At 48.3% G+C, this 261,007-nt stretch overlaps 4 protein-coding genes, 1 long non-coding RNA gene and 1 pseudogene across 12 annotated transcripts; 3 read left to right on the top strand and 3 right to left on the bottom strand.

The window, feature by feature from the left end:
- Positions 1-60,510: 60,510 nt before the first annotated feature.
- On the top strand, positions 60,511-80,608 carry LOC114608053 (E3 SUMO-protein ligase ZBED1-like). Of its 3 annotated transcripts, none has more exons than XM_028751941.2 (6): positions 60,511-60,684; positions 61,687-61,756; positions 63,690-63,952; positions 73,792-73,856; positions 74,203-74,360; positions 76,822-80,608. In XM_028751941.2, exons 2-6 carry the CDS (start codon positions 61,708-61,710, stop codon positions 78,846-78,848), a joined length of 2,562 nt encoding a protein of 853 aa, XP_028607774.2. In that variant the 5' UTR covers positions 60,511-60,684; positions 61,687-61,707; the 3' UTR covers positions 78,849-80,608. The 3 variants fall into 3 exon arrangements, with proteins under 3 accessions (XP_028607774.2, XP_077773556.1, XP_028607775.2); XM_077917430.1 differs by having other exon boundaries at positions 60,511-60,735; XM_028751942.2 differs by lacking the exon at positions 60,511-60,684 and having other exon boundaries at positions 60,990-61,756.
- A 1,703-nt stretch (positions 80,609-82,311) lies between these two features.
- Positions 82,312-103,084, bottom strand: CLEC11A (C-type lectin domain containing 11A). The gene is made up of 4 exons (XM_028751943.2): positions 102,786-103,084; positions 95,939-96,155; positions 84,421-84,612; positions 82,312-83,401 (listed from the first exon to the last, which is right to left on the bottom strand). The coding sequence occupies exons 1-4, from the start codon at positions 102,897-102,899 to the stop codon at positions 83,001-83,003; spliced, it is 924 nt and encodes a 307-aa protein (XP_028607776.2). The 5' UTR covers positions 102,900-103,084; the 3' UTR covers positions 82,312-83,000.
- Positions 103,085-110,221: 7,137 nt separating this feature from the next.
- Positions 110,222-222,331, top strand: SHANK1 (SH3 and multiple ankyrin repeat domains 1). Of its 6 annotated transcripts, none has more exons than XR_013390451.1 (24): positions 110,222-110,648; positions 139,987-140,229; positions 147,410-147,613; positions 152,078-152,149; positions 152,945-153,053; positions 153,160-153,311; positions 156,006-156,173; positions 156,409-156,525; positions 158,771-158,848; positions 160,864-160,930; positions 163,021-163,306; positions 166,121-166,287; positions 170,307-170,420; positions 174,686-174,761; positions 194,739-194,821; positions 196,167-196,291; positions 197,678-197,813; positions 198,920-199,003; positions 202,105-202,128; positions 202,364-202,420; positions 204,308-204,432; positions 205,521-205,623; positions 206,465-208,982; positions 221,110-221,232. XR_013390451.1 is itself a non-coding variant. In XM_077917427.1 (24 exons), the coding sequence occupies exons 2-24, from the start codon at positions 140,020-140,022 to the stop codon at positions 221,675-221,677; spliced, it is 5,565 nt and encodes a 1,854-aa protein (XP_077773553.1). In that variant the 5' UTR covers positions 110,224-110,648; positions 139,987-140,019; the 3' UTR covers positions 221,678-222,331. The 6 variants fall into 6 exon arrangements, 4 of the variants coding, with proteins under 4 accessions (XP_077773554.1, XP_077773553.1, XP_077773555.1 ...); XR_013390450.1 differs by having other exon boundaries at positions 110,223-110,648; positions 206,465-208,987; positions 221,110-221,245; XM_077917427.1 differs by having other exon boundaries at positions 110,224-110,648; positions 206,465-208,904; positions 221,110-222,331.
- On the bottom strand, positions 222,027-233,747 carry LOC114608055 (uncharacterized). Its single transcript, XR_003709293.2, has 3 exons — positions 233,400-233,747; positions 224,017-229,374; positions 222,027-222,142 (listed from the first exon to the last, which is right to left on the bottom strand). It is a non-coding gene; the product is annotated as an uncharacterized LOC114608055 (long non-coding RNA).
- Positions 233,748-236,865: 3,118 nt separating this feature from the next.
- Positions 236,866-245,579, bottom strand: C13H19orf81 (chromosome 13 C19orf81 homolog). The gene is made up of 6 exons (XM_028703653.2): positions 245,013-245,579; positions 243,561-243,625; positions 240,910-241,000; positions 240,362-240,482; positions 238,476-238,615; positions 236,866-237,319 (listed from the first exon to the last, which is right to left on the bottom strand). Exons 1-6 carry the CDS (start codon positions 245,117-245,119, stop codon positions 237,112-237,114), a joined length of 732 nt encoding a protein of 243 aa, XP_028559486.1. The 5' UTR covers positions 245,120-245,579; the 3' UTR covers positions 236,866-237,111.
- A 4,637-nt stretch (positions 245,580-250,216) lies between these two features.
- On the top strand, positions 250,217-250,328 carry LOC114583757 (5S ribosomal RNA; annotated as a pseudogene).
- The last annotated feature ends 10,679 nt before the right edge of the window (positions 250,329-261,007 follow it).

Here is a 261,007-nt window from a genome sequence, read left to right as displayed (position 1 = left end):
CAACACACATTTAAAGCACCCTACTTCCCCAGAAGAATTCTGGGATCTGTAGTTCACCCCTCACAGCTCATTTGGTGCTGATTCTGGGCAAGATCTCACCAAAATAACATGAGATTTCTTTTTTCTTTTTTGGTATTCATATTTTATTGAAAATGTTTCAATTATAAAGAAATAAAGCGATGCAAGGAAAAAGAGAAAAAGAAAAGGCACAAAAATGTGTAGAAGGAAGAAGAAAAGATTTCATATCATCTGCGATTTCAGCGAGATCTCACATGAAATTGGCACCAATACCAACACCACTTCTGTGCTGCCAGTGGAGATGGCAGAGCAGACAGAGTGCTCGTGGCCTGCCTTGGAGGTTTCTACTGCCTGAGGCACCGGCCTCACCCTGCCAAATGTCTGGGTCGGCCCTGCCCTGCACTTCCCAGTGCATTTCCCTATCATGTTCCACCTCGTGAAGAGTTCAATCCTTTGGGGGAAATGGATTTGTTGGGAAGGACTTCCCAATCAACTATAATGGTGCAGCCTGCATTTGCTGGTATGTGACTGAATTGCATCTGAAAATAGCCACAGTCTGGGAGCACCCACGTGATCTCTCAACCTAACCTACCTCACAGGGTTCTTTGTAAGGATGAAATGAAGTGGGCTGGAATGCCACCTTGCGCTCCTTGCTGGAAAAGCAGGAGGATATGTGCAATGTCCTGAAAACCCAAACAAACAATGACTTTCCCAGCAGCTTAAAGGTAAAGGTAAAGGGACCCCTGACCATTAGGTCCAGTCGTGACCGACTCTGGGGTTGCGGCGCTCATCTCACTTTATTGGCCGAGGGAGCCGGCATACAGCTTCCAGGTCATGTGCCCAGCATGACTAAGCCGCTTCTGGCGAACCAGAGCAGTGCACGGAAACGCCGTTTACCTTCCTGTCGGAGCCGTACCTATTTATCTACTTGCACTTTGATGTGCTTTCGAACTGCTAGGTTGGCAGGAGCAGGGACCGAGCAACGGGAGCTCACCCCGTTGCGGGGATTCGAACTGCCGACCTTCTGATCGGCAAGTCCTAGGCTCTGTGGTTTAACCCACAGTGCCACCCGCGTCCCAGCAGCTTAGCATGTGGAAATATAGGAGGGAGGGGTAGGTGGGTTATATTTCTGGAAGCAGTTGGAGAAGCTTGCTTGCTTTATTTCTGCGCGCCAGGCTGCTGCGAAAGGCACATGACGAAGGCCGAGCAAACGCAATTTGTTGAGGATCAGCTGGGCAACTCCAGATAAGCCAGGAGAGAGAACAGCCAGGCAAATTAAGGCCCCTGCTGCGGAGCAAATTATCTGGGAGTGTCTCAGTGTAGGGAACTGGCCTCCCCTATTCCACGCACAGAGCTCCTTTTGAAATCCCCAAGCAATTGGGTATGTGCCGGCTGACGATGATGGCTTGCTCCTCTGCTGCTACGGGGATGTTCACCGCGCCACGGACTTTGTGGCCAGCAGGAAGGACCTTCTCAGGGACGGCGCCAGGAAGCCCAGGTTGTGGGGCAGATTGGTGGGCGCTGGTCCCAGAGAACTGGGTCCGAGAAGGAACGGGGGGGTGTTGAGTTGGCAGGAATCAGCCGTCAGGCGAACAAGCCCCTCCTGCACAGACTGGCCTGGCGTTGCTCCGCGGAAACTGACCTGGTTGTTGCCAATTGTCTCTTCCTTTCACAGAGGCTGCTAAGATGAGGCCGGCCAATGGGACTTGGCAGGTTTGGGGAATGTTGAAAATCCTCCTGCGCCTTGCAGGATCCAAGTTCCACAGGAGGACACTCATCCTCTGGCCTGGTTCTCCACCACCACCACACAAGAGATTTGACTCTCCAGAGGTGGAACAGGGAGGGAGAGAGAGGCGCCTGGCAGCCCTCTTTGACAACCAGCAGAAATGTGATCTCGCTGACAGACCATCAGAAACCGAGCCAAGGGAGAATGCATTCTGTTATTCTAGCTGTTTTCTGAAGCTGGGAATGTTTATCTAGGCTGCGGCATGAGACAGGGATTGGGGACTCTGCCATTTTGGGATGCAGGCAGACGAAGCCGTCCTGGGAGCGGGAGAGGCACAGGATGAATTCGCATGGGGTGGGGGCTGCCACTACTGTGGCCCTCACAGGGCCGGCCCTCCTATTAGCTTCAGGCAGCAAATGTTGTGTGCCAGTAGCAACAGCAGCCCCTTCAGCTGTTCCTCCCAAGCCCCTGAGTCAGCGTGTGCTGGTTTGCTAGGGCACAGCCCCAATGACCCCAGCTTGCCCCCAGGCAGTTTCACCCTTCTTACAACCAGTCAGTGGTGTAGCATGGGGGGGCAGGGGGCGGTTGCCCTTGGCACAAAAAATTTAGGAGCACAAAATGTAAACACCCGGTGCTGCCTCAGTAAAGCTATGCATTTCCATTGTTTGGCTCCATTGAAAACGTATACACTGGCCGTTTCCCTCTTTTCCACCCAACCCTCCGCAAGGCCCTGGGCACTGGCAACCCATGCTACACCACTGCAGCCAGTTCAGTGGTTGGCTAAGGCTGTCAGCTTTCTCCTCCTTAGTCCAAGGCATTGCGCTTGCAGAGCTCAGTCGGGAGGAGGAATGGAACACAGCTAGAATTAGTTGCCTCTGCCTGTCATTGGCTCTGGCATCACCTACTATTGGCCTCCCTGCCTTCCAGCCAATGGGCACCAGCCGGCACTGCCTCTAACTGTTAGAAATAAACTTGTGCATGCCATGTACACCTTCTTGCACTACAGGGGCAGTGTCGGTGGTGCTATCCTGTCATCAGTGTCAAAGCAAGTTTCAGCTGTCAGTCCAGGTGTTTTCTGAGCATGGACTCGGACCGGGGTGTGTATGCACCATCTTGTAATTGCCTCAGGAAGCGCAATTGATCTTGAACCACATCTGTCTCCCAGGATCCACCGCCTGAGCCTGCCTCCTCCTGCTGCTTAATGGTAGAGCCGGCCCTGCAAGTCATTTTGCACAGACTTGTGTAAAACGGGGAGCATTCAGGGATGCGGGTGGCACTGTGGTCTAAACCACTGAGCCTCTTGGGCTTGCCAATCAGAAGGTTGGCGGTTCGAATCCCCATGATGGGGTGAGCTTCCATTGCTCTGTCCCAGCTTCTGCCAACCTAGCAGTTCGAAAGCAGGCCAGTGCAAGTAGATAAATAGGTACCACTGTGGCGGGAAGGTAAACGGCATTTCTGTGCGCTCTGGTTTCTGTCACGGTGTTCCATTGCGCCAGAAGCGGTTTAGTCCTGCTGGCCACATGACCCGGAAAGCTGTCTATGGACAAACACCAGCTCCCTCGGCCTGAAAGCAAGATGAACGCTGCAACCCTATAGTTGCCTTTGACTGGACTTAACCATCCAGGGGTCCTTTACCATAAAAAATAAAAAATAAATAAATAATAGGGAGCACTCAGGGAGAGGAGTTCATTGCAGATATGGATGCTCGCCTGTAGTGCTGGAAAAGGGTGGGAGTTTGGAAAACACCCACACACCAGCAGAGCGTTTTAAAAAAGGGAAATGCCTCATTTTTGCGTCCGCTCTTGCCAGAAAGCTCTATATTTTTGCTGTGAGGCAAGATCAGCGCTTCCTCCGCCCCTGTGATGGTGCGATATTATAGTACTTTTCAGCAGCATATTAATAAAGTACCAGATCTAGGAGTACCAAGAGTAATGCTGCAATCCTGCACACCCTTGGGAACAATCCTAATAAGACGTCATGTAGAGACTGCTAGACAGCCTTGGAGTGCCTGTGAGAGCCTGCAAATATTCTCTCTGAAGGAGGATGTGTGAATCAGGGGAGTTTCTGCGACACCAGAGCAGGGGCTGTCAACATGGTGCACTCCAGATGTTGTCGAACTACAACTTCCATTATCCCTGATGGCTGGCCCTGCTGAGTGGGGCTAGTGGGAGATGGAGTCCAAAAGCTACAATTTCCCCTGGATTATTCCAAATGTTTCCTAATTGCTGGGTGTAGCCAAAGCAGGGCGGATGATAGCTGGTTCATGAAAGTTTGGTGTGCTCAGGAATCAGCCTTCATTTGCTAGAAGGGTACAGAACAGAGGTGCTGAATCTTCTCAGAAATTGTCATCACTTGAGGAGGGTCACCAACGATATCCTCATTCTCAGCAAACGATCATTCTTTGGAAGAAGGCAGGACAGTTAAGCTGGTATAAAAGTGGTGCAGGTTTTTAGCACAGATATGTCCGCAGAAGCACAAAACACATGTCATTTATTGTACCATCTGTCGTTGGAGAAGTTTGTTTGCTTGTTATTTATCTGTAAATGTATTTATATACCGCCCTTCTGCAAAAACTTTAAAAGCACTATGGAACAATAATTAAAATGACTGGCTATCCAGAACAGGTGGCAGAGATACTTTTGCCTTCCAGGTGCTGCTGAACTACAACTCCCATCATGCTTGGTGACTGGTCATGCTTGCTGCAGCTGATGGGAGTTGTAGTCTGGCAACATCTGAAGGGCTGACCAAGGAGAATCCCTGCTACAGGCCTGTGTTAAGAGCCCTTCTGGGCAGTGCTTTTTCTCTAGAAAAAGAGGTGCCAGAATTCACAATGAACTCCTACCTTGTTCTCTTATAATGGCAATGGCACACACCTGAGAAGTGCTGGAACTGAGTTCCAATGAGTTCTGGCTTTTAAAAAGCCCTGCTTCCAGGGGAGCTGAATATATAGCTCTATTTAATAACTAACACCTGTATGGAACCTGAATGCAGTAGAAACAGCCAACACAACTCAAGACAACTGGGGCACTAACCTGCCAGATTTATGCACATTCAGATCCTACGACCAGAAAGCACACACTGACGTTTCTCCCAATGTAAGGTGCTAAACAGGATATGGCTCCTTCTACACTGATAATAAGTGCCTGGAAGGGGGAATCATTTCTCGTGCTAACTGCTGAAATGTAAGTAAAGGTCAGTGCTTCTTTTCTGGGGGGGACGCAGGGGTACTCATACCCCTAAACATTTTGTGAATCTTTGTACTTTTGTCCATTTATTGTATTTATTTTTCCCGATTTGAACTATAAAATGGTGATTTTGTACCCTCCTCCTCCTCCTTCTTTGGCGATCACTTGTAGCCAAGTAAGATTGTCTTCCAGAAAGACGGTTTTAACAATGAGTCCATAAGTGACTGTGGAGGCCAATTCTGGATCCACAGTGGGGACATTGGTTTCCTGGCGGGAGTTGTTCACAGTGTAGATTTGCCAAGCGTGCCTTCCTCTTAGCACGTTTCTCCCTTGCGTCCTGAGTGTCTTCAAAGCCCACAAAACCTTTGGTAAAGGCTGTTCTCCAATTTGGCTATGGGGTGCAGCAACCATCTTCGTTTTCAGGCCGAGGGTGTTTCCAGGTCATGTAGCCAGCATGACTAAACACCTTCTGCTGCAACAGGACAGAGGAGGGCAACCAAAATGGTCAAAGGCCTGGAAACGATGCCTTATGAGGAACGGCTAAGGGAGCTGGGCATGTTTAGCCTGGAGAAGAGGAGGTTAAGGGGTGATATGATAGCCATGTTCAAATGTCATAAAAGGATGTCATATAGAGGAGGGAGAAAGGTTGTTTTCTGCTGCTCCAGAGAAGCGGACACGGAGCAATGGATCCAAACTACAAGAAAGAAGATTCCACCTAAACATTAGGAAGAACTTCCTGACAGTAAGAGCTGTTCGACAGTGGAATTTGCTGCCAAGGAGTGTGGTGGAGTCTCCTTCTTTGGAGGTCTTTAAGCAGAGGCTTGACAACTATATGTCAGGAGTGCTCTGATGGTGTTTCCTGCTTGGCAGGGGGTTGGACTCGATGGCCCTTGTGGTCTATTCCAACTCTATGATTCTATGATTCTATGACACCATGACGGAAGCCAGAGCACACAGAAACACTGTCTACCTTCCTGCTGCAGGAGTACCTATTTATCTACTTGCACTGGCGTGCTTTCAAACTACTAGGTTGGCAGTAGCTGGGACAGAGCAAGGGGAGCTCACTTCATCACGGGGATTTGAACCACCAACCTTCCCATCGGCAAGCCCAAGAGGCTCAGTGGTTTAGCCCACAGCGCCATCCGCATCCTTCCAAATGCTGAAATGTACTCTTCTACATCAGCTATAAAAGGTGCAGAAGACCTCTCGCACCTCTCGCAAGGGGACTCGGAAGTGTTTAACTTTGGCTGCGTCTATGCCCTTGAATAGAATCAAGTGGGAAATGCAAATGTATGTTTGGTCAGCCGTACAGGCCTGAATGTATTTACTGCTTTGAGATTTGCATGTTATTCATTTTGGATGAATGCGACAGTGGCTAGGAATCATAAGCGAGGAAGGTATTGTAGTGCTCAGATCCTTCTTCTTCCAGGGGCATCAGTGAGAACAGGATGGATCTGCAGGGCTCTTCTTAGGTTTTCAGGTTCCTAAAAGGGCTGCGGAAGGATAGCAGAAATCTGGGAAGTTGCATGAATGAAGACAAACCCTGCTAACAAAGGGTGCAGTTTAAACATCAAACATAGGACCTGAATGTAGAAAATAGGCATTCTCTCTATCTATGAATGAATAAAACTGAATCAATGGCTCTCTAAAGTATAATTTTAAAAAATTATGCTTTTCAGATATATACATTTCACTGATTTTACCATCATTTATTTTTAACATTTTAAAACCTGACTTCCTTCCCCCTCTTTCTGCGGTCCCTTAAATTTATTTTTAATATCCTCTGCATATGTAAATTCAATTAACTTGCTCATTTATTCATCTTCTTTAAATATATACTCTTATGTAACTGCAGGTTGTTACAATAATCCTGCCAGTGTTTTTATCTGTTTACAATTTATAAATATTCAACAAACGATTTCCACTCTTTTATAAAAAGTTTGTTATCTTGATTTATTATTCTTCCAGAAAGTTTCGCCATTTCTGCGTATTCCATAACTTTTTGTATCCATTCTTCCTTTGCTGGAACTACTTCTTCTTTCCGTTTTTGGGCAAGACTGTAGTCGCCTACATAAATAAGTTTCTATACAATTTAGGTACTTCTGTCCCTATAATTACCAAGAGAAAGGCTTCTGGGGTTTTTTACAAACATTATTTTGAACATTTTTTTTCATTTCATGGTATATCATTTCCCACAAAGCCTTAACCTTACTGCAAGACCACCACATATGATAAAAGGAACCTTCTTTCTCTTTACATTTCCAACACTTATTTGATTTAGATTTATACATTTTTGCCAGTTTACTCAGTGAACATGGAACCTTCTTAGACAAAAGGAAATACCGGTACTACTTTGCTCAGGCCATAACAGTTAAAGTATGGAAGGAGGACAACACTATCTGTGGCTGCTGACCACAATGGCTGTGCTTTTCTTTCACTGTCAATGGCAGTGCACCAATGCCAGATTTAGGTTTGATGAAGCCCTAAGCTACTGAAGGTAATGGGGCCCTTTAATGTCCAGGTATCCTTTGTCAACAACAAATTGTCACTGTTTTTTGTTTTAAATATATGCCATATGGTAATTTATGGACCTTATAGGTATCTAAAGCCATTTGTACATGTTGCCATGCAACCAGTCCATGCAGAATGTAGGAACCCTATATATAGAAAAACCTAGACAGCATCTTAAAAAGCAGAGACATCACCTTGCTGACAAAGGTCCGTATAGTTAAAACTATGGTTTTCCCAGTAGTGATGTATGGAAGTGAGAGCTGTACCATAAAGAAGGCTGATCGCTGAAGAATTGATGCTTTTGATTTATGGTGCTGGAGGAGACTCTTGAGAGTCCCATGGACTGCAAGAAGATCAAACCTATCCATTCTGAAGGAAATCAGCCCTGAGTGCTCAGTGGAAGGACAGATCCTGAAGCTGAGGCTCCAATACTTTGGCCACCTCATGAGAAGAGAAGACGCCCTGGAAAAGACCCTGATGTTCGGAAAGATGGAGGGCACAAGGAGAAGGGGAAGACAGAGGACAAGATGGTTGGACAGTGTTCTCGAAGCTACCAGCATGAGTTTGACCAAACTGCGGGAGGCAGTGGAAGACAGGAGTGCCTGGAGTGCTCTGGTCCATGGGGTCACAAAGAGTCGGACACGACTAAACGACTAAACAACAACAACAACAACATATATAGAAAGGAGCAAACCAGTGATATTTTAGGGAGCAAGCTAGTAGGCGGGGCCCATGACTTACATCATAGGAGCCAACACAATACAATACAAAACACTGTTGCGGTATGTAGGTTTTATTTTATCTGTTTTTTATCTTATATTTTGGAAATGTACATCCAGGGTTTTTTTCCTTTAAATCTTTTGGGGCCCTCAAGAGAGTGGGGCCCTAAGCTGTAGCTTGTTTAGCTTATACGTAAATCTGGCACTGCACCACACCTCTGAATGCAGGTTCCTGGGAATCACAAGTGGGAAGAGGGCTGTTGTGCTTGCCTCCTTATGGGCATCTTGCTTCCCATGGGCATCTGGTTGGCCGCTGTGTGAACAGGATGCTGGGCTGGATAAGACCTTTCGCATGAGTTCTTCTCGCGTTCTTATGATGGGGCAATGCAAAAATTCCTCTTTAGTAAGGTAAAGGTAAAGGTACCCCTGACCGTTAGGTCCAGTCATGACCGACTCTGGGGTTGCGTGCTCATCTCGCTTTATTGGCCGAGGGAGCCGGCGTACAGCTTCCGGGTCATGTGGCCAGCAGGACTAAGCCGCTTCTGGCGAACCAGAGCAGCGCATGGAAATGCCGTTTACCTTCCTGCTGGAGTGGTACCTATTTATCTACTTGCACTTTGACGTGCTTTCGAACTGCTAGGATGGCAGGAGCAGGGACCGAGCAACAGGAGCTCACCCCATCGCGGGGATTTGAACCGCCGACCATCTAATCGGCAAGTCCTAGGCTCTGTGGTTTAAGGATGGCATCCTGTGGTTTAAGGATGGCAGGAGCAGGGACCGAGCAACAGGAGCTCACCCCATCGCAGGGATTCGAACCGCCGACCATCTAATCGGCAAGTCCTAGGCTCTGTGGTTTAACCCACAGCGCCACCCGCACCCCCTCTTTAGTAAAAAAACAAACAAACAAAAAACACCACCCTCTTCAATCTCCCTCCCCTACCCCCCTCTGCTTTTCACTTTACAACACATGAATGAAGAAAATGTTCAGGCTATTTTCTTTGTTCTCTGAAGTGTAACAAGGCAACAAATTGACCCAGGAGGTTCGGGGAGGGTGGAGGGAGGATCACAATTTGTTTCTTCTGCCTTTTTTTCTCCAGCTTCTCTTCTCGCTTCACACACGCAGAAAGCCTGCCTTCTCATTCCTCCAGCTTCTGCACAAAATAAGATTGGCAGCTGCCACTCAGGAGAGGCAAATGCATCATGCCTTTCACCCTGAGACTGATGTCCCAAGAGGCAGCTGCTCTGACTAGGCGTCTGTGAAAGAACGGAGAAAGGGCCATAGCTCATTGGCAGAGCATAACACAGGGTCCCCGGACGTTTTACCGTCTATTGATCCCTATGTCACCACTTTATTTCTCGCTGCCGCCACCCAGGCCCTACCTGGTACAATACCAAGTCCAGTCAGGGTTAAATTGGAAAATAAACTTCTGTTTATTTATTGCAGTTTAACAAGCGTGTGGTTTCATAAACGGTATCAGTCCATTGCAATCATGGGCTGCCTATCCAGACCTATAACTGCCGCTACCTGTTCTCACTCACTAAACCACCTCTCAGATATTTACTTGTCTTCCTAGCTCCTAACTGTTCCTGACTCAGCTTATTTCGCTACACTAACTCAACCTACCCACAGACTCTATCCCAATTCACTCCCACTCCACCCAACCACTCAACTCCCAACGAACTCCTCCCTTCGCCCCTTCCAGAGCTGGTTTTATAGTCCCCCTGACTCCACCCCCATGGGTTCTGATTGGGCAACCTGTTTAACTATTTCACCTCCAGCACTCTCGTATGTTAACGTCACAGGCATCTCTAGGTAGGGGCGGGACTATCCCCTGCATAAAAACCTTAGAGAGCTGCTGCCAGACAGTGTCAGTACTACTAGGGGGACCATTGCTCTGACTCAGTGTGAGGCAGCTCCCTGCACTGCTCTATGCTCATAACTTAAAAAGCAATGATTAGCCTCCGTGCTGTGTTTTGGTACAATGGAATAACTGTGCGCTTAATAATAATAATAATAATAATAATAATATTATAATAATAATAATAATAATAATAATAATAATAATAATAATAATAATTAATAAAATTTATTATTTATACTCCACCCATCTGACTGAGCTTTCCCAGCCACTCTGGGCGGCTTCCAACGGAATATTAAAAACAATATAGCATTAAATATTAAAAACTTCCCTGACCAGGGCTGCCATCAGATGTCTTCAGATAGGATAGTTGTTTATTTCCTTGACATCTGATGGGAGGGCGTTCCACAGGGCGGGTGCCACTACCGATAAGGCCCTCTGTCTGTCCCTGTATCCTCACTTCTCTCAATGTGGGAGCCACCAGAAGGCCCTCGGAGCTGGACCTCAGTGTCCGGGCTGAACGATGGGGGTGGAGACGCTCCTTCAGGTATACAGGACCGAGGCCGTTTAGGGCTTTAAAGGTCTGCACCAACACTTTGAATTGTGCTCGGAAACGTACTGGGAGCCAATGCAGATCTCTCAGGACCAGTGTTATATGGTCCCGGCGGCCACTCCCAGCCACCAGTCTAGCTGTCGCATTCTGGATTAATTGCAGTTTCCAGGTCACCTTCAAAGGTAGCCCCACGTACAGCGCATTGCAGTAGTCCAAGCGGAAGATAACTAGAGCATGCACCACTCCGGTGAGACAGTCACACACAGCCTCCAGAATCCCACTACCTCTGGCTTAGGGCAAGAATGGGGAACTTCACAGGCCAATTAATTGAATTGATTTGTATCCCAAGAGCTCAAGGTGGTATACATGGTTTCCCCCTCCCCATCTTACCCTCAAACAACCCTGTGAGGTAGGCGAAGAGACAGTGGCAGGCCCAAGGTCACCCAGCGAGAATCATGGCTTGAGTGGGGATTTGAACTCTGGGCTCCCAGGTCCTAGTCCAACACCTTAACCACACTCCACCACAGTGACCTGCCAGACCTCCCTTACTTGGCTTGTGAGACCATTTAGGTCAAACCAGACACCCTCTGATGTTGTATATGTCACCCAGTGTGTGGCAGATAAAGACACTTTCAGATGAAAAGGTATCAGTTGATCATCAGGACTTACAAGTGCCTAGTTCATAGTTGCCTGAACTATGCAGAATTGGCAAAAATGACAGAAAGACTAAGAGAAAAAGACAACAGAGACTTTGAAAAAGATTGGGAACCATTCATACTATATTTGCAGAAACAAAGAAAGGCAATGGACTTGATGGCAGGATTTAAATAAACATCCACATTATTAGCATCAGAAAATGTTTGGAAGATAGTGAAATAAGATGATGTATTTAATTTTATTTTTATGTTTTTAAGGTTTGATGTTATGTTATTAGTAACTTTTTCTGTTGAGAGATAGCAAAGTTGGGGGAAGTGTTGGAGGGGAGGGAGGGAGGAATATATAGTAAATGTTAAGAATTTGAGATGCATGTAATGAACGAAAATGGAAAATGAATAAAAAACTTTTTTTAAAAAGGGACTTACAAGTGCCTTTTCCAGTAAAGTTTGATTTCAAACCATGTCAGTGTGAAATGGGCTGCCTGATGTTACTGCGATGGCAGGTGGAACTGCTCTGGCCTGTGAGAAACCTTGCTGCAGGTCTGTGTGAAGAGCCCTGCAAGGGAGATGTATACAACCCTGTTTGATAAACCCATTATACAGATATTGCCAGCACCTGCCTGGAAGCTCAATGAGTAATCACGATTCAACACAGACATAAGCTGCCCTGGATTGGGACCAGTGCCGGTTTTACGTATAGGCTAAACAAGCTATAGCTTAGGACCCCACTCTCTTGGGGGGGGAGGGCAAAAATTAAATGGGAAAAAACCTGGATATATATTTCCAAAATATAAGATAAAAAACAACTTCTTCATAATTGTATTTCAGTTCAAGAATTACTTTAATAAAATATATATTTTGTTATGTACAAATGGTTTTAGCTACCTATTAGGTCCATAAATTACCATATGGCATATATTCAACACAAAAAACAGCAACAATTTGTTGTTGACAAAGGACAGCTGGACATATAAGGGCCCCATTACCTTCAGGAGCTTAGGGCCTCCTCAAGCCTAAATCCAGCCCTGCTTGGGACCCAGCAACGAAATATGGATCACCGGTGAGAAACAGCAGCCACTCAGGGCTTTGAGAAACCTCCATCTGGGCTGCGTTTTTCTCTGATAATTTGATTTGGGAACCTCAGGGTGGAGGAAGCCGTGTGTCTGTCCAAATATTCCCACTTCAGATCGTTGCGGAAGAGATTATCCTCTGTTCCTGTGTTCTTGGGTACCACTTTGGTTGTTTTGCCATGGCAGGGGAGAACGTATCTTCTCAAATGGGGAGCCTGAAATTGAAACAGGGTTCTTCTACTCAAGCCATGGAAAATGTGCAGGAAGTTCTTCCGCAGTGGAGAATCGCTGATTTCTACAGGTACTTGCAGATTCGTCAGTGCTGCAGCTGGGATCCCGTGAGGACTAGGCAAACTGGGACCCAGGTGCGTCATTTTGGAACTTGCCCCTTTCCCTGATCTGGGGCTGGGAAATCCATCTGCCAAGGGTTCCAGACAGTGCCACAAAGGACCCCTGCAGGGTTTAGCGCACCTGCTCCTCGGCTTCCCTGTTGCTCAGTTGGGGAGCAGCACCACCTTCTGGAAGACTTGTTCCCTGCAGGGGAGATAACAGGACATTTTAAGTTCAGTAAATCAAAGTTCTGATAGGTGCCTCTCACTGCTGCTGCAAGTATGAAATCTATGATGTCAGATGGATTTCTTTTAGAGTGCAGGTCAGGAAACATGAGCAGACAAAGTGTTAATGTTAACAGCTTCTCTGTTTATTCTATAGGATGTATGTATTGATGCAAAAGAAATGGGAAAGTTGATTTATTATTATTATTATTATTATTATTATTATTATTATTATTATTAGTTTCGTGGCTCTTGTCTGGGTCTTCCAAGGACTTAGGAGATTATTGGATTGTTCTTGTTTTTATTATGCATTTCATTCTGTATTTTATGCTTTTATCTTGTGATTTTATCTTCTGAACCGTTCTGTATAGGGTGGTATATTATTATTATTATTATTATTATTATTATTATTATTATTATTTAGATTTGAGAAAGAGAGAGCACCACCTATTCTAGAAGAGCAACAGAAAATCAAGGGAGAATGAGCAGAATAAATTGACACGCCCAGAGTATTTTAACCATTTCCCCAAAAGCATAGCCCTCTTAGTCTGTTGCAGCAGAAACAAATATTCTTGTGGCACCTTAAAGACTAACGAATTATGGAATAAGTTTTCCTGGATTCAATTCACCAGATGCATGGAGTGTTATGCTAAATCAGCTAGTTTCTTTTGTACTGGTTTTTCCTCCGTTGGTGTATAAGGGTGTGTGTGGAATGCTAGCAGTGAGCTCAGATGGAAAGGAGATCCACAAAATACAGACTGTCGTGACTGCATTAAAACTTTAGGCTTCTATCCAGTGCTAGTCACAGAGCAGACCTGTTGAAGTTAATGGTTGTTGTTGTTTAGTCATGTCCAACTCTTCGTGACCCCATGGACCAGAGCACGCCAGACACTCCTGTCTTCCACTGCCTCCCGCAGTTTGGTCAAACTCATGCTGGTAGCTTCGAGAACACTGCCCAACCATCGCGTCCTCTGTTGTCCCCTTCTCCTTGTGCCCTCCATCTTTTCCAACATCAGGGGCTTTTCCAGGGAGTCTTCTCTTAGATCTTTCTTCTCCACTAGGTTTTAAGAGAAGACCCAAAGTCCAGCTTGGGTTCAACACAGGGCAAGACATGTCTCTGGTTCTGCTGATTCCAGCATCTGTCTCCTGCAGCAACTCTGCAACTCCATCTGCTATTCATATTGCACATTAGAAACTTGTTAATGTTTGTAAAATAAACTTGTTTTTTTGGTTCACTTTTAACAACTGTGTTTTACCAGAGAGTAACTGGTTGGTGGCAGCGGGGAAGCGAGCAGCGGGGTGGTGGCAGCGGGGAAGCGAGCAGCGGGGTTGGTGGCAGCGGGGAAGCGAGCACAGTGATCAAGCGAGCACAGGGATCAATAGACCGTTAAACATCCAAGGACCCTGTGTGATCGCCACACCCAGGCTGTGTCCAGATATGGCCCCTCTGTCTAGCCTGTGAGACTCCTCTCAGGCCACATCCTTCTCTTCTGGCCACGTCTCTCACCAACTCTACTTCATATCCTCCGTGTGTGTGTGTGTGTGTGCGCGCGCTTGCCTGGGTGTCCCTCAACTCTAACCATGCCTCTTCCTTGCCTGAATGGAGGACAGAGAGAGAGATACATGAGTTTCTGTGTGGAAAGTAACGTACTGTGAACAAAGATAAAATTCACCTCCATTGCTCCACCCACTTTTGTCTCTGGCCCCGCCCACCACTGGCATGTGGCCCCCTGGCAGTTTGCCCCAGTGGAAATTCGGCCCTCGGCTGGAAAAGGTTCCCCACCCCTGTTTTACGCGCTTTGGTTTCACCCATGAGAAACATTCCTTCCTAGGATAACTCAGCTGGCAGAGCAGGTGACTCTAAACCTCAGGGTTGTGGGTTCGGGCCCCACGTCGGGCAAAAGATTCCAGCATTGCCTGGGGTTGGACTAGATGACCCTTGAGGTCCCTTCCAACTCTATGATTCTAGGATTCTGTTATTCTTTCCGCCTTCGCCCCCAGCTTTCCCGGGTTCAGGGGCTGCTCTTGACTAAAACAGCAACGTGGTTTGCGATTGTGAAACCAGAACTGTGTGGTGTTGGTTATTCCAAAGCGATTCATCCAGATTTGAATACTCGCCATGTGCCTTGTCACAGTGAGAATAAGTGCGGCAAGGATCCCTGGTGGCTAGTGGTGATATGCGTGAGAGGTCTGCCCACATTCTTGCTGCAATGTTAGTTCATTAAACTTCGAGGGGGGAGTTTTATTGCGGCTGCAATTAATCCCAAAGAGAAGCAGCAAATATTGGCCCCAGTTGCTGGGAATCGCGAGCCGAGATAATGTTCTTGTTCTCATGTCCTGCTTGTGGGCTTTGCATACATAGGCGTAGCCAGGGGGACAAGGGGGGGGAGAGACAACCCCCTCCCCCAAATCAAGTAAATAAATAAAAAATACTTAAGTAAAAGTAGAAATAATCAGAATATTTGAAATGCTCAGTGGGCTATCCATGGGCTCTGCTTACTGACTGCGCACAGAAAAACTGCATTGGAAGAAAAGGAGGAATTTGAGGTTTTCAGCAAATCCAAGAAAACTTGTTTTGGTTCAGATTTTTTAAAAACAAGAAGAAGAAAAGGCGTGTTCTTTGTAATTTTGCAAAATATATTCAATTACTACATAAAACCCTGGAGTTCAGGGTTGCCAAAATAAAATAAAATATTGGGGGGCAGGAAAGCCCCAAGGAGCATAATCGATCAGCTGACACGGTGTGCACGCGCCATTTGAATGACAATGCCTATCAATGGAGGGGGGGCCTCAAATATATTTTTTGGGGGGAAGACTCTTCGGACCCTGTGAATCAGCTTGTATGCTGGTGTCAATTTAACTTCCTAGTTTTCAAATGACTGAAGAGCACTGCGGTTCAAAAGAAAGTAATTCAAAAAAAGCTACTGTTGAGACATTAAGTTCCAAATCTGCTAGACAGAGCTAGACAGAGGATGATGACAGGTGGGTGTCCTGCACCTCTCCCCAACCCCCATAAATCCTGCTTACACCAATGTTCCCATAGCCAGCTGGTTGGCCACTGTGAGAACAGGGTGCTGGACTAGATGGGCCATTGGCCTGATGCAGAAGGACTCTCAGGTTTTTATAACCTAGGGTGGATCTACACACCGGGGGTGGGGGGTCACACTATAAATAAGTCAGAAATGAAATCATTATAACAAAAGGGGGAAAACACTACGGAAAATCGCATAGAATTTTTTTTTACTCTCCAGCGTCATCTGGTGTTGCATGTTTATAACCCATTCAGAACACTGTTTTTTGACTAATGTAACTGAGTCCCTAGGGACGCGGGTGGCACTGTGGGTTAAACCACAGAGCCTAGGGCTTGCCGATCGGAAGGTCGGCGGTTCAAATCCCCGCAATGGGGTGAGCTGCCGTTGCTCGGTCCCTGCTCCTGCCAACTTAGCAGTTCGAAAGCATGTCAAAGTGCAAGTAGATAAATAGGTACCACTCCGGTGGGAAGGTAAACGGTGTTTCCGTGCGCTGCTCTGGTTCACCAGAAGCGGCTTAGTCATGCTGGCCACATGACCCGGAAGCTGTATGCCGGCTCCCTCAGCCAATAAAGCGAGATGAGTGCCCCAACCCCAGAGTCGGCCACAACTGGACCTAATGGTCAGGGGTCCCTATACCTTTACTTAACTGAGTCCCTAGAGACGCTGCTGGAACAATTGTGAGAACCAAGTTACAATCGGCCACATGGACTAGGACCTGGAAGAGCAGGGTTCAAATCCCCACTCAGCCATGAAGCTCCCTGGGTGACCTTGGGTAAAGGTAAAGGACCCCTGGATGTTTAAGTCCAGTCAAAGGCGACTATGGGGTTGTGGCGCTCATCTCGCTTTCAGGCCAAGGGAACCGGCATTTGTCCACAGACAGCTTTCCGGGTCATGTGGCCAGCAGGACTAAACCACTTCTGACGCAACGGGACACCGTGACAGAAACCAGAGCACACCGGAACGCCATTTACCTTCCCACCGCAGTTGTACCTATTTATCTACTTGCACTGGTGTGCTTTCGAACTGCTAGGTTGGCAGGAGCTGGGACTGAGCAACGGGAGCTCACCCCATCATCGGGATTCAAACCACTGACCTTCTGATCGGCAAGCCCAAGAGGCTCAGTGGTTAGACCACAGCACCACCCACATCCCAAGGGTGACCTTGGACCAGTCACCATCTCTTAGCCTAACCTGCCCCTGTAAATTCTCTCTTATTTTTTTAAATTAATGTTATTATTCCTGTTTTACAGAAGTATGTGTAATGTCTCTCATATTTTTTCTATGTAACATTTTTACAAATCAGTTTCATTTGTTGAGACATTAGGGGGGGGAAGGGGGTGGAGGGGGAAGATGGGTGGGGGTGGGGTGGGGTCGGGTGGCGATGTTTCTATTTTGTTTAATGTATGTAGGGTTTGGTGTCTCTCTTATTTAGGAACTTTCACCTATGAGGGTGAAATGGGGAAGAGAGGAACCATATGCACCACCTTGAGATCCTTGCAAGATAATGGTGGAATAATAATAAGAATTATTATTATTATTATTATTATTATTATTATTATTATTATTATTAACAATTACTAATAGGTTTCCCATTGTTTCTTCGCAGCTCTGCAGTGACCTAACCCTGCCTGGCTGGCTTGCATAAGCTAACCCATGAATTCCATGTCTGGCACAGTTCTGCAGCTTGTGTTTTCCCTTCATATCCCAAATATTATCTAAATACTACCGTCTATTAGTTTCTAATATTCACTAACAGACTCCGGTACCCCAGCTATTAATGCCACTATTGCTGTCACTCCAAGATTCAACATGCAGTTCCTCCTTTCGGCCACCAGAGGCTGCTCTGAGGCTATGTTATTAGAAGCCATGGGGGCTATAAAGTAGAGTTGTAAGGGACAATGCTGAGAATTTCAGATAATGGTTAATTGGCAAACTCGGCGTTTGTTTATATTTATCTCTTCCTCCGTGAGTACCTCCAAACGCTGTGCACACACTTCAGATCCATCGAAACAACCTATTTTGTGCAGGTTGATAGCACAAATTTGCAAATGGTTAATACAAATATGCGGGGAGAGGACAGGTGTGTGTCTGACGTTACAGAAAACAGTCTGCACCTTGTTTGTCACGGTTGCAAAGGAGAGGCCTTTGAACAGCAGCACCGGGCTGAAAAATTATACCTCCAGGTTTGTATTTAACAGAAAACTATGGTTAGATGGGGACGTGGGTGGTGCTGTGGGCTAAACCACAGAGCCTAGGACTTGCCGATCAGAACGTCGGCGGTTCGAATCCCCGCAACGGGGTGAGCTCCCGTTGCTCGGTCCCAGCTCCTGCCCACCTAGCAGTTCAAAAGCACCTCAAAGTGCAAGTAGATAAATAGGTACCGCTGCGGCAGGAAGGTAAACGGCATTTCTGTGCGCTGCTCTGGTTCACCTGAAGCAGCTTAGTCATGCTGGCCACATGACCCAGAAGCTGTACGCCGGCTCCCTTGGCCAGTAAAGCGAGATGAGCGCCGCAACCCCAGAGTCGGTCACGACTGGACCTAATGGTCAGGGGTCCCTTTACCTTTATGGTTAGGTGCCGAATCTTGGACTGCTCACCTAATCATACCAAGGGCTGAGCAAAGTCGCTGCAAAGGAATTCTAAAAGCAGCTTGTGGATATCCTGGCTTGGCACTGCATGCACCCAGGGCCAAATGGTCAAAAGATCTCAGAAAACAATTTTAGATACCCATAGCAATCGAGGAAACATGGGTGCTGTAGCTGAGGGTCTTGCATTGCAGAGGGTTTTACTAGATCAGTGGTTCCCATGACATATAATTCTCAGAGAATTACAACCTCTCCAAAACAATGACAGTTCTCTTTCCCAAGCTCTCCTCACCCACAATAATACAGCAAGCAGACTTAACATGGAAGCTGGTACCAGAGCCTGCAATAAACCCAGAAGCCTCAGAGCTGGACCTCAGTGTCTGGGTTGAACGATGGGGGTGGAGACGCTCCTTCAGGTATACTGGGCCGAGGCCATTTAGGGCTTTAAAGGTCAGCACCAACACTTTGAATTGTGCTCGGAAAACGTACTGGGAGCCAATGTAGGTCTTTCAAGACCGGTGTTATATGATCTCGGCGGCCGCTCCCAGTCACCAGTGTAGCTGCCGCATTTTGGATTAGTTGTAGTTTCCGGGTCACCTTCAAAGGTAGCCCCACATAGAGCGCGTTGCAGTAGTCCAAGCAGGAGATAACTAGAGCATGCGCCACTCTGGCAAGACAGTCTGCGGGCAGGTAATATAATAATTATAATAATAATTTATTATTTATACCCCGCCCATCTGGTTGGGTTTCCCCAGCCACTCTGGGCAGCTTCCAACAGAACAGGGTTGAACAGGTAGGGTTTCAACAAGTACATCTGCCCCCAAAACAAAACGCTCACGATGATTTCGATTATGCTTCCAGCTGTCACGGCTTCCCTGAAAGAATTCTGGAAACTGCAGTTTCATGAGGGTGCTGAATATTCAGTTAGGAAGCCCTCTTCTCCCATCACTCTCTCAGAACTATAGTTCCCAGTGTTCTTTGAGCAGATGGAATCGGCAACAAGGGAAGGGTGAAATCTGTGACTCTCCACATACTGTTTGGACTACAACCAGGGGCACGTTTTTCAGCCAGAACTCACCAAAACTCAGTTCCGGCATCTCTCAGGTGGGCGCCGTTGCCATTCTAAGAGAATGAGGAAGGCGTTCATGGTGAGTTCCGGCACCTTTTTTTCCGGAAAAATAGCACTGACTACAACACCCTACACCTGTGATCACTGGCCATACTGACTGGGGCAAACGGGAATTGGGGGAGCTCTCAGCAACACCTGGAGGGCAACAGGATACCCTGAGACGAATGGAATAACTTGATTTTATCTGTCATTTCATTTTTCTTTTCTGTTTCTCTTTCTCTTTTTCTTCTCCCTTTTCTTTGCTCCTGTTTCCTTTTAGATTAGATTTTGTAAACGTTTCTTTTATTCTGGTATATTTGATACTTTGCACTGGGTATAAACTTTTGCATATCTTTTGATGAGTGTCAACAGTCCTTTTTTTAAAAAAAAAAAAGGTGCCGGTAGTCACCAAGAAGTCGTTACACTAAGTGCCACACTTTTAACATTGGAGGGAGGATGGTCCTCGCAGTATCTGCAGAAAAAAAGCCCTGAGTATCATATATATGGGACGCGGGTGGCGCTGTGGGTTAAACCACAGAGCCTAGGACTTGCCGATCAGAAGGTCGGAGGTTTGAATCCCCGCAATGGGGTGAGCTCCCGTTGCTCGGTCCCTGCTCCTGCCAACCTAGCAGTTTGAAAGCACGTCAAAGTGCAAGTAGATAAATAGGCACTGCTCCGGTGGGAAGGTAAACGGCGTTCCCGTGTGCTGCTCTGGTTTGCCAGAAGCGGCTTAGTCATGCTGGTCACATGACCCGGAAGCTGTACGCTGGCTCCCTCGGCCAATAAAGCGAGATGAGCGCCGCAATCCCAGAGTTGGCCACGACTGGACCTAATGGTCAGGGGTCCCTTTACCTTTACCTATCTCACACACACACACAGAGTGTGTGGGGAGGAATTGTATCCTGGACTTCCTCCCAAAGGAGCCTAGGGTGGCAAACACGAAGTGAAAAAACAATTTTAAACAATTCCACCACATGCAAGCTTTCCACTAAATTCAACTTAGATGCAAGTTTAAAAAATAGGATGAGACAAATTCATGGCAATATGCCCCTGAATCCTAGGAGCCAACTCCTAGGGGCCGTTCCCCCAGTTGATGAGCACTGCCATTCAAATGGGGGGGGGGGGGGAGAGAAATGCCGCATTCTGTGATCGATTACAGCCGTACCTTAATTTTCGAACAGCTTAGTTCTCAAACGTTTTGGCTCCAGAACAATTGAAACCCGGAAGTGAGTGTTCTGGTTTGAGAACTGTTTTTGGAAGCTGAACATCTGACAGGGCTTCCACAGCTTCGATCGGCTGCAGGAGCTTCCTGCAGCCAATCAGAAGCCACGCTTTGGTTTTCAAACGCATTGGAAGGCAAACGGACTTCCAGACAGGGGCATAGCTAGCTGCTCTGGCACCCGGAGTGGCGGGGGCAGGGTGAGCCACCCACGGGGGCACCGTGGCAATCCGCCCAGGGGGGCAGTGGCATGAGCTGCCCACGGAGTCCGCCTGGCGGACGCGAGCCCCACGCTGCCGTTTTGGGCTGCGCGGGGCCCCAAGCCACTGTGTCACTCCCAGGAGAGACGCGTGGCTCAGGAACACTGCAAGCCAGGCCCCATGGTAAGTGCCGCCCCCCGCGGTGTGTCAGTTTGTCACCCCCTCAGGGATGTCATCTGGGGGCGGCCCGCACCCACTGCACCCCCTGCTTCCAGAACGGATTCTGTTCTACTTCCAAAGTACAGTGGTACCTTGGGTTGAGTACTTAATTCGTTCCGGAGGTCCGTTCTTAACCTGAAACTGTTCTTAACCTGAAGCACCACTTTAGCTAATGGGGCCTCCTGCTGCCGCCGCGCCACCGAAGCACGATTTCTGTTCTCATCCTGAAGCAAAGTTCTTAACCCGAGGTACCATTTCTGGGTTAGCGGAGTCTGTAACCTGAAGCGTATGTAACCTGAAGCGTATGTAACCACTGTATGACTGTATTTGGGGTGGGACTTCCCTGTCTCCCTCCCTGCCCCCCAAATATTAAATCCAAGTTGGCACCCCTGCTCTGGGCATCCAAAGCAGTGGCGTACCGTGGGTTGTCAGCACCCGGGGCAAGGCAAGTAATTTGCGCCCCCTAACCCGTGCATTTGCGCCCCCTAACCCGTGGATTTGCGCCCCCTAACCTGTGGATTTGCCCTAACCCCAGATGTTGCGCCCGGTGCGGCCGGCCCCCCCTGCGCCCCCCACGCTACGCCACTGATCCAAAGTAGGGAGAGTGCTGCCAGGTGCATGTCCTTATCCCAGGGTTTGGAGAAGCATCTGGGTTGACCACGGCGAGACCAGAATGCTGGACTGCAAGGGCCACCGGCCCGATCCTTCTGTTCTTAGAAATGAATGGTGGCGATTTCGTTGGAGGACATTTCAGCTGGCTGCCGTTTGTCTTCTACACTGACTGGGAGGAGAAAAAGGTGCATGGCCTCAGATCCCCTCTTTTGCAGGAAGATGCAGAGAGATGAGGCCTGCACGGATCACCCCACATGGGAGGGAGCAGCAGCTCTCATGGCATGTGAAATATTTTTAGATTCTTGCAGGCCCCCTCCTCCCCAGTCACCGGGAGCGGGGGCTGGGATGTTTTATTTTTAGCTCCCACGTGTGGCTCCACTCTCTGCCTCGGGCTCCCGCTGTATGCACTGATACAGGCTGGTCACGTTTCTGGCTGCTGATGCTGATGCTGATGCTGCCTTCTCCTTCCTTTCCCTTCCTCCCTCTCACACATCCACACACTGATGCTGCTTATCAGTCCCCTTCCATTCACACACACACACACACACACACAGCCTTAAAAGGGAGTGTTGTGTAATTCTAGGGGGTACCAGGGCCTAATGCCACGGGCAACTCCATCGTCTCTCTCTGTCTCTGTCTCTCTCTCTCACACACACACAGACGCACACCAGCGCCCCTCCTTATTGCTATGCTGGCTTTAATTCCTACACATGGCACATTCCGCACAGCTTATCCAGGCTGTTCCTGTGGGTGGGGTGAGCAGAGCCCAAAAGGGAATGAATGAAAAACGTGATGCAGAGGGAGAGGGAGAGAGAGGATGGAGGAGTGAATGAGGAGAGAAAGAGGGAAAGCATGAATGAGACACATGAGGAGCAAGGAGGCAGAATGAAAGCCAGGATTATCTGAATGGATGGAGAGATGTGGGGTGTTTTGTTTTGTTTTTTAAAAAAGGAAGTGTGTGTGTGTGTGTGTGTGTGTGTGTGTGTGTGTGTGTGAAATCAGAGGGGAATTCTTGTTCCTTTTTTTAATTTTGTTTGCCAAAGTAGGAACAAAATCCATAAGGGCATTTCCCTCACCAACTCAAAGGGTTCAGAAATACTTGAACAGATTATAAGAATAACAAAAGTAAAAGACAGGCAGAGAGAGAGAGAGAGAGAGGACGGAAGGAAGGAAGGAAGGAAGGAAGGAAGGAAGGAAGGAAGGAAGGAAGGAGAGCAAAGATGAGGAGAAATGCATTTATTTATTTTAAGGGAACATCTTGTTAATTACAAAATGGAATAAAATCTCCATCTGTAAATTCTCTCTTATTTAGGAACTTGCAGTTGCCCGGCTCATTTGTTTGTTTGTTTGTTTATAAGGATAAAGGTAAAGGTACCCCTGCCCGTACGGGCCAGTCTTGACAGACTCTGGGGTTGTGCGCCCATCTCACTCAAGAGACTGGGGGCCAGCGCTGTCCGGAGACACTTCCGGGTCACGTGGCCAGCGTGACAAGCTGCATCTGGTGAGCCAGCGCAGCACACGGAACGCCGTTTACCTTCCCGCTAGTAAGCGGTCCCTATTTATCTACTTGCACCCGGGGGGGGGTTCGAACTGCTAGGTTGGCAGGCGCTGGGACCGAGCAACGGGAGCGCAACCCGCTGCGGGGATTCGAACCGCCGACCTTTCGATCAGCAAGCCCTAGGCGCTGAGGCTTTTACCCACAGCGCCACCCGCGTCCCCTGTTTATAAGGATAAACATCTCCAAATGTTTTCTAAAAAAGAGAAGTATTGTTTCATCTCCTCTCCTCTCAAATCAGCAAGTTGATTCTGACCTTATCAAAGCAGGCTGTGTTTTCCCACCTGTTCCATTAAACATTGCTACTTTGGGGTTTCCCAGAATTTGACCCAACCAGGTGGCATCTTCTATGTGTTGTCACACACACAGAGAGAATAATTCCACCTCCAGGAGTAAAGTGTAGTTTCAGCTGGTTCTGGTTCTTTCTGACATTTTTGCTACATTTAGGGTAGCTGTGAGGCCTTATTTATCTTGCCGTGCTTCTTCCCCCATCCATTTCCAAGGAAATCATTTTAAGTCCCAGTGGCACTGCTGAGCATCCTCCCTGCCAGAGCACCCCCTCTCCCGACTGACATTTCCAGTGCCACTGTGCGATGCCATGTGCTTTCCCTCCCCCAATGCAAAAAGTGTCAATATCTTCGGCCATTTTGTCTTAGATGAAGCTACTCGCTGCATCTAGCAGAGACAGCTAAACATAGTCAGCTCAGTTGGTTAGAGCATGGGGGGGTTAGGGGAGGAGTGTTAAAGGAGGGGTAGTACCTCTTGTGGGGGACATATTGTGCTCCTTCTGGGGTAGTTTGTCCACCTTTGGCCCCCACCTTGCACCCAGCTCTTTCCTGTGGCTTCCAGGAGCTGTCAGCATGCGACAGCAGCCACACCCCGGGAAACGGCTTCAACAGGCTTGCTAAACCAGGTAAGGGTAGACAGTGGGCCTCAAACCCTCAGCGAGTTAAGAACAGGCTCCAGCAGATCGAACAGACAAGACCAAGAGTGATTCCAACAGTCAACGGTCAAGGTTGTGGTTTCTGCACCTGATGTGGAGGGAAGTGAGGGGCAAACAGGGCTCGTCCACCTGGGAAGATGGCCCATCTAGGATAAGGTTACCAGATGTCCCCGGTTCCCGGGGACAGTCCCCAGATTTGCAAACCTGTCCCCGGACAAATTCCGTCACCGGAATGTCCCCAGATTTGCAAATCTGTCCCCGGGAAACGTGGCAGCGGCAGCCTCAGCAGCCCGGAGCCAGCCTGTTAGCGCAGTTGGCTCTGGCTGGCTTCAGGAGCTGCTCTGACTCTGGGGTTGCGACGCTCGTCTCGCTTTACTGGCCGAGGGAGCCGGTGTACAGCTTCCGGGTCATGTGGCCAGCATGACTAAGCCGCTTCTGGTGAACCAGAGCAGCGCACGGAAACACCATTTACCTTCCCGCCGGAGAGGTACCTATTTATCTACTTGCGCTTTGACGTGCTTTCGAACTGCTAGGTTGGCAGGAGCAGAGACCGAGCAACGGGAGCTCACCCCATTGTGGGGATTCGAACCGCTGACATTCTGATTGGCAAGTCCTAGGCTCTGTGGTTTAACCCACAGTGCCACCCACGTACTCAACTTAAAAAAACATTTTTTTAAGTGTCCTGGGATTCATTGAAAAAAATCTGGTAACCATAATCTAGGAAAAGGAAAACTCTGATGCTAAACCTCCACTGCCTTGCGGGACATCTTAGGGAGAAGAAAGGGCTGATGAGTAAACCCCACACAAATCCAGAGTGGAGTCCCAAGGTGGTTGGATAGGGACTTGTATGCCTCCTCCCAGCAACTCCTGAAGCCAAGCCGTATTCACTTAGGGTGAGGCAGCTGCCTCATTCTAACTAGTGGTAAAATCATGGGTGGTGCTGTGGTCTAAGCCTCTTGGGCTTGCCAATCAGAAGGTCAGCGGTTCAAATCCCCCAACAGGGTGAGCTTCCATTGCTCTGTCCCAGCTCCTGCCAACCTAGCAGTTCGAAAGCATGACAGTGCAAGTAGATAAATAGGTACCACTGCGGCGGGAAGGTAAACGGCATTTCTGTGCACTCTGGTTTCCATCACGGTGTCCCGTTGCGCCAGAAGCTGTTTAGTCCTGCTGGCCACATGACCCGGAAAGCTGTCTGTGGACAAATGCCAGCTCCCTCGGCCTGAAAGCGAGATGAGTACCGCAACCCAGTAGTTGCCTTTGAATGGACTTAACCATCCAGTCCTGATTTGTGTATAATTACTTCTTGGTACTCATTGTTGATGAGCACCCTGCTTAGTCCAAATAAATTCCTCAGTATAAGTCTCTATATGGCACAAGACCATGTAACTTAAGAGACTGCCATGTCCCTTATCCATGCAGTGGATCACTGTGATTTGCAGGAAAGTTCCCCTTACAAGTTCCAAAGATCTCAGAAGGGTACTCTTCAGTAACTCAGAAGACGACTTTTAGCATGGCTGCCCCTGTTCTGTGTCAAGATACAACAAGCACCTACTCTCTGCACATATCTGAAACATTTGAAGACATTCTTGTTCCAACAGGCTTTCCTTTTAGAAATTCATTATTTATTATTTATACTCCATCCATCTGGCTGAGTATTCCCAGCCACTCTGGGCAGCTCCCAACGGAATATTAAAAACACGATAAAACATCAAACATTAAAAACTTCCCTAAACAGGGCTGCCTTCAGATGTCTTCTAAAAGTCAGGTAGCTCTTTATCCCCTTGACAACTGATGGGAGGGCATTCCACAGGGAGGGCGCCAGTACCAAGAAGGCCCTCTGCCTGGTTCCCTGCAACATCTCTTTTCATAGTGAGGGAACTGCCAGAAGGCCCTCGGAGCTGGACCTCAGTGTCTGGGCTGAACATTAGGGGTGGAGATGTTCCTTCAGGTATACTGGACCAAGGCTGTTTAGGGCTTTAAAGGTTAGGATAAACACTTTGAATTGCACTCAGGAATGTACTGGGAGCCAATGTAGGTCTTTCAGGACCAGTGTTATATAGTCTCAGTGGCCACTCCCAGTCACCAGTCTCGCTGCCGCATTCTGGATTAGTTGTAATTTCTGGGTCACCTTCAAAGGTAGCCCCACATAGAGTGCATTGCAGTAGTCCAAGCAGGAGATAACCTGAGCATGCACCACTTTGGCAAGACAGTCCACAGGCAGGTAGGGTCTCAGCCTGCGTACCAGATGGAGCTGGTAGACAGCTGCCCTGGACACAGAATTAACCTGAGCCTCCATGGACAGCTGTGAGTCCAAAATGACTCCCAGGCTGCGCACCTGGTCCTTCAGGGGCACAGTTACCCCATTCAGGACCAGGGAGTCCTCCACATCAGCCCGACCCCTGTCCCCCAAGAACAGTACTTCTGTTTTGTCAGCCTGTCCCCCAAGAACAGTACTTCTGTTTTGTCAGGACACAACCTCAATCTGTTAGCCGCCATCCATCCTCCAACTGCTTCCAGACACTCACACAGGACCTTCACCGCCTTCGCTTCATTTGCTATTTTTGTATTTTTAATTAATTTTGGTGTACATCACCTTGAGATGGTTGTTTAGATGGTACTCAATAAATCAATGAGCTATGATAATTATAAGAATGTGATAAATGGGGTTAAACGTAAGAGAGATTACATTGCGTGCTGAAGGTGTTGTGCTTTGTGTGACACGTTTCTGTGGTGAGCGCAGGGTGAATAACTTTCGGTGAAACTCACAGCCCACTCATGTGCAATGCTTATTAAAAAGTAGGCCATAGTGTCTTCAGTGGGGTTGACCTCCATGCGAGAGAGCAAAGGATTGTAGCCTAAAATAAGAGTGTTTTCTCCATTGCAAGAAATCCCCTTGCTTCATGGATACCAATGGCTACAAGCCAGGAGGACTGCGTTCAATGTTCTTTGTCTTGTATTTCTATGTTGTGAACCACCCTGAGATCTATGGGTGAAGGGCAGTATACACATTTAAATAATAATATAATATTGCCCTGAATTACAATTGTTGGGAGTCACAAGCTGCCATGTGGATACATAGATCTAGAGAAATATTTTGGGGGGTTAACATCCTTCTGCCTGATTTGTATTGTAGTCTCACTCTGCACCTGCCACACCCCGTTAATGAATGTGGAGGCCAGGCCTGCCCTCCTGGTCCCAGTAAACTTCCCTGATTTCCACTTGGAATGTGATTGTATTTAAACCTTCTGCTGGCAGCCAGTAGCTGTTGTGTCCCAGAGTGTTGCCTGAAAGTGCACACTATATCAGCTGTGCTGAAGCTAAGCAGATCTGGGGGTGGGCAGTACTGGAGGGGGACACCACCTTAGAACCATACAGATGCCTCATTGAGTTATTTGGTGTCAGGGACCATGCTGAGGAGGGCTGCACTGAGGAGGAATGGTGGGAGCCTCCCCCTCTCCCTCCCCCTGCTCCTGCCCTGGATCCTGACTCTTCCCAGAAGCAGGAGGACAGTATAGATTTGGAACAGTGGTTTGCAGAAGCTGGGAAATACTGGATAGGGAGCAGCTAGGAGAAGAAACACTGGAAGAAAGAGACTCAACAGATTCAGTCTCTGGAAAGCATTCACCCCCCTTCTCCAAAAGCACAGAGAACTCAGAAAGTGGCAGAACAGAAAGCACAGAGGGCACAAGCTCAGATCACAAGACGTAGAAGTGATGTAGATTAATAGGGACAGAAGGGGGTGGAATCATTAATTGGGAGCACCGCCATTCTAGGAGATGTGTTCTTTGTTCTCTTGCTGTGATTATTAAAGTTTCTAACTGGTAAGAAGACTCCTTTTCCTTTGTTCAGCTTATCTACTGCCATGTGGGGAGGAAGCCAATTCCCCGAAGCCTGACGTTTGGAGGTATGAGTGTAATAAATAATTATGCCCAAAGTTGATGGGCATTGCCATTCAAATGGTGTGTGTGCGCGTGCGCGCGCCGTGTCATATGATTGATTGTGTGGGGCGGGGCTAACCTCCCCCCATAATTTATTCAAGTTGCCCCCCCCCCCAGTTGTAGGGCTAGAGTGACCTGCCTGCTTACGTTCATGGTCCTTCCACTCAAAGAGGAGTGTACTGGAATTTCAAGGCTGAGTTGGTAGTAGTAGCAACCACGTGATCCCTTGGATAGAGCATCCTTTGCTCTGTGGACATGGGATGCGGGTGTTTTGAGTTTTGCACTGTGCGGAGAAAGTACCACGCTGGGTCCATGAGGGATGGAGGTATTGGAATAGGCAGAACTAAATGGACACAGAAAATTACCCAGACATGGAAACACCGGAGAGAGCAGACGGAGGTTAAAAGCCAAGCTACACAACCAGCAGAACCGTGGTGTTGTTGTTGTGTGTGTGTCTACTGCTGGACTGTACCATTCGGGTGAAAACAAATGCTTGAATACTTCCCCACTTTAAAATGAAAACAATGCCCTGCACCTCGCCCTAACATATTTGATTTCAATGTGCATGGATTTGGGGCAGGTGGTATGTGCCCCATATCAAGCCTCTATCGGGAGAAGCTGGCAACTCTCCCAGGCACCCGGCTTGGTCTTCGGCGACCTCCCTGGCTGCATTTCCCGCAAGCTCAGGTTAGGTCTTGATAGGCAACTCTCCCCAGCGTGGGAAGAGCACACCTCCTCCCTCCTGCTCCCCAGCAGGGAAAGGAGATAGCCAGAAACGTGTATTTACATCCTTTATTTCTGACTTTTCAGCATTACAGAAAACGTGTCCGCTCACTTCAAACTCCAGCAATCAAGAGAGAGATACTTCCTGTACATACGCAAGAGGAAGGTCTCATATTACACTCTTCACAAAGACTTTTCCAGCCTGTGAACTTCCGGGAAGATTCTTTCCCACAACTAGCCATATCACATGATGTCAACAAGCTGGCTGTCTGCAGCTGCGATGAGCTCATATGCTGACACATTCAAACATACAGTCTCCTGCCTGCAGTCTGAACTGGTGGAACACAGCAATCGATGCAAGGTGTCTGATGCCGCTGACCATGTGTCTCAGAGCACAGTCCTGTGCAAAATGGGAATAAGCCCCATTGAACGTGTTCGCACTATACTTCAAAACACATGTGAAGCCCATTTTCCCCTCAAAGAATTCTGGGCATTGGAGTTTGTTAAGTGTTGCTGGGAGATATAACTCATGGGGGGATAAACTACAGTGTCCAGAAATCTTGGGGGGGGGGGGGATGTGCTTTGAAAATGTAGTGTGCACACACCCGTAGTGAGACTGAGGCCCAAACAAGCCAATCCCCTAAATATGCAAAGAAGTACCTTGAATAAAAGGAACGTGGGTGGTGCTGTGGGTTAAACCACAGAGCCTAGGACTTGCCGATCAGAAGGTTGGCGGTTCGAATCCCCGCGACGGGGTGAGCTCCCGTTGCTCGGTCCCTGCTCCTGCCAACCTAGCAGTTCGAAAGCACGTCAAAGTGCAAGTAGATAAATAGGTACCACTCCAGCGGGAAGGTAAACGGCATTTCTGTGCACTGCTCTGGTTCGCCAGAAGCGGCTTAGTCATGCTGGCCACATGACCCGGAAGCTGTACGCCGGCTCCCTCGGCCAATAAAGCGAGATGAGCACGCAACCCCAGAGTTGGCCACGACTGGACCTAATGGTCAGGGGTCCCTTTACCTTTACCTTGAATAAAATATTGGAGGTCCCAGGTAAGCCCCACTCCACACAATCAATCACATGACACAGCGCTCACGCACCATTTGAATGGCAACGTCCATCAACTGGGGGTTGGGGTTGGCCCCTAGGAGTTGGCTCCTATGATATGCAGGAGGTATCTTCGTATCTTATTTGCCCATAACTAATTGCAGGCTCAGGGGACCATGATTCTCACTGTGCAGACGGTATGCAAGCAACAGGGACCACCAAGACTGAAGTGGCGATCAGTTTATGCTGCGTCTTAGTTATGAATCAGGAAGAGGTCCCTGATTCAAATGGCACCTTCACCCTGAATGTGTGTGTGACTTGGCTAAAAAAACCCTTTCAATCTCAGGCCACCGCCTGATATACAGGAAAATCCTATCTACCTCACAGGGTTGCTGTTTGAAAAATAATGCGTGCGAATCACTTTGAACAGAGAAGTGCAAAAACAGATGCTAAGGATTTTCAAATGATTCCATCCATATGTTGTTCTGAATCCTCATGATAGGCCTTGCTTCATTGATCCTGTATTTTTTGTTCTGTCGGTGCAGGGCACATACCTGATCTCTTATCTCTAAGCACCGACAGGAGAAAATTCACTGGAGGGAAATGAGAACAGATCATCTATCTGCGGGTGAGCACAGCCTATTTCTGCCTCAAGCTTAACATGGCTTGCATGCATGCATAAACACACACACACACCCAGGCATTACCAGCCTCTCAAAGTTCATGTCTTTTCCAGAGGACTCAAATTATGAATTAAAAAAAATCTTGCCAGCCTCGGGATTTGAACAGAGTGTAACCAAGATCAGAATGATCATAGCAAGATTGTTAGAATCATCTGCCCCGCACCTCCTTGCGCTCCAAAACTTGGCTTCTAACTTCAAAACATGTATTGCGCATTGATTGGGGAAGGCCACTTTGCACATGCTCAAATGAACATCGTTTTCAGCAATGCTACAGTAATGTCAGGTAATATGTAGGGGCTGGAGGGAGGGGAAACAATATGTAATCTGGTGCTCAAAAGAATGCCTGATTCAAAACCTCCAATAGAAAACGCTTGGGTTGGATTCATTTGTTGCTGTTTTTAATGTTCAAAAGGGACCTTCCTTTAGTGGCGTTCAATAGGTCTTCCTACTTGGTACACTTCCATGCAAATCTCCCTCACATTCAGTTAGATGCACCTTCAGAACCCACCACAAAGAAAATCGTAGAATTGTAGCATTGGAAGAGACCCCCAAGGATTATCTGTTCAACCCACTGCAACGCAGGAATCGCAGCTAATTTGGTACATTGAGACAAATAGCAATGGCTAAATAGCATTCTTGCCCAACAAATCCAGGTGTTTAATCATCATCACCATCATCTTTTTGTGATATGAAAAGTGACAAAAAAGACAGCTTGGGAAGTGTGCAAATGTGCAAAAGTTGTGAAAACATATCAGGACAATTGTTCCACCAGTTCTCTGCCTCAAAGCGACCCAAGAGTCGAATCTTATTGGCACAAAATTGGAAACAAGAAGAAATACCGACAAAAGAAGAATGGCGGATGAAATTGATGGACTATGCAGAATTAGATAAACTAACAGGAAGAATTCGAAACCGGCGGGACCAGAGATTCACAGAAGACTGGTGTAAATTTATGGACTATATGAAAAGTAATTGTGACGATCAGATTACGTTTGTAGGTTTGCAAGAAGTTTTGTGAGGTGAATTATTTGAATTATTGTAGAATTGGATAAAGAGGAGAATTGTTAGTTAAGATAATTAAAGGCAATATGATTTTTAGAAATGCAGGAGAAACGATAAGAACGGTGGATCATCAGGGGTGCTGAAGGAAGTCCAAAAAGATTGAATAAGATGTGAAGTTTTGTTGTATGTATGATAATTAATATGTTAAAATTAATAAAAATTATTTGGGGAAAAAAGAAAAAAGGAAGTGACCCAAGAGTCAAAACATCTCCTAGTGTCATTTCAGCTCAGCTGTTCCATTAAGGCTGCACTGGTAGCCAGGACACACCTAGATTTTGCCTCTAGGGAGACAGCAACAATGCCAGTAGATATTCGTCAACCTGAAAACTTCACGCCCAAGTTTTTATGGCCCTTGCGTCCAAATGGTCTAACAGCTCCACACTCTCTTGTGGTTTCTCTGCTTCTCCCTTCAAGACTTTCTCCTCTTGCCTGTGCTTCTCTCCGGCGTCCATTCATAAAGTGCCCACCAGAGATGCCCAAGAACTGAACTAGCCACCCAAGCTTTCGCTCAAGTGTGTCAAAAGAGCCATAGTCCAAAATGTCCGCCCCAGGACCCCTTGCTCGGGTGCAGTTATAGTGGGGTGCAAAACACAGACAACACAACACCCAAGATTTGTGTCCATCATTCTCTTTTTTATTTATTTCCAGTATTTCTTTGCCACCTTTCACGGCAAGCTCTAACAAGGTGGCTCACATGCATCATTACAATCATTTTAAAAATGAAATGCAACCAAAAAACCGTATATTTTATGCTAGAGTCGCCATTCGGACATGATGAATACTGTAGGGACACTGGTGGCGCTGTGGTCTAAACATGGGTGGTGCTGTGGTCTAAACCACTGAGCCTCTTGGGCTTGTAGATCAGAAGCCTGGCAGTTCGAATCCCCGCAACGGAGTGAGCTCCCGTTGCTCTGTCCCAGCTCCTGCCAACCTAGCAGTTCGAAAGCACACCAGTGCAAGTAGATAAATAAGTACCACCGTTGCAGGAAGGTAAATGCAGTTTCCGTGCACTCTGGCACCAGCGGTCACATGACCTGGAAAAGCTGTCTGCAGACAAACACTGGCCTGAAAAGCAAGAGGAGTGCTGCACTCCCAGTCGCCTTTGACTGGACTTAACTGCCCAGGGTTCCTTTACCTTTCTACCTTAACACTGTACAATAACATCTGAAGGGAGATGGTTATTTTCTGTAATAAATGAGGTCTCAGTTGCCCCCCACTCTGATGATTTCAAATTTCCAAATGAATTTTGTACTAGTTAGAAGCCAGAACAGACTATACAGTGGTACCTCGGGTTAAGTACTTAATTCGTTCCGGAGGTCTGTACTTAACCTGAAACTGTTATTAACCTGAAGCACCACTTTAGCTAATGGGGTCTCCTGCTGCCGCGCTGCCGGAGCACGATTTCTGTTCTCATCCTGAAGCAAAGTTCTTAATCTGAAGCAATATTTCTGGGTTAGCGGAGTCTGTAACCTGAAGTGTATGTAACCTGAAGCATATGTAACCCCGGGTACCACTGTACTGCCTTGAGTTTAGTGAGACCATAGGCCAGAGGTAGGGAACCTTTTGTCTTCCAGATGTTGCTGGACCACAAGTCCCATCATCCCTGCCCAGTGGCCCTGCTGGCTGGGGCTGAGGCGAGTTGGTCCAGCAATATCTTGAGAGCCAGCAGTTCTCCAGCCCTGTCCTATCATGCACTACAGGCATCCTGGGATGCTCCTCTGAAACTGCATGTCCGCAAGTGCTTGGGGTAGCAACAACACTGCAAAGCTGTCCTAGAAGTACTGATCAATAGGAGCCTCTAGGAGACACTCTTATTTCATCCTAGAGAAAGTGAAGGAACACCCACAAACATTTAGAGAAACACGTAAAGCCTTCCTGTTTCAACAGGCATTTAACTGGTGTTTTTTTCAAGGGCCATCTCCATCTGGATATTTCAGAGAACAGGTGGATCACCTTCAGTCTGCGAGGGGAATCATCTTATGCACCTCTCCTAGAGAACCTTTCTCCCTGTAGGTGTGTGAGTGTGAGTAGCCTATTGCACAAGGGTAAAGTGTTCATTTATTGCTCCACCTACATGTGCCTCTGGACCCACCAACCTCTGACATGTGGCCCCTGGAAAGTTACCCTCAAGGGAATATGGGCCCTGGGCTGGAAAACATTCCCAGCCCCTGCCCAATAGGAACATGGGAAGCTTCCTCTTAGTGAGTCAAACCATCAGAAGGTTGGCGGTTCGAATCCCCGTGACGGGGTGAGCTCCCGTTGCTCTGTCCCAGCTCCTGCCAACCTAGCAGTTCGAAAGCACACCAAAAGTACAAGTAGATAAATAGGTACTGCTCCGGTGGGAAGGTAAACGGCATTTCCCTGCACTGCTCTGGTTGCACCAGAAGCAGCTTAGTCATGCTGGCCACATGACCCGGAAAAACTGCGGACAAACGCTGGCTCCTTCAGCCTGTAAAGCGAGATGAGCACCGCAACCCCAGAGTTGTCCGCGACTGGACTTAACTGTCAGGGGTCCTTTACTCTTTTCTCAACCTTGGTTCCCCAGATGTTGCTGAACTACAACTCCCATCATCCCTGAACACTGGTCCTGTTAGCTAAGGATGATGGGAGTTGTAGTCCAGCAACATCTGGGGAACCAAGGTTGAGAAAGTCTGTTTTAAACTGCCCAGGCTATCAGACCAGGGAGTCTTTCCCGGCTCAACCTGGAGCTGCCGCAGATTGAACCCGAGACCTTCTGCGTGCAATGCATGTGGACTGAGTGACACAGCAGCCCTTTTTCTTCTTTGGATGGCTTTAACCTGGCTGCTGGGAGGACAGGGGCAAAGGAGACCCCGAAGCAACATCACCGCCAGCATTGCAAATTAGCAATTTCTCTAAACCAATGTTTCTCAGACTTTGGTCCCCAGCTGCTTTTGGCTTACAGCTCCCATAATCCCTAGCTAGCAGGACCAGTGGTCAGGAATGATGAGAACTGTAGTCCAAAAACAGCTGGAGACCCACGTTTGGGAAACACTGCTCTAAACTCTGTTTAATGCAGCAGTAAAGGTAAAGGTAAAGGGACCCCTGACCATTAGGTCCAGTCGTGACCGACTCTGGGGTTGCGGCGCTCATCTCGCTTTATTGGCCAAGGGAGCCAGCGTACAGCTTCCGGGTCATGTGGCCAGCATGACTAAGCCGCTTCTGGCGAACCAGAGCAGTGCACAGAAACGCCGTTTACCTTCCCGCCGGAGTGGTACCTATTTATCTACTTGCATTTTGACGTGCTTTCGAACTGATAGGTTGGCAGGAGCAGGGACCGAGCAACGTTAGCTCACCCCGTCGAGGGGAATCGAACCGTCGACCTTCTGATCGGCAAGTCCTAGGCTCTGTGGTTTAGCCCACAGCACCACCCGCGTCCCTTTTAATGCAGCAAGGACTTTGCAATAATTGCCTCATTCATCCAGACAGAAATGCGGCGAAGCAGGTCACTAACTGCAGGTGGTGCAACAGAGAGGAGAGAATGGTTTGCCCAAGATTGTCCAGAGAATTCCTGCCTGTCTGAGCAATCTTGTCAGTCCACAATATCCAATACAAGCCATGGCCCTATGGTTGTGGATGTACTGAAAAGCCTGGAAGGAAGTGTCAATGTGTCCATTTGCCCACTCCCCAAACCAGCCATCTACTGCACTCAATGGCCTGCTAGGCCCAGGTCCTTTCCCCTCTACTGCCTGCCAGTTGCCATCCGTGCATCCATGTCATTCCCAATGCCTTCTTTGGACTGGGGTTGCGGGGATTGGATGTGCACATGAAAACCCGAAGTAAGGGAAGGTTTGCTTCCATCATGGGCTGAGCGAGCCCCATTCCTTCAGAAGGCTTGGCATCACCAGTGGAGAACAAGGATGAAGTCAGGAATGATCCCAGTGCCATTCGGATCACCGTTCTATTGCTGTTCCAGGTATTGCCCCAGGACAATAATTTAATAATAATAATTTTATTATTTGTATCCTGACCCATCTGACTGGGTTGCCCCAGCCACTCTGGGCAGCTCCCAACATATACAAAAACATAATAAAAGATTACACATTAAACCCTATGCAAGGCTGCCTTCAGATGTCTTCTAAAAGTTACTAATCTCCTTGACGTCTGATGGGAGGGCATTCCACAGGGTGGGTGCCGCTACTGAAAAGGCCCTCTGCCTGGTTCCCTGTACTGCGCAAAACTTTTGCTTTGAGAGCCTTGTGGGACTGTATAGAAGTATTTTAAATAAATTAAAATCATGCGCTGAACTTCCTTGGTTCCACATGTATCTATTGGTTCTACAGTGGTACCTCAGGTTAAGTACTTAATTCGTTCCGGAGGTCCGTTCTTAACCTGAAACTGTTCTTAACCTGAAGCACCACTTTAGCTAATGGGGCCTCCTGCTGCTGCCGCGCCACCGGAGCACGATTTCTGTTCTCATCCTGAAGCAAAGTTCTTAACCCGAGGTACTATTTCTGGGTTAGTGGAGTCTGTAACCTGAAGCGTATGTAACCCAAGGTACCACTGTATTTCTGTCACACTCTTTTCCCTAGGAACTTGGACCAGCACACCTGGATCCTGAGGATACAGGGAGAGAACCCTGCCTGATACCTTGAACAGCCACTGCCCGGCGACATAGACAATACTGAGTGAGATGAATAGTTGATCTTTCTCGGTAGAAAGCAGATTCCTGAGTGCATGCTTTGTAGGCAAAAAGTCTCAGGTTCAATCAATCCCTGTCACCACCAGGAAGGGCTGGGGAAAGTCTGGAAGTCTGGGGAAGGAAGATCCTGTTTTATATAACAGCGCAATCAAATGGAAATAAGTTGTCAAATTCTTTTTAAAGCGACCGAATCCTGCAGAGCCGCTGCCAGTCAGTGTATGATGTGGATCACACGGAGGTAAACAGACTATTGCGATCTGGTTCAGCAAAAGGCAGGATGCTGTGTCCTTTCAGCCGTCTGCCACCAACACCCCATTTTTAACCTCACAACAACCCTGTGTGGCAGGCCAGGCTGCAAGATGGTGACTTGCAGCACTCTGCAGGGCTAAGTAGAGATCAGAGCCTGGGATCTCCTCAGTCCTAAGCCAGCACTCTAGCCGCAACAAGAAGCCATCTCCCGCAGGAGAGCGGATGCATGGCTGGGTGTTGCCAGTGCCTCCCCATACAGAGAGGACTGCTCCCGGCTGCATTTCTGCCTCATACTCACCCACAGACACAGAAAACATCACTGCGGATGGCACCTGGTGGATAGAGAGGGAGGTGATGGTGGAAAGAAGTGAACATGACAAAGGAGTGTAGAAGTCATAGAATCATAGGCTTGTAGAGTTGGAAGGGACCCGAGGGTCATCTAGTCCAACCCCCTGCAATGCAGGAATCTTATGCCCAACACAAGGCTCGAACCCACAACCCTGAGAGCCTCATGCTCTACCGACTGAGCTATCCCTGAGATTCTGCCCAGCAAGTGGTGGATATCTGAAATCTCCTGAAGCGTCTGGGACTATGTGACCTTCCTGCTCCCTTTGGATGAAGCAAGCTGGATGAGCAAGCAATGACTTTCTGCAGCTGGGAGGGTGTTCTGCCGCCATGAACACCGCTGCGGGTGGCACCTGCTGTAGATAGAGAGGGAGGAGACAGAGCAGAGGAAGGGTGGCGATGGAAAGAAGGGAAGGTGACAGAGGGGTGCAGAAGTCAAAAGAAGGAAATGCAGAGAGGCAAGCAAACTATCACATGCATGGGACAGGTGGGTTCTAGATTCACTGAAGATGATCAGTGGAGCAACTTGGCACTGGGAGAGTCAAAACCAGGAGCAGCCAAACTTCCTTCCAGAGTGGAGCATGGGGTGCAGAGAGGGGCTGTGCCTCCCGCTGACGTCAATCAGCCTCTCCCTAGACGAGGCAAGCGAAGCGGGGTTTCACTACTGCGTTGCGCGGCCGGCTCCTCCTGTGGACGCGAGCAGGAGAGAGAGAGACAGAGAGGGAGAGAGGCGGGGAGCCCGCCAGGATGGGCGACAGACAGCAAGCCTTTCTGGGCGTCCGGTGAAGGAGCCTCCTCCGAGCCCATTGCAGTGGGAATGACCTCTCAAGGGTGCCCCCTGGTGGCGGTCCAGCGATGCCATCGTACAACCCCGGATGCTTTTTGGGGTAAGGGCTTTCTGATACGGGGGTTGGACAGACCCAGAAAGCCCAGACCGCAAAAAGACCCAGGGAAGACCTTTCCTTTCCTTTTCCTCCACGGTAGGGAAGAGCAGCTTCTGCCTGATGGTCTCTCCAGCCTCGGATCTCCTGCATCCACCTGTTGCTCTTGGAATGCCATCTCCGCCTATATGGGGCTGCCTGCTGCCTCCCTCTTTTCTGCTGACCTCGCTGGTGGCTCGGACACTCCCTTAGCGCTGCCTGCGCCCCGACTGCAGCGCTCCCTCTCTCTCGCTTCTCCTGCCTCAGCCTTGGCTCCGCAGGCTAGGAAGGTTCTCGCTTCCTCCCTGCAGTTCTTCCGAAGCCTCTCTCGCGGGGCTGGCAGCCGGGGCTTGCACACACCGTCCCTGGGTCCCACCCAGACTCCCCGCCCCTTTCTCTAGGAGATGCCCCCACCCCCCGCCGCCTTCCTCCCATCCTTCCTTCCTGGGGAGCTCCCTGCTTCTGCCACCCACGCAGCCAGCCACCGTCTATCTGCTGTAGGTGGGGGAATCTCTCGCCATCGAGTCTCTCTCACCCCACCCGCCCAAAACAAAACGGGGGGGGGGGGCTTTCAAGCTCAGCTCCTTACCCTGCCCCGCCCCCAGCCTCTGCAGAAGCCCAGAGCCAAGCCCTTTTCAAAAGCTTCCGATTAACCTCTTCCCAGTCTCCTCTCTTAAGATTTTAGGATGCCTTCCTCTTCCTCAACGCACCCAAAACCTCATCGGATGGATGGATCACCCCTCCCATAGTTCCCGTTCAACGCCGACTTTTCTACCTTCTCCAAGTGGGGGTGTGCCAGGTAAGGAGATGGGTTCCTTGAGTGAGTGCCCTTCCATCCCACCACTGGATGGGGCTGAGACTTTCCAGGAAAGGCTAGATTCTACCTGGTAAAACTCCTAACTGACTAGCAGCGGCTGCGCATAGATGTAAAATAAGAACGATTTAGAAAACACTGAAATGAGCCACACATCTAGAAATGGGCCCCAGTGTCCAGCGTTTGTGGGCATGTTTGTGCAAGCACACACATGCGCCCAGAGCCCCAAACATACCATCTTCTTTACAGAACCCTACATTGTCACACACCCAGACTATGTACGTGTGTGTGTGTGTGTGTGTGTGTGTGTGTGTGTGTATCTTCCCCTGCTCTCCCTCCCTCCCTCTCTCTCTCTTTCTCTCATGTATACACCATACCTTTCATTCACATACACACAGGACAAGGCACACATCCAGACATGCACGCATATTTTCATACCATAGGCACACACGTGCAACACTTCATCTGTGTGAATATAGAAACATATTCCATGCTGACAAGCCTTTCTTCAAGAAGCTTGTGACTTTCACTCACACACACACACTTTTATACTTAAGGCTGCTTCGGATTAGACAGTTTTTCCACATAGAAAGCACATGCGCAGGAAAGAGTGTGCAAATTGTGTGTTGATTATTGCGTGTGATGATTGCACACATGCCTGTTGTAGGGCACAAACAGTGGGAAGCCACAGCCAACTGTGGCTTCTGATCCTACAGATAAAACAAAAAACTGGTGAACGAGCAATCCCCACATGCAGGGTGATCTATACATGGTTTGCATGTTCTTTCTGACATGTGTTTTCCATACAGGAAATCTGTCAAGTCAGAAGCTGACCCTCAAAGGGTGACACACACCTAGGCATACATCCTGCGCATTTTGCTGAAGTGCACACGTTCACACAACCAAACATCCTGGGATGTTTGCATGCGTTAACACTCATGCACAATTCCACACATCTCTGCCCCAACATGCAAGTACAGAGGAGCATATATTATTGGCTAGACAGGGAATCAAGCTCTCCACCCCAGCAGCATACAGTCGTGTAAATAATGTCAAAACATGCACACACCCAAATCAGAGCTCTTAGAATGTTGAAACAAAAACGAAAAAAGGAGAGGGCTCGCACACTGGGCACAGGGGAGCAAAAATGTACAGAAACAACTGTGGCCAACGATGCATATCATGCCTGCCTCCCCCCTTCCGGAACCAGCCATTGCCTCTCTCTCTCCTTCTCCTGCAAAACCAAAACACTAACACACTCTTTGGTGGTTTTTTTCCTGACACAGTCCTCCCTCCTTCTGCCTCCTTTCATCTCTGTGTTATATGTATGCACACATAAACACAACTGTCATGTTTCAGCCCCAGTCCAGCGTGTCCAAAAAAACCCTTCACACCCCTGTGCCACCCGGTACTCTCTGATCTCCTCTGGTACATTTCCAGTTTCCCACTACCATTCCCCAATTCCTCTTCTTCCTCCTCCACCACCACTGCCCCACCATCCCCAGCCCCCTAACCTTGTCTAGAGATCCCTAGAAGGGCAGGTCTACGGTGATACTCCAACGATCGCTTTCCACCCCGACCTCCGTCTCCGTCTTTCCCTGTCTATTCCCCGTTGGGCAGAAGCTCACCTTCTCCATCGGGGCGCCCCAGAGGGTAGGAAGGCAGAAGCTGTCAATTTGGGAGAGAAGGGTAGGGGAACTGTCCAGATCGCGGAGCTGCAGAGACTGCCGAGTCCCGCCCGAGACTCCGGCAGGCGAGTCACGAATCGGGGAAGGGAACTCCGGGCCCGAGCGTGACGCATCTGCCAGGCAGTCACGAAGCGCCGCTGATTGGGGAGGGAAGAGGAGCCCGGGGGGGAGCGCAGGGCGCACTGGCGCTAGAGAAGGGAGGGCCGGCAGGTGGTGCTGGGAGGGACAGCGCCTTAGGTACCATCAGCACCATGGACAGTTCCTCGTGAATGCAAAAGCTGCTTCAGCACCTGGGACAGCTGCCCTGGCGGATGAGAAAGGACAGGCAAACTCCAGGGTCATGCCAATCGGAGTTCCTTTGTCGGAGAAGGGGCGGTGGAGGCATCGAGGGGTGCATATGAAAAATGTCATGATCTGGTGGACTGCAGCTAATCTGCATGATATTAGCATAATGTGCATATCATTTTTATGATCCTGGACGATACCAATCAACTACTGGTGGACACGCTGCACATATTCCTACCGTATCCTTTATCTGAAATTCTTTCCTGCTATTTTAAAAGATTCAGTCCTTGGAAAATGCTGACAAGATGGGAGGGGGGTTGTTTTACAATGCAATGAATCTTCTTTACTAATGTTATTTTCCCCCAATAAGATACTGTAGCTGCTTATTTTTTAAATCCTATTTTCAGATACATCTCAGTAGCCACAGAACTGGAAACCTACTTTTGTTGGTTTTGGTTTTAAAGCATTTAGGGCTGCAATCCTATGTGCACTTACCAGGGAGTAAACACCATTGAACCCAATGTGACTTACCTAGGCGCATAGGACATACAATCCTTCTTAGAAGTAAACCCCATTGAGTTCAACACGACTTGCTCCCAAGTAAATGTGTGTATAGGATTGCTGCCTAAGTGATTAAACAAATGATTTGCAGAGAACTGTGAGGCACATGACACATATTTTGGCATTCCAGCTTGGCATTGGTTCATGGGACAGTGCAGTGTTTTATCCTCAACCCCAGGACAATAAGGGCTCAGTTTATCAATGAGAGGTGCTGGAAACCATTCCTGTTTGGAAACAAGTATACTTAGTGACATACAGATGTCACCAAAGTCCTTAATCCTATATATCTCCTATTGAGGTATGCAGCACTGTTTCCTCTTGCTTCTGTGAATATAATTATAGAATAATAGTAGAATTGGAAGGGACCACGAGGGTCATCTAGTTCACCCCCTGATATGGAAGAATGTTTTGCCCAACATGGGGCTTGAACCCAGGACCCTGAGATTAAGAGTCTCATGCTCTACTGCTGAACTATCGCAGGATTTCTAGGCATTACAAAAAGCAACAGAACAACTCAACACTATACAAGATGCTCTATGTTCTGATTCTTAATATACTCATACCTTCAGTCAGTGAGATGTGCAGACTTTGTTGCCTCGTCTTTAATGAGTTATGGAACAAGAAAAATGATTTAGTCATTGGAACTGTGGTGGTGGTGGTGGGGAGAAATGGATCCTCTTTGCTTCAAAACCAAAATTTCCACAAAGCATCATTGTTAAAGATAACGTGTTCAGAAATGCCACCTTCACAAGATAACTTACATCTTGCTAAGGTTGAGCCAAAGTTACTAATTGAGCTACAAGATTGACTTAGGACTTGAATCCATATCTCTCTCCAAAGTTCTGTTTCAACACATCATCCACTAAGTCACACCATCATGCCAAATATAACATCAGCGTGGATTTCTCAGGCAATGTCTCTGAAGAGCACCCCAGATTCCTGCTGGCTGGATCTATATGATTTTCCTTTAGATTTGTATTTCATCCCAAAAAACCTCAAGGTGATCTATGAAAGTTATGCCATACTATCCTCACAACAGCTGGGCACCCTTAGGAACTGAGACACTGACTTGCCCAGAATAATCCAATGAATGCCATTGCTATGTCAGGATCTGAACCCAGGTCTCCCCAGTCCAACATAACCACTACACCATTCTAACCCTCCTTTACAGATTTGTCCCTTGCAAAATCCACTCGGATCTTTCATTGCACATGTGCACCTTCATTTCCAGAGCAACACTAGAATTAAGATAGTATTTCTGTGGGAATTGGTTGTTGTGGTAGGTCCAGGTCAGCTAAAACCACTCTGTCACAGGATCCAAGAAATGTTCTTTAAAAGACTTCCCAAGATAACCAAGAAGTCTAGGTCATCATTCTTGACTTCCCCAACCCTCCAAAGTCACTATGACACTGAAAGAGACATGTTTCTTGAGCTACCATTGCCAACCCTAAAACTACTGCTCTGTATTTTGCTTGCTTCTGATCTAATACTGCTGGGATACTTACAACCAGCCTTGTTTCACATTTCTACCTACAGTATTTTGCTTGATTTAGGGGAGTAAGCTCTGCTGGGAGTATGTCCATCAGAGTAAAAATGTATAGGATTGCATTGTTAATCTACTTATTTTAAGGAGTTACATATTGTCTGTTTTAGGCAGGGTCAGCCCAATTGTGAGTCATACTGAGGCACTTGTCTCAAGCAGAAGATTGGGAGAGGCAGCAGAATAAACCCCACTTGCTTGCCACCAGCCCAAGCCCTCACAGCCATTAAAATTAGTGCGCACCCTTACCAGTTACTGTCATACTGCTCAAGTTCCTGTCCGGCAAAACACTTTGGTGAAGCCTCACTAGACTTGTAGCAGCTTCCCTGTGATATCTACAGTAAGGTGTGGCTGCTGGTACTGCAGGTTGTGGAAGGGATTGGTCCCTCCCACGTCATCTCAGTCGACAAAAGGGTTTGGGGTCAGCCCTGGCCTTGGGGCAGAGTCCTGCTTATTTTTGCCTGAGTAACTACAATTCGTTTGTTGATTTGTGAAACTTGTATCCTGCCCTTTATTGCCCAGCAATCTCAGGGCAGGAGAATACATAACAGGACACACACATGCGAACAATAATATTACAGCAATTCAAACTTACCAGAGCTTTTGTCTCCTAGACTAAGTACAAGCCAGTACCACTAGATGACCACCTCCCCCAAAAAGAAAGGTAGAGAGGCAGAAGTGGAAAGTTTTCAGTTGGCACTGAAACTTAAGGTAGCGCCAGTGTGGTGTAATGCTTAGAGTGCTGGACCTGGGAGACCAGATGTTCGAATCCCAATTCAGTCACTGGGTGCCCTTGGGCCAGTCACCATCTCTTAGCCTAAGCTACCACAAGATCGCCATGAGGATGAAATAGGGAGGAGGAGAACCATGTACACCACCTTCTTGGAAGATAGAGATGCTATGCAAATGTAATAAATAAACAACAATAGCACTGTCTTCATATGTCATATATCACTGCTTCCTGCCCTTTATGGCTGTCACTCCCTTCTGCAAGTTTTTGTGTCCCTTCTCAAAACTCAGGACAGCTTTTTGGGGGAGCTTTCAAGCTTAACCCAGGGGTGGGGTTGGATTACAAATCCCATCATCCCTTTAGGTCTTCATTCAAAAGGAAAGTGATGCCCAACCTGGTGATAACAGAATAAATGATGTAAGGAGGGAGCTGTAGCCCAAGTTAAGAAAAGAGGTGGTACATTAAATGAATTCAAATCTCCAGGCTCTGATGAGCTACATCCAAGGGTACTAAAGGAGCTTGCTGGTGTAATCTCGGAGCCTTTGTCTATGATCTTTGAGAATTCTTGGAGAACAAGTGAGGTCCCTGCAGACTGGAGGCAGGCAAATGTTATCCCCAGCTTCAAAAAGAGGAAAAAAGGAAGACCCAGGTAACTACCGACTGGTGAGCTTGACATTGACACCAGGAAAGGTTCTAGAACAGATAATTCAACAGTCAGTCTGTGAGCACTTAGAAAAGGATGCTATGAGTACCAAGACCCAGCAAGGGTTCCTCAAAAAGAAGTCATGTCAGATTAATCTCATATTATTATTGATGGAGATACAAGCATTGTGGATCAGAGGAATGCTGTGGATGTAGTGTATCTTGATTTCAGTAAGGTTTCACAACATGAACTTATGTAAAAGGTAAAGGTAAAGGTACCCCTGCCCATACGGGCCAGTCTTGACAGACTCTAGGGTTGTGCACCCATCTCACTTAAGAGGCCGGGGGCCAGCGCTGTCCGGAGACACTTCCGGGTCACGTGGCCAGCGTGACAAAGCTGCATCTGGCGAGCCAGCGCAGCACACGGAAACGCCGTTTACCTTCACGCCAGTAAGCGGTCCCTATTTATCTACTTGCACCCGGGGGTGCTTTCGAACTGCTAGGTTGGCAGGCGCTGGGACCGAGCAACGGGAGCGCACCCCGCCGCGGGGATTCAAACTGCCGACCTTTCGATCGGCAAGCCCTAGGCGCTGAGGCTTTTACCCACAGCGCCACCCGTGTCCCATGAACTTATGTACATCAGGCCAAAACATGAGACTCTTTCTTAGCTAGAAAAGACTAGAAAAACATTTGCTAAATAAATACATTTATGTGTCTATGTGATCGAATTATGTCTCTATTTTTGGTGCCTTTTTTCTTGGTATTGTCTGGGGCCTTCAAAATCTGGAAATGGCCCAGGCCTCTCTTGACCTCTGAGAGGGCTTGTTTGGGGCTGATTTCCTGGAAGCAGGCAAATTAGGGGGTGGATCTTCCCTCATTATTGGAAATCTAAACCATAGAGTACTGGGACTCTGACATTTGTAGGAAGCAGGAGGCCAATTTGGGACCTTGAAAACACTTCTCATAAGTTGCACTCCACCATCTACGATGCTGAAACAACCATCAGCCACTGGAAGCACCACCTGACAATTCGAAAGAACCAATTTTCGGAATTGAGGATCCTTTGCTGTGAGGATCATTCAGCCCAGCTCTTGTTTCAGATATCATGCTCAAGCCATAGAGTTATTTGAGGGGAAAAGGAGCATCTGAAAATAATGTCCCCACCCTACAGCTATTATTCAGAATCTTTAACTGCAGCCATAGCAATTGTACCCTTAAGACACAGATATAGATGCATTTAATTTCATGTTGGGCAAATGTGCCCATACTGGAAAATTTAATACATTTCCTTGTGAATGAATGGTTGGGATGGGTAAGCAGGTATAAAATGCAGGATCTAACTGAGACTACAGGCTTGGATTTGGGTGGGATACTGCAAGAACATCCCCTCCCCCTCTTCTGCTTATTCTCCCTCCCTCCCTCTCTCTTCTCTGCGGTGGGTTATTAGGATGTGAGTCGGGTGCTGCTGCTGAGAGCTGGTTACTATAAATAGCCCGGCTGCTCCACACGATCCCTTTTGCACCAGGCTGCAGTGAGCTATAAATAGCACTTGGCCACGTGTAGCAGCCTCCCCTCCCCTCCCCCCACCCGGCTCCCCTCCCCCGACATGGCCAGAGACGGCTGCTCCTCTTTCGACACAAGGGAGGCACATGTGCTCCCCTCAGCTGGAGACAGTGCCTCCCATGAATAAAGACACACAGTTTCATTCATGTTCTTTCATAACATCAGCTGGGGCACCCTTGGAGAGGGAGGGGCCGCTTCACCTGGGCAGCACACAACGACATATGAATGGGAGAATCCGTTTGCTCCCAGCCCTTGGGAACACAGGAAGCTGACTTATACAGAGGGCTCCCATTGAGTGTTTCAAAAGGCACAGACTGGTATTGGGACAGTTATACACCATTCACACCTGAAAACACGTTGGGGCAGACAGACTTCTTCATATCCTATCCGTGATGCCCTGTGGCTTCCTGCTGAAATCCTGCTATTTTATTTCTACCACAAAGCAACTGCAGGAGAAAGGAAAGAAAGAAAAATAAAAGGGAGCATTTGTGGTATGATAGGTTACAGGATTTGAGTAGGACGCAATGGGTCGTGGAAACCATGCAACTTTTGCAGACGCAAATAATATTGAAAATGGATTCACATGTCGCTGCCCGGATGCACAGCAGTAATCATGAATGCACAATAAAAAGGATGTCTGGAAGAGCTAAGATCTTCTGGACGGTGGGGGTTGACCTGTTTTGGTAGCACTATAGATCAAGATGTCTTAAAAAGTAGAGACATCACCTTGCCAACAAAGGTCCGTATAGTAAAAGCTACGGTTTTCCCAGTAGTGATGTATGGAAGTGAGAGCTGGACCATAAAGAAGGCTGATCGCCGAAGAATTGATCCTTTTGAATTATGGTGCTGGAGGAGACTCTTGAGAGTCCCATGGACTGCAAGAAGATCAAACCTCTCCATTCTTAAGGAAATCAGCCCTGAGTGCTCACTGGAAGGACAGATCCTGAAGCTGAGGCTCCAATACTTTGGCCACCTCATGAAAAGAGAAGTCTCCCTGGAAAAGACCCTGATGTTGGGAAAGACTGAGGGTACAAGGAGAAGGGGATGACAGAGGACGAGATAGTTGGACAGTGTTCTCAAAGCTACCAGCATGAGTTTGACCAAACTGCGAGAGGCAGTGGAAGACAGGAGTGCCTGGCGTGCTCTGGTCCATGGGGTCACGAAGAGTTGGACATGACTAAACGACTAAAGAACAACAACAACAACATAGATCAAGAGTGCCCCTCCAGGATGGCAATGATGAGGTAACATTGGGGAAGCATCGCTGAACAAGCAGGATGACAGTCCAGTATCCTGTAAATCCATCCCTAATGAACTATTGTTGTATCAATGACAAGTTGCAGAGCCTACCTGCAAACAACAACAATACCCATCTAGGGACACACTGCATCAGACCATTGAGTCTAGCTCAGTACAGCCTACACTGACTGGTAGCAACTTTGTAGAGTTTCAGACAAGAGACTTTCCCACCCTCCTGGCACCCTTTGCATGCAAAGACCGTGCTCTGCCACTGACTGATAGCTGTTCCTTAAATAAAGGGATCAGCCCTCTGCTACCCACTTGCATGGGCTTGCCTGGGATACAAACTCAAGCCAAGTTTGCAGCATGCTTCTTTGATACCTGGCAACAGCAGAGAGTGGAGGAAGGGTCAGAGGACAAGGAGAGGTCAGGAAGGAACGGGAGGAAGTTAAATGTGTTTGGGTCATGGCTATGGGAATGTCTCAATGCCATAAGGTGAGCCAGGAAGTCAAGAGCCAAGAGATACAGCCAGGAACTACAGGTAGGTCTGTGACTAATTTACACTAGATCCGTAAGGATTCTGACTCCAAATTGTCTAGCAGTAGAAAGAACAAAAAGAGCTTCTCCACCACACTTCTAAATTAGGCTGCTACGATTCAGAAAGCTTGCTGGGAAAATAAGGCATGGAAGTTTGTGTGATAGGACAATGAGACCAGTTCTGATCATGAAAACAATTTCCTGGGTTCAGCAGGTGCCTCCAATACACGCTGCTCCTTAATTCTAACTGGATATCTTTTGCACCTGCCTCTGGTTGGTAGATCTTGGTGGTTTAGCATGAAGAGGAAGAGGAAGAGGAAGAGGAAGAGGAAGAGGAAGAAGAAGAAGAAGAAGAAGAAGAAGAAGAAGAAGAAGAAGAAGAAACAAACAAACAAACCTGCCCATTCCTGGGCCTTGCTGTTCAGGCAAGATCAGGGCCAGCCCTAATCTTAGACAAAGTGAGGTGGCCACCTCAGGCAGGAGATGCTGGAGGGCAGAAGGGACAACCCCGGCTGTTCCTCATGAGTCCCTTGGCTGTACCCTTTTGTCAGAGGACAGAGCTGTGTATGCCATGTGGTTTGTTCTGCACCCCCAGATTCAGTCTACTTCGTTCAAGAGCAGAAGAGGACACTATCTTATATTGCCAGTACAAGAACACGCTTTGACGTGACAGTCTAGTTGGCTTGTGTGCATGGAACAATGAGGGCATCATCTTACCATTTGCCTCGGGCTAGCCCTGGGTGAGATCTGGGTTCAAGCAGGAAGTCTTTGTGGCCCTTCTTATCCAAGAGGGTCCAATGGTCAAGGCCAATCCAGATACTCTGGATGCTTCACTGCTTGGAAAATGCTTTAAACTCCCTTTCTGATCATTCTTCACCACAAGGGGCAGCTGCTCATGGTCACTGAAACAACCTGTTGTTGTTGTTAGTTTTTTAAACACAAAATTTGACATTGTTCAATTTGCATTCAATATAATAATTTCTTACATTTTGACTTCCCATCCTTATGTCCACGATGCCCCTATTGTTATCCTTTACCTGCTGCTATAACTACCATTTATTTTCTATTATATTGTGACTTATATTGCAATCATTTATTTATTCTTCTTCCCTTGCCTATAGTTCAAATCCTGCTCATAATGTCATTTGACTGTAACCTTTTCACAGTCTGGAAAGAATCTCCACTCTTTTTGATTTCCAACTTTTTGATCTCTTATTTCTGCAATCAGCTTCACTATACAGTGGTACCTCGGGTTACATACACTTCAGGTTACATACGCTTCAGGTTACAGACTCTGCTAACCCAGAAATAGTGCTTCAGGTTACGAACTTTGCTTCAGGATGAGAACAGAAATCGTGCTCCAGTGGCGCGGCAGCAGCAGGAGGCCCCATTAGCTAAAGTTGTGCTTCAGGTTAAGAACAGTTTCAATTTAAATATGGACCTCCGGAACGAATTAAGTACTTAACCTGAGGCACCACTGTACATGCATATTTTTGTTTGTTTGTTTGTTTGTTTGTTTGTTTGTTTGTTTGTTTGTTTGTTTATATATTGCCCATCTGACTAGGTTGCCCAAGACACTCTGGGCAGCTTTCAACAATTAATCTTCCAGGTTCTAGCCCTGGTAGGTACTGACAACGGTCAATAGAACAATGTGGACTACTGGCTTGTTGTGAGAAACACCCCCACACAGTGCAACACACACAAGATACAGCAAAGAAAAGTGGGTGATGGAAAAGAAGCAGAGGAGACCCAGTAACACTCAAAGAAAGTCCCAGGCCAAGAGTTCCAAACAGGGTACTGACAGCATCAAGGACTCAGCTCTCTATGCCTCTGTTGTCAAACCCAAGATTCAGCCTCAAAATATGATCACAAGCCAGATGTGTCACAGCCTACACATCAGAATAAGATGGCTGAGTGGTCCATACCAGTTGATTCAGAATCAAAATAATCACTGGTTTCCAAGCTTCTATGACCTCTTGATGGTTTTTTTTTGGGGGGGGGTGTCTCAATACCCATCAGTTTAACCCAGGCTAGTGTTTCCAAGGCTTACTACGCCATTCTCTTTTCTAGGTCTCAAGCCTCACCTTCAACAGAATACACATTCTTGCTGAAAGCTCCTTCCCAGCCATTCACCCTCCATGCCCACACATGGATTATGGCCTCATTCAGGCAGCCCCCTATACTCCTTCTCCCCTCCCTTCTTCCTGTCATATGCAGAGCTTAATTCATTATATTCCTTCTGAAAACCACAGTTTACCATGACATCCAAACCAGGAAACTGCTGTTTGAGCAACCTCCCCTAAACCAGGGTTACAATTTACAAACCTGGATCAAACTGAAGTTTGCAACCCTGCTTTCAAGGGACTACTTAAAACCACAGCTTGCTGGTTTGGATGTTAAAATTCGTAAGACTGACTGAATGCAGCCTACAAAAGAAAGCCCCCTCCCAACAATAAAACGGACACAGCATCTGTTATGGAGGTGCATGCACAGAATAAAGGCAGATTAGTTCTGAATGGGAGATTACGACTGTAAAGCAGAGATGGATGTAGGAAGCCTGGGGCTGTGGGGGAGGGGGGAAAGGAATCCAAAGACTGATACAAACCAGGTCAGCCTGGCTGCTTTGTCAGCTGTGGCAACAAATATCTTGCTGCAACAAAATGGGACAAGAGAAACGCCCATCTTTCATCCTTACCCTCCCTTGATATATAGGAGCTTCTGCTGGCAGAGATTTGAGATAAGATGTAGATGGTGACTCCTTCTCTAGCACACATTCATTCACTCATATCAGGCACACCCAACTAATCACCAGCTTGTATCAGGCTCTGGGCAAGACCATGAGTATTCAGCATTAAATACACCAACAATCTGAACCAAGATAGCCCAAATATCTCAAAGGTCATCTATCCCCATCCCTGTGCAGCAGATCTCCCGCTAATGGGTTGTTGATCTTACATCCACTCTGCCTTAGTTCTTCTGTAGCAATTATTCTGCAAGGAGTAACATTCACTCTCCGGTTATTCATTCTGCAGTATATTTTGTCTGCAATTAGAATCATAGAGTTGGAATAGACCACAAGGGCCATCGAGTCCAACCCCCTGCCAAGCAGGAAACACCATCAGAGCACTCCTGACATATGGTTGTCAAGCCTCTGCTTAAAGACCTCCAAAGAAGGAGACTCCACCACACTCCTTGGCCGCAAATTCCACCGTCGAACAGCTCTTCCTGTCAGGAAGTTCTTCCTAATGTTTAATTTTTGCACTAACTTTAGATGCATGATTCTCCGAGTCAGAGTGTGACTCTGGATTGTGGGCTGTAGTTTTGTTTAAAAAAATAAATAAAAAATATATAGTCAATAAGCAAATTTGGGTGTGAGAATGAATTCAGGATATATTTGGTGCTTTGATCATCAGTGGGAATGCTGCCTTGTCCTAATCACTCACAGGCCAATGGTCCATCTAGTCCAGCATCCTGTTCTCGCAATGACCAACTAGAGACCTGTGGGGTACCTGCTGAGCACAATGACCACTCCCCATATCAATTGGGGGCACCTTTTGCTTGGTCTATCCCAGTGCGACTCCTGGTAGTTCGGGCTGGCTTCCTCCTCCTCAGGCTGGATACCTGGAGGTCTCCGCCTACCGCAGCCAATCGCCCAATCCTGCCTGGGGAGGTGTTGCCAGGGGATCGGCCAGGTAAGGGGAGGGACCTTCCTGCCGGATGGCGGTTTCAGGCCTTGGGTGGAATCCTTTAGTCTATCTTCCTAAATGGGGTGGGGCGTGAAGCGGTGACCCATGCCCCCTTGCAGCAGTGATACCAGGGTTCCCCGTTAAAGGGGTCTTTCGGGGAGGCATTGCCCATACACCGAGAGGTTGTCATTGCTCTCCCCTCCAATGGCGGCGAAACGGGGGGGGGGGGCTCTCTGCTTGAACATATGTTCTCCAGAGCTAGCGCAACCCCCACACATTCTGGATAACCCTGAAGTCTCCCAGATCCCCGGCTGAGGACTGGGAAGGATAAACGCCCAATGTCTGAGCCAAGGTGTCCCTACATCTGAAACTTAATAAAGTTGTGGCCAATTTTAATCCCATAGCACATTGTCTTGAGTCATTATTCCGCTCGGGGGTCACCTGGGGTTGGGGAGACTCCGCCTGTCCACACAATAGCATTCTCCTCTGCGATGGTTTCTAGCAACTGGTATTCAGAAGTATTACTGCCTTGGACCAGGGAGGCAGAGCATAGCCTCCATCGTGGCTTGAAGCCATTGATAAACTTATCCTCCATGGATTTGTTGAATCGTCTTTTAAAGCCATCCAAGTTGGTGACTATTCATTGCCCACCCCTTACATTTTGACTCCAGGAAAGCAAAGAATTGGGACACTTGTGGCCGCTGCTGAATGTTCCATCTTTTTCAATGAAAACACCACTTTGCCTCTGGGTCTCCTTATGTCATCGTGCCTCCTTTCCCTCCCTCCCTCCCTCCCTCCCTCCCTCCCTCCCTCCCTCTCTCCGTCACATGCTCAAAAGGGCAAACAAACCAAGAGGAGAAATGAAAATCCTAGGAAGATCCTAGAAGAAAGCAGAGTCTTAAACATACAAACCTGAAAAGTATTTATTCCAACTTATCCCAAACTCTTCCTTTGTGTTCAGGGCTCAGTCCTCGGGGCAAGTGGAGCTAGGCTAGAGCAGCAGGATGGAGGCTACTTGGAAAATGCCTTGTGTGGCACCATTGTAACTGCCCCACAGCTTGGTGAACTGAACAAGGGTTGTTGTGTCGCCCTGAGACTAATCCCACTGATTAGCAGGGGAAGGGAAGGGAAGTGGAACACAAGCTGTGATCCTCCCATAGCTCAGGACATTCAGTTTTCCACATTGGTTTCCACTGCCCCAGCCACCTCCTGTGACTTTTAACACCCACTGGAAACATAGTGAGTGAGGTTTTTCACACTCCTTCTCTCCAGGCTAGGAAATATTGCATCTGTTTACTTTCTGGGTGTGAGGCTAACTTTAAAGGTACAGGAGAAGGAGCCATTTAAGAAAGCAGCTGATCACTGCTGAGCTAGGACTGGAATCCACATCTGTCCTGTAGCTTCTTGAGAAATACTGAGTTTTGGTGTGTTTCCCCCCAAGTCGGCTTCAATCCGATTTGAAAATATAAGCCATCCACACATATCCTCTGTGCCCAATGCTGTGGGCAGGCGCCAGGTAATTTGGAAATGCATCTAACTGCACTGATTCATGCAATGATGTACAATTGCAGTTTGAAATACAGTGTGGAGGTAACGATCTCGCTGCATTTTAAGCTGGTAATGTGTGCGCAGCCAATGTTTTTTAGAGATGGGCCTCATTAGTGCATCTGTTGCTATTGCGAAGGTTCTACAGAACATGGTTGCGCGACTGTCAAGGGCATCTACTGGACATTGTTGGTGATGTGATTCTAGACAAGCTACAGAACTGCCATTCCATTTGCTGAAGTCTGTGTCAATGGGGCATAGAGATGGCAGTTACAATGTCCATGCAGTGCCTTACAGGTTTCCAAATATTGAGATGGCTCAAACAAACTTTTGGTTAAGGAAATGTTTGGATGGTATGCAATTGGACCCGTCTTCTGTTCCCCCCGCCCATTGTTAAGAAGACCCCACTTGAATCATGCCAAAGGTCCATATAGTCTAGCATCACGCTGGCCGAATGGGTGCCTCCAGGGAGCTCACAAGCATCAAGGTATGAGGTCACTTATGCTGTTCGACTTTTGCTCCTTGGCAACCAGTATTCAGAGGGGCACCCTCACTCTTGGCTGCTAACCCTGGTGGGTATATCCACTTTCACAGGCAGGATGCTTCTGAATGCCAGTTGATGGAAGCCATTGAAAGGTGCAGGGGCTGTTGCACTCAAATGCTGCTTGATCTGCTTGATCTGGGGTTTCCATATTTGTTGAGCTCTTTTGGAGCTGTTTCCGCTGCTTTTTCCATCGCGTTGCATACATCTGGGTTTCCCCTGACATTTTGCCCCCTGGCGCCATTTTTACACCAGAAAACGTCAGGAATTTTCCTGACATACGGCGAGCCGAAGCTGATCATTGTGAGAACAGGATGCTGCCCTACATGGGCTACTGGCTTGAACAGCTACTGGCTGTTCTTATGTTACTCTTGGAAGAGGGAAATGACTCTGCTGAATCATATACAAGCAGCACCGAAAAACAAAGAATTTCCCCCCAACCTTAAGCTATTGTTTTCATTGTATGCAGATTTAACAGGTCAATTCACAGAAAACTACTTTGGTTATGTGGCTAGGATTTCTTGAATGGGATAACAGCTGTAAAAAGATTTGCTTTTTCATTCATATTTGAAGCACTGTTCCGTGAACCTGGAAATAGCTTCTTTTTGTTCTCTATTCTTTGTTTGTTTGTTTTGGTCCTCTGCTGCAGCAGACAGTCACTCTTCAGGAAATGATGGAGAGAGAGTTCTGGTCACCTCTCTCAAGAGAAAAGGAGAGCGAGGAGAAACAGAACAGCTTTGCCATCTGGTGGAAGAAATGACAAACTACAAATATACTGTACATATGTACCCCCCACACCTGCTAATTGCTTTTGTAGCCAAAACAGCAGCACACAGGGTCCACTGAATGACAGCTGGAAAAAAAAGATATGGAAACAAGATGCAGTGATAAAGGGGCTGAAATGAATGTTCATTGAGCCCCTGGGAATCTTGAAGTCTTCAACCCAGCATGAGAGGAATGCAATAACCTGTAATTATAGTAAAGGTAAAGGGACCCCTGACTGTTAGATCCAGTTGAGGATGACTCTGGGGTTACGGCGCTCATCTCGCTTTATTGGCCGAGGGAGCCGGTGTACAGCGTCCAGGTCATGTGGCCAGCATGACTAAGCTGCTTTCTGGCGAACCAGAGCAGCGCACAGAAACACCGTTTACCTTCCCGCCGGAACGGTACCTATTTATCTACTTGCACTTTTATGTGCTTTCGAACTGCTAGGTTGGCAGTACCTTCCATTTATTATTCACATATTCGTGTGTGTGTGTGTGTGTGTGTGTATACATACATTGACACATACATATAGTTTGTTAGGGCATATTTTCATTTATTTAAAATATTCTCTCTGCCTTTCAACTCTGGGAGACCTCAGGGTGCACACAAAATCAAACAAAGCACAATTTCCATTAAAGAATAAATGATAAAATAATCAGAATTAAAGCAGCAAGGGCAGAATCACATTTTTTCCAACCACTAAAAAACAATCAGGAACCAAATTCACCCCTTTTGTCCACTAGATGTCAGATTTGTCCCATCATTTTAGCTTTAATGCTGCCACTTCAGATGTTTCCGAGCTGAAGGCAAGAGTTGCAAAGCAGGGAATCGTAAGGGGTGTGGCTCAGGAGGGGGTGTGGCCTGTGGAGAGTGCCAAGGACCAGACAGAGAGTCCCAGAGGGCCACATTTGCTCTCCACGAAGGCGCAAGTTCTCCATCCCTGTTTTAGTACATGCTCCAGTCCTCTTTCGTGTTTTCCAATCTGTATGCATGAGTATAATCTATTTCAAACATCAGGTTTCTGAGCAGGGCTGCCAACGCAAGTACCAGACCTTGAGTCAGCAGGGGCCCCAGACTCTAACTTACTTTCTTTTAAAAAAAAAAATAATAAAGCTAAATCAGACATTTTTGAAGAAAGTTAGAGAACAAACACAGAAGCAACGCTGAGGCTGCAGCACTTGGCAGGCAGTTAAGGAGCTTAATCAGTTAATCACTATTGCTAAAAGATTAGCTTCTGGCAGCGGTTCTCAACCTGTGGGTCCCCAGATGTTGTTGGACTACAACTCCCATCATCCCTGAACTCTGGCCTTGCTAGCTAGGGGTGATGGGAGTTGTAGTTCAACAACATCTGGGGACCCACAGATTGAGAAAGGCTGGTTAGAGGAAGAAATGCTGACCATCCTCATCTGGGACTTGGGAGGGGGCCCTCTGAGAGCAGCAGAACTAGCAGGAGTGGTTCATTACTGCTAGCCTGACGTTGGACAGAGGTGGATACTAGGCTATGTTTGTTTAAGCACTTTCCTCCTTGTCCAAATTATTTCATTTACTCCCCAATTGTGCTGCCTTTACAGAATAGTGGCTGGCTTTGGCATGTTTTACTCAAGAGTAATTCCCTCAAAATAAATGAGGCTTCCTTCCTACTTAGGAAAAAAAAACCCTTGCTTTTCCATATCCCCCACCCAGTCACCAGCAGTCTGCTTGTATCATTGGGCTGGTTATTTTTTAATATGTCATAACCGCACCTGTATGTTAAATTTATGTCTGAATCTGTAATTCTGTTGAATAGTTGTAGTCGTGAGACAGCAGAAACACAAGGCTACTTTGCTATAATGCAAGCACAGAAAGGCAAGCTATACAAATCCATCCATCGCCTCCCCCTTCTTGTAAACAATGAAGCTCCATCTCCCAGCTTTTGAGTCTTTAGCTGGATCAGGAACCTTAGCCCTCCAGGCGCTGCTGGACTTCATTTCCCATCAGCCCCCACCAGCATGGCCAATGATCTCAAACAGGAGCTGTACTCCGACAATTGGAGGGCCACAGGTTACCCACTCTTGCCTTAGCTAATCCCTGCCCATACTTCTCCAAGAATATATATCTATAATCACGATGCCTAGATGCCAATCTACTGAAGAATGAGCACATTCCACCAGCTGTGAAAAAACCTAGACCACCTTAGAACAAAACATTCACACCCTTTATTTTTCGCAACCAATTTAAATGGGTGGTTATGCCCTCTCTACTGTTACCAGTGTAATAAATGATTCCCCCATCTTTTTTTTCTGCAGTCACAACATATTCCTCATCACATTTGTGCTATAATTCGTTTAATCTCTCATTATAATGGGGAGGCCGGGAGAAAGACCGTTCAAGTAAATGGGTGAACATTTACTGGAGAGATTGTGTTAAAGACAATTACATTGATTATGGGGGAGAGAGGGAAAGGGAGGAGGAAACTAATGGAATAAACACCTCTTCCCTGTCATAGTCCATAGTCAGCACATTCGAAACCACCACTATAATCAGTGTAATAAAATATCACCTTCATTAGAAGTCAGTGTTTAAAAACTGTGCAACTAAGATTGTGCTATGCAATCTTCCACCATCTTTTCCTTTCCCAGTTGACGCATATACACACTCCTATTCCACAGGAATTACTGTAAACAGGAAGGGACAGAGCAGAAAGACAAGTCACAAGTGTCAGAAAGACTGGCAAGCCATTTTCTGCTCCAATAAATGTCCCAAATGCACCAATGGGTAGGGAAAAGTCCTTTATCTCAGCACATAGCTTCCTGTCAAAATCAGATGAGGAGAAAGAGAGACAGATTGAGGGAATGGATCTGGATTTGACAAATAGGAACCAGTGTGGTTACAGTACTGTGTGCCCTTTCTCTCAATATATCTGCAATAGATTGGCAAAGTTGCTGGCTAAAGTGTTTTGCATTGATTGGTTGTTGTTTTTTCAGAAGTGTTTTTTATTATTTTGAGTAATTGTAAAAAAGGGGAGGAGTGGGCTGTTGGAAATCACTCTATGGATCTTTATATACATTCATCACAGCTAGTTCAAGACTTTTCACTGCCTGAGTTGTAGGACAAAGTTTTTATTTAAAGCAGTGTTTCTCAAAACTTGGGTCTCAGCTGCTTTTGAACTACAGTTCCCTTCATCCCTGACCACTGGTCCTGCTAGCTAGGGATGGTGGGAGATGTAGTCCAAAACAGCCAGAGACCCAAGTTTTAGAAACCCTGATTTAAAGCATTTTTCTCCTGCTCTTCAGCTATAAAGACTCCCATCGCACCTTAAAGGTAAAAGGTATAGGTACCCCTGCCCGTACGGGCCAGTCTTGACAGACTCTAGGGTTGTGCGCCCATCTCACTCAAGAGGCCGAGGGCCAGCGCTGTCCGGAGACACTTCCGGGTCACGTGGCCAGTGTGACAAAGCTGCATCTGGCAAGCCAGCGCAGCACACGGAAACGGCGTTTACCTTCCCGCCAGTAAGCGGTCCCTATTTATCTACTTGCACCCGGGGGTGCTTTCGAACTGCTAGGTTGGCAGGCGCTGGGACCGAGCAACGGGAGCGCACCCCGCAGCGGGGATTCGAACCGCCGACCTTTCGATCGGCAAGCCCTAGGCGCTGAGGCTTTTACCCACAGCGCCACCCACGTCCCCATCGCACCTTACATAGAATCAATTATAATAAGACAGTCCAACTCCAAGACAGGTTTATAGTCTGAAAAGACTCAACTCAAAAGTGATGAGGAGGAAAGTGGAGAAGAAGCTTAGTCACACACCTGTTCTTAGAGTTGAATAGCTGATCTTTCATCAGAGGAGATGTAATGGCCCCTGCTTCCCCATCTCTCCCACTGCTGCAGCCTCATGGGACGGGATGTGTCTGCGTGATCTTTTAGAACTACTGTGGCTCCTTTGGCATGAGCAGAATAAATACACTTAGGATCGTATCTTCCAAAAGTTGCCACTGTTGTATTTTGTGAGCATCTGCAGGAACTTCCAGGTTTTCCCCCTCTCCCCCTACATCAAATACAAAAACTTGCAGTCACACTGAGAAAGATCTCTTCCCCTCCCATGTTAATACTATCAGCTTCATTTATATCAGCTATGGAATGACAAATAAACACCTTAACCAGTGCACCCTGAATAGAGATGGCATCTCCCCATCCACACTCCAAGGGCAGAAATGTTTGTTTTCAAATGCAGCTCAGTATGTATGAAAGCAAGTTTTTTTAAAATGTTAAAGCTGCTACAGCTTTTTAATTAATGGCTTCAAGTTTCTAATCAATACTTTTAACCACTATTTATTGTTTTAGTTGGTTGCCTCAGTTTTTATGCTTTTTTACTGAAATTTTATTGCATCCTATTCCTTTTTTAGCCACTCTGGAAACAGATATTTATGCTGAAGGGAAGGGGGTTATAAATACTGTAAAAGAAATAAACATTGCAGCCTTCAGAAAAACCAAACATTGTGTAACATAATCAGTTCTTGGATTCCTTTGTATTCAAGGCTCTGCACCTACCCTCAAATAAGAATTATTTAACACATGTTTTAAATGCATTTCAGGTTTGCATCCCATGTTAGTAATAATCAGAGCAGACCCACTGAAATTAATGGGCATGACTATAACTCAGGTCCCTTAATTTAAATGGGTTTACTCTGAGTAGAACTTAATTGGCTCCAACGCAAGGTCTCAGCTCCCTCCCATCAAAATAGCTCTTTTTTTCCCGCTGAAAGAGCCATTTTTATTCCAGCAGGATTTTGCCTTCTATAGCTGACCTGCAAAAGGCAGTTATCAATAATCTCAGCCAATGTTGCACTCTCTCTCTGTGTGTGTGTGTGTGTTGCTCAGAGTGCCTTTTTCTGCCCTGGCTGGTTCACCAGCTACAACCCCTTTTTAACACAGATGACTTGGCCACTCTGTTCCAGGTTCTGGTAACTTCCAAACTGGTTCACTGCAACGCACTCTCCCTGGGGCTGCCCTTGGAAGACGACTCAGAAACTTCAGTTGGTCCAAAACGGAGCAGCCAGACTGCTGGCTGGGGTTCCATTTAGAGCTCGTGTAACCCGTTTTGAAACAGCTGCATTGGTTGCCAGTTCGGTTCCGGGCCCAATTCAAAGTGTTCACGTTGGTGTTTAAAGCCCTACGACTCGGGGACCCAAACATCTGAAAGACCCGCTTCCTTCCCTACAGACCTTCCTGGGTGCTGAGATAAGCAGAGGGGGCCCTCTAGGTAGTTCCTCCACCCTCAGAGGCTGATGGCCTTCTCTGTGGTGGCCCCTAAGCTGCGGAACACCTGCAAGAACAAGATCATGCGTCAGGCACCCTCATTGTACAGCTCTTGGAGAATGCCAAAGAGGAACTTCTTTAGCCTAGCTTTTAATACTTGAGGTGTATGTTTTCAGGGCCCACCCTGCTTTTATGGTTGAAAGTTGTTTTTAAATGTTGCTTCTAATGCTGCAGCCTGCCCTGAGACATTAGGGTGAAGAGCAAGAAATAAATTTATTATTATTAAATTATGTATTAATTATTATTATTATTAAATGCATTTTATTATTCAATGCATTTTTCCTGTGCATATTTTACATATTTTTATTATGTATAAATACATATTTTTATTATGAGGTTGTTGCCTGTATTAATATAATTTTACTTCAGTGTGATTATTTTAATTGCTGTAAGCCACCTTGAATAATGCATGGGCACTAGAATGGAGAAGGAGTTTTATATAAGAAATAAAATATTCATTCATTTCATAATATATTTACAGATATATATACACACCACTTGCTTGTAGGGAGAGTGAAACCTCAAAGCAGTTTACAATAAAATAAAATAATCACTTAAAATGTTAAATTTAAAACGCTGATACTCGTCGTCCCAACCTTTCTCCCTCACCCCTCACAACCCATTTCAAAGCTAACTGAACTGCCAACCGACCAAACTCCACTCGAGGAACCTCATTGGGCGCTTTATTCACTATGACCAACCCTATTGGCCGGGAGAGCTCTGAACCCGCCTCTCCCAGTTTAACGGAATCCCATCCTCTGAAGCGCGGCTCTGTTTATGGTTCCTCTCCCCCCTTCTCCTTTCCTATTGGTTCTCAAAGGCTTCCCTAAGCGCCCGCCCCTAGAAAGGGAGGAGCGTCTCTCATTCCCCACTCCTCCCGCTCCTCGTGCCGCTCTCCTCATTGGCCGCCAACTCGGCGAGGGGGGGAAAAGCCCGCCTCTTCTTGCCTTCCGCGCCGATGGAAGGCGCTTCATAGGCTGGGGCGGCGGCGGAACTCTGGGCCGCGCTCTCATTGGCCGCGGGCCGCCCAGCCGGTGGGAAGGGATTGGCGAGGCCGAGCGTTCCATAAGAAAAAAACGAGGGGAGAGAGGGGCGGGGGAGCGCAGATGCGGCTGCGAGCGGCGGCGGCCGGTGTAGCGCGGTGAGCAAGTTTGCAGAACCGGAAGCGGGAGGGAGGAGAGAGGGCGGGAAGGAAGGAGGGCGAAGGGCCGCCTCCCCGCTCCGCCCGCGCGCTCCTCGACCCTCCCTCCCACGAGGGCGCCCGCCTGGAGGAGCTGCCGCAGCGGCATCGATCCAGCTCCGCCCAGGCAGGGCGAGACTTGGCCGGCTTCTCGGGGTTCCTTCCTTTGAGGAGGGAGGTGGGGCAGGCTAAGAATAAGTGGGGGGGGGCTCCTTTTATTTTTGTAATAAGGGTTGGGGGCGTGCAAGTGAGAGGAAAGCTGCTGCTGCTGTTGCAGTGACTTGCGAGGGGACGAGCATTGATTTGCAAGAGCGGGGCTTGGTGTTGCAGGTGGACGGGTGTCCGGGGGGGCTGTGCGTGCAGACGGACTGGGGGGGGGGAGAGATAAGGCGAAGAAGCACTATAGGGGAGCCTGGGTGGGGTCGACGTCAGGTTTGGGGGCTGATCCCGTCCAAAGTGATTGCCTCGTTTGTTTGTTTGATTGGAGCTGTTCTCCAGCGTGGTTCTGAACGGGGTAGGGGAGGCAGCCAGTATTGGGATCACAGAAGCCCCATCTAATTGTACAACTGCATGGGGCCACTAGGGTCATCCAGTCCAACCCCCTGCGCGGCCGGAATCTGGAGCCCAATGTGGGGCTCGAACCCACAGCCTTGAGACTAAGAATCTCATGCTTTACTGACAGAGCTATTTGTGGGGGACTAAGGGGAAGGTGACTGTAATCCACGGGGAAGGTGATGGGCTCTTTCTGTAGAAAGGAGGTGTTGGAGTTTGATATCAGCATGGCCAGTGTTCTAGGTTAGAGGAAGAGGATAGATCCAGGGTTGGGGAGGGGGTATCTGCTGGAAGAAGTTCTTGTTTGTGGGAAGAAGGTAGCAATTGGTGCGGTTTGGGCAGAAGTTGATGTGGGGGGTCAGTGTTGTTCTGGGATGGGGATGGGGAACCTGTGGCAGCGCTAGATGTTGTGGGACCATCGGTCCTGCTGGCTGAGGCTCATGGGAGTTGGATTCCAGCATCATTTGGAAGGCTACCGATTACCTTTCCCTGCTCTTTTGGAAAGTATTTAAGATGACATGGATTTTGGGTGTGAGAAGTACCAACTCTAAACACTTCCTCCCTGTTAACGTTGTAGGCTTCACGATTGTACCACACCATGCAAGTGGCTGAGGATGCCTGCACCAATTTTGAGGATGAGCTGCTCTGTAAGTAAAAGTAAAACCTTCATTTCTGCCCCATCCCAAACATATATGATCCCTTTCCCTTTTGTAAAGGCCACTTAGTCACAAATAAGAAATTATTATTGTAAGTGCCTGTGTTAAGCCATTTGTTGTCTTACCCCAGGAGGGAGAGGAAGAACCACCAAATTCTTTGAAGCTTCCCTGACTGGCCACCTTCAGATATTTCTTACTCGCCACAGGTGATCAGTTGAGTGGTACTTTCGCAGCCTGCCTTTGCTTCGTGTCTAATCTGTGATATAAGATATACCGTATTTTTCGCCCTATAGGACGCACTTTTTCCCCTCCAAAAATGAAGGGGAAATCTGGGTGCGTCCTATGGGGCGAATGCAGGCTTTCGCTGAAGCCTGGAGAGCGAGAGGGGTTGGTGCGCACCGACCCCTCTCGCTCTCCAGGCTTCGCGGACCTCTCCGCAAGCAGCAGGAGCGCTCCTGCTGCTTGCGGAGAGTTGCCGGCATGCCGAAGCCTGCGCGCGCTGAGATCAGCGCGTCTAGGCTTCACGGACCTCTCCGCAAGCAGCGGGAACGCTCCTGCTGCTTGCGGAGAGTTGCCGGCATGCCGAAGCCTGCGCGCGCTGAGATCAGTGCGTCCAGGCTTTGCGGACCTCTCCGCAAGCAGCGGGAGCCAGAGCTGGGCTCCCACGGCTTGCAGAGAGCTGCCTGTTTGGGGGCTGGGGTCGGGGGAAGCTCGAGCTTCCCCCGCCCCAGCCCCGCGCCTGGGGGAGAAATAATTTTTTCCCCTTTATTTCCCCCCCAAAAAACTAGGTGCGCCTTATGGGACAGTGCGTCCTATAGGGCGAAAAATACGGCAATGCTCAAAGAGATTGCACTCGCATACACTCATTTAAACTAACCTAGCTGTCTACTGAAGGATGATGCTTTAGTGACAGGAAGTGACACAAGCAGTGTCCCCATTGACCTGCCTGTGTCAGTGGTTGACAAATTTTGACGGTCCTTTAGAACCAAACCAAATTTCTCACCTCTCCTGCTCTAAACCTCCACAGAAAGCCTAGCACAACTCTAGACAGGCAGTTTTCCCCAACTGCTGTTTAAAAACAATTGAGAGTTTTTCAGTCATCTTTGCCATCTCGGCATAATCCATCAACTTGATTTGCCATTCTTCTCTGGTAAGGACTTCCAACTCTGGGCCAATAACATTCACACAGCTGTTGTTCTATACATAAAAAGTTTTTTCTGCTCCTTCGGAATGTAATTCCTAATAAAAATGCTTCTGTTTTTTTTTAAACAAAAGTTATTTTAAACATTTTTTTCATTTCATTATATATCATCTCCCAAAAAGCTTTTCTTACCTTACAAGTCTACCACACATGATAAAAGGTACCTTCTTTTTCTTTACATTTACAGCAGATATTTGAACTTGTCTTGTACTGTACATTTTTGCTATCTTTGTAAGAGTCAGATACCACCGGTACATCATTTTCATATAATTTTCTTTCAATGTAGAACACGCCATAAATTTCAAATCTGATTTCTAGAACCTTTCCTGGAAAACTCAGAAACCAAGAGGATGAAAACTTTATAAAATAATGGGGGAAATTTATAGGTTATCTAGGAGACTACTGTAAGCAGATGGAAACAAGAGCAGGATTCTGACTCACTTATAGCGTAAAAAACATTATATGCTCTGATATAAAAATTGGAGTATGCAGTTGTAGACGTTTAAGATAAAACTCCATGGATGGTATGGGGGGAAGTTGTGCGATTCGGAGAATCTCTACATACAGTATGATTTTATTGATGTGTGTTTATTTGTAAAATTAATAAAATGTGTTTGGAAAAATAAAAGAATTGTGAGTAGCAGAACCTGTTGACATACCAAAAGTCAGCCTGCGATCTGTTGGTGAAACCAGATCTGCTTCCATTTCTCTTTCCTCCCACAGTCTGTGAAGACTGCCGCCTTTACTTCCGGGACTCCTGCCCGCAGCACGGACCCCCTACCTTTGTGGCTGACAGACCCGTTCCAGAAAGGGCTCAGTCACGAGCCCTGCTCTCCTTGCCGGAGGGACTTCTAGTCAAGGAGCGTTCCCAGGGGGGCCTCAGAGTCTGGAGCGCCCTCCCAGCCCTGCCTCGTGGCTGCATCTTTGGCCCCTACGAAGGGGAAGTGGTACGGGAACATGGCGACTGCACCCGGTATTCCTGGGCGGTAAGACACACAATTCTCCCATCGTTTCCCCCCACAACTTAAAACGTGTAGCCTGGCCTCCCAACTCCGCCAGGCACAATAACACACCGGGTGGATCTCTCCTAGGGCAAAGCACACTTGTCTCCTCCATGCTGCCTTGTTTGCTAACAGAATTTCATTTATGTACCATAGAATTATTCTTTGAGGTTAAACACAGTAAGGAAATATGAAAGCTTTCTATGCATTAACAACGCAGCACTTCAGATTGGATCCAAACTAAGTTAGCTATGCTTTAGTTCAGGGATAGAGGACCTTTCTTCAAGCAGAGGGCCACTCCCCCTCCCCTTTCCCTCTCTTGTCTTCCTAATTGTTTAAACCAATTCATGAACCAGTAACTTATAAATTGACCACCAATAATGAACCATATGTTGTTGATATTACTCCACATTTATTATGCTATTTTTGTGATACACAAATGACACAAGAAAACTTGGTACAGTGGTGCTTCAGGTTACATACGCTTCATGTTACAGCCTCCGCTAACCCAGAAATAGTACCTCGGGTTAAGAACTTTGCTTCAAAATTAGAATAGAAATCGTTCTCCGGCGGCTCAGCAGCAGCAGGAGACCCCATTAGTTAAAGTGGTGCTTCAGGTTAAGAACAGTTTCAGGTTAAGAACAGACCTCCAGAGCGAATTAAGTTTTTAACCTGAGGTACCACTGTATACTTATTTGTATAACATTATTCTTGTTTATAAAACCCAATAATAAAAAAAGATTAGCAGAGGAATTCTCCCCAAAATATAAACACTGGATATGTAAATAGGCATCAATATTTGTATAAAGTTGTTGTGATAGGTATATTTAAAATTTAAAAAAAACAATTTAAAAGTAAAGCAGAGGGCCACATTTCCTTCCTGAGCAGCCTCCCAAGGGCCGCATTCTAGTGGTGGGTGGGGCCAGAGGCAGAAAGCAGACAGAGAAAGAGATGTGACCATTTGTACAATGAGCTACGTGCACAGTTCAGAGAATTCCACGTTCACATAACTCCATCTGGGCAAAAGGCATCTTCAGAGACTCATTCCATGCCGGCAAAAGCCCTTGGGGAGCAGGGTGGAACAGTGCCAGTAAGTGAGAGATGTGGCCTGGCAGGCAGGCTGAGGCTAGAGGGCCACATTGGGACCCTCAGACCTGAGGTTCCCCATCCCTGCTTGGGTCTCAAATAAGTCACTAACTCGTCCTGCCGATTTCCATGGGACCAGAGCATGCCTAGCTTAATCCGGATCCAAGCCAACTAGGGGAAACTGGCGAAGAGGGTTGCCTGCTTCAGCTGAGTAATAGGAAAATCTCCCTACCAGAAACTTCTTCCCAGTTCTTCTTCAAAGTCAATCCTATGCAAATCGGCATCACTGATGTGTACAGTGCTACCTCAGGTTACATATGCTTCAGGTTACAGACTCCGCTAACCCAGAAATAGTACCTCGGGTTAAGAACTTTGCTTCAGGATGAGAACAGAAATCGCACGGCGGTGGCGGGAGGCCCCATTAGCTAAAGTGGTGTTTCAGGTTAAGAACAGTTTCAGGTTAAGAACAGACCTCCGGAACGAATTAAGTACGTAACCAGAGGTACCACTGTATTTGCAGTGTGAGAGCGTCTTTTTTCTTCCATTTTGCAAATCTGGGATATTTTTGGCAAGGTTTGTTTTGCGACAAAGGGTAACAGTGCACTAACTGGAACAGGATAAGATCCAGAAAGGGGGGGGGGGAATCAAGCTGTGGTGCCAGAAAATAAAAACTTTATCTTCAGCCAAGTAAGAAATGCAGGATGGCTTGTGTAGTCATACAGGCACTGCCAGGTTTTATTTCTTTGAAAAGTTTCTATCCCTTGTGGCATCACAAGCAAGCTTGCAAATATAACAGTGATGTGTCGCAGCTCCATTTGTTATTAAATAACCCTTAACGTTGCGGTGTGTGGTGGATTACATAAACATAAAGCCTGAAAACTGAAAATATAGGGTATGGGCATTTTGTTATGTTTTGTTTCAAAATGCCCGGCTGCTGTGGGAAGATATATACAGTGGTACCTCAGGTTAAGTGCTTAATTCGTTCCGGAGGTCCGTACTTAACCTGAAACTGTTCTTAACCTGAACACCACTTTAGCTAATGGGGCCTCCTGCTGCCGCCGCGCCGCCAGAGCACGATTTCTGTTCTCATCCTGAAGCAAAGTTCTTAACATGAAGCACTATTTCTGGGTTAGCGGAGTCTGTAACCTGAAGTGTATGTAACCTGAAGCGTATATACATACATACCACTGTATGTGTGTTTCATTGTGTCAAAGGCCCAATTCAGAACAGAAAAGGGGAGAGTGCACCAATCCAAAAATAAAGGAAACTTTAAGGTGTGCAAAAATATTGTTTCCTTTTCACAATGCCTTTGAGGAAAATTTTACTCTGGTCCACCATAAAACATAGCACTGTTCTCTCTTTATTTCCCCCCTGAGACAGCTCCCCCCCACCCCCTGAAATGCAGTGGGCCAAATAAGAGTATTTGTGTCCCTGGAAGTTATTTGGCTGTTTGTTCTAAAGCCCACTTCATGCGTTTCAAGAGTGGAATACATCTTTGCAAAGATGTTCACACAAAACACTAGCCTCATATGGGCATGTGTTTGCCTTCTTCACATGGGTTTAGCATCCGCATTCTTTTGCAAACAATAAGCGGTTAAGAGGACCCGTGTTTTTCAGCTTTTAGAGGGAGCGCTGACAAAGAAATTCCTTACAATTCCAGTGTAAATAATTGTGTTGCAGTGTGCGTTAGCCAGCTTCCGCGTCCGAGCAAATTAAATGCAGAAATGTTTATTTCAGGCCCTGTCTGCACTGTGCGTTTAAAGCAGTATCATACTGCTTTTAACAGTTGTGACTTCCCACAGAGAACCCTGCCGTTTGTTAAGAGTGCTGAGGAAAGTTGTTAGGAAATCCCTATTCCCCTTACCGAGCTACAATTCCCAGAGTGGTTTAACAACCAGTCCCCCTTTTCAGGGAACTTTGGGAGCTGTAGTTTTGTGAGGGGAAGAGGGCACCCTTAACAAACTACCATTCCCAGGATTCTTTGGGAGAAGCCATGGTTGTTTGAAGTGGTATAACACTGCTTTGAATTTAAAGTGCAGAGATGGGGCCATACATTCTTTAACGTGTCTAATAATGTGTGCACCTCTTTATTCCATTTTTGAGATTTGGGGGTATTGGAGAAATTGGGGTTTCTATAAATATGTGAGGAGGCTAAGAAAGAAAGGAGGGGTGTTTGTGTTAAAGCCCTAAACGGCCTCGATCCTGTATACCTTAAGGAGCGTCTCTCTCCCCCCCACCCCCATCATCCAGCCCGGAGACTGAGGTCCAGTACTGAGGGCCTTCTGGCGGTTCCCTCGCTGCAAGATGTGAGGTTACAGGGAACCAGGCAGAGGGCCTTCTTGGTAGTGGTGCCCACCCTGTGGAACGCCCTCCCAGCAGATGTCAAGGCAATAAACAACTATTTTACTTTTAAAAGACAACTGAAGGCAGCCCTGTTTAGGGAAGTTTTTAATATCTGACACTGTATTTTTTAAATATTTGGTTGGAAGCTGCCCATAGTGGCTGGGGAAACCCAGCCAGATAGGCGGGGTATAAATAATAAATTATTATTATTATTATTATTATTATTATTATTATTATTATTATTATTACCAAGCATCCTTTGGCATTTGCTGATGGGTGCTCAGGCCTGTTCCAGTTAGGCCCGATCACCTTTCCCCCCGGCTTGATTATTCCTTGCAGTGTGTGGCTTCCAGCCACCCACCATTTTACCTTTCCAACACTACTGTGTAGCGGCATTTAGGAAACTGAAAATGGCAGATGGCTTTGTGGCTGCTGGCTGCCACTACCACCAGTAAGCAGGCAGTACGGAGTGGGGTGGGGGCATTAGGATTGGCGGGAGGGTCCTTCGTGTCAAGGCGCACTAAATGGCACTTTGCCAAGGATCGCTCAACCCGACTACTGGCCCTGGCAGGAGGCCATGAAAATACTGTGATGGGTAAAGGAAGCTATCATGCTCCTGGCTTACCTGGGCCTAGCCAGGATTTATATTAAGAGAGCAGGCTTTAGGTTGGCAGGGGCAGAGACAGAACAGAGATATCTGCAACCCACTTGGTTGGTTAGTTAAGCATTTTTATTTACTTACTTGATTTGGGGGGCTTATTTCTGGGTTTTTTCTCCACATATCTGATAATGACAGTCACCTTTTTTAATTTTATCCCACAACTATGAGGACTACAGACTTGCTTAAAAAGTAAAGCTGAGCTTCTCAGAAAGTTTTGCTTTTCACACCATGCCATATCTTAGCCATGCAATACCATAGGTGACTACAGTCATACCTCAGAAGTCAAACAGAATCCGTTCGGCTTCTAAAATGTTTGGAAACCAAGGCGCGGTTTCCGATTCGCTGCAGGAGCATCAGACTTTTGGGTTCCAAAGAACGTTCACAAACCGGAACATTCACTTCCAGGTCTGCGGCGTTTGGGAGCCAAAATGTTCGGCTCACAAGGTGTTCGGAATCCAAGGTACAATTGTAAAGGTAAAGGGACCCCTGACCATTAGGTCCAGTCGTGACCGACTCTGGGGTTGCGGCGCTCATCTTGCTTTATTGGCTGAGAGAGCCAGCGTATAGCTTCCGTGTCATGTGGCCAGCATGACTAAGCCGCTTCTGGCGAACCAGAGCAGCGCATGGAAACACCGTTTACCTTCCTGCCGGAGCGGTACCTATTTATCTACTTGCACTTTGACGTGCTTTCGAACTGCTAGGTTCGCAGGAGCAGGGACCGAGCAACGCGAGCTCACCCCGTCGCAGGGATTCGAACCGCCGACCTTCTGATCGGCAAGTCCTAGGCTCTGTACTTGATCACTGTAATGGCCTTTGTGGTCCACTGCAAATCTAGTAGAGACTCTAGTTGTGCAGCAGTTAGAGCCTGTACCCCCATTTGGAGGCCACAACTCTCCATCATCCCTCAATAATGGCCATGCTGACTGGAACTGGAGTCTCAAGAACATCTGTAGGGCCACCAGTTCCCCATTCCTGGTTGTCAGACTCAGGGAGACTCCGGCTTAAATTTCCCACTTGGCCACCAAGCTGACTTGGGCCAGTTGCCGTCTCTCAGCCCAACCTACTGTGTTGTGACGATAAAGGGAGTGGCAGCAGGGGTAATATCACCCTGAGCTCTTCGAGGAGAGTGGGATAAACATGTGACAAATAAAATCCCAAACCAGTTTCCTTTGGCCGCCAAGACCCAAGGGTTGAGTTGGTTGTGCCCCAAAAGGTCCCTGAAGAAAGATTTATGTTTTGACACCATGTGGAGCTCCAAAAATGTACCTTGAGGCTTCCTCCCTTTTTCCACAGATGCCTTCGGTTTGCCACGAATTATAGCATTATGAAACAAAACAACAACAACAGAAATGCCCTTGACTAAATGGTGGCTGTATTTGTGGGCACAATGATGTCATCCTTCAAAGGCATCTGTGGTTATTTGAGCACCTGATTCTGGCTAGGATCGAGCTGTAAATATGCAAAGATCAGCCTTAGATTGAGGTGCCACCTTTCAGTTTGGAGTCCCCTGTGCTTTTATGCTAACTTTGACTTGTAGTAGCTGTTCAAAGCTCTGACCAAGCTCCATGCAGCAATGTATGTATCTTTGAATTGAAGATGCCAGTTTATTTCAAATTTTGCATAAGCTGGAGGGGGGGAGAGAGAGATTTGGAGGAGGGAAATTAACACTTTCCTGTGGCAGTCCTGAGAAAAAAATTCTTTACTCTAAAGGAGGCAAATCTCTCATGGAAATTCAATGGGGAATTTCCCTCCAATGTAAATACTGGCTTCAGGGAAGGGATTTTCTCAGAATGGCAGCAGGGAAAGAGATGGTTAAACTCCCTCTCTGTGCTTGCTTTGATGCTATAGATTTATCACCACCCCAACTAATACCTATGCATATCTTTATTTATTACAAGTTAAATGCAAAGGCATTCAAGTCTAGTTTTGGCTCCAGGGGAAATCTTTCCTAGCTGTGCTGAAGATCTTTTGCTCAGTCAAAACTGTGGCAATACAAAAAAAAAAAAAAAATCCACAATTGGATCTCCTGCTGCGATTTCCATTTAATTTGCTTATGTTCATCATTTAGGCCATATTTCTGACCAAAGCGCTCTCTCTTCAGGAGTTGGACAACAATATAAACTGCAGAAAGTGAATTTTCCTAAAACTTCATAAATTACAAAAATTCGAAGGGAAGCAAGAACATTTGGAAAACGCAAAACTGCCAGCGTTAAATTAATCACAGGCGGCAACAACAAAGCAGAAAATCAGCAGCATATCCAATAAAACCTCATTAGTCAAAGGATACTTGAAATAGATAGGTCTGCAAATCCAGATTAAGCTACTGTTAATGATTATGATAGATAATGGCCACTGGAGGAAGGCAGCTGAATAAGAGCTCCCTGGGGAAAGGGATTGATTGCTGAACTACTCTGCGACTTGTAGTTCTGTGATAGGGGTCTCCTAGCAACGCTTGGCCCCCTTCACAAACTACAGCTCCCATAATTCATTGGTGGAAGCCATGACTGCTTAAAGTGGTATGAGGCTGGTGGTAGGGTTGCCATATTCCAAGAGGTAAAAAACTGAACACAAAATGTTGAGATTTTTTAGGGCAATCGCCCAATACCCCATCGCTGCTGCCATTCTAGAGCCTGAACCAGAGCCACCCATGCACACACACACACACACAAAAATAAACCCTAAATCCAGGACATTTGCTTTAAAATGTAAAATTTCCCCCGGATGGGCATGTAGGACCCCCAAAAGAGGACATGTCAGGGAATTCTAGGACATATGGCAACCCCACTCATGGGAATTGGAGTCTTAACAAATATCCAGAAGGCCGCAGCTTCCCCAGACCTGCTCTAAGCCTTATAAAGGCTGATTGTGAGCTATGGATCTTTCCACACGTGCAATAAAAGGTTTAGTTCAGCTGATCCTCAAACCCAAGCACCTTCACCCCAAGACTAGCACAAGTCCTTATTCAGTGGCAGTCAATTCTCTTCTGTCCACACTGATGAGGTGGTCGAGAGAGTTGTTTCTGTTTTTAAATGTGGTTTTTCTGCTACATTTTTAACATTATTTTTAAACCACAGAATTGTAAAGTTGGAAGAGACCTCAAGGATCATATAGCCCAACACCCTGCAATGCAGGAATATGCAGGTGTCCCCATACGGGGATTGAACCTGCAGCCTTGGTGTTATCAGCACCGTGCTCTTAACCAACTGAGCTATCCAGGCTGATGGAACCTGACCAAGGCCACAGAACTCAGGCCTCTTGCACCAGACTCTCTGTCCATCTCACTCAGTATTGTCTACTCTTGATAGGCAGAGAGGTCTTTTCCAGCCTGGCCAGGTAATATCAGTCATTGGACCTGGGATCTTCCGAAAGCAAAGTGCATGCATGCTCTAGCAATGAGCTATTTCATCTTCCCTCTGTGTTGCCCTTGCCCTCAGTTTTGACATCTCAGCAACCCCAGGAGATCGAGAGCCAGGTAAGGCTGGGAAAAATTGCAGCATGCCCTAGCCACCCAATAAGCTTCCTGGCCGAGTGAGGATTTGAACTCTGGACTCTCCAATCTGAGCACAACACTCACTGCATTGCAACAGCCGCTTGCATGCAATTAATCCTTCCTTTGCTTCTCAAGAGAGAGGAAGAAGATAAAGCTCTCGTTTTTAAAAATGAAATAAAATGCAGATGTGGGGGAAAGGTTATTTGTCACAAACTGCCTTCAGTATCAGAGACCTCTGAGTATCAGTCGCTAGGCAGCAACAGCAAGAAGAGGGCTATTGTTGCCCTATCAAGAGGCAGCTGGTTGGCCACTCTAGGAACACAGTGATGAACTAAACAGGCCTCTGGTGTGATCCAGCATGCTCTTTTCATGTTCACCTGAGCCAAGATTTGCAAAATGGCAGCTTTGCTGCTCTTTGGTACATGGAAAGGCTCAAGTGGAATATTTTTCCAGGTGTGTTTTGGGTGATCAGGATACACAGTCTCCCTGCAACCCTAAAGGAGGGCAGGAAACCGGAATCCAAAGCTGCTCAGCAAACTGGTCCATGTGGAAGGATGGGCAGAAGGTTGGTTTGGGAATACAGTGGTACCTTGGTTCCCAAACGCCTTGGCTCCCGAACAAATCAGCTTCCAAATGCTGCAAACCTGGAAGTAAGTATTCCGGTTTGTGAATGTTTTTCGGAAGCCAAATGTCCTCCGCAGCTTCCAGTTGAGTGTGGGAAGCTCCTGCAGCCAATCGAAAGCCACACCTTGGTTTTCGAACGGTTTGGGGAGTCGAACATACTCTCGGAACGGATTTAGTTCGAGAACCAAGGTTCCACTGTAACTGATAAGTCCTTGGATGACTTGCAGTTGATCTGCATGGGTTTCTGGCTTCCAGTTGCTCAACAAAGGCAGTTTCAAAAAGGCTGTTGGCCCTACACACACACAAAATTGACTGGAGTAGATATTGATTTGTATTAGCTACCTGTAAATTATCTCTGTGTTTGACTTTATGGGCTGAAGGGAGCAATTGGCTCCTTTTCCTGAGCTTTTCTGGATTGAGATCTCTGGGTCACTATTTTGTACCCGGCTTCAGTTAGTAGGCCCTGGGGGTAGTCTAGATAATAATATTTTTGTTAAAATCTGAAAACTTGCTCACACCTACTTTAAGGCATTTGACGCTTTTCAGATCCACTGTAGATGGCGCTCTATTCCCTTTCGAAATGCTTTCTGGCTTGTCTCTGGCTTGCAGACCTGAAATCCACCTTAGGCTGCCAAAAGTGATGGGTTAGTGTACAGTGAGAGTGACACACACACCTGGGCCCAGATCGTGGCACACTTTTAAGCCATCCACTTGGAAGCCCAGCCCTTGTCCCTTGGGGCTGGGGTGCCTGCGATATCAGGCAAATTCTTAAGGGTGCATCGAGAACTATTTTGCAGGAGGGTTTCACATTCCTGCTGGGAAATTCAGATTTGCACATTTAGAGTGCAGTAAAAGCACCCAATAGGGATGTGGGTGGCGCTGTGGGTAAAACCTCAGCGCCTAGGGCTTGCTGATCGCATGGTCGGCGGTTCGAATCCCCGCGGCGGGGTGAGCTCCCGTCTTTCGGTCCCAGCTCCTGCCCACTTAGCAGTTCGAAAGCACTCTTAAGTGCAAGTAGATAAATAGGTACCGCTTTATAGCGGGAAGGTAAACGGCGTTTCCGTGTGCTGCTCTGGTGCCGACTCGCCAGAGCAGCTTTGTCACGCTGGCCACATGACCTGGAAGTGTCTCCGGACAGCGCTGGCCCCCGGCCTCTTAAGTGAGATGGGCGCACAACCCTAGAGTCGGACACGACTGGCCTTCGGGCAGGGGTACCTTTACCTTTACCTTTAAAAGCACCCGATATCACCCTAGTGCAACAAATCCACTTTAGGGGAAAAGAAATAAGACTTTTTTTGTGGTTGGGAAAGTGTCAGGAAAATGCACCGGGAAGTGTGGAATGAATGAATGGTCAAAGTGGGGAGGGGAGAGAGATATAAAGAGCCTGCTGGGAATTCAGGATGACCGCTTACTGTCATGTAACCTCCCCACAAGCATTTCAGAATGGGTGATCAATTAAGACTGGATATAATCTAACCTTTGCACAAGTTTTGCGCAAGCATTTCTAGGATGGTTGCTCTGTAAATACATACAGAGGAGCCCTAAGGTAGGGGTTGGGTAAGAGTGGAGCTTTCGTTTCGTTCTTCTTCTCCTTCCCTGATCTTTCCATCCCTCCTTCAGGTGCAGGACAACGGCTCCTACTTCTTTGTCGACGCGTCGGATGATTCTAGATCCAACTGGATGAGGTGAGCCCCTTGGGAGAGAGGCCCAGCGGAAGGAAGGAAGGGGATATACACCCGTCCCAGCTTAGTTGCGTACATTATACCCACGGAGCTACACACAAACACACCCCGTGATGAATTAGGTTTGGCAGCTTTTCAGCCCCCATAGGATGCTGGAGTGATCCCCGTGGTGAATGCTTGTTTAGTCATAGGGGAGTGCTTCCAGCCTCCTTGCAGACTGTGGGCTGCCTTTACCCTGGAGTCGTACTGCTGCGGCTACCGCTCGGTGCATCCACCAGCGAGTAAAGCATGACGCATGCCCCCCCCCCCCAAAACCACAGTGTGACTCATCCCCGCTTCCTCCCTGCAGATATGTGGCGTGCGCCTCCACCGAGGAGGAACAGAACCTGACTGTTTTCCAGTACCGGGGCTATATCTACTACCGGGTCTGCCAGACCATACCTGCTGACACAGAGCTGCTGGTGTGGATAGGGGAGGAGTATGCACGCACGCTGGGATTACGCTTAGGTAGGCAAAAAGAAGAAGAGGAGGGGAGTGGGACATGTTGCAAGGCCTCCTGTCTTCCCTTCTCCCTCAGTCTTGTAATCACCTAAGGAAGCTGCCGAGTACCAGGTCTGACAATTGGATACTCTTGACCGGTGATGATTTTTCCTGGATCTCCTGCAAACGTCCGTCCCGCTCCCTGCTGCCTGGTCATTTTTAAACTAGAGGTGTCAGGAATCAAACCTGGGATCTTCACAGCAATGTGCAGTGAGGCCCTCCATGGCCCAGTTTGGGGGAAAGCGCACCCGAGAGCCAAATGATCAGGGTTATCCTCTTTTTAAGCATACCCCATGACCCTCCCCAGTGCTAACAGCAGCCACAAAACATTACCCCATTAAGGAAATAGTTTCTGAGTTTCATTCCTCGCATATGACCTAGAAACAGGAGATAATTTCGGCTCTGGATTTAATAGTTCTATTGTGTGGGGTTGGGGTTGGGGGTCCTCTTTGCATTGCAGTGTGCATTCCTTCACTGAATTCAGAATGGGGCACTGCTTTGAGGGCTCTTCTCATTCTCCTGAGTGGGGTCACTGGGCGTCTTGCCCCAGTGGTGCCACTGTAAGGAATACTGTGGCATCTTGGCTTGTGGTCATATTCCTAGGCTCCCAGATTACCCATTAAAGGGTCTCTCTGTAAGAATATATTTACCCCACAACTAGTCTTCATTTCCCATTATTGCCAAGTTTTTGTTGTTGTGAACGCAACAGTTATTTATTTTTAAGTTTTTTCCTGCAACAGAATCAAACCAAAGCAATTCACAGTACATTCGGACCTTGGATCCCGAACGCCTTGGTACTCAGACGTTTTTGCTCCCGAACACCGGAAACCTGGAAGTGAATGTTCCGATTTGTGAACGTTCTTTGGAACCCGAACATCCAGTGGGGCTTCCGCAGCTTCCGATTGGCTGAAGGAGCTTCCTGCAGCCATTCAGAAGCTGCGCTTTGGTTTCCAAACGTTTTGGAAGTCAAACGGACTTCCGGAACGGATTCAGTTCAACTTCAACATTCTGTGTTGTTTAAATGTAACCCAGCCTTGCACACTGTTTGAAGAGCTGGTGTACACACCTTTGGGATGGAGTGGGAAGGGATCATTGACTTGCTGTCTTCACCTTTGCAGTCTCCTTTTCCCCCTGCACTTTGCTAGGTAAAAAAGAAAACACCCTCCCTGTTCTCCCAAGCTTGAAGCCAAGGAAGGAGAGGAAGGCATTCTCCCTAAGCCTTGTGCTATGCTCAGAGCAGTTCCACAGCTCAGCATGGCACCAGGTACAAAAGCAGGAGAAGTATAGGGTCATGGCAACTGCACATGTGAAGTGGCTGCCACAGTTCAAAGTTTGTGGGTCCCTACTGACCAGCCGCTGGGAATAAGGAGGTACTTTGGAATTCGGATCCGTAAGAACATAGAAAAAGCCTGCTGGATCAGGCCAAAGGCCCGTCTGGTGCAGCATCCTTTTCTCACAGTGGCCAACCGGATGCCTGTGGGAAACCCATACGCAGGATCTGAGCACAAGAGCACTCTTCTTCTGCGGTTTCCAACAACTGGTACCAAGAAGCATTGCCGCCTCTTGACACTACTGCTTGGTGGGTCTGATGCCAGTTGTGGTTCATCCACATCCGGGAGGTGCAAAAGTTCCCCACACATAGAATCACAGAATTGTAGAGTTGGAAGGGACCCCGAGGATCATCCTTGCAAAGCAGGAATATGCAGCTGTCCCATGTGGGGATTGAACCTGCGACCTTGGTGCTATCAGCACTATGCTGTAACCAACTGAGCCATCCAGTTTGGTCTATCTTTCCAGCAGCAGAGATGGAGGCCTCTTCAGCCACGGCCAGATTGTTGAACAGACTTAACAGGGCCCTAACCTGGGGTGTAGGGACGCAGGTGGCACTGTGGGTAAAAGCCTCAGCGCCTAGGGCTTGCCGATCGAAAGGTCGGCGGTTCAAATCCCCGCGGCGGGGTGCGCTCCCGTTGCTCGGTCCCAGCGCCTGCCAACCTAGCAGTTCGAAAGCACTCCCGGGTGCAAGTAGATAAATAGGAACCGCTTACTAGCGGGAAGGTAAACGGCGTTTCCGTGTGCGGCTCTGGCTCGCCAGAGCAGCGATGTCACGCTGGCCACGTGACCCGGAAGTGTCTCCAGACAGCGCTGGCCCCCGGCCTCTTGAGTGAGATGGGCGCACAACCCTAGAGTCTGTCAAGACTGGCCCGTACGGGCAGGGGTGCCTTTACCTTTACCTTTAACCTGGGGTGTTGGTTGGGGGGAGGTGAGGGACTGTGCTGCTAAATAGCATGGGGGGGAGTGGTGGTGGGGAACTCCCATGCCACAATTTGCTCACCCCACAACAGCAGAGGGACAGTTCCAGGGTTGGCTGCCTTGCACCTCGGCAGATGTAGCGGACCCTCACCTTTGCGCTGTTATCTCTCCCTTCCAGGCGAGCATTTTAAGTACGAATTTGGCGAGAAGGAGCTGCTGATGAAACTCTTCCAGGAGCTGCACCTCAAGACCCCGCCGCCGCCTCCCGCTCCCCACGCCCCTTCTTCCCGCACCCAGTACCTGTGTGGAGACGCCGCCGCCTCTCCCCTGCTGCCCCTCCACAAGCCGGGCCTCCCCCCGGGGGGTAGCCCTTTCCCGCTGCTAGAAGGGACGCAGAACCTGGTGGGGCTGGGGAGGGCGCAGAGCCGCTACTGGACTTTCTTTGGGTTCCAGGGGGACGCCTACGGCCGCATCCTGGACAAGAGCAAAATCATCTGCAAGCTGTGCGGAGTCCGCCTCAGCTACAGTGGCAACACCACCAACCTACGCCAGCACCTCATCTACAAGCACCGCTGCGAGTACAACCAGCTGGTTGGGACCCAGACGGCCGCTCTGGACAAAGGGGTCCTGGGGACGGCGAGCGAGTTCGGAGCCCCCCGGCCTCCCGCCCCCGGCAGGACCACGCGGGCGGTGGCCGACTTCATCGTGCTCGACCTGATGCCCGTGGAGGTGGTGGAAGGAGAAGGGTTTGGGCAGATGTTGGGGGTCCTGGACCCCAACTACAAGCCCCCAGATGCCGCCTCCCTGGCCCACACGGTGCTGAGGGACATGCACACCCACATGAAGGGGAAAATCTGGGAGCTGGTGCGGACCCTGCCCCAGTGCTCACTCAGCTTAGACATCTGGCGCCACAGCAACACCCTCACCTACCTCACTCTCACCGTGCACTACGTGGACGACTGCTTCGAAGCCCGGGCGAGGGTGCTCTCGAGCCGCCCCATCCCCGAAGAGCCCAGTGCCGACGGCCTGGCAGAGGCCCTCAGCGAGGCGGCCAAGGAGTGGGGGGTCCGTGAGAGCACCTCATACACCGTCGGAGGCCTTGGGCTCACTACCCAGCAGGCCGTGGCGGCGCTCGGTTGGACCGCCCTGCCTTGCATCGGGCAGGCCTTGCGAGCCGCCATGGAGGCTGTGCTGAGCCAGCCGGCAGCGCAGGGTGCCTTTGAGCGGCTGCGGCGCCTGGCATCCTGGGCGCTGGCCGGGGCAGGCCGGGGCGAGAAACTGTGGGCCCAGGAGCCCCTCCTGCAAGCGCACCTCGGCCGCTTCCTGCGGGACGGTGGCAAGTGGCACAGCGCCTATGCCGTCCTGCAAGGCCTGCTTGAGCACAGCGACCCTCTGGCGGGGCTCGGCCCTGACGGGGAGGCGACGCTGCGCCCCCAGGACTGGGCTGCCCTTCGGGACGCGGCCAAGGTCCTCAAGCCCATGGCCATTGCTACCTCGACGTTCACCAAAGACCCCTTTTCCAGCCTGTCCCTTGTCAAGCCTGTGCTCACCAGCCTTCTCTATAAACACCTGGTGGGCAGCGAGTGGGACTCCGCCTTGGCGCTGGAAGCCAAGGCCGCGGCCCAGAAGGAACTGAACCAGCACTTCTCCAGCCCGGACGTCAACCAGGCCCTCAACCTGGCGTGCGCCCTAGACCCACGCTTCCGCGGCCTCGACTTCCTGAGCCACTCGGACCGTGTGGAAACCCTCCACTTGCTCAAGGCAGAAGCGTCGCGGCTGGCGGAGTCACCAGCAGCGCAGGCATCCGGCCCGCAGGGCATGGCCTTGCCCCCATCGCCGCCAGCCAAGGTGCCAAAGCAAGACGCAGGCATCGAGTTCCTGCTGGGGGACCTGTGCAGCATGCGCGCCGCCTCGGGCGCCAGCTCGGCACATCAGCAGGTGGAGCAGGAGGCCAGCAGCTTCCAGTCCAGCAAGGCCTCCGCCCTCGGCCAGGACCCTCTGCAGTGGTGGAAGACGCACCACACGCAGTACCCGCTGCTGGCCCGGGCGGCCCGCAAGCTGCTTGCCGTGCCTGCCACCTCGGTGCCCGCGGGCTGGCTGTTCAGCAGCGCCGGCGACGCCATGCACACCAAGCGGCAGGCCCTGACGCCAGAGCATGTTGATATGCTGGTGTTCCTCCACGGCAACCGAGCCATGCTCTATTAGGACACGGGGAAAGGGAATGGGTGGCTTGGGTGGGCAGGGCTCCCTTCTTTGCCTGCCCCCCCCCCAATGGCACGAGGGTGGCAAAAATGCTTCCGGAGAACCCTCTTCCCTTCCTTCCTTCCTTCCTTCCTTCCTTCCTTCTTTCCTCCCTTCTGTCTTTCCCTGTGGGACAGGCTTAATGCTCTGTGTGGTTTTGAAACAGAAGAGGGTCAAGAGGAGCAGAACAAACCATTTGGGCGCTTTTTTGGAGGGGGTGGTAGTGCCTGTCCATCAGCCAGAAACAGCCTGGAGCGAAAAGATAATAGATATGGCCATAGTAGTCATTTTGGAGAACAGGAATGGTCCATTCTAAGGTTGGGGGGGTGGAGAGGAGGCTGAGGACAGAAGTGGTCCATCAAAGGGGTGGGAGGCCTGATGTGAAGGAATATTCCACATGCCACAAGGGAAAAGGGGTGTGTGAACATGAGGGAGGAGGTGCGTATGGCTTGCACAGCGCTTCTCTCGCTTGCATTGCAGCCCCATTTTTCTCTCCTGCCTGGTAGAAGATGCGCAGCAGCAAAGGACAGGGATGTTCCATGAAAGGAAAGGAGAGGGAGCATCTGAGGACAGGAATGGCCCACAAAGAAAGTTGGGGGGGGGAGAGTAGAGGTGGGGCTGGAATATTCCATGTGTGTAGGGGGGGAGGTGGAGCTCTGATTGAGGGCGGGCAGGATTTTGGGGAGTTGGATTTGGCAGGGATAGAGGAAACCACAGGAATTGAAAAGCAGGGGGAATGCAGAAGGAGCTCACATAGCAAGGTGGAGGAAGTGGGACAAAATAGCAGAGTGGAATATTCCAAGTGGGCTGGATTGTAATTAGCCATATATTGCAAGGGGGGTGGGGTGGAGGATTGCAATTGGGGGAGGGGAGAGAGGCAGTTTTTCCACAGTAGATATTGTGGATTTCCAATTCCCTCCCCTTAAAAAAAAATTATATATAGAATATTTATGTATATTGGTGTCCAGGTGTCCTTTGAGCTTAAAGGCAGGGGATGTTGATGGTTTAATATCCCAAGCAGCAGTTTGAGGAGGGATCTAATCAGAAAACAAACTCATCTGCCCCCTTTCATTTCCTTTTTCTAGGATATTGGGCAGGGTGGGGGCATGGGGAAAATTGTGTCTGGGAAATCCCTTCAGGCCCCGAGCTATCTCCCTTTGCACCTGAAATCATGTGATTGCCTTCTTTTCTCCTCTATGGCGTGGGGTGGGGGTCCCAGGCACAGATTAGAAAGACTCAAAAACAAAGTAAAGAAAAAAGAGGGTGTTTAGAGGACACTGGCCCTCCCCTCTTTGGGATCAGAGATGCCCCCCCCCTCTGGTGTACCACCCACCCTTCTGGGGCAAGCAGTCAGTTAGCATAATAAACCAAAGAAAGTATTATCCCATTCCTTTCTACTCTTCCCTCCCCCCCCCCAAGTTCGTTACATACACCCCTAGTACGGTTTGCATGTGGCTGAAACGTGTCTCTCCAGAACATGGAGGAACAAAGCTGAAAACATGAATGCATGTATTTTCTCTTTCCTGCCCCCTCCCCTTAATGTCACCCCCACATTTGGGGGGGGTGGAGGCAGCTTCGAGGAACAACGCTTGGGTTTCATTTTTTTAATCTCCCCCCCCCCCTGCTCCCCGTTCAGTATTGGAACATGTTTTCTTTTGTGTGTGTTTTTCAAAAATTGAAATGGGTGCTTCAACAAGAAAATAAAAGTATGCTTTATTTTAAAAGGGTGCTTCTGGTTTTCTTAAGAAGGGTGAACAGGGAGGGGGGAGAAGTAGCTGAAGAGATTTACCCCAATGCAGCAGGTTCATGACCTGCGACAGCGGCAGCCTTCACCAGCTGGGGCCCTCCAGATATTTTGGATTAGCACTGCTCCCTGGAGCTGATGGGAGTTGTAGTGATTGAATCGTGGATTGTAGAGCTGGAAAGGACCCTGAGGATCATCTAGTCCAACCCTGTCTGGGTAGCTCAGTTGTTAGAGCGCGGTGCTGATAACACCAAGGCTGCAGCTTTGATCTCTGTATAGGACAGCTGCCTATTCCTGCATTGTAGGGGGTTGGAAAAAAATTATCCTCAGGGTCCCTTCCAACTCTGCGATTCTATAATCCCCTGCAATGCAGGAATATGCAGCTGTCCCATGGGGGGATCGAACCTGCAACCTTGACGTTCTGTCAGCACCACGCTCTAACCAACTGAGCTAACCGGTGATCATCTCAAAGCACCTTTTGGTGGAGGCTGCCCTAGAAAGTGGGACAGTATAAGGGAGCTGAAGGGAGCTACATACAAGAGAAAAACTCCACTGGCAACAGTGAAATTAAATTGCCATCTGACTCCACAGTTCAGCCCTATGACTTCTCTCATGTGGCGTCTCTACTTTCCCCTCATCTGCCCACACTTTGCAGGTGCCAGAGCCCTCAGGTTTTTAGCATTCCCCCCCTTTGAGCTCCTAAAGTGCATTCAGCGACAGCTTATAGGCCCTGGTGAGGGAAAGAGGCACACGGTGAGGAATTTCACCTTCGAGTCTTGCTAAACGTCCTTCAGTGGGGGGAGAAAGGAAGGCCCAGCTCCCTCATATAGAGCTGGCCAGCAACATACGGCGATAAGACACTTGAGCCTAAACTCACTTAGGCCTAAAACTAGGCACTATGTCCCGTTGAACTTGGTGGGGCTTACTTCTGAGTAAATGTCCATAGGATGGTGCTGCACAAAAGGTCTGGGGTGCAGAGGGAAGCAGAGAATTTGAAAGCAAGTTTGTCACCCGTCAGTATTTTTGCCTATATAGGGTAGGTCTGCTGTCCCTGATGCTTTAAATATATGAATATAATCGCTTCAGCGTAAAGGTTTGCCCTGCTGAGGAATTTATGAGGGGGCTCGAAAAGGGGCTGGTGCAGAGGAGCCGTCAAGACAAACTGTGTATGAATTTGTGCAAGTCTCTTTAATTCTGAAGCAGCCATTTTGTACCCAAAGTTCCCACTCCTCATTGTAGCTTGAAGGGATGCGGTTCAGACCTGGGAAGGTATTGAGCACACTCTCCTCTTAGGACTGCTCTTCTGGTCAAATGGGAACTTTTCTTTCACTCAAGAGTAGGCCCAAGAGGGCCCGATCCATACAAGGGAGCAGAGAGTTGACTACCGCCAACAGTTCACTGCCACTGACTTATTTGTCACGGAAAAATTGGCCGTGCCACCAAGGCCACACTGCGTGACAAACGCCATGTTTAGTTTGACCCTCAGAGTGGAGAGAGAGAGACAGCTGCGTTTTCCCCAGTCACGATGGCTTCTCGACCTGGAACTGAATGGTCTTACGTGTTGCAAGACGCTTATGGGCATAGCCGGGGGGTAAGTAAGTAAATAAAAATACGTAACAAAAAGTAGAAATTGTAGAAAGATTTCAGAGCACTTGGGGTCAAAAGAAAGTCACGAAAAACAACTGTTGTTGAGACATTTCATTCTGAATCTGCTAGACAAAACCAGACAGAGGATGATGACGGGAGGGTCCCCTTACCCCTCGTAACATAAATCCTGACTAGGCCCATGAACAGGTTTCAGGGACAGCGCCACAATTTCAGTAATAAAAAAAATCCCCACCCACACTTTGAGGTGTACTGCACGCCAGGCCCCTTAAAAACATTTTAGTACCCAAGAGATCCTGTTAGAATTACAATTGCCGAATCACCGTGCAGTAGAAAAAGCAAAACTCTGGGATATGCAGGGCTTTTTTGTCAGCTGGAATCTGCACCTCTCCATTGCCATTCTTAAAGAACGAGGGAAGTGTTCGTGGTGAGTTCTGGCACCTCTTTTTCTGGGGGGGTGGGACACTAGGGACGTGGAAATTCCTGTTTGCAAGACACAGCATTTCCTCCTCCGAGGTGGCAAGGTGCTTTTTATTATGGTGTGGGGGCTACAAAATAAGTGGGATGTTTTGACCACCAGTAAGAGTAAGAGTGTGTGGTGCGTGTCTTGGGGTAAGGTTGGGGGTGCGAAAAATGGGACAGAGCGCACTGCCTTCCAGAGGCTGTAGCTCCACATAGCCCAGACCTGCTAACCATTGCACTGTAAGCGGAAGGATACCTATGGCGACCATGCGCACCTGGGACTGGACCTGAGACAGCTGCCCCCCCTAGAGGCGGTACTCGCAGACGTAATACATCCGCCGCTCGCAGTCATTGTCCCACCATTTTCCATCGTCTGAGCTGAGGGACACACAGTTCTCCCGGGCGCCACCGTTGGGTTGAGTCACCAGGAAGTCGCGGTACCAGTCGAAGACGGACACGCGCTGCCCGTTCTCGAAGAGCCACAGCCCTTCTGAGCGCCTGTCGTTGATGCCCACCCAGACAGGCCAGTTGTTAGGCTGGAAGGCGTCGTAGAGGTAGCGGCGCAGGATGGCCAGCTCAGTGGCGTCTGCTGGCATGGCCAGGTTCCCTCCCCTAAGCTCGCAGAGTTTTTGCGCCGCGTCGTAGACCTCGAAGTTCTTGAAGATCAGGAAGCATTTGCCGTGGGTCCGGCGGCCTCGCAAGCAACCTTGGGATAGGGCAGAGAGTGTCATGGTTACAACGGCAACTGCTGCTGCTTCTACCTACGGCTTGCGATTCCATCAAGTGGAATGCAAGGAGATGGGTCTCTGCCCCAAGGAGCCTGCAGTCTGAACTTTGACACATGGGGGCAACAGAGGATGAATGGCCTTGAGAAACGCCTCCATCCTGAAGAATGGAGGCCTTTCGTGGCCTATTTTTTTTAAAAAATATTACAGTCAAATGAAATCATGGGCAGGAGGGAAAAGGACAAAATAATTAGAACAGAGGAATTTTGTCATAGATAAAGATCTAATGCAGTAGACAAGGTTTGAGTAAAAATGCTGCAGAGATGAAGGTGGGAAATAGTGCGTTTGATTTGAAGGTCAATGTGAAAACGTTTGAAAAATAAGAATAATAAATTATATAGAGATAGAGAGAAACCCCTCCACCCTCACATCTCAACCCAAGTTTAGTGTGCTGGATTCGAACAATCCCCCTCTGTCCCTGAATAACCTTTGCTTTGATCCTTATGCTCCATCAGCTCTGAGCAGCATATGAAATCCTGGCTCTCTGACACACACATACATACACACCCCACACAATCTTGACACCCAAAGAACGACAGCTTTTTGAGCTAAAGGAGGGATTTGGCAACTGGCGGCCTCAGGCGCTCGGTCGAGCTCTCAACATGGCTTTGCATTTCCAAGGGCTCTGCCTGTTATTGCCCTTTAGCCACTTCCTGCCCTTGCAAGCTGAGGGCCAGAAGCAGACATGATGCTGGAGATCTGTGGCTGGCCTTCCTGATCCCTTTTGTCTTTAAAACAAAAGCAAAAAACACTTTACTGGAGGGATAGCTTAGTCTGTAGAACATGAGACTCTTACGGTAATTTCAGGGTTGTGGGTTTGAGGACCAGGTTAGGCGAAAGATTCCTGCATTAAAGGGAATGGAATCAATGACAGTATAGGGCTGCTCCCTGTTTTCCTAACCACTCCCAATGTGCATTGCCTCCCTGCCCCTGTCCTCACCATCAATTTTTCCGAGCTCTTTCTGGTTGCGGGTGGCAACTTCTTTCAAGGAGTCGAGCGACTCGTGAGCCTCCGTCACGCTCCCCTTCAGTTCAGCCAGGCCTTGAGAGAACTGGGAGATCTTCACGTCCATGAGGTGGAACTGCACATTGAGGCGGTGGACGGCTGCATCCAGGCTGTTCAGGCGGGAGACTGCTTGGACAACAAGGAGGGAGGAAGAAGAGGAGAAACAAAGGCAAATTTTAAGGGTCTGGAAGCAGTGGAACAGGTACAGTGTAATATTTCTAGAAAAAGAGGTGCCGGAACCCATCATGAACGCCTCCGTTGTTCTCTTGTAATGGCAATGGTGCCCACCTGACTGTTCCGGCAAGTTTCAACTGAAAAAAAAGCCCTGAAAAGGAGGAATACTCTTGTAAGGATATAATCTCACAGGTGGGGAAACTGTCTCTCTAGATGCTGTTGGACTCCAACTCCCATCAGCCCTGGGCAGAATGGCCAATGGCCTCAGATGATGGGAGCTGTAGCCTAGTGACCTCTGGAAGGCCACAGGTTCCCCACCCCAGCCGATAAGTTCCAATGTTCTGCTTATTTTATTTTATTTATACCCCACCTTTCCTCCCAAGAAGCTCAAGTGGTATACGTGATTCTGGTCACCACAATTTAACCTCGGAATAACCCTATGACGTAAATTAGACACTGGCTGGCCCAACACCACCCAAATGAAATATTTAAAGAAGATTAGGAATGTTTTGTAGATTATTTGCAAAATTATAAGCATATTAAAAAGTTAACAGTAACGGAGTACTGTTAAACGGAGTAAATTCAGCAGTAATAAGTATGCAGATATAGAAAATGAAACGATAGAGATCAATTAGAATATGTAGTGGAAAAGAAATTAATGAAGTGAACCATGGAAAGGGTGGGGGGTCGAAATTAAATGTGTATTTGGTATTTGGATTACTATTTGTTGTTCTTATTGTAAAATGAAAATGATAAATAATTAAAAACAACAACACGTCACCCAATGAGCTTCAAGGCCATGTGGAGATTTGAACCCTAGTCTTCTGGGGTCTAGTCCAACACTCTAACCACTTTGGCAATCACTCGTAGCCGAGTAAGATTGTCATCCATGAACATGATCTTAACAGGGAGTCCGCAAGTGACCATGGAGGCCAATTCTGGATCCACACATCCTTCCACAGTGGAGATATAGGTTCCTGGGCGGGATTTGATCATGGTGAGGGTTTGCCAAGTGTGCCTTTCTCTTAGCAAGTTTCTTCCTTTCTTCCTGAGTTCGAGCATCTTCAGAGCCCATGACACCTTTAGTAAAGGCTGTTCTCCAATTGGGGCGCTTGCAGGCCAGTGTTTCCCAGTTGTCAGTGTTTATACTACATTTTTTTAGATTTGCCTTGAGAGAGTCTTTAAACCTCTTTTGTTGACCACCAGCATTACACTTGCCATTTTTAAGTTCTGAATTGAGTAGTTGTTTTGGAAGATGATAATCAGGCATCTGAACAACGTGACCAGTCCAACGAATCAGATGTTGAAGAATCATAGCTTCGACACTGGTGATCTTTGCTTCCTCCAGTACACTGGCATTAGTTTGCCTGTCTTCTGAAGTGATGTGTAAATTTTTTTGGAGGCGCCGTTGACGGAATCTTTTGAGGAGTTGGAGATGGCATTTATAAGTTGTCCATGTTTCACACTGGGCACCTGCTCTCACAGTTGCCAGTCAGATGCCCATGAGAAGCCCATAAACAGCACACTAGAGCAACAGGCCTCTCTCCCATGGTAAATCCCCAGCGGACAGCATTTAGAGGAACATGACCTCTGCTTCTGGAAGTAGCATATGATGCTGTCATGACTAAAGGCCATTGATTCTCCGTGAATTTGTTTTATGCCCCTTTAATGTAATCTAAGAAGTCATTACAACTTATGAGACTGAATTCCATAGTTTAACTGTGTATCGTGTAAAGAAGTTCCTCCTTGTTTTTGTCCTGAATCTCCTCAACTTCATTAGATGTCATTGGGATCTAATATTATGAAATGAAAACTATTCCCTATCCACTTTCTCCACACAGAATTATAGAATTGCAAGTTCAAAGGGCCCCAAAGTGTCACCTAGTCCAACGCCCTGCAATTCAAGAATCTAAACCTTGCATAATGATATACACCTGGGGTGTGTCATTTTAGGGAGCGAAGCTCAACTTTTGCAAATTTCTTCATTGAGGGGTGTTAAAAACATGTTTTTGGGTCTAAGGAATTCAAATCTATTATTTTTTGCGACTGCACAACATTTAGCTTTGTAAGTCTACGTTTGATGAAGAAGCACATAAACTCTCTTCTGGAAAATTTTAATGTTACCTCCTGTAAATGTCAGGCAATGCTAAATAATGATTCTATAATAATATTCATATACCATATAAATACTTAGCAATCATTTCTAATTATTTCTGTGCAGTTTTACAAACATTTTACGTACTAAGCAAAATGCAATTATATTAATTTAAGCAAGATAACTTGTGGATTCCCAAGTCATGTTATAATTTTTTAGCACCCCTCATTGTTGAAATCTGAAAGGTGAAAAATTCAGCACGCCTTCCACAGTTCTGCTCACCTCTTCTCTACACAACCGCAAAAATGCTCAAAATACTGTCACCTTTCCTTATATAGGCAAGATGCTCCAGCCTCCAGGTCATCTCGATCGCAGTGGCGTCGCAACCGGGGGCGATGCGCCCCGGGTTCCACATCTGGGAGGGTGACAAGGCAGCACCCCGCGGGGTGCTTGCCCTGCCGCCCCAGCCTGGGCACAGCGGCCCGAGCAGAGTTGAACGCATGCACTGTACGCAGCAACACCACACATGCGCTGAACATAGCGGTTTGCCGCTGGTGCCACTTGAGCGCCATACGGACGGGGGTGGGATCCCTCTGTCGTCACCACAGCAGCAAGAAGAGGATCCCGGCATCGTCCATACAGCGCTGAAGTGGCGGCGGCAAGTGCGGCGTTGCTACGTACAGCGCATGCGTTGTATGTAGCGGCGCCACACATGCGCCCTACATAGCGATGCCCCACCCCAGGTGTCACAGCACCTTCGTTCGCCCCTGCTCGATTGTCCTCTTCTGCACCTTCTATAACTCTACAATATCCTTTTTGAGGTGCAGCAACCAAGACTGGGTCGGGACGCAGGTGGCGCTGTGGGTTAAACCACAGAGCCTAGGACGTGCCGATCAGAAGGTCAGCGGTTTGAATCCCCGTGACGGGGTGAGCTCCCATTGCTTGGTCCTTGCTCCTGCCAACCTAGCAGTTTGAAAGCACGTCAAAGTGCAAGTAGATAAATAGGTACCGCTCTGGCGGGAAGCTAAACGGCGTTTCCGTGCGCTGCTCTGGTTCGCCAGAAGCGGCTTAGTCATGCTGGCCACATGACCCGGAAGCTGTACACCGGCTCCCTCGGCCAATAAAGCGAGATGAGCGCTGCAACCCCAGAGTCGGTCATGACTGGAGCTAATTGTCAGGGGTCCCTTTACCTTTACCTTAACCTAGTCTAGACACATTATTCCAAGCGTGGTTGCATGATCAATTTGTGTAAAGGCAATATGATACTGGCAGCTTTATTTTTTTGTCTTTCCCTAATGATCTCCAGCACTGAGTTTGCTCCTTCCTTCCTTCCTTCCTTCCTTCCTTCCTTTTTCATGGCAGCTACACGCATGGGTTTCCCAGCAGCTAGAGAAGAGACTGTAACCAGAGTACGGTCTGTCCATAGGCAGCGCAAACTGCCTGGCAATTGCGAGGCTGTTCACACTGCACTGCTAAGGAAAGACACTTTCACTGCAACCCAGCAACCAGTTCCCTGAAATCCAAATTGACTCTTAGCAAAGTGAAAATCCAATGCAATCTCTCTGCTATTCTCCTTGCGCACACTCTTAAGGAGGTGGTAATGCAGTTTGAGGCTCTTTATCACTTGGAGGTATGTTCAAGCCAAGGTGCTTTCCAAGACAATGAGCAGCCAAATTTCCCATTAGTGTCCTTTGTCTGGCTGACCCACAGCAATGACCAAACCTTACCATGATGCCCCTGTAGCAGCAAAAACAGATGCCTTTGTCTGCCCCACCTGCAATAAAACACGTCTCTCCAATATCTGTCTCCACAGCCACAGCAGGCACTGTAACTCTCCAACAGTTTGACTTTGCCCCTTTCACCCCACACAAGGCCCACTCTTCTATTGTCTCCCCAGACAAGAGGGATGTCAATAACCATTCTCTTAAGTAAGACCCTCTCTATAGAGGCCAAATCCTCCTAATGTCCCTATTCTCCAGGAAAGTGCCGGATTTACAGAAGCCATCCCAGTTTCTGATTTGATCTCAGAATGTCCCACTTTTCCTCAGGACATCCCACTTTTCATCAGAGAAATGTATGGAGTTATACGACCCCTGAAAAGGGACGTGGGTGGCGCTGTGAGTTAAACCACTGAGCCTAGGTTTGCTGATCAGAAGGTCAGCTGTTCGAATCCCTGCAATGGGGTGAGCTCCCATTGCTCGGTCCCTGCTCCTGCCAACCTAGCAGTTCGAAAGCACGTCAAAGTGCAAGTAGATAAATAGGTACCGCTCCGGTGGGAAGGTAAATGGCATTTCCGTGCACTGCTCTGGTTCACCAGAAGCGGCTTAGTCATGCTGGCCACATGACCCGGAAACTGTATGCCGGCTCCCATGGCCAATAAAGCGAGATGAGCGCCGCAACCCCAGAGTCGGTCACGACTGGACCTAATGTTCAGGGGTCCCTTTACCTTTACCTTAACCTTTATACAACTCCTGAGCCAAGGAGATAAGTAACTAGACAACCTTTAGGAGACATCAGAAGGCAGCCCTACAGCTTCCCTCTTCCCTGATTGTTGGCCACAGAGTCTAGGGCTGATGGGGGTTAGTCCAATGACATCTTCAGGGCCAGAGTTTCCCCACCCTTGAAGTAGAGCAAATTATCTGACAGCAGCTTCCCATTGAGTCCACGGAGATAGTTGGTACAGCATGACTCTCGTACTCTCAGGGTTGTGGGTTCGATCCCACATTGGGCAAAAGATTCCTGCATTGCATGGGGTTGGAATAGATGGCCCTCGTGGTCCCTTCCACCTCCATGATTAGAAACTGTTCTGAGTTGGAGACTGCCTTTACTGCCTATGTTGAGTTTCCTTAAAAGAAAATTACCTACTGCTAAGAACACAGCTCTGCTCCCTACACAAACAGTAAATTATCACATCATGGGGCCATGTTTCTTGCTGTGGTCAAATTATAAATGCAGGCAGTTCAGCTCAGCTAAGGAATGGAATGAGCAGACAGGATAGCTTCTAAGGATTAGGTTATGGGGGGTGCGCAAGCACATCTGTATAAGCCTCTCTGTGCAAGAGACAGATAAGAGAGGGTGGTCTGTGGGTGATGAAGGAGAGATCTAGGTGGTTGTGGTCAACTGGAGGGGGCGTGTCTGGCCTTGAATAGGCTCTGTGTGCATGTGGGGCAATTGGAAGGAAGAACTCATCAGGACAGCCAACAAGATGTGTGTGAGGCAGCACACTAGACACAGCCATTAAAAGATGCCTTTGCATTTCATGTGCAAATTTTCAGAAAATGCAAATTGCATCAAGGGGAAAGGCCAATCAGGGCAGGCAGGCAGAGAGGGGTTTAACCCTTTCCTCCTCTGGCAGAAAATCCTTCCTGTGAAATGGGGTGCTTGCAATGGAAAGACCAGGAGTCAGCAAACTTTTTCAGCAGGGGGCCAGTCCACTGTCCCTCAGACCTTGTGGGGGGCTGGACTATATTTTGAAAAAAATTATAATGAACAAATTCCTATGCCACACAAATAACTCAGAGATGCATTTTAAATAAAAGGACACATTCTACTCAAGTAAAAGCACGCTGATTCCTGGACTGTCTGTAGGCCAGATTTAGAAGGCGATTGGGCCAGATCCAGCCCCCCCCCCCCCGGCCTTAGTTTGCCTACCCATGGGAATGACATTTCCCCATTGGTGTCAACAAGGGATTCCCCCCACCCACCCACCTCTGCCAAAACACACACACACACACACACACAGAGCAAATCCCTGCTACAGAAGATGGATTTTCATTAGGACCACAGCAGGGGAGGAAAGTGTTAAATCCCCTCTCCAAGCAGTTCTGGTTCTGTTAATTATCAGGGCACCCCAACCCAAACTGTTGCAATTTGCATTTTTAAAATCCTGTCCATCCCATGCAAAACTATTAAGGGTAGTTTGGCCACAATGTGGGTGGGCAGGTTGGGGAAAGCTACAGCAGAAGTTCCAGACAGAAAGCTACTATTTTAATAGGCTAACATGGCTTTGGGTTCAAACTGTTGGGGGGGGGGTCAGGGTAGCCAAAAGAGAGAAGGGGGAGGGAGGCAGAGTACTCCCATCAATAAAAAAAGAGACAAAAGGGGAGTACAGTTTTGCAGTACATTTCTACACGCTACACCATATGCTGGCACCTGTCTGTCATGAGAGACAATGGAGTGCACAGGGTGGGGGGATCAAATGCATTAGCAGCATCAAAGTGGGGTGCATGCATGGGCCGTGTGTATGGAGGTCACTGGCCCAAAGGAAAGCAGAGGAATTGTTTGGATTTATTCACCAGCTTGGCTACAGGAGTTGCTGGAAGGAGGCGTACAAGGCGCCATCCAACCTATTTAAGGACTCCATTCTGGATTTGTGTTGGGATTACTCCATAGCCTTTCCTTCTGCCAAATACATCCCTCAAGACCACGGAGGTTTGGGATCAGAGTTTTGCCTTCTCCTAGATGGGCTCCCTTTCCAGGTGGACACGCCCCATCTGCCCTTCACTTCCCTCTGCAGAACGTGCAGAAACCACCTTCTTGACCATTGGACCCATGATTGGTGTCACTCGCTCAATCTGCTGGAGTCTGTCCTGGCATGCAGGGAAAGACTCGTCTGGTAACCCCACCTGTCTTAGCTGGCCATATGCAAATTTAGGAATATTTGCTACACTTTAAAGGGAAAGATCTATGGGGAAGACAGCAACCAGCTGACCTGTGGGCCTGTTCTGCCTGTTGCCCAGGTGTTAACTGTTGATAGACAAACTCCATGTCCCTCTCAGTCTCTCTCTCTTTTTTTTTTAGGGTTCTTTCACTTTACATCAGGTTTGGACTGGACAGGCCTTCCTATGGAGATGTGTACTCTGACAGACTTATAAAGAGAGGACTCTGTAAAGTAGGACACACATGGCCACGTTGGTCAAGCAGTGGGGGATTTCATCCTATCCTCCCTTAGCGGCTAGTGCCCATTGGGACTGATAGGGCAGAACTCGGGGAGCCCAACAGTGTTGTTGTTGTTTAGTCGTTTAGCTGTGTCTGACACTTCATGACCCCATGGACCAGAGCACGCCAGGCACTTCTGTCTTCCACTGCCTCCCGCAGTTTAGTCAAACTCATGTTGGTAGCTATCCAACCATCTCGTCCTCTGTTGTCCCCTTCTCCTTCTGCCCTCCATCTTTCCCAACATCAGGGTCTTTTCCAGGGAGTCTTCTCTTCTCATGAGGTGGCCAAAGTATTGGAGCCTCAGCTTCAGGATCTGTCCTTCCAGTGAGCACTCAGGGCTGATGGAGAAGTAGGTTGACAAGCAGTGCCCCTCCCTGGAATGGTTCTATGCAAGAAGGCAGCCAGGTGGTTGGTGGGACAGTGCCCCATTTGCCCTACAGACTATGTCCCCCCACCCCACCCCATCACAGCTTGAACTGAAGAATCAAAACGTGTACAAAAAAAAACCCTAAATATATAAAGGATTCCTTCCCTGCTACCCAGTTCTTTTTGTCTCCCATTTTTAATATAGGGGCTAATCATGCTAGGCTACCTTGCAGGGTTGTTAAGATAATATCTGGGGAGTGCTCCAGTGTGCTAAATATAGTCCTTATTCATCTTCAGCTGTCGCTTTTATTTATTTGTTAAAAGCATTCCTGGATTACTTGATGGTTGAAGGAAACTGCTTAACTCAAGTTAGCTCGACTTGAGCCAAGTGCGATTGAAGTGGGAACAAAGAGCCAAGATGCGCCTTCTGTATTTTTATTTTTAAACCGTCTGTGATCATTCGCAGTCTCCTTTCTTTGAACGTCTTACTTCTATGGTAACTTTCATTTCAGCCACTAAGTCTCGATGGCTTTCACAGCTACAGCTCGCCAGCAATGGAACCGACTGTGGCAGGGTTCCCCACCCCGCCCTGGTTTCTCCCCTAATGCAGAGGGGGGAAATGTTGTGTTTCCAAGGATGGAAAAATCCACATCAGATTTCTGTGAACCTCAGTGCTAGGTAGTTGGGCGCTCCCCCACTCAGCCCAAGTATTGTACTTTCCCAGAATCCTTTTCCAGAACAAAGGCCAAACACAACATGGCACACCAAACAAGGTGTGCAATTTTATCCTGCTGGTGGTGGTGGTGGGGTGTGTGTGTGTGTGTGTGTGTGTGTGTGTGTGTGTGTAAGTGTTATAAATGAAAAGAGCTGGCAGGAAGATTGGACTCTTCAGCAGGAAATGGGGGGTGCTTAACCCTTTCCCCTCCAGACATTTTTTTAAAAAAATCAAAGACAGGAGAGGAGCGACTGGGGAGGGAATTTTTGAGGTCTCTGCTCCCCTCCACACACACACACATGTCTTTTGCTCAAGATTCCAGCTTCCCCTGTGTGCTTTTCCTTTTAAAAAATGCCAGGGCAAAGTTACACTCAGCTTTCCATCCTGGGTACTTTGGCCCTAAAGGAGTACCAATGATGCTGCGCTTCAAGCGAAAGTTACAACAGCCAATTATTTGTGATGTGAAGGATAGCTGTCGCTCTGAATTTTAAGGAAGGAGAACTGTCGCTCTGAATTACGTGTGCAACATAAACCTTGATGCTGTTTTGTTTCTTCTAGGGTAAAGCTTCAGAGATGAGTAAGGAGGGGGGGGGAGATGATTTAGGGTGGGAAAGTGGAGAGTGATTAACCCTTTCACCACAACACGTATTTGCAAGGGCTTGGGAGCCCCTCATGTGTAAGAATGGTTTGGGGTAAGGGCACCGCAGAGCAAAAAGTGATGGGTGGGGACTGCTCCAATCCAACCTCCCTCCCTCCTGAAGCTGTTTTTCCCTGTACAAAACCGTCTTCAGAGTTTTGTTCATATGTAAACTGTAGGTCTGTCTTTAGAAGTGCCCAGTGCCAAAATTGTAGGCACTTGCCATCTGCACTTGACATCAGGGATATGCACAACATTTCGTAACCAGTTAAAAAGATCTCAGGTGATGAGCAGGATTTATTTATTTTTACTTTCTTAGACCTTGCATTGCTGCTGCCTGTAATGAATACAGTACTGGGCTAGATAGACAAATACACTAGGCCATATACTTTAATTCCCAAAGGAATGCTATCTGACACTATGCTATTCTGGTTAACTTGCCAGAGGCAACTGGCTAGTGGTTTTTGCAGGACACCAAATGCTGGTCTGAATCCAGCAATGCCCGTGCCATCAGCTCTACTGAGATCCCAGCTCCATGGGTCTCCTCTCAATCATTTCGTAGCAGCCATTCCATCTGGCTGCAGGAGGAGGAGGAGAGACAGGAAACAGGACCACCCCACTGTCTCAGCTGACAGCTCCCTTTGGCTCCTCCTGTCCCTGAATTCTTTCCATTGCAACTGGTCATTATGACAACCACTAGGCAGCCTGGTCAATGGGTGCCTTAAAAACGGAGCGCGCTTGTTTTCCTCTCCCCTCACCATCCCTTTTTCCTTTTGTGTCAAGTCTCTTGTAAACTCAGCTGGCAGAAGACTGCCTTGTCTTAACAGATCTTACGTTAGTTGCTCCGGGACTCTTTTTTGGCTTGGAGAGCAGGATAAAAATACTTCAAATAAATAAATAATCTTAGCACTTACTTCCCTGTGGGATGCTTGCTGGCAGGAGAGATTGCTCTCACTGCTGTGCCTAAACTTTTGATTGCCATTGTGAATATTAGAATTCTAGAGAGGTTGGGGGTATTCCTGGCAGTGCAGCAAAGGGTGATTTCCCCCCCCCCCCTCCTCCTCCTTCTCCAGCCAAAAGCGGAGGTTTTTATAAAGTGAAAGGAAGTCGTTGATGGGTAGGGTTTACTGTTGCTTCCAGCCAAGACCCAAGAAATCAGGATTTATGTTAGGAATTGATTGGAGTTAGATGTAATTGGCTTCTGTGCCTGAGGACAAGCAGAAAGCAGTGGCTTCAGAAAAGAGTGGAAGATACATCATTTGGCAGCATGGGACGACAGGCGAGGGAAGGCTCAAGAAACAGGGTATGTTGAGCTTGCTCAGAACGACTGCTAAGGGAGGGCACAATAGCAGTTTTCAAATCGGCTCATGGCTGAGCTGGGATTCGAACTTGGGCCTCCCTAGAGTAAGCCCAACGACTCCAGAGAGATTACAAACAAACAAACAAACAATCCTATTAAAAATAGAGAGCCTATGAGCTGTAAAGGAGCTGTGAAGGCTACGAGGATAGACAATGCGGAGCCCATCAGCCCCAGCCAGCATGGAACCAGTAAAAGATTATGGGAGTTATAGTCTAACAACAACATCCACAGATCAGCCTGTTTGTTTGTTTGTTTGTTTGTTTGTTAAATTTGTATACTACTCATAGATCTCAGGGCAGTTCACAACATAAAATTGCAATATAATAAACACAAAATACGTCGTAAAAAGAAGAACAAACACAATCCAAAAATCCCCCTTCCACAACACATCAGATCAATCAGCCAAAGGCCTGGTTGAAGAGGAACGTTTTTGCCTGGTGTGCCTAAAGATGTATAATGAAGGCGCCAGGAGAACCTCCCAGGAGACAGCATTCCACAAGCCACTGCAGAGAAGGCCCTGTTCTCCTGTTGCCACGCTCTGGACCACTCGTGGAGGAGGCACACTTAGAAGGCCCTCAAGGGTGATATCAGGATCTGGCTAAGTTGATATGGAGACAGGCGGTCCTTGAGGTATTATGACCCTGAGCTGTTTCAGCAGGATCAGCGGTCAAGGGTGATGGCAATTGTGGTCCACAAACAGCTGCAGACCCAAGTTTGGGAACCCTGGTCTCGACCAAGAGCAGGGACCAAGAAAGGTGCAATTGTGGAACTCCCCTTGGGACTGCCTTCGGAGGAAGCCATGGCTGTTTAAAGTGGCATGATACTGCAACAACAACAGTACTCCACCCACCTGGCTGGGTTTCCCCAGCCACCCTGGGCAGCTTCCAGCACATATACAAACATAATAAAACTAAAAACATAATAAAACTTTAAATCTGTAGTGCAGATGGGGCCCAAAGAGAACTACCATACATTGCTCCCAAGCCTGCAGGGCTCCATCACGGCTAGCAGAAATCGATAGATCTATCTTCCATTCTTTCAACAAATCTCCCTTCAAAGCCAGCTAGAAGAGGATTCTCATTATGTTAACTGGGGTTCTGAAACTGCGAGGTGGGAAAGATCACCTTTTTAAAAGGAAGGGGGACCTGAGTGTTTTGCGTTACTCACACACATAGGTGAAGTCATCCTCTTCCTCCTGCTGAGCCGGGGGTGCTGTGGTTGGGGACAGCTGTGTGGTACGGGGAGGCTCTTCTACGTGTTCCTCCTCCTCTGCATTTTCGTCTAAGATCTCCTTGCCAGCTGGGTCCCCCACCTCAGTTAGGGTGACCTCCTGCGCAGCCTCCTCTCCGGTTGCTTCTGAGAGCTCCAGAACCTCTTGCAGGTGCTGGGGAAAGGGGAGGACAGACGAGGAGGGTTAGAATAGGAACAGGCATCCTCAGGCTCACGGGTGAGAGAACAAATGCTGCCCTCCAGGTCTCTCTGCCTAGCTCCTCTGGACGCTTCTGAAGCCATACACCCTCCCAAGCCACACCCCTCACCAGTTCTGATTGATTTGCACATGGAACAACTGATTAGTTCAAAATTGGGAAATAATAATCCCACCCTCCCCAGCCGAAGCCGGGCTCAGGGAGGCTAACAACAATAAAACAGTACAACAGTACAACACAACACAACACTCTAAAATCATTCATTATAAAATTAATTAAAATCAAACCAATGGCAACCATTGGGCCAGAGCTCCGCGAAGATTGCCGAAGGAGGGAGTCAGGCTGTGCCCTGGCCAAAGGCCTGGTGGAACAGCTCTGTCTTGCAGGCCCTGCGGAAAGATGTCAAGTCCGTACTCAAGATGAGTACGACAAGGCTGTATATTGTCTCCCCGCTTATTTAACTTATATGCAGAATTCATCATGTGAAAGGCTGGACTGGATGAATCCCAAGCTGGAATTAAGATTGCCGGAAGAAACATCAACAACCTCAGATATGCAGATGACACGACCTTGATGGCAGAAAGTGAGGAGGAATTAAAGAACCTTTTAATGAGGGTGAAAGAGGAGAGTGCAAAATATGGTCTGAAGCTCAACATCAAAAAAACTAGGATCATGGCCACTGGTCCCATCACCTCCTGGCAAATAGAGGGGGGGAAATGGAGGCAGTGAGAGATTTTACTTTCTTGGGTTCCATGATCACCGCTGATGGTGACAGCTGTCACGAAATTAAAAGATGCCTGCTTCTTGGGAGAAAAGCAATGACAAACCTAGGCAGCATCTTAAAAAGCAGAGACATCACCTTGCCGACAAAGGTCCGTATAGTTAAAGCTATGGTTTTCCCAGTAGTGATGTATGGAAGTGAGAGCTGGACCATAAAGAAGGCTGATCACCGAAGAATTGATGCTTTTGCATTATGGTGCTGGAGGAAACTCTTGAAAGTCCCATGGACTGCAAGAAGATCAAACCTATCCATTCTGAAGGAAATCAGCCCTGAGTGCTCACTGGAAGGACAGATCCTGAAGCTGAGACTCCAATACTTTGGCCACCTCATGAGAAGAGAAGACTCCCTGAAAAAGACCCTTGTGATGGGAAAGAGTGAGGGCACAAGGGGAAGGAGACATCAGAGGACGAGATGGTTGGACAGTGTTCTCGAAGCTACCAGCATGAGTTTGACCAAACTGTGGGAGGCAGTGAAAGACAGGAGTGCCTGGTGTGCTCTGGTCCATGGGGTCACGAAGAGTCGGACACGACTAGACGACTAAACAACAAGTGTTTTTGCCTGAGTTCTGCTTTGCCTACCAGAATGGAAGACAGAAAGGGGTGTTTGCACACCCTCAAACATTTTTCCAATGAAAAGAGGGATATGCTGTTTAATAATAATAATTATAATAATAATAATAATAATAATAATAATAATAATACTCCACCCATCTGTCTGGGTTGCCCTAGCCTCTCTGGGCAACCTCCAACATATATAAAAACGTAATGAAACACAAAACATTATTAAAAAAAACCTTCCCTATACAGGTGTCTTGCCTTCAGGTGTCTTCTAAAGGCTGTATAGTTACTTATCTCCTTGGCTCGGGGTTTGCATAACTCCTTTACCCTCCAACATTATTCCTGCATTGCAGGGGTTTGTACTCAATGTCCCTTGGAGTCCCTTCCAACTCTACAATTCTATGATTTCTCCAATGAAAATATGGACGTCCTAAGGAAAACCAGGGACGCAGGTGGCGCTGTGGGTAAAAGCCTCAGCGCCTAGGGCTTGCCGATCGAAAGGTCGGCGGTTCGAATCCCTGCGGCGGGGTGAGCTCCCGTTGCTCGGTCCCAGCGCCTGCCAACCTAGCAGTTCGAAAGCACCCCCAGGTGCAAGTAGATAAATAGGGACCGCTTACTAGCGGGAAGGTAAACAGCGTTTCCGTGTGCGGCTCTGGCTCGCTAGATGCAGCTTTGTCACGCTGGCCACGTGACCCGGAAGTGTCTCCGGACAGCGCTGGCCCCCGGCCTCTTGAGTGAGATGGGTGCACAACCCTAGAGTCTGTCAAGACTGGCCCGTACGGGCAGGGGTACCTTTACCTTTTTTAAGGAAAACCAGGACATTCTGGGATCAAATCAGAACTTCCAACAACTGCTGGGGCCCCACGTTTGAGAAACATGGATCTAGTAGTACAAGCCTGCATGATAACCCCATAGAATGCAAGCCACTGGCCACCTCTTGCAGATTTTTGCAGCCCCAGGCTGACATCAAAGCTGCAGGCAGATAGGCTACATTCAGGTTGGGAGGTAACAAGTAGGAAAGGGCTACTGCTCAGAGAAAAGACATGCGAAATGTCCCTGGTTCAATTCCCCAAGAACTCCAGGTGTGAGTGGGAATGTTCCCTTTCTAAAATCCTGAAGAGCCACTGCTAGTGTCAACAGTACTGAGCTATGTGGACCCTTGTTCTGACTAGATATAAGGCAGCTTCTTGTGTTCCCTAAAACAGGAGGAAGTGTAACTAAAGAAGCATGGAAGGAGCATAAGGTGGAACCTCAGAAACCATCCAGGCAAAACTTTTGATCGGTGGTTTTCAAAGTGGGTGGTACTGCCCCCCTAGGGGGTCGTGGGATTCCCTGAGGGGGTCTCTAAGAGGCAAGGGAGTGACAGGAGAATGCTGGAGGTGTAAATGGCTATATCAGTCCTTGAAAAGCTGGTATCGCTGGACCAAGTTAATCTGTTTTGTTAAATTAATTAAATTAAATAGTTTTGATTGGAGTTTGAATAAATGTGCAATTAATTCTTGCGGTTTTCAGTTTCAGAAAGCTCAGTCAGTGGAGCATGGGACTGTTAATCTCAGGGTCATGGGTTCGAACCCCACATGGGGCAAAATATTTCTGCATTGTAGGAGGTTGGACTAGATGATCCTTGTGGTCCCTTCCACCTCTACAATTCTACGATTCTCTGATTATCTTCCTTAATGAGTCATGCATACTGCTTTTCTGAATAATGCTTTTTTATAGGGTAGGTGGTGCTGGGATAGTTTTATGGACCCTTGGCCCGAAAAAGTTTGGGAACTCCTGCTTTAGAGATGCTTAAACAGTTATGTTTGTCAAGATATTAAGTAACAGAAACAGACGGAAACAGGCACAGCAAACAGTGAGATCGCAAATGCACACTAGATAATCACTAAGCTTTGACTTGGCCATCCACGGAAGATGCTAAGCCAAGTCCCAAAACTTGGTTACTGCTTCTAAAAGAGTTCCATGTTTTAGCGTCCAAGAGGATTCAGAAATCCAGGCTTTGTTCCAGACCTCAGTCACAAGAACACAGCAGCTTGATGGCATCTGGTCAGCTGGCAGTCAAGCAAAACACAAAGCCTTGCTCAAATCGAAACATCCCTTTAAGAAGGAAAAAGCATGCAAACACCGAGTGTGGGGGTTTTGGGGTTTTTTGTTTTGACATCACAGCACAGGTGAGGTCATCCTGTTCCTATCATCCTGCCCTGGATTTCCCAGGGCCTGATAAGCGCATGAATTTCAGATGTGTGTAAGACAGAGGCCTCAACTCCTCTGCAAAAAGGAAAGAAGAGTCCGTGTGGTGAGAGCAGGCTGAGTTCAATGGCTGTAGGGCTGGATGGGAGAGGACAGAATCCAAGCTGTAAGATTATTCAGATCAGGGACCCAAGAGAGGCGTTCAGGGCAAACGAAGAGTTTTGTATAAATTACTTGAGTAGGAACATGCATGTACAGTCAGATCTACTGGATTTTTTCCTGGCTGCCTGAGTAGGTCTAGCTTGGAAAGAGAGAGAGAGAGAGAGAGAGAGAGAGAGAGAGAGAGAGAGAGAGAGAGAGAGAGTCTCTTAAGTAATATGTTTGGGTTGGAGGCTGGAACTGCCCCAGATCCTAGTATGTCTAAGAAAAAAACACAGAGCAGGCGTCTAAACATTACGCAACTGCAGTGGCCACGTGTCCAATTTTACAGAGGGCAGACCTCTATTTGAAAGCTGTCAGAGGACTGTCTCTTTTAAAACTGTCCTCTGTTTGAAGGACTGTCAGGTCTGGTATAAGGATAAAGAACTGTGCAGCAGTGGCCTTGAGGTTTGCCCCTCCTCCAACATTTCTCTGATGAAAATAGGGACATCCTATTCCATAATAATAATAATCTTATTATCTAGGTAAAGATGATTTTATTATCTATACCCCGTCCATCTGACTGGGTTGCCCCAGCCACTCTGGGCAGCTTCCAACACATATAAAAACATAATAAAACATTAAACTTTTTAGAAAAAAACTTCTCTATACAGGGATGCCTTCAGATGTCTTCTAATGGTTGTACAGTTACTTATCTCATTGGCTTGGGGGGGGGGGTGTCGCATAACTCCATACCCTCCAACATAGGGGGAAATAGGGGTGTCCTAAGGAAAAGTGGGACATTCCAGAATCAAATCAGAAACCAGGGCAGCTTCTGTAAGTCCAGGACTGTCCCTGGAAAATAGGGACACTGGTTGGGTCTGTTATCATTGACAGCAGACCTAGCAGGCACAGTGGTCACTTGGCCACAGTTTTCCCCACGACGACAAGGTGGACTGTGTTTTTATTTCAATTACAGTAATTATTTGCATCTAGACATAGAAATTAGCAGATGCAAGTTTTGTGAAAGCCTGTCCTCTTCAGTCCCCCTAAGAATTCTGGGAGCTGTAGTTTGTTAAGGGTGCTGAGAGTTATTAGGAGGCCCCTATTCCCCCTCACAGGGACGCGGGTGGCGCTGTGGGTAAAAGCCTCAGCGCCTAGGGCTCGCCGATCGAAAGGTCGGCGGTTCGAATCCCCGCGGTGGGGTGCGCTCTCGCTGCTCGGTCCCAGCGCGTGCCAACCTAGCAGTTCGAAAGCACCCCCGGGTGCAAGTAGATAAATAGGGACCGCTTACTGGCGGGAAGGTAAATGGCGTTTCCGTGTGCTGCGCTGGCTCGCCAGATGCAGCTTTGTCATGCTGGCCACGTGACCCGGAAGTGTCTCCGGACAGCGCTGGCCCCTGGCCTCTTGAGTGAGATGGGCGCACAACCCCAGAGTCTGTCAAGACTGGCCCGTACGGGCAGGGGGTACCTTTACCTTTATTCCCCCTCACAGAGCTGCAGTTTCCAGAATGGTGTAACAACGGATTCTTGGAGACAACCAGGAAAATGAATGCAATAATCGTCAAATCTGAATGTGGCATTCCCACATAGCAGCTGAGAGCGAGGTTGATGGTGGGTCCCACTCCATATGTGTTCACTGAGGCTGCATACACACCATATATGTATTTTTCATCTTTGTTGGAAGCCGCCCAGAGTGGCTGGAGAAACCCAGCCAGATGGGCAGGGTACAAATAATAAATTGCAGTGGTACCTTGGGTTAAGTCCTTAATTCATTCCAGAGGTCCGTTCTTCACCTGAAACTGTTCTTAACCTGAAGCACCACTTTCGCTAATGGGGCCTCCCGCTGCCACCGCGCCGCCGGAACACAATTTCTGTTCTCATCCTGAAGCAAAGTTCTTAACCCAAGGTACTATTTCTGGGTTAGTGGAGTCTGTAACCTGAAGCGTCTGTAACCTGAAGCGTATGTAACCCGAGGTACCACTGTATTATTATTACTATATTATATCAAATTCATCCACGCAAAGAATCCTGGGAACTGTAGTTTTACCACCACCACCACCACACAAAGAGCTACAATTTCCAGCGCCCTTAACAAACTACAGGTGTCAGGATTATTGGGGGGGGGTTAAACATTTGGTGTGCATGAAGCCTTAATGTCTACACAGGGCTTCACTTTCCTTTGTTCATTTCCCAGTCCAACACATTTTGCTGCCTGAAGCAAAGCCATAAATTGATTGCTTGACAGATTGCGGTGGGGAGCAGGGCATGAGAACCCCCAGTATCTTTTTGGTGTTGCCTAATGGATTCTGGGAAACGTTTGCATCTTGGATAAGGGCAGGCCGGTCATTCTGGAAGCAACATAATAAGATCTGTATGTATCAAGGGTTGCCATATTTCAAGAAGTAAAAAAATCAGGACACAATCAATTGCTGAGCTTTTTTGGGGGAAATCGCCCCAAAGGGTGTTAGCTTAGGTGTTTGGGGGGAAACACACAAAAAGTTTTTGAGCTTTTTCTCCCCTGTTTGCGAAAACCCAGACATTTCCCCGATTTTTATAAAATCCCCCCCAGGATGGTAATTTCGACCTTGGAATGCCAGGCATGTCCGAGAAAAACCAGGCATATGGCAACCCTATACATATCATACATCCCTTCCCCGCTAGGAATCCTGGGGACTGTAATTTGTTAAAGGTGCTGGGAACTGTAGCTCTGTAAACTACAGTTCCCAGGATTCGTTGAGAGGTTGTGCGTTTTAAATGTATGGTTTGCACTCACACGCTGTTTCCAGCATGGCAGTGTCCGTCCCCCCCCCCGCCGAGTCCCCTGGCAAATTGTATTGGCCCAGACCATTCTCCATGCTGCCCCTGTATTTGTCCCTGTGTTAGGAGATGGGGTGGTGCCAGGGAAATGGAATTTCTTACCTTCAGCATCAGGGCTCTTCTTTCCTCCTCAGAGCTCAGCTCATCCCTCTGTCCCTGAGCCGCCCCCAGCAGCAACCCCAATAGCAGCAGCTGCATCAGAGGCCAAATCTCCATGGCGCTGTCTCTCTCCAACCAGGACTTGCTGGGGGAGGGCGAGAGGTCAGTTATCCCGAATCTCCCACCCAATGAACTCAAGAACGTACTGGATCTGTCTCCCTCTCTCTCCTTCTTTTCCCTCTTTCTTGGATTTCACGCGATGTCTGCCCACTCAGGCGATGGCTGGGGCAGAAATGGGGGGAGGGAGGGACAGAACTCCAGCCAGCCAGAAGCCGGAATGTCTAATTCAATCCAGATGCGAAAAGCAGGCCAGGCCAAAGCCTCACCCAAGTTGGATTGCGAGAGAGAACTGTGTTATGTTGGGGTTGTCACCTGGCCAGCATAAATCTGGATTAATTTATTCCTTTTTGGTTAGCTTTTTTCTTAAAAGTACAAAAGTTAAAAATATATTCATTATCTGTGGGGTTTTCCGCCACCCCTCATTTACTTAACCTATATAATTTATATCACACACTTTCATTGGGTGGCTACAGAGGAAGGGCCTCTGTTTGAAGCTCTGTCTGGAAAATGCCCTCTTTTTGAAAGCATCCTCACTTTCAAGCGCTGTCCAATCCAAACCTGGTTTAAAGAAAAGGAACCCTAATAAAGTTCTTGAAACTGTCCATCAACCGTCAGCCCCTGGACCAAAAACGCACACGGATCACGTGGCAACAGTCTTCTTTCTCCACTAGAGTGAGGTGTCTTGTATTTCTATTCAAATGGTAGCAACTCTTTCCCAATGTCTGTGTATTCGTATAAATTAGCAGTTGCAAATTTCATGTCAATCTGCACTCCTCTTTTGGGAGAGTGGAATAACTGCCCACCCAACACCTTCACCATAAGCTTACGGTCCTTGGGCAGCTTAACAAGAGAATAAGGACAGAAACATCACTTATTATTATCATTATAAACAAAAACAAACAAATTAATGAAGCAAATTAATTCAGAAAACTGGAGGGGGAAAACAGTCATCCATTCAAATAAACAATAAAGTTGAGCGTGTGTTGATTTGCACACATTTAGAATACGTTTCAACAGGAAGTGACCTTGTCGTGGGCACTTTTGTCAGCTCCTTTCACAGTGCAGATGTTGTGCGTTTGTGTTTACGTCTCCCTTGGTCAATGAGCAGTGATTGTCCCTGCTTTGTGTCTGTGGGTCACTCCCAACACATTACTCTTTCTGCATGCAGTGTGCATGATAACCTTTCGCTTAGTGGGTGGTGGAAACGGAGATGCCGAACTAGTCTGATCTGGCAAGGCTGTGAGCCATTAACCCCCCAGCCACAGCTTAGAACCTCCCTTAGCTACTAACTCACATCGCTGAGGCCACCAGGGGATGAGGAATCAGCTGTCAGGCATCGCTCTGTCACACCTGGATGCAGACCCAGCTGAGGACTGCTGCTCCTCCAGCAGCATTCTGTATGTACAGTGTTTTAATTGCTAGGAGCTCTGCTGGAAGCCAGTTTGGGGCTAAAAGGCAAGGCTGATCGATATAGCATAATGTAACATTGCAGTGTGGAGTGCTCATGTTCAGGGTGCCTGCCAGCCAGCCATGCTCTTTTGCAGGATACTCCATTCCATTTCCCTTCCCAGTGGTGGAGCGGAGCGAGAATGCAAGGGAGCACAACTGTAGGACAGAGCAAGAGCAATGCCGTAATCTGCCAGAAGGCGGGGTGAATGAAGAGATAAAAGAGACTCACTCTCAGGTCCTTTTCTTTCATGTGGGCTCCTATTTCCACACTAGCGGTTTGAATGGTAAACCTTCCTTGCAAGAGTGTTTGTACTTCTAATTTAAAAAGCTGAAGATCTTTGGAGTCTTTTGCACGTTTGACCTTTGCAGCCAGAAATAAGCACCGCTGAGTTCAATGGAGCTTCCCTCCAGGTAATTATCAAAGAATCATGGAGTTGGGAGGGTCATCTAGTCCAACCCACTGCATCTCAGCTAAAGCATCCATTTGTATAGGAGCTGAGGCTGGGTTACAAGAAAAGTTAAGCCGTTTTTGGAAGGCTAGTGATGTGGTGGTAAAATTCCTGTTCTGGATACTCCTTGGGGGAGTGGTTGTGGCTGCTGCCCTCTTACACGCCAAACTTCATCACTGCCACTGCACCTCCTACCCAGTTTTCTGTTTCCAACAGTCAGTCAGCACACCATGCCCAATGAGCACGCTCAGTCCCCCTCTAATGCCTGCTTTTGGGGTCCCCTCCCCATTGAGGGTTTTCCTCCCGCAACATGCGCTCTGTTTCAGCAAATCTTGATGTGCTCCCAAGCCTGCTGCTAATCTGCTTGTACGCTGCTGGTGTTGTTTTGGCTGCATAAAGCTCTGCTCTCCAAGAATGAGCTGCTATTAGAAGATACAGTGGTACCTTGGTTCTCAAATGCCTTGGTTCTCAAACGCCTTGGTTCTCAAACAACTTGGCATCCAAACACTGCAAACCCGGAAGTAAGTGTTCCGGTTTGCGAACTTTTTTCAGAATTTGAACGTGCCCATTTTGAGTGCCACACTTCTGTTTTGAGCATTACTGTCTGTCTGTTTTCGCTATTTATTTTGCATTTTTGTGGCTCTTTTTGTTTTTGTGGCTGTGTGGAACCCAGTTCAGTTACTGATTGATTGATTGATTGATTGATTGTGTGACTGCAGTACATTGTTTATTGCTTTCATTTTTTGGATCAATGGTCTCGTTAGATAGTAAAATTCATGTTAAATTGCTGTTTTAGGGGTTGTTTTTAAAAGTCTGGAACAGATTAATTCATTTAGCATTACTTTCTATGGGAAAGCATGCCTTGGTTTTGGAACGCTTTGGTTTTGGAACAGAGTTCCGGAACGGATTAAGTTTGAGAACCAAGGTACCACTGTATAAGATACGTATCGTAGTCTTCTTCTTTGGCGATCACTCATAGCCGAGTAAGATTGTCTTCCATAAACATGGTTTTAACAATGAGTCCGTTAGTGACTGCGGAGGCCAATTTTGGATCCACATGTCCTTCCACAGTATCATAGTATAGTATAGCTGGCTAGGGCTGATGGGAATTGTAGTCCAAAACAGCTGGAGGTGGGGAGCAGATGACAAATAAATTACAATCCCAGTGGGGTAGGTCGGTATTTGCCAGTGGATAGGAGTGTATTTACATGTAATTCACCAGTCTTTCTGAACACCAACTTTGTGTGCATTTCCATGGTCCAGGCACGTCAGATAGCAAGTTTCACATGCGATGTGGGGGAATTACAGATGGCAGTAGCATTCATTGGAACATATACAGAGTCTGAATATTGGCCCATCTGGCTGGGATCTCTCCCAGCCCTTCTTGGCAATCCTGGGAATTAAACACAGGGCCTTCTCCATACAAAGCTTAGAATCATAGAATTGTAGAGCTGGAAGGGACCCTGAGGATCATCTCTTCCAACCCCCTGCAATGCAGGATCCTATATAAAGCGGTATTTTGTTGTTTAGTCGTTTAGTCGTGTCCGACTCTTCGTGACCCAATGGACCAGAGCACGCCAGGCACTCCTGTCTTCCACTGCCTCCTGCAGTTTGGTCAAACTCATGCTGGTAGCTTCGAGAACACTGTCCAACCATCTCGTCCTCTGTCGTCCCCTTCTCCCTGTGCCCTCCATCTTTCCCAACACCAGGGTCTTTTCCAGGGAGTCTTCTCTTCTCATGAGGTGGCCAAAATATTGGAGCCTCAGCTTCAGGATCTGTCCTTCCAGTGAGCACTCAGGGCTGATTTCCTTAAGAATGGAGAGGTTTGATCTTCTTGCAATCCATGGGACTCTCAAGAGTCTCCTCCAACACCATAATTCAAAAGCATCAATTCTTCGGTGATCAGCCTTCTTTATAGTCCAGCTCTCATTTCCATACATCACTACTGGGAAAACCATAGCTTTAACTATACGGACCTTTGTTGGCAAGGTGATGTCTCTGCTTTTTAAGATGCTGATAATGATCCTTCATGGATCACTGCCTTGCCGTGGCGAAGGGGCTTGAATAACTCAGAGATGCTATGAGCTATGCCATGTAGGGCCACCCAAGATGGACAGGTCATAGTGGAGAGTTTTGACCAAACGTGATCCACCTGGAGCAGGAACCAGCAAGCCACTCCAGTATCCCTGCCAAGAAAACTCCACAGACAAAGACAACAGGCATAAAGCAGTATAGAACTTTAAAAAATAAATAAAATAAATAAATAAATGGCAGGGGTAGGCAACCTAAGGCCCATGGGCCGGATGCTGCCCAATTGCCTTCTCAATCCGGCCTGTGGGCGGTTCGGGAATCAGCGTGTTTTTACATGAGTAGAATGTGCCCTTTTATTTAAAATGCATCTCTGGGTTATTTGTGGGGCCTGCCTGGTGTTTTTACATGAATAGAATGTGTGCTTTTATTTAAAATGCATCTCTGGGTTATCTGTGGGGCATAGGAATTCGTTCTTTTCTTCTTCTTGCAAAATATAGTCTGGCCCACCACATGGTCTGAGAGACTGTGGACCGGCCCCCTGCTGAAAAAGGTTGCTATATGGAGATCAGACTTGCAACCTTGGCATTAGGAGCAGCACACTCCAGCCAACTGAGCTATCCTGAGTGCCTGCGCTCTGCCCTTTCCCCCCCAATTAGTCTACGTCCCAAGGATGTCAGTGTGTCCTCTCTTCTTTACACCTTGTATATGCCAGCCATGCCAGAGACTATGGCCCATGCCTATCACTGGCTATACTGCAGAGTCACTCTTAAACCAGGATCAATTGCTCGGTCATGTGTGCTTTAAATGTGTCCATTGCTGGCTATGGTACAGCATCACACACATTTTCAACTTTATTGTCCTTTATTGTCCTTTATAACTGGCAAAAGAGACCTTTTTAATTTTCCTGAGCTTTTCCAGCTGCAACTAGGTTTCACGTTGCTTTTATAACTTTACAGCTTTCAGCTTATTTTATTTTTGAATGCACATTTTAATTGTTTTATTTTATTGGGGGGGGGGAGCCACCCTGGGAACATGATGGAACATTGGTATAAAAATACTTATACAGTATCATGAAAACTGCTCAAGACCTCAGATTGGACAGATGATGTATCTCTTTATGGAACATGGCGATTATGGGGCAGTGGAGGGGGGGAATCACACATAATCTGAAATTTAGGCAAGGACTCCTTTTATATGGTATGGCATGCTTTTATTTACTATATGGCAAAGAGCACCTTCTCTTGGCAATCATCCCCAGAAGTTTCGGGTGCTTGGAATGATAACTTGACTGCTTCTTTATTTTCCCTTCATATAATGTGCATACCTGGAATAGGGCACGCTTTCCTGTAAATTCCTCCAGTTTGTCTTTCCTGCTCCTTTCTGTTTCTACTTTTTGTTGTGCTATAACCATTAAAAACACAATAAATGCTACTTACAATAAAATGCATGCTTATAACAAATAAATTATGAATGAATGCCAGGATTCATGTACTTTGCACAGCAGGATTAGCGAAGCTTTGCTCCCTCTGGATGTTGTTGGACTCCAATTCCCATCAGCCCCAGCCATCATGGCCAATGGTTAGGAATGATAGGAGTTGTAGTCCAGCAATATTTGGAGTCCTGTTGTACAGCCTTGTGTGCACATATTATCTGCCTTTGTGAGTCTCATTTCTCAGTGTAGTTCTTGAGTTTCATAGCCAGGCATTGCCTCATTGATCCGACAGGCATCCCTACCTTTCAATACATTCCACAAGGTTGGTCCATTAGGGGAAACGGGGCACGACCTCACCAACCTCAGCTGGGATCCCACCAGCCTTCATACTTACAACCAGGCCCAGAGAGTGGTACTGATTGTGGCAGCTTCCTCCTCCTCCTTAGTCTCAGTCTTGTCCTGGTACACCTCAGTAGAGAGGAGGATGGGGCAAAATTAGTCGCCTCTGCCTGTCATTGCCTATGGCGCCACCTACTGTTGGCTCCCCCACCTTCCACCCTATCAGCTCCAATAAGTGACAGACACCACTGCCATCAATGCTGCCTTTTCCAAGCCATCTCCTTGGAAGTCTGGAGGGACGGCAGGTACCTCCAGCTAAGACGGAAGCCTAGGGATGAGGATGGGGGTTCCAGGGATGTTTGCTCATCTTGGGATAAGCAAGTTGGACTGGTACCCAGTGATGGGACAGATATGGGGAAGGCCACAAGCCACTCTGGTGGTTCCCAGTACCTGTAAAGGTAAAGGTAAAGGGACCCCTGACCGTTAGGTCCAGTCGTGACCGACTCTGAGGTTGTGGTGTTCATCTCGCTTTATTGGCCGAGGGAGCCAGTGTACAGCTTCCGGGTCATGTGGCCAGCATGATTAAGCTGCTTCTGGCGAACCAGAGCAGCGCACGGAAACACCGTTTACCTTCCTGCCAGAGCGGTACCTATTTATCTACTTGCACTTTAACGTGCTTCGAACTGCTAGGTTGGCAGAAGCAGGGACCGAGCAACGGGAGCTCACCCCGTCACGGGGATTCAAACCACCGACCTTCTGATCGGCAAGTCCTAGGCTCTGTGGTTTAACCCACAGCGCCACCCGCATCCCTACCCAGTACCTGTAGGTGAGGCCAAATACTCAGCAAGGAGACGGATAACTGGAAATATGGGCATGGAAGTGGGATTCAGGGTGTAAGGATGGGGCTGTGATGCAGGGTGGGACCAATATCCATACCTGCCAGCCAGCCAGGACGAAAGGTACAAAGGGGAAGAGAAAAGAACTGCACCTTTTGGTCAAGGTCAGTTTGCTCTCACTTTCTGCCTCTGAAAGCCCAAACTGATGTAAACCTCACCTGTCGAGGCAACTGCAGGTGGGGAGGAAGAGATTGGCTTGGTTCTAGAGATGCTGGCAGGTCGGAGAAGGCTCCTGGAAGGGAGAGCAGCCGCGCGATTATAAACGGAGGGATGGAAATGAGGCTGATCCCCGAGGAAGCAGCAGCAGCAGAAGAAGAAGAAGAAGAGATCTGAGATGATGGATAAATGGGACGTAAAAAAGGAGGAGAGGAGGCACCCGCGGGCGCCTCAGGGGAGTGGGAAATGGGGGGGGGAGGAGGTTGCAGGGAGGGGGTGCGGGGTGAGGACCTGGGGGTTAGCGAGAGGAAGAGTGGATGGGCGTGTGCAAAGGAGATGCGGGGTTGGGGCTTAAGTGGCCGAAGATGGGGAGGGGGTGTGGTTGCCGGATCGCGCTCCTTCTCCAGCGGCCCCCTCCCAATATTCACACCCACGTGACCTTATGAATGAGATTGGGGAGGGAAAAGGAGGTGGGCTCGCCAGAACCGTGCATTCCTGAACAGCAAAAAAAAGGGAGCAGGGGTGGGGGCGGGGCGGCTGAAAGAGAGAGAGAGAGAGAGAGCATCCTCGCTCCAGCGCTGGGAGGGTGGGAGGCAGGCAGGCAGGCAGGCAGGCAAGGGAGGGAGCGGCTGGCAAGCAGCGCAGCCCTGGGAGACTGCCCGGATCGCAGGCAGCAAAGGGCGCCGCCATGCGAGCCTGAATGCCCCCCACCCACCCCCCAAAGACCGCTCTCTCCCTCTCTATCTAGATAGGCACCTTCCCTTTTCTCCTTAGCCTGCTTTCTCCCGCGCCCCTCCCTTTCCCCGAGGAAACATCTGGACCCCCATCGCTCCCCGCCCACCTCCCCGCGCAAGGACCGCAAGGACACTACCCGGCGGAGAGAGGCGGCGGCGGCGGCGGAGGAGGAGTGGTGACCGGAGGAGGGGTGGGGGGGACCGGGCGGAGGGTCCCCCCCGATGGAAACCATGTGCTGAGCGGCTCCCATCCTTGGCAGGTAACGTGGGGTGATGGGGTGGGGGAGGTTAAGCTGGGAACCGGGGAGCTTGCGCGTGGGGGGAGGCTGCACGCGTGGGTGAACCGCTTCAGGGTGTGTGGGGGGGGGAGCGACCGCCTGGCGGGGGTGCGTGGGGGAGTCGGTCTTCTTCTCGCGTGGGAGGCGAAACGTCACCCGCTTCGGCTGGGGAGGAGAGCTGGGGGTTCCCACGACGGGGAAAGGGGATGGCGGTGCTGTGACATGGGGAGTGGATAGGGTGGGGGGCTGCACCGGAGGTGACAGCGGAGCCACCGCGTGCGGCCACCTCTGTGGACCCTGCCACGCCCCCCTCCGGAGCCCCCACTTTTAAAAAAAACAAAACACCCCATGTGGGGGCTTTCCGCTTGTGATCTGGGGTGTGGGGCCGCATCTACTATGGCACAGAGGTGAGTGAGGAAATGTGCTTTACGCGTGAGTGCCTTTCTCACGTGCATGTATGTCTTGGTAGGTCCATTAGCAGGCATTGGGGAGTGTGGGGGAGGGCTTCTTCCAGAAACTGGGGTGCAGAAGCTTCCTGCAAATGGGCGTGAGGGGGGCTGGTGTGCGGGCATGAGTTTCCATGCGCGAGGTGGGCAGCTTGGCTGAGGCATGTGGGCTGAGCTCGGCGTCTGCACACTTGCACACGTGTAGACCTATATACGGGATGGAATGGGGAATGGGTGCCCGGGGTTGTCAGCCTATGCTTGTGGTGGCGTGTGCGTTTTGTTGGCCATGTGCAGATGTGCTGGTAGTAACGGGGTTGAGAGACAAAGGAGGAGAAGGAGCATGGGGTGGTGGGGAAAGTGTACCGTACGACTGAGGGTGTGCACATAAATTGCTGTGTGATCCTGTCTTTCTGTATGCCATTATGTGCACCATTGTGCTAGCTGCCATCCTTGTGTGCTTAATCTGCAGGTGTAAAATCATACATGCATTTCCCCCTCGTGTGTGTGTGCATGTCACTGTCTTCTTCTGCACATCCCTCATGCATCCGTACCTTTGTGCATGCATTTGCCCTTGTGCACGCCTGTCGTGCATGCTTTTCTCTCCTCGCTGTGGCCATACCTTTGTAAGAACAGCCCTCTCTCTCTCGGTCTCCATGTCTGCTTGCAGTTGTGCATAGATAGAGAGGCAAATAAGTGCTTGTGTGAGAGAGGCTGTGAGCATGCTTCTCCTGAATGGCCGGGGTGGGGGCGAGGGAGTGTCGGCGCTTTTAAGCAGATCTGGATCCAGTTGGAATGTGTGCCAGGTAAATAAATAAATAAACCTGCCTCGCGGTGAGCGCACACACTCACATGCACACATGCTCATATGCCATATACTATGTGCGGCAGGTGTGCTTCTCTGCAACTGCCTGTGCACATTGGCGATTTTACTGCACAAGGGCAGGACCTGGGGTCTTCGCCGTCCCCACGGCAGCTTTCCTGCAAAATGCAAAAGCAAGTTTCTAGTCCTCCTGGCCGCGAAGAGCGGCTTGTGGAAATGTGTGGGAGGTGTCTGCAAAACCCTGGGAAACCGAAGTGGGTTTGAGCAAGGTATCCCATATGCGTCTGGGTCTTCAATGCCCTCTATCGTCTCGCTTTTTCAATGCTTGTTCTTCCTCCATGCTGCCTCCCCGCTTCATCTGTGCGCACCTCTGCCATTTCCCCCTCCCCTGCCTTTCACTTTTATCACCTTTACCAAAAAGAAGAAGAAGCAAATTCGTTGACAATTACAATTGTGGAAGGTGTGTTTTGCAAAAGGCACAGACTTGAACCAACCTCCTTCATGTCCTCCGGATGAATAAACCAGATATTTGTGTGTGTGCTTGTGAGCTTGGGTAGCGTTTTCACAGCTCTGAGTTTGTCAGCCTGGATGCATATGCATTCATCTGTATGTTCTCATATTGCCGTGTGGGTGTAGCCACGAGGTCTCCATGTGCATATTCCCCATCACATTATATAGATGAGCCGTGTGGCAGCCACCGTCCATCTGTGAGCAGGCACACGGCCGTTTCTCAGAGCGATCTGCCCCTTTGGCACCCGCTCGCGGCAGAACTCATGCTGGGCTGTAGATTTGTCGCCATGTGGCTTCCGAGGTTCTGGTGTGCATGCTCTGTGTGCATGCGTGTGCGCACACACGAGTACATTATTTTCTCACAGTACTCTATGGGCCTTTGTGGACTATGGGGCTTTAAAGCTTTCTTCCTTGTATACTGTCCCATCGTGGATTCTTGTACCAATGTAGCATGACCTGTTTCTTACTTGTACAGTACACCTCTCTCTGCACATTGTGCAACATGTGGTTACAGAAAGATTAGAAACATTATCTTGTCTGGGACTCCTTAATTCTGTTGTTCCACTATGCTTTCTGCCTCCAACTATGAACTTGCGGCCCACAGAATTCCGTGTGTTCCTCTGTTTTAATATCTTGCAGGTTACAGGTTCTTGTATCTAATACCTTGTACATGGATGTCTTGTAGGAGTTCTGCTGCGCATGCCTCTCAGTGTGGGGGACGCGGCATTTGCCACACTAACCATTGTGCCCTTTTATATCCATGTGTGATGTAGGATTCTCTTTCTTGCATTGTTTGGTGAGGTCCCTGCATTTGTTCATTCTTTAACCACAGTGGCGCTTTAAACAGCCCAAGCTTTTGCATGATTAACCCAGAGGTACTGAGTTAATGGAATTTACTCCCAGGAAAACGTGAATACAGCTGCAGTCTGTGCTCTCTAGCTTTCTGGGTGAGCTCCACTGAACACAGCAGGAGTCACTTCTGAATAAATGCACATAGGATTGAGTGGTCAAAAGTACAATTTATTAGCAAGAGCTCACTGAGCTCAATAGAACTAAGCGTTGAAACATTTTTTTTTTACTTTGAGTAGACCCACTGAACATAACAGCCACGACTAATTTAGGCCCATTATTTTCAATGGGTCTACTCTGGGTAAAAGTTAGTTGAATAGCTCAGTCGGTAGAGCATGAGACTCCTCATCTCAGGGTCTTGGGTTTGAGCACCACCTTGGGCAAAAAGATTCCTGCATTGCAGGGGGCTGGACTAGATGACCCTCGTGGTCCCTTCCAACTCTGCAGCTCTGAGATTCTATGAACACAACCCACAGGAGCTTACTTTGGAGTAAACGTGCTTGGTATTGCAGTGTCTGTGGGTTGTAACCAATCTTTGCCCTCTCCAGAAGAGACCCATTAAACTGATGGGCATGACCAACTTAGGCACGTCAGTTGCAAAGGGTCTACTCTGAGCGTGTCTAATGCAAGGTTTCCCAAACCTGGGTCTCCAGCTGTTTTTGGACTACTACTCCCATCATCCCTGACCACTGGTCCTGCTAGCTAAGGATGATGGTAATTGTAGTCCCCCCAAAAAGCATGGTGACCCAAGTTTGGCAAAGCCTGTGCCTTGAGATCCTTCTCTCATGGTCTTCTAGTGAGGCAAGTCACTGTTATTCCCATTGAGCAGATTCTAAGCAGAGGCTCGGAGTCGGAGCTGGTGGTGGTGGTTTGCCCAAGGCTTCCCAGCACATTGGTGGCTTACTCTTTCACCTGTCTGGGCTACACTGTCCCCTCCGGGTACAAGTAAAGAAGCTGGTAAAATGCAGTCTTGACTATGCTACCACTCAGTGGATTTGTAACTGGCTGACTGACCAAACCCAAAGGGTGCTCATCAATGGTTCCTCTTCATCCTGGAGAAGAGTGACTAGTGGAGTGCCACAGGGTTCTGTCTTGGGCCCGGTCTTATTCAACATCTTTATCAACGACTTGGATGATGGACTCAAGGGCATCCTGATCAAATTTGCAGATGACACCAAACTGGGAGGGGGGGCTAACACCCCAGAGGACAGGATCACACTTCAAAACGACCATGACAGATTAGAGAACTGGGCCAAAACAAACAAGATGAACTTTAGCAGGGAGAAATGTAAAGTATTGCACTTGGGCAAAAAAAATTGAGAGGCACAAATACAAGATGGGCGACACCTGGCTTGAGAGCAGTACATGTGAAAAGGATCTAGGAGTCTTGGTTGACCACAAACTTGACATGAGCCAACAGTGTGACGTGGCGGCTAAAAAAGCCAATGCAATTCTGGGCTGCATCAATAGGAGTATAGCATCTAGATCAAGGGAAGTAATAGTGCCACTGTATTCTGCTCTGGTCAGACCTCACCTGGAGTACTGTGTCCAGTTCTGGGCACCACAGTTCAAGAAGGACACTGACAAACTGGAACGTGTCCAGAGGAGGGCAACCAAAATGGTCAAAGGCCTGGAAACGATGCCTTATGAGGAACGGCTAAGGGAGCTGGGCATGTTTAGCCTGGAGAAGAGGAGGTTAAGGGGTGATATGATAGCCATGTTCAAATATATAAAAGGATGTCATATAGAGGAGGGAGAAAGGTTGTTTTCTGCTGCTCTAGAGAAGCAGACACGGAGCAATGGATCCAAACTACAAGAAAGAAGATTCCACCTAAACATTAGGAAGAACTTCCTGACAGTAAGAGCTGTTCGACAGTGGAATTTGCTGCCAAGGAGTGTGGTGGAGTCTCCTTCTTTGGAGGTCTTTAAGCAGAGGCTTGACAACCATATGTCAGGAGTGCTCTGATGGTGTTTCCTGCTTGGCAGGGGGTTGGACTCGATGGCCCTTGTGGTCTATTCCAACTCTATGATTCTATGATTCTAAGTCTTTGTGGCCCCTGCGAATCTGACAGTGTCCGGCAGATTGTGAGCATCTACCCTAACTTTATAACTTTCAGCAGAGGTCAAGGACAGTTCAGATTGATTTTCTCTGCCATCTGCAACCGAGTCACGTTTAATGGTTGCAAAGGCAGGATTAGGTAGCTGTTAACAATGCTTCCCGTGCATATACCAAAGGGGCCCTCTTCTTTACCTATGGGGCCTTGTGAACCCCCCACCACACAAGAGGAAACACCTCCAGAAAAAAAGAAGGCAAAGGAAGACAAAGATATCCACAAGATTTTCTTAAATTGCATACATGGCTATAGATGCAGAATTAGAAATAATCACTAGAATTTAAATAGAAAGGCAGTCCTCCACACTGCAAGGGTCTTTGTGCCTGCTCAGTCTGGTGCAGCAGCATGCCGTGGGTTGCTGGCACCCGGAGCAGGGCAAGTGTTACGCCCTCCTGCTGGACTGGGCAGCTGAAGTGGGGGCGCATACCAGGAGGGTGAACGGAGCCCACCTCAACTAGGCTCCTTGCCAGCTGCATCCATGCACCTGCCCACTAGACCAACCCACCCACTGCCGTTCCTCAGCTACCTGGGCTCCGTGCCTGTCGGAGCGGGCCCTCATTGCACCCCATCAAAAATGTGCGTCCAGGACCACACACCCCATACTACACCTCTGGTCTGCCGACTAGGTGGTGCCAACTTTTTATGGGCCCTGATCTTCAAAATGGACATGGACAACCCTTCAAGCAGAGGGCAATCCTCCACAGACCCTTCAAACAGTGGTCCGTAAAGCTCGTGTGTAGATAACCTCTTTGTACTTGTTGAGGTGGTTTGTGAAACTTTGGTGGCTCGTGTAAGGCACCTCTCTCCCTGCAGTGCTAGGTGTCTGCACAGTGGCAGTGGTGGCCCTTGACACCTCAAATTGCAGTGGCGCTCCCCAAACCTCTCACCTTCCATTGGACATAATAGTGGTGGCACCAGCTGCAGCGCCCCAGAAGCTCTACGCCCGGTACAACCGCACCGGTCGCAGCCCTCTAGAGCCGGCTGCCTCTGACAATGGAGGCTGGTGCATTAGGGCGAATGGAGCTCCGGCTGCCAGCCTCTGCCTGCCATCAGCTCCATCCCCCATACCCATCCGTCTCCTTACTTACATCTAGTCCAGTGGGTGGCACTGGCTGTGGCAGCTTTCTCCTCTTCCTCCTTGTCTTTGTGGAACTCAGCAGGGAGGAGGATGGGGACGAAACCAGAACCAGCTGCCTCTGCTTCGGCTCCCCCTACTGTTGGCCTCCCTACCTGCTGCCCTACCAATGGCTGCAGGTAGGGAGGTTATGGTCGCCACCACGATATGTCTAATTCTTTTGCAAGAGTACAAAGCAAATGGTATGGGGGCAGCACGGCATGTCCTTTGGTGCTGTGCTGCCCCGCAGACCAGCTGACTGGCGTGGCATTGCAGCCAGCCAAATGGAGATGTTAGATGCCAAACCTGGAGACCAGATGTCTCCACTTCCTGGCAAAAGGCCGGCTGCCTGTCGCAAAACACGCCTGGTGCCCAGCTAATTTCGAAAGCTGTTGCCAAGTGCTGTGTGTACCCATATCCATTTGCTGGGCCTGCCTGGCGTGCTACCACAGCGCTGTGCCACTAGCTTGACTATGGGTTCATCCCACAGCACTGCAACCGCATCAAAAGGCCTGCAACCGCCTTGGTGGGTCTGACGATGTGGGTTTGAGGGTCCTGACCCCACAAGGAAGACCCGTGTTATTTGCCCTATCCATGCGGTCGCAAGAGATGTGGGGTGAACCTACAGGGAAAGTAGCTCCCGCAGCGCTGTAGTAGCCGAAAAGAGCGCTTTAATAAGGGCTTCATTAGGCAAAAGTGTTTTAAGCCCCAGGGGAAATGAGGGATACCTTGGGATTGATTCCCAAAGAGACCATCCATATATAGTGCATGCTGATATTGAAGAGGGCATGCTTTGTTATATGTGGGAAGTCTGCAAATATGGATTAATGAATATTTTGCAAGATTAGCCCTTGGAATTCTAAATGAGTGAAAAAGGGTCTTTATGTGGGTGGGTGCATTAATTTATTGTTATTCTGACTCCCAGGAGTTCAAGACCACGGACAGTCTCTCCTTCTTTAATCTCTCATCCTAACATCCTCTGCAAAATAGGCCAAGGCAGATGGAATGACACATCTCGACAAATGCGAGCTCCTTAATCCGCAAATGTAGAAGCAGGGGCTGCATTTTTAGGGGACAGTTGACAGGCAGGAGGGCGGTACCTAACCCTTCCCATACTACCCATTCCCTCCACCCTGCAAATAACTTCCTGGCCATTTCTCCCTCACTGGGCATATTTCTGGTCTTGATGCCTAGTGGGTTGGGGGGGGTCAAATTAAAAACACCAAGAAAGAGAGTTTCAGAAATGAACAGGTAAGCGGGTAAAAGGTAAAGGTCAAGGACCCCTGAAAGTTATGTCCAGTCGCGGACGACTCTGGGGTTGCGGTGCTCATCTCACCTTACTGGCCGAGGGAGCTGGTGTTTGTCCGCAGACAGTTTTTGCGGGTCATGTGGCCAGCATGATTAAGCTGTTTCTGGCGAAACCAGAGCAGCGCACGGAAATGCTGTTTACCTTCCCGCTGGAGTGGTACCTATTTATCTACTTGCACTTTTACGTGCTTTCGAACTGCTAGGTTGGCAGGAGCTGGGACTGAGCAACGGGAGCTCACCCTGTTGCGAGGATTTCAACCACCAACCTTCCGATTGGCAAGCCCTAGGCTCAGTGGTTTAGACCACAGCGCCACCCACGTCCCTAGGTAAGCGGGAGGAGGAGGGTTAATCATCCCTTCCCACTTACTGATTCTCCCCTGAAAATGCCCTGACCGCCCCCACCATGAATTACCATTTCATTTTATCATTTCATTTTGCATTTCTGTCCCGCCTTCCCTCTAAGGAGCTCAAGGTGCTACCCATAGTTCTCCCCCTCCCCCATTTTATCCTCACAACAATCCTGTGAGGTAGGAGACAGTGACTGGCCCAAGTTCACCCAGTGGGAGTGGAGATTTGAACCCTGGCCTACCAGGTCTTAGTTAAATACTCTTAAGCACTACAACACACTGGCAGCGTTGTGTAGAGTATTATGTGGCACATATCATAGAATTGCAGAGTTGGAAAGGACCTTGAGGGTCATCTGGTTCAAGCCCCTGCAATAAGGAATTTAAACTAAGGCATCCATGACAGGTGGCCATCCAACCTCTGCTTAAAAACCTCTAATGGTCCACCACCTTCCGAGGGAGTCCATTCCACTGTCAGACAAGCTCTTACCATTCAAAAGTTCTTCTGATCTTTACCTGGAATATACTTTCTTGTGACTTGAAGCCATTTGTTCATGTCCTACCTTCCAGAGCAGGAGAAAACAACCTTGCTCCATCTTCCACCTGTGACAGCCCTTGAGATGTTTGAAGATGGCTTTCACATCTCCTCTCAGTCTCCACTTTTCCACGCTAAACATACCCAGCTCCTTCAACCGTTCCTCATAAGGCTTGCTTTCCAGACCCTTGAACATCCTGGTCACGCTTCTCTGCATGCATTCCAGCTTGTCCATATCCGCCTTAAACTGTAGTGCCCAGAACTGGACCCGGGACTCCAGTTGTGGTCTGACCAAGACAAAATAGAGTGGTACTATTACTTCCCTTGACAGGACACTACACTTCTGTGGATGCAGCCTAGAATAGCATGAGCTTTTTTTGCTGCTGCTGCTGCATCACACACATATAGTTGCAAGCCCCATGTTTGTTCGCCTCAGAACCTGCACCTTCAGCCGATTATCCCCATTTTTCTGATGAGGGAACGAAGGCCGAGAGAGAACAACTTAGCCAAAGCTTGCCCAGCTCAGACCTCCCAGGCCCAAAGCCAGCATGGCAGGCTAAAGATAAGCTTGTGATTCTGTATAACCATGGTGGCACATATACAGGATCCATGTGCATCTAAGGAATCTGAAAATATGTATATGTGAGAGTGTGTATGAGTGAGAGAGGAAAGGGCGCTGTGCGTGTGAGTGTAAGGAGAGGAAGCCAAGTGTGCATGGGTGACACCGGGGAGAATTGGCCTCATTTGGCCTCATTTCACACCCACTGCACGTGGCACTAGAGGGATGCAGAAAGGATGAGGAGACACGCAGAGAGAAGCTTTTGCATCTAGGGTTGACGTTGACACAGGATCAAGCTCTCAGCAGCCTTGACAGGCAAGGCGGTGCTCCTCGCATGCCAGATTTGGACGGTGTGCTCTGCGTGCATCTGCAGGCTCCCGTTTCATGGCTCTGCACAGTCGACAGGGCCAGATCTCCCACTTCCCTCTCTCAAATGGACTTGCTGGCCTGGGCTTGTAAAGAGGCTGGGTCAGCAAGGGGGTGTGACACACACAGTACCCCCCCCCCCCAATTTTCAATTTCTCTCCCCATCTATCTAATCCATCTACATACCTTTTCCCCTCCACTATAATAGCAATTTCTGGGCAGGGGTCCAGCAAGGATCCTCCCATCCATTTGCCCCCTCTGCCTCCAGAGATGGAGTTTTTTTTGGAGCGGGGGGGGCACCACATCTCTCTCTCTCTCCCTCTCCCCCCCCCCAGGCTGGCATTATTCCAAACGGCGCCTGCGCTGCCTCTCCCCCGCCCAGCTGGCCCTGGCTATTCTTAGCTCCTGAGTCTTTGATTCATGCTTCTGAGAGTATTTCTGCTGGGTGTGCAGAGAGAACAGTTACTGCGGTGTGAGGGAGGAGGGATATGCACATGCCTGGCTCAGTGCGTGTGAGACACACACTCACACACACACACACACACACACACACACACTTTCTCTCTGCAAGCATGCAGACACATGTCCCTATGCCTGTAAGGATGTGCATGGCCATAGGTATGCTTGGGAGAGAGCTTCTGCAGACCTACATGTGCACGTTTGGAGTGGTGCATGCCTGCATGTTTCTGCTTCTCTGTGTGAAACAATAAAGTATGCATGCTTATTCCCTAGTATGTATGTATAAGAGTACATACAGCTATGAACATCTTTGTACATGATTTTTGTAACCAGGCACCTAGTCGAAAATAGACGTGCATGTGCCATGTGAATATGGCTTGCAGCATTTGTGTGCATGCCCAATATGTACTTTCACGCTCCCATGTATGTGGGAATGTACAGCCATGCCAAAATGGGAGCATGCGCGCATTTCTTTTTCGGGCAGCGGGTGGCCCATGAGATCGCAGCCACTCGAATCGTTGGCACGTTGGGAACAGCAGGTGCATAATCAGCTCCAGACTAACACGAGTTTGCATATATATCCATTTGCATATGTGCATAAATGAATGATTGCATGGCTATAACGGGACACGTGCTAATCTCAAGGTGCTTTTGCATCTGCTGTTTCCAGCACGCCAACATTCATGTGACGGTCGAGGGCCAGATCTGGCGGGGGATTACCCGGTGTAGGGCGGCCCACCCAGCAGCACTGAGATGAGTGCTAACCCTCCATGCCCCCCGCCTGCTGCTATATTAATTTCTCCAGAATGCAATCCTGTACTGTACATGTATTTAGTATTACTATGGAGGAAGGGGATTTAAATGGCAGCTGGGTGTGAGACTAGTCGTGCATGATGACCTCACTCCTATTTGCAATAAAGAAGCGGGACTCTGACAAGACCCCGGTATTTGCCTGAGTACGGTGTAGTGTTTTTGCACCTCAATATTCGGTGCTTTTTCTCAGCAGATTAAAAGAATTGTGTGAAGGAGAGAGGGGAGAGGACTTAGACGCTCGTGCACCGACTTCACTCTGCCTGAATGTATGTGTGTAAAGAGAAGACAGGAGGAAATTATTTTTGACATTTATTTCTTGCTTTATCTCCAAGGAGATAACTGCGGCATGGGTAGTTCTGTTCCCCCGCCCACAACAACCTTGTGAGGTAGATTACCACAGCCTGAGAGAGAATGGCTGGCCCAGCATCACCCAGCGAGTTAGGACTCGAACTTGGGTCTGTCTGGTTGCAGACCGGCACTCTGAATTGCTGTACCGCACAAGCCTCATTGGGGGTGCACCCGTGTGAGAAAGTGGGTGGTGTGTTCGATGTGAGCAAGTGTTTGTATGTGAAAAAGAGTATAGCTGCAATCGGTGACAGGGAAAGCAGCTCAGCACGGGGAACCAATTACCTGGAGGCAATGTTCTAAATTCTCCAGGTGTGTTTTGCTACTGGGGTGGTGGGTCCAATTGCAGTTATGTGGAGATTTCACTTGCATACTGGGACAAGTGAATTGTTGCAAGAGCAAGCTGCAGTCAAGCAATGTAGCGGAGATCAGAATCCTAGAATTGTGAAGGGATCCTGAGGGTCATCTAGTCCAACCCCCTGGCAAATAGACATTCTCTTGCGGTGACTGCAACCTAGATTCAACCTAGATTTGGCGTCTAGTTTATATGCGTTTCTAACCCAGAAAAACTGTCTGCGGACAAACGTCAGCTCTCTCAGCCAGTAAAGCAAGATGAGCGCCGCAACCCCAGAGTCGTACGCAACTGGACTTAACTGTCAGGGGTCTTTTACCTTTTTTAAAAAACACTGCCTAGAAGGGAGAGGTGTCTTCTCCTTGCTGGAAGTCTTCAAGTGGAGACTGGGCAGCCATCTGTTGGGGACGACCTGAGCTATTGACCTGTACCAAGAAGGAAGTTGAACTAGATCATCGGTAGGCAAACTAAGGCCCGGGGGTCGGATCTGGCCCCATTGCCTTCTAAATCCGGCCCGCAGACAGTCTGGGAATCAGCATGTTTTTACATGAGTAGAATGTGTCCTTTTATTTAAAATGCATCTCTGGGTTATTTGTGGGACATAGGAATTCGTTCTTCTTCTTCCTCTTTTCAAAATATAGTCCGGCCCCCCACAAGGTCTGAGGGACAGTGGACCGGCCCCCTGCTGAAAAAGTTTGCTGACCCATGAGCTTGAGTGTCAGTGGCCCAACGGCACTCAGTGCATTTCATGGCAGAGGGAGGATTCAAAACTAACTCTTCACCATCTAAATCCAGCATGATGCTTTGCCAGTTCATATAGGATGGCAAGCAATGGTCTGCTCAAACAAGAGGAGGGAGGAAAAGAACGGGAGCACCCAAGGGGAGAAGGGTGTGCTATATATGAGCTGACCCCACCATGTATGTCTCTGCCTCAGCTGCCTTCCCTCTAATATTGGGGTGACACTGCTGGAAAAAATTTACACATCACTTCGGAAGACAGGCGAACGAATATCAGTGTACTGGAAGAAGCAGAGATCACCAGTGTCGAAGCAATGATTCTTCAACATCAACTTTGTTGGACTGGTCATGTTGTGTGGATGCCTAATTATCATCTTCCAAAGCAACTACTCTATTCTGAACTGAAAAATGGAAAGCGTAATGCTGGTGGTCAACAAAAGAGGTTTAAAGACTTTCTCAAGGCAAATCTAAAAAAATGTAGTATACACACTGGCAACTGGGAAACACTGGCCTGTGGGTGCTCCAGTTGGAGAACAGCCTTTACCAAAGGAGTCATAGGCTTTGAAGACACTCAAACTCAGGACGAAAGTGAGAAACGTACTAAGAGGAAGGCACGCTTGGCAAACCCACACTGTGATCAACTCCTGCCGGGAAACCAATGTCCCCACTGCGGAAGGACGTGTGGATCCAGAATTGGCCTCCACAGTCACTTACAGACTCACTGTTAAAACCGTGTTTATGGAAGACAATCTTACTCGGCTACGAGTGATCGCCAAAGAACTTTGCAGGGTTGTTGTAAAGATTACAGAGATCATCTAGGTGAAGCACTTGTGACACTCTAAAATGTGTTCGGTGAATGCCATGTATTTCCACCGCCTGATGAAGTCTCCGACGTTTATGGGGAAATGCACACAATTTCTGTGTCCTGTGCGGCGTCCCACGCACCTCCTTAGCTTACAGTCATGCGCCGCCACCGCCCGCCCCCCCACGCACATACACAAATGTACAGACCCTCGCCTGCTGAACGCTCTTCCTGCCTGCTCTCTCTCTCTGTTCTATCACAAATCCTCCTCGAAAAAAAGAGAAATCCTCAAATGTCAGAACACAGAATGCAAAGGGAGCCAATTTATGCCAAGGAAGCAAAATATACATCAAGTTTTGATTGTTTGGCACAACCTGCTTTGAATGCAACATTTTAATTCCCAGAGTGAAGGATGCCGTGGCAATGCAAAGTCGGATCGGCCACACAGTGGCTTGGGATTCAGCCAGGGCTGGCTCGAGAGCTCTTTGTGCTCGCAGTGAGATGGAGCAAGGGATATCCCTGTTTAAGCGGAGATCTACCTGCAAAGCCACTGAGGATTCTGGGGCACTCTCAGTTCATGGGAGCCACCATTGAGTGGTTCCTGACGCCTCACCAGACAAGAAGACCCAGTCTTCCTGATGGGGGGTGGGGGGTGGGATGGAATGCATACGATGATTTCTATGCATAGATGAAAATCCAGGAATAATTAGGGAAAGGTAAAGGGACCCGTGACCATTCAGTCCAGGCGTGGCTGATTCTGGGGTTGCAGCGCTCATCTTGCTTTATTGGCCGAGGGAGCCGGCGTACAGCTTCTGGGTCATGTGGCCAGCATGACTAAGCCCCTTTTGGCGAACCAGAGCAGCGCACGGAAATGCCGTTTACCTTCCCGCCAGAGCGGTACCTATTTATCTACTTGCACTTTGACGTGCTTTCGAACTGCTAGGTTGGCAGGAGCAGGGACCGAGCAACGGGAGCTCACCCCGTCGCGGGGATTCGAACCGCCAACCTTTTGATCGGCAAGTCCTAGGCTCTGTGGTTTAACCCACAGCGCCACCCACGTCCCTCCTTAGGAATAATTACTCATATTTAAATGTTCTGTTTCACCATAATGGAGAAACTGAGACCAGGCAACCTCTGAATTTGCTGCTGAGGTGTTAGTCATTGACGGGCAACTCCAAGGCCTCCTGCTCTCCTTATTTAGGGTTTTCTCTTCAATCTGGACTCGGTGCTCTTTCTGATGGGTGCTCTTTCTGTTCTTGTCTCTGGTGGCTTCCTAGTCTGTCTTCCTGGCTGGGCTGGCCCTGGTGATGAGGACTGTGTCTGAGATCTGCCTTCCCAACCTGAGTTCCTCCAAATCAGGGTTTCCCAAACTTGGGTCGCCAGCTGTTTTTTGTTGTTGTTGTTGTTTTTTTGGACTACAACTCCCATCATCCCCAGCTATCAGGACCAGTGGTCAGGAATGATGGGAACTGTAGTCCAAAAATAGGTGGAGACCCAAGTTTGGGAAACCTTGCATTAGACACTAATTTTCCTGTGGGAAACCCTGCTCTGTTTTGCACTACAACTCCCATCAGCCTCAGCTGGCATGACCAGTAGTCAGGGACGGTGGGAGTTGCAGTCCAAAATGTATGGCGCAACACCAAATGTGGGAAGGCCATCCTGTATATTTTCTCTTGGTTAACAAAATGCCAGAAGATGGGCATGGAGACCCATGCTGCACCTTTGGCATCCTGGCAAACAGCCTTTTCTGCAAGGTGCCTCTCTCCCTCCTGCGAACATATGAACAGCAGCAAAGAGGGAGCAGGCAGAGAACATCTTATTAAAATAGAAAGCTTTTATCAGCAGGAATCCAGGAAAGAGAGGTTGTTGGAGATGTTGCCTGGAGCATCCATGAGGAACATGTTTCTCCATCATCATCATCATCATCACAACTGCTATTATCTTGCTTTTTCTATAAATGTACTCAAACTGGGGTACTACACGCAGTGAGAGAGCAGCATTGCGCAACAAAATTTAATAAACCAATTGGAAGAAAACAAACACGATTAAGAAAGCCTGTGTTAAAACTGTTAAGTGACAGTATTTGGAGAAAACAACCCAAAACAACACATTTTTATTCATTTGTTCTCTGATTGCTTTTATTTATTTTATTTTGTACTGCGTTTCATCTGATGTCTATTTTCTCTGTGCAAAAGAACGTAATGCAATCGTATGTTTGATATGCAAAGCTTTTGTAGTCTGGCAAAATGAACAGAATGGTTTTGAGAATACAAAGCTCCTAATGTGGGGAAAAAAGGAACTAAATGTTGCCTGCCTGTTTTAAAAGATGGGTTTTCAAAGCCTGCCCAAAAGTAGAAAAAGGGGACGCTCAACAAATTGACCCGGGGATGCTGTCCCAGCGCTAAAAAAAGCACTGTCTCAAATATTCGTCTGTTGTATATCCCCTATTAATGGGATCCGAAAAAGAGTAGAGTTGTGGAGCAGATCATAGGAAAGTTGTGAGTATCAGCAGTTGTCGCCATTAGGCAATTGCCAAGGGACCCTCCTCAGCAGAGCGCCCTCTGCTGATTCCTGGAACCTCCATTCCTGCCACATGGTGGTGCTTTAGAGCAGGGGTTGGCAAGGTTTACTCCAGTGGAGATCCCTCTGTGGGCCGGATCGCGCGTGCACCCACGATTGCCAGCATCTGCATAGACACGATTTCCGGCATCTGCGCAGACGTGATTTCCAGTCCCACGGAAGCGAGTCCCCGTGCCGCGCTGCAGCAGTTTAGTGCAGCGTGTGGGGACTCACCAAGCAGGCAGCTCGGTTCAGGGATGGCTCGTGGGGTGGTAAAACGACCCCCATGGGCCGCTTGTGGCCCATGGGCCTTAGGTTGCCTACCCCTGTTTTAGAGAGTTGCCACTGTAGTCAGGAAGGACCCACCAAAAGTCACTTTGCCTAGAACACTTTCAGACTTGGGGCACACCTCTGGATAGGAGCTGTGTGGTTCAGCCGTCTGATCTCTGGTGAATATTTTGATTGCTGCACTTTGGAAAAGTCCAGTGGCAGGTTTCTGGGCAAGGCTACAGCTTGAGAAGGAGGCAAAGGTGGTGGAAAGTGCTTCTGGTCAGTTCTATCACCAGTGAAACAGCTGGGTCTGGGAACACCTACAGGCTATACCTAGACCCCCAACCAGCATTATTATTATTATTATTATTATTATTATTATTATTATTATTATTATTAGGAGCGGGTGGTGCTATGGTCGAAACCACTGAGCCTCTTGGGCTTGCCAGTCGGAAGGTCGGTGGTTCAAATTCCCACAACAGGGTGAGCTCCCATTGCTTTGTCCCAACTCCTGCTTGGCAGGGGGTTGGACTCGATGGCCCTTGTGGTCTCTTCCAACTCTATGATTCTATGATTCTAACTCCTGCCAACCTAGCAGTTCAAAAGCACACCAGTGCAAGCAGATAAATAAGGTACTACTGCAGTGGGAGTGTATGACATTTCCATGCACTCTGGCTTCCATTGTTCCGTTGCGCCAGAAGTGGTTCAGTCATGCTGGCCACATGACCCAGAAAGCTGTCTGTGGACGCCAGCTCCCTCGGCCTGAAAGAAAGATGAGCACCGCAACTCCATAGTTGCCTTTGACTGGACTTAACCGTCCAGGGGTCTTTTACCTTACTATTATAGTGCTATTTTTATAAAAAACATAGGTGCCAGAACTCACAATGAGTGGCAATGGCACCTGAGAGGTGCTGGAACTGAGTTCCTGTGAGTTCTGGCTGAAAAAAGCCCTGATTACTATTTTAATCAATCAATCAATACACCCATCTTCTCTGCATTAATTTATTCTGTTTGCCCAACTCTCTCATTCACACACACACACAAACACCAAATACTCATTTAGGAATTACATCACCTTCTTGGGAAATGAGAGCAAGGGTGCCTACTTGTTTGGGTGACAATACACCCAGTAGCAGGAGGGAGCAAAAAGATTTTAGAGGAGGCAGATCTCTCCCCCAGATCTGTTGTGTTTGGGGCACAACAACTTGAAATGACTAAAGATGCGCAGAGCTGGGTTTATTGGTCCACTGTGCTTTGAGTTCATAGATTCTTCCTTAGAGACTACTGATTTTTCTCCCTGTCTCCCCACCCACCCAGCCAAAGGAGGGAACTTTTGATATGGTGTGTAAGATATTTTTGATCATTTTTTTTCAAAGCAACAAATCAGTTGCCCCCAAGGGAGGACCAACAGATTCTAACTGCATTGGGCCAATAAATTATCCTCTGTGCACCTTTGAGGTCTGTTCGCTGCATTTCTCCATTTGATGTGCTTCTGTATTTTCTCCTTTGGGGCTTGAGGCGTAAGTGCAATGGCTAGACTTAGAGCATGAGGCTGAAATACAATTGTATGGTTCAGTCGTTTTTTGGCTTAACAACCTGAAATATGAAAAAGCCTTCTGCCCGCACAAGTAGCCTCTTCATTTTTTCATTTGCACGAGTGACAGATGTACTAGGAAACCTCTCATTAACCATTGCCGAATTCGCAGAATGTAAGGGAAAACCCAGGTGTATGGCAATGTGAAGGGAAAAGCAGCGGAAACAGCTTAAAATCACTATTTGGGGGGAGGTTTCAATTTTGGGGTCTTCCTTAAAAAAGCTCAACAACTTTGTGGGTGTCAGGAATTTTCCTTTGTGAGGCGGGCTGGACTAGATAACCCTTGGAGTCCCTTCCGACTCTACAATTCTATGAATATGTATCATAGGGCTGCCATACATCCAGGAATTGGACAGGAAAATGGCGCCTGGGTGGATTTTTGTCAAATCGACGTATGGCAAGGGCGTGCGTGTTTAAATTTTTTAAAAATCATTTTAAAATTCCCCCAAAACTTAGATTTTGGGGGGAGATGTTCCCCAAAAAAGCTTGATGACTTTTGACCCGCTTTGGGGAATATGGAAACCCTAATGTATTCTTGTTGTGGAACATTGGCATTGTGCTGAGAAACAGAGGCCTAGGGCAGGGGTGATGAGCCTGTGGCCTAATGGCCACACGTGGCCGTCAAACTGATCTCACGTGGGTATCTAGGAGGGGAAGATGGAGAGAAAGGGAGCAGCAGCAGCAGAGAGGGAGAGGGAGAGGGAGGGAGGGAAGGAAAGAGATGACAGAAGGAGAGAGAAGGAGGTGGCAGACACTGCTGGCTATGCACACACCACACATTCAAGGCACATTTAAAGCGCATGACTCCCCCCAAAGGATCCTGGGAACTCTTGTTTGTTAAAGTTGATGGGAACTTCAGCTCTGTGGCAGAAAGAGAATGAGGAAAGGGGGTGCCTTGCTCTCTTTTGGCTTAGGCCCTGTCTGATTTTTAGCTTCCCAGGGCGCCATCAATTACTCCTGAGGTGATACATGACAAAATAAAGGTTCCCCAGAAGAGTGGCCTACAGGGTGCTTTTCACTTCTGGAGGCAAGGCAGCCGGGGGGCATGGGGTGGCGGGTGCAGGAATAAATAGCCATTACTCATTTCCGTGTGTTAATTTGTTTAAATGTATGCAAACTTTAAAAAAAATAAAATGCCTCAGGTGAAGACTTTGCTTTAAATAGAAAAGGCAAGCTTGCCTTAAACAAATAAAGGAGCAAGGAGAGAAACCAAAATTAGATCATTTTGAAGCTAGCCGCGTGATTGCTTTTGCCTAGAAGTGAAATCTAGCCACAAACGCCGCCCATTGGTCTCCCAGAAATCCTGTCAGTTCCTCCAGCCTGCTTTGAATTGCAAAGTGCTTATGTGAAACAGAGTGGTTAGTGAAATGTGTATATTCCCTTCTGGGCGACGTTTTATGGGCCACACGGGCCCAGTGGTGGGCGGAGCCAAAGGCTGAAGTGGGCAGGGAAATTAAAGCCAATTTTACTTTTTGTACAGAAGGCTGGTTTCTACATTTCTACATTCTACTCCAGCCTACCTTGATCCTGTTCCACTGCAGGTGTACTTCCATGACCACTCCCCATCAGGGATATAAGTGCGCTTCTGCTTATCTGCTCAAGGAAACTGGAGGGGCCAGCCAGATGGAGACTTCGGTTGCTAAGCTGGCATCCAGAGATCTCCATGTGGTTGCAGTTGAACCTGCACCAGACGCAAAATGCGCCTGGCGAATTTTGAACGCTAGCTCCTTCCGGTTCTGTGATTCACACCACTGAGCTGCAAGGCCTTTCCTCTGCTTAGATTGCCAGCCAGCATTTTCAGCAAATCCATGGCTCTTATTGGAGCAGGTCAAGGCCTTCCTACCTTGACTCTGCCCTCTGATCCAGTGAGGGAATTGGTATGTTTGCACCCTCAAAGACACTAATTAGTGCCTGCGTAAATATATTTATCCCTTATTGTCACTAAAAGCCAACTCAAGTGGTGCCGATGGATACAAGGTCAAAAAAGGCCACTTAAAAACCAGAGGGAGGCCTTTGTATGCCCAGGGGAACCTCAAGAATGGGCAGTGCAAAGTACACAAAAAAAAATTTTTTTTTAACTGGCCTAATGGAGGGGAAATAGCCCTAAAACAACACAATTAGGATTGAGCAGCTCCATTATCCGTGGAATGTTGAGTGCTGGCTTAAAAAGAACGACAGAAAATGGGGAGACAGAGAGAGAGAGAGATATGAGGAATGGCCTGTTTATACAGTGGTACCTCAGGTTACATATGCTTCAGGTTACAGACTCCGCTAACCAAGAAATAGTACCTTGGGTTAAGAACTTTGCTTCAGGATGAGAACAGAAATCGCGCTGCGGCGGTGCGTCAGCAGTGGGAGGCCCCATTAGCTAAAGTGGTGCTTCAGGTTAAGAACAGTTTCAGGTTAAGAACGGACCTCCGGAATGAATTAAGTACGTAAGCAGAGGTACCACTGTAGTATCCTGGAGATAAACATGATCCTTCGGGAAGAGCCTTTGCTCAGAGATAAAGCATACATTTTGCATGTCAAAGTCTCCATGCTCAACCCACAGTGTCCTCAGATACAGAAATTCTGGAGAGCTATTACCAGTCTGTGTAGCCCATGCTGAGCTAGAAGGATGAATATTCTGGTTCGCTACAAGGCAGCTTTATACAGACCTGGCTGGCATCCTGCACCAAGGTCACTCGTTTTTAGGAGGCAAGCATCCACGAGAACATTTCATCGCAGGTCTCTCTGGTTCCTCCTAATGAGAGCTCGAGAGTCTTGAGTGCCGAACAGCTGGAAGTAAATTGAGGTAGCTGTAAAAAAACTAAGGCAGTTGGCTTCTATATACTTCAGGAATTCCCTGGTTATGCAGAAGTATGGAAGTTTGTACATGGAAAGAAAGAGACTTTAACAAACAAAAGAACAAAAAAACAGATGCAAACATCACATAGACAATGGTCTGATAGGTATCAATGAGCTTCCAGGCTTACAAGAATGTTGGTGGTGACGGAGGGGAGAGGAAGGAAGGAAGGAAGGAAGGAAGGAAGGAAGGAAGGAAGGAAGGAAGGAGTTTAAAGCAGGGGTCTGCAAAGTTATTGTGGCTTGGGCCGGTTCATGGTCCTGCAGACGCCACGGTGGGCCGGAGTTTGTGTGTGCAGATGCATGCACAAACGCTATTTCCGGTGCTCCTTCCGGCACAGAGGAGGCATGCGCAGCTTCCCATTGGCTGCAGGAGCTTCCTGCAGCCAATGGGAAGCCAGCCAGCGTCGCAGAAGGCAATCCCCGCTCTGCTCCAAGCCGGTTTAGCGCAGCACATGGGAGCCAACAGCAGGGGTCCCCGAGCGGGAGGCAGGGGTCCATGGGCCGGTTAAATGACCCCCATGGGCCGCTTGTGGCCCGTGAACCTTAGGTTGCCGACCCTTGGTTTATTTATTTTTTTAAATATTTTTATTAAGTTTACTTTCAAACAGTCAGAAATTTACAGAATAAAGAATAAAGCATGAAGATAAAAAGAAAAAGAAATACATAAGAACCAACTTTCCAGAATATTTTTACCATTCCAACCGGACTTCCCCACATCTTCCGAACCCTGCGTTCTTTGTAATTAAAACATCAGCAATTTGTTACCTTGTTTCATATCTTACTGTATCTTTCAAATACTATGTTTCTAAATTCAAAATACTGTATCTCCGTTATTTGTACCTTAAAAATAAACATAGTATAGTATAGTATAGACCCTTGGTTTAAAGCATCAGTGAGGATGAACGTCAGAATGCCAAACGCAGCCCTCTGAGCCTCTCTCTGCAAGCCACACCCAGACCCTCCAAGTGTCTCTATTTTCCAGGGACAGTCCTGAATTTACAGAAGCCGCCCCAGTTTCTCATTTGATCCCGGAATGTCCTGCTTTTCCTTAGGCCGTCCCTATTTTCCCCAGAGAAATGTTGGAGGGTACAGAGTTATGTGACCCCCGAGCCAAAGAGATAAGTAGCTATACAACCTTTAGAAGACCTCTGAAGGCAGCCCTGTATAGGGAAGTTTTTAAATGTTTAAGTATGTTCTTCTATATGTTGGAAGCCGCCCAGAGTGGCTGGGGCAACTCAGTCAGATGGGAGGGGTATAAATAATAAAATGAGGATGGAATAGGACGTCTCTATTTTCATCAGATAAATGTTGGAGCGTATCCACACTGCTCCCCCATCCTGCTTCACACCTGCCTTTCTGCCAGGCTAGAAGGTGTCCTTGAACTCTTATAGCACCTTTTGTTTGTCTGGACAGAGGATAGAGAGGGGTGTGTTGGTGTGTAAAGGTAATATTCCCATTTGTTGCATTGTTCATTCTTGCCTCTGGCCCCACCCACCAATGGCAAGGATTCCATGGAATGTTGCCAACAAGGAGATGCATCAGAGGAAAAGGACCCAGGGCAGGCTGTGGGTAGCTGTTAATTATTAGATAAAGGTAAAGGGACCCCTGACCATTAGATCCAGTCGTGGCCGACTCTGGGGTTGTGGCGCTCATCTCGCTTTATTGGCTGAGGGAGCCAGCGTACAGCTTCCAGGTCATGTGGCCAGCATGACTAAGCCGCTTCTGGCGAACCAGAGCAGCGCACGGAAATGCTGTTTACCTTCCCGCTGGAGCGGTACCTATTTATCTACTTGCACTTTGACATGCTTTCGAACTGCTAGGTGGGCAGGAGCAGGGACTGAGAACGGGAGCTCACCCTGTCACGGGGATTTGAACCGCCAGCCTTCTGATTGGCAAGTCCTAGGCTCTGTGGTTTAACCCACAGCGCCACCCGCGCCCCATGTTAATTGATTACTTTGCATTTATTTAATTCATTTTTAACGCGCAGGGGAAATTTAACCCTTCTCTGCTGCCGTCCTGATGAAAATCACTGGCTTACAAGCAATGTTAGAAATTAGCCCGGTGCCAGGCGCATTTTGCAGGGGTCCAATTGCGACCGTGCGGAGATCTCTGAATGCCTCATTGGCAACTGACATATCCTTCTGGCTGGCCTCTCCAGCTTTCTTAAGCAAATAAGCAGAAGAGCATTTATACCCCACCCTTTTCTCCAAGGACTACATGGTTCAGCCCCTTCCTCAGTTAATCCCTACAAAGTAAAAAAAAGGTAAAGGACCTCTGAATGGTTAAGTCCAGTCAAAGGCAACTATGGGGCTGGCCCTGTGATGTAGGTTAAGAGGCCACCATTGGCCCAAGGTCACCCACTGAGCCTCATGACTGAGTGGGGATTCGAACCCTGATTTCTTAGGTCCTAGTGCGTCACTCTGACGACTACACCACACTGGTTTCCTAGAGTACTTCTGCTATGGGACGGCTCTATAAATTAAGTAGGTAAATAGATATGGGGAAAGCAAAATGTCACTTAGAGAAGGATCTGAAATATTTTCCTTGAAGCTTGAATTTGTTTTATTCTGTATTGTTTTATTTAATGTGTTGCAAACTGCTTTGGGATATTTTTTCCTTAAAATATAAAGTGGTATAGAAATGATAATAATGATAATAAATAAAATTTCATCACCAAAAATAAATAAAAAGCACCTAGACATTCCGTTGTGGCGGCTTTAACCCAGGTTTAAGGTGCCATTTGGTGGTTAGCTTAGATATCTGCATTTCTAACACTGCTTAGAAGCTGTTATCTGCACAGGAGAAAATGATACCGTTCACAGTCCTGCATCCGCACAAGCAATATGTGGCAACCAGTTTGACTGCCAGGCTGTTTTTGGGTTTTTCCATATGACCTCCCGCCCACTCATAACAGCCAGCATCCTTGTTCTTTCTTTTGTGTTCTTTTTTTAGACTGTAATCCTCCATGTGAGGCCTGGCCTTGCTTGTATTTCTTCCATACAACGCCTGACATTCTTAGGCTCTTAACCAGCGCACCGGCATTTTGTGCCTATTCATGCGCAGGACAGGGAGATTAAAACAGAAGAACTGCCGTTGCATGCCCGTGCATGTTAATAATGACTTAGAAAAGCACCCTCAACACCCCTGAGAGATAGCTCAGTCGGTAGAGCAGGAGACTCTTAATCTCAGGGTCGAGGGTTCGAGCCCCACGCTGGGTGAAAGATTCCTGCATTGCAGGGAGTTGGACTAGACGATCCTCATGGTTCCCTCCAGCTCTATGGTTCTATGATCTCCCCTCCTCGGCCCCCCAAAAGTTATAAAAAAAACTTATTTAATGCTGTATTGTTTTTAACACTCGATTGGGAGCCGCCCAGAGTGGCTGGGGAAACATTATTATTATTATTATTATTATTATTATTATTATTATTATTATTACTACTACCAGAGACAAATGGGACAATGTTCTACCAGGAGCAGGAGTCAGAAACTCAACACTTGTTCCCTGGGTTAGTAGACACAGAGTATAATGGAGTATATATGGAGCTGTGTTGGAAAAATGGCCACTCCAAATTCTCTACCTCATTTGTGGGCAGCAAGAATGGGTACCACCAGATTGGCAAGTGTTTTGTTGGGGGGGATTCAAGTGCATACCAGGAACTTTGGGTCTGTGCAATTACAGTCGTACCCCAGAGAAAAACTGGGATGCGTGTCTTTCGGGGCCGCGCTCCCATGTGGGCCATGTGACTCGCGCAAGAGTACGGCACCCAAAATCCACATCTTTCAGGGCCACCATCTCATGGGAGCCAGGTGACTCTCATGAGAGCACGCCCCCTCAAAAAAAACCAGGATGTCCCACTTAAATCGGGACAGTTGGGGGATATGCAACAAATGCACTTGAAAGAACAGCCCAGACTTTTTGCAGTTTGTAAAGTGACAGGGGAAAGTGTGGAATGAATGAAGAATTGACGGAAAGACATATAAACGCCCCCACAAGCAAATTGGCAGGGAGGGAGGATGAATGCTCATTGTCGTATAACCTCTCTGCAAGCAAATCAGGACAAAAGCTCAATAAAGATGCCATCTGGAGGGGCCCAAATTGTGGGGAACATTCCACCAAATATCCCTTATGGGGAGGACAAATTCTCTAGCAGTGTCTGGAGCAGGAGCTCATACCTCTTCTCCCAGCGACCCATTTGGTCCAGCATCTTGTTCTTACAATGGCCATCGAGATGCCTATGCAAAGCAGGAACTGAGCTCCACAACACTCTCCTCTTACTGCCTCCAACTGGGGAGGTGGCTGCTGTGTTGGCAGCCTGGAATATCCTGCAGCTATCCAGACCTCGAGTTGTTATGAGACATTGTGTGGTGGGGGCAGCAACCATCAAAAAAGCGTAGGGCAGACAACATTCTGCGAAATAGCCCCCTTTCCCTGGGGGTGGAAGAGGAGGATATACGGATAAATGTCTTCAGAGAAAAATATCTTCCAGCGGAGCTCTGAGCAAGCTCAGCTTCTTAGAAAACAGAATTCTGCAGCCGCTGGCACTCTAATTTCTCTCTGTTCCTGCATAATCACAGTCTCATGCTCTGAGTATGATGACAGACCCTCCAAGTGTCCCTAATTTCCAGGAACAGTCCCAGATTTACAGAAGCCGTCTAGGTTTCTGATTTGATCCCGGAATGACCCTCTTTTCCTTCGGACGTCCCTATTTTCATCAGAGAAAGGTTGGAGGGTATGGAGTTATGCAACCCCCGAGCCAAGGAGATAAATAGCTATACCACCTTTAGAAGACATCTGAAGGCAGTCCTGTATGGGGAAGTTTAAAAAAATGTTTAATGCTTTATTATGTTTTTATATACCATATTTTTCGCTCTATAAGACGCACCAGACCACAAGACTGGAGGAGGAAAACAAGAAGAAGAAAAAATTCTGAATCCCAGGAGCCGGAACAGCAAGAGGGATCGCTGCGCAGTGAAAGCAGCAATCCCTCTTGCTGTCCTGGCTTCTGTGATAGCTGCGCAGCCTGCATTCGCTCCATAAGACGCACACACATTTCCCCTTACTTTTTAGGAGGGGAAAAGTGAGTCTTATAGAGCAAAAAATACGGTATGTTGGAAGCTGCTCAGAATAGCTGGGGCCACCCAGTTAGATGGGCAGGATATAAATAATAAAATTATTATCATTATCATTATTATTGAATAGGATGCCCCTAGTTTCATTGGAGAAATGTTGGAGGGTATGCAATGGTCTCTCTTTTCCAAGAGACTCGACACTTCTGTGTTGTCTGCCTGCCTGCCTGCCTGTCTTTACGTGTAGTCTCACACATAACAGTGACACATTACAGTAATGGTAACACTTGAGGTGTTACACAAGTGTTATATATGCACACATTTTACTACCCTTGTGCTAATACCATTTAACACCATCGTTATTAACTTCCATCTGGAGTATTTACAGTATCAAACATCTCACGAAATGTCCTGTTTTACACAAGAGACTTGGGGTGCCCTGGACTTGCACAATCGAACCAGATCTGTGTTGAGTCCATGTCTACATTTACAGCATTTTAGCAAATCTAGTTTCAACCTGTTTTACAAAAGAGAGAGAGAGAGAGAGAGAGAGAGAGAGAAGAGGATACTCCCAAGTATTTTAAATAAGGTCTATCCCGGGCCTGTCATGTGCTGGGTCAGATCCACACCCTTATGCCACTTTAACAGTCATGAGGGATCCTGAGAACTGTGCTGGGAATTATAGCACTGTGAGGTTAGTGCCTTTAATGAGCCACAGTTCCCAGGTGAAAGCCATGGTGCTATTTTGTCGTTTTAGTTTTCGCCTGCTAAAGTGGTGCTTTTTCCATTTTCAATGCCTGCTTCGAACAGATTTTTGCGGGACGTACTGAGCCATGAAAGAGAGCACGAACCATTTCCGAGGTGGACTCTGAGCTCCTACTGAAAAAGCCAGCTTGTATTAACTTCAAAGTGGGCCAGATGTTTGTGTGAATTGCCCTCTGATCTCATTGACTTGGCTTCCTGGGGATTTTCTTCTTCTTCTGGCATTCTTGATGTTTCCAAGGACCTATCTTTGGTTATGGCGTTATTCGATGATTCTGAGGAAGAGGGATAAATTCTATGAGAACTTTGTGGTAATACAGATGGATGGATCAGTCTTTTTCCATTTTACGTAGGTTTTGTGTGCATTCAATCACAATTCTTCTCTATTTCATTTTTTGTGGATTTTTAAAATAAAAGTGCATTTAACAATTGTATACAATTTCTGCTAAAATACACATTTTGTGTGCTTTTCTACGCTTTCCCCCAGAATATGCATTTTTACATGGATTTGCATGCATAAATACACATTTATGTGCATATATTTGAGCGGAAAAACAAGCTGTTACCTAACACACACACATACCCATCACTACCTCCAATAAGACAATCCCAATCTGGAACCAGTGCAGAGAAGACTTCATTAGACTTGGTCGGTATGGGGCTGGTTGCCTTTGTGTTGAGTGTGGGGTCAAGCAGTGGTCAGCCAAGCTCTTCACTGAGGCATCAGGCGGCAAGGTTAGCAGGTCCGAACAAAAGAACCTGACTTTGCAAAAATCTGAAGAAGTGTACAGTCAATTTGATACCTGAATTCCCACCCATGTAGGTTGGTTGGTTTGCTTTAAAATGCTGACTAAGCAAAAAAACCTCTTCCGCCACTTTAGAGTTGGGCCTTGAGTATGTTACCAAACAAGGGATATCTCTCTCTCTAGTTGCAACTGATGCCAGAATTAGTTTCATTTCCACAGAGAAGATATGGGGAGCTACATCATACCAAGACAGACCACTGGCCCATGTAACCTGCTATTGTCTACACTGGCAGTAGATCTTAAGCAGAGAGTCTTTTACATCAGTTACTACCCACGATCCTGGTGGCAGACAGGGCAGGGATCCCTGCGTGGGGGCGCCTGGCTCATGCCGCCTCCATATCATGCGCCCAGGACTATGGCACCTCTGGCCCTCCCCACACTACACCCCTGCTTCTCCTGCCCCACCGCCCACAGTATCTGCCTGGCTGCGATAATATCTAGCAAATGAAATTGGAGGTGTCAGGGGGTTCAGAGCAAATGGTGTCCTTTAGGGCTAATTATAGGCCCTTTTGGCAGGTGCCGAAAGTGGGGCAGGCGTCCCAGGGCTGTTCTGCTTTCTGGGACGTCGTGTGCTGTTTGCACACAGATTGCTTGGGCCCTGGGGCCGGCTGGAAACTGGGACACGGAGCATGAAAAGTCAGTGAAGGAGACTGGGGTGGAGGTGGTTGGGGCGGAAGGGAACATTCGGCCGGCATGCGGAGCAAAGACCTGAAGCAAGGGATCTCCGCCATGCACGTCTTATGGGGGAAATACAGAGACAGGGAACTGGGAAAGTGGGGGGGGGGGGGGACAAGATCCGACAGACATGCAGAAATTAAAAGGGCAAAGTGGGCGGGAGGAGTGAGAGAATGGAAGCACTGGGCAAGCGAAGAGGGAGAATGTGCATGTTATTCAGGGCATTTCCAGGCATTTGCCATTTTGGGGAGGGATTCCCAAAAGACTGGATTTTTTTCGTGATAAAGGAAGCAGCGGGAGAATGCCTCGGAAAGTGCGTCACCGCACTTGCTTTGATGACCCATCACCTAACCTCCCGCAGATAAATCAGAATGAAGGCATATTAAGCAGCCAACGTTGTCCAAGCTCCCTGAAAATAAATCAGAATGGATGCTCAATAAGCAGCTCATCTGGAAGCATCATGCAGGCATGTATGCATGCAAATCATTCCGATCGTGTGCCACTAAGGACCCATTTGGGAGCATGTTAAAAGAAGTGCTTTGCCTGTTCAAAGCATCGCGCACCATGACCCAGTGGCGCTAAACCAAACCGTGCCTAAGTGTGACCCCACATACCACTATGCTTCTCTGCTGCTGCTGCTGCTGCTACTATGGTACCTGGCACATTACATATTAACCTAGGTTCATGGTTTGCCACTTACATACAAACCACAAGCCTTGGCAACAGCTTATGGTTGGGAGTAAGACAAACCATGAGCCTATCTTCAGATGTAACACTAACCATGGTTTGTTTGGATGTGACAAACCATGGCTTAGCACAGCAGCAGCAGCAGAACAGGGAGAGGAGCGAAGCGGCTGGGATTTTCACTGTGAGTAAACCACACGGTCACACATTCACGCTTAGCCATGGTTTAGTTTAGAGTCATGTGCGAACTGGGCCGTTGCCTCAATAATCATGCTCCGGAAGTAGGAGTGGGAAGCAGGTGACTGTGCACGGATTGAAAAACGAAGCTCACAAAGTCTCTGTGTTCCTCCCTGCGCACAAGTTAGTCTCCCCATCTCTCTCTTCGTCGTTATGTTCCCCGGGGTTCTTGCCACATCTGTACTGGAATGAATCCTGGTTTCAGTGCAGATCAAGGCAAGCTACCTGTCAGTAAGTGTTCCAGGGATTCAGAGCTAATAAGCCAAAGGCTGATGTAGGAAACATGACCCCCTCCTTCCTCTTAATACCGATCCCTGGTACGATAGTGTGGGGGGGATTGTGTCTGCCCATTCCCCCCCCCCCCCAGTTTGGGGCTTACTGACTGCAGCCTCCCCCTCCACTCCTCTTGCTCAGTACTAGTGAACGGAGTTGTATTAAACACAGGGAAGGAGCAGCAACTGAAGAAACATAATTGGACCTCCTGTGTGGCACAAGCTGTGGGGTGGGTGGTGAAATTAGATTCCAGCTAGGGTTGCCAACTGTCCTGTATAATACAGGATTGTCCTGTATTCCCATGTAAAGTGCTACATCCTGTATTGATAAGGTCTTGTCCTGTATTTCTCTCTCTGTTCCAGGTTAGGGATCCTCTCCCAATGCATGTTTTTGAAAGGGGTTGTGAAAGGTCATTTATTTAAGTGCTGGGTAGCCAAGCACAGACAGTGTGTGTGTGTGTGTGTGTGTGTGTGTGAGAGAGAGAGAGAGAGAGAGAGAGACATACATATTCCAGAGGGGCCACCCTGTGAGGCTCCAATAGATTGTAATGGATTGCTTTGAACTCACTTCATCACCAGGTGAAACAACAGAACAAAGATTCTGGACTAGATTCCACTCTAGTCGTAGTACTGTATGTCTGCATGTTTTGTCTGCACGCCTTAGCGTGTCTTTGTTTTGTGTCGGTATAGCAGAGAAAGCAAGAGAAGGGAGGCCTCATTTTTGCTTGACTTGCCTGTCAGCCTTGGTTTGTGTGTGTGTGAGAGAGTGTGTGTGCACATTTGGGTCTGTGCCCGCTTGCTCAGAATGCATTATTCAAAGGCCATATTTCTGTATCTGAATACGTGTGTGTTAGGAGATCACATCTTGGCAGAGCAGTGCTGTAGAGGCCAAAAGAGTAAAAAGAGATCTGTTGGATCAGGCCTGTGGTCTATCTTACCAGCATCCTGTTATAACCATGGCCAAACCAGATGCCTTTGGGGAGCCCAGAAGGAAGACAAGCGGCTACACATCTCTTATAATGCTCCTCCACGGAGGTAACCTTTAATCTCTTTCTCTTTCCCCACCCCTGCAGTGCAGCCAGTGATGGTGCCCAGCGCCCCCGACGATGCCCCAGAGCCCCGAATCAAGTGCGGAGGAGGAGGAGCACCTCTCCCAGTGCCCCGAGGGGGAGTCGGGCTCGGAGACCTCCCGAGAGGGGCCCAGCCCGCCGGCCAGCCCCGCTAACCCTGATCACAGTCGCTCCATGTCGGTACCCGAGGACGCACACTTCAGTATGATGGTCTTCCGAATTGGCATTCCTGACCTGCACCAGACGGTGAGGAACCAAAGAGGGGACGGAGTGCGGGAGAGGCATGGAAGCTCACCTGTGCCCAGGTGCATGCTGAGGTGTAGCGGGAGGCAAGTGTGGAGGATATTTTGTGTGTTTTTAAAGAATCTAGCCAAGTTCTATATTGAGCGTTGGGGAGAAATTCCGACCCACTGAAGACAAGAGCGAGAGGCGATGTCGAGTTACCGGTTTCAAAATTAATCTTTGCCGTCTCTACCCCACCATCCCTATCTGATACTCTTTTATGTTTTGTGGCGTAATTCTAGCCATCTAGATGGTTACGATGAACTTAGGAATCGGCCTTAAACTGGGTCAGACGGTCTATCATGCTCAGTATTGTCTACACTGACTCACAGCAGCTCTCTGCAGTTTCGTAAGGGACTCCCATCTTCCTCAGCCCTACCTGCAGATGCCCAGAATTGGACCTGGAACCTTCTGCATGAAATTTTCGGTGCTCCGCCACTCAGCTATGGCCCTTTCATAGGAATAGTAATAGTGCCATCTATAGGTGCTGTACCAAGTTTGAGGGCTGGTCTCTGCCCTGAGGGGTTACAAGAAGGAAAATGGGAGCAGATTATGCAGGGTTGGCACGATCAGGCAGTCCCTGCTCCTCCTCTTCACAGCTGCAGTCCGCTTGCTTGTTCAGCTACCTCTTGCTCTGGCTGCCCAGATAAGAGTGGCATATAAGTAGATGCCACTGTCTGTTTGCTCCTTGGCTCTCTGCCTGGCAGGCATGCAGGTGGCAGCAGAGATGAGGAAGAGAAGGGGGAGCAGTTTGTGATAATGGCAGCATGGAGTTAGACTCACTGGGAGGGAACGGGGCAGAAGGTCTTGCACAAGGCTCTCCAAAACCTGGAGCCAACACTGAGAATATGTTGTCGTTCTTGCACAAGGCTCTCCAAAACCTGGAGCCAACACTGAGAATATGTTGTCATTTCAGTTACGTGTACTTAGGGTTAGGTATCGAAGAGCAAGGATGAGAGACATTGGGTCATCCCAATATGTTTTAAAGTGGCCTCCGAGATTTTGTTGAACATCAGCCCCCAATGGGATGTCAGGACTTGTACTTCAGCAATATCCAGAAGGCCACAGGTTCTCCACATCTGTTGTAGAGTATGGCGATGAGGCAGTTGGGCAGGATTTTACCAAATCGTTTCAGTAATCGGGTAGATTTCCTCTGATACAGGGCTCCTTGTTTGCTCCTTTCCCCTGTGCCTCAGATGGACATGATATAATCTGCGTAGCGTGGATTGCTCAAGCAGGGAACCGGTTAAATGGGCAGAGAGTTTTGTGGACAGGGATGTGTGTTCCTTGATTCTGCAATGCTGCCCAGGAAGTTCTGTGGCTGATGGACAAATAAAAGTGGGGCTTCCCTTCTTGGCTGGGCTCCACACACCCCACCACCACCTCAGTCCCTAGAGGGGTAATTAATGCAGAACTGGATTCATCCTTAGCTCAGCACTAAAGGGAACTTATTCCTTCCTCACTTCATTAGCAATAAAACCAGGACACTCAGCAACACACACACACACACACACACATACAGACATTGCCACCAGCACCAGTCCTTTTATCCAGCAACCCTTTGATTTGGAGAGCCATCTGCAGACCTAGGCGAAGTGTTTTTTCCCTGCCCCCCCTTTCCCTTTCCCCCCGCGTGCCATTAGGGTCCTTGCATGGCTGCACAGCCACTCCCTGGGCACCCCAGAAGTCTCGCTGCCTGTGTACATGCCTTCTTCATCTCACTCGGCGATGATTCCATTTGTATCACACCTTTCCTCCAAGGAGGTCAAAATGGCGTGCATGATTCTCTCCCCCTGTTTATCCTCACAACAACCCCTATGATTGATGTATGATTAGGCTGGGAGACAGTGTGCTTAATGGCTGAGTGGGATTTGAACCCTGGTCCAGCTGTCCATCCACTATACCACATTGGCAGAGCACACTGATGTGAGCCTCTCTAACACACAAACACACGCCCCCCCAAAACACCCCACATATCAGGGTTTATTAGCTTTTTAAATTTGTTTTTATTGCCCCACCCTATTCCAGGGATTTGTGAGTGAGCCGTAGTATTCTTAAACCCAGAAAGTCCACACTCTATGACTTCCGTATCACCTTGAAAAAATGTGTCTGTGGACCTGGATCTTGCTTTTAAGATGAGGTGGTCAAGGACGTCCTGAGTGTTGCTTACTTTTCAGGTGTATTTTCTACATCCGCTTATTTAACAGGCTAGTCATGAGGTCATAAACTATACTGTTCGTCATTGTGGAAAACGAGTTCCTCACAATGGATACGAAAAGAAAGAAACCTTAAGCGGCTTGGCAACTGAGCAAAGGAAAAATGAAAGGAAACGAATCGGCTTTTGACAACAGCCGCCATTGTATATGCCAGGTCATCCTTGTGGAAGGGGTCAACATCCCTGGCCATTCTTTGTGGGAGCTGTAGCCCTCTTTGCCCCCCCCCGTCCTTACAGCCCCCACCACTTCTGGTGTCCATGTTTGTGGGGCTCAATCCTGTATACCTGAAGGAGCATCTCCACCCCCATCGTTCAGCCCGAACACTGAGATCCAGCGCCGAGGGCCTTCTGGCAGTTCGCTCATTGCGAGAAGTAAGGTTACAGGGAACCAGGCAGAGGGCCTTCTCAGTAGTGGCGCCCACCCTGTGGAACACCCTCCCTTCAGATGTGAAGGAAATAAAGTAGCTATCCTATTTTTAAAAGGCATCTGAAGGCAGCCCTGTTCAGGGAAATTTTTAATATTTAACGCTGTATTGTTTTTAATACTTGATTGGGAGCCGCCCAGAGTTGCTGGGGAAACTCAGCCAGATGGCCGGGGTATAAATAATAAATTATTATTATTATTATTATTATTATTATTATTATTATTATTATCCCAGAACACATTGAAAAAAACTGAAAAAGGCAAGAGAACTTTTGAGTATGTGTGGAACGTCTTTGTCATAAGGCGGTAAACCCACAACCTCACAACCCCACAGTTCTGGGTCTGAGGTTGTGTCTTCCTGTACATCTCTTTTGAGAAGTTAACCACTTCTCAAGAGTAACACCCACCCTGGAAGTATAATCTTGCTTCTGCTACTGCTGCTGCTGCTAGGCCCAGCGTCAGCACACAGCAGCCTTTGGGAGTTGTCAGGGCACACCGCTGCCTCAACCCCGGCTTTTAAAAAGCAACTGGGTGTAGGAGCCACCATTTTGATTTCCCTCAGCATCTCCAACACAGCATTGTTCTGGGGCATTGTGAGAGAGAGCAGCCATCCGCAGCTACCTCTGCTGCTGTTACCAAGTGGAGAGAGGGGGCACATCAGAAGACATTTTGCCAAGGGCCTGGTGAAACCTGGAACCAGCTTTGCTGCTGCTGCTGCTGCTGCTAAAGGGTAAATTTTGCCAAATAGAAGAAGATGCACTTCTTGCAACAAATTTGCATTTTCTAATTTGCATGCATACATGCACATTTAGAAATAATGACTATACTTTAAATAGCAATGTAATGTTTTTCATTCCAGCAGAGGAGAGACTATGAGCAGGTGACCCATGAATGGCTGCTTAATCCACTATGCTAGTCGCTGTGGTGGATGTGCAACTTCATTCCCCCACCCCACCCCCGGTCCCCCTCTTTAAGGTTTTTTGTCTTTAAACCAGGCTTGGACTAGATATTCTTTCAAAAAAAAAAAAAGGAATAAGAAGGGCTGTCAAATAAAACACCGCTCTCAGCAAAGTAGGACTTATGGTCATACTTCTACAATAAGAACAATGGGCTGTATCCAACTTAGTTTTCCTCTGAGTGGTCCCATTGAAATGAGTGAACTTAAGCTAATGATGTCCACTGGTAGGACTAGCGCTGGATATGGCCCAATAGTTTATAAATCACCTCAAATGTGACTACAACTCCCATCACCCCTGGCCACTGGTTCTGCCAGTTAGGGATGATTGGAGTTGTAGTCCGCTGGGGACTCAAGTTTGAGAAACACTGTTCTAGAAGAACACATGTCTGTTCTAGATGGTGTTCAGAGTTGGCCCAAGTATTGTACAGATGAAATGCCAGGGACGCCCCCTGTGGCCCCTTATTCCTCTCACAGTCACAATTCCCAGAGCGGTTTAACAGTCAGTCCCTCTTCCCAGGGAGCTCTGGGAATTTGTAGTTCTGTGAGGGGAATAGGGGTCTGCTAGCATCTCTTAGCACCCTTCATGAACTACAGTTCCCAGAATTCTTTGGGGAAAGCCATGTCTGTCAAAAGCGGCATGAAAGTACTTTAAATATATAGGGCAGATGGAGCCTTAATGAGAGCTGGCTAAAATAACCTTTAGTCTCGTTCACTTAGCCGTTGCTGTTTGAGTCCTCTATTCCTGCATCTTCATATCCACACACACACCACATATATATAACACCACTTCTCCTCTGTGTACACAGTGTTTTGGAGGATGGGGTTTAAAATGTGAATATTACATTAAGCTACTAAAACACCATTGTTGGTTGGTCTCTACACTATTTTGGAGAAGGCCCCCTTTCTTTTTTCTCAGTCCCCACAATAAAACAGCAACACCCAAACCCATAACATTTTACTGATTCTTTAAAGCTGTTCTCCCCCTTCATCTTGGGTCCCATTTCTATTCACAGGGGCAACCATGGAAACCGTTGCTAAAGATCACAAATTGTTGTGACCATGGAAACAGGGATGGAACTGCCACCATGTGTCTGGCTGGTTGTCCCTTCATGACCCCCTCTCCTCTCCCCACTCCCCAAATCTGACCCTGGAAGATGGAGGGGTGAGGGAAGGAGGCAGGGACTGCTAGGGTAGTTGGAAAGAGAGAGTATTGGTGCTAACGTGAGTTGAGAGCCCTGCAGAGAAACTCCTGGTGCCGTAAAAAGAGCAAAAGGCGGGAACACCAATCCCATTTGAGTCAAATGCATACCTTCCAACATTTCTCCAATGAAAACAGGGACATCCTACCATACCCTCCAACATTTCTCCAATGAAAATAGGGGCGTCCTAAGGAAAAGCGGATCAAATCAGAAACCGACCCATGACTGTGTAAATAAGGAGGTTTTTTCCTGTCTGCTTTAGGAGTTTCTTGCAAGAGTGGGTCCGTTTTGTATAAATATTTTGCCATTCTGGCCCGTTGCACCCTCATCACGGGTACCCGCACGTTTCCTACAGCCGCTGCATGTGGCAGAGGAGGCCATGGGGCGCATGAACCCAGTGACTGGCAGGCGCTGTTGCTGACGGAGCATGCCTGAGACTCAGGGAACCATCCCTTTGGACGTGGCCTGCGCCACGCGCGGCTCAAATGCCCCTGCCGCAAATGTAAATCGGAGTAATCAAGTTGGCATGTTGCGTTCTCAACCTAGCAATTTCCTTGATGGGAAGAGGCGTTGTGTCTTGCCTGCCTGTCAGGATAGGCAGTGACAGCCCATCGGGGATGAAAGAAGAGTACATGTTGCATACTCTTGGTGTTGTATTTTAAATTGCCGTATCCCACCTGGGTGAAGGGCACGATAATAATAATAATAATAATAATAATAATAATAATAATAATAATAATACACCCAGAGGCAGTGAGAGGAAGACTTGGGACAACATATACTGTCTATCCCTGTGGTGTTGAACCTCTGGCCTGCGCACCTAATTAGGCCCACCAGGCCTAATTTGGCCGGCAAGGCCCAGCATTCGGCCGGCAAGACCGTTTTGGCAAGCCACACCCACCACCCATACATCTGACATTATATATGTAGGGCATACATGACGTCAGGTGTGGGTCAGCTAAAGACTTGACCAGGGTGAAAGCAGGTTTTCAGGCACCTCAGACACAGTGCATTACAACAGACACTGCCATTGCCACACACACAAACAGAGAGGCTGCCTACAGATAGGCCCTCTGTCACCATTCTTGTAATTCGTTTTACGATGAAATTCTTGGTAGCTCGATGTCTGTATTACTTCTCAGATTTTGCCTGGAATTCTCTGTTGAGGAATCACTCGAAATTAGGCCTGCCCCAGGCAATAGCTGCAGGAGGCCTGTAGGGACTTTGTCCCCTCAGGGAGACTGCAGGCCCGTAGCCTGGATTTCAGCTTTCAATTAACAGTGCTTTTTGTTTTTCGTTTTTAAAAAGTGCAATCTCTGTCCCTTTCATTTGCGGAGATAAGATGGAAAATACGCAGGCCGCATTCTGCACAACGGTGTGGGAAAACATAATTCTAGTGTTCTCCTGGCTGATGAATGCAAAGGCAGCTGGGATGAACAGAAAAGCGCTGATTTTTATTAAGAAGGGGGGTTTTTTATTTAAAAAAATTACAGTGAACATCAGCAACCAGTTACGGGATCTGTTCACAACTACAACCATACCATACATTTAACAATTATAGCACTTTAACAGTAATGAAAAGTCTTGGGAACTGTAGTTTGCTCAGGGTGCTGACCGCGCAGAGCTACAGTTCCCAGCTTTAAATATATGATGTGGATGTGAGACGCATAAGATCTGGGAGTGCTGACAGTTACGGTAAATTGCCTTTTTAATAGTTTCTCCCCAACATGACTGTTGTGGGAGAGGTGGTCAAAGAGCCCCCTCTCTGTGAACTAAATTAGCTGAGCAAAAGGAATATTCTTGTACAATCTTGTTCTACAATCCAAAAACTGTAAATTTATTAAGCTACCTCTTTTTTAGATCCTGACTCTTCTGTGCTCATTTCCCACATTATGTAATCTTACCACTCCCCCCCCCCCCCACCCACCATCACAAAATTTATAGCCCAGGATGTAGAAAGATCAGTATTAAAATCCTTTTTTTCTTTTTAAGCCAGTGTGGCATCGTGATTAGAGTGGTCAAGACCCAGGTCCAAATCCCCTCTCAGCCACTAAGCTTAATGACCTTGATGCCCAAGGATGACCTTGGACAAGTGATCACTCGGTCTGTTGGCTTAGCCTACCTCACAGGGTTGCAGCGAGGATAAAATGGGGGGCAGAATGCTGTAAGCTGCCTTGAGTCCCTTGGAAGAAAGAGAGGATGTGGATCAATAAACCAGATTTAAAAGGGCCGAAACACTGCTTTAGAGCAAACTCAAAAAAACAAGGTGCCACTTTGTGCCATTTTGATGCATTCCTTTTGCTCTCAATTCCACCCCTCCCTCTCCCACTGGCCCAAAACCATTTCAGAAATGCCTACGTTTCAACCCTGATGCGGCCATCTGGGTGGCAAAGCAACAGATCCTCTGCACTCTCAATGAAAGCCTCAAGGACGTGCTGAACTATGGGCTTTTCCAGCCAGCCACCAATGGGCGGGATGCCAAATTCCTGGACGAAGAGCGCCTATTGCGCGAGTACCCACAGAGTTTCGAGAAGGGAGTGCCCTACCTGGAGGTAAGTCTGCTGGTCCTACAGCATACTGTAGTCAGAAGGGAGGACTGCCAGCGGCAAGGGGGCGTTGAGCCTTTGGGAGCCAATATAAAAACAAATAGCCCAGGCCATATAAAAGTGTTGCAAAGGAGATGTCAGTGCTATCCCCCTCCCCAATACACACACGCATGCTTTTAACATGCTTTTATTTATAAAATATTTTTATTGTACCTTTCAGCCCCTCAAGGCAGCTTACAATGACCAGTTGTATAAATAAGACAAAGCAGAGTTAAAAAGCAGAGCCAATGAAAGTGCCAATATCATTAAGATCAACAGAGGCTCAGACATGATTTGGAAGACTCTGCTAGGAAGATTATTTCCTCTGGGTGCCCCTTCTCCCACCACAAGACTAGGCAGTGATCATATCATCATTCCCACCCTCTAAAGTTTTTCATCAGTTATGCACCACTGCTGTTGAGAAGCAGTGAGAAATTGCCCAGATACAGTGGTACCTCACAAGACGAATGCCTCGCAAGACGGAAAACTTGCAAGACGAAAGGGTTTTTTGTTTTTTGAGCTGCTTCGCAAGACAATTTTCCCTATGGGCTTGCTTCGCAAGACGGAAACGTCTTGCAAGTTTGTTTCCTTTTTCTTAACACCGTTAATACAGTTGCGACTTGACTTCGAGTAGCCTTTTTTGAGGTTTTTGAAGACTGTGGTGATTTTTGAAGCTTTTCCAAAACTTTTCCGACACCATGCTTCGCAAGACGAAAAAAATCGCAAGACGACAAAACTCGCGGAACGAATTAATTTCGTCTTGCGAGGCACCACTGTACCCAGGTGAGGAGAAGATCCTATACCTGGGACTATCTGGTCCTGGTTATTAGGCCATGCAGTTCCAGGTTGCAGCAAACCCTTATTCACCAGTCATTGAGCAGCAGGCAGCGGGCAATAGGAAAAGAGCATTTTCTATAATTGCACACAGTCCCAGCTGCCCTTAGATCCCAACTGCCTTAAAATATTATGTTTATTGGGTGTTTAATTTTCTCTTTGCGTTTTTCACATGAAGCTAAACCATAATTTGCTTTAACCATGGCTTGAGCCACAAGAGTCGTCCCTCAGACAAGAAAAGAAGCCACAGCTTTTTTCTCTAGAACTTGGTTTCTTCTTCAGCTGTTCTTCCCCTTGGCTTCTGTAGCTTGTCAAGCATCTGGAGTGGAATGATCCAACAAACCAAGGTTGTCCATTTTGAACATAACACCAAACCATAGTTAGAACAAGCCACCATTTCTAAACCAATAACAAACCATTGGTTTACATCATGATTTGTTGCTAGAAAGATAAACCATGGTTAATCTACTGAGGTGGGTTCAAGCATTCTAACAAACCACACTTTGACTCAGCAAACCTTTGCTTAGCATTATGTGTGAACCAGGCATGTCAGTTGCCTTGTAGGCCTGTTGTCAGGCAATAAGAGAAAATATGACTATTTTAAATAAAAAGGGGAAGCCTTTTACCTACTGTTTTGAAAGTTGGGTGTCTTTCCCTCCAACCTTTATCAACTTAAATCTGGAGACAGATAATTGTTTTGTTTTAAGATAGTTGGGAGGTAGAGGGAAGATAGTGAAAACTGGTATGATAGAACCATTGCAACATATAGTAGAAACAGTCATTTTTATTTATTTTTATTTTAGTCCCTCGGTAATCTTTGACCAAATGGGTCTTGCAAGTTTTGGAAACTACAAAAACATGCCAGACCTGTTTGATCAGAAATAATGGTGGATGAGCAAATACACTTTGTAAGTAGCTCTGTCCCTCTACCATCCACTCTCTGGAAAAACACAAACAAAATCCCAACAGATATTCCTGGTGCTTCTCTTCCATGATGGGTTTTTCTCTCAATCACCATGAGATTTCATGACAATAGTACAGGCAATATTTTTCAAGTAACCGCATTCATAACACATGCAAATACTCACTGGTCATTAGAAATAATAATAATAATAATAAGAAGAAGAAGAATGAGGATGATGTTTGGGAAATAAAGAGTGACAAATTTGAATTAAATGTGCCACAGCAAAATAAAATGTGGGAATGTTAATTGTATGTCCCTAGTTGGAAGGACCCTAGATTTGTAATCTAGATTTGTAGGCTACAGGAAGGACATATACTAATTTTGGAGGACGGACTATCACTATACCTTACATGCAGAGGGTCTTGCATTCAATCCTTGAATTCTCCAGTTTAAAAGAGTCAGGTGTTGGTAATATGAACAATCCCTGTCTGAGTACCTGAAGAACCACTGTTGGTCAGAGTAGCCCTTTTCAAGGGGCTCTTTGTTTTGGGTAGGCACTGAGGACCCACTTTGGGAGGCAAAGGGTAAAAGCTCCTTTTGCCCCCCCCCCCACACACACCGGGTTTGATTCAGATAAAAACCCCAGACCTACAATCTGCCACTTTTCCCTCTTCCTCTTTAAGCCAGGAACTCTAAAGGAGAAGGTCAAGTAGGAGAGCCTCAGGGACCAGATGGGACCAAAGTCCCGTTAAGGGTTGTGTCTAATGTTAGTTACACTCGTAGTAGACCCGGTGAAACTAATGGACACAATTAAGTTAGAATCATAGAGTTGGAAGGGACCCTGAGGGTCATCTAGTCCAACCCCTTGCAATGCAGGAATATGCAGCTGTCCCATACAGGGATCAAACCTGCAAGCTTGGTGTTATCAGCATGACGCTTTAGCCAACCAGGCCATCAGCTGAGGTCCATTAATTTCAGTGCATCTACCCTGAATAAAAACTTAGCTGGACCCAACACATGATGTATATCACAAAATGGTCTGTTTCACGAGTGCATAGCCACACATCAAGGATACCTATCAATACATCAACTCTGAATAAAAACATGTGGTGAGTTGGATCCAGAAGTTAGTGAAGCTGGAGCCGCCGCCGCCCCGCCCCGCTGAAATCAACGAGACTTTGTAATGACTAATCTATCCCATTGATTTCAAATGAAACTGAAGAATGACTTGCTGCCTCTGGATGTGCCCCAGTATGCATTCAGTATAAAACCTAAGATTAGCAATGATGAAACCATAGGCTTGCATTCTAAATATATAGACTCATATGAGGCAAAGGAAGGTGTGGGGGGAGCAACAGAGAGAGAGAGATGAATCCAGCGAATTAGAGAAGGCTTGAGAAAATAGATATGTCTCGAGGCACTACTTGAAGAGTGGGAGGTACTGAATCATACAGATATCTGGAGTTGGCATTCTTCTTCCAGATCTATAGAAGTTAAATCTGTGGTTGCGTGGAGGGCCAGACACATTGGGCAGATCCACCCCATACATTTCAAGGGCATCCGGTGCACATTTAAAGCATGTTACGTCTCCTAAATAATCCTGGGAATTGTAGTTTGTTAAGGGTGCCTGGAACTTGAAGCTATGCGCAGGGGGAACGATAGTTCCCAGGATTCTTTGGGGGAAGTTGTGTGTCTTAAAGAGGCATAGGATGTGCCTTGAATGTATGGTGTGGATCTGCCTTGTCTCTAGTGCACCTGCATGGAAATGCACACGCCTGGACATGAAAATGGCTCGTCGTGCTCTAAAGTACTGCGTGCTCTGCAGCCATTTCACATATTTCAGCTGATGAAGTTTGCTTTGAAGTGTTTACCATGCAGTGTGCAACCGTCAAGTTTTTCTAGCATAGCTTTAACGAAAAGAATCAACACCTTCCTGGCTTTTAAAACAGTTCAGGGCACAATGTGGCAGAGTAAATGGACGCAGCGCACATAGCAGGTGGAGAAGAGCACTGGGGAGCAACTGTAGCTCAAGTGACAGAGCATGTGCTTGGCATGTAGAAGGTCCCAGGTTCAGTCCTGATATCTCCAGGGTGGGCTTCTGCCTGAAATCCTGGACCACGTCTGCCAGTCCATGTACACCAACCAGCCTTCCCCAATCTGGTGCCTTACAGGGGGGTTTTTTGGACTACAACTCCCATCAGCCCAAGGCTGCGGCTGATGGGACTTGTAATCCAAAAAAGCTGGCATCAATACTGAGCTAGATAGACCATTGATCTTTCTTGATATAACGCAAGCTTCCTATGTTCTGTATTCAGTGTGGAGGGGACCTTTCCTATCTTAGGCAGTAACCATGGCATAAGAACTGGGATGTGAGAATTATGGCAGTGTATCCCTGTTGTAATATGTGAAATGCTGGAGGGCACTGAGGAAATTGTAGTTTTGCCACATGTGACAGAGCATGTACTGCCTGCCTGACACATGTCCTAGTCTCTGTCAGTGACGAACCACACTTGAAGGTCCTTGTATAGAAGTGATTTCTGTGTGGGAAATTCATCTTGCTTGAAGCACCCTGAGAGCTTCTTATGGAAGTGTGAGATTAGAGTTGAGGGACATGCCTCTGCAGAGATGGTTAGGTGTCATGATGTGCAACTGCAGTAACAGCCCCCTCTCTCCCCTTTCCTCACTTCTTCCAGTTCCGCTACAAGACCCGAGTTTACAAGCAGACCAACCTGGATGAGAAGCAGCTGGCAAAACTCCACACTAAGGTGAGATAAGAGAGACCTTTCAACATCTCCCACCTCCAAAACCCCCCCATAGAAATAAAAATCTCTGTCCGGAGAGCAGCTGGCTTTAAAAATCCCGTATTTTAGTACAGTTTCAGCATTCCAACTCTGTTGCAGTGTATGCTCTGCTATGGAGATACTGTGCAGATCAGACAAATTATGAGAGTATTCTGATTTACTTAAAAGCCACCCATTTGCTGCTTCAGAGCTAGCATAGAGGTGCAAGCCATTACAGTGGTACCTCGGGTTACAGACGCTTCAGGTTACAGATGCTTCAGGTTACAGACTCCACTAACCCAGTAATAGTACCTCGGGTTAAGAACTTTGCTTCAGAATGAGAACAGAAATTGTGCGGCAGTTGCGCGGCAGCAGCAGGAGGCCCCAGTAGCTAAAGTGGTACCTCAGATTAAGAACAGTTTCAGGTTAAGAACGGACCTCCAGAATGAATTAAGTTCTTAACCCGAGGTACCACTGTAGTTTCTTAGCAGGCTAGTTAAATAAACAGGCTAGTAACTTTCGTGAGCTTATTTATAAGGTTGCATTTAATAAGCCAGAATGCAAAAGAATGCACACCTGGGACTCTCCATGGAATGAATAGCAGAGCCCTTGCAGGCGGGAAACATCTGTATCCCTGCTTGAGCCCCTCATGCCCGCAAGACACTCTGGGAGGCTTAAGCGTGAGGCCTAGCTCCACTGTGTTCCTCTTTTCAACCTGCAGTATTCTGTCCCCTCCCTTTCCCACCCCACAATGGCTGTCACTGGCAACTCTTTCCCCAGACGGGATTGAAGAAGTTCCTGGAGTATGTTCAGCATGGATCGGCCGAGAAAGTGGCGCGGCTCCTGGACAAAGGGCTGGATCCCAACTATCACGATTCCGACACTGGCGGTAACTATCGAGGGGGCACACAAAGCGGGAGAGTCGGGGAGCCTGGGGTGCCCACCACACAACCCGCCCCTCTCCTCACAATAGTAACCCTGTGGTTTCCCTGCAGAGACGCCTTTGACGTTAGCTGCCCAGCTGGATGGGACCATCGACGTGATCCGGCTGCTATGCCTTGGCGGTGCCCACATAGACTTCCGGGCGAGAGATGGAGCCACAGCACTACACAAAGCTGTGTGCTCCCACCACTACCCGGCCCTGATGGTAATGCCAATTGCCAATTCCTTCTCAGTACTGTACTGGAAGATGTGAGAATAAAGATGTGGGAGCAGAAGAAAATGTCAGCGGCAGCATATCTCCTCCACCTTCCCAGCTCCTTATGCTTTTGTTGTTATATATAAGCATATATGAGAAGTATAAGAAGAGTGGTCCCTGCTCAGAGCATCTTACATTCTCATGTCAGGGCCAGATAGATTCTGCTTGGAGGCTCTTACAATATTTTGCTGGGACAGGTTGCTGCCGCAAGAAGCTGCCAAACTAATGTCAGGATTTGTATCGCCTGCAGATCTTCTGGGCCCCCTGTTAAGCATAATCCAATATGGTAGGGTTTCCATGCCAGCTGAATTTGCAGAAGGGGGCCACTCTGGCTTTCAGTCTGTGGATCCATAGTGTGTCTCTGTGCAGGGGCTGCCATGTTTGGTAGGCTGTCATTTAAAAGACCACACCTATGGTGCATGTTTTGTGGGGAGAGCCACTGCCTGCACTTTTGGAGGAGTCACGCTTTTGGAGGCTGCATGTTGATCAGCTAAGTTATTTTCTCTTGGCCTGGAACTGAGAGCCTTTCAACGATCTCTGGCCTCCTCCTTACTTGCTCCCCTTTGCCACTTGCCCCAGACAGTAATAGTGGAACGGACTCCCCTGGGAAGTTGTGGATTCTCCTTCCTTGGAGGTTTTTAAGCAGAGATTGGATGGCCATCTGTCATGGATGCTTTACAATAATAATAATAATTTTATTATCAATACCCTGCCACCAGTGGCGTAGCGTGGGGGGGTGCAGGGTTTCCCCAGCCACCAGTGGCGTAGCGTGGGGGGTGCAGGGGGGGCTGGCTGCACCGGGCGCAACATCTGGGGGGGGGGGCGCTCGCCGCCTCCGGAGTCGCCGAAGAGCCTCGGGCGCAGGCTATAGCAGAGCCCCATGTCTCGGGAAGGAGGAAGCCCCGGCCATGGGCGCTGCCCCCAGGTGGTGCAGCAGGAGCCAGGCGGCGAAGGGGAGCCCGGGGGAGCGGAGGCGCCGCGGGGACACGGCTCGGGAGCTGCCGCTGAGGAGCCAGAGCATCGTCCCCGGGAGGAGAGGAGGAGCGGTGGCGGCGGCGGCAGCTGCTACTGCAAAGCAGGGAGAGAAGGAGGCGGCAGCGGCGGGGAGCCGGGCAGGGAAGTTGCTGCTGGGGATGAAGAGGCGGCGGGAGGCGGACTTCTCTCCCTCTCTGGTGCTGCTGCTGTGAGGCGCTTGCCAGCCCACCGGCCCCTCCTGAGCGGGATATGGGTGGGCGGACGGGGTGGGTGGGGGAGAGGCGCCGGGCCCGCCTCGTGCCCTGACAGGAGCCGCCGCTGCGCCCGCGGGTGCAGGGGGGCCGGGCGCAACATCTTGGGGGGGCGCGCTCGCACTCGAGTGCTAAAATCCACGGGTTAGGGGGCGCAAATTACTTGCCTTGCCCCGGGTGCTGACAACCCACACTACGCCACTGCCAGCCACTCTTTAGTTGAGATTCCTGCATTGCAGGGGGTTGGATTAGATGACCCTCAGGGTCCTTTCCAACTCTACAATTCTATGTTGTTATTAATCATAATTATATATGTATATATAGCTTCTGCCAAAATAGGTTTCTAAGCAGTATGCAATAATAAAACCAGTGACACAAACATTGAGGTATAAGCACATGTGATTAAAATATGCAATAAAGCAATCCAATTAATACAGTGCAGAAATTAAAACAGGAGATTCAAGTCAAGAAGGAGCGTCTCCATCTCCCATCGTTCTGCCCGGACACTGAGGTCCAGCTCTGAGGGTCTTCTGGTGGTTCCTTCACTGCGAGAAGTGAAGTCATGGGGAACCAGGCAGAGGGCCTTCTCGGTAGTGGTGCCCACCCTGTGGAACACCCTCCCATCAGATGTCAAAGAAATAAACCACTATCTGACTTTTAGAAGACATCTGAAGGCAGCCCTGTTTAGGGAAGTTTTTAATGTTTGATTATTTTTTTAAACTTATTTTCAATGCAAATTTACAACAAAAATTACAAACATTGAATCCAAAATTAAACAATACAAACAAGAAAAACAAAACAAAACACAAGAGAAAAAAAACCACAAAAAACAAAACAAAACACATCTACAAATAAAACCATATCATCATTCTAATCATTACGTACATATACACATATTGACTTCCTTCCTTTGTTCTAAGACCTCAAAAGTTTTACTCTTTCTAAATTATTGTGTCTAATATAGATCACCTCTATCTTTATACTTTTTGCACCATTTTTCTCTTTATTTAACCCTGCAAAGCTTCATTCGTTACATACCGATATGCTTACTCCAGAACAATGTTTTTTCAAATACTCTTTAGCACATCACAGCATTCATAAGGGGACAATCGGACCCAAAATTATTAAAAGAATGGGGATGTGCTAATGTTTGATGTTTTATCGTGTTTTTAATATTCTGTTGGGAGCCACCCAGAGTGGCTGGGGAAACCCAGCCAGATGGGCGGGGTATAAATAAATTATTATTATTATTATTATTATTAAGTAAGAGAAAGCCTGTGTAAACAGGTGCGCCTTCGAAAGCCCATACAATAAGCTACTGCAAGAGGAGCAATATGTTTCATTCCTCAAGATGCATGAAACAACCCTGGGCTGAGCCTGCCTTTGCCATTCACGCCGGCCTGTCTTCCTCCCGCAGGCACTCTTGGACCTGGGAGGCTCACCCAATTACAAGGACCGCCGCGGGCTGACTCCGCTCTACCACACAGCCATGGTTGGAGGTGACCCGCGCTGCTGCGAGCTTCTGCTCTACAACCGAGCCCACATTGGCGCCACTGATGAGAATGGCTGGCAAGAGATACACCAGGTAAGGGCCTGCATATAGCGGCCGAGCTTCCTGGCACTCTTGAGATGCCCTGTCTGGCAGCCCTGGATTGTGTGCTTGAGAGGGCTAGGTTACCCATCTTACGTCCTGTGTGTGTCTCCTGCCAGGGTTGGCTCCAAGCCTAAAGATTGAGGGGGGTGGCTGTGACTTGGCACCTGTCCATCTGACCATCTAGCCCACATCTTCCATTCCTGACCTCTGCTTCCCCACGTACCAGGCCTGCCAGCACGGACACTCACAGCACTTGGAGCACCTGCTGTTCTACGGCGCCGAGCCTGGGGCACAGAATGCGTCCGGAAACACGGCGCTACACATCTGCGCACTCTACAACAAGGTAGGAATGGCGGAAGTAGAAGAAGAAGATGCAGCACACATAACACGCCCTGTAGGGATGGGCAACTCTCTCTGTTTTGGTTTCTCGTTTTTCCAAATCTTTAAATTTGGGTTTCTCCACTTTCCTGCAGCAATTTGTGATTTGTTTAATTAAAAAAAAAATCCTCGTGAAAATTGGTCAGCGTTGTATTGCACGTTTCCCCCCAGCAACACACAATTGTGCAAAAAAAATTAAATCCTAATATATAATGCATTTTTGTACATCTTGTCTGGTTGGCGAACTGCATCGCAAAATTCAGAGAAGTGTCGATTTCAAAGAACTATTGTGTTTCAGTTCACATACTGGTTTGGTTCTGTGAAGTGCACATTTGGTAGTTTCTCATTAAAATGTGGACGAAATTGATCCCCAACCCCCATACATACAACAGTTTGAGAATGGTCAGGCCGATGCCTTTGCTGTGTTCAATCCAAGTTTGCCTTTCCTCTTTGGGATGGAACTTGTGGGAAGTGGGCAGGTAGCAGGGAGGAATTGCACTGAGTCAGGGGTTGCCATTTTGGGTCATCGGCCAAAGCCCAACAAGGACCTGCCGTCCAATTTCAAAGAGACCCTGATAGACTTCCTCTTTGCTGTTGCTGCCAGTGCTGCGGTTAGGTCACTTTATACTGTAGGCCTTATTTCATTTTACTTTTTAATTTGTATACTGCCTTGCTATATTGCTATACACCAGGCTGTTTGCAAGCTGAAGAAACAACAAAGATCACACGCCGTTTAACAATCTGATCCAGTGCAAAAATGTCATTAAAAAAACCATAACTTTAAAATAAACAACTTGTATCAAATAAACTAATATTCAGTAATCCATTAGAACATAATAGTACACAGTAAAATTACGTATCAGCAAATAATGATTAAACAGAAATTCACTCTTTAACAATTACAATAAATAATTTCTAAGCCGTAATCAATAAAAATAACAGCAAGTCACAGTGCATAAAATAACACAGTACAAATTGAGAAACAAAGACACACAACTTAACAAATTATTTTAAAAGAAGCATCCCTGAACTTCTCTTCCCTCTTCCCAGTTACTCCTAGGGCTGGAGGGTGGGGCAAGGCAGGTAATGATGACCAGCACAAAGTCTGCCTCCTCTTATGCCCCTCCACCTCCTCTTTAGATGGTAATGTGGACTGCAAAATGTGATAAGACAACCCTGCTATGTTTAGTGGCTCTCCTGATCATTCTGCTGAGTTGGGGCTCTTGACATCTGCCCTAAAGTCCTGCCCTGAGTTCACCACCAATTACTGTTGCTGCCTTTTGCAAGGAAGTGAACAGCGGCAAGGCAGTGAGAAAGACCCAGCAGTCGTAACAACCCTTGCACGCCGGTGGCGCTGTGGGTTAAACCACAGAGCCTAGGACTTGCCGATCAGAAGGTTGGCAGGTTCAAATCCCTGCAATGGGGTGAGCTCCCGTTGCTCAGTCCCTGCTCCTGCCAACCTAGCAATTCGAAAGCATGTCAAAGTGCAAGTAGATAAATAGGTACCACTTCGGTGGGAAGGTAAACGGCGTTTCCGTGCGCTGCTCTGGTTCGCCAGAAGCGGCTTAGTCATGCTGGCCACATGACCTGGAAGCTGTACGCCGGCTCCCTCGGCCAATTAAGCGAGATGAGCGCCGCAACCCCAGAGTCGGCCACGACTGGACCTAATGGTCAGGGGTCCCTTTACCTTTAACAACCCTTGCACTATCCCTTCAAGTGATAGGTAGTGTGGGCTGAACTCAGAGCAAGGTTGGGGGACCTTTTTCAGCCCAAGGACTGGATTATTTTCTGGGCAGCCTTCCAGGAATTACTTGACAGTGGTGGGTGAGGTCAGAGGCAAAAGCATGCAGAGCAATCGATGTAAATATTACTTTTTGCACTGTAGTCTTATAATAAATTCTAATCTCATTTAACCCATGTTGGGACTTACCGATGCACATACATTCTTGCCTCCTTTGCAGATCTCTTGATCAGGGGTCGCTAACCTGTAAACCGCCATAGGTTGTTGGGCTACAGCTCCCATCATCCCTGACCATTGTCTGTGCTGGCTGAGGCTGATGGGAGTTGGAGTCCCACAGCACTTGGTGTGCCACAGGTGAACCCTCTCTGCTCTAGCTAGCTGCTGGCAACTTGTCCACCGAGAACATCATGGATGGAAGATGTGCCTTATTCATTCCTTCTCTTTCTCCTCCCCCTCTCCTATCTCTCAGGAGAGCTGTGCCCGCATCCTGCTGTACCGGGGAGCCAACAAAGAGATCAAGAACAATCATGGTCAGACTGCCTTCCAGGTGTGTGTGGTGAATGGGGTTCAAGGGAGAGTGAGAGTGGGGTACACTGACCTAATCTGAACCAAGACATCACATGACTGAGCCCCTAAATGTCTTGTCTCTGCCTTAGACCATGTCAGTATGGGTGTTTAGGAATTTAGGTGGATCTATTATACTAAGGGGGATGTGGGTGGCCTAGGACTTGCCAATCAGAAGGTTGGCGGTTTGAATCCCCGCGATGGGGTGAGCTCCAGTTGCTCAGTCTCTGCTCCTGCCAACCTAGCAGTTCGAAAGCACCTCAAGTGCAAGTAGATAAATAGGTACCACTCTGGCGGGAAGGTAAACAGCGTTTCCGTACGCTGCTCTGGTTCGCCAGAAGCGGCTTAGTCATGCTGGCCACATGACCCGGAAGCTGTACACCGGCTCCCTCGGCCAATAAAGCGAGATGAGCGCCGCAACCCCAGAGTCGGCCACAACTGGACCTAATGGTCAGGGGTCCCTTTACCTTTATTATACTATGGAATAATAGTTTCCTGGTTTCATTTTGTTGGGATTGCCCTGCACTTCTTACAAGGAAATAGGTACATTTCTTTTGCTGGCTGATTCTGTAGATCTGGAACTAGGTGCTCTCACCTTGTCGCCAGCATTGGCGCCTCGGTGTCATTAATTCTGCATAGCATAGGAGACACGAGGAGGGATCAGTTTCTCCATCTCCACCTTGCACTAAATCCCAAAAACCATCAGATGGAGCTCACAGTCCCCCTAGCCCTGGTTCAAAATACTGTAGCAAAAAAGGGTGCTTGGGAGTTCTGAAGGCAAATAGGACCAGTAGTTCTGCCCTGCTTGTAGGAATCAATAGAAGTCATAGAAAGCTGCCTTATACTGAGCTAATGGCCATTAGTCCATCTAGCTCAGTAATTTCTCACTGACTGGCAGTGGCTCTCTAGGGATTCAGGCTGGGGGGGTCTCTCCCAGCCCTACCTGGAGATGCCAGGGATCGCCCCCCGGGGGCTTCTGCACGCACAGGAGATGCTCTACTGCTGGGCCACAGTCCCTCCCTTTAGCTGATATACTGCAAACCTCTCCTTGGCCTTCAGCAGCTCAGCTAAAGCAGCCACTGCTGGATCTAGACTGAGTCAGAGAATGTGAGCTTATCTGCAGCATGAGGCCCTGGACAATACAGTGGTATAAACTGAGTAAGTTAAGACCCAGAATTCCTTTCAACTCTGCATGAGTTAAGGCCCATATTCTCCAGATATGCTGGAGTCCTTTGGCCAACGCCTGGACGAGAGATTGCCTGGGAGTCCCCTGTAGGCCACCTTGCACTCCGTGGGGGAAAAGTGGGATGTATATTTAATTAGGAAGGGAAAGAGGCATGGTGAAGAATTGGGCACATTCTCATAGGTAGCAGGTGAGGTGTGCTAGCTTGGGTAAGGAGGAGTGGCATGCAGGTAAGTAAACAGGCTGGGTTCTCCGTCGCTCCTCTGCCAAGCAACCCAGGAATGATGCAAGAGCTCCAACCCTATACTAGGAAAAAGATAAATAAATGACAGTCTAGTAGCTTTAGTGGACTTATTTACAAGGCTGCGCTAAACCTGTGTCTGGGCTGCATCACCCCAAGCTGCAGACAAGGGTTCATATGAAGGATGATGATGATGATGATGATGATGTACTACTATTAAACCATAGAAAACTCAGGGGAAATCCATGTTCAAACCGCTCTCCCTGACATTTAATTTTTCAGGATCAGGGATTGGGAAGGTGGGTGTATGAAGAAGCAAGCCATAATGTGAAATCTCCACTTTGAAGTGGACACAAGTTTCCCCAGTTTTAGCCCGCCGGGTAGGATAAGAAATTGCCTTACGTTGGATAGCTAGTGGATTCCGGCGACAGAGGGCCAAATGGAGGGATCCAATCACTGCAGCCTTGAGTTTCTCAAACAAACTAAAGTTGAGAGATCCCTAGTTTTGTACTGTTCTGTCAGCGCTCCTGAGGAAAGATAAACATTGTGCATACACATATTCTCTCCATGTTAGGTTGCGGTCATTACAGGGAATTTTGAGCTGGGAGAGCTGATCAAGAGCCACCGGGACTCAGATGTTGGTGAGTTTGATTGCAGGGTGGGTGCTGTTAACATTCCTCCACTACGAACATAAAGGATTTGCAGTGCAATTAGATAACATGCCTACTCATGTGTAAGTCCTCTTGAGTTTTGACTTAGTCCCAGGTAAGGGTATATAGGATTACAGCTTGGCTGTACTACATAGCTACACTTCCTCCCCTACAACCATTTCACCCCTCCACGCACACTAGTACCAATGAGCACCTTGAATATTGTAGTTCTCTAATGAGGAAAAGAATTTTTAACGGATGCTTCACAACTACAATTCCCAGGGAACTTTGTGGGGATAACATGTCTGGTCATAACAATAAGCCACAATTTAGCATTATGAAAATGAACCCAGCCTCTCGCCCTGGGATTGTATGTTCCTCTACCCTCACCTTCAATGCAGCTGCAAGGAATAATTCATGTTTGTTTGCTTTTGTTTTAGATCAAAGTAAATTTTGCAGGTTGTCCAAACACTATAAACTGTGGCTAATCTTAGCTATCGCTAGTGGAAACAACGTATCTTCAAACTGTGGTTTTTGAAGCTGGTTTGGTTTCACTGAGCATAGTTAAGATTCACCACAGTTTAGTGTTTGGATGATCTAAAACAACTTCTGATCTAAAACAGAAGTGGAAGCTTCTAATCCCTTTGCAGCCATGCCAGAAAAGGAGTGAGGAGGGGGAAGTGAACGACCTTGGAAAGACTTGGTTCATTCTAACAAGGGTTTAGCATTATGATGCCTGTAGCCCATGTGAGCTGAACTGGTTTAAATTCAGCATTGAGCCTCTTTTCACAAATGACACCTTGGTTTTTGCATTTTCTTCATTCATAAAGTAAATAGAAAACCTTGGCAAGACTGTACAATTGATTTATATGTTACTGTCTTCTGCCTTAGCAGTATTCACGAAGTGTACATTCCAAAATGTAAATGAAAGCTTGTAGGGGCCTTAGGTCTGCAGTAGGATATGGCACCAACTGCTTGTTTTGTGCCACTTAGTTGACATCACAGAGACCAATGCTGAAGAAATCCCAGGTAACTGGGCATTTGATGGTGGCACCTAGGAATTCACTTGTTTATCCAGGCTGCTGCATTACTGGAGCTTTTAAAACATGATTTGGGCTCTCTTAAAAATTGTGCTAACTTGCAGGAAATTGGCATGTTTTGTAAGCCCTGAGAGAGGCAGCCTGACTTTCATAGCTGAGCTCTTCCCCACTGCTGCACTGCTGTTGCTGTCATAATCTTCTCCACGCTATCAGTGTCTTGACCTCTTCCATTTTCCTCTCAGCCATTTCCTGCCTGCTCTTTTCCAGGCCCAGTTTCAGCACCCTTGGGCAGCTGCCAGGACCCCAGAATCTTGTGGGGGAGGGAGTATCCGCCTGCACTGATCTCTGCCCATCATCTTAAATTTCCCACAATGCTCCAGAGTGCCCAATATAGCACCATTACAGGACACTGTGGGAAGTTGAGGGCTGCCATTTTGATTTTCCACAGTGCTCCATAGCAAGGCTATGTAGGACACTGTGGGACGTTGCAGGAAATGTAAAATGGCAGCTCATAGCCATGGTTATCAGGTAGGCTCACAGCCATTGAGACCACCAGCATTACAGAAGGTCTTCTGGGGGAAAGGTCCCCACTCAACCTTAGAGCCAACAAATCACCCCATTTCACACATTCAGATTTTGCCAGTCAGTGGGGAGCAGCAAAGATCTGTGCAGAATGCCAGAACCTTCTCCCTCACTGCTGGAAACCTTTTTCAGCTGCCCCATAGGCTTCTGGGTTTCCAACAGGCATTTCCCACATGTTTTCAAGCACATCCGTGCGACCATATGACCTAGAACCATGTTCCCCCCCCAAAAAAAAGTAAGGTGAGAGTCCCGAGAAGCTAAACGGCATGACCAGCAACACCACCTGAACATTTAACTATGCTAGCCTCCCACAAGAAATTGCAGCATAACACACAGGTCTGCACCAGCTGTACTCACAACCTGTTAAGGCTTTTGGTTGCAGGGTACAAATCCCCATGATGTTCTCCTCCCCAGCTTTCCTGATTCAAATCTGTCCTCTGACATCTCCGTCCCTTTCAGTCCCTTTCCAGGAGACCCCACAATACGTCAGCCGGCGTCGGGACGGCTCCCAGAGCCTGGCGGTGCCACACACTTTGCTGCGAGCCAACAGCGACACCAGCATGAACCTCCCAGACTGGATGCTTTATGCCCCGCCGTCCACTCCGTCTGCCACTGTGGCTGTGCAGAGCCAGAAGATCACCACGGGAACCCTGCGCAGCTCCAGCAGTCCCCGTGGCGCTCGCAGCCGCTCTCCGTCACGCGGGCGCCACACAGACGAGGCTAAGAAGCAGCGAGGTCGACCCAGGTAGGCTTGGGGCTTCATATGTGAGGCTCCAGGCTTCAGTGATCTGAGATAAGCCGATAGAGACAGATGTGATTTGTGATTTGATGAAAATTACAGTGGATTTCTTTTGCAATTTCAAGAGGATTTGTTTCACTGGTTCTTGTGTATGTGCTTGTCCATGCACACACACACTTGCCCTCTCTCTCCCCCAATTCCTTTGGCACCTATTCTTTCACCCAACTATTCTGCATTCCTCAGTCACCTAAATTGCTCCCCTTTCCCCCTGTCTTCTTGGTTTCTTCGCTTTCTCTTGAGATGCTCAGGTGCCAATCTCGGTCTTGGAAAAAGCACATATAGTTGATAAGAGAAAATGGGAAAATTCATTACTTCCTCCAGCTTCAGCTCTATGTACTTTTCAAGGGAGAAAACACTTGGTGCCTCATAATGAATGGTGTGGCGGGCATCCAGGGGCTTTGTCATGCCAAGGGAAGACCTCCAGAATGCCACAATGGTACTCTAGAGTAGGGGGAGGGGGCTGAATATCTGGTTCCCCTTTGAAAGGGGCTGGGATCCAGTGATGCAGCAGGATAATTTTAGACCCTGGACTTAATGGTCTTACTGGGGGCTCTTTATATGATAATGTGTATTTCAAAATGTGGCAAGCCAGTCTGCTGCTTGCTGGGGGAACCCGGCTGCTTCCTGCACATCCTGCTGCTTGGGCCCTGGACATCTGTCCCCAAGTCCTTCCCCGATGGCACAGCTGCCAGGATCGGACAGGTTCAGGAACACCCGACAGGAGCGAGCCAGCAGTAAATCACCCGAGCAAATTGGAGTTTGCTGTTTATTAGCAAGGCAAGATCAGCACAGGAATGTCAGACCTAATCTCAAGTCTTCTCCCATGAAGCAGTTGCTGAGACTAAAGTTTCCCGCCTCCCCATAGCCAGCTATGTCTCCACCTCTCCAAGGCATTTTCCAAGCAATCAGAGACTGCACCTGCAGGCCTGCCTTTGCTTCTCCCTCTTCATGCCTCTCCTGATTCTGGGAGACCAGGAGGGAGGGGAGCTTGTCACAGCAGGAGATACATGGGCCTCTTCGCAAACCTGACCCATACCTGCCTCTTGGCCTCCCTGGTCTCCTGCTTTAGCTTCTGCCTCTGATTCTGGATTTCTCTCTGCCACAGACTTTCTCAGCGCACTGAGCACAGTTACCTCTTCAGCTTCCAACACCTCCTCTTCCCAGTCTTCTCCCTCTGACCACTCGTCGTCGTCCCACCACCAACACCCCGGCTCTAAGCCTTCTTCACTTGGGGGGTCCCCCAGCTGGTTCTTCCCACCATTCCTCTGCACCCAACACTCCCTTGAGATGGAATGAGATCTGTCTCCTCTTGGGAAAAAGAGCGGCTTAGGGCTGAAATGGATATGAAGTGGGGGATCAAAATTTCTCAGTTTTTTGTGTGTGTGTTTTTTAAAAAGCCAAACACAACACCTTAAAAGTAGCCAGAGGGATAGCCTTCAATCTTTACCAGAGCAGCAGCATGGGGGGCAGGTGGAGGTGTTTAAATCCCCGGCTCCCACCCCTCATTTCTGCACTGCTCCCCCAATCAAGACCACAAATCTTTTTTGTGCTATTAGCCCCACTGGAGAAAAAAGACCGGAGGAATAAGAGTAAATCCATTCTCTGAGTGTGGATCCTTATGTAGGCAAAACAGCACCGAGGGGTTATCCAAAAATAGTCCAATTTGGACTATGCAGTCTGGAGGCATAGGTGTTGTTGGGGGAACCAGAAGATCAGGATGGGGAGGAGGAATGGAATGGAGTCTCCTGAAAGAAGGCCGAGCTGGCTGACTGGGATCCTGAACAAGAACACTCTGCGCTGCAACATTTTATCGCAGGCCACACTTCTGCCGCATTAAATGTGCATTAAATTTACGTATTCCAAAAAGAATAGCAAGAGGCAACCAGGAATGTGTCATAAAGGGTTGGATGAGGAGTTTGCAGGAGTCCTAATGAAAATCCACCCCACCCCACCCCCGGCTGCTAATTGCCCAAGACGTAGCAGCTTCCGTCCTGGGCGGGTAACAGCTTTGGGAGGAAACTTTTGTTGAGATCATGGTGCAGGGAGGAAGGGTCATGAAGCCCTTTCCCTGTATGCTGCAGTCTGAATCCTGAACGGGGAACCCTGCTGCTGTAATGTTCAAGGATGGTGACAATGACAGTGATGTTGATGATAATAATGACAGAAAGATTGAAGTGAACACATGCATTTTAACTTAGTGCATAGCTGGCCCTCCAAGCTAACGAGGAAAATCAGAGTGTTTGCAAGAGGCCTCTCTGTAGGGTAGCGAGAGGAGAAAGATGCAGGTCAGGTTCAGGACTCGATCGGATCATACTTGCCTAAATCTTTTTTCCAAGTGAATTTTTATTGTTTTCCTTACATATTCTTTCCCAACAAATTGTAATAGCACCATACATTCCCTTTGACTCTGCCGAGTCGCAACCCCCCTCCCTCCCCACAACTGGTATATTTATCCTCTTTCCATCACACACATCATTCTCATATTAGTACTATTATACATTGGAGGTATTATGTCAATCCTGCTAGTGTCTTGACCTCTTTGCAATTCTTCTTTAAATATTCAATAAATTTACTCCAGTTATTTTGGTATCTTTGATCTCCCTGGTCCCGGATCCTCCCTGACGGTTTGGCAAGTTCTGCATATTCTGTCAACTTTGCCTGCCACTCCTGAATAGTTGGTATGTCTTGTACTTTCCATCTTTGGGCCAGAAGGCCCATACTTGCCTAAATCTTGATCTCTCTCTCTCTCTCTCTCGGCAGCTCCAGTGGCTACCAGAAGGAGTCTGCTGGGGGAAGCACGCTGAGTAGCCGGGGAGTGAAGCGGAAACTCTATTCGGCTGTGCCTGGTCGCACGTTCATGGCTGTGAAACCCTACCAGGTCCAGGCCGAGGGTGAGCTCTCCATCAGCAAGGGCGAGAAGATCAAGGGTACGTTGATCTCTGCGCACACCCTTGGATTGCCTAGGGAATCTCTCTGAGCCCCACGGCGCCTGGGTTCTTGGGGAGAGACCAAAGGGCTTAGCATGGGTGTTCTTTAACTTTGTCGTAGCCAGCCTCACACACACACACACACAAAACCCGAAGAAGCAGAACAGTTGGGCTTCCTAAAGAGAGAGAAAGAGAGAAATTATAATCATAGTCCTACCCATCCCTTCCATTGATGCCAGGGAGTGAATCTTCAGGACCAGCCATTCCCAGTCTGGTGCCCTGGAAATGTTTTGGACTGGAACTCTCACCATCCCATGATCACTGGAGCTGATGGAAGTTGCTGTTCAGCAACATCTGGCAGCATCTGGTTGAGGAAGGCTGATCTGGATCTATGGGAAATGGAAGACATGTTACATGCGGGGTAGATGAGGACTCCATAGAGTGTTTGGGGTTTTTTTAAGGACCCAATTTAAAAGCATGGAGTTGCTCTGTACTTCCCCCAACATGTGCCCACACAGTTTTCTCAGCAGGAGTGAAGAAACCCAGATTTTACACTCAGTGGGAGCAGGGAGAAACAACAATTTATACCCAGATGGTAGGGTTTGATGGGTCCCTTAGTCAGGAAGGAACTTGAGCCCTCTCTCTGAATACAGTGGAACCTTGGTTCTCGAACTTAATCCATTCCGGGAGTCCATTCGACTCCCAAAACCATTCAAAAACCAAGGCGCTTCTTGCACTCAAGCGGAAGCCGCGCCAGACGTTTGGCTTCTGAAAAACATTCGAAAACCAGGACACTTACTTCTGGGTTTTCGGTGCTCGGGAGCCAAAACGTACGAGTACTAAGGCGTTCAAGAACCAAGGTATGACTGTATAGGGAGGTTGCCCCCTACCTTGCACTTTCAGAATCTTGCGTTTGGCTGATACAGCTGTAGCTGAGAATCAGGGAAACTGTGAGGCTTGGCTTGTGTTTGTTTGTTTGTTTGTGTGTGCGTGTGTGGTCTTTAGTTGGTGTCTAGAATGTCTTGGTGTGCATCTGTCAGCCACACATGAGTGGCCCGTTGTCTTAAGTGTGTGTCTGTGTCCAGAGAAAGGTGGCCAGATCAGAATTTTGTGAAGCAGGGATTATTTTTGAACTGTGGTACCTGAAATAAGAGACGTGTTATATTCTGTCGGAACATAGGAAGTCTCCTTAGATAAGCTTTGGAACATTTATCCATCTAGCCCAATACTAGGCGGTATTCAACTAAGTCCTATTCAGAGTCAACCCATTGGAATTAATGAAACTAAGTCGTGTCCATTAACTTCAGTGAGTCTGTTCTGCATAGGACTGGTGTTGCCGCTCTATGTCTCCACAGGCTGGCGGCGCCTCTGCAGGTTCACAGGCAAATGTTGTTTCCATCACCTACTACCAGATCCTTTTAACTAGAAATGCTGGGAATCAAACCCCAAATACAAAACATGTGCTGTCATTGAGAGCTATGATATTTCCCCTACTGAAGATAGAGCCATGAAGTTAAAAGTGCACCCACTGTGTTCAATGGGGCTGTGATATTTTAGAACAGTGATTCTTAAACTATGTTGTATCACAGACCACGGTTCTGCTTAGCTTCTTCTTTGAGGACGGCAACATTCTTTTACTGCCCCCACGTTGGAGGGAAGACCAGTCACTTCACAGGCTTACAAATAAGAAACTTCCTTCTGCACTCCCGTGCAGTTGTACAAAGCAGGGCTAAAAGTAAGAATGGGGGGGGGGGGAGCAATTGTGAACCAGCACAAACCTCTGCCCCCAAGAACATGCCCTATAGAACTGGTGATTGATTCTACAGGCAACAGCCAGTGAAACCTATACAAGATTTATAATTGTGCTGTTGCTCAATTTACAAATACAAGAAATGCTGTGAAACAAGACTGCAAAAATGCTGTCAGTACAAGAAATGCTGTCATAGGACCTTAAATGAATGGTGCGACATCTCCTAAATAGTACGGAACAAAATGGAGGTCTGCAAGTGATTTCAGAGGACTCACAAATAGGAGTTCAGTGGTCTAACTGCTGCAGATTGCACAGCTCAGTGGAAGGCTGGTCAGCTAAACCTTTTTACAAAGACTTTCAGAGCAAACCTATACTGAGTTTAATGGAGCTCATTTCCAAGTAAGCGGCTATAGGATCACAAACTAGATGAGGTCCATGGTACTTGGACAGATGCTTATCGATATATATTTGATACTGAAGGTGTTGATATTCTGGCTTTCAAAAATGCTGCAAAAAAACCAGCCAAGCAGTATTTAGCAATCTCCAAAGGAATTAGAAGATCTCAATACACTGTGCAGTAAGCAAATTACTAGGGGAGAGGGAGACCCAAGATAAGGGACTAGGTTTTACTGAAGGCCTGGTCTACACAAGCTACAGAGTTAAGTAGGCTTGAGGATGCAGAATTCTGGGCAGCGGCGTAGCGTGGGTTGTCAGCACCTGGGGCAAGGCAAGTAATTTGCGCCCCCTAACCCGTGGATTTGCCCTAACCCCAGATGTTGCGCCCGGTGCGGCTGGCCCCCCCTGCACCCCCCACACTACGCCACTGATTCTGGGAATGGTACAATGGACATGGACTATATCACTTCAGAGTGCAGATGGAGAACATAATTTTTGAATGTTCCTCTACATCAAAAGCTTTCAACACAGCATACTAAGGATTTTTTTTAGGGCTTTGGGAGCGTTGACAATGGTGGACAACTGGTGTTCATTGAAGCCCCAGAAAAGCATTCTAGTCAGCAACGCTATTCCTTTCCCAGCTCCCTAGGGATGTCTCCTTCCAATGCTGGGCCTGGTGGAAAAAAGTGTCTTGGAAAAAACGGAGACTAGTGCCCATTTTTGGGTGCTGTGATGTCGTCTGATTTCATGCCAAGCTCTCTCGAGCGCACACACCCAGCACATTTTCAGGGCTGCATTTTGCTCTTCTGCGAGAGCATAGGCCGCAAAATTCACATCTTTTGGACTCTGTGGTCTCGTGCAGGTCACGTGACTTGCACAGGAGCATGGCTAGGAAGACGTGCATCATGGTTTTGGGAGTCAAGATATTGGAGAGTATGTACTGCTGGACTGTGGAGCACAGTTAAGTAATCACTGTTCCAGAATATGCATTTAGATTTCTTTCCAGCATCCCAAGGAATATGTGAGGGTTCTAATACAGTGGTACCTCGGGTTAAGTACTTAATTTGTTCTGGAGGTCCATTCTTAACCTGAAACTGTTCTTAACCTGAAGCACCACTTTGGCTAATGGGGCCTCCTGCTGCCCCTGCGCCGCCGGAGCATGATTTCTGTTCTTATCCTGAAGCAAAGTTCTTAATCTGAAGCACTATTTCTGGGTTAGCGGCATCCGTAACCTGAAGCGTATGTAACCCGAGGTACCACTGTACATGCTTTTAAACAACATTCCCGCCTCCCCTCCAATGCTCTAGAAGCTTGTATTTTAAAGCAGAAGATGTAAAACGAAAGGTGATGGATCACAACATTGTCTGGAGAAAAAACCTGCAGAACAATGGTGCGCCTTCCACAGCCCTCCAGGTGTTGTTGGACTCCCAACTCCCATCAGCCCAAGCCAACATGGTCAGTGGGCAGGGACGATGGGAGTTGTAGTCCAGTGAAATCTGGAGAGCCACAGGTGGCCCAGCCGTGCTGCTTTTATATGCTGGGGGCTAGAAACAACAACAAAAAGCAAGTCCCACACAGAAGGACCCAACACTTACTCATTTATCAGCTTAAAATCATGTTAGCAGGATCCTCAGATGCAGGGAGTATCTGAGAATGCTCGGAGAGCACACCTTCAAAAAAAAGGGGGGGGAGAGGCAAGGCTTTTAACGATGACGGCTAATTGGATTCAGTTTGCTACTCTAACCAGGTCTCTGTTAGGTCAGGTTTGGCCCCTGTGCCACAGCGGCTCTGAATAAGTAACAAAATGGTGAACGGCTGGCCACCTTCGTCCAAAGCGTGTTCGCGCCCCTAACAGTGCCCTTCTCCTTTTCAGTGCTGAGTGTTGGGGAAGGAGGCTTCTGGGAGGGACAGGTAAAGGGCCGTGTGGGCTGGTTCCCATCGGACTGCGTGGAGGAAGTACCCAATAAATCACAGGAAGGGAAGCAAGGTAGGTGCTCCAAACTGCCCTCTGGCCCCTTTCTCTCCTATATATATATACACACACACAAGTACATATAGATCTAGATCTACACACACACACACACACACACACACACACTTATGTAGCCAAAATAGCACCATCCATATATAAGAGGGAGTTATCAGCAGTCTTGGGGGAAGCCCAAGCTTTGTAGAAGTGCAAAAAAACCCCAAAAAACGGTTTTAGGGGAGAGGAACCCCCAAGTAAGGGGGAAATCTCAAAGCAGCTTAGTGAGGACTGAGCACGCTGTTTGGGCACAGAATGCTGACTGGCTGTTGGGGGGAAGAAAAGCAGAAGACTAGGGAGAATGGAAAGGGAAGGAATATTTAGTGTTTTGTTGGAAGCCGCCCAGAGTGGCTGGGGAAACCCAGCCAGATGGGCGGGGTATAAATAATAAATTATTATTATTATTATTATTATTATTATTATTATTATTATTATTATTGAAACAAGGCATGTCTGACAGGCTGGCTGGCTGGGCACCCACATAGCTTGTGCTTGGCCAAAATTGCCTCTCTACCTTATCAGCCCTACTTGACGACTTCGAAAGTGGGGAGACACTTTCAGCACTTTTGGGGGGGTGGGGGACGTTTGCGCTGCGCAGAAGGAGACATAGGGTTGTAGTCAAGTAACTTTTACTCAGAGTAGACATGTTGAAAGTAATGGTTGTGGCTAACTTAGGTCCGTTAATTCCAATGGCTAAAATTTGATTTCAGTGGGTAAAAATGTGACTACAACCCATGCATTTAACATCCAGTAGCTAAGGCTTCCTCCTCCCCTCCTCTTCCATGTTTCGAAAATGAGTTTTGTCACTGTGGCAGGTACAGGGAGCTATCTTTGCTTGCTTTAGGGTCATTTCCCCCACAAAAAGCCCCCCACACCATGCCCCTGTGGAAGAATGCTATTAAATTGTTGTGAGGTAATTTGGCTGTCCTCAATAGGGGCTTTATCACCCCTTTTCATCTTCTATCCCTACACCTTTTTAGCTTTTAGCATTAATCACTATGGGATGATGACATTTCCATATATTTCAAGGAAGAACACGTTGGCCCCCTTTTGACATTACATGTCCTCCCCAGTTGCATGTGAAACCCATACGGATGGAAGAAGCCAGAAAATGGAGGGACAGCCAAAATGAAAGTAGAGTAGGCAACAGTCTTCGGTTTAAATTCTGCCCCCGCCTCCTCCAGCACAGATTTTATTTTCAAAATTTGAGGGTTTTTTTATTATTATTTTAAAGCATGGAATTGAAGCGCCATCACCAGCAGCAACAGTGTACTGCTCCTTCCACGCGCACTTGTCCCCAGATTTTCACCGCTAGAGACTTTTCCACCTTCTATCTTCTATCACTGTTTACAACATGGGTGTCCCTTCGAGTGTTATTCAACTCCAACTCCCATCAGCCTCAGGCAGTATGGCCAATGGTCAGTGGGTGATGGAACTTGTAGTCCAATAACACATGGAGGGCCCTAATTTCCTCACGCCTGGTATTCATGTTCATCATGCAGTTTAACTGTGACCGAACTCTAGGAAGTGAAGACCACCACACAATTTTTAACTGGCCATATTTTCTTCCTGTCTCGTGCTGTTCCCCATTTTCAAAACGAAATACAGGGACAGTGGACTAATTTTCACAGCATGACCCTGCATGTGGGCTCCTGGACATGAGATGGTGTCCGCTTTGCTCCTTCCCTGTTGTTCTGCTTCTGCACTAAACCATGGTTTGACTTAGCGTGTCATCTGAGCCATTAACTCTCCTGGACAAACCCATGGGACAAATCTTGGTTACAGCTTGTGGTTAGTCTCACCATGAACCTAGGTTTGGACAACATGCTAAGCCCAAGGCATGACTTATATCAGCAGCAGAACAATCAGGCAGGAGCAAAGCAGCCACAATTTCCACTACGTCATGTTTCAGTTTAACATGATGTGCGAATCAGACCATAGCACATTTACAACGGATGCTCCTATACTCACAACCCTTCATGCACACACACACACACACACACACGTTGCACATTGTTGGAAACTTTGCTGGCTGGCTGTGTTAGTTTTTTGCTGCCATCAGCTGCCCACATTGGCTTCTAAAGAAGGGGGTGTGAGTAACCGGATTGGTAAACTGGCTGCAACTGGTTCCCTTTTTGTAAACGCAAGATTATTTAATGAGACAGTTCAGTCTCACATTGGATCTGTATGTGCTCACTACAAAATAGTTACAATCAGTGCTTTTTTCTGGGGGGGGGGTACTCACGGGCACGCAGCATTGGCACCTTTTTTGTTTTCAAATGTTAAACATGTGGCACTTACTTTAGCAATTTCATGGTGAGTACCAGCACCTTGAAAAAAGCACTGGTTGCAACTCAAAACACATCTGGCAATATTTAGTATCTCGATAGGCAGTTAGGCAGGGCCTCGAGGGGAACTGGTAGGCTGGCATTCTTTGTTTATAGACAACTGAGACAGATTTAACCTAGTCACAGGCTAAATCTGATGAATGCGATTTAAGCGCATTCTCCCAGACAGAATTGTCCTACAATATGTTGTTACTACGCCTAACAGTTCAAAATGAGCCTCACCAGCTGCAATGTGCGAAATAGCAGCCTGCGCACTAGATGGTGCCTTTATCATTACTCGAAAGAAGAGGCAATTCCCTGCTCAAAAGAGTTCTAGAGTGGCAGAGGGCGGGGAGCTGGCAAGGTGTCAATAAGGACATTTATGTTCAAATGTATATTTATACATATGAACCACCCTTCAGCCAAATAGGTGCAAGGGTATGTAGAAGTGATGCGACTAAACTAGTCATGCCTGGATAAAATGCAATACCCCCTTCCGAGGAAACCAAACACATTTTAAAGCAGTTAAAGCAATAGAACGGACTAACAGCAATCACCTGTACTTAAAGTGCCCAGGCAAATACAAAGGTTTTACTCGGGTGCCAAAAGAATTGCAGTGTTGGGACCAGTCATAAAGTATTATTATTATTATTATTATTATTATTATTATTATTATTATTATTATCATCATCATCATCATCATCATCATTTATTTTGTAAGTAAGACCGGAAACACCTAACTAGCCTGCACAGTTTTTTACTACCTTGCTGGGGCATGGCAGAAGAGGGCCAGAGAGATCCAGCCTTCCTGCAGCAGCCCAATACATTTGTATGCAGGGTTCAAGTAGGGGGTTTCCCTCCCGTAGCTGCCTGTTTGGTTTCTATGATGGGTGCAGAGGAGGAATGGTCCATCCGTAAGGCAGACTGAGATAGCTACCTCCGGAGGCAGAATCCATGGCAGACCTCCTCTGCCACAACCAGAGATGTAAGGAGAAGCATCTGCATTAGCTTCCGGTTTTTGGAGCATCATCAGAGACCTCTGCACAGTTCCGTGGGGCTCTCACGAGATCTCACCGCAACCTGGAGGCTACAACCTTTGGCGGGGGCAGCACAGGAGGTTGTGTGGCAAATGCCAGGCAGCAAAATGGAACGGGCTGCCCCTGGGATGGAGCACTCCATCAGCTCATTCACTTGCCTGCATGGTAGTCCTTGTCACCAGTGACTACCAGGCATTGTAGATCCAAAGCTCTATTACTACTAACTACAATACAGTTGTACCTTGGAAGTTGTACAGAATCCGTTCTGGAAGTCCATTTGTCTTCCAAAATGTTCAGAAACCAAATGTTTGGAAGCTCCTGCAGCCAATCGGAAGCCGCGGAAGCCCTGTCGGACATTCAGCTTCCAAAAATAGTTCACAAACTGGAACAGTTGCTTCCGGGTTTGCGGCGTTCGGGAGCCAAAAGCTTTGAGAACTAAACTGTTTGAAAACCAAGGTGTGACATATGTGTACATATGTGCACATGTGTGTGCTAAGGGCAACTGTAAAAGGCAACCTCACGGTCGCCTCCAAACGCAAAAATTGGGGCTGTATTTTACTAGGGACAAATGCCAGACAATAATGGCTGCCCCTGGAAAATAGGGACGCATGCAGTCAGCTTCCCTTTGGCTCCTTTCCCCTCTTCTCTATGGTGGACACACTAATAGTTCCCCCTTTCTGACTGTCTCCCTCCCCTTTGGACATGCCACCAGCTGCGCTGAGCTTGTGCTGCCACTCACTGGCTGCCAGAGGAACCAGCAGGAAGGACAGGAGGTTCCAAAGTTAAGAAGGAAGATGCTGTCTGTGTACCAAGTGCCCTTCTGCAACCCTAATCCCCACGCCTTCTCTGCTTTGCTTTACAGAGAGCCGCAGTGACAAAGCCAAGCGACTCTTCAGGCACTACACGGTTGGCTCCTACGACAGTTTCGATGCCCCCAGGTGAGCGGACGGTGATCCCAAGAGGTTAGGCAATCTGTGGTTGTGCGCAAGGTGGAATTGTGTTGAAATGTGGCCGTGCAAAGGTGCACAGAGTTTAAGTGGATTAACGGCATAAAGGCCACCCTTTCTGGTGACATCTTACTCATATCCAAATATAATCAGTTTCTGTGTGTTGTTCTTTAGACTCATGAAAACCCATACACTACCTCCAGTCCAAACAGCGAAGTTTTCTGATTTTTGTGAGTGAAATTCTAGGACAGCCTCTCTGTCTATGCTTGCAGCATCAAATCAGTAAGCCATGAAATGCATGCGCAGCTTGCCTGTGAACACAACCCCTTGCTGCCTCTTTGCGCATGTGGTGAAACAAACCAGAAAGTCACAGTTAAGCATAGCTTCCTATCATGTGAAAGCCAAGACAAATATGATGAACAGCTTCCAAACAAGCAAGGATGCAGTTCAAAATCAGCATCTGAATCGTGTCTTCTTTGGGATTTTGCATAACAGGGAGCTATGAGTAACTGATGTTTCCTGGCTTGTTTTACTGCTCATGTAAAGAGAGGTAGCAAGGGATATGCTTTTGCATATCTTGGATTATTAAGCCAAGATTTGATCATGCAAATGTGGCTGTTGGGTCAGAAATAGGGCAAAAAAACCAAAGGATTTCATGCTAATCGAGAGAAAAAAGCTAATTTCAAAACGATTGAAGGGGCAATCTTTTTTTGCAATTTTGCGGACAGTGGCTATAAGAGGGAATTATAAGTAATTAACAAGTTGCTACTGATTATTAATTAACTAACCTTAACTTTTGGAAACATAAAATAATTTAACTTGCTCTTTGTGTTGTGGAAGCAAAAGTATCCATGAGTTCAAGACAACTGGATATATTTATTAGGGATATCATGTGATTTTTCTGTTCTGTGGGCTTCCGGCCCTTCCAGACAAGAGCATCTCTGGAAATTTAGGTTGACGCAATTAAAGTGGATTTAAGCACTCTGTCGCCCCAGCACAACAATTCCACTTTGAAAAAGAAACAGACTTTTTCCGCCTAGGAGAGTGGCAAGGAAACGCATTGGAAAGTGTGAAATGAACATGGGATTCACAGAGGTGCGTAAACATCCTGCAGACAGATCAGAACAAATACCTGTACTCAAAACAGACCAGATATAATCTAACTTCTATATAAGATTTGTGAGAGCAAATCAAGATGAACACTCAATAAATAGGTCATCTGCAGGAGCCCACAGTGAAATTGGGGGGGGGAGTCTTTAGTATTTCCTCTGTGGCTTCTAGAACAGCCGCAACTTGAGACTGCTGAAGCTCACGAAGAAGAAGGAGAAGGAGAAGGAGAAGGAGAAGGAGAAGGAGGAGAAGAAGAAGAAGAAGAAGAAGAAGAAGAAGAAGAAGAAGAAGAAGAAGAAGAAGAAGAAGAAGAACTTCTTCTAGGAAGGCTTAGTGAGATTGCAACCTGTGCTCAGTCACCTGAGAGCAAGCCCTGTTGAACACAGTGGGACTTCTGAGTAATAGGGCATGGGGTTGCTCTGTGAATAGGATTTGCTTCATACTTGGTATATAACTGTGTTTGGGAGTTGAGAAGGAACAGGTATCGATCTGCTTATTACGTTCCTCTGTAGCGTGCGGCTTGGCGCATTTGCTTGAGTCACATAGCGATGTGCTCAACAGGCATCATGGTGTGATGCGTTCGGTTTACTCTGGCTGACTGCTTACAGCAATGATGGCCAAACTTGGCCCTCCAGCTGTTTGGGGACTACAACTCCCATCGTCCCTAGCTAACAGGACCAGTGGTCAGGGATCATGGAAACTGTAGTCCCAAAACAGCTGGAGGGCCAAGTTTAGCCATCACTGGCTTACAGCGTTCAAGAGTCTGAATTATTGAGAGTAAAGAGGGAACGCACAGGAGGGACACTAGTACATGTAATAAGAATGGATTGGATGGTTGTCTCATCCTTTGCAGCCTGGTGGTTCTGTCAGGAGTCTTTGAAGGCTTCGCGGTGATTTCAAGTCAAAAGGTGGGATATGATAAAGTGGGAACCTCATGACAAAGAAGATGAGAAGGAGTTGTTTGACAGTAGAATGGTCTCCCATGGGAGGTTGTGGACTCTCCTTCCCTTGGGGTTTTTAAGCAAAGGTTGGATGGTTGGATGACCAACTGTGATGGATGCTTTGGCTGAGATTCATGCCTTGCTTGGGGTTGGACTAGATGATCCTTGGGGTCCCTTCCAACTCCACAATTCTACGATTCTATGACTGCTTTCTACACACAAGTTTAAGGGGCAATCATGTTTGTCTGCTGCAGCAATGAAGAGAACTGTGGCACTTCAAAACAGGGATTGCTAACCCCCAGTTCAGGGGCTTGTGATCCACCACTGCCCCAAAGCCCCTCTCCCAAATTTTGGTGATGGCAGCAAAAAGAAAAACTAAATGAAGCAGAGACAGAGCTGGGGTAGGTGGAAACCCCGGACACTGATGTGGATGGAAATTACCTCCTCCCCGCTCATCAGATTGATAATTTAATTAGCAAAAAGATAGCAGTAAGACCCTTACTTCATGAATCACCTGAGGATTGCTATGGATTCATAGTATTGTTGTTGGAAGGGACCCTGAGGATCATCTAGTCCAACTCTCTGCAATGCAGGAATTTGCAGCTGTCCCATGCAGGGTTCGAACCTGCAACCTTGGCGTTACCAGCGCCTCACTCCAACTGAGCTATCCAGGCTGTTTAGTGTGCATGTGAGAAATTGTGGGGTAGCCGCACCCCCTTTGGGCCCAACCCAATGCTGTTACTTGGCCCCTGGAGGATTGGCCAAGGTGAATGGGGCCCTAAAGCCAAACAGGGTTAGCTTTAAAGACCATCAGATTTATTATGACACAGACTTTAGGTGGATGAGAATCCACTTCATTCAAGGCAGCAAGCCCTAAGTGACTGTGATTAAAGGTTTTGTTTCCTGATTCCCATTGGACAGTTAAGCTGATTTTGCTTTACCTGCCTTGGCTTGAAACATGTTGGATTATGGGTAACGTGTGCATGCCTGTCAAAAAGAATAACATTTACTAAGAAACTGCTGAGTCCCCATATGGATGGAAAGAATGCATTATAAAGCCAGGAGTAGCATACATGTATTCCCATGATGGATAACAATGTCTTTTTAAGTTATAATAATTTTTATTAGTGGTAGTACTAGTAGCGGTGGGAGTGGTAGAAAGCATATTTCTATGGCTAGATGCCTTACGGTTGGAGAAGGGAAAAAACAAAAGACTTCCCAGAAGCTAATAATCTAAAGGATTTTCCTTTTTTTCTTTTGCATGCCACAAGTCAAATAGTAAGGTAAAGCTAAAGGGACCCCTGACCATTAGGTCCAGTCGTGACCAACTCTGGGGTTGCGGCGCTCATCTCGCTTTATTGGCTGCTTCTGGCGAACCAGAGCAGTGCACGGAAACGCCGTTTACCTTCCCGTCGGAGCAGTACCTATTTATCTACTTGCACTTTGACAAGCTTTCGAACTGCTAGGTTGGCAGGAGCAGGGACCGAGCAACGGGAATTCACCCCGTCGCGGGGATTTGAACCGCAGACCTTCTGATCGGCAAGTCCTAGGCTTTGTGGTTTAACCCACAGCACCACCCGCGTCCCTAGTCAAATAGTAATCCAGTACTTATCTGCAGTGCTTTTTCCCCTAGAAAAATGGGTGCTCGTACTTACCATTAAATTGTTACAGTAAATGCCACACTTTTTAACAACAGCAACAACAAAAAGAGGTGCCAATACTGCGTACCCTTGAGGACCCCCCCTGAAAAAAGCACTGTTTATCTGTAACTATAAGCATCTGGTCAGGATGCAAATCAAGTGGGCCACTGACTTGATTGACGTGGTTGGAGCTGTGGTCTAAACCACGGAGACTCTTGGGCTTGCCGATCAGAAGGTTGGCGGTTCAGATCCCTGCAACGGGGTGAGCTCCTGTTGCTCTGTCCCAACTCCTGCCAACTTAGCAGTTCGAAAGCACGCCAGTGCAAGTAGATAAATTGGTACCACTGTGGCAGGAAGGTAAACGGTGTTTCTGTGCGCTCTGGTTTCCGTCACGGTGTCCCGTTGCGCCAGAAGCGGTTTAGTCATGCTGGTCATGTGACCCGGAAAGCTGTCTGTGGACAAACGCCAGCTCCCTTGGCCTAAAAGCAAGATGAGTGCTGCAACCCCATAGTCGCCTTTGACTGGACTTAACCATCCAGGGCTCCTTTACCTTTTTACTGTGGCCTGATCCAGCAAACCTGTTATATGATGTGACATGATAACATTTATTTTATTTTATATTCAGAAAGAGAGACTACTGCTTTGCCATGCTCAAAACACTCGCTTAGATCATCTCAGCAGACTTTACATCAACCCAGTAATGTAGACAGTAATGTACTATCTTTGAATTAAAAAGGTAAAGGTAAAGGGACCCCTGACCATTAGGTCCAGTCGCGGATGACTCTGGGGTTGCGTCGCTCATCTCGCTTTACTGGCCGAGGGAGCCGGCGTACAGCTTCCGAGTCATGTGGCCAGCAGGACTAAGCCACTTCTGGCAAACCAGAGCAGCGCACGGAAACACCGTTTACCTTCCCGCCAGAGCGGTACCTATTTATCTACTTGCACTTTGACGTGCTTTCGAACTGCTAGGTTGGCAGCAGCTGGGACCGAGCAACGGGAGCTCACCCCGTCGCGGGAATTCAAACCGCCGACCTTCTGATCGGCAAGTCCTAGGCTCTGTGGTTTAACCCACAGCGCCACACTTGCATCCTGCCCCTCCTTCAGGGAGCTCAGAGCAGCATACAATATCATCCTATGCACACATTTTGCCCTTCTAATAACCTTGCGAGGCAGGCCAGTCACTAGGCCACACATCCCATAAGACTCATGAAGCAGGTCTGCCTCCTCAGGCCTAGTTCGATGCTCTAACCGCTAAGTAGCACCAACTGTCCTGGTGGCTCGCCAACGGGCCAAACTAAATGTGGTGGCAGATCTGTGTGTCTAAACCTGGATCTGCTACAATCACATAAAAACAACTGTTGGAGGGGCTGATTTAAGGAAGAAAAGAGGGTATGAGGAGAGCTAACCTGCCGCCACTGCTACAGATTAATTCCTTGGAACCCCTCTGTACTCACTAGGGATGGATGAATCTGTCGATTTTGGTTTCCCCCATTTTCCTGTCTTCGGTTCTCCTCCTTTCTGCAGCAGCATGAAAATCCATCAGCATTTAGCGGAAGCATTTCCCGAAACACTTTCCCATGCAGTTTTCTCTAATGTACACTGTTTGCAAGCGATTCCCCCTAATACAGTATAATGCATCTTTGTATGCTCTTTTCACCAATACATGATTTTTTTGCGCACATTTCACCTATAAAATACAATTTTTTTGTAGACGTTATTTGTTTGGAGAACTGCACCACACAATTCAGAGAAGTGCAGATTTTGAAAGGTAGCTGTGTTTCAGTCCTCATATGTTCCAGGAAGTGTGAATCGGGGAGCTTCATAAAGAAACGTGAGCTGAACTTCATTTCTCCCATGCACCCATGCACTCCTTTTGCTTCTTAAACCTCCCCAGTTACAGCAGGTACAGATTTTAAACACCGAGACCTGCTAATGTCGCATCTACTTTGCCTCAGCTGCTGATTTAGACAGATGCAGCTACTCTTGTTACATCTGGGGGCAAGAATATAAAGCAACTTGTCCTGGTTCTGCTTTTGACATATTCAGAAAACTCGGCTACTTCAGGTTTTCAGCTTTGTTAGGCACAAAACCCTGTGCAGCCACAAAGCTGGAGGACCAGGCAGTTTCAGCTCCTAAAATAAGCAGAAAGGCCTTTCTTTGCCTCTAAGTAAAGGCCCTCCAGCTGACATCTGTCCCAGCCACCATAACCAATGGTCTGGGATAATGGGAGTTGTAGTCCAAACCAGGGCCAGCCCAAGACATTTCGGCACCCGAAATGGCCTTCCCTCATTCCCCACCAGGAATGAAGGGGGTCATGGAAGATCTACATCAGGGACAATGAGGGAGGGGGATAGAATGATTGATGTTGAGATCTGCCGCCCCGGTGGACCCTGCCGCCTGAGGCTGCCGTCTCACCTCGCCTCACAGGTGGGCCGGCCCTGTGTCCAGCGACATTGTGAAGGCCTCAGGTTCCCCATCCCTGCCTCCCGTAAATGCACGAGTTCCCACTGCTTGGGCCACTGGCGAAATATCTCTGAGCTTCTGTCTCCTACATCTGGAGGAGGAGGAGCCCAATTTTTCAGCTCTCTTATTAGACTAATTATGGTAGCACCCACCACTTCCAGATCGAGTTACATGAATCATTTACTCGGCACTTACAGTGCACAATGTGCTTTATTATCTTTACCTTGATTAGCCTCTCAAGAAGCCTGGGAGATAGATGGGGGACTGAGACAGAGCCACTTGCCCAGGGTCATCCCGTGTAGTGGGCTTTCTCAGCCTAAGGCTGCATACACAGACATTCACAGCATATGACCACCTCCTCCCCACCCCCCATCCCAAAAGAATCCTGCAGGCTGCAGTTTGCTAAGGGAGCTGGGAATCGTAGCTCTGTGAGGGGGAACTATGGTTCCCAGGATTTTTTTTGCCGGGGGGCGGGGAGGGAAGCCACGTGTTATAAATGTATGGTATATACACAGCCCATGTCCATGTTCCATATTCTGCCAGGCTGAGTCTGCAATCCTCTCATTCAGAGGCTTTTGCCCTTAAACGCAGCCTAAAAATATTGTAAATGCACTACAGTGGTGCCTCGGGTTAAGTACTGAATTAGTTCTGGAGGTCCGTTCTTCACCTGAAACTGTTCCTAACCTGAAGCACCACTTTAGCTAATGGGGCCTCCCACTGCCGCCGCACCACCAGAGCACGATTTCTGTTCTCATCCTGAAGCGAAGTTCTTAACCTGAGGTACTATTTCTGGGTTAGCAGAGTCTGTGACCTGAAGCGTATGTAACCTGAAGCATATGTAACCCGAGGTACCACTGTACGTTGAAACCACTCCCATTGTGCCACCATACTCAGCTCCTGTTGGAGTTACTGCATTCTTGGGATTCCCAATTGTAGACCTTTCCAAGTGTCCCTATTTTCCAGGGACAGTCCCGGATATACAGTTTCTGGTTCGATCCTGGAATGTCCTGCTTTCCCTTAGGCCCTCCCTATTTTCATTGGAGAACTGTTAGAGGGTATGCAATTTCACACTCTCCTCCTCTTTTCCAGTCCCGGATCTTGAAGGGAGCAAAACTGCAGGCCCAGAACCAGCACCTGCCACTCTAGGGCAGTGGTTGAGGTCCAGGCAGTGGCAGGGCCCACCTGCGCTGATGTCTTGCGGTTTGACAGCCGGCCAGTGATGGGTGTTGCCTGGGGAGATTTCTGGGAGCCACACAGAGAGGCCTGGAGGGGCACATTTGGCCAATGCACCTGAGGTGTCCCATTCCTGTTTTTGCAGGTGTTTGAACCTGGGGAAACACCTATATTGAAAACACGTGATCTCTCCATACTTCCTCAGGTGCTAACTTTTGGGTTTTGTGGAACTTCTAGGGAGTTTTATTTTTATTTTTAACGCTGTAAAACAGGAGCAGGGAAGCATTTTTTTTCAGCCCAAGGGCAGTCTTCCCTTCTGAGCAACCTTCATACAGTAGGCTGGTTTCTACACACACTGACACACCCTTGTATATCCTCCCTCCAGGCAAGGAAAGGGCATCATCAGAGTTCAAGGACACATTCCAACCAGGCAAAAGCACTAGGGGTGCAAAGCAGGGTCTGTGAGGGGAGCAGAGGCGAATTTAGGGGAGCACGACTGGTTCAGTTGCAGTGGGGGCAGATCTGCAGAGTCACCAGAGAGGGCGCCACAACAATGATTTAGAATGGAGCTTGAGAAGGCAGGGGGACTGAATTTTGGCATTGCACAGGGTGCCACTGAACTTTGAGATCTCAGAGTCCACCACTGAGGGGAGTGATTTGAGGAGGCTGTGTCCAGCTTGCAGAATAATTCCATCAGCCAGCTAGGAGAGGCCTGAAGGTCCAGATTTGATCCCTGGACTTGAGGTTCCCCACCTATGTTTGTAGAGCTTTTAAAATGTGATTGCCTACCTGCAGCCAGAATTGATGCAACCCACTCTGCCGACTCCATACCCTCCAACATTTCTCCTGTGAAAATAGGGATACCCTATTCCATAATAGAATAATAATAATAATGATGATGATGATTTTACTATTTGTACCCTACCCATCTGACTGGGTTTCTTCAGCCACTCTGGGTGGCTTCCAACATATATAAAAACTTAATGAAACATTAAACATTGAAAACTTCCCTATACAGGGCTGCTTTCAGATGGCTCGGATAACTCCATACCTGCCAACATTTCTCTGATGAAAATAGGGACGTCCTAAGGAAAAGCGGGACATTCTGGGATCAAACTAGAAACCAGGACGGCTGCAACTCAGGTCTTTCTGTGGAGAGCCAGTGTGGTGTAGTGGTTAAGAGAGCAGTAGACTCGTAATCTGGTGAACCGGGTTTGATTCCCCGCTCCTCCACATGCAGCTGCTGGGTGACCTTGAACTAGTCACACTTCTCTGATGTCTCTCAGCCTCACTCACCTCACAGAGTGTTTGTTGTGGGGGAGGAAGGGAAAGGAGAATATTAGCCGCTTTGAGAGTCCTTTGGGTAGTGATCCAAACTCATCTCTTCTCTTACCCCTCATGCAGCTGGACTGGTAGCAGCACTTGGCACCCCCAGGCAACTGCCTGGTTCCGAAAGTCTGGTGCGACCCACCGGCACTGATTCCTGCCTTAAACCCCCTCCCCCTGTTCACCCAACAGGAGGCAGCTACAAGGAGCCATTAAAATTTCCCACAATACCCTGGAGTTGCACTCAGCTTGGCTCTGTGGGGCATTGTGGGGAAATTAAAACCAGTGCTGTCCAGTGCCACACCACAGGGTCTGATTAGTGGGAGGCTCACAGGCATGGGAGAAGACCCCCAAAGGACACTGTGGTGAGGACCCCCTCAAATCTGGAGCAGGCCTTGATGTGCCGACTCAAAGGCCTGGTGGAGCAGACGATTGCCACCCGCTAACCTGCTTCCAGGCCCCATGAACATTTCCCAGTCCCTGCAGCTCCAAATGGTTACTGGACTCTGTCTGTAGCTCCCCAGCCTACGCTTCTTAAATCTCGTACATATTACCGCTGTCTCAGTTTACAGGCCTCTTGTCAGCCCATAAATAAAAAGAACCGACAAGAGGTGGCAAACTTCCCAGGTAGATTAAAAGTCTGATGTAGACTCAAGATTTCTTAAGTCCTCTCTGGGCACGTCTTAAACTGAAAACTTAAAAGCTGACTAAAGTAGTCCATTCTTAGAACCTGGCAAGGGCAAACCATACATTTAAAAAACCCCAGGGAGGAAAAATGAGAATTTGAAAACAGCAGGTGGGGAGAGGATTAAGCACCTTCTCTCATTCTCCCTCACCTTAGATTTCATAGAATCGTAGAATTGGAAGGGACCCCCAGGGTCATCTAGCCCAACCTCCTGCAATGTAGGAATCGTGCTCTCAGCCGTCCCTGGGTGGTCTCAAACCAGCAACCTTCTGGTTAACAGCCAGGCACACAGATCCATTGCGCCACGAGACTTCCTTGCTACCACTTCCCTAATATCAATCACAGTTTCTTAAGGGTTACTGGCCTATAGTTAACACACTTTTGTGTGTAACATGAAGTTTGCCCCGATCCTAATTGATACACCAATCTTTTTTTTATTTAAAAAAAACACATTTATGCATTTTACATATCTTAATACATCAGTTATACAATTGTCATCATTTATCTTACACTCTTTGACTTCCACACACATCCCTCCGTGAGGTCTTATTTTGTCCTTGTTAAGCTGCATCTCCTTAATTACCACCCTCTTCTACCTGTTTTAACTGCTGCTCATATATCTAACCCCACTTAGAAGCTTATCTGATTGTTATATTTATTTAAAGATTCACCAAAGTATTCCCACTCATCTTGATTCCTTATCTTTGCAGCCAACATTGCTAGCTCCGCATATTCTATTAGCTTAATCTGCCAGTCTATTTTCGCGGGACTATTTTTGTCCTCCCACTTTTTGACATAAATTATTCTGGCTGCTGTTATTGCGTAGAGGAAAAGACTAAGTACTTTCTTGGGTATTTCCCCCTGTACTATACTCAATAAGAACATCTCTGGTTTCTTGGAACCCTAAACATCTTTTTTAGTTCTGAGTATATCATCTCCCAATACTCTTTGGCTTTCTTGCACCCCCACCACATGTGTATAAATGTCCCTTCAATCTCTTCACATTTCCAACATAAATTGGTGATACACCCATCTTCTATGACTTAGTGTAACCTCCACACACACACACACCATGTACACTACCTCTACAATTCTGGCACTGGGATGACAGGCTTCTTTGCTCTCTCTCATGCCCATTGACCCTCTTTCACCAACAATGGTTGGTGCCCATGCAGACTATAGGGCTGAATGCAGGGAGACCAACAGTAGGTGGAGCCAGACCCAACGGCAGGCAGAGCCACCCCCTGGACTGGTTGTAAGGAAAGAGGCAGCTGGCTGGGGACAGACTGAGGTTGGTGGGTCAGGGCTCCATTTGCCCTGATGGACTGACCTCTACTGTCATTCACCCCCTCCTAGCTCCATAAACAACAACAAAAAAAAAGAAAAAGTGCTAAGGTGCACAAGTACAAATGAAGCTTGTCACTTTGCTGGAGCCTTCCTGCTCTCCTGCCCGAAACCCTTTTGTTTCACCCCAAAACTAATATCATCACTGTAGAGTCAGCTCACATCCCCTACTCTAGTTTCCAAGCCATATGTTCCTCAACTCTGCTCCTTATTGTCCTGATATGCCCCAAATTCTGATCCATGTCCCCACTTGCCTCTGAAGGAGGAGGAGGAGGAGTTTGGATTTGATATCCCGCTTTATCACTACCCTAAGGAGTCTCAAAGCTGCTAACATTCTCCTTTCCCTTCCTCCCCCACAACAAACACTCTGTGAGGTGAGTGGGGCTGAGAGACTTCAGAGAAGTGTGACTGGCCCAAGGTCACCCAGTAGCTGCATGTGGAGGAGCGGAGACGCGAACCCGGTTCCCCAGATTACGAGACTACCGCTCTTAACCACTACACCACAATTCTGACCTCCTCCCCCACAACCCCAGCCATTCCCTGGACTGGCAGTTCTGCCCTCCTTTGTGACCCACATGCCACAGGGAACATCTCAGTGTTCTGATGGGGTTTTTTATGTGCACGATTGGCTCCCTTCGTCTGTTCCGTCCCTCGGGCTCCTGCCTGTGACCCTCAATCTCAAACCACTGTCCTCCACAGTTCAACCTGCGCTCTGCCCCACCCTTCCCCGTCGCCCTGGATCCTTCCATTTGGCTCTCCCTCCCCAGCGGACCCAGTTATTCCGAGCCTGTGTGCCGCAGATGCTCCGATTCGCTCTGCGCTGTGTTTCCTTCTGTCGGCATATGTCCTTGAGCTCAGAAGGCAGGCAGTGCATCCGAAACTGGGCTGGCTTTGAATCTGGAAACGGGAGCGCTTCATCCGGAGCTCTTGGCCGAGGTGCCGCCGCGGAGGGTCTGCTCGCCCGTGCAGAAGCTCGCCCCTCCTTCTTCCCACCACGGGGCTCGCACGATTCCTGCTTAGGGTTCTTGGTGCCAAGTGGCTGGATAGGCCCAGAACCCCCTGGGGCAGTGGTCTTTGCCTGCAGCCAGACAGAGAAGATGGGTCGTGCCAGGATGCCAGCGGCCACGTGAACCAGTTGGGCAGCACCATGGGGACAGATGTGACTGGGTGAGTGGCGTGGCTGTTAGACCAGCCAGGATGGGCAGTGTGTAACGGGAGTGCTTTGGTGGCAGGGAAATAATCAGCGCACATCTCTCCCCTTCCCTGTTGTGACCCATTTCGCTTCACCTGTGTCCTGACCTGCTTCTGTAACGGGAATAAAATTTGAAGTGGGAGACTTGCTTGCTAGGGCAGGACAAGGTTCACCCACCAATGGGGGAGATAAATCTCTTGACTCCGAAGAACTAAGAAGCATAAGTCATGAGAAGGCAGGTGCAATCGTTGCGGGGAAGTGTGTGTTGAAGGAGAAGGCTGTTAGTTTTAGAGAGTTTGCACACTGTGCCTTGCAAAGAGCTGTGCATTGTTACTTCACCGCTGTGCGTGCCAAGTTCCTGAACGTTGTGTGCCCATGTAGGAGAGAAAGACTGAGAGCTTATGCACACTTGACGTTTTGTCCCATTTATCCTGCCCAGGGGGCAGAATAGTTTTAGTTTTATACTGCGGCAGCAGTTGCTCCCACCTTCTGTATTGTGTCAGAAATAGGCAGTTAGTTTCCCCTTCATGCTGACCTCTTGTGAATCACCTTTAGCCACTGCTTAACGGTAGGCTCTGAATTTATGAGGGCAAACCTGCAGCTGAAATATTGCAGAGGGGAAAGCAGCCTTGGCTGGGTGGGCAGGATGAGAGAGATTAAGAGAAGTAACATGTCCAGAGGAGGAAGGGTTAAGCACACACACACACACACACACACTGCTTCCCTTCTCAAAATGAGCCTCTTTTTCATTTCTTTTTTATTTTCTTTCTTTCCTTCCTTTTATTTCTTTTAAAAAAACTCTTAAGCCTTTATCACATGCATCTGCAAGTAACATACAGTTTGCCCCCATCTGATGAAACAAACATCAGCACAGGTAATGTGTCACTCTAGTTCAGTGTGTGTGTCACCTTATCGAGATTGTTTAAACATTACTGACCTTGTGGCAGTGTGCCTTTTGCATACATATCAATATCATGTCCCTGTACATACCAGCAGTCTGAAAAATAGCATCTCCTCCCTCCCCCAATCAACTTTTGTGGCTATAGGAATGTGTGCATTTCTTTTTAAAAATATATCACAAGAAGCGTTGAAAAGTATCTAATTTGTCTGATCTACAGCACAGCTACTTGAGTGAACTTCTGCCAACTGGGGGTGGGGGTGGGACATGTGGGGCTGCTTTCAATGACATATATTGAGGGTCTTGGTGGCTCAAAGCCTTTGCACTGAAGTTTAGCCTTGCTTAGTGATAAATACCTGCCATTCCATTTGTCAAAGACTTCTATGCACTCCAGAGAAAGATATCCTTTTCCTTGTTCTTTTATGTTCTCTAGGACCGCCCCCCCAAGCAACTATCTGTGTAGCCTATCATGCAAATACAGTACCGTATGAACTATTGTGCAGCCTTACAAATATATCTGTGTAAGTTACTATCTTGTTTGTAGGCGCCTGTGTTAGACATTTGTGACCTTTATAAAAAGAGCCACTTTTTGTAAAAGGAACACCTTCACGGAAATTTCCTAGAGGAAATTCTTTAAGGTGAGCTGGACGATTGCTCTTCACAAGCCTGCCTGCTTGTATGTGTGAGTGTGCAAATGCAAATATGACTAGCCGTACATGAAGAATACTAGCTTATTTTACATGTCTGTGAGAAAGATGGTGGGCGGGTGGGGCGATGGTGCTGTTCTGCAACTCGAAGGATGCTACAGAGAGAGTTGCATGATGGTTGGGAAGATGAAGCACAACCTTACCTGCAAAGGTTAACTTATAAGCTCCTCTGAATTCAGCACAGCAAACTCCCAAGTAAACTTTCACAGGGCACCAAAGCTGTGTGCTAAGAAGTAACGCTCACTCACCAGAATTGTATTCACTGCCAAGTTATGCTGCACAGAATTAAGCTATAAAGTCTGTGTGTGTGGTCCTATGCACATTTTTGCTTGGAGGCAAATCCCATAGAAATCACTGGTACTTGTAGCTTTGTCCTGAGCTTGCGTACTCTGAAGTAAGGGTGAATTCAGGTGCACCCTATGATGTATATGCAGGAACTACGTGGAATGTAATGTGTAAAGGGATTTCGGACTGTGATGGGCTCTGGTGTTCTTGAATGAAAAAGCAGCTGTCGAAACCTTGCTTGCTGAAAACATGGCGGCAATGGAGCCATTCATGCATTTGGGGTCACCCTGTCCCACTCATTGCTGATTTTCTATCCAAGGCTCCCTTCTTCCCTGAATTCCGAGGGGGAGCTGCAGCTGGTACTGGTGCCACTGCTTAAGGGAGAGTTGCCTAGCCCCAAATGCAGCTATGGCACCAGGAGCAGGGGACTAGATAAAGATTCCCTTCTCCAAACAGCTGCCCCAATTCCAAAGGCAAATCCATTTCCTCCTGTGGCTGTTCCTATAGGGACCCGTCATCCAGTGCTAAAAAGTCCTACTGTTGGGAATGAGGAAACCTATTTATACAGTGATCCTAGAGCCTTTCGACAGGAGGACTCAAGTGAGAGAGGGGATCATAAGGGAGCTCTTTCCAGAGAGATGGAGCCAGCTGTTCAGAAAGCGAGCCATTGCCTAGACCTAAAATGCAGTTTTGTCACGGATGGAAAGGCAACCGTAGCTGGCTTGGCCTTGGTGGCTTCTATTTCCACAGGGTATCCTCTCATACGGAACAAGCCCTGCTGGTTTTGACTAAGGAAAGGACATTCAGTCTAGCATCCTGTTTCCCATAATAGCCGGCCAGATGCCTGTGGAAAACCCACAAGCAGAACATGCTTATTGCCGCCACCCCCAGCGGATAGAGGCTTCTTCCTTTAACTACCGTAGCCAATAGCCACGGATAGTCTCATCCTCCGTAACTTTGTCTAATCCCCTTTTATGGCCCTCGCTACTTCTTGTGGCATGGAGTAACAAAAAACATGAATGAGGTGTTGGGGTGAAGAAGGGCCCTTTGGCTCGCCTGTCCTGCCTCCTCTGTTGTCATAGGGTGCTGCTTTCCAACTGATCAGGTAGAGCGCAAAACAGTCTGAATTGAGGAAGGATTTGACTTGGGGGGTGTGCGTTTGTGGTGGGAGGGGGAAGACCATGAGCATCATGTCTCTTGCAGTCTTTACTTTATCAAAAGAGAGGTGCCCGAACTCATGCTTCTCTCGTGTGTGTGTGTGTGTGTGTGTGTGTGTGTGTGTGTGTGTCGGGTGCACGTGCGCTCTGCTTGCGGCTACTCGGCGCCAGGCGCTCTGCACATGCTCAGAGGCGCGGGGCTCCCTCTCGAAGCTACCCACGGCCGACCGAGAGGTTGAGCCAGCTGGGCCAGCCAGCCAACCATCCGGCCGGCCTGCCCGCTTCCTGCAGTGCCGCGGCATCGCCGGGTGCTCCTGTGCGCAAGGGGTTAAGCAAGCGTGCCGGCTGGTCGGCGTGCGCTCTCCCGCTCGCTCCGGCGGCGGCGGCGGCGGCGTTGGACTCGGCTCCTGCTGCCAATGAACAAGGCCGGCAGGCCGGCCTGCCCGCCAGCCCCCCGCTCTTCTTCTCCTCCTGCTCCGTCGTCGTCCTTTCCTTGCTTCCTTCCTTCCTTCCCGCGGTGCCATGATGTGAGTATGGTGCAGCCCTCCCGCCGCTGCTGCTGCTGCCGCTACTGCCGCTATTGCGCCCCCCGCCCGCCTCCCCATCCCACCGCGCGCCCCTAGAATGTGGCTGGGCCCCACGGCGGCGGCAGCGGCGGCTGGGGGCCTGGGATCAACGGCGGCGGCGGCGGAGCCATGGCCCGCTACGACGGCGGCGGCGGGAGCCAGCAGCAGCAGCCGGCCCTCTCGTCCAGCTGGCCGGCCCTGGGGCCCCGGCGCCGGAGCGTCTGGTACATCTACAGGTACGGTCGGAAGAGGAGCAGGAGCAGGAGGAAGCGGAGCAGCCATCGGCAGGCACGGCCGTGGGGCCCTGGCCCGTGCGGCGGCAGCGGCGGCGGCCTCCCAGCCCAGCGGAGCCGGCCCCCATTCATGCCTCGCGGGCCCCCTTCCCCGGCGCCCCATTCATCCCTTCGCCTCGCGCCCGCCCTCCGCAGCCCATTCACGCCCGCGCACCCGCCCGCCATTCATGCAGCCATTCAGTCAGTCATCCAGCGCCGCTGCCGGCTCCCAGCTCGCGCCCTCCGCGCACAACGCCTCCCCCGCTCCATGCATCCGGCCATTCAGCCTGCGCGCGCCCGCCCGGATTGATGGATGGATGGATGCGAGTGGGAGCCACGGGGGGACGATGCTGACGGTGTGTGATGGGTTGAAGGTGCTTGCCAGAGAGATTAGGTATGTGAGCGCGCGCGCGCGCGAGGCAGCGAGGGAGAGTCCGGGGGGGGGGGGAGATTAGCATGCCTCTTACGGAGAGAGGTGTGTGTGCCTGTTTTTGAGAGGATTGCGCGTGTGTGCGCGCGCAGTGTGCGTCAGTCAGGGCTTGTGTGTGCGTGTGCATGCATCTCTACATACGGGTCGGGGTGTGCTGTGTGTATGGTTAGGTATTCGTCTACACGGTTTGTGTGCCTCTGTATGGCTGCACAGAGAGCGTCTGGGAATGATTTGTGCAAGGTATGCATGGTAGTGCCTCTGTGTGCATGAAGATTCTTGAGGGTGGGAAACGACATGGGTGTAGACTCTCCGTGTACACTGTGAAGTGGCTGTGGGTGCTTATGTGAAGTTTGAATGTGTGTGTATGTGTGTGCACATCTGCATGGGCGCCATCCGCTGCATACAGCTTCACTATTGATTAATGCTGCCGTCATAACTGTATTGTGCCCTGAGATTACGGTGGCTGAGGAGTTCTGGGAAGCAAAGTATTGTATGTGTGCATGTGCCTCTCTATGATGTATATGTGTTAATGTCTGGTCTATGCATATGCACAGAGCTGTGTGCTGGTAAGCAACACACATGCATTCTGGATTATGGTTTGTTCTGGTCTTCATAGTAAAAGCCTGACCCTGTGGAGCATGATGTGCTATATCCTCTACACATACTAAACAACACTCCTTCCAAGCATGTGCATTGGTTATGTACACATGTAGTGATATATCTTTGTGACAGTCTGTTGCATGCAGACAGTTTTACATACAGGTTTGTTCATGAGTATAGTATGTTTTAAATGTGATCCTCCTCTCCCTACCCCCCAATTCACCTTTAACATCCATATGAAAATTTGTGCAGTTGCACGTTGTGGTCTGTGGATCCAAATGTATATATTTGGTGCATGAACATAAGCTTAACTTACTGTGTGCATACAGATTACTGTATACGGAGTCTGCATTGACTTGTGAACATTTGAGCATAACATGCATGCTGTCACATTTATCGTATCGGCGTGTTAACCCTTGAATACGGTACACCAGTCCCTGCATATATTATATCTAACGGAATAAGCCATGCACTTTTTAATTGGAAGATTGAGCTTCCAAATCCCTTTACAGTTACACTGCAGTGTTGAAAACTGCAGCTGTGTGCAGCTAGGTTTAGTTGTATCTTGGATTGGGCCTGTGAGGATAAGGAACAAAAGGGAGATCTTTCCAAGGCCTTGTTTTGCCATGGGTTTCTGCAGAGAACTCATATATGTGTTAAATATATGTTAATGTTATGATACGATGATCTCATCAAAGGAAAACTGTTCTGTCACTTGCAGTTTGCTACCTTAGGGTGCTGGGTCCGGGTGTCCAAAATGCTGGGGGGAGAGAGGTTTTTGCTTCTGTAAAGCACTGTTGCGATAAGTGCCCTCGCTTCAGAAGATGGGACTTGGAGCAAGAAATGTGAGCCGCTTCCCTGTTCTTGTTCCTTTCCACTGGTTGGGTCCATGTGGATCACTAGAATCTCACGGGTTCTAACCACGAGAGGGTTGGCCTCGAACTAAGATGCTTGATAGTCCTTTCTCCCATGCTTCTCTCCCAGGGATATTCTGTGCAGGATTACGTTTCCCTAATGTAGAGGATCTGTGTGAAGATGGTGTGGGGGTTTTTTTTGGTTGTGCCACTTATACTTGGAGGTACATGGAAGCCCAAAGTGTCAGTCTAGCACATGACGAAGGTGCATTGTTTTGGTTATTTGGTGGCATTAGAGACACAGTAAATAAATATACTTTGGAAGTATTCGGGGTGCTGAGCATTGCTGTGTTTCAGGTGGGGATTAGATTTATACAAGGTGTGAGGATGTTATCACCATGCATGTACATGCTGGGGCTCAGGAGTTCACTCGTGAGCATGGTGAGCTGTGCTCTATGTGAGATGGTGTCTGTTCACTTGGCACAGCTTTCCCAAGTCTGCTCTGTATCCAGGAAATCTCCTTCTGTCGGCAGCATTGCTATCTGTGGGTGTGGCAGCATCGCACATTTCTGTTCACTGCGTGTTGCTTGTATGTGTTTGTCTGCCAGTCAAAAATGTGCTTAAAAAGAGCACGTCTCCTACACACATACCTCTTAACTGTGTCCAATATGGACTGTGTGTGTTTCTCTTTCTAATGCTTTGTGCGCATTGAATAGCACCTGTGGTGCGCTAAGGGTATGCTTTCTACAGACTCAAGTAAAAATGGGATAGGTTAGCGACCCACCAGAGCAAGCTGCTCACCAGCCACGTGTATCGTGTGGCCTGCTAGATGCTTTGATGGCCTTCCTGTTTCTGCAGTCCTGGCAGGCAACAAAAAGAGGTTTATTAAGTCCTTGGTGGCACATGACCTGTGGGCTAAGTTTGGCTCAGTGGACCTGTTGTAGAGACTGCTGTGGGTGCATGTTGTAAGGCCTGTAACTGGGATCCATGATGAGGGAAGTAACATATGGAAACTTGGAGGAATGCTGTCAGGGCAGCTGGAGTGGCAGTGCTTGTAGACTTATAGGATTGCCAAACAGGGAGCTCCTCCTTCTGTCTGTTTCCCTGTCAGATTGCTGTCAGCAGTGAACTCTGGATTCTTTGGGGGGTGGAGAGGTTGATAGTACCAGCACAGTGAAGCCTGCAGAGTACTTTTGTCATATCCAGTGAACTGGATTTATGGCTGTGTGCCATTCTAACCACACAGTGCTGTGTCTATCAGCAGCAGGCACTGCATTTTCAGTTTTGCAGTACTGTGAAGTGGTTATATTTGCAGTGCCTGAAGCCTGTGCAGTACTTGTGGTTTTTGTATTTGCAGCTAGAATAAATGGCTGCCTGCACTGTGGCACTCTTTCTGCAGTACTGGATAGGGTGGCTGAACAGTGGGCTTTATATTTTCAGTACTGCTCCAGACTTGCAGTAGGCTCTGGATTTGAATGTGCCATGTGCACTGGGACTATGCAGCTTGTTCTGCATAACCTATGCCAGTCTGATGCAGTGCCAGTGAGCATACATGGTATATTTTGGGTTGCAGAAGTGTTGCCCTGTGCAGTAAGCCCTATTTTCTCTGTGTTGCTTGTAACAAAGGTTGTGCAGTGGACACTGTATTTGGAGTATATGTCTGTGCAGTGTTTTCTGTACTAGTCATGCTGCTTTCCTGTATGCTAGATTTGCACTGCTACAGCACCATGCAGTGTATATTTGCAATGCAAAGATTGTGCTTTGCTTTTTATAAATTTGCTGGCAAAGCTGTAGACAGCAAGCACTGTGCAGTGCATTCCAAGGGGGTAATGTGTATATTCTGTGCACTGACATCTGTATTTGCATTGAGCGTGTGCTGCTTGTATCAGATGTTGTGCAGTGTCTTCTAGGTTTCCAGAACCTAAACCCTGTAGACCAGGGAGGCTTTGCAGTGCTAGGGCCTCCTACAGCAGGAACAAGTTCAGTGCTCTTTCCCTTTGCATTGACCCTGTTTGCCCTTTCAGAACCTTGACAATGTGCTGCCTCCTCTAGTGGGTCCCATTGTTAGCGTGCAGTAGGTGCCATATTTGCAGTATCAGAACTTTGTCCAGCAATGGAAAGGGGAAGGAAGAGAGATCTGGAGCCAGCAAGTTCTGCAAACCAGGTGCACCATGGATTTCCTGCATGAGTGATGCTGTGTTAGCAGTGCGGGGCAGTGTATTACGCTCTAGTTATTCTTTGTACATTGGAAGAGTGTCTGAGTCGGGAATTCCCATTGGAATGTGGCTGCCTCCTAACCTGTCCTGTTGTCTCTTTCCTTTGCAGTGACTACATCATTAAAGAGAAGACAGTGCTGCTGCAGAAGAAGGACAACGAAGGATTTGGCTTTGTGCTAAGAGGGGCCAAGGGTGAGAGGGGGAGTTAGCATCACTCTTGGACGCTAGGGCCACCTCTAGCTATTGGCTGGCTGTTGAAGGAGCCCAGGTCTACACTGCCCGCCCACCCACCTCCTCTGCTTTCCCCTGCTTCAGAGCACATGAGCAAGCTCAAAATCAGTTAATGAAGATTAGTGACTCCTTAACTGGCTGTGGCCATTCTTATAGTAGGTTGGGGAAATGGTGGGAGAGTTGATAGGAGGCCGATAGCCTGGGACGATGGGAGTTGCAGTCCTGCAACATCTGAACGACCAATGTTCTCCTTCTCGGCCTAAGAGAAACAGTGCCAGAAGGTGCGTAAATGGCTGAAAATTGATCCGAAAGGCTGGGTACAAGGTGCTACTACCCATAGTGGAAAATTTGGTTTTCCAGGAGAGAAAGCTAGGCTGGCTCTGGATATTTGGCTTACCTTAAGCTAGAGAGCCAGGGTGTAAGCTGTGCTAAAAAATGACAGATGCTGGGGCTGACCTTCACCTTGCAGGGATGACCTTGACGTAGAAACCTGCCCCCTAACCCCAGATGCGTGTGGCAGGGGCTGGTCATGGTCTCAAGGGGGAGAATGGTGCTTTTCACACACACAGAAAGTGTTTGAAATTAGCCAGGCGCTAGGCACATTTTGCACCTGGCTTTCAAACACTTGTGGATTATTGAATCTGGACTGTTTGCATGCACTAATACCCCATCCTGTAGAATTCTATCCATTATATTTTATCTGCACAATCAGAATGAATTTATGGAATCAAAATGCTTTTTCAGTGCAGCCTGAGCATGAGCACTCACCATTAAGGAAAGAGGTTTGAATAGGCCAAAATATATGTGGACTGAGCCTGGATCAAGTGGCTTTTCTTCTTTTAAGTTCCCAAAGCTAGCTCAAGGTTGTCATCTGAACTAGCCAGATGTTTAGCTGAGAATCAATCACAGCCAGTCCATCATTTGAAAAATAAGACTTTAGATCCATCTTTCCCCAAAATGGCAACTAGGCATTCTGGTTTGGCGATTGTAACCTTGGTTTAAGGAACCATTTGGCGCTTAGCTTATATATCTGAGTTTCTGACACTGCTCAGAAGCGCCGACTCTGTTAAACACTTCCCAAGCTCCACCGCTTGCTCCCGACTTTGGAAAACAAGGGTCTTCAGATCTGGGATCTGAAACAAGTGGTGGTTTGTTTTCACAGAGAGCAGGTGTCACAGAAATGCCAAGCAAAGCTATGATCACCTGTCCTGCCCTCCTGCTGCCACCCCACTCGCTTGCCCAACCCAGCCTGGCAGGTGCTTATGTAGCTCCAGGGGCGTCACTTAACACACCTCTCTCTTTACAGCGCAGACCCCAATTGAGGAGTTCACACCCACCCCTGCTTTCCCTGCGCTGCAGTACCTGGAGTCAGTGGATGAAGGGGGTGTGGCCTGGCAGGCTGGTCTCCGCATGGGGGACTTCCTCATTGAGGTAATGGTTTGGCAGACTTGCCTCTGTGCTGCTCTCGGGACTTTTCACAAACTCTTGTGCTACACTCGTGTTGCACGGGGAGGGTGCATATGGGCGCACGAGTGCTTCCTTGGGTATCTGCACTGGGCTCACACATTTAAAAGCAATTCTGCGCCATTTCGTGGCCTGTGTTGTTTTTCTAATTGCCAGTTTCCAAAGATTCCTTATGTTTTCCAGGGTTTCCCCTCACTGAACATACAGGTTTGTAGCTTTGATGGCCCGTTCTATTTCTGTTTTAAAAATAAATAGGCGTTTCACGAAGAAACTAGGCTGAATGGCACATAATGCTGCAAATGTTTGGCTTTTGTTAGGACTTTGCAATTATGTTATACGCACCACCACCACAATCCTCTGATTTAGTCATAGGAACACCAGAAGTGCTCTGTTGGGCCAGACCCAAGTTCCATTTCCCCACAGTGATCAGCAAGATCCTGCTGGGGTGCCCACACGTGGGGCATGAGGGCAGCAGTATTTCTCTGTTCTTGTTCCCCAGTGACTGGAATTCAGTGGCATTTTTGCCCCCTGAGATGGAAAATAGCAGATCGTAGCTGCTGTGAGCCTCCCTAGCCCCCCTTTAAACCCTTAAAGTAATGGCTAGCTCACTCCTACTTGTGTGTTTCATTCTAGCAATGAAGTCCTTTTCTGAATCGACTGCTAATCAGTTCTCTTGGGTGATCCTGAGTTCCTGTGTTATATGAGAGGGAGAAGGAATTCTCTCTCTTTTATCAGTTGCATCTAGGTTTAGGCTGCAACAATGGCCACGCTAACTTGGGAGTTAATTCAGTGGGATGCCAACAATGTAAACAACCTCTGAGTAGATTAGGATTGCAGCCTTAATCCTACTTCCGAGTTGACTTGTTGGAATCACTGGGGCTTAAGTTTGTCTGCTCTGTGCTAAGTGCGACTAAACCTGGACCCCAACCCATTTGTATGTTAAATTTGCACACCGCCTTTCTGCCAAGTGGTGCTCAAGGTGACTAACACTGCCGAATCGGCATTTTGTTATATTTTATTGTAACGGCAATGAAATGCAAAGTTAAGAGGTAAAGCATTGTAACAAGGCAAGTGAAATATCAATGAAATCAATTTTTGAAAAGACCAGTAAGCTTCTACATAATTACAGCTCTGCTTAAAGGAAGGCCTCTCTAAGTTAAAGTGAACTTGCCTGCTGGCAGAAGGTCATCTGAGACACGGCTAGACAGGTCTCTCTTGGCCAGGCATCCCAAGACCTGGGGGAAGCCACCAAGAGGGAGAGTCCTCTTGCGAGTTCTTGCTAAATGGTTCAGAAGTTGCCCCACTGCTTCCATCCCAGCCTGCACTGCTTTAACCATCAGCTCTCCACTCCAGGTCAATGGACAGAACGTAGTGAAGGTTGGACACCGGCAGGTCGTCAACATGATTCGGCAGGGCGGAAACAACTTGATGGTGAAGGTTGTCATGGTGACGCGGAATCCGGAGATGGAAGAGGCCATGAAGAAGAAAGGTACCACCGCAGTGCATTCTGGGATGGTGCTTTGGGTTCTTTATAAAAAAGAAAAGAAGTGGGGGGAATATGTTGTTCAGAAGTTAAAGATGGGAAAGCTCTACTCTTGAAATCTTCTCCAAGTTGGAGAATGGGACCTACTGGGGCTTAGAAGCAGGAACTGTAAGTCCCAAGATGGAAAGAAGATAAAGTCCCTACCAGTGAAGAATGGCAGATTAAGATGATGGATTGTGCCGAAATTGCTAAAGGGACCGGAAGGGTCAGAAATCAGGAAGACCAAAATTTTAATAAGGAATGGGGGAAATTTATAATATATCTTAAAAACCCTTGTAAACAGCTAAAAGTGTTAGTAGGATGGGAATGACACTTGTAGTTTAATGGTGAGTTTTGGACATAATGGAGAGGTAAAAGATTTGGATTATCATAAAAGATGCAGGAGGAAATGACTAACAATATGGCCCACAAAGGGGAGGAGGGAAGTCCAGGAGATTCTTCGGAATCTTGTTTTTATGTTGTATGTATGTCTAGAATCAAAGGAAGACACGACCTCAGCAGTGCACTCTGAAAAATATATGTGGCCCTTTGTGTTACAGGTCATATGACTCTCCTTCAGGGACAGCTGATTTAGGATGCTTCCCTGAAAGGATAAATCTGGATTAAGTGGGGGGGGGGGGGGATACAGACTGGAGTATTGATGCCAAAACATTATGTGGGCAATGCAAAAAACTTGCATATGTAAGGAGCGTCAATCTCACATTAAACTTAACCACGTGGACACTGTTACAGAAATACCTTCAGTCTCTTCAAGGGATAGCTAGAACATTCTTGTATGTTGAGTCACTCCGTGGATTCTCCTGTTGTTTTTGTACAAGTGCCTTCCCCTCTTCCTTTCCTTGCCATGGTGTGTTCTGGGTTCTCTTGGGAGCTGACGAATGGGCTTTCCTGCATTCGAGCAAAAGGAAAAGTGGTCAGGGTGGCAAGATACAAAACTTACTTTGGATGAGAGGGTGGTCCAGCGGGTTCGGGGAAAGACTGGTGATGGGAATTGGATGACACGAGTCTGGTTCACAAGAAAGATCCCAGAGCTGCTTCTTGTTTTTAACTAGCTGCGCCACAGCAGACAAGACGACTGCCACCTCCAGCCATCTCCTTGCGCTCCAAATCCATGACATCTGAGTTGGAAGAAATGGGTAAGGATGCTCACGGGTTATCATTTCCTGTCTCAAGAGTATGCGGGGAACTGCCATCCCTGATCCGTTTCATGATGAACATGCATACATGCCCTCTACTGGAGGGAGGGAACACTGCACTAGAAGCACAGTGTGACCAACAGACACGCCAGTGACCTGGCATTTAGATGGATGCATGCACAGCGACTGTGCAGCTGATACATGTGTCATCTTGTGGCCTGTTTGGTTTGGGCAACTACTTCTTCTTGCACTTATTTATTTGCTAAAAAATATTGTTTGGGTCACCCCGTAATAGTTGAAGTTCTGCCCTGAGGTGCTTCTGACGTGTGTTCTCCTTTGCCTTAGAGCAGAAGACCTGCAAATGATGAACTAGGCTGAGTCAGATATTCAAAATCTTCTCCATGCAGTGCACCTTGATTATCACAAATGAACCCATTCATGCATAATTTGTTACTATGGTAGAACTTGTTTTTTTCTAGCTGAAGAATTCATTGTCGCCCCCAGATTTGAGGGGCCCTTAGGCAAGAGGTCTTAAAGGTAAAAGGTAAAGGTACCCCTGCCCGTATGGGCCAGTCTTGCCAGACTCTAGGGTTGTGCACCCATCTCACTCAAGAGGCCGGGGGCCAGCGCTGTCCGCAGACACTTCCGGGTCATGTGGCCAGCGTGACATCGCTGCTCTGGCGAGCCAGAGCCGCACACGGAAACGCCGTTTACCTTCCCGCTAGTAAGCGGTCCCTATTTATCTACTTGCACCCGGGGGTGCTTTCGAACTGCTAGGTTGGCAGGCGCTGGGACCGAACAACAGGAGCGCACCCCGCCGCGGGGATTCGAACCGCTGACCTTTCGATCGGCAAGCCCTAGGCGCTGAGGCTTTTACCCACAGCGCCACCCGCGTCCCTAGGCAAGAGGTCTTAGGTGCCTCCAAAGTGGTACTGTTGCCCACAGGATGATTGTTGATTTGAGGGTTCCTCCTAGGCAAGACCCAGGCATGGACTTTTGAAGGCTTCCTTTTGACGTCTCACCCCAGTTTGTCCAAATCCTTCAAATTCTGCTTAAAGCAGAAGTCGGCAGGAGACTTGCATGGAAGCAGTTAGGCCAGATGGATAAAGGGCAATCCTCACTGTGACAGGAAGTTGTTGCCATCTGCGTATCAAGTTACGCATTACCGTCCCCATGCGAATGTGTCCATGGAGAGGGTTTCCAATGTCTGCACTTGGCCTCAGCCACTGGAATCGTACATGGAAAATGCCACAACACAGAATCTGGAATTGGTTTTTCTTTTAAGTCCCAGTTTCATTCTCCTGGCTGGGGCAAGAGCTAAGCCTGATTTTGCAACCAGATTAAATTTTTTTTTGGGGGGGGGGGGCGTACTTTAGCTGCTCATCCCAAATCATTTTTTTTACTGCAGGCTTTGGGGGAAGGTTAGATTGGTTGCAAAATCGGGTGTATATGATGATTTTGGTGGATAAATGAGGGTTTCCCAGTTTTATGCATCATTATGGAAGAGGTGGGGTGTCATTGGTTCTCCTCTGTCTCCATCTTCTTTCTTTTTGTCCACCCACTGCTGCCCCGGACTCTCAAAACCCATCATAGTTGAGAAAGGTGAGTTCCTGTCCCCACCCCAAATTGCTCCAATAATGGCAAGAAAGTGGGCTGGATTACAGAAACACACACACTTCCCTTTTGCTCAGAAACAGAGACTCAGGGTATGAGGGCTCCCCCCTTCTTCGCACTGTTTTGAGCAATGTTGCTCCCTCCCTGATGATCTCCCCTCCCTGATCTGTGACCTGATATCAGTGATCTTCCTGTGTCAAAGAGCGAAGTAGCAGGACTGGTGCAAACATCTGACCCAGCCAAACATTCATATAATTTCAGGTGTGGAAAAGAGCAGTGATTAGATGAAGGGAAGCATATTTTTAGGCAGGGGGATATTTTAGGAAGCTTTCAGTAGAGGGCTTTTCATCAGTCCCCCTGTTTTGGAAAACCTGAAGGGGAGCTGCTGCAAGTGACTTGGAAGCCTCACTGCTGACACACATCCTTGGAACGTGGCACATCCTTGGAAAGGGCACTAAGTCATTGTAGAATCTTAGAATTGGAAGGGACCCCATGGGTCATCTAGTCCAACCCCCTGCAATGCAGGAATCTCAGCTAAAGCATCCACGACAGACGAATGTCGTGGAGTGTCATTTCCAAGGACGTTTTTAAATTGCAGGACAGCAGCTTGGGAGAAGCTCGCACATTTTGAAAGCGTCTTTTCAAAATAGGGGGAAATGAGATTTCAAAACCCCTTGGACAACTTTGTAACTGCAAATACGACGTGTGCCCCACCTACCCACGCGATACACTGATTTCTCCCCTCCCCACCCGCAACGGGTGTCACCAAATTCTCCCCACCCACCCACTTTGCAGGAAAGAAACGCCCAGCAAGGGTGGAGGCTCGTGGGGAGCAGGGCTAGGCGTTCAGGGTGAGGAGTCCTAAAGGCTTATAGGAATCATGGCAGCATTGCCAGAACGTAGATACAGGTAGTCTAACACACTTCAAGTTATTTATTATTTTTTAGAGAATGATTAAGCAGAATACTGCTTGCAGGCTTTACCTTTTATCTCCACTCATAACAGGGTTAGAGATGAGGGTGTCTGTGTCTTTTACGTTGTGAACATAGCCTGAGATGCTTCGGTAGAAGCTAGGCCCTCACAGGCCTGCCCATGCCCTCTTGAACTGGGAGGATTCTCTGCCTCGCCCCCACCCATCCTCAATTCATAGACTCCTAGAACTGTAGCGTTGGAAGGGACCATGAGGGTCATCTAGCCGAACCCCTGTAATGCATAAAACATTCGCCCAGCGTGGGGCTCAAACCCACAACCCTGAAGTTTAAGAGTCTCCTACTCTACCAACTGAGCTGTTGTGGGCAGTGACAGATGCCTCAATGCCCGTGAGATGCCTTAATGCCCAGTATCTTCTCTCCCTCATCCTGCTCATATCCTTCGGTTGTTACAGGGGGTTTCCAGGCCTCCCCCCCCCCCAAGCTATACCTTTCTCCTCCTCCAAAAGTGGAGGTGCTAATTTCTTCCCCTCTTGCTATCTCCCTCCCACCATCCAGTCTCCCCCTGGAAGAAGAAAACAGGTGAGTGTCACGCATCCCTCACCCCGCCACGCACGCACCTCGCCACCTCGCTTATCTCTCATTGCCTCCCACCCAGCACCGCCTTGCACTCTCCCACCGACGCTCCCATCGGTTGCCGCTGCCGCCCCCTCCGTCCACGCAGCTCCACGAACCGGCCTTCCTAGACATGCCGTCCCCAGCCCACCCCCCCTGCACCTCCCACCCCCGTTATCCTCCCCTCCTGTCGTCTCTGCAGATTATGAGCCGGCGATGGGCACTGATAAGAAGCGGACTGTCTATCAGATGGCTCTGAGTGAGTACCGAGCAGACCCTGGCGACCGCCAACAGTCTGCAGGAGGGAATCTCGGGGCAAAGGCTGGGTACCTGCGAAGCAGCACTCCTCCTGGGTGCCCTCAGTTGGGAGCGTTGCTCATGCTTCATTGCAAGAGGGGGTGCCAGTTATTTCCTGCATTTGCATTAGCAGGTAACAGAATTTGGCTTTTCTTGCTGCGGGTTTTGCAGCACTGTGGTGTGAAATCTTCAGTTTTGTCTTTACTCTGGTGTACACACGCAGAACAATATTTGAGGACTAGGGTGCATAGCCACGGTTAGGGTGTATGGAATAGGTGTCGGCCTGCAAAACAAGCTCTTGCCAGTTCTTGAAATCCAACATCCTGTGTTTGGGTAGCAGCCTTCTGTTGGGGCTAGATTCAGGGCAGAAGCCAACAGGAAAAAAAGAGATTTTCAGATTTTCCTATCCCATAACAGCAGAGGTACAGAACTTTTGCCCTTCCAAATTTTGCTGCTGCACTACAACACCCATCATCCATGCTGGCTGTTGGTGCTATTTATTTATTTATACATACATACATACATACATACATACATACATACCCCGCCCATCTGGCTGGGTTTCCCCAGCCACTCTGGGTGGCTCACAACAGAATATTAACAACACGATAAAACACCAAACACTTCTCGCAGGGAGGGAACCGCCAGAAGGCCCTCGGAGCTGGACCGCAGTGTCCAGGCTAAACGATAGGGGTGGAGACACTCCTTCAGGTATACCTGGGCTGAGGCTGTTTAGAGCTTGAAAGTTCAGCACCAACACTTTGAATTGTGCTCGGAAACGTACTGGGAGCCAATGTAGGTCTTTCAGGACCCGTGTTATCTGGTCTCAGCAGCCACTCCCAGTCACCAGTCTAGCTGATGGAAGCTGGTGTACAGCTCACAATAAATGGGCTGTGAGGAGCACCAGTCTTGCCTTCTTTGCCAAATGGCTGGGAGGAACACACACAAAACCCCAAATACCAATCAGGTTGTTTGATGTGGTTTTACTTGTTGAAGGGGGGGCAGGGGGGGCTTGCAGCAGTACCGACAGTGTCATCTTTAAGACCTGGGGCTTGAGCCAAGCATAAAAGTTCCTGGCTTTCCGAGAGGGCTGGTGGTGAGGAAGTGTAGTCTTGTGTGGGCATGGGCAGAAGGTGGGCTAGTGGGAAATGCAAAGAAGTCAGGTGGAACTTGCATGCACAAGGTTCTAGTTAGAAAAACCCAAGCCTCTCTAGTTAGAAGCTTAACTCAGGCAGCAGGACTGGCCAGGCAAGATTTCTCTAGGTGTGAGAGACCTGGGAAAGCTGGCGCCAGTCGGGGAGACATTGGGGCTAGGAGAGTCTCCCCTGACCTTGATGCCCTTCAGATGATATTGGACTCCCAAGGCTCAATCCCCACAACCATCAGCTGCAGCCAAAAAGGCCAGTGGTCAGGAATTATGAGAGTTGTAGTCTAAAGCGGAAACATCTCCACATAAGGCATTCTCCAAATTTCATCTGACCTCAGTCTGGTCCTGCAATGCACTTTCTTAGGCAAGAATGCAGATTAGGATAGCCCAGTGTAGATTTGGTATCCTGGATCTGAGAATGCAATTTGTCCCTGTAAATTTTAAGCACATTGGTGGACCGTAGGGATCTTAATTTTAAAAATAAGAAGAGACTACATGAGACTGAAACCAGGTCACCCTTAGCGTAATTTTGAGGCCTGAGCTTGGGAGAGGAGGAACCTCCGATTCTTGGGTTCCATTTTCCGTCTAGGAGCAGACCAGTCGAGAGGAGCGCCCCGAGCCTGATGGGCAAAGGGACATAGGCGTGCTCTGTGTGGGGATGGTTGTAATCTTGCCTCTTTCTGTGATTCTGCCTCATTTCAGACAAATTGGACGAGATCCTGGCAGCAGCTCAACAGACAATCAACGTGGGGGATGGATGTGGCAGCGGAGGGCTTCCTTCCTTGGGGAAATCTCGGGGCGCTGCCAAGAACTATTTCTCTGCTGAGGTAGGATGGAGCACAGCTCACCAGTGGAGCAGACATCTAGCAAGATCTGTTGTTGTTTTGATCAAAGTTTCCCTATGCAGAGAGTGAAACACTAGCTAAAAAAGTATTCTTTTAAATGCAATTGCCAATATTTTCCCTCGTGAGTTTTCCTCTTCAAATGCTTGGTTGTTAAATGCTATCTACTTGATACTCTAATATTCTGTGGCTACTAAGCATCCTCACTAAGCTGTTTTGGGGGATCATTTTTTCCCCATCTAAGTTTGGGGGGGGGGTGTTTTGTTTTGCTTTACTTCTGCAAACCTTAGTATCCTGGTACTAAGTAACTGGGACGCGGGTGGCGCTGTGGGTAAAAGCCTCAGCGCCTAGGGCTTGCCGATCAAAAGGTTGGCGGTTCGAATCCCCGCAGCGGGGTGCGCTCCCGCTGCTCGGTCCCAGCGCCTGCCAACCTAGCAGTTCGAAAGCACCCTCGGGTGCAAGTAGATAAATAGGGACCGCTTACTGGCGGGAAGGTAAACGGCGTTTCCGTGTGCTGCGCTGGCTCGCCAGATGCAGCTTTGTCACGCTGGCCACGTGACCCGGAAGTGTCTCCGGACAGCGCTGGCCCCCGGCCTCTTGAGTGAGATGGGCGCACAACCCTAGAGTCTGTCAAGACTGGCCCGTACAAGCAGGGGTACCTTTACCTTTACTAAGTACCTGAGTTCAGGATTAGAGTGATAGTTTATCTTCTCTTCTCTGGGAAAGGGGAAACCAATAGTTTTGATAATGTTGGTAATGTTTCTGTTCGTACCTATATTCTTTCTCTTGAAAAGTAATAAAATACATTAGTTTTTTTAAAAAATAAATAAAATATAAATAGAGTGATAGTTCATTATTGCTGCTACATCCACCCACCATGGGCGTAGGCAGGGGGCAGTTCCCCCCCCCCATCAAGTAAGTAAACAAAAATACTTAACTCAGTTCTGCCCCCCCAACATAAAGCCTGCCCCCCCAAATAAATCCTGACTACACCCCTGCCACCCAGCCTCTCTGAGTCCTTTCATCTGCTCTTACCAGTTCTCTGGCTTCATCTTTTTCTTTCTTTCTTTCAGCCCAGTTTTGAACAGCACCGCCTGAGTCAGGCCAGTTACGAGCGCCCATCCTACCTACCAGCCAGTCACCCCCCAGGCATGATGCTCCGCCAGAAGTCTATTGGTGAGACAGGGGTCGGGAGGGTGTGCAGTAGTCCAGGTGTCTGGGAGCCAATGTACTGGGAGCCAATGTAGGTCTTTCAGGACTGGTGTTATATGGTCTCGGCAGCCACTCCCAGTCACCATTCTGGATATTTGTACAGCTGCAGCCAGGTCTGGAGATTGAGTAGAGGTCACGGCTCCAGCAGTTGTCAAAACTAAAAGTCCCCGCCTTCCCACTGCCATCTATGTTTCTGCCTCTCCAGGGTTTCTTGCAAGCAATTGAAGACTGTTCCTGCATGCAGCCTGTCTTTGCTCCTCCCATTTCATACCTCTCCTGGTTCTGGGAGTTGGGAGGGGAGCTTGTCACAGCAGGAGGAGACACCTGTGACTCTTCACCAACCTGACTCATCTCTTCCCTCCTGACTTCCCTCCTCTTACTCACCTGCTTCAGCTTCTGCCTCCGATTCTGGACTGCTCTCTGCCACAGACTCTCCCAGCTCACTGAACCCTGTTACTCCTTCAGCTTCCGATATCTCACCACCACCACACCTCGGACTCTGAGCTTTCTTCCCTTGAGGGTTCCCCAACTAGTGCCTCCCAGCATTCATGGTCCAACCAGTCCATGACAGCAGATATGAACGAAAAGGGCCGGGAGGGGAGAGGGAGTTCTCTTTGCTTAGAGCAGGGCGGGGAAGCCTGCAGCTCTACGTGGTGTTGCCCGACTCCCAACTCCCATCAGCCCCAGCAGACAGGACTAATGACTCGAGGATGGTGGGAGCTGTAGTCCGGCTGGAGGGCCGCAGGTTAGACAGTGGAGGTATGGGAGAACCATTTGGTGATGATAGCATTCCTTCTCTCCCCAGGTGCCGCTGAGGATGACAAGCCCTACCTCACTCCCCCTGCCATGAAGTTCAGCCGCAGCCTTTCAGTCCCTGGTTCTGACGACATCCCCCCGCCTCCAACCACCTCCCCTCCAGACCCCCCATACAGCAGCACCACGCCCTCGGCCTCCGGGCGTGCCACACCCTTGGCCCGTTCCACCTTCAACCCCAGCAGCGAGGCCAAGCTCTACTCAGCTTCCCTGCACCAGGAACCGTCTTACGAGCCGCGCTCCCGCGACAAGATGTCCCTCTACCGCCAGGAGTCCGAGGCGGGGGCCGAGGGGTCGACCGCCCGCGGCTGGCGGGGCCACACCCCAGACCTGCGCTACTACAACCTGCCGCCGCGGGCCACCAACACCGCCATGTATGTCCCCACCAAGCCCATGCGGCGGAAGGGGCCGCTTGTCAAGCAGACCAAAGTGGAAGATGAGCAGCGCCAGCAGCAGGGAGCCTCTGCCTCTCAGGCGCAGCCGTTGCCTCTGCAGCCCCAGATGCCCGCCCCACCGGAAAAGAGCTCCATCCCCATCCCTACCATCATAATCAAAGCCCCCTCGACCAGCAGCAGCGGGCGCAGCAGCCAGGGGAGCAGCATGGAGGCCGAGAGCCAGCCGGAGACGGCGGTGCCTGTGCCCTCGCTCCAGCTCCACAACAGCATGGATTTCACCAGCCAGTTTGGGGCAGCCCTGGTTGGGGCTGCCCGGCGGGACCGCGAGTGGTACAGTGAGGCTCGCCGCAAGTCTGCCCTCTTCCTCTCCACCGAGCAGCCGGACGACGACTCTCAACAGACACCCATGCCCCGTCTCCGCCACTCCAAATCCATCGACGAAGGCATGTTCTCCAGCGAGCCGTACATCCAGCTCAACATGGCTCCCTGTTTTGGCAGCGGCGGCGGCGGGAGCAGCTCCGGTTACCTCCCGTCTCGAGCCGCGAAAACGTACGGAGCCAGCACCACCAGCGCCTTCACTTCCGTGTGCTCCAGTTTCCTGCCGCAGTTACAGGCCCACTCGACGCCTCTCATTCACCCACTGACGGGCAAGATTTTAGACCCTGGATCCCCCTTGGGACTGGCCCTGGTGGCCCGTGAGCGGGCCTTGAAGGAGTCCCAGTCCCAGCAAGAGAGCCGAGATGACAGGCATTCGCGCCCGTCCTCGCCCCGGTTCGGAGAGGCTCCCAAAACCCCAGAGTCTCCCGGAAGCTCCATCCTGCGGCTCTGGGGGACACCAGAGCAGCAGCAGCACCATCACCACCACCACCACCACCAGCGCCCAGCATCACCACGGAAGGAGCCCGAGAGCCCCCGACACCCCTCTCCCGAGCAGCAGCATCCTCCATCCTCGGCCAAAGGCGCGCCGTGGGAGAAGCGGCCCGAGGAAGGGGAGAAGCTGGAGCTGCACGTGCGCTTCATGGAGAACTGCCGCCCAACAGAGGAGGAGGAAGGGGGCCAGGAGAGTGGGAAAGCTGAGGTGGCCACTGCCCCCGCGGAACGCGTGGCCGAGGAAAACGGGCTCCCGTTGCTGGTGCTGCCCCCTCCCGCCCCGTCCATCGATGTGGATGACGAATTTGTGTTCACTGAGCCGCTCCCGCCGCCCCTCGAGTTCTCCAACAGCTTTGACAAGCCCGAGTCGCCCCCCAAAGCCGCCAACGAAGTCCCTGCTGCAATGACCCCTCCAGCCGCGCCCCCTGCTCCAGCCGCCTTGGACTCCACGGCATCCAGCTTGACATCCTATGACAGCGAGGTGGCCACCCTGACCCAAGCCGGCACAGCGGAAACCAAGGAAGCCCCTCACGTCAACTTTTCTTCCGTCGTGTCCTCCATCGCCATCCCTCCTGCCGAGGCCCCCGAAGCCGTGACGGACTCGGGGATCGAGGAGGTGGACAGCCGCAGCAGCAGCGACCACCACCTGGAGACCATCAGCAGCGTTTCGACTCTGTCCAGCATGTCTGGGGAAGGCACCGAACTCTTGGACACCTACATCACCTATTTGGACGGGCAGGCTTTTGGAGGAAGCAGCGGCAGCGGAGGAGGCAGCAGCAGCAGCGGTGGCGGCGGAGGCAGCACAGAGAAGAGCCCCCTGCAGACCAAGCTCCGCTCGCGGCCATTCCCCGGTCGCTTGCCGGTGGCAACCCCCACCAGCTCCACCATCTCGGTTTCTGCATGTACTGAGAACATGTTTGCCCTCACGCCCGCTCCGCCCTACCACCAGCAGCCGGCCGCTGCCGAGCCGGGCAAGGAGCTGCAGCGGAAATCCCCGACGCTGCCATGGGAGGAAGCCAAGGCCTCCCCCATGTCCACCATGAAGGCCAGCATCATCAGCGAGCTGAGCACCAAGCTGCAGCAAATGGGCGGGGTGTCGTGGTCCCGTCCGCCCGACTCGGTGGCTTCTTTCGGTTCAGAGAGGCCCAGCTCCTTGCAGAGGCAAAGGTACTAGGCGACTGGAGCAGGAGGAGGAGGCGCAGGAAGCAGGAAGCCAGCCCCGTGCATGCCGCATCTCGTGTTTCAGTTGGGTTTGTCTCCTTTTCTCATTCTCCCGTCAATGCTTGCTTTTTTATGATTTTTATTTTTTCCTTTTTTCTACCACCATTACATCGTTTGGTGTGCTGGCAGGCACAGGGCAAGGGTATGTGCTCTTCTATGGAGCACTTTGCCAGTCTTGTTCAGCGGGTATGCATGGTGCATATATTTACTGTACCACTGGCTTGCAGTTGTATGCGTGTGTGCACACAGACCATCCCAGCTGCTTTTTGCGTGCACTCAGAACACAGGCCCAGCCCCTCCTCAGGCCTCCAAGGAGACCATCCAAACCAGCAGCATCATGACTATTGAAGCATACACATGTATTTAGGGTCTGTTGGCATGTCTGTGCATCTTGCACGTGCAAAGTATATACCTTTGTCTTGTACTGTACTCATATGTTCAGGCAAAGGTCTCTTCAAGCCAATAATGGGCAAGACTCTTCCTCTAATGTCCAACGTTTGCTCCTAAAGGATCAGAAACAGACGCAAGTATTTTGAAAGTCACCAAGCCATTGGGTTTCACAGCACATTGTGGCAGGGATCAAGAAACAGCCCTTTTTGACTAGCCCACAACATGTTGACCCACCCTGCTGAATGGAGCTCATCATTTTGGCTTGCTTGGTGACAACCCCTTGATTATATTACACTGCAGACGGGCAGCAAAAATTGGCAGTCTTGGTCTTGAATGGCCACCACGCATGGGTGGTAGGCTGCGTTTGCCTTGTGGGCCTGCACTGGAGACCCAAATGGTGTGTGTAAATGCATAGAGGAGTAAGATTTCCCATTTGGATATGGAGGCCTGTAGTTCAGTGGTAGACCATCTGTTTTTCATGCAAAGACCCCATGTCCAATCCCCAGCCTCTCCAGGCTTTCTTTTTGAAACCCCAAAGAACCTCTCCCAGTCAGTGTAGACAGTATGGACCCAGTGATCTGACCTGGTATAAGGCAGCATTTCTGTGTTCCTGTGTTCTTTGTGTAGCGTTCACATTTCGTTTTGTGGGGGGGATCCTTTCTGCTGAAGATCCCCTTTGTGTTTGCTGCGCAGCACTTGCCTTGCAGAGCCTTGCATCCTAGTGTGCACTGAGTTTACCCTCGGGGGAGGCTGGTCCCTGCTCCCCACTAAACAAGGGACAAACTCCCTGTGACCCAGCAGGTCTGGGAATGGCTTTCCAACTTGGTGCAACAGCACTGGGGCAGGGTGAAATTCTCCCCATGCTGTTTTCCGTTGCAAAATTCCTTTCTTCCCCCAAAGTTGCAATTAGCCCTACTGGAGGCAGGAAGACAGGTGTCTCTGTTGAACATGCTGTTTTCCTTCCGCACCCCTCTCTCCAAGCAAGTCTAATAGCCAAAGGCAGGAAAGGATTTGGATGGAAATGGCTTGAAACTCCCCCAGCACCCCTCTCCCAGTCAAATTCCAGACATACACCTCTCCTTTTAGGCTTTTCTTTTTTAAAAAAATAAAGTCAGATGCCTTAAGAATATGCTCTAAATTGCAACCAGGTCTTTGCTACAGTTTTGTGTTGCAGAGAAAGATTGGTAATGGGGGACAAGCTGTCACTAAGGGCTAATCTAGACTGCCTTTAGTGCCGGATTCTTAGGCACAGGTCCAGGATTTAAAGCTCTGTGTCTGAGCATTATTGGGGGTTTTTTTGTCCCAGCGCTTTTTCCTGGGAAAACTCATCTTTTACTGCTGAATCGGAGCAAACGGCCATTGGGTTTTCTGTGGGTTGATGTTTGCTCCAACTCAGTGTGAGAACATGGGTTTTCCCGGGAAAGGCGCTTTGACAAAAACAAAACCCAGACATGAAGCTTTAAAGTGTGGCCCTGTGCCTGGAAGGCATGGAATAAAATAGAGTCTGGATCAGCCCTAAGAGAAGCTTGTCCGCCATGATTGGCATTTCCATTGAGAAAACCTTCAGATTCCCTGGAACACGGTCTGAAGACCACTGACACTAGCAGGTTACATCTGGAAGAGCTCTCTGGAAGGCGGAAAGGGGGCATTTTACCTTTAGACCCAGGAAATCTGTGGTTTGGTTGTCTCCTCTTCTGCTACATTATTATTATTATTATCATTATCATTATTATTAACAAATCTATAGACTGCTTTATAACATAAAGCCATTGAAGCAGTCTACAAGATAACAACAGAATAAAACACTGCAAACACAAGTTCAAAAACAATGAAATCATTGCAGCAGGCTTAAAAGCAGTAAGAAACTTTGCAAATTCTTTTAAAAAGCAATAAAATAATTTCTTCAGATGTACAGTTGTTCCATGACTAGGTCAGTACTCAGGGAAAGTAGGCACCTACTCATTGTGACACTGGGCACCTAACTTTGGCTGGAAATCAATTCCAGAGAGCTGCAGTGCTAAAAGCCCAGTTTCTCATACAAGCTGAGCACACCTCTGGGGCAAATGGTGCTCTCAGCACTGTCCCATCTGCGAACCACAGTTGCCAGGCAGGAACATATGGGACAAAGCTGTCCCTTACAACACTCCAGTCCCAAGCTGTTTGTTGGCCCTACACCAGGGACAAGGAACCTGTGGCACTCCACTTGAGCCCACATCATCCCTGATTATTCGCCCTGCTTGGCTGGGGCTGATGGGAGCTGGAGTGCAACAACATCTGCAAGGCTGCTGGTTCGACATCTGTGGGCTCCGCACACACATCCTTGCTCAGCTTTTGTGCCACAGAATCTTCCATGCCAGGGTCTTCTCCTTCCAAGCCGAGGTTGCGTTGCTGTAGCCACCTGCTCCTCTCTTTGCACCTCCGTACTGGGCTGGTACCTGCACAAGCACTTGTGCTTCCATATGCACACACCTGCGGAGAGGCATAGGCATTGTGGGTCCACAGCACTCTCCATCCAACACAGTCGCATTGCTGAGTTTTATTTGCTCCATTCTGTCATTCATCTGCGGTCACACATCTGCGCTGGGAGAATTCACTTGCCGTTCCTCCGATGCCGTGGAGTTGGGAAAGAGAAAAGTTGGGATCTTACGCCCAACACGCATAATCAAAGCTGCTTGTCTTTGAATGGGTAGGAAAGATCGGCTGACAGTTAGGACTCCTGTGTCTTTTGTGGGATGGGTTGGGAGTCTTTCTTTCAGGGGAGGGGTCCTGGGTATTTTAAATGGGGTGGCGGGAAGAGAAGCGGTGGGATGCATAGTCTAATGCAGCCATTCTTGACCTGGTGTCCTCCAGACATTTTGAACTACAACTCCTATCAGGCTCAGCCAGGATGATAGGCACTGTAGTCCTAGGCACTAGGTGCTCTAATGGGTTATATCAGAAGAGCCATAACTTCTGAGCACTATGGGAAGGTGGAGTGAGGGGTATGGTATGGTACAAAATGCTCTGGAATGGAAGTAGGGAAACAGATGACTTCTGGGAGAAGAGAACCATTCCTGAATTCATTGGAGTGGAATGAATTCTTCCTTCAGAGGCTACTCTAGTAAGCATATCTCCTTCCCACCAGGCAGTTCCGTTCTGCTTGATCCATCCACTTTCCTAGTGTGAGGCAGGCTTGCTGTGGCTCCCTTAATTGCCAGCTCAGTGCACTTTATTCTCCCAGTATGGAAGATAGACTGGGAAAAGTTCCATAGGGCTCCCCCTATTGAGTTCCATTGACAGTGCACATCTCAGAGAAGGAGCCTGTTTTCCTTATCAAGTTGCTTTCCTTTTCTTGGTCATTATGAAGCAGGGCCTCAAGCCCTGTGTGACCCAAGTTAACTTGAGTGCTCAAGTTGCAATGCCTTTCTGATTGCACACAGGAAAAGGCCTCTTTGTCGCTCTGTGAATATCATAGGGGGATGACTGAACTTGGAAGGATTTTCATTCATTCCCAAAATCCTGTTGTGTGTGCTTTTTAAAAATGGTAATGAATACATTCAGGGAGGTGCTATTCTGATTCTTTTCTTCCCAAAAGAAAAATCTGAAGCCCAAGTTGCTCCATGAGAGTCAATTCAGTCAAGGCCAATTTTTGATGAAGACTCAGGGCTTGTCCAAGTTTCCACTTGTGCTGTGTCTAGAAAGCATGGGTTGGAGTCGTTTTCTGCTTGACCCTCATTTTCGAGGCAAGGGTCTGAGCAGTTTTCCCCTTGCTTCTTTCCAAGGGAAAACCCACTTTTTAGCAATAGATCAGAACAATGCTGGCAAGGGCTGATGAGAGTTGGAGTCCCTAGAAGACCACAAGTAACCTACACTTGGAGGCCAAGCCTCCTGACTTTCAGAAGGGAGTTTTAGTAGATACATTTAGGCTTCATGGAGATACCTCTATGATTGTCAAGGCAACCCTGGCAGAAGTTTTGTTTTTTAAAAACTCCCAGCCACCAGGTCTATTTTTACACTTGCTGATGTCTAAATTTTGTTTTTTTCACCATGTGCTCTTGTTTGGTTGCGGGAATTTCCCTATGTGTGTTGTGGCCCACTGTTATGCCAACCAAACAAATGTGGGGAGGATGGAAATGGCAGCAGACAGTGCAAGCGAGCTTCTCCTTTTGAATGAATGTGTCATGGTCAGGGATGGAAATGTGCCTTATGTCAGACCATTCCTGTTCCACTGTTGAGGAACTTCTACCAGCTTCGTGAAGGATCACCAAGCAGACATTACAGCATAGCTGCATTTTCTTTGGAGCAGTGCTCCATATCTAGCACAGCTTGCACCATGGATCCTCCCTTCTCTACACCTACTGCCAGCAACCTCTTGACGCTGGCAAGAGGATCCAGGTGTGGAAGCCATCTAGGTGTGGAGAGAGCTGCCACATGGAAATGGTCTCCATCCTGGATATGGTAATGTGGATTCTCCTTACTGCAACCTTCTGGTTCTCCATCTTCAAAGGTAATTTGAGAAAGACCAGCATAGCTTCATTTATATGAGGAGTTTGCTGTCTCATGTGGTTTTGTCCTTCGTTGGCAGCGTTCCTGCAAATCAGTGCTCAGTCACTTTAATATCTTCCTCCAGATATTTGTGAGTTTTTAAATATATTGTCAGAGACTGCCTCCCGGTCTCAGCTCACAGAAGACCAACGCTAGCCATTAGAACTGTACAGAAGTCTTTATTGGCATTTAGTTTCCATTTCCAAACACTAGCGTGCGTCTCTACGTCTAAACCCTAGACCAGCGAAGCCTCGTCTGAGTCTCCGCCCCCTGTACACCAGCTTAAGACTCTAGCCTTACTCCACCTTCTACGTTTCTCCTTCCTCCTCTGGGTCCTACTACCCCCCTGGGTGCCCTCTTTCCGGGATGCCTCGGAAGCGGACCCTTCAGACTCCTCCCCTTCTCTCCGGCGGGCTTTGGGACCCGGCTCTCTCTCCGGACTGCCCATTGCGCCCCCCTCCTGTACATTTGAACTTGGCGCGCGCGCGCTGCCCCTGACCTTCCTTTTGACCGTTACCTCGCTCTCTGATGCAGGCGTGGCTAACCCTGACTCATGTCCTTCCGCTGACGGAAGGCTGCCTGCTGCCGATGTTTGGGACTCCTCCCCCTTACTGCTCTCCGGTGGGAAAGTTGGTCCCGATTTCCAGCTGCTGCTCTCTGAGTCCCCTCTGGCCCCTCCTTCCTGGGGTGTTCCCTCTGGCAACCCCCTGGCTCTGACCACTGGGGCCCCTTTCTGTGAATCCTCTGATTCACTGGAGAGACTTAGAGACCTCGGATGGCTACCCTCGCTGACTTCTCCCTCAGATTCCTCTCCCTCGGTCTCTACTTCCTCCCTCTCCTGTCCCTCTGCTCCTGAACCCCTGACATCCATCCCCCCCTCGAAGCCCCCCCTTCCCCCCTCCCCTCCTTCCGGTGCGGGTACTGGGTGCTCCGTCGTCGCGGGGGTGCTTGCCGGATACAGTTCATCCCCCATGTACTCGTCAACGTCGCTCTCCTCTGCTTCCATCTCTCTGTCTTCATGCTCGAACCCCACGTTGTCCCCCAACACGTCCATGTCCGTCTCGCCCCTCTCCCCCTCTTCGGGTGGTCCCATCCAAGGACCCCTCAGCCACTTCCTGCGCCACTGCTCCTCTGGTTGATCGTCCCACCAATACGAGTGGTCTGAGGCAGACCCCGGTGGCGAACCCACCTGAGAGCTGGGGACTGGTGCCTGTTCCTCGTCCGAGTCGAACCCCAGGAATGTGCTGGCTGAAAGAGTGGGTGTGAAAAGCCAGTCATCGAAATACTCTGCTGGCATGGGCCTGTGCGGGAAGAGGGCATGAAACTCCGCTTTGAGCAGCGGTTCCTCCAAGGCATAGTCCGGTACCCAGCTGTTGGCACTGGCCGGGGTACCCTCTCTGGCTAGAAAATATTCTACTCCCTCTTCCCCCCATCTGGAGTCCAAAATCTCTGTGACCTCATTGATGTGTCCCTTCCTAGGCGGCCCCCTCACTCTGGGCCCTTCACTGCTCTGGTCTGGTGCTGTGTCCGGCTCCTGAAACCTATGAGGTGCTTTGTAGGGCGTGAGCACCGATCTATGGAACACCGGATGCATTCTGGAACCCTCCGGAAGAGCCAACCGGAAGGCTACTGGATTGACCTGCGCCTGGACCTGGTAAGGTCCTAGCTGCTTATGTCCTAGCTTCTTCTTAGCTAATGATCTGGTCGGCACTGCTTGCGCTGCTAGCCAGACCCAGTCACCCACCTGTATGTCTTCCCCAACTCTTCTGTGTCTGTCGGCCTGCACCTTGTATGCGTGCTTTGCTAGTTCTAGCTGCCTCCTGAGCTGTTCGTGGACTTCCTGCAACTCTGACGCTAAGGCTTCCGCTGCCTGTGGCTCCCCCTCCCCCACTCTCTCTAAACCCGGGAAGGTTCTGGGATGCCTCCCGTTGTTGGCGAAGAACGGCGTCACCCCCGTCGACACGTGCTTCGTATTGTTGTAAGCGAACTCGGCGAGCGGCAGGTAGTCCACCCATGTCGTGGGCTGCTGGTTGGCGTAGCATCTTAGGTACTGCTGCATGACGGCGTTGACCCTCTCCGCTTGTCCGTTGGTCTGCGGGTGTCTCGCCGACGCCAAATTGACCTTGACGTTCAGAATGCCCATCAGCTTCTGCCAGAAGTTCGAGATGAACTGTCGCCCCCGGTCGGAAAGAATAGACCGTGGCAGACCGTGGACCTTGAACACGTGGTCTATGAACAGTTTGGCGGTCTGCTCTGCCGTGGCTACCTTCGCACACGGAATGAAGTGTGCCATCTTAGTAAACATGTCCACCACCACTAGCACTGCTGTCTTTCCCCTCGAGCTGGGCAGATCCGTGACGAAGTCCAGGGCCACCCTCTCCCACGGTTCAGACGGTGTCTGCAGCGGTTCCAGCAATCCCGCCGGCGGTCTGTGAACTGACTTGGCCCTTTGGCAGGTGTCACATCTCGAGACGTAATCCGCTACTTCCCCCCGCATCTTGGGCCACCAAAAGTCTCTGGCTACGAGTTCGACAGTCTTTTCTTTGCCAAAGTGCCCTGCGGTGGGAGCGTCGTGTAGCTGCTGCAGGACCCTTGCGCGGAGGTCGTCTCCCGGCACGTAGAGTGCTCCCTTGTGGAGGAGCAACCCATCGCGGATCTGGAACTCGTCGGCCCTCGCTGTGCCCCTGTGCACCTCCTCCATCTTGGCCCGTGCGAAGGGGTCTTCCCGTAGCGCGCGACGTACGGCGTCCAGGTCCACGGTTGCCGACGCGCATGCCCACGCTTCCGGTGCGAAAATGTGCTTGGCCGCCGACGGTGCCGCCTCCTCCAGGTATTGCGGCTTTCTGGACAATGCATCCGCCATCACGTTGTTGTCGCCTGGGATGTACTCTATCTTGAAGTCGAAGTCCGCGAAGAACTCTGCCCATCTAATGTGTCTCTGGTTGAGGAACCTAGCCGTGCGCCAGTACTCCAGATTCTTGTGGTCCGTGTGGACCTGCACTGTATGTCTGGCTCCGATGAGGAAGTGCCTCCATGCCTTGAATGCTGCATGTATGGCTAGCAACTCCCTGTCCCAGATAGTGTAATTCTGCTCCGACTTGCTGAGCTTCCGCGAGTAGAAGGCGCACGGCCTCCAGTCCCCCTGCTGGTCTTGTTGCAACAGGACAGCTCCCACGGCTCTGTCTGAGGCGTCCGTCTCCACCCTCATGGGTCTGCTGGGATTCACATGCAGCAGCTGCTCTTCAGACGCGAAGAGACGCTTGAGCTTCTGAAAGGACTGCTCCGCTTGCTCCGTCCAGATGAATTTCTTCTTCTTGGAGCTGAGCGTGTCGGTGATGGCCGCTGTCTGCATGGCAAATCCCTTGATGAACTTGCGGTAAAAGTTGGCAAAGCCGACAAACCGCTGGACTTCCTTCCGATTGCGTGGGCTCTTCCAGTCCAAAACTGCGCGAACCTTGGCGCGGTCCATGGCGAGCCCCTTGTCCGACAACTTGTAGCCCAGGAAATCCACCTCCGTCACGTCGAACTGGCACTTCTCCAGTTTGGCGTACAGCCTGTGCTCCTTCAGTCTCTGCAGAACTTCCCTGACATCCCTCTCGTGCGCCTCTCGCGATTCTGAAAAAATCAGGATGTCGTCCAGGAAGCATACGCACTTCTTGTAAAGGAGCCCCGCCAGCACGTGATGCATAAAGGCTTGGAAAGTGTGGGAGCCATTTTGTAATCCGAAGGGCATAACTCTGTATTCGTAGGTGCCCAGTGGCGTGAACATGGCCGTCTTCCACTCGTCTCCGTCGCGCATGCGAATCAAGTTGTACGCGCCACGTAGATCCAGCTTGGTGAAAACGCGTCCTTTCCGCACCGTCGCGAGCAAGTCGTCTATCTTGGGCATGGGGAAAGCTGAGGGCTTGGTTTTCGAATTCAAGATTCTGAAGTCCACCACCAGTCTTTTTTGGGGCGTATCCCGCTTCTTCACAAAGAATACGGGACTGCCCCCCACTGCTTTCGACTCCCGGATGAACCCACGCTTCAAATTGTGATCTATGAACTCCCTGAGTTCTTGCAGTTCATCCTCAGACATGGAGTACAGTCTCCCAGTAGGCAGCGTCGCCCCCGGCAGGAGGTCAATCTTGCAATCATAGGGTCTGTGAGGGGGTAGCTTGTCCGCCTCCTTCTCGCAGAACACCTCCAAAAACTCCGCATACTTGTGGGGTACTGCTTGCAGCGTGCCCAACTGCAACTGCGGGTCCTCCTCTTCCCCTTCCGGGCTGGGTATAATGCAGTGTTCTGCACAGTAGGAGGAGCCAAAAGTCAGGTGGCGCTGGTACCACGCCAATGCTGGGCTGTGCCTGTGCAGCCAACTCATGCCTAAAACTATAGGCGTGTCGGACAGCTGGGTGACATTGAAACTGATGACTTCCCGGTGATTCCCAATTTGCATCACCATAGGCGGCGTCTGCTGCACCACCTGCCCCCCTAGCAGTTCCCTGCCATCCACCGTGACAACCTTCAGGGGCAGTGTGGCTGGCAGTAATGCTACGTTGTGTTGTTGAATGAACTCCAATCCTATAAAGTCTGCGTTACTGCCAGAGTCAATTGTAATAGGCACTTCTAAGGTGAGTCCATTGGGCAGCTGAAGCGATGCGGTTAGCTGCACCACTGGCTTGGGCGGGAGGGGGTCTGTGGGCTGCAAAATCTCTGGGGACTTCCTCACTGACTCGTCTGGCTGGGCCCCAGTGCCTCCTCTTCCAGCCAGACCTGGTCGTTTCCCTGCTGTGGTGCTCTCTGCTGAGTTGTTTCCAATACTGTCACTGAAGCTGCAGTGTGCTTGAAACTCCTCTGGGGACACTCTTTCGCCATGTGCTCTGCACTCTCACATATATAGCACTTCCTGTTCCTTCTAGGCAGCTTCGATTTTACTGCTCCCGGCGTTAAGGCTCTGGTAGCTGAGTGAGCCCTAGCACCGCCAATCTCCATCTGCTCCTCGCCCCCTCCCTGTGGAGGCGTGGACTGCGCACGCGCTGCCTCTCTGGGCAAGAGGGAGGGCACTCTCGCTGGTGAACGTCCCCAACGCCCTTCTTCTTTGCTCCACGGACGTTCTTCCTGCCTCACCCCAATAGACAACGCTCTTTCAACCACTTGCTGAGTGGTGGTGGGTCTCTCACCCCTTGCCATCTCATCCTTGATCTGTGCATTCAGACCCTCCCAAAAAAGGTCTCTAACCGGCGGAGAATCCTTATCCCAATTCAGCGCGTTGACCAATGCAAAAAACCGGGAATGATACTGCCTTACGCTGGCTTTCCCTTGTCTTAGCCCAAATATGTCCCTCCGGGCAATGTCCAGGTCTATTTTGGATAAGAAACAGGAGTCCATCGCCTTAATGAACGCCTCTGCGCTTTGGAGCGCCGGATCCTTATCTCTCCATAGGTTGCGCAGCCATGATTTCGCGTCCCCATGCAAATGAGACAAAATAAACCCCACTTTTTCCCTCTCATCTCTAAAGTCTCTTTCCAGCAGCTGCAGCGCAAACAGCACATCTGCTCGGAAATTGGGGTACTGCTGCAAATTCCCATCAAAATGAGATACAATGCTGCCTCCTCTCTTCCCCAAACCGATCCCCTCGGACCTGGGTGCTGGGATCCCCTGCTTTACAAGCCCTTCCAACCTGGCTTGAAGATCTCTGCATGCAGCTGCCGCTTCTTCCTCTCTCTTCCTGGATGCGATTATTTCAGCGTTGAGTAGCGTCACCGCTTCTTGCAGGGAAGCTATTTTCTGTTCTGTAGTCATCTTGCCTGACTCTTGTGAGCTCGCAAGGCACCAGTCTTCCACCCTCCCTGCCTCGCTTCCTTAGCGATGCTTGAGGCGAAGAAAACCGATGGTAACTTGAGACGAGGCTTACTGTCAGAGACTGCCTCCCGGTCTCAGCTCACAGAAGACCAACGCTAGCCATTAGAACTGTACAGAAGTCTTTATTGGCATTTAGTTTCCATTTCCAAACACTAGCGTGCGTCTCTACGTCTAAACCCTAGACCAGCGAAGCCTCGTCTGAGTCTCCGCCCCCTGTACACCAGCTTAAGACTCTAGCCTTACTCCACCTTCTACGTTTCTCCTTCCTCCTCTGGGTCCTACTACCCCCCTGGGTGCCCTCTTTCCGGGATGCCTCGGAAGCGGACCCTTCAGACTCCTCCCCTTCTCTCCGGCGGGCTTTGGGACCCGGCTCTCTCTCCGGACTGCCCATTGCGCCCCCCTCCTGTACATTTGAACTTGGCGCGCGCGCGCTGCCCCTGACCTTCCTTTTGACCGTTACCTCGCTCTCTGATGCAGGCGTGGCTAACCCTGACTCATGTCCTTCCGCTGACGGAAGGCTGCCTGCTGCCGATGTTTGGGACTCCTCCCCCTTACTGCTCTCCGGTGGGAAAGTTGGTCCCGATTTCCAGCTGCTGCTCTCTGAGTCCCCTCTGGCCCCTCCTTCCTGGGGTGTTCCCTCTGGCAACCCCCTGGCTCTGACCACTGGGGCCCCTTTCTGTGAATCCTCTGATTCACTGGAGAGACTTAGAGACCTCGGATGGCTACCCTCGCTGACTTCTCCCTCAGATTCCTCTCCCTCGGTCTCTACTTCCTCCCTCTCCTGTCCCTCTGCTCCTGAACCCCTGACATATATATATATCTAAAACAGCAGTGAGGAGAGAGAGAGTTTTGAAGCTTATTTTCCCTGCAGGCTGGTTTTCTTATAAACTTCTGCCTCACTGAACTTTTTACCCATGGGGACAACAAGCTGTGTGGAGGGAGGGAGTTCTATAAGAAAAACAACCCTCAGGGCAAGAGAGGAGCATCCCCTCCCCCCAAACTTTCATTCCAGATTGCAACATCCCACATCTGCTTTGGGTTTGTTGGATTTCCAAAAAAGGATTCTTGTGCCTGATCATTGCATGTGTGCGACTGGAAGTGTATAGTTTTCTGCTGAAGTCCAGGTACTGAGATGTATGCCAGCAAGTGATTTCATACACCAAGGGTAGGGAAAGTGGACCTTTGCAATGAGTTGAATCTACAGCACTGGTTGGGTCCCATCATCCTTGACTGTTGATCATACAGGCTGGGACTGATGGGAGTTGGGAGCCCCAACAGGGTCACAGGTTCCACATCTCTATCATAGTCAGGGCTGCAGGGAAGCCAGTCTTCTACTCCAGCTCATGCTTTCTTCTGGCTAACTGTCTCTTGTTCCTTGTCTCCTTCCCTGCAGGCTCCCAGATGAGACGTCCCCATCACTGATTTCCTCCAAGCCTGTAAGCAGCCTTTTCCATAACTGGCCTAAGTCCCCCCAGGGCAAGCACCCCAAAAGCGTGGAGTTTGACATCCGCCCGGCCCTGCGGCGCGCCCCGAGTCCAGCTGCCCTGCCCAGTGAGCACAAGATTAGCCCTGCCCCCAGGCCGTCCTCCCTCCCTATCCTGCCTTCTGTGCCCATATACACCGGCGTCTTCGATCTCCGCGGCTCGCCCACTTCCGGGGGCGAGCACCCTTTTCCCGGCTTCCCCTCGGGCAGCCGCTCTTTGTCTCCCACCCACTTCCTGCCGCCGGCCACGGACAAGCCGTTCGGCTCCAAGCCACTGCCTTTCTGGACCAAGTACGACGTGGCCGACTGGCTGGAGTACCTGAAGCTGGGCGAGCACCGCGATCGGTTCCTGGACAACGAAATCGACGGCTCTCACCTGCCGTCCCTCACCAAGGAAGATTTCATTGACCTGGGCGTGACGCGAGTCGGGCACCGCATGAACATTGCCCGTGCCCTCAAGTTTTTTCTGGAGAGGTGATGGGGGAAACCGCCCTGCCCTGGGGAGCCTCTCGCCTGAATGTACAATGGACCTCCACCAGTGGGGAGAAGTGGGGGGGTGGAGGGGTTGCAGCTGTGGGGCTAGGCACAGGGGAAGCTGCGAGGAGAGACCCTGCGGGTGAGGGTGGGGATCCCCCCCTGGCAGAGAGATACTTGGAGAAGCTCACCAAAGCTTGCCTGGGCACCCTCAGGGGTGTGCACTTTCCTCCTCTGCGATGCCATGTAGCAGTTTGCCCATTTCACTCATCCAACAGCTGCCGCCGACACAGCATACGGACACTTCACTTGCAGAGCATCGCTTTCCAAGCTATATATAAGTGTGTGCATTCCGAGTGTGCGAATCTGCTTACATGCACTCGCCCTTCAGTGCTCCATCGGCGTTGCAGCTTGCTTCATCACCTTCGCTGCCTCGAATGGATGGCGTCAGCTGTCCAGCAGCTCATGCCTGCATGTATATATAGAGAAGATAGATATCTATATTTCATCCTCCATGCTGCTGATTGTTCTTACTTTGCAGCTGTTTGCACATCAGTTCATCTAACCATGTAACAGCTTGCCCTGTGCATCTTCACAGTACCAGGGTTGTTATGTACTCTGCCTTTTATATAAAAAAAGAACCTCTGAGAAAAGTAAATTTGCATATATGCTTACTTGCAAAATTAATTATGTGCTGGCTGTTGAAGAAGAGGGCCCAGATCCCACAAACTCGTTAGGAATCTCCCTGAGCTGCTTTCTTCCTCCCCAGACCCCATCTTTGGGGCGTTTGTTAAACACTGCCCATTTAGTCGTCTTTCCACAGTCATAAAACTAGAAACTTGCTGTCTCTTTTTGAAGTGGAAGCTGAGATCTCAGCATGCAGGCAGTTTTGCACCCAGTACTGAACAACATGCTTGAGCAAAGCGTACAGACCCATCCCAGACTCTCAACCTGAGCATGCAGCTGCCCTGCACTACTGCCAGCTGTGGGTGAGCCTCGTGACCCTTTTAGTAAGGCAAGAGGTCTGTTCTGCTGCTGCTGAGCTCTGGCTCAGTGACAAAGCTGTGGTGTGGGTGACTTGCCAGGCACACGCTGCTCAACAAATCAAGCCTACCGTTAGAACGATGTGTGGTATTGCCTCTTTCCAGGGGCTGGATCCCACATCAGGCTTGTAGTGTTCAAAAGCCAAAATTAGCTGGAGCCAATAGTGTTACAGGGTTATTATACAACAGTATTGGCAACTTGGATTGGGAGTGAAGGAGAAATAGCTGGCACAGGAAGTATCAACTGCCTGCCCCATGTAATTCCAGCAGCATGGGACCAGCCATGAGGAAACATCAGTCATTCCAATATGAACAGGGATCATTTTGTGAGTCTTGGTGTGGTTTGTGATCTGAGATTGCCTGTGGCTCTTGCCACCCTTTTGTCATAAATTCAGCACTGTAGCACCCACAGGGCTTATCACAAAGAGAACCGGGTGAGGTGCAACTGAATGGCAGAACAGCTGCATAAAGGTGTATGCGTTTATGCAAACATAGTCAAAAATCATTTTGACCTTATAGTCTCTTATTTGGCTGAGTTTCAGTAATCCTATCAGAAAACCAACATTGGGTCCATTTATTCCGCAGACCCCATTCTATGGAGGAACCTGCTCTCCAGTCAAAGGCCATTGTTGTCAGGCTTGTATGATCTAGAACTGATGAGTGGCTTGAGCCTGCATTTCGGCAGAAGAGGATGGGTTGTGCCACATGGCCAGACACAAGATGCTGTATGTAGTGTTCAGCCCCATTCCCATAAGTTTAAACCTAGGTGTGATCTCTTCGCTGCAAAGATAAGACAGTATATGCTATATTTGTAAAACCATCCTCTGAAACTAAGTGTACTTTGATGTGTGGTGTTGGTTCACTTCTGTGTAGTCTTCCAGGGTAAGAATTAGCTCATCCATCCTTATTTTTAATCATCCATGGTACATCAACAACCTTTTCAGAAGAACCCAGATCAGTTCCTGTTTACAAAAGCTTTGTGGTAAATCACCTGGAAGCAGTGAATAGTCCCCCATCAGTGATCAGACAAGTTGCTAATTCCAAGCCTGCTTTATACACACTCTTATGAGACACCTGATGTTGTTAAGCTGATGTAGAGCTGCATCTCGTTGGTCATACCAGATGAGTGAATTCATATCACACCCTGAATTCACACTGGTGATGCAAAAGCAAACAAGTCTCACTCCATTTATACTACAGAGTACACACAACCCTGGCTTTAATAGTCTGCAAAACAGCTTCTTCGCAAGTTGTAGTGTGGTCCCCATATACATGCGTGCTGTTGTGCTCCAGCTCACACCTTGCATATTCAACAACAAGCTTCATTTTGTCCTCATTTCAAAAGCTATTTCCACCCCGCCTCCATTTGGAAATGTATTGCGTATTTCTGCACTTCCAGAACGGGGAAGATAACAAGACAATTTCCCATAGAAGTTGGGAGTCTCTCTTAACGTTCTTCTGCCAGAGGGGTATCTGTGGCAACCAGGAATTCCAGCTCCGGATGGGTAGCCAAGATTGAGGGGCTGGAACAGGGAAGACAAAGCGGCATAAAAGTAGGGTGTGGGTAGGTGCTCCCACTCTGGGTCTCTTGTGCTCTCTCCTTCGGCGCCATGTGCTCCTGCACCGATTCCAAGGGGCGAGAGGTCTCGGATACTGACCATATCTGTGCTGTGGATGGAGCATCCCCCTTCCCCTCCCCCAATGCTCAGCTGCCAAAGAAACAAGAGCCCAGCGTTACAAGGGGGTGCTCCATAACTTGCTCTCCCCATTGCAGCCATTTGGACACCGGGACCCAGTGCACGGACTGCTCCCCCCCCCCCCAAGACACAGGCCAGGGAGGGGTTGCTCTTGCTGCTGCTCATTGCTGGGATCCTCAGAGTGATGCTCCGTCCAAGAGCGGGGGGCGGGGGACGACTCCTTGACTCCTCCCCTCTCAATCTCCACGTCAGGGATTACGAGCTGTGGGGAAAAGTGTGCGGGGGAATTTGTACGATGACTGTAGGCCTTGTGGCTGGCCCCATTTTACCACTTCACCTGTGCTGTGACTCTTAAAATCGACAGCTGGCCACCGACACCCCCGCCACAACTGTGCCATGCAGCTGACCGCCCCACTCCTGCTCCTCTGAAACCGTAGTTCTGTGCCATACAGCTAAGTCCTTCCCACGACCGTTAACCATGTGGCGTAGCACGCTGCTTGTCTGAGCCACGCCACGTTTCTGTACTACGTGGCTCCCATCACACATGTGCCCATAACTCCATGACGTAGGGTAAACCTTGTGCATCCGACATCCCATCAAGGCCAGCAATGTACCCTTTTCCCTTCATGACCACAAGATTAACCCAGGCATGCAAAAAAAGAAAAACCCAACTGGTGGTAGGCCCCAGGCAAATAAACGTTTACGTGGGCAGCCAGGATATTCACAGAACCTTAAGAAGTTTCAGCTTTTGCTTTTATTAAAAGAAGGTGGATTTCTAGCCCTCATGGTTGGGAGAAAAGTAGGGCGGGCAAAGTGCCGTTTCTCAAAAGACTCAGCCGAGACTGCCAGTGGTCATAGCCTCTAAGAAGGAGCTCCTGTTGCAGAAGCTGTGTTCTCGGCGAATGCTCTAATGCCCCCAGTCTAGCATGCGAAGGGGATTTAGGAGGTCCACATAGGCAGGGTTTTCAAGGTGGCTGCCTGCAGCCTAAGGAAGAGGCAGGTGCAGAACCTCGAGGTCTAGGGAGGCAGCCGAAATTGCTGGAACAGAGGCAGCCAAGTAGGAACAACTAGGCCACAGAGGGAAGAGAGAAGGGTACCGGCAGCCATTTGGATACAAGAGGCTAGCCACTAGGGTGGAACAATTAAGGACTTAAATAGGCATGAGGGATTTTTGAGCTTGGGCAGCAACTTTTGCCAGCTGATGTTGGGCAAGCGGGCCACTGGATGTTTTGAGCGGAGTCGCACACCTTCGCCCCATTTGCATAGCTGGGTTAACCCGGTGCCATGGCTCTGTGCCACGTGGCTTTGTGTGTGTCTCCCTCTCAGGGTGCCTCTCGCCACATCACTCCTGCCCAGCCGCCTCGTGGTGTCCCTTTCTGTCGCTGCCACGTCCCAACGCGATGCCATGCGGCGATTCCCACTGTGCCTGCAAAGCCACAACTCCATACCACGTGGCCTCACCCTGCCCCCACCCCAGCTCCAGACTCGTGGCTGTCGTTTGCCCCACTGCGCCCCAACAGTCGCCGAGGCCACACTGTAGTGCCACGTGGCGAAATGCCCTCCCCCTCACTGTGTGGATAATTGACACCTGCTGCCGACGCTGCACCTGAGTGCTGCTGGTCGAGCGGCCATCTTTTCTTTTCTTTTAAAAAAGGGCTCTTGTCTCGTCTCGTCGGACTGGCCGCACTGGCACCTCCTGTCCACAGACCCCAACAAGGGAGCGAAACGAAACAAACAAAACTTTAGAATGTCTTCCATAATGATGATGTTGCGGGGAGGCAGGAAACACGGTCTCCTCTCCAATTATGGGTGGGAGGGGGGTATCTGTGCTGCCGTTCTCAGCTCCTCACGTGGGCGGCCCTCATAGATTCATGTCCCAGCTCTGGGTAAGTGGGGGAACTAAAGCTACTTGATTAAGGGGGGTGGGTAGGGAGAAAGAGAACAGTTATGGGGAGAAGGATCTGGAGCCAGGACTCTTGGGTGCTCTAGGAGGGGGAAATGGGGGCTTCAAGGATTTATCATGGTAGGGGAACTGGACCAGTTCTCCTGGGTTCTTTAAAAGAGGCATGGTTGACCTCATAGGGAAATGATGCCTAGGAGATGGAACAGGAGGAACAGTCAACACTACATATGTAATTTTGGGGAGGGGAGCTTGGAAAGGTAACAGTTATAGATTGTATGATTGGAGGTATAATGGCCTACTTTGGCAGAATAATTAATTGGGGGGTCCTATTTCTCAGAGCCATTAACTAGCAGTTCTTGTGCACAGGAGACCCCAACTTTGATCCCCAAGAAATTCTCTGTTGGATTGTGGAGAGGAAAGGGCAGGCAGTGCCCAAGTTAGTGCCCGTCTTCCCGCTGGGCCTTCTCCATAGTGGAGCCTTTGGCAAGAGCGCATTATGCTCTGTACTCCCTCCCCCACTTACACTACTGCTGTTTCCATACCGCTGCAAGGGAAGAGGAAAGACCCCAAGCTTGGGGAGAAGTGTGTGATTTAAGAGGAATGAAGCAAGCAGGACAGAAACTCCGGAAGGCTGCGGAAGACGGGGTTCCTCAGATTTCTAGAAAGAGTGAGCATCTACTTAGTCAAAATTTGGATAAGATGTTGCTTTTAGCTAAAGATCTAGTCCTCATATTTGGGCAGAAAGTGGGATCTAATGCATATGGGGCGAAAGGGGATTTAGGAGTCACCCAGGGAATCCTGAGTTCTTCAAAAAGACACTTGGGCTGAATGGGTTGAGGCAGAGGCAGGACTCCTGGGTTCTCCAAGAAGGGATTATAAATTTCCCAGCATTAAACTGGGTTGTCTGAGGGTGTACTGGTCCTAGAAGGGTTGAGAACCGCAGCATTGAATCCTCTTGCCTTAATGTACTGAAATGAAATATGTAATGTTGACTTTGTGATTCAGGGATCTGTTCCCTGGGAATGATTATTGGGGAGGGGGAGGGGAGGGGGAAAGGGGTGGTAATGCCTGCATTTGACACTGGGTTGTGTTTTGATTTTTGTGGTTGCTGGGTGGGGGACAGGGGCTACAGGGAAGGAGGTTGGTACACTCCCCTCCACCCCATTTAATCCTCTCCTCTGGTGTGAGTCACCAAGTTTATAATTGCCCTCCACACCTGGCCTTGTAGCACCCAGGTGTGATGTATAATAGACTTCCCCCTCTTTCATCTCACCCCCCTCCACCCACATTTTTCTTGGAGAGAGCCCAGAAATCCCAGTTGTTAACAACTGCACCTTTGCAATGACCCAGATTGGCTCCTGAGCCAAGAGGTGTGGTTTCTCCATCTCTCAAGATTCCTACCCAGTTCCTGACTTCCCATCTCATCCTCAAGTCTGGCATAGAGTTTCTTCTCTAAGGGCCCAGCTTGGTCCCAATAGGCCTTCACTTCCCACCTCATCCCACAAAGCCCAACTGGGTGGATCCGAATTACTCGCTTGAGGGTCTTACCTGGTTCTTGTGCTGGGAGAATTGGCTCCTGCCATTCTAGAACCTTCTCTTGGCTACATGCTCTAGAGTGCCAGGGTTCTAGGTCTCTGCTCTAGAACCCAGCCACTTTATTTATTTATTTTTCCCTTTGCTAGAGAAAATGGCTCTTTGCACCATCTGCACTCCCACCTCTAGAGCGGTTCCTCAACCCAGGATTCTCAGCCCTCCTCTCACCCCGCGAAGAAACTGTACCTCTAGGAAACCTCACCCTGAGAGCAGAATCTCCAAGATGAATGTAATTGATCCTGTGCTGACTAAGCCCATCCTATGGCATCCAGGCAGGACAGACTAAATCACTCATGCTCTCTCTCTCACACTCCCTTTTTACCTTCCTCTACCAAACCTCTTGTCCTGGGCCAGAGGCCCTGTCTCTGCCTCCAATGCCTGTGCAGAGCAACTAATGTAATTTACTGATTTTATTTGCAAATATAAACTCTATGGGATACAGAGGGGGGCCCCAGGTGTTTTTGCATCTGTTTATGTGAGAGAAAGAGGAAGAAGCAAGGCTATAACTTAGCCATATGCAATGTTTTCCGATAAACAAAAGGTATACGGCTTGCCAAGTTACTGCTAAACCTGGTGGAGTTTTACCAGGCAGGAGGCAAAACTGACAGTAAGAATCTGCTTTAGTTTTCCAAGCTGACTATCTGGGGTGGGTGGGTGGAAGACACCAACATCCTAGGAAATCATACTGATGAAAAGGTGTCGAGCTAGTGTTTATTCCTTGCAAAGTCACAGATACAGCCCTTTGCCTACCATTCTCAATCACTGCAGGGCTATTTTTGCAAAGGTCTAGCCAATCAAACACTAACTGAGCTCAGATGTATCTGAGGCCTTTTCACAACACGAGTAATTTCCTGCGATGCATCTCCACACTAGGCTGGTTTCACCTCACTTTTTTTTTTAAAAAAGCTCTTGCACTAGGAAGTCAATCCAGTTTTTTAAAAAAAGGCATACGTGGGTCCGATACTGAAAATGTTAGAGCATGGGTGGGGAACCAGTGGCCTTTTAGATGTAATTGGACTCCCATGAGTTTCAACTAGCATGGCCAATGGTCACAGATGATGGGAGCTGTAGTCCAACAGCACCTCAAGGTCACCAGGTTGCTCATTCCTGCTGTAGTCCAGTTATGTAGTCCATTGCCAGACCCTTCAGTAATGTCCAGGGGCATGGTTTAATGGCACAAAATGAAGCAGACATGCTGAAGCCAAGCTGGCCTGGGCTTTGTCAGTTCTTGGATGGAAGATTATCAGGGAATATATTGCCTTAAACACCAATGAGGAAGAATTCTGAGTGGATGGGGGTAGGCAGATAATGAACTAATGAATAACCAATGATGTGCAAATGGCCACAAGAGGTAAATCAGGAGCAGGAGACAAACTCCATCAGCTCTGTTGCGTCAGATTCAGTATTCATACCTGATCCCATGAATATACCAGACAGCAGCTCCTGGGACTTGGGCTGTTGAGGCCTGTAAATGAGGGAAACGAACAGAACAAAAGATTTCCCTTGCTGGTAAGACCAATAGCCCCTCTTGATTAGCCTGTGATTTCCAACAGTGGCATGCAAGAAATGTCTGTATCGCTCAACAGACATTTGAGGTGCTGCCTGACACCATTCTGTTCTAGACTAGTATTGTGGGAGTATGCAGGAATAATAACAATTCTGAAAACATTCTCTTGGGGAAAAAATGAAATTTGGGGACTCAGGAAGGTAGGAGCAGGCAGGCAACTAGTGCTATGCCCCTCAGCTCCCTCTTATAATCGTCCTGACATAACACTACATATCTGGAGTGGACGCAGGCAAAAGAAGATGAACAGGATAGCAGTCCCAGGTCCTGCTATGCAGCTATAGACTATTTAGCAACTATCCATACAACAAAACTTCCTTTATAAGAAGAGGAGCCAGGAGGCAAGAGAACAGAGGCAAGAGTGAAGTAGATCTATGTATGGGAGTAGCAAAGGAAACCAAAGACACTGGGCTCTATCCAAGTCACACTTCAAGAGTAGACCCACTGAGATCATGCTCATTGATTTCAATGGTTCTACTTTGAATATAGCAGGCAGTTGGCTACAACCCAATGTCTGGAAAGAGACCAAGCAAGCCATCTCTTTTCTGTCAGGTGCCACAGCAAGTTCTCTGGGTGGTTTACACGCAGCCTAACCTACCTCACAGGATTGTTGTGAGGATAAAATTGGTTCGGGGACAGAGCCGCATATACTGTGAGCAACTTGGAGGATGGGTAGGGGGGGGGGGGAACTATTATTCATAATAACATTCTCCACCCCAACTGGCCACACTTGAGAGAATGTCTGCATAGAAATGCCATTTGGCAGACATTTACTAGCAAGTCTCTGGTCTCACTTCGCATCAATGGAGACTACAGGGCTGCACTAACGATCAGGGAGCCTGATTCCTCAACAAGTGTCTCTGCACAGCCAATGGGATCAGACTGGGGTCATGCCCTCTGAGGCAGGCTTATGGGTCTAAGCCACCATCCCTCTGAACTGAGTAAGGGGCACGTCCTAACAAAACTGCAGAGAAGAACACACCGCATAAGAAAAATTCCTGCAAGCAAGGTGACTCAAAGCCACATAAAATATTACTGGGGTGTCTTTCTGTAAAACCTGAGTTAATAAGAAAATCCACCCACTCCATTTATGAGCTGGATAACGTCCTGAACCTGAATGAAGAACACTAAGGAAACTCAAGAAGCAGTTGTATTTCCCTTGCTCCTAACCTCCTGCTACATACCTGAAATACCATACCCAAATTAATCCCTTCTGCTGTATGAAATCAAGATTCCTATGGTATGGCAGAAATCATAGGGCCAAACTAGAGGTTTTTTTAACACATAGCATACTGCTCCAGAGTTTGTTCTTCCTTTATAAAAGGAATGTTGTATTAAAATCATCTCCATGTGCAAACTGCACGGTTGGTAGAGCTTTCCCTTTGTGTTCTAAACATAGATCACAAATTACTGTGAGTTTGAGTGTCATCTGGTCTTAGGGGAGAGTAAATCCAAAGCTCATTTCGTTTATTTTCTCCTGAAGCTGAAGGAATGAGTCCTTGGCAGTAGGGCTCAAATACTTCCAAAGCAACTAAAGAGACTAGGGTGTGTCAGATAGTTCAGCCAGACTGGGATAAAGCTTTCTGTAATTCTATTTTGGGGGGATCCCTAAAGAAAAAGGAAGCAACCCATAAGGAAAATTATCCCTTCCAATCCGATCCACCCCAACTGGGCTATTGCGTTTCTGTAGAATCTCTTCCAATGGTGTTGGAGGAGAGGAGAGATAGCTCTCCTGCATTCTGGATTCCCTGCAAGAATCACACACAGAGAGAGCAAGACATGGATCTGCATCCTACATATTAAGCAAACATCTAGTTTGACACTTTTTAAAGGAAGGAGGTGGCCCTTTTTAGGTATTAAACTCCCAATCATCATTCAGCTTGCTAGGAAAAACCTCATTCCCTGCTATGATGAAGTTGATTACTAGTTCCCAGTTTCTTATTGACAAAATAGTGTAATCAAAAATTTGTTTAAAAACTAAAATTTGTATGTCTATAAACCTCAAAATCAGCTTTGCCATGCTCCATATAATCATGAGTATGGGACTGTCCCTTTCAAGATTCACAGTAATTGACTACTCCAAACTGTTGTGTTTCCACAACATTCGTAAGTTCCCATAACATTCACAACAGACAATAACAAACAAGCTAGGGGTATGCACTCCACAATGAGCTTTGGGCCAACGCAAATTGTACCTCCACACCTCCAGGAGAGTGTTCTCTATAAGATGGCATTGAATCACATCTACCCAAATGTTTCTTTTGGGCACAGGGACAATGTTAAACATAGCACCCATACCAAAATGTGTAGAGAAGAACCGGGGTATACACCATAAAACTTTGTGCCACCCCAAATCATGCATCTGCACCTCCTAGAGAGTATCTGCTACAAGAACACACCAAATATCCAGCACAATGCTTCTTTTGGACACTGTCAAGCATGACACTCTCATGGCAATAATATCCAAAATATGTAGAAAATAATACGGACATAACAAAATAAGTTTTGGGTGACCCAAATCATACCTCCACACCTCTAGGAGAGTGTCCACTATTAGAAAACATTGAAATGCACCTGGACCAATACTTTCCCTGAGCACCGTTAAGGGTACATATCCACAACTATAATAGCCAATACATGTGGGAAAGAGTAAGGAGTAGGAATTTACCGCTTCCTTGAATAAAATACAGTTTTTAAATGTTTTAACAACATAAAGGTTTTCTTGTGATACTGGATATATAATTGAATTGGATATTGTATATTGGGTACGGGACATCTTAACTATAATATTAGCCAAAACAACTGATTAGGCTGAAATAGAAAATAATGTTTGAAAGGTTGCTTTGTTTGGTACATAATGTTTAAGTAGATAATGACACTTTCTCTTATTTATTGAAAAAATGTAGAAAAGAATAAAGAACCGGGGGTGTACACCCCAAAATAAGCTTTGGGCCACCACAAACCATAGACCCACACATCCAGGAGACTGTCCTCAACGAAATGGCATTGAGTCGCATCCAGCTCAATGCTTTCCTTGGGCACGATACACTATAAAAAGGCATGTACCCATGGGCTGAAGGTGTACACCCCAAATTAAGCTTCGTCACTGCAAACCACACATCCGCACCTCTAGGAGAGTGTCACAGCACTGAGTCATGGCCAGTTCAACGTGAGGCCAACACCAAACACAGAACTCACAGCTAGGGTTGCTGTACTGTATCGCGAAGAGCCAAAAAAGATTACACGCTTGCCAGCTTCTGCTTTTAACTATGGATTGCTGTGACTCTACCCATAAAAAAGAGGGTGCGTCCTGGGGAAAAAGAGAACATATGGCAACCCAATGGCAGGAGAAGCAACCATCCCTTGCCTTTTGGGGATGGGAGGCAGTGTTGTTAACTACGTATTTTGCAGGACCCTTGCTTAAGATACCCTCCATGACCCATCCCGTCCATGTCCCTCTCACCACCTGCCCAACTCAACCAAACCTTAACCCAGGGGTTCCCAACCATGGGTCTCCAGCTGTTTGAGGACTGCAATTCCCATCATCCTTGACCACTGGTCCTGCTAGCTAAGGATGATGGGAGTTGTAGTAGAAATAAAAAACAACAACACCCAGCTGAAGACTCAACTTTGGGAAACACCTGCCCTGCTTAGAAAGACTCACAAGCTCTTTCTGCAGCCTACTGGATGGGGGCAGCCGCTGCCCAAAAACATATGGAAGGCGAGGCCGCGACAGTCGGGGTTCTCCAGCCTTGGTCCTCACCCCCCCATGTCGTTGGACTACAATTTCCATCATCCCTAACAACTGGCTACATATTATTGTAGACTTAACAACGTCTGGGGACCCAAGAGCTGACGGGCCTGAGAAACATCTGGCGGGAACAGCCGCGGCCTGCGTCCTTCCTCCGAGCGCGCACAGTGCCTACCCCGGCGTCGCCTCAGAGAGGAAGCGGGGGAAGGACGGCAACGGCTCCCCCCGCCCCCCGTCAGGTTTCAGGAGGAGGCAACGGCGTCAGAACGCCACGGTTATCCACAGCCACTGGCGGTTTTAAGTTTCCCTCACGCGGCGCGGACTACATTTCCCACCACGCACTGCGGCGCATATGCGACGGTTCTCTTTTATTTCTACCCCGCCGGGCATGCTGGGTCGCGTAGTCCGCCTATCCCGAGGCACGCTGGGTAGTGTAGTCCGACCACGCCGCTTTAAGCCACGGCTGAAACAAGTGGCGGGTATTTCCTCACCCCCCTCAAGACTTCCTTTTTGAAAAGAAAGGAAAAGAAAGAAAGAAAAACCACGCGCACACGGCGCTTCGCCCCCTACTAGCGCCCCCCTAAGTTGAAAGGCATGCTGGGAAATGTAGTCGCGGCTCCTTCCGTCAGCCTGCCTGGAAGTCTCGCTGAACCCAATAGGACTCGCTTCACATTAAACATGCCTAGGTCGTGCTGCCCGTCTCTAAAAAGTCTTTTTGTGCCACAGTTTTTAAATTATTATTATTATTATTATTATTATTATTATTATTATTATTATTATTATTATTAATATTCCAAATGTGTTTTCATCACTCAGGGCTGCCTACAACCTATGGAGGGGAGGACCCCAAATAGCATAAAATAAGGACATTAAGCAGCAGCAAAAAGGTGCTGAGGGCAGCGATAGACATGTTCTGCCACTGGTCCCTCAGAGGCAAAATCTTGCTCTTGGCACCTGCTGACCATGCCAACGGCGAGAAGCCGGTGACTGCCGTTCACATTGCAGAAATGCCCTTCGGATGGCTGAGTGCATTCTGCACATGTGCAGGAGCACTCTTGTGGCTGTTATTACCCACTCTGCCTCTTCTCGGGGGTTTCTGACTATCATCGTTTCGGTGGCAGGTGAAAAGGCTCCTCCTGGCTCATACTCCAAAAAAAGCCCACCGAAAATGTATGAAAGGATTTAAACATACAAATGACTGCAGCACATTGATCCTTAGAGTTTCATCCAAGTGGATTGCACATGATTCTGGAAGGAACCATAAAGGCATATGATAATGCAAGTTGACGCACAATAAAAAAAAACTTGCCGCTTCCCAAGAATTAAGCCTCCCTTGCTTATAGCGAATGGAAATGGTCGTTGAAATGTGCGCAAACATTTCCGCATTTGTGGCCTGGAGATAAGCTGGAGCCAGGAGCGGAAGAGCTGCCCTGATAGAACCAGTTTAGGTTGGTGGCCTTCCTGCTTTGGGGTCTGTCAGAAATACTCATTTCTCCAGAAGGAAGCTATTCATTATTAACATTTTAAAAACAATTCTGGGACTACTTTTTCTGGGTGGGTGGGTGTGGTGCAGCTTCCAAAGCAGGAAAACAGTTCAGCAACACCAAACCATGAAAATATTATTATTCTAGATTCTGGTGTCAAACACCTCGTATTGGTTCTAGGTTTGAAATTAAGATACTGTAAGCACTGCCAGGTTTCAGAGACAGGCTCCTGACTCTTACCTGTTCTTGGCCTTCTGGCAAAGGTTGCTCCAGCAGCAAAAAGCCTATGAAATGGATCAGAGTCAACAATTCAGGACTCAATTCAATTTCATGTATACTTGCACTGGGTAATCTCTGGCCCAGGGCAGCTAACTGGGAAGGTGTGTGTTCAGGTAGGTAAGTAGGTAGGTAGGTGTTGCTTAGTGACCAGTCAGAGTGGCATGATCCTCACCGAGGTAACATGTGCTCTGATCAGCTATGTAGTTCTGAGGGAGGTTCTTCTCAGTATGTTTGATTGAATGTCTCCCTGCTTTGTACAAGGCCTGAGGTAAGAACGACAAAACCCCTCCATTCCTTCCTCTTCATATTATGTTCTATTTCATTTAGCTTCTGCAGCAAAGTGCTATCAAGACTTTTCTCCCTTTTTTCTCATCTGCCTTAATTAAGTGGCTTTGTGAGTACTCCATCCTTTATGCAGACTGAGGTTGCAGTCCTAAGTACACTGGCTAAAGCAGGCCTGACCAGCCTTTTTCACATTCCCTGTTAGCCAACCCTCCAAGCGCTGTATGCCAGAGATTTTTGTTCTTTTCTCATTTTTCTGTTGCTTTTTGTCCCCTCTATATCACAATTGCTTTATAATTGAAATTCTTTCGATAAAATATGAATACAAAAAAAGAAGTCAATAATAGGTGTGGCCCAAATACTGGAGTCTAGATGTGGTGCAGCAGTAAAACTGCTAGCACATTACAAAGCTAAGCAGGGTCTGATATGGTTTTAAATTGGATGGGGAACCGTGTGTTCAGATTCCAGAATTGCAGTGGGTTGGATCAGATGACCCAAAGGGTCCCTTCTAACTACAATTCTTTCACTCTTTCCTCATTCCTCACCCTCTTTGCCTTTCACCTCCCTTTCTTTCGCTCTCACATTTATTTGTTGTTATTCACCCTCTTTCATCCCCGCTTTTCTGTTCTCATATATCTTTCCTTCCTTCTTCTCTCCTAATGCTTTCTTTCCTCCCCACCAATGCCCTATATACATCCATAGCACATATTATATACATATGCACACACGATTTCTGCGTCCCTTTAAAAAATCTCAACAACTACAAAAATTATGCTTCCTGTGTGTGACCCACTTTAGGTCTGCATATGACGCACTTATCCCAACGTACCAGTTAAAGACTAGCAAACCAGGCGTCGTCAACATGTAGTGCCCTGAAGATGTTGGGATACAGCCTCCATCATCCCTGACTATTGGCCATGCCGGCTGAGGCAGATGGGAGCTGAGATCCAGAGCTGCTCACCTCTGAACAAGGCCATGCCAAGGCTTAAAACTTCAAACCCCAAGCCCTACAAGACATAGAATCATAGAATTCAAAAGGGACCATGACCCTCTGCAATGAAGGAATCTTTTGCCCAATGACCCTGAGATGAGAAGTCTTGTGCATGAACCACTAATAAGGGGAAGCGTTTCTGCTCATCCCTGAAAGATCACCTCCACGTTGCCTGCATGAAAAACAAAGGATGGCTTACAGATCAAGACACATGGCTTGCCTGCCAGCTTGAGGCCTTGCACACGAAACACGAAACACTGTGAAAAGGAAAGGAAAGGACCCCTGGACGGTTAAGTGACTATGGGATGTGTGGCATTGCTTTCAGGCCAAGGGAGCCAGTGTTTGTCCACAGACAGCTTTCTGGGTCATGTGGCCAGCAGGACTAAACCGCTTCTGGTGCAACGGGACACCGTGACGGAAACCAGAGCGCACGGAAACGCCGTTTACCTTCCCGCCACAGCGGGACCTATTTATCTACTTGCACTGGCGTGCTTTCAAACTGCTAGGATGGCAGAAGCTGGGACAGAGCAATGGGAGCTCACTTTGTCGCGGGGATTCGAACCACCGACCTTCCGATTGGCAAGCCCAAGAGGCTCAGTGCTTTAGACCACGGCACCACCCATGTCCCTATACGAAACACTGTACTGTGCTGGCAACATATGAGAGGGGAAGTCCTGCAAACTGCCTCCAGGGGGTGCCCTCTTCCCAAATTTGCTCTCAGCAGGAGTAGCTGGCAGGCTGGATCTCCATCCTACCAAAGGGGAGTCTCTATAGTGAGGGGGAAAGATGCAAAATATACACAGACAAACAGCGTGTTTCTCTCTGCTGCTGACAGTTCTCTTCCCAGGACTTCATATCCCTTCCAACTGGTTCCCGTCCCAGTTGTCACTAAGGGTGTCCAGCAGGCGCTGGCGTGCGAGGGCCCTCCGGAGGTGCATGCGATAGTCCTCCATCACCAAATCGTCCCAGCGCCGCAGTACAAAGTGGTTTTCGCCCAAAGTCAGTCCCGAACACAGGAGCTGGTTCCGTGTCCGGAAGTCTGACACTGTGATCAGCCACCTGTGTGTGGAAATAGGGAAGGGGGAGGCATTTGTACTGTTATTTTTTTTAATAAAAACTATTTGTGGACTGCAACTTCCTTAAAACACACACACACACAAATCAAGAGCTGCGTACAAAAATACACACACTGCCCCGCTTGCTCCTCTCGCCAACCCTAACAACTACAGACCCTCCAAGTGTCCCTATTTTCCAGGGACAGTCCCTGGTTTACAGAAGCCGTCCTGGTTTCCGATTTGATCCCGGAATGTCCCGCTTTTCCTTAGGACGTCCCTATTTTCATCAGAGAAATGTTGGAGGGTATGGAGTTATCCGACTCCTGAGCCGTCTGAAGGCAATCCTGTATAGGGAAGACTTTTAAAAAAATGTTTAATGTTTTTTTATGTACCGTATTTTTCGCTCTATAGGACACACTTTTCCCCCTCCAAAAATTAAGGGGAAATGTGTGTACGTCCTATGGAGCGAATGCAGGCTCCTTGGCTTCAGCGCTCCAGAGGCTGCACGTTGCTTTCGCTGAAGCCTGGAGAGCGAGAGGGGTCAGTGCGCACCGACCCCTCTCGCTCTTCCAGGCTTCAGGGATAACCGCCTGAAGCCTCCGGAACACAGTGGGAGGTCCCGCTGCGCTCCGGAGGCTTCGGGTTCCTTTTGCTGAAGCCGGGAGAGCAAGACTCTCCCGGCTTCAGCAGAGAGGGAGAGCTGCACAACGCCCCTTCAGCCAAGCGGGAGGAGAAATGGAAGGGGCTCCGTTTCTCCTGCCGCTTCGCTGAAGGGGCGCTGAGCAGAGAGGGGTGCATCCTATAGAGCGAAAAATACGGTATATATATTTTGGAAGCCACCCAGAATGGCTGGGGCAATCCAGTCAGATGGGCAGGATATAAACAGTAAAATTGCCTAACCCATGGGTAGGCAAACTAAGGCCCGGGGGCCGGATGCGGCCCAATTGCCTTTTAAATCCGGCCCACGGACGGTCCGGGAATCAGCGTGTTTTTACATGAGTAGAATGTGTGCTTTTATTTAAAATGCATCTCTGGGTTATTTGTGGGGTATAGGAATTCGTTCACCCCCCCCAAAAAAAAATATAGTCCAGCCCCCCACAAGGTCTGAGGGACAGTGGACCGGCCCCCTGCTGAAAAAGTTTGCTGACCCCTGGTCTAACCTGTTCTTCCGTCCAGCCGTCCCACAGATCACATTGATGTTCTCAAACTGGATGCTGCGCAGGAGTCCTGACTCAAACGCATCTGGAATGGCTTCCTCTACTGCTGCTAGGACCTCTGCATGGTTCATCTCCTTTTCAGGCTAAAAGGCAAAGGGAGAATCCCAAGTCATCAGCTGATATTCCATCCACTCTGACCACTCACCATGAGGTGCAGCAACCTTCTTAAAAGAAGTCTAGGAAATAGGAAATGTACAGCCAAGCCAGCCTTTCTTTCAGGGCCCTCAGTTACATTAAACTCTGCACTGCACTCTTTTGCGTAAGATACTGCATTCTGGGCACCACGATTTAAGAATTGGAAGGGACCCCAAGGGTCATCTAGTCCAACCCCCTGCAATGCAGGAATCTCAGCTTTATGAAGCATCCATGGCAGATGGTCATCCAGCCTCTGCTTAAAAGGAAGGAGAGTCCACATCCTCCCGAGAGACACCATTCCACTGTCTAACAGCTCTTACTGTCAGAAAGTTATTCTTGCTGTTTAGTCAGCATCTCCTACCTTGTAACTGGAAGCCATTGGTCCGAGTCCTACCCTCCAGGACAGAAGAAAATAAGCTTGTGACAGTCATGTGACAGCAATATTGTCTTTATTGATTTGTACCCCATCCATCTAACTGGGTTGCCCCAGCCACTCTGGGCAGCTTCCAATATATAAAAAGGTAAAGGTACCCCTGCCCGTACGGGCCAGTCTTGACAGACTCTAGGGTTGTGCGCCCATCTCACTCTATAGGCCGGGGGCCAGCGCTATCCGAAGACACTTCCAGGTCACGTGGCCAGCGTGACAAGCTGCATCTGGCGAGCCAGCGCAGCACACGGAACGCCGTTTACCTTCCCGCTAGTAAGCGGTCCCTATTTATCTACTTGCACCCGGGGATGCTTTCGAACTGCTAGGTTGGCAGGCGCTGGGACCAAGCAGCGGGAGCACACCCCGCTGCGGGGATTCGAACCGCCGACCTTTCGATCAGCAAGCCCTAGGCGCTGAGGCTTTTACCCACAGCGCCACCCGCGTCCCATCATCTCCTACCTTGTAACTGGAAGCCATTGGTCCGAGTCCTACCCTCCAGGACAGAAGAAAATAAGCTTGTGACAGTCATGTGACAGCAATATTGTCTTTATTGATTTGTACCCCATCCATCTAACTGGGTTGCCCCAGCCACTCTGGGCAGCTTCCAACATATAGTAAAACATTAAAAAACTTCCCTAAACAGGCCTGCCCTCAGATGTCTTCTTAAAGTCAGATACAGTGGAACCGTGGTTGTCTAACGCTTCAGAAACTGAACAATTCAGAACCCGAACGCCAACAACCTGGAAGTGAATGCTTCTGTTTTCAAAAGATTTTCAGAAGCCGAACGTCTTCCAATGTGCATTTTTCATTTCCCCCCCTTTGATTCTCGGTTTTTGAACTTTTTGGAAGCCGAACGGTCTTCCAGAACAGATGACGTTCGAAAACTGAGGTTCCACTGCAGTTGTTTATTTCGTTGACATGTGATGGGAGGGCGTTCTACAGGGTGTGTGCCACTACTGAGAAGGCCCTCTGCCTGGTTCCCTGTACCTTCACTTCTCGCAGTGAGGAAACTGCCAGAAGGCCCTTGGCGCTAGACCTCATTGTCCAGGCTGAACGATGAGGTGGAGACGCTCCTTCAGGTATACAGGGCCAAGGCTGTTGAGGGCTTTAAAGGTCAGCACCAACACTTTGAAATGTGCTCAGAAATGTACTGGAAGCCAATGGTAAGTCTTTCAGGACCAGTGTTATATGGTCCCGGCGGCCCAGAGATTCCACACCCCCAGTCTGTTCCTCCCACCAGCCAAAGGATTCCTTCCTGAAGACTGACCGGACTCTCCAGACAGAGGCAAAGGGGCCGGGCAGCTGGGGGCTTGGGGAACTTGCGAATACACGGGATTTCCATGTCCAGTGCCTCATATTCTGCAATGATCCGCTTCAAGTATTGACGCCTGGGGAGGGGAAGTGTGGGGAAGAAGAACGAAAGCTGAAATCTCTACACCACACTGTTGATTGGTCTTATCTTAGCTATCTACTATATATTTTGGAAACTTGTTCATTGTGCATCGACACCTCTTAAGGAAGAGCTGTAGCTATGGTGGGGAGCAGGGGCTAGCCAGGTTTTTTTGCCCCAGGTGAAGCCTCCAGAGGGGGCCTCTCTCTCTCTCTGCGTGTGTGTGTGTGTGTGTGTACACAAATGCACATGGGGAGGTGTGCCAAACTGGATCTTTGACCCAGGTGAAATAAAGCCAGTTTATTTGGAAATATATCCCGAGCCTTCAGTATTCTCTCCTCCAGAGGAAAGCAAAGCTGGATAACTCTGTCCCTGGAAATTACATTCTTATGACCCAGGAAAACACTGACATAAATAGTACTTACGAGGTTTTACGTGGCGGGGGACAATGCTGCTCCAAGTCAAGGAACAGACAAGAGGTTCCCTCTTCACTCTCGCTTTCCGGCAGAAGAAGGGCTGCAGAAGGAAAAAGAATGATAAGGATCATCATAAAAATCACAACAAAAAAAATTCCTTCCAGTAGCACCTTAAAGACCAACTAAGTTAGTTCTTGGTATGAGCTTTCGTGTGCATGCACACTTCTTCAGATACACCCATAAAAATCACATTATGTTTCCGAGCACAATTCAAAGTGTTGGTGCTGACCTTTAAAGCCCTAAATGGCCTTGGCCCTGTATACCTAAGGAGCGTCTCCACCCCCATCATCCAGCCCGGACACTGACGTCCAGCTCTGAGGGCCTTGTGGCGGTTCCCTCCCTTTGAGAAGTGAGGTTACAAGGAACCAGGCAGAGGGTCTTCTCGGTAGTGGCGCCCGCTCTGTGGAACACCCTTCCATCAGATGTCAAGGAGATAAGACAACTATCTGACTTTTAGAAGTCATCTGAAGGCAGCCCTGTTTAGGGAAGTTTATAATGTTTGATGTTTTGTTGTGTTTTTAATATTCTGTTGGGAGCTGCCCAGAGTGGCTGGGGAAACCCAGCCAGATGGGCAGGGTATGTATGTATAAATATACATATGTATGTATGTATGTATGTATGTATGTATGTATGTATAAATAATCAACTAAGGGATTACCATAAAGGTAAAGGTAAAGGTACCCCTGCCCGTACGGGCCAGTCTTGACAGACTCTAGGGTTGTGCGCCCATCTCACTCAAGAGGCCGGGGGCCAGCGCTGTCCAGAGACACTTCCGGGTCACGTGGCCAGCGTGACATCGCTGCTCTGGCGAGCCAGAGCACGGAAACACCGTTTACCTTCCCGCTAGTAAGCGGTCCCTATTTATCTACTTGCACCCGGGAGTGCTTTTGAACTGCTATAAGGGATTACCATAGAGGGTTACATTAAGATGAAACAGGCAGGAGAGCCACACACATCTCTGCAAGGTCTGTAGAATAAAACGGCCTATCGTTTTATTGCTGTAAAACCCTCCTGCTATAGTCGTGCGTGTGTGTACCTGGTTCTATAGTACGGCTATTGAGTCTCAGGGCTTGACTGAAGTTCCAGGGTTTTAGCCCCCTTCTCAGGACCACGAGGGGAAGGAGCTAAATCTGGGATTCAGGTAACCAGGCTATTTTCTCCTACACACACCCACACCCTGCCCCGGCTTTATCTCCCCATTCTGTAGATCAAACCGGCTATAGCCAATATGGTGCTCTCCAAACAACTTGAACTACCATCAGCCCTGGCCTGCCCCAGTCAGTATAACTCAGAGACGATGGGAACTGTGGTCCAGCAGTGCCTGGTTGGCCTCAGGTTCCCCATCCCTGCACTAGATGCTTGCGGAATTGAGTTCCAGCATCAGCCTGAGCCTTCTCCTGCCTCGCTCCTATCTGTACTTCCAACCCCTCAGCTCCCTTCCTCCTCCTCCTCATTTCACTGCTACATTTTTCCTGGCATGGGTTCAAACTCTACTGTGTTTAGGACTGGATAATTATGTTAAAAGCCGGTATTGGCAGCACCAGCATCTTCTTCCGATGGGGTGCTGCAGGGAAAGCGGGAGGGAGAAGGAACGTGAGCAGGGCTTTGTCAGCTGAAGCCCCCAACGCTCACGGAGGCCAAGAATGGGGAAGGGCTGTGGCTTAGTGGTAGGGAATCTCGTTTCCATTTAGACTGTGCAGACCAAGTCTCCCTATTTTCCAGGGACAGTCCCAGATTTGCAGAAGCTGTCCTGGTTTCTGATTTGATCCCAGAATGTCCCGCTTTCCCTGAAGACGTCCCTACTTTCATCAGAGAAATGATGGAGGTTATGTTAGAATTCCTGCTCCATGATTGCAGTCATGGGATTTTTGTCTTTCACATGACGGTGTGTGTTTTGACTCCACAGAGTGGGAAGTGACGGAGACAGGATGTTTGTGTTACTGTGTTCCGTGAAGTGGGACTATTGTCCTTTGCTCTTTTTCTCTTTGCTGTCTGATGCTAGAGAAAGAGGGAGCCATGTTGCAGTGCTCCGTGTGTGTTTATATGTAAACAAAGTAGATTAGCCAAAATGCTGAGTTGCTGAGGTCTGTCACGCAATGCTGCGAAGACTCTGCGGATCCCTAAGTGTGCCGGTGTCAGTTGGCATCGGTTGCTGTGATGTTCAGGCAGAAGAAAGCTTATGAAGCTCCTGAACGATTGACCAGGAGGGAGGGAACATGCCAGTAGGGCATGTGTCTCTGCCAGGGTCCTATTTGAGTGTAGGCTGAACTCCTGGCAGGTTACGGAGTTATGCGACTCCTGAGCCATTTGAAGGGAAGTTTTTTGATGTTTAATGCTTTATTACGTTTTTATATATGTTGGAAGCCACCCAGAGTGGCTGGGGCAACCCAGTCAGATGGGCAGGGTATAAATAGTTGGGGAATAGGATGCCTCCTGTTTTCATCTGTGGGAGGTTATGTCTTCAAGCAGGCCTGAGGATGACCTCTGCCTGAAATCTTGGAACCTGTTGCCAAGTCATTGCAGATGGCATTGGGCTAGATGGTATACAGCTGTTTCCTATGTTCCTAATAGTGGTGTTTCATGTGTCTCCTGACCCTTACTTGGCTCCCACTGGATGCCGGAACTGGAACGCAATTTAGCCCCTTCATTCTCGTCTTCTTGCATCCTAGGGAACAGGGGAAAGCAACATGGGTTAAGCCTGCTTGGTAATAACCGAAATGTGGCCTCCCCAGTCCCCCACCCCCCCAAAAAAATGCTCTGGCTTTTGCATATGGAGAAAGAGCAGTTGTGCCTTCCACACCTTTTAGATTCTGAAATTAAGAAGGAATCTCTCAATTCCCACCCCCAAATTAATTATTGCTTTGATGTAACCAGCAGCAGTTGGCGTGCCGTGGGTTCGTTTATTTTATTTATTTCATAAAACTTACACACCGCTTGACTGTAAAAACCTCAAAGCGGTTTACACAACAGGTTGGTTAGTTTTGTGAGCAATTGCACAGCCGTCTGGAGTTTGCACTTCCAGGCAAGGAGAGAGAAGGGACTTGGTTGGGCAAAAGGTAAGGAAGACCAACAGTAGGTGGCGCCAGAGAGTGAGTGACAGGCAGAGGTAATTGATTTTCATTTTATCTCAATCTTCATCCTATACTGGTCATTTGAAATAAATGTGTTTTAAGCATGTGACACCAGAGGGCGCTGTAGAGCAATGTAAGATCATCAATGTAAAATTGCATTGAGAGCTGTATATTTCTCTATTTTAAAGCGTTTTTACAGTCAGTGTAGATCCAGCCCCTACTGAGTTCTACAAAGGCTAAATGCAGACTAAGGAGAAGGAAGCTGACAGTCGGTTTCAGCCATCCACGGTTAGAGTTTAAGAAAGCAGGCAGGAGGTTGCTGGCGAAGGGCAGACCGGTCGAACACGCTCCCGTATCTGCCATAATAAACCACTGGGTTTCATGCCACATTTTAAATAAACAACTGCACAGATTAACTTATGGAACTCTCTGCCACAAGAGGCAGTGGTAGTCACTAAGCTTACTTGGCCTTGGAAAGGGCATTAAGGCAAGCATATGGGGAAGGAAAATATGAATAGCTGCTGGGCATGATGACTAAATCCTGGCTCTGGGATTAGAGGCACCCTGCTACAGAGTACCGGAATAATAATAATAATAATAATAATAATAATAATAATAATAATAATAATTGCTAGCTGCGCCTTTGGTCTTAGCCAGCAAGTTTCTTCTTGTGTTCTTATATTCTCTTTTTTATTTTTGCCCTCCCCAAAGCAGCCGTGAGAAATTAGTAGGAATCATCTCATTTTACAAGGAAGAATAAGAAACTGAGATGGAAGCACACTGAGACTTTTCTGATGTTATCCTGGGCATTTCGAAGCAGCCATACATGTCGTTATTTCACATTTGGAAGGATTCGCCTGTTAAAGAAATTCGGCACAGTTTGCATTTTAAATCACGAAGCCAAACGCCCCGATTTGCACTCCCCACCCCCCTCCAAACAATAACGTGAGCCAAAATCCAGCTACCCTTTGAAAGCCTCACCTCTCCAAATTTTGTGATGCAGTCCTCCAACCGCAAAATGTGTCTGTTGGGGGAAAGCTTTCATACAAATTCAGGTATTTGCGTGACAGCGACATACAGGAATGCATTACAGTATATCAGTGGAAATCGCTTGCAAAAAAAATATATGTGTACATTGGGCAAAATTCATAACATATATAAATATGCATGTGTCTATTAAGAGAGATCTGCACTAGAATGCTGAGGAATCTGCACTGTGACTTTTTATTTTATTTTACGGTTTGTAAACCTAGGGGGAACTGGACTGAAGACTGAAAAATGAGAAAAACCAAAACGGACAGATTCATCCACTCCTGTTCTCCATATAGATCAGGGACATCATGTTGGGAGACATTTACATTGCAGGGAGGAGGATCAATTGTCATGGGGAGGGCAATCAGGGCTTGCAGAGAAAGAAACCAGCTGCATGGATTGTTTTTTATTCCCAACACGTTTTGATCTGTACTCTTCCTCAGCAGGGTAATAAGGACTGTTCTAAGACAGGGTAATAAGGACTGTTTAAACATGCTTCAAAGCAGCAGCTTAACTCAAGCCTGGCTCCTGCAATCAGGGCAAATTTACTTTAACATGTGATCCAGTCCTTCAATCACAGGGTCCTGGAGCGCCCAGTGCCCCAGTTTCCAAACCTGGCACCTCCAGTTAAAAAAAGGCTCAGATAGCAGATAGACCTCTCTGCCTAAGGTACCCCGGTGAGCCAATGCCAGTCAGAGTAGATCAGAGTTTCCCAAACTTTGGTTTCCAGCAGTTGTTTATACTACAACTCCCATCATCCATAGCTAGCATGATGGGATTTGTAGTTCCCAAAACAGCTGGAAGCCCAGATTTGGGAAACCCTGGAGCAGATCATGCTACTGGTGTGAGGAACCTTTGGACCTCCAGATGTCGTTGAACCACAACTCCCATCATCCCTGTCTATTGGCCGACTGTGGCTAGAGCTGATGGGAGTTGTAGTTCAACAACTTCCCATACCTTCTGGACTGGGCTAGCTGGACAAGCCATCGGCCGTGGAATAAGGCAGAGTCCTTGGAACAGGACAAAGGGTCTATCAAAGAACCTGATTGCTCAGTCGGTAGAGCAAGAGACTCTCAATCTCAGGGTTGTGGGTTTGAGCTTTGGAATAGATTCCTGCATTGTAGGAGGTTGGACTAGATGGTGGACTAGATCATGGTCTCTTCCAACTCTACAATTCTATGATTCTATGATTCTGTGAAAAGAAGATAACCACAGCAATATTGGAGCTGGGACTCAGCTACATTAGTGAAGAAAATGTGCTTTATATGAGTTACAGCACTGTGACACCAGATGGCTCTGTGGAGTCCTGTCTTTCGCCAGCGTGATTTCCCTTAATGAAGTTTGCAACACGTTTCCTGAAACGCTTTTTTTGATGTGCCTAGATCCAGCCTTACAGTTGATTCCCAGGTCCTTCTCTGCACAAACGGAAACCTAGAAAGGAACTGAAGTTTATATGCCCCTGCACCCCAAAATAAGCTTTAATCTATCTCAATAACACAAACATCCCATGTCCCTTTGGAGATCCGCAGTAATACTCCAGTCAAACTGGGGGTGGGCTGCAACACCAATTGGTACATGATGAGCCCAGATGGCACTTACAAAGAAGGATTGGAGGAGGGTGCACCCCATAAGCTTTGGGCCACCCCATAAACCTTAGTTCCTTTTAAAAATTCTACTGGCTGAGCTCTTTTTTGAACATTTGTGCAAGTACGGAACTGGGAACTAGTAACCAAATTCATAATAGAACACATAGCTAGGTAGGGATAGGAAACCTGTGGCCATTGAGAGGTTAAAAAAAGGTAAAGGTAAAGGACCCCTGACAGTTAAGTCCAGTCGCGAACGACTCTGGGGTTGCGGTGCTCATCTTGCTTTACTGGCCAAGGGAGCGAGCGTTTGTCCGCAGACAGTTTTTCCGGGTCATGTGGCCAGCATGACTAAGCCGCTTCTGGCGAACCAGAGCAGCACACAGAAACGCCATTTACCTTCATGCCAGAGTGGTACCTATTTATCTACTTGCACTTTGACGTGCTTTTGAATTGCTAGGTGGGCAGGAGATGAGACCGAGCAATGGGAACTCACCCCGTCGCGGGGATTCGAACCGCCAACCTTCCAATCGGCAAGCCCTAGGCTCACCATCCCTAGCTATTGGCCCTACTGACTACAGGTGATAGGAGCAGGAATCCAACCACATCTGGAGAGGCACAAGGATCCCACACCCCTGCAGTAAACCTGCCCTCTAGCACCTGCCACCCAAACCACTCAGTCACTCCCCAAAACAGCATGGCATCCTCTGGAATGAATAGGCTATGGAGGCAGATTCTCCCAGTTCAAGGCCTCCACAAGGCTGGCATCCCTGCCTAGCCTCCTCCAGCTAACCTTATCTTTTTTTCTGGTTTAAGAGGTTTCAGCCTTCCAGCAGGCCAACAGCAAAGATTCAAAACCAGTTCCGGGGTTCCAGAATGCTGACTCCGCTGCAAGGGAGGGGGATGTAGAAGATGGGGAGACTGCCAGCAGGTGGAGCCAGAGCCAATGGCACGCAGAGCCAGCTCATTGTCAGAAGCGAGCCCGCAGCAAATCACACAGAGTGGGTGAAATTAATTCCTTATTAGAAATGCAGGATCCACACAGGCATACTGGGCCTAATGAGCAGGTAGGTCTTGCCCCCTCTCCCATATGAGGTAGTTGCAGAAACTAAAGTTCCCCACCTTCCCACAGCCACCTAAGTCTATTCCCCTCCAGGGTTTTTTCCAAGCAATATGAGACTATGCCAGTGTACCTGCCTTTGCTTCTTCCGCTTCATGCCTCTTCTGGTCCCGGGAGACCAGGAGGGAGGCGAGCTTGTTGCAGCAGGAGGGGAGATCCCTGTGCTCCTTCAGCAGCCTGACTCATCTCTGCCTCTTGGCCTCTCACCTTCCCTGCTTCTGCTTACGGACTTCAGTTTACCGCAGCTTCTCCCTGTTACCTCTTCAGTTTCCTCCTCCCAGTCTTCTCCCTCTGAACACTCATTGACATCCTACCACCAATCCCCTGGTATTGAGCCTTCTTCCCTTGCGGGTTTCAACATTGTAGTTAGTCCTGTTGACATTTCCATTCCACCTTAAGGAACAGACATGGGATTGTCACGTGTCACATGTCTGTTTACATTCCAGCACAGTATGCTGGGAACTTCCGTTATGTGTATAGTTTTTGCTTTTAGCTGTTCTCACTGAGACAACATGAGAGAGAGACGACATGTTTCTTTGTCCTGATTTATGATTAATAAATCTGTAGTTATAGTATGCTTCCACAAGCCTCACGCCTATTCTGTGTGCACAGTTCGATCCGCTGATAGTGTGCCCTGGCTCTCAAACCCGGGTCGCTGATTTACGTCAGAGCAGAGGCGGGGGTCTTCGCAGCGGGACGGCTGGAAGGGAATGGCCCAGCAGAGGCTTGCCTCCCAGCCCTCTGCATGTTGACAAGTCCAACCCACTGATGTAGTTAGGTTAGGCTGTGTTGTTTAGTCGTTTAGTCGTGTCCGACTCTTCATGACCCCCCGGACCAGAGCACACCAGGCACTCCTGTCTTCCACTGCCTCCCGCAGTTTGGTCAAACTCATGCTGGTAGCTTCGAGAACACTGCCCAACCATCTCATCCTCTGTCGTCCCCTTCTCCTTGTGCCCTCCATCTTTCCCAACATCAGGGTCTTTTCCAGGGAGTCTTCTCTTCTCATGAGGTGGCCAAAGTATTGGAGCCTCAGCTTCAGGATCTGTCCTTCCAGTGAGCACTCAGGGCTGATTTCCTTAAGAATGGATAGGTTTGATCTTCTTGCAGTCCATGGGACTCTCAAGAGTCTCCTCCAGCACCATAATTCCAAAGCATCAATTCTTCGGCGATCAGCCTCCTTTATGGTCCAGCTCTCACTTCCATTAGGTTAGGCTATATAGACTTAAATATCTTACAGGAGAGAGGCTCTTCAGAGGATGCTGAATCTTCCTTTGCTTACTTCAGAATGAGGCAAGCCTGCCCCACTGCATTTGGGGGTCCACCAGCTCATTCTGCTTAGTGGAGCCTGGGGCCTCACCCTCCCCCCCCCAAGTCCTACCCTGCCTGCTCCCTCTTTCAGTAGCACACGCAGCCAGCAAAGCCCTTCAGTGAACCACATGCAAGGTAAATGCCATTCCCTGTCCTACCATTAACAAGAAAACTGCAGCGGTTTTAATTAAGTTGCCTCTTTGGAAGGGTCTCTGGCTCTGCAGCATCTCTCCCATTTATGCTGAGATGCATAATAGACAGAGAGCTATTCGGAGACCCCGGTAATATTTGCAGTTCCATTTGCCAATCACCTTGTTGCAGAGTGCCAAAGATTAGCTAGCAGCCTGGGGAAAAAATTAAGTTGCTGAAAGTCCCGAGGAGTGAATTGCTTTTCCAAATAGCCATTAAAATGTGTTTCAGAGCGCTTAGTTGTTTTCATAATGTTTTTTTCGGGATATTCCCCAAAAGCCCTCCACCCCCATCCAAAAGATTGCCCTTCCCAATGTTCTGTGACCTTGAAATGCATTGAGATGGCCAGGGAGACTGACCCAATACCTGTATATAGGGATTGGGAGTAAATCTGTTTCAGATCACATTCATAGGTGATCCTACCTAATTCACACTTTACATACCGAAAGGGTAAAGTGGTACCTCTGGTTAAGAACGTAATTAGTTCTGGAGGTCCATTCTTAACCTGAAACTGTTCTTAACCTGAGGTACCACTTTAGCTAATGGGGCCTCCTGCTGCCACCGTGCGATTTCTGTTCTCATCCTGAAGCAAAGTTCTTAACCCGAGGTACTATTTCTGGGTTATTGGAGTCTGTAACCTGTATCGTCTGTAACCCAAGGTACCACTGTATTTGAAATTTGCACTTCTCTGAATTTTGCAATTCAGTTCTCTAGGCAAGTAATGTGTAGGGGGAAAAAATCATATGCTAGGGCACTAGTCTCTGGCCATTTCAGACCCACTTTTAACCCAAACATGCACTTAGGGTCCCGTGTCTTAACCTTTTACCATATATTTGCATGGTGGTAGTGCTCCTGTTGCAATCCACCTTGGATGAGGCCATGACCCCACTAGTGGGTCTCGACCTACAAGCTGAAGTCCAGTGTACCAGGACAGTGGGCTTAAACATGCATATACTGGCATACTACCCTGAACATGCCTTACCTCATCTGACCTCAGAAGCTAAGCAGGGTTAGGCCTGGTTAGTACTTGGATGGGAGACCGCCTGGGAATTCTGGGTGCCATCAGCTTGAGCTTGAGATAGCTCAGTCAGTAGAGCATGAGCTTATTAATCTCAGGGTTGTGGGTTTGAGCCCCACCTTGGGCAAGAGATTTCTGCATCGCAGGGGGTTGGACTAGATGACCCTCAGGTTCCCTTCCAACTCTACAGTTCTATAATTAGTAAATATATAACGTGTTTCATATATGAAAATACATAATATAAGGAGAAATTGTTTGATAACATTAATATAAATTAGGAGAAATTGCACAGACACATGTACGTGCATATTCTATGATTAGTAAATGTATAACGTGTTTCATATATGCATATATGAAAACACATTATATAAGGAGAAATTGCTTGATAACATAAATATAAATTAGGGGAAATTGCACAGGCACATGCATGTGTTTATTGGAAGGAATCCTCACTGAAAAGCTAATGAATGCTAATTTTCTAATTGCTAACTGATGTGGAACTATGGAGAACTGAATTTAAGATTGGGGAGAAGATGGAAAATGGAGGGAAACCAACACTGACAGATTCACCCACCCTGAATGAAACATCAGTACCCCACGGTCAATTGCAAGCTTGACTCAGCTCAGCTCGGTTCATTCTTTGGCAGCAAAGCTCTGCTCTCGAGACACTGTAAGCAAGACGGGACGACGGCACAGTTGGTTGCCAATGCTAGGTCCTCCTTTTTTATATATAAATATTTTATTGGTTTTTAACATACAAAATTATAAAACATTCCACACCATTTATCACAAATACATTCTTATTGGACTTCCATCAGCACCTCTGATAATCCTCCGTCTTAATCACTTCTTATGCATTTCCTAACCTAACTTAATATTGCCTTTACATCTCTTAACATATCGTCTCTCCTTCTCCATTTTTACAATATTTCTAATATTATTCCTCACAGAACTTCTTGCAAACCTACAAATGTCGTCTGGTCATCACAAATACTTTTCAAATAATCCGTAAATTTACTCCAGTCTTTGGTAAATTTCTGGTCCCCGCCGGTTTCAGATCCTTCCCGTTAGTTTATCAATTCCGCATAGTCCATTAATTTCATCCTCCATTCTTCCATCGGCCAACGCTAGGTCCTCCTGGTAGACAGGTTGGGCCTCTCCACCCTGGGTGACCTGCGCCTAGTCCCTCTAATCTGTCCAACAAACCTAACTCACAGGGTTGTTGTGAGGATATAAAAGGGGAAAGAATTGTGAGCTCCTTGGAGGAAAGGGAGACTCAAAGATAACAAAGAAAAATACATTAAATGCTCAAGTTAAAGCCTTTTTATTCTCTCAGGCTTTTGGCGAGCGCTGACATGATCCTTCTGTCATCTGTCGCCTGCCCACTTTGCTGCTGCCTGTTCTTTTCCTATTGTGTGTGAGGGGGTGGGGTGTGTAGGATTGTCGTTTCACCTTATATGGCTTTCCATTGTCATTCTTTTTATTTTTGGATTCTAAGGCATGTGGTATGGTTCTCAGAGTACTGGCCTAAGGCCGGGAAGAGTTGGGTTCAAATCCCTCTTCAGCCACAAAGCTTGCTGGTTGATTTTAAGCCAGTCACAATCGCTAAGGATAAAATGAAATGGAGGAGGACCACATTGGTGCCTTCAGTTCCTTAGAGGAAGGAATCCAAATAAAGCATATTCCACTCACAAGGCTACAATTCCCAGAGTTCCCTGTGAGGAATCATTAAACCACTATGTCAACTGGAACGCTATGAAGGGAATGGGAGTCTCCTAATAACTATCAGCACCCTTAAGAAACTGCATCTCTCACAGTTCTTTGGGGGAAACTGTGACTGTTCAGATTAGCATCATAGTATTTTAAATGTATGGAGTGAATGTGAGCAATGTTGAGACAGAAGAACTATTAAGTCTGACTTGGTCTAAGACAACTTCCTATGGCTAATCAGATCACTTTGGCCGCCAGCACGGAGGACCAGGGATGGCTGATTCCCATTGGGGCTGGTAGGGCAGAATGTGTTGGTTTTCGTATTTTTGTTTGGTTAAAAGAACAAAGCACTAGGTAGAAAAATAAAAAAGAGAATTTCCTGGAAGCCTAGATCCAGGTTAGGGGCAAGTACTCTTTGGTGAGAGAGTCCCAGCAGAGATTTAAAATCACAAGCCATGCAGAAAGTAAATGTGAGTGGAAATATAGACTTAGACCTTTAAAATATTCCCTACCAAGTTGCTTCCAAAATTCCCCACCTCCCTTAGCAAAGAAAGAGACCACACATTTGGTAAGTTAAAAATGGTTTACTTACAAATAAATAAATAATTTTAATTTATATCCTGCCCATCTGGTTGGGTTGCCCCAGCCACTCTGGGCGGCTTCCAACACATATAAAAACATAATAAAACATCAAACATTAAAAATAACCATCTGATCCAATATAAAAAGTCACAATTACTTTAAACAACTTATATCAAATACAACAAATATTAAATAATCCATTAGAATTACAAACGCTTCAAAGGCCAGATTTATGATCTTTTCCATACAGTAGCAAGATAGGCAGAAAAACTTAGGTCAGTTCCAGAGTGATAAATGTTTCTAAATTATTGGTACACAGTAACATGAAGGTGGCTTGCTTAAACCATGTGGTCTAGATTTGGAGCATCGAGCTTAGACCTCTTATTGGTAGGGTTCACATAGTAGAAGTGAGATTGGTAACCCTTCCTCCCAAGGAAGGAAGTGTGACTTAGGTAGGCCTGGCAGAACAGCTTACTCTATGGTCTTAACCCCTTTGTGCATTAATCAGAGTTAAGCATGCTGGTTTATAAGGCTGATTTATCCCACAGAATTCCATTCTCCCACCTAGTTTTCTGCTTCCTCTGCCTGCCCCAACAGCCGGCCAGCATCCCACATCCACTGAGCATGCTCAGTGTGTTCCCCCTTCCATTCCTAGGATTTCTCCCTGGAGTCTTAAGATTATTTACTAATTTACTTTCAGCGCACATTTATATCACTCAAGGGCCCCATAAGAGCAATTCACATAAAAGAACCAAGCAAAAAAAGCCAAAACAAAACCCCAAACCCCCGCACCCATTAATTAACAAGAATGAAAAGGAAAAACCTTAAAATCAAATGGAGCAGAGCTAAAACCTTCACTCCTATATTAAAAGCCATTAAGAACCACACAGAATAAGAGTATTTTTACTGCCCACTGAAATGCTAGCAGGCTTCGGCCTAGCCTCACCACTTAACAGATTAAAGGCATTAAAAACTTCCCAAGACAGAATTGCCTTCAAACAGCTTGGGGGTTGGACAACTCCATACCCTCCAGCGTTTCTCCAGTGAAATCAGGGACATCCTAAGGAAAAGTGGGACATTCTGGGATCAAATCAGAAACCGGGACGGCTTCTCTAAATCTTGTGTCTGGGTTTTCACTTTTCGAAATATGGCAACCCTAGTTAATATGCAACCCAGCCCTCTCTGAGGAGGGGTGTGTGGCCTGGAAAGAGACCCAAGAACAAAGAACAGGAGATCTGCATTTGGCAACTGTGGCTCCCCACCCCCCAGCATGTAAGGTCTGGGCTACCCCCAAGACACACGGCTGCCTGAAGCCTCTGCATACAGAAACTGACTGGACCAATAGTCAAACCTTCCTTCAAAACTTGCAGTGGAACAGCTACTGCACCCGAACACAGCATGGCAGCTTGCAGGGCCCTGTGCTCTCTCCTTCCATGCCCTGACTCCCTCCCCAACATCCTCTGCCGCCCGAGGCGGTTGCCTCCCTCTGCCTAATGACAGAGCCGGCCCTGTGTTCCTACATGGATGTTCCATTCGTGAAAATGTCTAACAGCTGTTGATCAGGCCCCCTTTTTCAAAAGCTAATAGCTACCTTCCACCGCACCCTGTGGTGGTGCGCATTCCTCGTGCTAATTGTGCATTCTGTAACCGACTTTCGTGGGGTTCTGGTACAATGAGACAGAAAAGGGAAGGGAAATCTTCCCAATCCGTGGATGGCAGCCAGAGATCTTGGTTGTAGCCCAAGTTCTGCGGAGAGTCTTTAGGAAAACCAGCATTCACTGCTCTTGACATAAACTACAAATAGAATCAGAGAAGGGAGATGCGATGCTGTTGCAGGCAGAGCAAAACCTTTTTCCTTCACGGACTGCTGAGCTGAAGGACTGCCTGCTTCCCCTTGGATGGATCAGAACCTCCCAACTGGATGGAGCTGCTTCTTTAATCTTGGCGCAAGCAACAGCTTTCCTATTGATAAAGTATCATTTCCTGGAACCAAATTCTTTCCCCGCTGCCAACTTTGTTCTCTTCGCCACTGACGTTTTCGAGCCAACTCACAGATCAAAATAAGCACAGCGCAAGTGTGGCCTCTCTTTGTGGAGGTGTGCAGAGATGCCACATGCAGCAAAAAATAAATAGTGCATCTCGTTCTCTCTGTGCCGCAACTCAGCCCACATTTGCCTGGACACAACTGTCTGCTTTGCAAAGTAAGCCTTGCTGTGGTGTAGTGAAACCCGATGATATTTGCCAAGCAAGGCAGGCAGAGGAACTACTGGTTAAATCAGGTGTGATGTCAAGTAAAGGTGGGGCTGCCATCACCATAGGAGCAAGCTCCTAGGGGCCAAGGAACCTTCAGCCCCCCCATAAAAATAATCTAGGGAGCTGGACTCCCCCAAGTTGATGGGCATTTCCAGGTTGTTGTGTTTTTTTAAAGCAGGAACTTGGGGATACTTACCATTTTAAAATTATATATATATTTGTTGTTGTTTAGTCGTTTATTCGTGTCCGACTCTTCGTGACCCCATGGACCAGAGCACACCAGCCACTCCTGTCTTCCACTGCCTCCCACAGTTTGGTCAAACTCATGCTGGTAGCTTCGAGAACACTGTCCAACCATCTCGTCCTCCTTCTGGTCTCCCACCACACCATCAGCCAGATGTGGAAGGGAAGTGATTGACTGGTTGGCCCATTGCCATGGATACAGTTGCCATGGAAATAATGGTCCATGTTGCTGCCCTAGCCCCTATCCTCCGTAGAGCTCTCCCAAGCATGGGTTCAGTGGCTTCAAGTGAAGGCTGGGGCAGCTGGGAATTCTGGCTTCTCCGAGAGGCGCAAATGAGTTATTGCATGCTGCTGGGAGAGAAGGCTAGAAACGTAGAATTTCATGTTCTCAGCAGGAAGAAGATCAATGAGTCGCTATACATCAAGGGGAAGGGGAGGGGGAGATGAGAGAATTGAGACTCCCGACTTCTCTGTGTGTGGAAGGAAAGCAACCGAAGGAATTTCCTCAAAGGGGATTGCAAGTTGTCGGTCTGGGAGAAGGAAGAGGGAGAGAATAGGTGGAAGGCAGAGAAAAGAGTCAGGACGATTTCCCCAGGGTAGGTGTTTGATCCATAATAATAATAATAATAATAATAATAATAATAATAATAATAATAATTTATTATTTATACCCCGCCCATCTGGCTGGGTTCCCCAGCCACTATGGGCGGCGTCCAGCAAACACTAAAATACAGTAACGTATTAAACATTAAAAGCTTCCCTAAACAGGGCTGCCTTTAGATGTCTTCTAAAATTTTGGTAGATATTTTTCTCTTTGACATCTGGTGGGAGGGCGTTCCACAGGGTGGGTGCCACTACCGAGAAGGCCCTCTGCCTGGTTCCCTGTAACTTGGCTTCTCGCAGGGAGGGAACCGCCAGAAGGCCTTCGGCGCTGGACCTTAGTGTCCGGGCCGAATGATGGAGGTGGAGACGCTCCTTCAGATATACTGGACCGAGGCCGTTTAGGGCTTTAAAGGTCAGCACCAACACTTTGAATTGTGCTCGGAAACGTACTGGGAGCCAGTGTAGGTCTTTCAAGACTGGTGTTATATGATCTCGGCAGCCGCTCCCAGTCACCAGTCTAGCTGCTGCATTCTGGATTAGTTGTAGTTTCCGGGTCACCTTCAAAGGTAGCCCCACATAGAGCGCATTGCAGTAGTCCAAGCGAGAGATAACCAGATAACCTCAAAGTGTCCTGATTTTCCAGGGATAGTCCTGGAATTACGAAATCCATCCCGGCTTCTGATTTGATCCCGTAATGTCCCTATTTCCCCTGCCAGTGCTGCTGTAGCAGAGCTCAGGGAAGAGGATGAGCTGGTACTTGTCCCCAGTGGTGGCAGCGAGGGAACGTCCTGTTGCCTCTCCGTGGCTGCTGCCGCTGGCCTCCTCGCTTGGGCAGCTGCTGGAGAGCAGGAAAGGAACAGAAAAGGCTGCCACTGCTGAGGCCCACCCCCGTGTGATGCCCTGTCTCTGAGGTGCAGGCAGAGAGCAGGGTCACCCTGGGCAGGAAGAAAGGGGGAGTGGAACAGAACATGTTTTGTTTAGTCGTTTAGTCGTGTCCAACTCTTCGTGACCCCATGGACCAGAGCACGCCAGGCACTCCTGTCTTCCACTGCCTCCCGCAGTTTGGTCAAACTCATGCTGGTAGCTTTGAGAACACTGTCCAACCATCTCGTCCTCTGTCGTCCCCTTCTCCTTGTGCCCTCCATCTTTCCCAACATCAGGGTCTTTTCCAGGGAGTCTTCTCTTCTCATGAGGTGCCAACAAAGGAACAGAACATAAAGAGTTTAATTTAAAAAAAAATGCTTTGTGCATCCATGTCTAATCTTGCCCCTTTCTAAAAGTTATTTATTGGTGTGTGTTTTTCTTGTTGTAAATCTGCCAAAGAATAAAACCAAAATACGATACGATAATCTTTATTGTCATTGTCCCATACAGAACGAAATTGAAAAAATCTACATCAGACGTTCAAAAACCAACAAGCCTGCTATCCCAGCTGTCCCAGCCTGGTTAGCCCCCTAAAAACTCTGATACCCCATAATTAAATACAATATACTCCCACAGAGACTACCTTACACTGCGTTTAAAACCAAAATCGCATTTGGATAGAAACTGTTTCTCAGGTGGCTAGTCCTAGTCTTTATAACCCTGTACCTTCTTCCAGAAGCTGAAAGAGATCATTTCCGGGGTGCGTACTATCCTGCAGGATTATATACTATCAGGATTATTATTATTTTTAATCATTTTAATTTGATTTTACAAATATAAAATTTTCACAATCCAAATACATATCCATATATTGAGATTACTCTGAATCTCGCGACTTTCCCCCAACCCCCTCCATGGGGTCCTATTCTCAACATTTACAACTGCATATTATTGATTTATATCAATCCATATTATCCATGGTATTTGTTACATAGCAAGTCAAATTAAAATCCTGCTAATGTTTCCATCTGCTTAGAGTGGTCTCCTAGATAACTTATAATTTCCCCCCTTTTTTAAAAAAATGTTTTTATCCTCTTGGTTCCTGAGTTTTCCAGTCAGCTTTGCCATTTCGGCTTGGTTTGCCATTCCTCTCTGGTAGGCTCTTTGTCTTCTTTCCATCTCTGGGCTAGTAACACGGATTCTGAGCGGCTGTTGTCCCATACATAAAAAATCTTTTCTGCTCCTTTGGGATGTCGGTACCTATAATTCCTAATAAGAAAGCTTCTGGGTTTTTTTTTTTAACAAAGGTTATTGTAAACATTTTTTTTTCCATTTCATTATATATAATCTCTCAGACTGCTTTTTTACCTTACAAGTCTGCCACATATAAAAGCTACCTTCTTTTTCTTTACATTTCCAGAAGGTATTTGTACTAACATAGAATAACATCAGGATTAAGGGGTTTTCTCAGGACGGTGGAGGGTGTGTATTCTGCGTCTTGTCGGTGTAACTCACCCTTCTTCTGATAGGGAATGCTCTGCAGTGAGAGGAGAGGGACAAAAATGAAAGATTGAGGAATCCAGTTGCAGGGAATTGACCATCAGCTATCCTACCTGGGGGTTGTTGATGGGAGCTGGAGAAGAACAACAGCTGCAGAGACTCAGGTCCCCCAGCCCTGATCTACTAGGGAAGAATGGAAGGGGATGGAAGCCTGGATTTTCTGAAAGGAATTTTAATAAGGAGTGGGTGGCCCTCTGGACAGTTTTTGGACTCTAACTCCCATCATCCCCAACCAGCATGGTTGACGATGATGGAGTCGGTGCCGTTATGTACTGAGTTGAATAGGATCCAAATTGCAGCAGTCTGATTGGTCCTAGAACAATAGGATTCAGAATGCAGCAGTCTAATTGGTCCTAGAACAATAGGATCCATAATGCAGAAGTCTGACTGGTCCGCAGGAGCCACCCAATCCAACTCCAGGTGGAAGTGAATCTGCAACCTGATTGGCCTACAGGAGAATCCCGGAATTAGCCAATCACGTGGGGCCCATTGTGTAAATAATGTATATAAAGCAGACAGTTCGGGGAAACTTCCATTCCTCACTACTATGAGCTGAATAAAGAGCATGAAATCCACACTGAACACCAAGTATAATTCAGGTGCCTAGCAATGTATGGAAGGCTGCAGTTTCCTCTCCCAATCTAAAGCATCGGAGGGACAACCCCATGCTTGAAATGGCTTTTGCGGCCTGCAGCCATCTGAAGATGTCCAGTTGAGCTCCGCTTCTCCATCACCCCCGCTGCCCCTTCGCTCCTCCCAGAGTTCCCATGCGTGCTCAGAGTAATTGCTCTTTCCTGTGGTAACCTTGCCCGCCAGGCCTGTTTGTCGGCCAGGATTAGCCTGCGATGTGCTGACATGTGCCGCCGGGCGGCGGCGTGACAGCGAGGGACAGTGACAGGCAGGTGCCTGTAGCCAAAGAGCTGCCCTCTCGTCTTCCCGACATAATGGCTCCATGCAATTTCCCGCTTGGAATAGTTGCGCACGGGCGCATGTATACCCAATATGTATATTCACACGGGGCAGGTCTTCAAAATGCAGGTAAGCCGGTTGAGTCAAGTTATAATCCGTTTATCATGAGTCAAAGGACTCCGTTACCCCAAATCCTGTGTTTTATAATTTCAAGATGAGATTCTGCAGAGAAAGAGGGCTTCCAAAATGGCAAAACCAGTTTATTAAACAAATTGACCAGTCAGGTCTGTTAAGCATCTGCTTTGCTATGTAAACTTGGACCAAAGTGTTAGCAGGGGCAGAGGAAGGGGGTGAGCTGGGTGCAGACCGCCCCAGGTGTCACCACTGAGGGGGGTGACAAAATGCCAGGCAGCACTCACCACGGAGCCTGCAGCGCGCCCGACCCATGCGTCTCTTCTGAGAGAGCCGTGGTGGCTTGGGCACACGCAGACCTCACACTACCCAAACCATGGGTAGGCGAACTAAGGCCTGGCGGCCGGATCCGGCCCAATCGCCTTCTAAATCCGGCCTGCAGGCAGTCCAGAAATCAGTGTGTTTTTACATGAGTAGAATGTGTGCTTTTATTTAAAATGCATCTCTGGGTTATTTGTGGGGCCTGTCTGGTGTTTTTACATGAGTAGAATGTGTGCTGATCGCCGAAGAATTGATGCTTTTGAATTATGGTGCTGGAGGAGACTCTTGAGAGTCCCATGGACTGCAAGAAGATCAAACCTATCCATTCTGAAGGAAATCAGCCCTGAGTGCTCACTGGAAGGACAGATCCTGAAGCTGAGGCTCCAATACTTTGGCCACCTCATGAGAAGAGAAGACTCCCTGGAAAAGACCCTGATGTTGGGAAAGGAGAAGGGGACGACAGAGGACAAGATGGTTAGACAGCGTTCTCGAAGCTACCAGCATGAGTTTGACCAAACTGTGGGAGGCAGTGGAAGACAGGAGTGCCTGGCGTGCTCTGGTCCATGGGGTCACGAAGAGTCAGACACGACTAAACGACTAAACAACAACAGAATGCGTGCTTTTATTTAAAATGCATCTCTGGGTTATTTGTGGGGCATAGGAATTTGTTCATTTAAAAAAAAAAAGTCCGGCCCCCCACAAGGTCTGAGGGACAGTAGACCGGCCTCCTGCTGAAAAAGTTTGCTGACCCCTGGGCCCAAACGGTCCGCCCACTGCCTCCCTCTCAGCTGTAGGGTGGCTGAGTTCCCAGGCAGACTCCAGAGGCCCCGCCCTCGCCCCACCCCTATGGGCGCCTTGCCCCGCCCCTGGGCGCACCATGCCAGGCATCCAAGTGGTTTCCTCCACTGCTGAGTTTTAGCATGGGTATACATCCATAAATAAGCTTTGTGACCAGGGGAAAAACAGGACTCCATTACCTTTGTCAACCTTAGAACAATATTGCCTACGCCTTTCTGGATGACCTGACTGAGCATTCATCTTACTTTGTTTGCAGGGAGGTTAGACGGTGTTCACCATTTAATGAGCATTTATTCTGGTTTGACATTGGGGAAGTCAGGTGACATGGTGCCAAGCGTGATCCTACACTTTCCAGGGCATTTTCCTTATCACAATGAAATCTAGTTTTGGGGAGGAAGTGAGGAACAACTTTAATTGCACAACCTGAATTTGCTGATATGTGACTGAATTGCACCCCCCAAAATAGTGGCAGTCTGGAAGTACCCTGATAGGATTATCATCCTGATATTGTTGATGGGAGTGTGAGGCTTTGGGAGAGTGGTTTGCCTAAACCCAGCTATTCAGCATATGGCAGAAGTGGGATTTGAATCAAGGAATTCATGATTTACAGCTCAGTCTCCCATTGCTTGGCCCCTGCTCCTGCCCACCTAGCAGTTTGAAAGCACGCAGTGCAAGTAGATAAATAGGTACCGCTGCGGCAGGAAGGTAAACGGCGTTTCCGTGCGCTGCTCTGGTTCGCTAGAAGTGGCTT

The sequence above is a fragment of the Podarcis muralis genome, chromosome 13, assembly GCF_964188315.1.
Source record: "Podarcis muralis chromosome 13, rPodMur119.hap1.1, whole genome shotgun sequence".
NCBI classification, from domain to species: Eukaryota; Metazoa; Chordata; class Lepidosauria; order Squamata; family Lacertidae; genus Podarcis; species Podarcis muralis.
Note: the sequence above shows the minus strand (reverse complement) of the source record. Positions and strands in the feature narration are given on the sequence as shown.

Bases quoted from the DNA above. Each gene is read 5' to 3' on its own strand.
- LOC114608053 (XM_028751941.2), top strand. From the start codon at position 61,708: ATGCAAGTGGCTGAGGATGCCTGCACCAATTTTGAGGATGAGCTGCTC. The intron at 61,757-63,689 runs GTAAGTAAAAGT...TTCCTCCCACAG, and splicing joins TTTTGAGGATGAGCTGCTCT to TCTGTGAAGACTGCCGCCTT. The intron at 74,361-76,821 runs GTAGGCAAAAAG...TCTCCCTTCCAG, and splicing joins CACGCTGGGATTACGCTTAG to GCGAGCATTTTAAGTACGAA.
- CLEC11A (XM_028751943.2), bottom strand. From the start codon at position 102,899: ATGGAGATTTGGCCTCTGATGCAGCTGCTGCTATTGGGGTTGCTGCTG. The intron at 96,156-102,785 runs GTAAGAAATTCC...CCCTTTCCCCAG, and splicing joins GAAGAGCCCTGATGCTGAAG to CACCTGCAAGAGGTTCTGGA. The intron at 84,613-95,938 runs GTGAGTAACGCA...TTGTCCAAGCAG, and splicing joins GGATGACTTCACCTATGTGT to TCTCCCGCCTGAACAGCCTG.
- SHANK1 (XM_077917427.1), top strand. From the start codon at position 140,020: ATGCCCCAGAGCCCCGAATCAAGTGCGGAGGAGGAGGAGCACCTCTCC. The intron at 166,288-170,306 runs GTACGTTGATCT...TCTCCTTTTCAG, and splicing joins CAAGGGCGAGAAGATCAAGG to TGCTGAGTGTTGGGGAAGGA. The intron at 199,004-202,104 runs GTAAGGATGCTC...CCCACCATCCAG, and splicing joins ATCTGAGTTGGAAGAAATGG to TCTCCCCCTGGAAGAAGAAA.
- C13H19orf81 (XM_028703653.2), bottom strand. From the start codon at position 245,119: ATGCATTCCTGTATGTCGCTGTCACGCAAATACCTGAATTTGTATGAA. The intron at 240,483-240,909 runs GTAAGTACTATT...TCCCCTCCCCAG, and splicing joins CCCCCGCCACGTAAAACCTC to GCGTCAATACTTGAAGCGGA. The intron at 238,616-240,361 runs GTCAGTCTTCAG...TTTGCCTTTTAG, and splicing joins GCCTCTGTCTGGAGAGTCCG to CCTGAAAAGGAGATGAACCA.